This window comes from Stegodyphus dumicola, chromosome 4 (assembly GCF_044657685.1).
Source record: "Stegodyphus dumicola isolate Sdum_Otavi_A_Nest chromosome 4, ASM4465768v1".
Classification (NCBI taxonomy): Eukaryota; Metazoa; Arthropoda; class Arachnida; order Araneae; family Eresidae; genus Stegodyphus; species Stegodyphus dumicola.
Window position 1 is genome coordinate 72,000,926 of NC_140771.1, and position 288,358 is coordinate 72,289,283.

Consider the following 288,358-nt stretch of genomic DNA (forward strand, 5'->3'; position numbering starts at 1 on the left):
TGCAGGATATTTAATCTAAGACTAGCTGGGATAACAGGTCGAAATTCGTTGTTGGAATTCGTAGTTTTTGTATAGAATAATAGACCATCTATTAGTTCGTAATGGGCCGCCCTATTTCTTATCGCCACAATATCTTGGTGGCTAAAATTTTCAGGATCCTTTAAATACTCATAAATGCTTCCAAACTCAGGATCCTTACCCAGTTCGGTTATTACAGTTTGTGATGTAGCCGTTCCTCAATAGACACTAATGCCGGCTAGCTTTAAATGGATTTATTAACAGAGCACACAGGAACGGTTACAAACAAAAGAAATATACATAAAAATGAAACATATACGAAATGGAACATCAAACATTGAGAATAACATAACATAGTAAGCTATCATCATGGCGGCTGGAGGTCGACTGACGTTTTTTCATATCGCCACGAGATGGCGTTTAAATAAAATAGTTCGGTTACAGTTCGTGAGTTCATGGCGTGAATAAAATAGTTCAATTACACTTAAATAGGTCTGTTACATCCTCCCCCTCTGACTTCGTAGACGTCTCGGCAAGAAGTCAGGAACTGACATTTGTCTACTTTGTGCAGCGGGCGGAGAATCAGATGGACGGGCTCCAGTTTGACGAGGAGTAGATTTTACATCACCAGCACCTTGTGCAACAGGGGCAGATTCGGATGGTATTACACGTTTCGGGCGTCCTCTTTTCTTTAAGGGAACCACTGGAATTACACGAGCTGAGTTTTGCTTATTTCGATCTTGATATGGTTTCAAGGCTGAAACATGATACTTGCCGAGAATTTTTTCTGGTTCATGAGGATCGGCAATATCATAAGTGGTTGGAGATCTTGTAGTCACTATCACATAAGGACCATCTCTCTTGGGCATGAATTTAGCAGTTTTCTTCAGTGGACCTTTGCTGATTGGGTGGAGGGTGACCCAAACTTTATCTCCAGGAACGAATTTCGGTGTTTCTCTTCGTTTTTTGTCAGCATATCGTTTCTGCTTATCTTGATGCATTTCGACTCTTTCTCGTACCTGTTGTACATTTCTTGCAAAACGTTTCAAATATGGAGTAATTTCGGGAACAAAATTATCGTTCTCAATTACGGCTTTTATATCATGCTTTACATCATCTAAGGTTCGTAACTCTCGTGCAAATTGAAGAAAAGCAGCAGAATGTCCAGTTGAATCACATTTGGCTGTATTCAAAGCAAACCTTATTAATGGCAGTTTATCCTTCCATGACTGATGGTCGTTACCAACAAGAATTGCTAAACGTGGTTTCAGATCTCTATTCTTCCTTTCAACTGGGTTAGATTGTGGGTGATAGACAGGAGTAAGACTTTGATCAATGTTCAAGATATAGCATAGTTGTTGCATAACAGCACTAGTAAACTGGGTACCATTATCACTTATTGTTTTCCTGGGTAACCCGAATCGAAGGGCGACTTCCTCCAAAAGAATAGTGGCACATTCTCTGGCCGTGGCTTCCTTTAAAGCAAATAGTTCTGTCCACTTCGTAGCACAGTCCTGCACAATAAATATCCATTTTTCACCAGACGGTGTTTCAGGAAGGGGACCGAAAAAATCAATTGACAAGGTTTCAAAACGTCGAGCATAGACTGGAATTTGAAGTAAGCCAGATGGCTTTTGATTAGTGGTTTCTCCCCCTACTTTGAAGACAGTGTGATGTTTGTTAAGCAATGCATCAGTTGCAAGCCGTTGGGCTGTAGTTAATTGTTGTCCTTCATTTTCTCGTAGTTCGCAGTTGTTTACAACAACTGGGGTTTCTTCCAGTACTTGGGATTGATGAGGTTTCACGAAGCTATATTTTCTTCGAGGTTCATCAGAAAAGTTCCACTTATTTTCAGCAAGATTTAAAACAATTTTAGCTTTTTGAAGAAAGTCAATTCCTAACAGAGTCGAGCTATTTTTGGCATCAAGCAATACAAGGAGCGGAGTTTTGAACTCTCTGCCTTCGAGAAGAATAATTTGTTCGGTGCGAAGTACCTCTTTTTCAGATACCAAACCATCAGCGAAAGACACCTCTAGTGTTGTCTTTTCAAATACTGCATCTTGTTTCTGCAGAATATGATAGAGGGATTCACTTGCAATTGAGTGACTAGCACCAGTGTCGGCGAAAGCTGTACCGGAAACACCACCAATACTAATTGGAAATACAGCAGTCCGAGTGGAAGATAAACTGGATTGGATTTGGATAGTGCCAAAATTTGATGAATTTGAAGTCTTTGGGGGGTTACAGTCTGGACATTTAGACTTGATAAAACCAGTTTTTCCGCACCCATAGCATGTTAAAGGAGGTCGCTTTTCCTCTGTTTGTTGCTGAACACGATTTGAAAAGGTTTTATGAGTTCCCTGTATGTCACTCGTTCGATTTTCTACTTTGTGTTTGGATGGATTAGTCGGTTTGTAAGAATAGTTCCGCCTGCCAGGAAGTTCAGTTTTATAGTTCGTATTTTTAACACGTACAGCTTCATAATCATCCAATTTCTGTACTAATTCAGATGAACTCTATTTTTCCCCAAGTATCAATAAAATGCTCCTTAACGTCACTACTGACTCTTCTTTTAAGCTGATCCGTCAGGACCAAGTCTTTGAGTGATTCAAAGTCTGTAACATCGAGACTATGGAGCCACTCTTCGAGATAATTGTTTAATTCGTAAGTAAAATCTTTCCATAAAGACCCAGGGTGTTTTTGGTGTGTAGTAGGTTTAATTCGAAATGATTCAGCATTTAATTTGAATCTTTGTAGCAGAATCTTCTTGATGTAAGAATAATCTTCTAATTTGTCTTTTGGTTCTCTTAAAATAATTTGCGAAATGTCTATAGGCAGAAGAGGTAGGAGATGAGTGATGTAATCTATTTGTTTTATATTAACTTTCTCACATTGTCTTTCAAAAATTTGCAGGTAGGTTGCAATGTCAGAAGTTCCTGTAAATTTAGGGATTAGGTGTTGAATATTTGTTCCAATAGCTGCATTTGAAGCAAAGGCGGCATAGTTAGGGTTTGAGCTAGCAGCTGCCAGGTTTAATTTTAAACGTTCCAATTCTAATAAAAGTTCTTGTTCTTTTCTTTGACGTGTCTCCAGATCGTTGCTTTCACGTTGTTTTTGTTGTCTAGTTTCGATTAAAGTTTCCAGAAGATTCCTGGTAAAAGCCTCATCATAAGTGTCAGAATTGACAATAAGATCTTTAAGATCTATTACTCGCATAGTGTCGTTTACAGTGAACCCCAGTTCTGCAGCGAGAGTTTTTAAATCCTCTTTTCGTGCTTTGGCAAGGTAAGCCATAATTATATGAGAGGTCAGGGGGGAGGGAAAAGATGAAGTTGAATTTGTTGTTATTTCGATTTTATTCACAATACAGTATTTTAGAATTAATAATTATACCTTTAAGTAAAATGTATATACCTCTATTAAACAGCATGTATGAATGTAAACAATGTTACTCGTACATTTAATATACCACTATTAAATAGTATTTATAAATGTAAACAATAATACTCACAAAGTTTATTATTTCGGAGTCGTAAAAATATCATAAAATGCACTCATAAATTCAATTTGTATCAAGAAAATAACATATAATAAATTGCTCAAAAATTGTTTACTACTCAGCAAAACATACATAAATGTCTTACCATTAGCTTTTATATTTAAGCTGAATTCTTCGAAATCTTAATCCTAACAAAATATTAAGCTGATTAAGCAACACACAGTTAACTCTTTTACTTTATTTAAATAGTCATTCGATTTTATTCATAATTATTTTCTTTCGCTTCAAGAAATATTTTTTAAGACATGCATTCATTAAAGGAAAACAATCGTATTTTCTTAAAGTATTATACTATAATCATTTTCTCAAAATGTTCGTCGAAAGATAAATCAACAAGTACAATATTTTATTTTATGTAGAATAAAACATTTAATAAGGAACAACAGCACTCAAAGGAAATAAAAATAATAAAAGATTTGACGTAAACACATCATAAATCATCGCTAGTCTAAACATTTCCGCGGGGGGAAAACATCTGCTGCTGTATGTCAGAAGCGAAACTAATAAATTCTAATGAACAACGTCAATGAATATATTCAAACTTTAACATCAAAACATGTATTCAGTGACACAATATTATCTACAAATTAATTTAATATACGCATTAACATTTTAAAATAACGCGCATTAACATTTTAAAATAACAAATTACAATTCAAGAAATAACGTTTGGTTAACAGAAAGCCGTTTGCTTTCGTTTAATACTCTTAAGTAGTCTCAATAAATGAGATTTCAGTAAAGAATTTATATTTGCTTTAAGAAGCAGCTTATAATAAATAATCAGTTTAAAAGAACTTTAAACTCAGATTAAACGATAATGTAAACGAAACTTATCTTTTCCGTTGAAATTGTCCAGTTGATGATTCGATGTGCTAGCAGTACGGTATGACAATTTTAATTCCAGAATTGGTTTCCAGAATATTTGACCAGTAGTCCACACCTGAAAAGAAACTGAGCCGATCTCCAGCAACTAAAAGTTAAATTCGGGAGTAAGAGCTTGTTAAAGCCAAACAGAAATTCTAAACATTTTGTTGCGCCATTTTGGATTCAAATTTAGTTGGGCGCCAATGTGATGTAGCCGTTCCTCAATAGACACTAATGCCGGCTAGCTTTAAACGGATTTATTAACAGAGCACACAGGAACGGTTACAAACAAAAGAAATATACATAAAAATGAAACATATACGAAATGGAACATCAAACATAGAGAATAACATAACATAGTAAGCTATCATCATGGCGGCTGGAGGTCGACTGACGTTTTTTCATATCGCCACGAGATGGCGTTTAAATAAAATAGTTCGGTTACAGTTCCTGAGTTCATGGCGTGAATAAAATAGTTCAATTACACTTAAATAGGTCTGTTACAAGTTTCTCGGGAATTTATTGTACATGCTGTGAGCATTGCCACCTTTACGGTATTACCTTCTTCATCTATTTTAATTCTGGATAGGGCATCTGCTACGATATTTTCCTTTCCGGGGATATGCTTGGTTACCAGATTATATTCTTGTAGCTTGAGTGCCCATCTTATTAACCTTGGGGATACGTTTTTCCCTGAGTACAATCTAGTTACCGCCGCACGATCTGAGTACACTGTTATTGGCGCCTTTCGAAAATAGACTCAACTTTTGCACTGCTAACAGAACTGCAAGTGCTTCTCTCTCGGTCGCGGAATAGTTTCTTTGTGTTTGATTTAAAGTTCGGCTAAAAAATGCCACGGGCTGCTGATTTTGCGAAAGTACCGCTCCTACCGCATAATCCGAAGCATCCGCTGAAATTTCTAAATTCTCATCCTTTTCAGGAAATTTCAACACAGGGGCTTGCGTTAATGCTTGTTTTAATTTTTCGAAAGCACTATTGGCTTCGGCTGTCCACGAGAATCTTGCCTTTTTCCTTTTTAATTTTAACAATGGTTCAGCAATAGCTGCAAATTTTTTTATAAAGGACCTATAATATGAACAAAGTCCTAGAAAAGAAGAGAGCTTCTTCGCCGTGTTTGGAGTCGGACACTTTTGTATAGCGATTATTTTTGATTCGTCTGTCTCTATTCCTTTCGGAGATATCTTGTAACCTAAATATTTTAATTCAGGGGCTGCAAATTTGCACTTTTCGACATTAACTTTTAGACCGGCCTCATTTAATAAAGAAAACACCTGTCTTAAATCCTGTACATGTTGGTCGAGATTTTAACTAGTAATAATGATATCGTCTAAATAGATAAATGTGGACTTTCCAAGAACAGGTCTTAACACAATGTCCATACATCGCTGAAATGTTGCCGGCGCCCCTGAAAGGCCAAACGGCATACGCAAAAATGCATAAGTGCCAGACTTGGTTATAAAAGCAGTCTTAGGCACGTCCTCAGGCCTAACCCCTATTTAAAAATAACCAGTCAGTTAAAAATAACAAGTCTAAAGTCGTCATATATTTGGTGGATGTTATGTTCCTTAGAATTTCTTCAATAATAGGTAACGGATATACCGGATATTTAGTTATGGAGTTTAATTTACGGTAGTCAATTGCGAATCTCCACCTTTTTGGATGTGTCAAAGGATAGTCATTATTTTTCTGGATTCTGAGCCGCTTCTGCAGGCAGCACAGGTTCTTCTTGAAACTCGGCCATGGTTATTCTTCTTCGTTGGGCGCCACTATCAGGTTCAATGTTCCGTCTTTCTTTCTTCGGGAACATGCAAGGACCTGACTCGGAACAGAGAGCTTACTAAAGCTATGTTCAATCACTGTGGGAAGTAGACAGGATACACAAGAAGGTATACTAAACCCTTTATTTTTCTCTATTTACATTACTTCTATTTACGTACTTCGGAATACACAGACCCACTACTTGTGGTCTAAACGTAAAAATATAAAAATAAAACTAAACTCTAATTTAACTTTAAAATAATAAACGTGGAAGATTGGCCTTATATTAACAGGAAGCCGTATGTAGTACAGAGAACTGTGAACACTACAATACGTTTAAAAATTATCAAGAGGATTAAAACCTCTGGCCTGGAAGGCAACCAGCAACTGAGTAAAACTTCTAAGGTAAGCGGCCTGCTTCGACTCACTGCTTCCTCTCTCTCGCTTGGGAAAAAGCCACAACTTAAATACTTGGCGTTCGCCAGACAAACTTTGCATAAATACATTAACGCTTATAATTCTGGCCGGAAGTAGAAAATAAGAAGTGATAGTAAAGATTTAAAATAAAATAAACGTTAGTAAAACTTAAGATCCTTACAACACATACTTCAATATCTATGTGAACGACATCCCTACACAACACACGACACAACAATTGCTATATATGCAGATGACACAGCAATCCTCGCCCAAAATGCATTTACTGGTTCAGCCTCATTTAGTGGAAAATTCAAGTCAATGTTAGCAAAACTCAAGCAATACTTTTCACCAAAAAAAAAAAAAAAAAAAAAAAGTTCAAGAAAAATCTCAGTTTTTACGGCACTTCAATCCCTGGGCTAAGCAAGTCCCTTACCTTGGGGTGACCCTCAGTAAAAGAGTTTCATGGAAAAGGTAAACTCTTCCCCCTAATTGCTCGAAAGTTTTTTCTCCATAGATAATAATTTACTCATTTATAAATCTATTCTGCGTCCATTACTCTGTTATGCCTGCTTTGTATGGGTTTATTCAAATAGAAATAGTAGAGAGCGGCTTCAAACCACCCAAAATTGCATTCTTAGGTAGGTAACAAACTCTCAGTGGTATATTAGAAATCAGAGGATACGTGAAGAAATAGAAGCCAGTTTACTTAGAACCCACTATTATAGATTGCTAATAAATTTCATGAAAAACAGAAATCAATTAATAAACCTGTCATCAAAATTGCTGATTCTGATCTTAATAATATTAACAGACCACTTGCTATACTCAATCCATGGCCACTGCCAGTATTAAGCTCCTGCCAGTTATTCTGTCGCTTTTGTTTATGTATTGTGCTATTAATGCTTTTATATGTTCTGTTTAATTCTTTTTGTGCTTATTATGTACTTACCTAATTACTAATGACTGAAATAATTGTTGTAATATGTTATTTTTTGCTGCACATCACATCACTCTCTGCTTTTTAATGGATTCGAGGTACCATCACTCACTAATTCATTTTATGTAATAACTTGCTACTAACACATTCATTTCAGGACATGTCACCAGCTCGACGGCTCTGTGCTTCCAGATTAAATTCATACGAATTAATTCTTTGACTATATATACTCTCCAGATATAACTAACTTACTGGAGACTACAAGCATAATGATTATTGAAGGACACTACATCATTAACATTTCAGATCAAGTTTACAAAACCCTGATCGACCTACTCAAAGTGAAAGACGTCAAATTCCATTGCTTTCCTCTCCAAATGAAAGAAAGCTCAAAGTAGTCATCAGAAGTATTTCTGCTTCAACAGACCCAGACGACCAGACAAATAATGAAAAGGAGAGACTGAAATAATTCCCCTCCCTCTCTTCATAGTTGACTTAGAAAGAACTGACAAAGCCAAGCTCAATAACAAATTAGAATTTTTGAAAAATTTAAAAATTAAGGTGGAAGCATACCGCGACCGAAAAGGCCCAATACAAACGCTACAAGTGCCAGGGATTTTATAATTTCGAGGCACACTGCAACCATGACCCGTGCTCCATCAATTGTGGACTTGGGCATTTTTCTTATCAGTGTGAAAAATTCAAAGATGTCACTCCTAAGTGTGCCAATTGCTTGGACCCACATACTTCAGGTTCTTGAGGATGTGAGAAGTTCAATGGGAAAGAAAAAAACTGATCCAGTCAGAACATATCAAGAAAGATTTGTTGCCAACAAATCCTATGATGCAGACCTCGCCCCTGTCATCATCTCTAAACCTCAAACAGATAAAATTGCAGAGGCCAAGAAATTGATTGAAAAATTTTCAATCCCTTGTTTTGTTCTTCAAAAGCTCAGGCATAGCAGAACTCGCAAGTAATTTCGCAAAGAAACAGGGTGCTTTCTCGCCTGAACCAGTCAAACAACTTCCAACCAATCATGGATAAGAGCGACAAAACTGCTCGACCAACCAGAATCATGGTGTGGAACGCTTGCTTTCTCACAAATAAAATTGATGAATTTCATCAGTTTTTACTGGAGTATGACATAGATATCGCTCTAATTACAGAAAATTTTGCAAATCCCTCACAAAAAAATCAAAATTACGACCTATTTTTCTACAAATGTGATAGAATTCGGCATAGAGTTGGTGGCTAGCTCAAAAGAACTTTACAATCTTGCCTTGTTTCCTCTCAAAGGCTTTGAGTTAGGAGTGGCTTCAATTATTCTTCCCGAATTTGGAAACATTTTCTTCAATGTGGTTTACAACCCTCCTGACTATAGACTCACCGAGAACATTCTCTCTGACCTGATACCGGACAATTCAGGTACTATCCTGGCTGGCGATTTAAATGCCAAAATAAAGTATGGGGATACCGTAGTACTAACTTCAATGGAAAACTCCTTCATCAAATTCATTCAAAATCATCCTGTGGCAGTCCATGTTCTCGAAGAATCTGCATACCGGCTCAACAGCATCTGTCAACGCCCGGATATCCTGGATATCATCCTCTCAACTTACTTCTATCCCAATGACAGTGGAAACAAAAATTGAAGTATCTTCTGATCACATTCTGGTTCTTGCTGTACTGGGAGTACCTCAACCTATTGCCAAGAATCTCCGTTACATCACCGACTGAATGTTATTTCACAACATTCTTGCCACCAACCCTTAAAAAATCTCCCATCTCAGCACTCCCGGCCAAATCGACACATCAGTACGCGATTTCACGGACTGCATTACGCAAGCTCACGATAAAGCTACCAAAATAATTACCTCCAAGCATAAATTCACGAGACTTCCCTTGAAGATTAGAAAGACCATAAAATTAAGAAATGAACTCTAAAAAACTTGGCAGCATAGCTGGAACCCCAAGAATAAAAAAGAAGTCAACAGACTTATATAGAGTGATCAAGAAACTCATCGATAAACACAGAATCAAAAGATGGGAAAATAAAATCTCCAACCTCGAAACTACTGACGGATCCTATTGGAAATTTATACACAGATTAAAGCAAAAGTTACCCAGCAATAGACCATTCCAAGCCAAACACAGCATAGCCTACTCGGATAAAGGGAAAGCTCAAAGTCTTTGCAGACAACTTAGAAAATCAATTTTCACCCAACATTTTCCCAGTGACCCTCTTTTCATGGATAAGGTCAACTACAGCGTTGATTCCTGGTTTAACAGCACTTTCATCAATAAATGCATTTCACTGACATTTCTCGGGGAGGTAACAAATATTGTGAAACAGCTCAAGATCAAAAAAGCCCCCAATATCGATAAAATAACAAATGCGATGATCAAAAACCTCCCGAGAAACTGCATTTCCAAACTCACCAGTGTTCTCAATGCCTGTCTGGCACAAGCGTACTTTCCCACCCCATGGAAAACGGCCACGATCACCATGCTGCCCAAACCGAAAAAAGATGCATCCAAACCCGAAGGATATCGCCCCATCAGTCTCTTTTCTGGTCTCGGCAAAATTTACGAAAAAATAATGTTTCACAGACTTCAACCTTTTTTGGAGTTACTCCCAGACGAACAGTTTGGCTTTCACCGTAAACTGTTCACTACAAAACAACTGGTCAGTATTTTAGAATTTGCAGGTTCTGCAATCCATGATAAAAGATGTGTGGCACTTCTATTAATCGATGTCTCGAAAGCTTTTGATAGAGTATAGTATTACGGATTAATTTTTAAATTAATACAGCTGTTATTAAGCTAAAAAAATAGCTTAATAATGTCACTATTTTAAATTAATAGTGACATTATTAAGCTAATTTTTTTGTTCCCAAACGAAAGAAGTTGCGTAATTCGCCAATGCAAAGATTTCTCCTCACAGCGACCAATCAGAGCCGGTGTATCACAGGGTTGGACCAATCCTCTACCTATACTACGTGTATGACTTTCCAAGACTAGAAATTGACCCAAATTACTTCCTCGCATGTTATGCGAATGATACTGCAGTAGCGGTAAAATCGGCAAACCCAAATCACGCACTTCAAGGCTACAATCTAAAATTACGAACATTGAATATTGGTGTCACTGGCTGTGGATTTTCATAAATGTTGCAAAATCGCAATTGATTTTTATTCAAAAGCACAAGACACTAAATGTACAGACCGTGGAATTATTCTTTTCAACGAAACTGTGCCACGAGTCAAATCCGCTAAGTACCTAGGAATATTTCTTAGTCAATCTCTCTCTTGGACTGATTCATATTGTTCCCATTCCTAGCAAAGTGAATTTTATTATTCACAGTTTGTACCCTCTTAAGTGTAAAAAGCGCTTCTATATTTCTGTAATTTGCTCCGTTATCACCTATGTATACCCTGCCTGGGCATATCTCAGACTTATGAACATAAAAGCTCTTCAAACTGCAAATTAGAGTGCTGAGAATTATCACGAATGCACATCGCGTGGTAAGCACAGACATCCCGTATGCTGATCTTAAAATCTCTTGCATGCACAATACCCTCAAAGACTTAACGAAAACTTCTAGAAAGCTACAAGCTGTCACACAGTCAACTATTCATCCATCTTCCAATATAAAATACTGAAAGATGATCCGCGATTCAGTTCACCTATAGGTGGCGCTTTCACACATTGATGTGGCGGATAAAAACCGGTATTTTTATTTGCGATCTGACTTCGTACATTCAAAAATGGAGTTGCTTAGCTTTTCCGAAATGTTTGATTTTGTTCAAGGAGGCGTAAATTCTCGCTGTGTTATTGAAGCAGAGAAAATTTTAAAAAGCGGATTATTTGGTAATGCATGGAATTTTACTTGAAAAATCCAATTTACAAATTTTGGCTTCCTATTTAAGGATGTCCTCCTGATCGCATGAAATCGAAGGACATTGCATTGTTAAAAAGGAAAATTAAAAATTAAAAAAAAAAAAAGTTTTTGTTCATGTAAAGGAGGAACTGCTGGCTGTTGTAAGAAATTGTGTCACTGTTTTATTGTATTGCGAGAGATAGCAGATTTTATCTTTCATTGATTGTAAACAAATGATTTCATATGTGTTCAACTTGGGATTTCCAGAAAATCTGTGCAGTCAAAAGTGTTTTTTTCCCCATAAAAATGATATTGAATCATTATATACTAAAAATATATTGATCTATTATACTCGTCTATTGTATTTATATCTATTATATTGTTACGAAATGTACAAGCACGGTAAGATGGCTTACCCGCAAAGCAGTTTTAGGGCTGCCATAAAATGGCAAGGGAAGGCGCAGGGTTGCCACATTTGGCGATATACCATGGACGGTTGGAGAACCTTCTGGAACGAATTCTTACCGGTTTAGTCCAGAATGTTTCCGAACATAAGCCGAAAGCTATACAAACCGTGCTGGTCTGCAGTCAGTAAGTAAGTGTGTCTCTCATCGAGAGTGTGTGTGACTCGTCTAGCGAGCTGATAGTCAGTCATTGAAAGAGTGTCTATCGCCGAGGTGGTCGTCGAGTGCATCGAGAGAGTCTTTTAGTGCATCGTCGAGTTTCGTCATAGACTGTGCTAAGTCGAGAGCTATACTCTTCTGCATCATCGAGTGCATCGTGTGAAGAGTCTCGAGAGTACGTGGAGTTCCGAGAACAACCAAGCACAGTTGGGAGCTGTACTCGGGTGCTTTACAGTCAGCTGTCTCCACTGTTATTGCCTGACAGTGTGAAGGCTGTGTCACTGATTGTTCCAACGTGTTTGTAGTAGATCTCCGACGACTGTAAAAAGTGTTTTTAGAGCTGTCCTGATTAACATTGGGTAAATAAAGTGTGTTTCGATACTTCATCAAGTGCTGTTGTTGTTCACTCCAAATCTACGAACTGGTGTCAGAAGAAATAACACAACAATATACATAATAGCATTAATTATCAGATGCAATTTTGAGAATATCAACAAGCAAAGCACTTAAAAATGAAAAAAGACACTTGTAATAGAAATATTAGTATTCAATGTGTATTATAGAAAATACATGAATGAATAATACCATGAATAAAAAATAATAATAATAAAAAATGAATAAAATGAAAAAATGAATATAATGTATAAAAAAAGAGCAGATTAAGTATTACCTACCCCTCGGTATTTGAGAAAGCAATCCTGGGATATAACATATACAGTCAAAAGTCGTTAATCCGGACTCGTCGGGAATTCGGCGATTCCGGATTATCGATTTTTCCGGATTATAGATCATCAGTTTAAATCGCGTAGGATGGCATGCAGAAATTCTAAAATTAAAAATATGAAACCGTAATTTATGAAATAAGGAACAATTATGATCTAAAGGGTATCAAAATTTACAAAAAAAAAGCTTAATATTTATTTGTTTACTTTATTAAACATTTCTTTCAATGTAAGTTGTTTCGTTTTATGTGATAATACTTTCTCTTTAATTCTATAAACAGACATAATTTTTTGTTCACTTACAAAGTTCCGCTGTTCAAGTCCCGTTAATTGCTGTGCCGAGAATACCGACTAACTTGTCAATCGAAATTTTTTCGTTTTCACTAACCTCTCTGTCACATTCTTCATGTCTTTATCAATTTTTTGCAGCAATTCCACTTTTTGTTTGATGGACATCGAAACATACTTTCGTTTTGTACGATCCTTTGGGAGCTCCAGAATCAAAAATTCTATTTGACATAATCGAAAGTTCAAGTTTACTTTTTTAGTATTGCTCTTACAGTCTGCAAAAAATAATAAGCCGGATCCAATTCGAAAATTAAGGAACAACGCAATCATCAACATTAACTGAAATAGATAATTATATAATTTTAGCTTACACCGTCCGTTATACATAAAACGCGCACGTGAAAACGTATTCTGCGCTTGCGCACACGCAAATGCGCAGTCGTAAGAGGTCTTACGCGCACGCGTAAACGCCTATGCGCATGTGTCAACGCGGAGCATGCGCAGAAAGTTTTTAGCTTTGAGGTCCGGATTATGGATCTTTCCGAATTATGGGTGTCCGAATTAACGACTTTTGACTGTAGTTAACTTTTGATTACATGATATTACAAGCATTTTCTTTAGTTTTGTCCTACAAATGGTTAAAACGACTGAACAGATAATGCCCACAACAATAAAAAATAAACGTTTAATTACTTTTCGATCACAACACGCTTCACAAACAACGTAGTGTTGTCAAACGGAAACAACGATTTTTAATGTTTCCACCTTTTAGCCACTAGATGGCGTATCAGAGCGCTGGAATCACGGATAGCAGACTACATCCCTTCGTAGATGAAAATTTTATAACTTAGAGGACATGAAATGCACATGATTTTCAAAAACTGATTATGAATACTGTAAATCAGCGCTGTCCAACTTATCATAGCCCGCGGGCCATATTTTCTTCTCCAAACATTTCGGGGGCCAAGATGGTTGATAAATGAAAAGTCACTTTATGTTAATTAAAAGAAATATTTTATTTATACTAAAAAGAAAACTTTAAAATATTCGTAATATATTAATGAAAACACTGTGGACGTAGTTGTTTAGCAACAATATCTTTTATGTCCACATCAATATTTGTTGTGGCAAGTCTAATTATATCTTCAAGAGTGAAATCTTTTAAACTGTTTCCATATTTTGACTTTATATATTTCATATCGGAGTATGCACGCTCGCAGATATAGGTACTTCCGAACATTGATACGATTTGAAGTACAAAATCTCTCAATTTTGGATATTTCTCTTTAAATTTGAGTATTTCTATTCCAGTTACACCGCGAGATGTAAAAAATGGGTCAGCCTGCAGGTCGCATAATTCTATTTGATATTTAATATTAATTGAATCACAAAATAGATCAATAGACGGTTTAAGATCATCAAATTGAGAAATTCTTTCATTGAAATTGTAATTAGCATATCCAAATTTGGTAGAAATATTTTAAAATTAGCTTCTATATTACATTCCTTCATAGAACTCTTTGCAAGATTCAAAATGCAATAAATTATTTTGCTCCAAATTAAACCTTAACTATTTAAATTTGTTTCTAAATCCAGTAACATATTTATAAAGGCAATGCACATTTTGATCTTGTCCTTGAAAGGATTTATTCAAAATATTTAAATAATTTGTAATGTTCGTTAGGAAAGCAAGTGAATAAATAAAATTTTTATCAACTAAATTTGCTGTCAAATTTTCATCGACGGCAATTTCTGTGAGAAAAAGATGAACTTCTTTTCGAAGTGTAAAGAATCTCCTCAAGCACTTAACCAACGAATGTTACTATGTGAAAGCAGATCTCCGTACTCAGTTTCCCATTCATCCAAAAATGTTTTAAATTTTCGATGTGTAAAGGCCAGTTTACATCTGTCAAAGCTGCTCGTAGCGAGCCGCTCGTCCGGGCGTTTCAAACCGAGTGAACGGACCTGTACTCTGATAGATTGTTTACACCAATCAGAGTGGACTGACAACTCACCTCCGTTTGTTTACGAAATGGATACCGACGTCGCAGTTGCAGGAAAGAATTGCATTGAACATACATAGATGTTCTTAGGCTGCAGTGCTTGAAGTCTGCGAAGCAGTTTCAAACGAATTAATTTCTGCTCTTGGGAGTGGAAAAAAAAAAAAAAAAAAAAAAAAAAAAAGAAGAAAAAAAAATGGGTACGTGATTGGGTAGCTTGCCGCGATGAATTAGGAGTATCAATTGAACTATTAAATGAATTTCGGACGAGAATGTCCAAAGTTACAAAAACGTTATTGCATATCAGATACAAGAATTTAAAAGAAACTCAGTTTGAGAGAAGTTATTTAGTCAACTGTGGTTACTGAAAGTCAAATTAACAAAATTTTTTTACTATATACAACTGTTTATTTTACACCTAATTAATCATTTACAAAATAATGTAAAAGTAATAATGTGTTTTATTATTTATTAATAGAAAGAATATATTTATTCATCCAGAATCCATAGAATCAGTAGCTCTCTGTGCATGAATTAATTATGCAGAGTTCTGACTGGAACTGTGTTATTTCTAGAGAAGAATGCAAAATTAACACATGGAATATTTATTCAAATCTACCATTAACACGACAGAAGTAAACTGTATTATATCTACCTAATTATTCAGAAAATCTTAAATAAATAAGAAATAGCAAAAAACTTGGGAGCATTACATATATTACCACAGGTAAAAGAATATATATATTATGACATAGTTCCAAGAGGAAGATATTTATCGCAAATTGTTACTTTTGGATCCTACTGAAATTGTGTTTCTGGGCAACACACAAAGTGATATCAACAAAATTAATAATGGGTAAATATAGTGATTATACTTTACTTCTAAAATGCTAAAACGGATAGTTTAAGAAGATTAGAATTCATCTAGCATAATTTGTATAAACCTTATTACACCTTCAGTACTTGCACTCACACATCCAAGCTAAACATGTTTCACATCCAAGCTGAATTGTAACGAATTATAGCCCAGAATGTTTTTATAGAAAGCAAGAAATTTAAATATCCCCAATAAAACAGATCTACATATCTTTTTCATATTTTTTTTTATTTTTATATTTTATCATATATTTATTGCATCCTCATGTAGGGATGCTTGTAGAAAAATGAATATAAGCTCACATAATTATAGAAGTAAAACACTTCATAAGATGCGTATGCATTGAAAAATGCCATGGTTTGGCTATCGCTTAATCTCGGATCATAGAACTCACTGCCACGACGTCCCTGCGAACGCTGCTCGGAGTAACTGCCCGGAGAGATTTTTCAACAGGTTCAAAGTAGAAACGGAAGCGCTGACTCATCTCCCCTACGTTTGTACTCCGTCGAAGTGAGCGTTTACATTGTCAAAGTAATCGTAAGGAGCGACTCGCTCCGAGCCGCTCTGACAGGTGTAAACTGACCTTAAGAGAACGATTTCCACCGCGAATTAAGTTAGTAATTTCGCAAACGTTGTAGGGATAAACGACATAATTCCCCCTGATGGATAATGCAGTATAAACATACAACATGTTATTCCTTCTTTTTGCAAAAGTCCCGCGAGCCCAATATTTTTGCCCATTATATCTCTAGCACCATCGGTTACAATAGCAGTGCACTTGTCAAATCCGTCATACTGCTCTACTGAACATTTTATTGTTTGTAAATATCTTCACCTTTTGTAGTTCAGTGTAATGATTGTAATTTTAAAAGTTCTTCTGAATTATAGTTTTCATTTACAGTTCTTATAAAGATAAGCATTTGACTTGTATCGGAAATGTCTAGACTTTCATCCAATGCTACCGAAAAATAGCAACTATCGATTAGGTTTTCTAATTTATTAGTGACATGCATGCTAATCTCGTTTATATTACAGTCTGGTGAGAAAATGATACTGTTTGAAATTTTCTTACCATTTCGTTGGTATCATTAAATGCTTGAGCCATTTTTATGGCCCATTTTTTAATGAATCCTCCATCCAAAAATGGCTTCTTTGCATTTACTACTCGTATTTCTAAACAAACTTCAAATGATGCAGCTACAGATGCTTTTGAAATTTTGGTTCTTGATTAAAGTAAATCGTTTGATGATCCAGCTGCTTTTTCATTTTTTTCACTAGTGGTATTTTCATGTCTTGCGTGTATGAATGATACAATTTTCATGCATGGAAAGATAATGGTGCTCCAAGTTATATTCTTTACACACAGCTATGATTTATAAACATTCCAAACACTGTGGTTTACCATTCTTGTTCAGAATAAATAATCTTGTCTCCCAGCGATCTTGAAATTCTCGATTTTCGAGGTCCATTTTTCTTTTATTAGTAGCACTCCTATTCAATAATTATTTTGATTAATAAATAAATATGAAACTAAGTTAATAATTATTGTATTATAACACCGTCACCCCTCAACAAATTCTAGACAAGACTGCACTCGCACGATTGCATGAATCAACCAAATAGCACAGGGTAGTGTGCGCATCACATGCGCCAACCATAGATAAACAACAACCAACCAGAAATATAATATGTGGTGCCAACGTCGAGCCAACCATCATTAGACATTAAACGGATTGCTGCTGTATTCAGCCAGGTTAAGTGAAGTTACGCAAACTAAATAGTACCTACTTTAATTCAAATTAGATTTAAATTTTCACATAGTAAAATAATTTTAATATTAATAATAATAATTTAGTTACATAAATTTATTCATAGTAAAATGTACTCGCGGACCTCGTACGGCCTGCCAGTTGGACAGCCCTGCTGTAAATAGTGTATATTTCCTTCTGTCCTCACTTAGTACTGAACATTCAAATTGTATTTATCATCATCAATATTGCCGGCATATTGCTGCTTTTACGCAGTGTTTCCGGCTCATGACACATAGGCCGAAGGGCGCATGACGGTAGTAAGCAATGACGATTGAAAGGAGGCATCAGTAGTGCGAAGAGGGGGTGACAGCATGACGTCACAAGTCCAGAGAAACACGCAGACGAAGCCCAGGACCAGGAAAGGCGAAGACAGGGTGAGAATCAGACTTGCTTTGTTGTTCATGATAGGTACATGTCATAATAAAGTTACACAAATAAGATGATGCAATACAATTTATTAGAATAATAAAATACATGCAAATAAAATGAAAAAGAGTATATAAGTAAAATACGGCAAAATAAGTCTATATACATATTTACAGCGACGTTGCACTCGTGATAAAGTTACGTAGGAAAGTTCGAGTCTCGAGTGGTTAAGGCTGCGAGTGGTCGAATACGTGTGTCCTCTGCAAAAATCTGGTAATCGAATACTTTGAAGTGTTTCATATATGAACATTTTTTTGCTTTTTCAAAGAATTTTCTATTAGCTTTATGAAGGAACTCTTCAACTCTGTCTATACGTAGGTCTCTATGTAAGGTCTCGTTCGAAACATAAAAGTGCGCATTAGTAATAATTCTGAGAAGTTTGTTTTGCATGACTTGGAGTTTTTTCATGTCACTTTGAGTGTAGGTCACCCAGGCAGGGGATGCGTAACAAAAAATTGGTCTGATAATTGTTGTATAGATGTGTCTTTTCCTTTTAAGATCAAGTCTAGAATTTTTACCTATAAGTGGGAGGAGATTTTTGATAGTATAGGAGGTCTTCCATTTAATATTGTGAATATGGTCTTTCCAGGTAAATCTGCGATTCAAAACTACCCCAAGATAAGTAGCCTTTTTAACAAGTGGTACTTCTTCATTAAAGATATTAATTTTTCTGTCTAAAGGGATTCTGGAATGTTTTTTACCGATGATTATCAACTGGGATTTTTGTCCGTTAATCGCAATTCTCCATTTAGCGCACCATTCCTCTATGGCTGGAATTTTTTCTTGAAGTTTTATCAGTGCATGCTCTTGATTATGTGACTTCACAGCAAGGGCGGTGTCATCAGCATAACATCCGAGGTAAGTACTGAGGTCGGCACTATTGGGTAAATCATAAACATAAAAAAGATACAAAATAGGGCCGAGAATAGATCCTTGAGCTACCCCGGCTTTCAGATATTTGGTCTCAGAGTGTTCATATCCAAAATTTACAAAGAATTTGCGGTTCCGTATGAAAGAGTTGATAAGTAAGATGAGGTCTCTACTGAAATCTAGTGTGATGAGCTTGAAAATGAGCCCCTCATGCCAGACGCGGTCGAAAGCTTTTGCCACGTCTAGCATGAGTAAGGCGACACTTTGATGCCTGAATAAAGCAGATCCAATGAATTCACACAGACGAACAAGTTGTTTTGTCGTTGAGAGATTTTTACGGAAACCAAATTGTTCCATTGGGAGCTTATCCATATGCGGCTCAATTCTTTTATAGATGACCCGTTCGAAAATGTTACCTAGTCCTGGGAGTAGACTAATCAGAAGGTATCCCTCCAATTTGGTGGCATCTTTTCCCGGCTTTGGTAGAAGAATGACTTTGGCCTTTTCCCATTTTTCGGGAAATTGTATTTACTTTGTGCCATCTTGTAAGTATCAGCATTAGTTTTTGTACACCATCACGTGACCTCCGAGGACCAATGGAGATGAATTCCTGGCCCAAGCTTCAGATTGGCTTCCTTAGCCATTTGGTTGCCTTGAAACTCAAGTACTCAGGACCACGCTCCAGCCAATGACCTTGCCTCCTCATTATACCTCACTGGATTGAACCCTAAAAATCATGTGAGCACTGTGTTCTTTCTGGATGCTTCACGGACTTCTTTGCATCCAGGATTCCCGAGTTTTACCACAACGGCATTGCATAGTTAGCCACTCATTGGCAAAAGGCACTGGATGCCGATGGTGATTACTTTGAGGATTAGCGGTGATTATTATTTGTTTTATGACTTTCTTCCTGACTATCCAAAATGGCAAGAACTTTTTTGGTTACCTTGTACATCCAACCTGAAATCGGATACATTAAAAGCAGCAGAATTTTGATGTGTACTGAATAAGAAAGTCACACTTCTATTTGGAATTTTTCATCCATAATGATGAGAAGTTTGATTTGTAGTTATTTGAGAATGAAAATTTATTGCTAAAAGTTCCTCCAATTGAGAAGCATTAAATAACATCTCACAGCATCTTGTATATCCAAATTATACAACAAACATTTCACCTTATGCAATTAGATATTACATATTTAGCAAATCTCATGTATGCATCTGCTTGTTGAATATTAAAGGAAAAGTAAAATGAAAGATTTTTTACTTTTTTAAACGTCAGAGAAAATGCTTCTTTAAATTTTGCAAAAGAATAAAAATATTAAAAAGATATATAATAATATACCTATCTGCATGAATTCACATTATTAAAAAATGCAATTATTATGAGAGATTTCCCTATAGTAAGAAAAGTATCTCATAAACTTTTACATTTGCATTACAGTATATATAATTCTGGAGTCATAATTTTTGCTAAAATTTAAACATATTCAAAATACCAATAGACCTGAAAACCAAACTGCAACAGAAGATCGATTTGGAACGTTAGCAAATAAAAAATGCATGGAGAGATAAATTTCTCTTTTTTTTCCAAAGTAATGTTTTTGTACTAAAGAATAAAATATTAGTAAAAAGTCTATAGTCAAAAGATGATGATGTCATAGAAAAAAGTGAAATAATAAACAAAATATGAGCTTGTCCTTTAATATTACCATGATGGCATAATATGAACATGGGGAGTAATGTGCTTGCTTGTAAAAGGAATATACTAAAAAGACTATATCACGAGGAAAAAAATGAAAAAGCACTTGTTTACAGAACAGAAAACGAATGGTTAAGTAAAACTTTTTTGTTAACAGAGAGTAAATTATTATTTGAAATTTAAATTACTACACACGATGCATCATAAAGTTGAAAATCAATCTCTCTTTGCATAATGTAATAGTGTAAATGTTTTTACATTATACATTCATCGATTGAAAATTTTCAATTTTAATGGAAAATAATTCTCAGGGATACTTTATACATTCTTTTATAAGTTGTATTGAAAAATTCTATAATTTTCCATTAACAGTGCATTCAAATTGCATAATGATAATTTATTACACAATTATAAACATATAATAATTCAAACATCAAATCATTAAATAACCTAAGAACAATCCTTCAGTTCATAACATTGCAGCACTATTTATTCATAAAATATGTAACATAATAAAGTCAACAAATTTTCAGCAGAGTTGAAAATTAATAATAATACCTAAATGACATCAATTTTTAAAACTTCAGTAGGGCATAAAAGCATGCAAGATCAATTAATAAAATTAAGCATTCTTATCAGTATCTTTATGTTTGGCAACAATTTTTTGGTAATACAAACAAATGTTTTAAAAGATGATTTATGATAATTAATCAACCATTAGTAGCAATGTAATTTCTGATAACAGTTTATATTAAAGTAACTGAAAATGAATTTAAAGAAAGTGCACATTCATAACCAAAACCATGACTAAACTATAAAAATCAACTTTTTAATTTAAAAATTTCAAATTATGCCCATTAATTATTAAAAAATTACACTTTAAATGAAAAATAGAATAAAATTTCGACAATTGTATATATTTTACAAACTGCAAATATAAAATTATTTCAATTTTTTCCTAATCTACAAACAAATATTCTGCATCCAAATTGGCTAAAATGTATATTAAGCAGCTTCTTATTACAATACTCTATTAATATAATATACCATTTCACAAATATCATCACAATAACACAAAAATATACACATATTTCTTTTAATAAAGTCAATCTCGTTTACATACATTCTAAATCTTTCCAACATACATTCATATATATGTATATTTATTTTATAGTCAAGTAAGAACTTAAACCAACTACAATTTACATTAAAGGTTTAGGATTTATATGAGATAAAATTATTTCAACAAATGTCATAACTAAGCAGCTTTAAAATATTATTTATTTTAGGATACACTCCTTAAACAAAAGTAGCAAAGTTCATAATATGAGAATAATATACAATAATTTCGGCAAAGGTTTAAAAAATAGTTTTGGCACGACCTTTCAGGTTTCAGTTTCTGAGCAACATCTAGATTTTTTGGGCCAAGTTCAGCATTTTAGTTACAAATTAAGACAGTCAATGAAATAATGAAGGGAAAAAATGCATTTTAGATGACAGAAAAAAGAATTTTTGCAAGAAGCTTTCACATAATTTTCATTCTAAATTGATTTCAAAGAATAAACTAATGAATATGGTTTGGTTTATCAGATTACGGCAAAGCACTCGAGGGCTATCTGCTTTAAGGGAGGCCTTCGTGGAGGACTTTACACGCTAATGAATATGAATGAAAATTTAATATTCTTGAGGATTAAGCTGCCTTCATTTAATGCTGATTTCATTTAAATAAAATGTAATATAATTAATAATATTAACACAGCGGAAAAGATTAGATTATGATCAGAAAGAACCTTTAAGGATGACATGATCAATATATAACATGCTAAAAAATAGGCGGGAGGGTTTCGTTTTTATTAATTAAAACACAATAAATATTTCACAACTATCGCTTTTACTTAATGAGGTGGTTACATAGGCTTATTTTTTTATTTATAATTCTACACATATATTTCCAATTCCAAAACTTCGTAAAACATGATGCAAAATTTTACAAAAATAATCGCAGCATGTTTGGTTAGGATTCTGTAAAAATAAAATCTAATTTTTAAATGAATCTTGTCGAATAAGCACTGCTTACTAAATTATGCTTTCATTAGTCTAAAACAAAGTTTCATACTTTTACATACAAAATTCACAGATATATGAGAATGAACTGTCGGCTTAGATAATTTTTCTATGTTTGTTGCTTATTAAAATTTAAATCATTTGAGAAAAAATTCAGAAGCAATATAAAAAAGAAGCTTCCCGCTTTGGTAATTAATGGTTTCCTTTTATATAAAACAGCATTTTTCATTAAATTTATAGCTAACTCCCCCACCCACAGTGTTCCAGACTTATTTTTGTATAATTCCACACATTATATGAAGGCACCTTTTAAATTATACACCTACGATTAACATTTAAGGTAATAAAGCCTAAATAATCTTTTTTGCACAGCCTGTGTATTATTCGTATATATAATGCATTAAAATGCAAAACTTAAATTACTAATTTTTAAAATATAAAAATCTTAAGCTCAAAACAAGGAAAAAGTCAACTTTGAGATTATAGCTATAATATGAATGGATGTAGGAGGTTCTAAATATAACTAATCAGCAAGTAAGAAATATCCAAATATTTGTTACAGTAGCTTAATAATTATAAGTCAAAATTTGTAATATTCTAAAAGATTTAAATTTACAGATGACAACATTTAAAGAAAATTCAAAATACAAAAATAAACAGTGGACAACTTTGATGAAAATGGATGTACAAGAACAATGGATGTAGTACTTTTTGATGGTACTAATATAATGTGGAGGGGGGAAGGGATTTTTTACATTAGTATATACAAAGGAAATTTTCCTCATCTGAAGGATATATACACTATAGTAATAAATCTTTATGATATTACACAAAGGTCTCGAGAATAACTCTGATCAGGAGCACATTTCAATAAGTGATTCATGACTGCTCGTGCAAGATAACTGGCTGTTATAGTGGTTGGTGAATCAAAAAACATTGTCATATCTTTTTCACGATCAAAGGCATTATCTTTCTGGAACATTATGAAAGCTTCTTCAACCAACTGTAAAAAGGAAATCAAATAATCATGACAAATGGTAAATTTAATTAACCAACAGAACTTTTAAATGAATGTATGACTGTATAACATTTTAAAAATGAATCCATAACATATGGTAAATTTTAAGTGGAGGAAGACTGAACTCATAGCACTGCAGAAAACTAAAATAAATAAAAGATATTATTAAATTTATTTGCTTTGTTGTAAAACTGTTAGATACATTATGTTTAATGCAATAGATATTTATACAGCTTAGAGAAGCACTTAATTTTCGTCACTGGTCTTCGGTTTTTTTCGTTTCACTTTGCTCATTTTCACCTGCAGATCGTTTAAAAAAACTGTCCAAGGAGGTTTGTTTCTTTCTCCCTTTCAGGATAATGCGGAAATGAGTTAGGCAAGTTTCGATGAACAACTCCGATGCACGACCAGTTGCAACTTTTTCAGGGTGAATTTTATCCACAAAATCTACAACTTTATTCCACATTCCCAAGATCTCCTTTATAACTCTAGGGATAACCTCCTCCCTCTCTGGCTCCTCTTCAAAACTAATATTTCACGCTTTAATTCAACAGACATCATTTTCTTCTTCGGACCCATGGTTATAAAAATAAATGTGATAATGTTTTGTAAATGTACAAAAAGCAAAAAATGCAAACTTAACTTAGTCGTGTGCAGCGTTGTAGTGTGCAATTCCTCGTATCTCAAAGCAAAATATCGCTTGCTCGGCGGCTCATATCTCAAAACACTCATATATTAGGGCACTCATATATCGAGGTACCTTTGTATCATGAGTTCGTTAAACAAGGTCAAACAATAAAGGCACATATTACTTGAATGTTTAAGAGAAGCAGTGTGACAGAAGAGGGCAGAAATTTGGAGAAATAAGACCTGGATGCTTCATAAGACATCTGAACACTCTTCACTCCTTATCTGTAATATTTAAGCTATTTCAGTCGAACAAGAGGCAACTGGTCTACTCTTCAAAATTGGTTAATGAAGTATCCCCCCCCTCCCCAAAGTTGAAATATACTATAAAAGGCTCACGAATTTGACTTAATAAGATCTCAAAGAAAATTTACTATGGACTTAGAAACAAACCCTCCAAAGGATTTCCAGGAGGGAATCCAGCAAAGGAAGATATGTTTGGAGTGATGTGTAAAAAGAGAAGGGAATATTTTGAAGGAGATAAAGTCTCATAAAAAGTACTCTTATCAATTGATTTATTTTAAAAGTTCAGCCCCTTTTTGGGTAGAATCTTTACATTGCAGGATATTTATAATGCAATAATATGAAGGAAGCATTGAATAGGCTTGGAATTTGCATTGTAATGCATGTGCAAATCACGTGCACCACTAACATCATCTAGAAGCCCAATAAAAACGGCTGTTTTAAGCACTGGAACTGCATGTTTTCTCACTTTAGTGGGGGAAAGGGGGTGATGGGAAGCTTTAACCTCTCCAAGCCGGCTGGTACAGCAGTTGTACCAGGAGAATGACTTTCTCAGACGCCGGCATTGGTACAACTGTCGTACCATCCATGCCCTCCCCATTTTAGAGAATCGCCTATCTGTAGATCTTTGGGTGGTCCATTGTCACTGCTCAGAGTAGCCGCTGGCTACGCATTATTTCCATCTTCTTATCAGTTTGGCTACATTTTGGCAAAAACCGCAGGTTTCGTCTCGCGCCAATATACTTGAAAATTAAATAGATGCCACCTCTTTCTCAATCTGTCTCGTAATTTTAATGCTAATTTTTTTAGTACTGACTTTTGCTATGATTAAAACGTCAGCGATTTTGCACGCTCTTTAAGCTTACCATACTTAATGTTTTTTAATCATAACAAATAAGAATAGATTAATATTTTAGATTTAATGCCCTTCTAGAAAATAGGTAAAACCGCTTTTATCGTTTACTTCCTTTTCATACTTATGAATAATAAGATTTTATTTTGACATTTTTTTGTGGAGTGCATAAAACCCTTAAGAACTGTTAACTCTTTCAAAGTGCTTCTATTATGCAGGCAATTTTGTCTGATTTATCAGGAGATAAATAAGAGACAATTGTATGCATAATAGTTTTTGTTATTTTCATTCATTCTGTGATTGCTTTCAATGATTTTTATTGATTCTAAATTAAATAAAATCAATTTATCTTTAGACCCTCTTTTAGGATAAGATCTGCCAAAAAGTATTTAAATATCAGTAAAGCTCCCGTTACTTCTAAATTGAATCAAAACATCAGTTACATTTTATAAAATTTCGGCCAGTTTTATTTGCTGAAATTCTTATACAGTCAAAAGTCGTTAATTCGGACACCCATAATCCGGAATGATCTATAATCCGGACCTCAAAGCTAAAAACTTTCTGCGCATGCGCCGCGTTAGCACATGCGCACAGGCGTTTTACGCGTGCGCGTAAGACCTTGACTACTGCGCATATGCGTGTGCGCAAGTGCAGAATACGTTTTCGCCTGCGCGTTTAATGTATAACGGACGGTGTAAGCTAAAATTATCTAATTATCTATTTCACTTAATGTTAATGATTGCGTTGTTTCTTAATCTTCGAATTGGATCCCGCTTATTATTTTTTGCAGACTGTAAGAGCAATTTTATAAAAGTAAACTTGAACTTTCGATTATGTCAAATAGAATTTCCGATGCTGGAACTTCCAAAGGATCTACAAAACGAAAGTATGTTTCGATGTCCAACAAACAAAAAGTGGAATTGCTGCAAAAAATGGATAAAGACATGAAGAATGTGACAGAGAGGTTAGTGAAAACGAAAAAAATTCGATTGACAAGTTAGTCGGTATTCTCGGCACAGCAATTAACAGGACTTGAACAGCGGAACTTCAGCGGAAGGGAATTCAGACAAGTTGATAAAAAAATATCTTTAAAAAAGGTTGTTATTTTGTCTGTAATAAGGTGTATGTCAACTTACTATTAAATGTATGAAAATTAGGATTGGATTATGGAAAAGCACGCGAACGCTATCTACTTAAGGGGATGGATGCTTTCGTGTAAACCTTTTTAAGAGAAAATTGCTTGCATTTACGTTCCTGGTGGAAAACTCCACATGTAATCAACCCGTTCTTCGGTATTGATTGGATTAATTTTGTTTGCTTACTGAATTACATCAAAGCACACAACAATTACCTGTATGAGGGGAGTTATGCCTTCGCGGAGGACTTTCTAAGAGAAGCTGGCTTGCATTTACGTTACACAAAAACCGTGAATCCACCTATTTAGCCGGGATTCAAACCCAAGCGAGCTACAAGTGTTCAGCCATCTTTACCGCTCTGCTGAAGAGCCCGTAAAAATATTGATAAAGGAAAAGTATTGAAATAACCGGTTTAATTTACTAACCTATATTTCTCAATCGACAGTACATAAATTACGCATATGAGGGGGATTATTTGTGAATAAATAAACTGTATTGCACTTTTCTCCCCTATTTCATATTACGATGGAATTATTGCATTTCAAAGTTATTTCTCATGAATTAATTTTGCTCTTCATGATTTTTGATATTTTCAAAGAGAAAATTCCACACTTTAAATAAAAAAATACACGAGAAGATACTTTATGCAAAATTTGGCGTAAACGGTTTTCTTAATTTTGCTTTGAAAATATTCCAGGGTAATCGTTTTCATTACTGGAAGAAATATGAAAAACAGATTTACTACATTGTGTCAACACCCAATATTTCCTTATTCTTTTGAAAACGTGAAATATTACTCTTTCTAAAATAAATTAGAAAATATATTATGTGCAAATAGAATATTCGTTGAAAATGAAATAGACTTCAACTTTTGTATATAACGATGGTTTTAGACGAAATTTCTACCTATAAAAAGAAATTGACGTATAATTAATTCTTCATGAACATTTAAAACTGTTCTCAAAATTCTTTTGATGATTGCATGTATAAGTCACAGATTTTTTTCTCTGCTAACATAAACAAAAGCCAATTTTACAAAGAAAAATTCTCGGTAAAGATATACCTTCTTTGCCTGATAGTCCAATGTAATATTTGTTAAAGTTAAATGATTAAACGCAACCAATGTATCTCGGATTTTGATTTTTATATTATAATAACAAAATTATCGAAAAAAGCAGATTTAAATCTCTGTTATTGTTATGTAAAGCTTTTATTATTGCTGCAAGTTCATCTCAAAATCTAATTGTATTGAATCTCATTCTAATCATCTAATGGTAATAAATATTATTATTATTATTTCATTAAATTAGTCATTACCATTATTTTATTAATGAAAATATGTTATTAAAAATCGCATTCCAGCCTGCAGACTTACAAATCTAGTTCGTATTTACTATATTTTGTTAAATTTTGTTCTCGCTTTCTAATTTCTAATACGAAAATACGCGAATATAAATGAAGAGTGAAAACAAAGTTAAAAAATTCACAAATTATTTACGAGATTGATTAGAAATAGTGAGTGAAATATAAACATTGCATACATTTTGTTCTAAGTATAGTGTGCACTGGATATGCATCCAGTACTGCATATTTATTTATGCACTATTTATTTAGAACTTCATTTAAATGAAAGCAAAATAATCATCGAAAAAATTGCAAATCTAGCAACCCCTCTACTATGGGACGTAAGCGTCCGACAAACATGTAAATTTTACTTCATCCATGGAGGGGAAGTAATGACTTTTCTCATTAGGAAAATGTCAAAGAGGGGGCAAAACCGTTTCGGATAGCGCCGGTCTGAAGGCTGTATTATGAGAATTTCGGCCCGGTTTTAGAAGGTTAAGTTTGCTTCACTTACAAAAAAAAAAAAAAAAAAAGTCATGTAAGTAAGTTTATGAGTCTGACAGAGTCTTGTGACTTATGAAGACTGCAGCTTATCCTTCCAAGAAACCTGTGCTGCATTAGATGAAATTATGCTATAATGATGCACTTATGGATTTGCTTTGTTGAGAAATGGCTGGACTGATTTATGGAAACAATTGCATAAGCTTTAACATCAACAAGAGGAGAGATACATATTATGTACATGGCAGTGAGAGACTGCACAACAATTAGGGTCTATTGCACTACAATCTAAGCCAGCAAATATAATTTGATGCTGTCTGAAGAGGAACTAAATGTAAGGAATCCATTGCTGCAATTATCACTGAATGACCACTACAAGAATTTTCAGCTCAATGGTGCACTGAATGCATATTGATCCATCACCTGAAGTTATGGATAGAGATTTTACTTCCCCACTGTCTAATGTGATCAAAAGCCACTGCTACATCTCTGAAGTTTTGCAGCCTGTTATTTTTTCTTATTTTCAAAACTTATCTATGGCCAAGTTTCAATGACACAGTGTAGAAAGGCATGAAACATGCAATAATGAACAAATCTTCATTGCTCACCAGGTTGCATTCAGGCCTTCATACTTTGCCCATCAAACATATCGATGACCAGCAAGTGATTGGTCCATCATACATCAAATGAAACTGAGAAGCATGTGGAAACAATTTGGACTACAAGCACATATTCAGAATTTCTTTGTTTTAAATGCCAAAGCATGTAGCAGCAATTATCCAGCGGTGGCAGCTACACAAAATACTGATTTCTTCATGTTCCAAAATAGGGCTATAGTTCCCTTTGCTTTCTCAATTAAGCCACCCTTGTTTATACTTTATGTTGTTTATCCAGTAAATGGCTTCAGTATCTCTTGTTCTTTATGGTGCTGCAATCTGGATGATCAGCAGTATATTAAAAAATGTTTCTACAGCATGGAATTTCAAGATTTATTTGTTTATCAAATATTACTCGGTATGATCTTTCATATTTCTTAAAAAGAAACCCCTTAACTTCAGGGTAGGTAATGCTTATTGAAGACTTTTAAAAGTTAAATAATTACAGAAATAAATCTGACACACAAAATAAATAACAGGTTTTAAAAAAAAATTAAATGGAAATGGAAAGTATAAAAAAATTACTTTGTTCATATCAATAGTAGTATTAAATGAAAGCTCTGGGTTCCTCTCAAGAATCAAATAAACGACCATTATTAACTGTAAAAAACAAAAAAGTAACATTAAAAAAAATTCACTAATAATATAGCAATCAGAATCATAAACTGTTTTTAAAATAAATATTGATGAAATGATGAGAGGCTTAAACAAATGAGGGGCAAGATTCATGTTTTCTATAACAAGCTCAAGAAGTACCTATCTGCCTACATTAACTCTCTGGAGAATATTTCATAGTAATGAAACAGGTCATATCAAGAAAATTTAAGATTGCATAACAAATGAGGAGGATTGATCAGCTAGATCAGACAACAGGTATTTGAACCAACCTGTTCTATTCTTGAAATATCCCCAACTCTTAAACATCAAAGGTGCACAATTCATGTTCATGTTTTAAAAGTTTATGACAAGTACATAGGAACTTCCTGAGCGCACTGCAAAGTAAAAATTTAAAATCCACAATGTGTATAGACAGCAGATGCAAAAGATATAAGAGATACATGCAAAATAACAGTAAACTTTTATTTAAGGCAGATTTTAACTAAAAATGGTCAAATTAAAAAACTAAAAATATTTTCTGTTGATTTTAATTTTTATTTAGTGAGAAACAACTTTAAGTTTCTGTGCATATTCCTTGTTTTCATGTCAAACTATCACAGTATGGAACAGGAAAATGGCTTAGTATATATCCAAAATTGAATTTGAAATAATAATGCAATTTAATGGGACTTATGTTATTTGGGTACACTTCTTACAAAAAAGTTCTAATAAGCATTACAGTTCAGAAAGACTAATTTACACTGATTTTAAACAATTCTACTCAACTTCCTTCAAAGGAAGGCCTTATCTTGGAACAGATATGAGCTGTGTGTTAAAACATGTCTCATTTGAAAACATTTCCAGTTTTTACATCAAATTCAAAGGGTTGAAATATCTAGGATGAGTAGCCATATTAAATCACCACAAATTCCAGAAAAAATATGACAAATTGCAATAAAGACTCTATAATAAAAAGCCAGTTCATCTGTGAAAGATCTTGATAATGAAAGGTAATACAGCTTATATTGTTTCAAGTTAAAAAAATGTTACATTTGTAATAAGCTGAAAACATAGTCAGAAAAGTTGTGACATAATAAGTTCTTCATAGTAAGGATGAAGAAGCAAGAATGCTGGAGTTAGAAGCAACCCAAATGAACCCAAGAAAAACCTCTGTATATCAGATACTATCATAAAAATATAGGGTAACATGTTGAAATAACACTATAGAACTTAAAAATGAAATTAATTAAAAAAATATTAAAAATAATTATTAAAAAACAAAACTTCAGAGCAAAGGTTTACAACCTGTTGAAGTTTTCACACTGAGAAGCATAAAAAAGTGCTGCAGGCCAAGCCACCCAACAAAAACATGCAAAATACTGCACACAGATTTTAAAACTTGTTGATTACCAAAATAGGAACTATATTACAACCTGTCTGATGAAACGATATATGTTTTAAATAATTAAAAAAATGGTGAAAATATATGAACTTGATTTCTAAATACCAATATATCTACCTGTGTGGCATGACATGTGGAATTGATTGCTGAAAGTATACTCAAGATGTCATCTGAAACAGAATGCAGATAAGATGAAATTTTCTTTATGGTAATGGAATCTGATGATTAAAACAAAGAACTGGTCAAAAACGTAGATAGTGTTTTAATTTTTCCTAGAAAAAAAGTAGCTGAATGAAATTTTCTTGGGTTTTAATCAATGGGGTGAGTTATTATAAATTTTTCAACTTCCAAACTGCAGCAGTCAGACATGCTTCATATAATTTTAAGGAAGACATTAATATTTTTTTTCCTTCATATTTAGTTTCACTGAAGCATCATAACAACACATCTATTGTAGTGGTTTCACCTACCCCAGTAATTTCAAGCAAACCTGATTCTATGAATGATCTTATTTATTCACTGAAGACACTTATTCTTTCCCAAGAAAGCAACATATGGAATAGAAACCCATTGTATAATGGATTTCTTTCAAAATAGTTAGCAATAGAGTATATTTTAAGAGAAACTCAATAATTTTCAATTTTTTCCCCTCAGAATATAATAGTACAAAAAAGAAAATAAAAACCTTACATTCTAGACGTTAATGCATTTCACATATTAACAGCCAAAAAAATAATTCTTCTAGCATAACAACTCTAAGCCATTTTACAAACAGCAAATAATAGTTCATAATGCCCTGATATAAGCTGGATATCACAGTAATAAATCATGACTATTAAAATAAACATCCTGCTGCAATGCTTATTAGAACAAAAATAAGTTTAATAACCTTTAGTTTAATAAGATATTAAACAGGTTTTGTAGATTCTACACAATTGTTCAATGTTAATACGGAATATACACATTTAAATTAAAAAATTAATGGAAAGATGCATAGCAGTAAAAACATTGCAACAGAGAACAGTTATTACTGCTTGATTTACTAATGTCAAAAATGCACTTAACCATTGAATAATATGAGCTTCACTTATACACATTCTCCCCCACCACCAATAACGGACAGTTGTTTTTATATTTAGAACAATTTAAAGAAACTAACAGCCAAATTACATACTCTACAAAACTAAATAAATTTTTACAATATTAGATGAGTTATAAGTGCATAAAACATATGATATGTGTATTATAATTTATGATTAATTATCAGAGAATAAAATTTAATTTTTTACAAACATATGATGCAGCATGCTCAAAATAATGTCACAGTTCAGCTGATAATAAGATAAGTTCAGGTGATGATAAGATCTACTTAATCATGCTGTGTGAATCTGGTCATCATTGCCTGAATATTCACAAATTCATTAAACTAATTAATAACAGTTCTGAGCTTATTTTTGTTATAACTGCAAACTTTATTAACACAGTGGTATTACTCACAAGAACCATAGAAAAATCATAACATTTCAAGAAAAAGGTGAATTGCTTAATAAGTAATAATGGAATTTTTTTAATATTTCATTTATTATAAAGCTTTACATTTTTTTATGTCTAGTGCCAACAATACATATTTACAAAAATTTAAAAGCTATATGATACTATCAATATAGGTGCTGACATACAGACTAGAGATAGGGAAAACTGCTCTTTTAAGGGATCAGATTGGAACTGTTCGCTCACTGTAGCGAAACAGTTCTTTTTAATGATTCACCACTCAGTAATAATGACCTTGACGAATATGTTCAGAACAAGCATAGATCAAGATGAGAAAAGCAGAAGGAATTGAAAAAGGAGTGGAATAGCTGGAATCATCTCAACCAAACCATTCACTCCCTGGACTGATTTCTTTCAACTGTACTTCTGAGATTCACTAACAAAAAAAAAAAAACAAAAAAAAAACTTTCTTACATTGAACAACAATAAAATTCTGGAATTCAAAAATGCTAAAAGTTAAAAATAATGAAAACTAAACTCATTTTTCTTAAAGATTACATTATTTTATTACTATAATTGATATTTTGTTGCTACTACAAAGCACACAGTAAAAATTGATTTTTAGATTGGAGGCAGATCTCAAAGAAGAGGAAATTATCTGCTGACAATACTGGTTTTTTTCTTTTTTATCTGATTTAAAAAAATGATACCAAATATCACTCAAGGTTCTATCATTTGGTAGGATCCACATTTTGTTCTGTAATCTTGAATAAATATATAAGATGGAAAAATTTATATTTATAAAAATATACTAATTCTAAAGAAGATTAAAGAGAAATTTACAGCTCTTCATTACCAAGACATTAGTAAAATAAATAAAAATACAATTTATTATTTTACATAAATATTACAGTAATACTGCATAAAAAGGTAATATCTAATATACATAGCTATACCTTCACACAGTATTCAAAGAATCAAAATGAAACTCAAAGGAACAGCTTCAAGGAAGCGAAAAGTGCAAATAATCAACACTCCGCAGGAGGCAGATTTGAAAGAGCAAATAAAGAAGACTCTCAGAATCAGATCCAATGATGACTCTGAAGGAGCCAGATCTCTGACTAGGTGTTAAAATGCTGACAGTTGGGAATCCGAGGAATTAGTTCCTATAATCTCAGTACTTTAAACAGATCCTCGCACTGCCAGATAGGAGAGGGGGGGAAAAAAGAAAAAAACTCCATTTGCAAACTGTTCTCAGTTTTGCTGGGACGGGTCAGTTTATTTAATGTTTTGTTTTTTAAATACGAGATGGAACACAAGCAAGCTAAAAGCACTCATATGTACATATGTAACACAGATAAAAAATATGTCAGATACCTTCTAGTAAATAATAAAGGAAAGGTAGTGTTTATATTACTGCTATTCCCTTTTTTTCCGGAGCACTGATCATTCATTCAGTCTAGTGAATCGGTTCCCGAGCGAATCACCCATCTCTAATACAAACAATTAATTTCATAAACAGAGATCTAATGTATGATTTTATTTCACAAAAAAATTTCTATAATCTGAGTACAGAATATTAAGAACATAAATTATGCAAAATATGAGTTAATCTACTGTATTTTTATTTAATTTTATTTTTTTATTAGTGAAGCTTCAAATCAAAACAATAGCCTATTAGTTGTGAAGCTGCTTGGGATACATGCACCTCTAATCCAAATGCACTTCAAGGAACAAGCTATACTTTTTTTTAGTTGTTAAAATCATATTATTTACTGCATAAAATAATAATCTAAAAGATCAAAACAATTACATTTTTGAGATGAAACCATTACAATCTAAAAACTTAAAACTTTCCAGATAGTTCAGCAAGAATTAATTTATGAAAATAATTTACAGAATAAATAATGACAAACTTATCAAAAAAGAGATGAATTTCATTTGTTATTCAAATTTTTAAAAAGTCGGATTGCATTTGAATTTAAAATAAAATACAATAGTTAAAAATAAGAAATTATTACCTCGACAAGGATTTGACGGTACTCAGGAAGGACAACTCTACTTAAAAACATTTCAACTTCTGTAGCAAATTTTAGATCATAAACAGTCATTTCTGTCAATGTTGGTTGCTAGAAACAAAGATGGTCTTTGTTCAAACTTATAATTTTTTTATAGTATTGAATTTAAAAGTGAGGAAATCTGATCACTTTCAATGCAACGTTTATTAAAAAAACTTCTTTACAACAATGGAAACTAAGAAAAGTAAAACTCTTTGTTAAAATTATATCTATAAATAATACTTTATATGAAAACACACATTTAAAATGGGCATTTTTACAATGACTGATTGACGTAAATCCCTTAAATCTGTAACACTTGATTATATGCTTAATTTTTGACATAAAATGAATAAAATAAAATTTTTCTCCTCTGTCTTTCCCCTCCAAAAAAATATCATTCCTTAGAATTTACCCAAAAAAGTATTTTTTAAAAATATTTTTCAAAATAACATTATGAAAAAATATGATCTTGCACTTCAGGCATCTTAGGCATTTGTAGTACAATTCCATTCAATGAAATAAAACAGTAAAAAATACAATATTTTGAATAAAATGTAATATCAATTTGGCATTTGGTTCAAATTGTGATAAGGTGGCATAAAGTTTCTTTGTGTAGGGTGAGTGATTTCAGAGTGCAATAGTTTTCATATCAGTGGTGAAATCCTGTGCCTTTGTTAAAGATTCCGGTTGCAACCTCGAAGGTCGCTTCAGTGGACAAAGAGATTTATACGTTAAGTCTTTTCATCAGGGTCAGGAGATGGACACTTTGTTATGTATGAGTGAAAGAATCCCCCCCTCGGAGTTCAGGGCAAGTAAACACAGGGAGATATATAAGATGGTTTCCTGAGAAGAGGGAACAACTTTCCTGTTTAGAGCTATGGGCATGTTGGCCTGCTAAGAATGATTATTTCTCGTGTATAATGCGTTACAGAATTTTTCCTGTAACAAAATTCTAAGGGACTTGATATACCCGAGTCCCATATTGTTAATATATGCAACTGTTAAGGTTTTCATTTTATTAAAATTCATGTTATTGTTAAAACTTGAGTTTGAAGTTCATTTCAATCCTGTGTCACAACCCAGGGTTTGCATAGTGGCTTCAGCCACTACACCACAAAATAAACAGGCTCAGTGTATTTCAATATCAACACCAAAATGGAGCTCAAGGTTGAGTTTTTGTTAATTTTTAAAATGCAAAATTATAAGTATATATACAAATTTACTATAAATTTTATACATGTAAACAAATTTATTACAAATTTTACTATAAATTTGTACAGTAGATACATATAATTTTACTATAAAATTTTTGACCTACTTGTGGTAAATGGTAACCTTCCACAATTATACCTTCAGTGGTTCTTGTCATAATATCCCAAACACGATCATAAAAATTCTTTGGAACTCTGCATAAGGCACCTTCAATCTGTCGTCTTTGATGAATAGACAGCCTAAAAGAAGGAGAGAAAAAGCCCTTAGATGAAAAGAAAAGGAAACTGAATGTTAAATAGAAAAAAAAGCTTGCTTTTGAAATAATTTTTTATTCCTTTAAAAAGGGGGAAAAGCCTATTTGGAAAATAAACATTTTGTCTCTGGTCAAAATTGTAGTAGAAATTAACAATAAAACAAAACGAAATGATGCTACGAATATCCCAAATCACTGGGATTCACTTGTAAATGCAACTAATGCTTTGCATAGAATATGACAGAAAACAAATTCACACGATTCTCCACTTGAATATGACTAGAAAATAAGAAATTAATACTCAAATACACACTCATAATAGTTCAACAAATAAGAAAGTGCCTCATGGGATGTTTGTAGAAATAAATAAATAAATATTACTTTCCTGCATTTTGTATGCTTCATATACAATACACAATACAAAATTTATATCACAGCATTTATTATCCCAATTTTGCACTTAAACTTTTACTTGTGTTAGGGCTTTATGATACTCTAAATTCATACGTTTATATTTTGGAAAAATTTTTTTAAACGTCTATTGTTATGAATTTTATATAATGTAAAATGAACAACTTCAATAAAAACAATACTCTGCCAGAAAAATAAGATTACAGAGGCACGTTTATTTAACATTGAGATAAATAGCTATCTTGCTAAGCTGGTGAGCAATCAGCAAGCTGGCGATGGTTTTGGCAACTAATATTTGTTCCTTATGTTGGAAAATATAACTTATTGTAAACCTTTTACTGCATTATCTCTTCTCCTTAAATGTTTATTAGGCTTAGTTCTTATTTTTAATGTAATATACTAGTTACTTCTACTTCTTTTTCTTGCTGCCACTGTTTGCATTTGGACTGTTTCAACCTAATTGAGATGCAAAAACAAAAGTGATGTTACATCATCTGGAAAGCCGATTCGTGCCGATAGCTGATTGGTTGCCGTGAGATGACGTCATGCCTACTTCTGCTATAAGTATCTCGTGTCGCTCTGGCTCAACCCTCACATTCATTGAGAGGTTAGCGTCGCTGCGCGACGCATGCATCCCGATTTACTCTGTAAGTATTTTTGCTTTCCCTCCTCATAGCGGCCAAAAAACCACCAGATCGATTTTGGAATAGGCATGATAGCAACAGCGATATGGATCACGACTCAGATTATTCCAACTCATCTAAGAATAGCGGGAAAATTAAAATTTAAAGATTTTCTAAAACCCTCCAGCTTGGAAACTAAATCACAGCAGTACAAAAGAATAAAGAAAAGTAGCTCCCCCAGCACTGCGACTCCAAAAACCAAAGAATTTCACGACACCATGGAAAAGTGTAAACATATTTTCCCCAACTTATTTCAAGGACTCGGAACTGAACTAGAAAAAGATCCCAGATTTCAAATACTCAGGAACAGAGCCCTAACAGAAATCTTAAATAAATCCCAAGAACATATGATTGAACAATCAAATTTAATGGACACCGGATCAATGGATGAGAAAATTACGCAGAAAATGTGAAAGAACACGAAGAATTAGTGGACTCCAACAAAGAAGTTTACAACAATTTAATAGTTCCAGAAGCAGATAATAATTCAGAACAAAATTGGTCAATTCCCTCAAAAACATGCAAACCTAATCTAAAACCTAGCGAAAAAGTAGAAATAGAACAAAACAACAGATTCGAACCTTTAAAAGATGAAGAAAATAATGAAACTACTGAAGATAAAACTAATCATAAAACTGAAATAAAAATCTCACCAATAGTCATCATGCAAGTTGAATTAGATTGAATTGATCTACAGAAAATCTTAAGTACTAAAATTCTAAAAAACAAATATGAAACCCAGATGAAAACCAAAAAAGTTTACCTAAATACTTCCACCGAAGAGGATTACAACAGCGCCATCGAATTTCTAAAGAAATCATGCATAGAATTCCATACGTATCAACTTTATTCCAAAATTAACATTAAAGTCATTTTAAAAAATATGCCCAGAAGCATCTCAGAAACTGCAATATTTGAAGACCTAAAATTTAGAAAATTCCCAGTACTAAAAGTTAAACAGTTCACAAAGAAAATAGAAAGTGATATCATAAAATTACCCATATACTTCATTGAACTTGAAAGGAATAAATTAGGAGAAGCGATTTACAACTTAAATAATATTTTTAACTTCAATATCACTATTGAGAAATATGCACCTAAAACTAAAAGACCAATTCAATGCTTCAAGTGTTAAAGGGCTCAAGTGTTATAAATGTGGCCGTCCAGGTCATATTCAAAAATACTGTAGAATGAAAGGTAATTTTTCCAGATCACCCTCACCTGCTTTTGTTTCCTCAGCTGTATCTAGTAGTAATAAAACATCTCCTAAGTGTAAGAATAAACCCAAGTTGAGTAAAGGTAAAAATAATTCCCATGCTCAGTCCCATTTTATAGCTCAAGCTAATGTTAACAATTTGGAGGAAAACGATGATAGTTGGATATTTGATACTGCTGCATCTCATCATTTTTGTAAAAATCGTGAATTGTTTGATACTTTTTCTCCTGTGAAAAATGAGAATATGCTAGTAGCTATTGATGAGGTAACTTTGCCAATTCATGGGAAGGGTACTGTTAAATTGAAATTTGGGGATACGGTTATTTTGCTTAAAGATGTGTTATAATCACCTGAACTGAGACGAAATTTAATATCTGGACCTAGAGTGGATATCAATGGAGCAAGAGTTTATGGTAAAAATGGGCAAATTAAAGTTACTGATGATAAAAATGAAACTTTGTACAAGGCTAAAGTTGATAAGAAGTAACTATCATGTATTCCCGAAAATAGTGAAAAAGGGGGGCAAATCTGTAAAATTTGAGGCATCCAGAGTTCAGCATAACAATAGTGAATTATGGCATGGTCGGTTTGGTCATATAAATTATGGTGCTATTGTCAGGACTAGTAAGAGACATTCAGTTCGAGGTCTTCCTGTGTTAAAGCACTCACCTAATTTGTTTTGTGAACATTGCCAAATCAATAAGCAAAGACGAATCTCCTATAGACCCTTAGAAGGTATTCAAGTAAAAAAGCCGCTTGAAAGGGTTTTTTCTGATGTATGGGGACCTATTAACATTCCAGGTAGGAATAGTGAACGTTACTTCGTTTCCTTTATTGACGAATATTCTCGTTATGTGGTAGTGTGGAACTGTGGAGAAAAGTCAGGTGTTTGAAGTATTTGAAAGGCATATAGCACGTGCGGAAAGATCTTCGAACCTTAGGTTGAAATACTTTAGGACTGACAATGGGCGAGAATATGATAATTATCAATTCAGGTCATATTGTAATAAAAATGGTGTAAAGCATGAATTTACAGATGTATACACTCCAGAACAGAATGGAGTTTGTGAGAAATTTAATCAGACAGCTCTCAACAATGTACGTGCAATCATAGTGGAATGAGTTCCGAATTTTGGTCAGCTGCAGTAATGTATTTTGCATATTCATTTAATAGAATTTGTCATAAGGGCCAAGATAGAACCCCATTCGAATTGTACACTAAGCGGAAACCATCAGTACGTCACCTTAAGGCATTTGGAACGGTTGCCTATGTGGGAATTCCAAAGGCTAAAAGAAATTCTAAGCTTGATTCAAAGGCAACGAAGGGCCGATTGATTGGGTACAGTGTACGAACAAAAGGGTACAAGATTTGGTTGGAAAATGAGCAAAAGGTAGTAGAAACCCTAAATGCTACTTTTAAAGAGTCAATTGGAATGCAGAAAAGTGGCAGTGGAGCTGCACTGAGCACCCTTCCTGATTTGGAATCTGAAGAAAGGGTAGAGTTCTAATCTACTGACACTCCAGTTGGCTATTTTCCTGAAATAGACGAAAGAACAGATACCAATGTACCTTCTTCTACAATTGGCAGTGATACTCAATCTACATTGAGACAAGTAACTTGGCTTCGTAAACCTGTTCCAAGGCCAGACGGCACTCGTACGGATGTGTATTATTTTGAGAGGGGGTCTAATCAAAGACTACGATCACCAAATGATGTAGAAAGGTATTGCACTGAACATAATATTCAGTATGATCCTACCTTGTTTGATTTCAAGGGAAGCAATACTTATAGTGGTGAAATCGACCCAACTGGCACTCCTTCAACGTCATATACCCAAGATAGCTGACTAGAGGTTTCAATTCCAAACACTTATAACCAGGCAATGAAATCCACAGAAAAGCTTAAATGGATAGAGGCAATGGAAGAGGAAATGGCCAACATGCGAAAGCATAAGGTATGGCATCTTGTTCCACTTCCTAAAGACAAGACTCCACTAGGTTGCAGGTGGATTTTCAACATTAAACGTGATGAATTTGGAAACATTGTTCGTTTTAAAGCTCGTTTAGTGGCTCAGGGTTATCGGGAAATTAAATACGATACCTACGATGAAACCTACTCGCCTGTAGTCAACTTTTCAGTAATAAGACTCTTTTTCTCCCTTTTAGTTGCACACCTTGGATGGGCAAATATACAATGCGACGTAAAAAGTGCCTATCTCTATGCTCCTTTATCAGAGGAAATTTACATGTCCCAACCTCAGGGTTTTGTAGAGCGAGATAAAGAAACTTTTGTGTGTCGTTTAGATAGAGCCTTGTATGGTTTGCATCAGAGTGGGCGATTATGGTACTACGAGTTGGATAGAACACTATGTAACCTAGGGTTTATCAAGTTTGAGTGGTGTAATTGTGTCTATTGTTTTAAAGATTTTGTCATTCTGTTGGTTTATGTTGATGATATAGTTGTGTTTGGGAAAAGTGAAGTTCAGGCCAAAAGGATATTAAAAGTCCTGAGTTCACATTTTGATTTAAAAATTTTAGGTAAAACAAGAAAGCTTTTGGGCGTGGTATTTGAATATGAGAACAATAGTGTTTTAATTCATCAGCAATTATATATAGAAGACATAGTTGATCAATTTAAGCCTTTTAAAATACAAATTACTTCCCTTCTAATAGTTAAAGGTGTGAAAATACTCAAAGTCTCAAAGTCCCAGTACACAAGAAGAAACGACTGAAATGATGAACTATCCTTATAGAAATGTTTTGGGATGTCTCTCGTTTCTTTGCAATCGTACTCGTTCGGATATAGCTTATGCTGTTAATATATTTTCTCAGTTCCAAAGCAATCCTGGTAAGTTTCACTGGGAAGGATTACTTGAACTTTTAGAGTACGTATCCAATACCAGACAGCACAAACTTAAACTGGTATGCAAGGAACTGAAGCTCAATATATATTCAGATTCGGATTTTGCTTCAAGCAGGGATGATATGGTGTCTATTGGTGGACAAATAGCGTTGTTGGGAGAATCACCTGTATCTTGGCGTACATTTAAAGAAAGGGGAGTGAGTTTGTCTACTATGGAGGCTGAATTTATCTCCATGACTGAATCAACAAAAGAATTAGTTTGGTTTAAAAACATCTTGGATGAATGCATTCAGTTTAAGATTGCAAGTAACTATGTTTCGAGGCCAATATTGTTTGCTGATAATATGGCTGCTATATGTTTTACAAAATCACCCATTGAAAACTCAAGGACCAAAACATATAGATGTGAAACTATTTTTCATTCGTGATCTATTGAACAGGGAAATTTTTGATTTAAAATATGTTTCAAGTAAAGATAATCTGGCTGATTCCATGACAAAACCGCTGACTAAGCATAACCTGATAAGATTTTGAGGAACAATTTTCTTATGAAATTTGTTTTTGTGTGTATTTAAATTAAGAGTTTTGTTTATTTGAAACTAATATGTTATAAGTTATATTATGATGGATATTAGGTAAAAGTAAAACTGTATAGTGTAGAATGTTGTATGAGTGACCAGGGCCCTGGGTAAAAGTATTGAGTGTGTGATCATATGTATGTCTTTGTATTGTTTTGGAACATGTTGGACTTTTTGTTATGGTAAATTTTTGAATAATGGGATAAGATGTTCCCAAAGGAAAATTTTTTCTTAAAAATTCCTGAATTGAAGAAATTGTGAGATTTATTTATTCTTGTTTTGAATTTTGTAAAGATACTGGCATTCAGTTTTTATCGTCGTGGCGTGCAATGAATTGGAAGTTGATCTGTCAGCACTGTCGTTATCTTCAGGGCAGATGTTTTTATTTTATTCGGCTTATAATTCCTTACTAAATGTAGTATTTAATCTCGATGTACTCTGTCTTGATATGATTTAAATCAAATTCCTCATCATTATAAATATCACGAATACAAATCAAATAGTTTTCTGGTTGCAATTTTCTAATTTCGGTTATGCGTAAGGTACGCATGCGCGCGTTGAAAGAAATGTTTAATAAAGTAAACAAATAAATATTAAGCTTCTTTTTTTGTAAATTTTGATATCCTTTAGATCATAGTTGCTCATTATTTTATAAATTACGGTTTCATATTTTTAATGTTATAATTTCTGCATGCCATCTTACCAGATTTAAACTGATGATCTATAATCCGGAATAGCCAAAGTTCCGACGAGTCCGGATTAAAGACTTTTGACTGTATAATTTTAACCGTATATGCCCAACTGTAATTTAAAGAAATGGAAGGTATTGGAAATTTTCTCGGCACCCAGCAGAAAATTATATAATACTGGAGAGAACATCAGTTCTCATATTTAGCTTAGACTTGACTTCAGAATATTGAGAGATCTCTACGCGAGCTTCGCTCTTTACATGCACTTTGCACTATGTTGTGTTTAACGTCACTTAAAGCGACAACTACTGATTGTGCTCTGTCACACTGAGAAGAGCTGTATGAATATTTTGGTGGAAAGTTCCAGAAAGTAAAGTGTTTCTTTCGTGAGAATAAATTTTATTGAGCTATCATAGATTTTGTGTGTATTCAATTCATTATAACCCCATATGCACTTAACACTATATTCTGTTTATTTGAAAAGGAACAAAAAATAATATGCATAATTTTTCCCCTTTTGATTGTTCCACAAATTCAAAAAATATATTTATCATAACATTTACAGCACTTACTTAGTATTAGATCCATTTTCTGCTAATGTCAAAACACGATACAAAACTTTTCGGAGTTCACTAGGTGATAAACTTTCTAAAGGCTTAAAAAAAAAATATATATATATATATTTATTTACAGTTCAGCATTACGCATACTTGAAATTCATTTATATAAAACTGTACAGATCAGGGAAAAAACTAAATTCTGAGATAAGTAAATTATCAAAGTTTTATTACATCACTAAAATCATTTTATTTCTTTTCCGCCTTTTTTAGGTAAAAAAGAATAGATTTCCAAAACCATTCAAACTTTGTGATTAAAACATATAAACAATTTTTATCACTTACAAACATTATTATTCAAAATATTACTATTCAAAAAGTTATAGTTTGAAAAAGAAATTAAAGATAATCAAATTGTACTTACAGGTGGAGAAGGATTCAAGAATTTCATGTGCAGTATCATGGCTTGTAAAACCCAACTACATAAAAAATAAAAATAAATCATCATAATAAAATTAAAATAATTATTTTCTAAGAGTCTGAGTAATAGGAACCAGATAAATCAAAATTAGCTTCATTTTACTAACCTTTCAAATTTCAGAACAAAAAATACACAAGATATCTGCAGAAATCATATGCCATATATGTTGGAAAATAACATTTAATATCTCAATACCTTTTACAACTACTTGAAAAATTTTTAATTCTCTAAATCATATAATGACACATATTTATGCAGATGCTAGCCTTCATAAATTTATCAACTAGCTGAAAATGCTGTTAACATCATGAACACATCTTAGGCTAGCTTATCTTAAATCCGATAGAAAGATTTAAATCAGAATACAACAAAAAATTATTTCATGGAGTGCTTAAATTTTGCTATCAGATATTGATTATCTAGGGTAATTAATTTTGCTTTCTGAAAATAAAAAAATAGATGATTGTATACTAATGGGGAATTTTGTACTCCTAAATGTCAATTTATGAAATTTAAATTTGAGTTTTCATGTCTTAGAAGAATAAATTAATAATATATATTAGATTTACATATAATACTGCTCTAGCATACATTTTTTGGTACAAAATTCGACTTTTACTGAAATGATATGCAATTTCTTGGCCATGGGTTGATTCTATGTCTCGTATTAAGCTGAAATAATAGTTTTGTAAAACCATGCTGAAATATTAGTATAGAAGTCAAACAACAAAAATTAGCATTTATTTGCGAATTTTCACAGCTGATTTCTGCTGTTCGACTTCTAAATTAATATTTGTTTGGTGTGTTATTTTATCCTTATCCTGCTGAACTACTTTTAATTAATTTCTTTTACAGTTTCATAATGATTTTCAGGTTCATGCAAAAAAATAGTTTTACTTGAGAAGCTTCTAATTTATATTAACTGTGGAATTTTTTATTCTTAACCCTTTGACGCGTGCGATATTATTTTTATAATTTTTTTAACTAAAAACTCTAGAAATTGAATATTATGGTACTAGAGACAAATAAGATATGAATTAAAAAAATTCTACTCTTGCCCATTGTTTTGTGGGTGGTGGTCACACTGTGAAACCACCACGCATCTTGAAACTTACCTAGGTAGTAGGAAAAAAAAACTTACCTTTCTCCGTGCGCGTTTCTAATAAATGACAAAATTTACAAATTTAAAAAAAATGCATGTAAGAATTGCATAATGTATATATTTTTTACATTGTTTTACAAACTAAATCATCAGAAAAATTAAAAAATAAACATTTATGTAATTTTACTATAGCAGTGAAAGTATAAGTACCTACATAATAAGGACGTTTGGCTACATGGATTAAAAAACTCAGTACAATAAGGATAAAAAAAAAAAGTGTTTCTTTTTAAATTTCAAGGAACAAATATTTTTTGTGACACTGTTCAAAGCCTGTTTTGTGTTTTTGGTACATGCATAGACCCACATTGCACGTTTCGCACATGTCTCTTTTTCTATGATGTTTCTTCCTTGTGCTACAAAATGTACACTGATTGGATCTAAATTTCACTGGTATATGTCAAGCATTATTTAGTTTCTTTTCATCTGGCACATGAAATTTGTGGTTTTTTTATGTTAATGGGGGGGGGGCTTGGTCTTTTTGGCTTTGGTACGGATTATTCGTTTCCCATTCATACTTATTTTATTTGTATTTCATCTCAAAATATTCAAAAAACATTCCTAATTTAAATAAAACTTTATGCGATTTCTATTTTTAATTACAGCAAAGTATATTTACATTAAATTTAAACCACAGGAAATAATTTATAAAGTCACAATACTAGCTTGGGGAGCAAGTGTGTTGAGGTCAGAGCAAAGTCTCTGGAAAAGAAAGACCTTTTTACTGGGCAGGTGCATGCATTGTTTAGTAATAAAATAACTCTGTGATTTCTAAACCCCTTATATATATTCGGGTAAAAATAAACATTCCTATTTGAGAAGCAAGCAAATGCGATTGTGAAGAGCAGTGATTTCAAGGCACGAACACCAAGCCTCTAGAGCATTGTGGTGGGGCAGTGGTCGCACCCTGAAACCCCAAAGCAAATGCCACACATACAGAGGGTTTTTGAACATATGAAGTTTAATTATTGCTATTTTTTATTGTTTATGATAGAAATCATGATGCGCGATGAATAACTTTTCAAATTTAAAGTTGTTTACATTAATAAAAGGAAGTTATTTTGTCTCATTGAAAATGAATTTTAAAAGGCGTGCGATTTGAAGTACTAAGAGCTAAAACAGCATGATTCTGTAGTCATTTTTTGTTATTTAGATGTAAAAGATCAGTAATCAATTGATTTTCACTCAAAAATTTTTTCTCCTCACAAGGAAGAGGAGAAAAAAATTCAAAAATTGGTGGTTTCAAGGCACGACCACCGCGCGTCAAAGGGTTAAATGAATAAGTTTGTATTAAACAAATATGCAAAGAAGCACAGATTTGATTAGAGTTATCAGAATTTTAGTTTTGTTATTAGCTCTTTACTCAGAATAATCTTATTATTTTGGAAAAGTATTAATGTCTCAATTTTTTGGCGTATAAGCTTGAGTATAATTCTAAAATTTGTGTTATTAAAATGCGATTGCGAACCACTCAGGCACTTGCTTGATGTTTTCGTAAATTTATCTAGATTATTACACCAAGAAATATTTAAACTTTAATTACCTTCAATTAAAAATATTATTATAGGAATCTTCTCAAACTAAAACTAGCATAGAGAAGTTAATCTACACCTTTTGAAAATACTTAGGATGCATTTAATTATTAGAGATAAAGTAAAAGCTGGATTATCTGGAAAGTATGATAAATGAATATTTAAAAAAGGCATTTATTGGCCCAAATGAAGACAAGGGGAATTTTCAGTAAAAAAAAAAAAAAAAAAAGAAGTAAGTTTTGTTATCAACATGACTGTCAAAAGCCTATACTTAAAATTACATAAGATTTCAAAGAAGTAAATTTATTTCTAAAATATTTTCAATAGCCTGCTGACATATTTTCATATGCCTTACACAAGAAAATAAAACAGGTTAGCAGATTATAAACTTTTTTTATGAAAATATGAGAAATTTGCTTAAAACACATTTAAGAGAATTCAAAATATTATCATTTTATACTTTTTTTAAAAATAAATAGAATACTTAAACCTTTACTATATTAAGATAGCTTTAATGCAGTCAACATTTGACTAATAGACTACAAATATTTGAGCTTTTTTTTATTAGTAATGAATTTTAGTTTTTTCATAAATCTCTCTCTAATGAGATCCAATTTCAAAACTTCTTGCTCAGTATATGCAAAGCTTTTCTAGTAAAACTGCAAGGAAAAAAAATGTTCTCCTTATTTTTACCCCAACAATTTTTTTTAAAACTTAATTCATATGCAGATTCTGATGAATCATAATTTTTCCCCCTTGAAACAATGCCCTTTTAATTAATTTTTTTCTTTTTCTTGAAACAATGCACTTTTAATTTAACTTATTAATTATAAAGGGAGTAGGAAAAGATTTTAAAACAACTTATTTTACTTTTAAATCGAAAACTATAGAAAGAGAAGTTCATTTGGAAGGGGGAATCATGTAATTTTAAAATTAATTTTACATGAAAATAAGTGAGTTAAACAAAATAACTCCATATGAATACATCTTTCATATATAATGAAGGTACATACCCAATTCTAATTTTCAATATTCCATGGAAAAGTTGAGGAGTAGTTGAAATGAGGCGACCAACATAAAGTATAATTTCTTGCTGTAATACTGCTTGATATATATCATGGTGCTGGCATTTTGAATATATTATTACCTCAACTTCCTTAGGTGTTAAGGGTTTATCAATTACAACTTCTTCATGTCCAAAAACACCAACAGTTATCTGAAGAAAATCAGAAACCAACAGTTATCTGAATCAAGACAAATATTATAAAAATAGAGGATGAGTGTAAAAAATCTCTCTAATCTAATTATTCCTAATGTTATTAATTTTCCTATTTCAGACAAAACTTCTTCAACTAATTAAAACCTTAAAGTCTGACAGTAACTACAATTTTATAATACATAGTAAAGAATGCATGTAACAGGACATCTACTTTAAAAAAAAAAAAAAAAAAGTTCAATATTAATTAGTATAAACCTAATATACTAGATATCTTTTAAAGAAATCTATCCAAGAATTTTATTGCAAATAATGCAAAGCATAATTAAGTCACATTGTTAGGTACGAACAATTAAATTATTTGATATATAAAAACGTGTATACTCAATTACACAGAAATAAGCAGTATATATAAAAGGAATACAATTACAGTATAAATTTAAAGTCTAAAGAAATACAGAAGAGAATTTCAAAGATTTCTTTTTAGGAGATGAAATATTTCACACTGTTCTCCTTTATGTAAAATATAATGCGTTTAAATATGATATATGAAGAATTTGAAGCTTAGAAAATATAATTTAAGCAATATTAAATGTTGCAATGAAAAAATATATCTCACCTGTTTCCCACATACTAAAATTGAAGTTATATTTGGACTAATACTGTCTACTAATTTTCTCAACACACTGGAGCAATATCTAACAACAGACCTAAAAATAAACTACGTAAATTGAACCAGAAGAAAGAAGAAATAATTCTTAAAATATTTGAAACAACGTTAAATATCAAGCAAACAACTAAACAATGGAAACTTACCAGTGGCGCAAAGCTCCGGCTTGTCTAGTTAATTTCTCCAATCTTTCTTTCACTGTACCTTTAAATTAACAGGAGAAGATAAAAGTTTTATAACAGTAAAATATTTTTAGAAAAGTAAGAGTCAAAATATGAAAATTATTAGTTTATTAAACAGGGTTCATAGCCACATTTTAGTTAAAAAAATAAGCACCTATAAGCACTTTTCAAGCACATTTTAAGAAAAAAATAAACACCTATCTCATTACATTATACACAACTGCATAACCTTAAGAGAAAAATTAGACTTGCAATTTAAAATATGAGAAAGGCAATATTTATTAAGAGAATGAGCATTACCTCAACCATGGAAAACTAACTTTTTTTTTTTTTTTTTTTTTAATTTTAAATGACAGTTCAATTTACAGAAAAAGTTTACAATGAGAGGAAAAAAAAAAAAAAAAACTATGCAGAACTAAACTATATTACAAGATTTAATGATGAAATTTCAGTTCAAAATATAGAAAATAAATAATAATAAGCCATATTAATTGTATTCGCTTGGCACCTAATAATAAATACAATTTATTTTTCCACTCATATTAATATTTAAATAATTTAACTTAAATCAAAATTCTGAACATTTTCTAAATTTTCATTGCATAACAGTTTTTCCTTAACATATATTCCAAGCAAAGTAATTTAAGTAAAAAAGAGAACATTTCTGAAATCAGGAGACGAGAAATTGCTTCATGCAGTCATCCTTTAACAGTAAAAGCTTAATTAACCCGCATACTCAGAAAATGCCGAATATTTCGTATAGTCGAGCGTAACTGGAAAAAGAGGAGGGGGAGCAGATTGTAGCCGTTATTTAGATTTCTTGGTTAAATAAATGATTCTGACATTTCGATATGTGCATCATATAAAAATAGACCAACGGAACTGAGAAATATTCTGCTTAGAAAGAACAGTAAAACTCTTTTAAGTGTTAATACCGCAAACGTTATTGCACAACACGTGCAGCGTAATTCTTCCATACGTGATATTATGCAATCGGAATCAACAGCTGCCGGTATTCGGAGAATGAAGAACTAAATAAAAGAAAAGAAAGAAACTTACTAATCTGGGGTGTTTTTGATTCTAATTTTGAACAGACCGTTAAATTTCTGAAATAGAATCATTCTTCGCTTGGGTTGGGTAGACCGTAAAACTTTTAGTCCTATTCAATCCAGATTGGACAGTGACAGACAAAAAAAAAAAAAAAGTCCGCTGCTTCAATATTACAGATTTTGCGGAGAAAGGGGAGAACCTCCTAACCTCCGTACTGTATAATGTATTGGCAAAAAAGAAAAGAAATTATTCTGACTATTCGATTACTTTCCTTTTATTTAAGCCATTCCGAATATTATTCCTTAGAAAGCTAATTTGTGTAAAAATAAACCCATTTTTGGAAGTTTATCTACACTTCAGCAGCTACTGCAACTATATTATTATAAATATTCATACATATGCTCATAATATAAGCATAACGATCATAATAAACACGAATATGAACTGACCACGCAGAACGAGAATGTAAATTAATAAAATCTTGATAGAAATTCAAACGTGTGTAGTGTTTGGGTGGGAGGAAAAAGAATACCGAATGTACCGGAATTTTCTACGGTTTTCACAATTCTTTGTCCAATAGAACGACGTGCACCTATCTGTACTCTCGTGCGCACCATAGGTTACGTTAATGCAGAGAAAGGGGGAAAAGCTATTTCCAGGAATATGATTCACGATCTGACGTTCCATATAAGGAAGAAAATTTGTATATTTAGTTTCGACTTTGGTACGGGGGGAAAAATGCGCGTTCATTAAAAAAAGCACTAAAAGCAAAAAATAAGCACTAAAAACAACAACAACAACAACAACAACAAATAATAATAATAATAATAATAATAATAATAAATAAATAAATAAATAAATAAATAAAATAAAATAAGGGCTTTAAAGAAAAAGTAAGCACCTATAAGGGCCTTTATATTTTATTTTCAAATATAAGGACTTATAAGAACTTGTAAGGACCACTACGAACCCTTTTAAATATTAGTTACCATTCAATTAAACAAAAAAGGGGATAATGAGTAATTTACTAAAATTGGATATTACATGAAGGGACTTTAAAAGGGTTCAACTAGAACAATAACTTAGAATTTAAAAAAAAAAAAAAAAAAAAAAAAAAAAAAAACCATAAAAGCTTGAAAGAATTGCGGAATCAAAAGAGCTCTTCTCCTGTCTGCTTGTAATATTTGAAACAGCATAAAATTAAATTACACGTTGCTTATAATATAAAATATATATGTATAAATACAGTAGAAGTCCAGAAATCCGCAAAGCTTGGGACCAGAGGTTGTGTGGATTTTAGGATTTTGCGGATTTCAGGACAGAAAAGATAACGCATAATATTCAGACTAAAAGTGCTAAATAAATAAAGCATATTAGATACATTTAATTAAATTATTATATACATTATTGCAATAACTTATTATATGCATTAAATTATTATTACATATATAAATTGATTATATTACTTATGGTATTATATGTACACAGCATTGAGGTTTGCCGATTTCGCCTCATGCAAAGATTTACGGTTTCGGATTCCAGTGTTAGAATCACTGTTGCTGTAAAATTTCAACAGCTTTTCTTTAGTTTTCCGTATATCATACACAATCGTGTCGCAATTCCATACCATTCTGCTATAAATCGAGGAGTAACACCTGCCTCCATCTTTTGCAGAATTTGCACTTTTTGTGTTACCGTCAATGCAACGTGTTTACGATTTTCAACGTTGCAAGCAGTAAAATCATGAGTGTGTTTCTTATCTGTAATTGTATTAAAAAGGGCTGAAATTTAAAATATTCTTAATTTATCCACAAAATATCCGGATAAAAAAAAAAGGCAGCACTAAATAATCTTGTGAAATAACAAAGCTCAGAAAATACAACAACATGAATCGTGAACTTGAAAAAAGAGTGAATCATCTGCTTTCTTACCTCGATGCAGATTAGAGGGGAAAAGACTTTTATCATGATGTCAATAATTTGGTGTTTCTGTTATGACTCATTATTATTCGATAATTATGACGTCATTATTCAGTAAGCATTTTTTCTTCAACATTTCATACTCAATGTGGCGGTTTCCGAAAACCTATAAACTGAATGTTTATATTTTGAGAGGCAACGTGGATTTCAGGTCGGCGGATATTCGGTATTTGACTAAAAAAATTTAATTTTTCCACATATTTTACTGCAAAAATTATTAAAAGCAATGCTCACCACAAAGCAGAAAAAATACTCCCTGTCCCATAATAATAGTAGCAAGTGAATATTTAAACGGAAATTATTGGCGAATGAAGTTGTAAGTTACATTGTAGTGCAAAATTGTGAAGCCTTCAATCAAAATCAATGTTTCAAAGTTAGATTAAAAAAAAATAAGAGTTTTCAAGCAAAAATCGAGTTGCAATAGTCCAGTTCTTGATGAATGAAAAGAAAAATGAAAAGTTGCAGAAAGGTGCAATTATGTTAGCTGCAAAATAACTTAAATGCAACAGAACGGCCACATCAAGAACTCGGAGAGTGCTTCCGAAAATAATTGCCAAGCCAAATCTTATGTCAATGTTGATTCTTTTGGGGAAAAAAAAAAAAAAAAAAAACTGTGGGTGTAAATGCAAAGATTAATGGGGAAAAACTCAAGACATGTTCCTCATTGCAGAAGAAGCAGTAAACATAGTCTTTGATAATTTTCTCCGGAAATACTGGATAATACGTTTCTGTCACTTCAACAAGTGCTTGGAGAATGAAGAATGAGGGCTCCAATAATTTTACGCTCACACATAGAGGAAAAGCAAAGCATCATCACCAAGGATTCTACCTATGAATTTAAAATGTAATAATGAAATTATTAAAAAATCCAGAAACCATTTGAACACTCAAAATAAAAATTGATAGTAACATTTTTAACTTATTCCTTGGTTTAATCTCGTTTATATATATATATATATATATATATATATATATATATATATATATATATATATATATATATAAATGTTTATTTTCTTTTGCTTCTACTATTATGGTACAAATTAAATTCATCAACTGCTACTATTATTATAGGAAGAGGGAGTAACATCCCCCCTCCAAAAGAAAAGAACTACATAAAATTAGGCAAAGCAACAACCTTAGTTTTAGCAGAGATTTTAGCCAGGACCATTAATTTCGAGTGCAAACAGGTACAGGCTTCTTGACCAGAGCAAAGATATCTGCCACAGATTTCTTTGCTCATGATGAAGAGGGACCTATATCTGCTTGTCCTTGAAATCGATAGAGTCTTGACGAAACTCTATGCCAAAAAAAGTTATTGCTTTGCCTAATTTTATGTTTTACTTTAGCATGTTTTTCTTCTCTCTAGAAAAGAAATATTATAATACTTTGATATGGTAAAGGAAATAATTTATTATTAGTACTTTTAGCTCATTGAGCATTTACATATCTGCAGAAAAGCTGGGTTACAAGCTGGGTCCTATTCAAGGAAATTTCTATTTTATTAAATAAAAATATAACTAATATTCCAGTTCCATTTACTCATTTAGAAGAACTATATTTCTTTGTTTTGTAAGCAAATGATTCCATTATAATAAATTCCTTAAGAAATTTTTTGAATATTTAAAATATCCATGGTTGGTCAGTATTTAATTCCAGCTAGAGCATGAAAGAGCACAGTTTCTTTGCTTCCTTTTTAAAAAGAAACAGTAACTCCGCTTAAGTGTGTAGCAGCCTTCACTCAAAAATTCAGCAACACTTTGTTTTATATTTAAATAAATAGCTTTTTCTTGACAATACTGCATAAGTATATGTGGCGTTCCGACAGATACTTCAACTTCTATTCATGAGATGGGGCCACGTGAAAAATCCAGTTCTTAATCGGAGCAGCAAAGTGACGTCATTACTCACTCAGACTTCTCGTCAGACAACCGTACGCGACGGTAGCATGAACTGTGTTCCGAGCTCTGCGTTGATCTCTGCAATGTAATTTAAATTGTAATTTAGTACTTAATATATTCTTTTGTTATAGGAGATTGTCTACTCTTATTTTCTTTAATTATATCATGCATTAAGCACACACGACCACCAAAAGTGGTGACCTTTTGACTGAGCACGCTACTGACAATGGATTTTTAATGACCCTAAGCCACGTGCATCCAAGGCATTCTGAAGAACTGACTAAAAATAAAAACGAATATGGACATTAAACGTATGCTACAACGAACCCCTTGAATTATTTCGAGAAGTAATGATATATATTGCTTGTGTTTTTTCAAAGTCGTGCATATCATCGCAAGGAGCTTCAGCGAATCATCAATGTGATCTGTTCCGTTCCGCTGACTTCCCCAGTCGAGCAATAATTCTTCGATCATTCAACTTTTGTGACAAGTGTGATACAATAGTGATTTTCGCTAAATGTGCTACATCAGTAATTTTTCTGCAACGTGCTACGGCAGAATTCTTCCCTCAGTGTTCGAAAGTAGTGAATTTCTTTCCCACGTGCTACAGGAGTGATTTCCTTTTTCCTTCGATAATGTGCCTCAGCTGTGTGAAGTGGTGATTTTGTGTGTGCGCAATACAAAATGAACGCATCATTTTTTTTTCTCAAATAGGGGTTTCTTTTCAAATGCATTTCGGTAAAATATTATTTGTGTGTGTAAGTGCTGACCCTGTATTATTTGTGTGTGTATCGTTATGTAAATTTTTTCCGCATGGTTAAAATATTTATTGTTATCATGGCAAAATATCAATAGTGTATCCTCTTGCTACAATATTTGTGCCGTTAAGTGTTTATTAATTAAAGTGAAAATTATCTATCAGTATGCCCGACGATATTCCACCAGAGCCACAAATCACACGCGTTGCGGTGAAGCCACCGCCTTTCTGGAAAAATAATCCTTCATTGTGGTTCGCTCAGATCGAAGCACAATTTTCTATCGCTCGCATTAGTGAGGATTCTACAAAATTCAACCATGTAGTTGCAGCAATTGAGTCTGATATTCTGAATTCAGTGCATGACTTAATTCTCAAACCACCTGATTGTGATAAATACTCCAAACTGAAGCAGCGGCTCATTGATATCTATTCAAAAAGTGAATCTTCAAAAATACGTACTTTACTACAAGGACTTGAACTTGGAGATCAGCGACCTTCATACTTGCTGTCACGAATGCGTGATCTGGCAGGAAGCCATTTTAGTGACGACTTGTTGAAGTCACTATGGCTTTCGCGTCTCCCTAATAACATACAAATAATTCTTGCTGCTTCCAATGAAGATCTAACCCGTTTAGCAGCAATGGCTGACAAAATTAATGAACTTGTTACTCCAGCTTATGTCAGTGCTGCTAATGCTGCACCATCCAGTTCATCCCTCGAACAACAAGTGGCTGAATTGACCAAAAAAGTATCTAAACTCTCTACAAGTCTTCATGCTTCACGGAGATACAATCGATCAAATCAGGGCCCACGTAATAAATTTCGTGCCCGAAGCAGGAGTCAATCTCGTCACAATACTCGAACGCAGTACAAAGAACCCACAAGTGGCATATGTTTTTATCATATGAATTTTGGCGCGCAAGCTCGCAAGTGTGCCCCTCCATGCACTTTTGTACAAGCGGGGAAACTAAATGGGCGGTCTTCTGCTGGCCAACAGAATGTCCGCCACATCGACAGAATAGTACTGGCTGATCGTTCAACTCAGTTATGTTTTCTAGTAGATACTGGAGCTGACATATCAGTGCTCCCGAGAACTAAAACAAATGCTCACCAATTTAATAAACTTGTACTGTATGCAGCCAATGGTACCCAAATTGCAACCTACGGCACCAAACTATTGACACTTGATTTAAACTTGCGCCGGACTTTCAACTGGTCTTTTATTATTGCGGATGTAACTCAAGCAATTATTGGTGTCGACTTCTTGACACATTTCCACCTTCTAGTGGATGTCAAGAATAATTGCTTAATTGATGCTACAACTCAGCTGACATCACAGGGCCAAGCTTCTCACATATCGAACGTACCTACCAACATAAGTGTTGTATCGGGCAGCACACGTTTTCATCGGTTATTAGCAGAATTCCCTGATATTTTAAACCCATCCAAATCAGGGCAGCATACTCATCAGCCAGAAGTGTATCATCACACTGAAACACATGGCCCACCTGTATTTTCCAAGCCTCGTCGTCTTTCTCCAGAGATGCTAAAAGCTGCTCGCAAAGAATTTGAATTCATGCTAGCACAGGGAACTATTCGCCCATCTAAAAGTCCATGGGCCAGTCCACTTCACATGGTTAAAAAGTCTAATGGTGACTGGCGGCCTTGTGGAGATTATCGTTGACTTAATTCCGTCACAGTCCCTGACAGATATCCAGTCCCACATATCCAAGACTGTACCCATCTTTTTCATGGAACAAACATATTTTCTACCCTCGATCTTGCCAGAGCATATCATCAGATCCCAGTGCATGCTGAAGATGTTCCCAAGACCGCAGTGACTACACCATTTGGTCTCTTTGAGTACTTATATATGCCATTTGGCCTTCGCAATGCTGGCCAAACATTTCAGCGTTTCATACACCAAGTACTGTATGGCCTCGATTTCTGCATCCCATATTTTGATGATATCCTGGTTGCATCTACAGATGCGGAAGAACATTTTGAACATCTGCGTCAGATTTTCACTCGCCTTAAAGATCATGGATTAAAACTAAATCCATCTAAATGTGTACTTGGTCAACCCTCAGTTTCCTTTCTTGGATGTCTTATCACCCAGAATGGAGTCAAACCTTTACCGGACAGAGTCAAAGCAATTAACGACCTACCTCAGCCCAAAACCATCTCTGAACTGAAGCGTTTTCTAACAATGTTAAATTTCTACTGACGCTTTCTGCCAAATGCCGCAAAAACACAAGCCTGCCTACATGAGTTTCTGAAGAATAGCAAAAAAAAAAAAAAAAAAAGATCAACGAGCTGTCCGTTGGACTGAATCTGCATCTGCAGCATTCGTGCAATGCAAACATGATCTGGCAAATGCAGCCACACTTTCTTATCACTCACCTAGTGATCAGCTCTCTATTATGGTAGATGCATCTGACACGGCCATAGGAGCAGTGCTTCAAACCCATACCACTAAAGGACTTTCCCCAATGGCATTCTTTTCCAGAAAACTCACTACTGCAGAAAGGAAATACAGCACATATGACAGAGAGCTACTTGCTGTGTACTGTGCTGTTAAATACTTCCGGCACAACTTGGAAGGACACGACTTCATCATTTTCACCGATCATCGACCATTAACCTTCGCTTTTAGAAAAAACTCTGACTCATGTTCTCCTCGTCAGCTTCGACATCTGGATTTCATCGCCCAGTTTAGTACAGATATCAGATATGTCTCTGGTACTGATAATTGTGTCGCTGATGCCTTGTCTCGGGTAAACAATATCAACCTCACTACCCCAGATTTCTCTGAAATTGCAAAAGCTCAATTGCATGATGAGGAACTCAAGAACCTAATCTCAAATCCACAAACCTCCCTTCAGTTACAACCGCTGCACATTGATCCAACGCTTAAAATTTACTGTGACATAGAGAACAATAGAATACGTCCCTATATTCCTGTCAATTTTAGATGTGAAGTGTTTAATGCCTTGCACAATTTGGCACATCCTGGAATCCGTGCCACCAAAAAGCTGATCGCAGACAGATTTGTCTGGCCAGAAATGAATCAAGACATCACAGAATGGACTCGTTCATGTATTAGCTGTCAACGGTGTAAAGTATCCCGTCACACTCACAGCCCCATTCAACAATTTAACCTTCCAGCAAGACGCTTTGATCATGTGCACTTGGACTTGGTTGGCCCATTGCCTCCTTCAAATGGTTACACTTACCTCCTCACTTGTATTGATCGGTACACAAGATGGCCTGAAGCCATTCCTATTGAAAATATATCCGCTGAAACTGTAGCTCGAGCATTCATCTCCCAGTGGCTTTCAAGATTTGGCATGCCTACCACCATCACTACTGACCAAGGCCGACAATTTCAATGTCACTTGTTCGCATCCCTCACGTCTCTTCTTGGCATTCGCCATATTCGCACAACACCATACCATCCATCTGGAAATGGGATGGTGGAACGCTTTCACCGATCTCTCAAACAAGGTCTGAAGTGCCACAGTAGCACACACTGGACAGAAGCCTTACCCCTAGTCTTGCTTGGTCTTCGCACAGCATTTAAAGAAGACATTGGTAGCACTTGTGCTGAAATGTTATATGGTGCGACCCTCCGTCTGCCAGGTGAATTCTTTCACCCAGAATCTACTCCAGTTATCGACCCTCCAACATTCCTTCAACGTTTACGTGAGACCATGAGCAATATCTCGCCAACCCCAGCATCTTCGCATAACCTGTCACATTCTTGCCACTAGGTGGCGGGCATCTCTTCCTTTACTTTTGCTGTAATTAAGTTCCGAGAACGAGTGGAGATTGGAACCGCTCTGAGGAGCGTAAAGACTCAGAATTAAAATGTACTGTCTTAAAATAATTATCACCTACCTTGTAAATAGTGTATATTAGCTTTTTATTTCAATAAATAATTAAAAGACAAGATGGCTTGTTAGCAGTAATAGAAACTCTTACTGAAAACGTGATTATTAGAAGCCTGGCGTCGTGAACACTGAAGATGCAGCAGGTAAGGAATTTTACATTAATTTTATTGTAAATAGAAGAACCTGATGCAACATTTTTATGGCGTCTGAACAGGGACACCAGGTTTTTTGAAAAGTTCTAATAAAGTGAATTCAAAAGCTGAATATTAAAATTGAAGATTTTAGTACTTGTTCTTGAAATATTCAGCAAAAGAATAATTTTGTTTTCTAAGTAAGAGTTAAATATTTGTTTTTTGTGAGACGTATATTTTTTGTGTAAGTGTTTGAATCTAAGAAAGATAATGGCTGAAGTAGATAAATTAAAAAATAAAAGAAGTATCTTAAGAACTGCCGTTACAAAACTATTTAAGAAAATCGAAAGTGAATTAAATAAATCTGAAGGTAGTATTAATGAGCTCGAAGAATTGTTAGAACAGCTTAATGCTAAAACCGAAACGCTATCTAATGCCGATGTGGAAGTTGAACCAATTCTGAGTGTAGATGAATTCGAAATTACAAAACAATATCGCGAGAAGATAATGTTATGGAAATTCAGGTTTAAGAAACGGATTAAGGAACTTAATCATGACTTAAATGCACCGAACACACAGCAAAATATAAGATACACCTAATGTTAAATTACCAAAACTTTCGATTCCCGTATTTTATGGGAACAGTAGTCAATGGCTTACTTTTTGGAATAGTTTTGAGTCCTCAATACATAATAACGAATCATTGAACAAAGTAGACAAATTTAATTACCTGAAAGCATATTTAGGAGGAACAGCTGCTAGCTGCGTTCAAGGACTTCCGTTATCGCCAAAACATTATGATTCAGCAATTCAAATCTTACACGACCGTTTTGGAAGGAGAGACATTCTTATTAATGCGCACATGAATAATTTGCTGAATATTGAATCATTAAAAAATGCGAATGACATAAAAACATTTCGTAACTTGTATGATAAAGTACAAACGCAGATTAGATGTCTCGAAGCGTTAGATGTTGTATCGGAATCTTACAGCGCTTTGCTGTGTCCGATGATTTTGAAGTTATTGCCTTCAGAATTAACGCTTGAATTTCATAGAACACAAAATGTTGGCACCGATTATAACATAAAAGATTTAATGTCATTTTTACAGGCAGAACTTTCATCCCGCGAATGCACAAGGTCAACGCTTTCGCAACAGCAAAAAGTATCCGATCGGCGACAGCCTTCGTCCCCCCCTGCAACGAAAAGCACATATGGTCTCTCAAATAGACATAATAAACCAAAGATTCCGACCGCTACAGATTTGTTTACAAAATCCGAATGCAGAGAAGAAAATATGAACTGCGTCTTCTGTAATCAATTCCACAAGATTCATGACTGTAATTTCGTTTCCGGATTATCATTACAAGAAAAAAGGGACATTTTAAAAAGGAAATCTGCTTGCTATAAATGCCTAAAGTTACACCATTTGGCTCAAAACTGCAGAACAAAAATAACTTGTTCTATTTGTAAAAAACAACATGCAACTATTATGTGTAATAAACAAAATCCTTCTGTCGAGGTTTCGGAAATTAAAAAAGACGAACAGATAGAAAATAAAGTACTTTCAAATCAAGCAGGATGTTCAGAAGTATATTTGCAAACTTTAATTGTTCGCATATATGGAAGAGGGAATAACCAATTTGTTCGAGCGATAATTGACACCGGAAGTCAAAACTCATACATAAGCAGGTATGCAGCAGAAAGGTTACAATTAAGAAACTTAGGTGAACAAAGTGTAACCCACGGACTTTTCGGTGGCATAGAAGTTTCCGAAAAACATAAATGTTATAAAATAAAATTGGGTAGCGTAGATAAACGGTATAATTGCGAAATCAATGTATTGGATGAAAGAAAAATATGTTCTTCGGTCCCTAAAATCAAAAATATACACTGGATTAGGGAACTTAGAAGAAGAGGAATTTACGTCAGTGATGTTTTTGAAAATTGCAGACTATTTCAGGAGAACCCCCAAGAGATTCATTTGTTGTTAGGGGCAGATGTTGCTGCAAATTTATTTACAGGTAAAATCGAAGTTCTTCCTTGGGGAAGATTAGTTGCTGTAAGTACAAGACTTGGGTGGACAGTCATGGGGAAAGCGAACACTGACAATTATGAAATAGAAAATTCCTTTTCCACGCTTTCGTAATCTTTACATATTTCTGATGCCACGCTGTCAGAACTGTGGAGGCTTGATGTTATCGGAATAACAGATCCAGTTACAAAAAAGGCTAGAGAGGAAAGGGATTTGCAAGAAAAATTGCAATTCGAAAATTCTGTATCTTTAAACGAAGAAGGGCATTATAAAGTCGCACTTCCGTGGGCGGAGAATCATGTACCACTCTCCACCCACAAGGATTTAGCTTTGAAACGTCTACAATCTACCACCCAGAAACTTTTAGCTCAAAATTTATTTTCTTCATACAATGCAGTTTTTAATGACTGGTGTAACTTAGGAGTGATCGAAGAAGTTAAAGAAAATATTGCAGTTGACTATGGACATTATTTACCGCATAGACCGTGATCAAAGAAAATAGCTCAACACCAATTCGACCGGTGTTTGATGCGCCTGCGAGGAAACAATCGTCTCCTTCTCTAAATCAGTGTTTGGAGTGTGGACCAAATTTGATAGAACTAATTCCTTCTCTTTTGTTGAGATTTCGGGAAGGCAAGTTTGCTGCTATAGCAGACATTGAAAAGGCTTTCTTACAGATCAGTGTAAGGCCTCAAGATAGAGACTGGCTTCGGTTTTTCTGGTGGAATGATGTGGAAGAAAGGAAAACGAAAATATTTTGTCATACTAGAGTAGTATTTGGGGTTAAGAGTAGTCCTTTCCTTTTGGCAGCTGTTATAGAATTCCATCTACAAAAGTACATGAAAAATTCTTCATATGATACGGAGATGATAGCTAAACTCTTGCGTAGCTTCTACGTAGATAACGTTGTTGCCAGTTTTGACAAAGAATCCGAGATGATCCAGTTCATCGAAAAATCTCGAGAAATAATGAATGAAGGAAAGTTTAATCTTTGAGGTTGGTTATATAACGGAGATAACTTGAAACGGGAAACTATTTCACCCGTATTGGGTCTGTTATGGAACTCTCAGAAAGATAATTTAACTTTGAATCTGAATTGGCTAGAAGATTTTGAAATGGGTATAATAACAAAGAGAACAATTCTCGCTGTAACACACAAAATATTTGATCCTATTGGAATTGTGAGTCCTGTTCTCTTGTATCCTAAAATATTGTTGCAGAACCTATGGAAAACAGGAATTTCTTGGGATACTGAAGTCGACGAGAGTACAAAACAAAATTTTGTGAATTGGTATAAAAGCCTTTTTCTCTTAAAAGAAATATCCCTCCTACGTTGGATACATTCCAGCAAGGACAATAGGAAGTTCTGCAGCATTCACACATTCTGTGATGCCAGTAGTAATGCGTATGCTGCTGCAGTTTTCTTGAGAACTGTTACGAATTCTGGAGTTGAAGTTCATCTGTTGGCATCGAAGTCTAGGGTAGCTCCCGTGAAATCTATTACGATCCCTCGTCTGGAATTGATAGCTGCCACGATAGGTGCCAGACTATGCTCTTCTGTTTTGAATGGTTTACGATGGCAAAATGTGGAAACGCATTTTTGGACGGATTCTACAACAGTTTTGACATGGATTCAAAGGGAAGAGATTGTCTGGGCTGTCTTTGTGGAAAACAGAGTCAGGGAGATTAGAAAACTCACAGATCCAAAAACGGGGAAACATATTGCTGGAACAAAAAATCCAGCTGACCTCCCATCAAGAGGTTGCACCGCTGAACAACTTTTAGCAGTTAGATGGTGGGAGGGCCCCGACTGGCTGAAGAAAAATCAGGAAGAATGGCCTATACAAAGGAAAATACCGGACATGGAAATAGTGAATTCAGAAAAAAGGAAATCAGTCATTTCTGCACTAAATACGCAAAGGGTAGAACATTTTTTTTAGAAATATTCATCTTACCATAAAATGTTAAGAATAACTGCTTGGATATGCAGATTTATCAACAACTGCAGAAGACCAGATTCTAAACAATCAGGAGAACTCACGGTCCCTGAAATAGAAACTGTAGAAAAGAAAATAGGCAAGATAATACAAATAGAAGCATTTGGAAAAGAACTTAAAGTTAGCAACCTTTGTACCTTTTTTGACTCAGATGGCCTTATTCGGTTAAAGACCAAGATTACTAGAAGAGAGGAAGAAGAAAATTTTCTCTGTCCAATTGTATTGCCCTCAAATCATGACTTAGCTCATAGGTTAATTTTAGATTACCATTTGCGACTATCCCACGCTGGTGTGCAATTCATACTAGCCAATATTCGACAGAAATTCTGGGTCCTGAGAGGAAGAAAAACAGTACGTAAAGTTCTTATGAAGTGTGTTTGCTGTAGAAGATATAGCGCAAAGAATATAGAGACTGTTCCAGCACCTCTTCCTGAAGATCGAGTTCGAGATGCTCTGGTGTTTGAAGTGACCGGAGTCGATGTAGCCGGTCCTCTTTATTTACGAAAAGGAGAAAAGGCATGGATCTTGCTCTTTACTTGCGCGGTCTATCGCGCGATACATCTTGAGCTGATAGAAAGTTTATCAACAAATGCGCTCATCTTGGGATTAGGGAGATTTATTGCCAGAAGAGGTCGTCCAAGTATTATTTACAGCGACAATGGCACTAATTTCGTTGGAACTGAAAATCTGTTAAGATCGATAGATTGGAAAGAAATAGAATGTCGTTCAACTAGTATGAGAATACAGTGGAAGTTTAATCCCCCAACTGCTTCATGGTGGGACGGTTGGTGGGAGAGGTTGGTACAAACAGTGAAGAAGATGTTAAAAAATGTTCTCGGCAAGTCCTGTGTCTCTTACGAGGAAATGTTGACTATACTTTGTGATATCGAATCAGTGATTAACTCAAGACCCCTTACGTACCTTTCAGAAGATCCAAATGATCTTACGGCACTAACTCCTTCAATGTTTCTACAAGATGTGCACTACATCGGAGTGCCTGACTTAGACTACCTGGATACCATTAATCTGACAAAAAGATACAAGTTCTTGCAGAACTTAAGAGAACATTTTCACAAAAGATTTTGTGATGAATATTTAGCTATCCTAGTGCAAAAACCATCTAAACGATCTACTCGGACTATCAACAAAAATGACTTGGTGTTTGTCGGCAGCGACAACAAGAAGAGAATAGATTGGCCAATAGGTCGTGTTGTAGAACTATATCCTGGGAAAGACAACGAAGTACGTGTTGTCAAAGTGAAAACTGCAATGGGTGAACTCCTAAGACCTGTGAAACATATTTATCCTCTCGAACTTGACAGACCTAACTTGTTTAGTGACTTCACCATGAACAGAAAAAACTCTGCCGATAAGTGTGACAGTGATACGAACTATCAAACTAGATATGGACGTAAAACTGTAAAACCTGCTACATATTTTTAAATTGCTATACTAATTTTTGTTTCTTTTCAGTATTTTAGAAATTTAATTGTCCTAACAGTAGTCAATTGGAACATGTTATCTGGATATGGTATGAATGTAATGCAGAAAATGTTTAGATGTGTAATCCTTCTTTGTAAGTATAAATTTTAGAGCATTAGTTACTTTTCATATTTGTGAAAGTTGTACTTGAATTTTTGTTTGATTATTGAAAAATTTTGTTTTGATTTTCCCATCTTATCGAGGTAAAATCAAAAGGTGGGAGGATGTCACATTCTTGCCACTAGGTGGCGGGCATCTCTTCCTTTACCTTTGCTGTAATTAAGTTCCGAGAACAAGTGGAGATTGGAACCGCTCTGAGGAGCGTAAAGACTCAGAATTAAAATGTACTGTCTTAAAATAATTATCACCTACCTTGTAAATAGTGTATATTAGCTTTTTATTTCAATAAATAATTAAAAGACAAGATGGCTTGTTAGCAGTAATAGAAACTCTTACTGAAAACGTGATTATTAGAAGCCTGGCGTCGTGAACACTGAAGATGCAGCAGGTAAGGAATTTTACATTAATTTTATTGTAAATAGAAGAACCTGATGCAACATAACCAGCCAAGCTATTTTGTACATCCTGCGCTTGAGACATCTTCGCACGTATTCGTGCGCAACGATGCAATTAAGCCAACTTTAACACCTTCATATGATGGTCCATTCAAAGTTGTCAAACGAACACCAAAACATTTCACCATCATCTGCAATGGCAAACAATCAGTGATTGGAATCAATCGTCTCAAACCAGCATTTCTAATGCAAGATCCAACAACTTTCTCATCAACATCACTCCCGGAAGAAAGCTTACATCCCGTTAAAGAGCAACCTAAAACTACCAGATATGGAAGAAAGGTTAAATTTAACCCAAAGTACTTATAACGTACCGATGGTACTTCGAGGGGGGGGTACTGTGGCGTTCCGACAGATACTTCAACTTCTATTCATGAGATGGCGCCACGTGAAAAATCCAGTTCTTAATTGGAGCAGCAAAGCGACGTCATTACTCACTCAGACTTCTCGTCAGACAACCATACGCGACGGTAGCATGAACTGTGTTCTGAGCTCTGCGTTGATCTCTGCAATGTAATTTAAATTGTAATTTAGTACTTAATATATTCTTTTGTTATAGAAGATTGTCTACTCTTATTTTCTTTAATTATATCATGCATTAAGCACACACGACCACCAAATATATATGATGTGTATCTGATGATAGATGAACCGCACAAACGATATATATTTGATAATGGATATACATGATGCATATCTGATGATAGATGAACTACAGTAAGTCATTGCATGCAGAAGTGTGTACAGAATGCATAAGATTCAATTACATATCACATATGTCCAAAGAAGGAAAATGCACACCTCTTCTTTTTTTTACTGTGGAAGAACTTAAATTGTAATAGTTCACTCGGTTTTGTCCGCAGCAATGAAGAAGAAACACCTTGAAACCATGAAATAACCTTGAAATTTTAGTAAGAAAAAACTATCCTACTGACATCATTATATACTCTTTGTTACTAGAATCATGAAACAGAAAGCAGAAATCCTTAACAGATCCTCACTCTGCATTTTATGATTTTTTCCTCTCTTCAATCCTTTAATAAGGTACTGGGAAGAAGGTTAATTTTCCATGGATTATAGCCTAAAGAAAGCTGTAGTGAATAATTCCCCCAAAGGGAAAAAAGAGTCTTTTGTTTGTTCAGAACCTCTATCTTCTACCAGAAAGACATCTTAAAATGGCCTTAACCATTTTCCAGAGAAAAATTTGCCTTAATGCAAATGAAAAAGCAATTTCTTCAAAACTGAGTGAACACATCGGGCTGTACACAATAACTAAACAAGAACTCATTCAGAATTTTAATAGGTATTCTAAAACAATCATTGCTAATGACTGGTAAAAAAATATATCCACAACATTAAAAAAAATTGTTATTTGAGGAAAAACCTGCACACACACACACACACACACACACACACACACAAAAAAAAAAAAAAAAAAAAAAAAAACCCGAAATTTCTGATCAATAATTGCATTGCAAAATTAGATACGTCAATAAGAAATTTTGCTACAAAAATACAGAAAATAACATCAACAAATTTATAGTAGAGACTAGCATTCAACTAAGTTTACCTAATATTATTTTTTTAAAATAGAAGGATAAAGTACTTCAACAAATTAAAACTAAAATTAAACTTTTAAAATTTAATAGTACTTTAAATTGGCCTAAACTTTTGACTAGTATTAAAAATTTAAAAACACAATTTACAATCACTAAAATAGATAAAGCAAATAATAATTTTAGTATAATTTGAGAAATTTACTACAAACAAATTCATCAAACAGAATTTTACAAAGCCAATACTTATCAACTAACACAACTAAGATTATAATGATAAATAAAAGTCATGCATTTCATTAAAAACTCAACATTTCTGTAATGCCCATGATTTGCTAACCTTTGTGCTCATCCTAGGCTTCATAAATCACTAATTAAATTCAGATTCATAGCAAACTGCATTAATAATTACAAGAAAAATATAGACAATATATTTGCATAGCAACTTAAAATGATCTGTCAATTAATTTTCCTTACTTGTAACACAGAACATAATTTTTGTTTTATTATTAATAAACAATAACATTCCTGTAACATACTTGCCAACCTATGACACTCAAAAATCAGGAGATTTTTCACAATGTTAAAAAACTTTTTAAATGAAAAAAATACAGTTTTTAATAATGAATTAACTTTAAATAGTTACTAATTCTTAAATGCAAGCAACACAAAAATACCTCACACATATTCGTACAAATGTTATGAACAGAGGCAGATTTTGCTTTCGTATTCAGAATGTTATGAACAGTGGCAGATTCGTGTTTAGCTAAACTTAGTAATCGGAAAATCGATTACTAAATTTAGCTAAGCACAATTCTGCCACTGTTATGCACGAATCTTCTAGGTCTTCAAATAGTTAACTATATACAAATATAACTTTTAGTAATCGGAAAATGTTTTGTGTATTGAGCAATTTTTTTATTTTGAGAGAAATTTGTATCAGCTTTACGCTTATATTTTGCAGTATTATTTTGAGAACTGCCAGTTGAATTGCTGAATGGTGCAGAAATTACTTTATTTTTCTCAAACCTATTTTTAACAATAGAAGTAGTAACTACATCTCCATTTACTTTAGGTTTTTTATAACTTTCAATAGAGCCTTTTATCTTAACTCTCGAAGCATTTACTTCTTCTTTAAAAAATGCAAGAAGTGAGTTCCATTGATTAAGGATTCTAGATAAGCATTTCTTTAAAGGCAGCCAGCGTGTACACACGTTTAAAAATTTTTCTCATTTCAGTATTATGCAGCTGTTGGAACTGTTTCAATTTTTCCTTCCTTTTAGAGCTCCTTTCAAGATAATAATAAATATCAACAATGTGTTCATCCACATTTATTGGTAAAGAAGCTGTCCCTTTTTCAGCTGCTAAATTTAAGAGGTGACAGGTGCATCTCATAATCCGCAAATTTGAATTTTCCTTTCTTAAGATGCTTGCAACACCAAGCCTACCATTACTGGTGCATTATCGGCACCAAGTGTTAAGCAATTATCCAGGACTGCATTTTCTTTTAAAGTTTTAATAATTAGCTGTGCTATATTAAAGCCTGTCGAATGTTCTAAAGTGGGGACAGAAAGCAAACTGCACTCAATTTCTGATGACTCTGGATTAAAAAAAGAAACAACAATTGGGTACAGTTTTGAATCGGTATTATTGCTTCCATCTCTAGCTGTAGAGAGGCAGAATGGAGCTGTTTTAATGCAATCAATAACTGAATATTTATTTTTCAAACCCTTTTCTTTAACAATTGCACCTGAGTATTTCTTAGCAATTTCACTATTGAGAAACATTTTTCTAAATAAATCCGATGTATTCAGTAAAAAGTTGTGCTCCAGTAAAAAAAAAAAAAAAAAAAAAGAACAGACATTCTGCATTAATAACTTTTTGGTTCTTTGTTTCTGAAAAAAAAAAAAAAAAAAAAAAAAATCGTTTCTTTTCAAAACAATTCATGTTGTCCTTGTGTATGCACATGATTGAGAACATCTGCCCATCCACCATGTGAAACTGAAAAATCGCAACAACAGACGGTACACATCACAAATTTATTACGTTTCCTTACGGAAATAATGGAAGGAAAGTCAACTGTGTATAATTTTTGAAACGTACAGGAGTATTTCACCTTTCTCGCAGACAAAACAAATGATGATAATTTATAAAACTATTTCCCTAAGGCACATGACTCAGGACAAGATGAACGAAATAACTAAAGAACATCCAAATAACAGCCTTGAACTGTCGAAAATGGCACCACTCCTCGGAGAATTGTTTTTTCGAACCCAGATGTGTAAAAATGTGCTGAGAATCACAGAACTGCTGAATGCCCAATAAAAGGTTGCACAGATAATCCTAATTGTGTGAACTGCTTAGACCAGCACCCATCGTCGTATCATGGGTGCCCAAAATTTCCAAAATATAAACCTGCTAACATCAAGAAAAGCCAAGTGAAACCTGGTCTCAGCTTTGTCCAGGCTCTGAATTCTGCAAACAGGCTTAATAGCGCAGCTAATGAGGACACAGTAAATGCCCCAGTGCTGAATTGTTACAGGCTGAAAATAGAAATGAAAATAAAAATGTAAATAGTAATAATATGTTTAATTCTAGTAATAAGAGCACTAGTGGCTCAGATATGTTTGAATTCTTAAGATATACGAAAGAAATTCATAGCATATTTGGTCAGGCTAACATATCTAAAATGATCCAGATTTTTACAAAATATGTTCCTAATTTAAAACTCATAATTATAACATAGATAGATTGTTTGTATATTTTGAAATACCTTATAAAATTAATGGTTAGTCTGCAAAATTGTTTAACTTAAACTCTGTTACAAAATTAATTCTTTGGATGTTGTGCCTTAAACTTAGAAATAAGACTTGATAAATTTCTATTACCTTAGCCCCTCCTCTTTTCAGCTCATCCTATCCCAAAATTAGTATGGCTCTGAAAACCCTCCCCTAGCTCCTCCCCCACCATTGCATGCCGATAGTTATTACCGCACCATGCCTATCTTTTCTCCAATTGCTTTAGCTCCTGCAGTCACCTGGCCATTATACCTTCACCACGCTGAGAGCAGCAGAGACTTCAGTTTAGCATCTGACAGGCTAAGAGTAACTACGCTTTGAGAGACGAAATGAATGCATCACCTTTATGTGGATACTTGCAAGCTACTCCCTCAACAAGGTATGCCTATCCTACTTATGCCAAATAGTTATAATTGCATCCACCAAGAACTTAACTTCAATAACTTCCATATTTGCTCTTTTCAGAGCACTCACCCATTCTCATGATAGCAAAGAAAATAATTATGTACAAGTCTCACGTGTTATACACAGGGTAAGGCTGCTGCCTAGGAACCTAGTCTGCGACTGAGTCGCCTAACTAACAGCTTTGAGCTTGCTTTGTGCTCATTTGCTAATATTTGCCAGATGATATGCAGTAGAGCTCTATGCCCATTGGAGAACAAAGTTTCTGGATACGTGTGCTCTCACTCACAAAGCAGAAATTCTCATCTGATTCGCAAGGTTTTGTTTTGGATATAATCTAGAGAAAATTCAATTGCTTTCAGATGTCCAAAATCACTTTTTTTTTTTTTTTTTTTGTTCATATAACGAAGTATTAAGCCAAGTTCCATAAAAATCATGAGAAATTTTAAGAATAAGAAAAAGTCAGGAGAAATATATGGTAAATCGGGTTAGCGGGAGAGCGGCAACTCTGCTGTAATTAATACCTTAAAGACTATCAATATACAAAAGTTAACTATTATGACTTATGAAACCCTATATACTTCTCTTCCATTAGAAGACCTATTTAACAGTCCACTTTAACTTCCAAAACTTTTTCTTCCAATTCTCACTATTCTAGACTTTAATAAATGGAAAAATTACTTTCACTGCATTATTTTTAATAATTACATTAAATCTGACAATCAACTTTTTAAACAAGTAAAAGGTATACCAATTGGAAATCATACGTCTACGAGTATTTCTAATCTCTTTTTGTTTATTCAAGAATTTAAATAAAAAAAAACACTTAAAGAAGAAGATTTAATTTATTACGCATTTAATATCAGATACATTGATGATCTCATAACACTTTTAATAATTTTAACAAAATAGAAAATTCCCAAATTTATTCCGAAAGCCTCATTCTTAATAAAACTTCTTCACAAAACGTTATCGAATTTCTAGGTCTTCAAATAGTTAACTACATACAAATATAACTTTATGACAAAAATGGGAACTTTAAATTTGCAACTAACAAATTAATTAATTGGACTTCAAACATTTCTAGAAATGTAATTACTAAAACAGTTCATTAGTCAAACATAACGATTCAAAAATATTTTTACCGATACACTTGATATTCAAAGCGAGATATTAGTACTAATTCAAGTACTTAAAAATAGTTTGGTACCAGATAAATTTATCACTGTCTTAAGAAATATATAATAATTACCGTCTTAAGAAAGCAGGCATTAAATATTCTATTTAAATCTGTTAACTAATAGGGTTATGACAATTTATTCCTAAACCTTCACAAAGCAAAATAAGTTGGATATCTGTTAGTTAAAGACTTGTAAGTAATTTTTGTACATAATGTAAATTACAAGTTTTTTTCTGGTATTCTATTCTGTTACTTATTAATGGGTCTATTTCATTTTTCTCTCAGTCTGGTAAATAGCCGTTTATCAGTGAAGATACCTCTTTCTTCTTTATGCTTCTTAGACCATTGCAGTGCATAGCGAGGGGGGGACAAGGGGGTGACGCCCTGGCCGCCACTCGCAGAGGGGCGCCACATGGTCTCTAAACAAGATTTTTATCATATCACTGTATTTTTTTGGGGGGGGGAATGGGTGCCAAAAAGGTATTTTGCCCCGGGCACCAGTTATGCTTGCTACTCCACTGGACCATCGCCAGAAATGAATTAATTTCTTCTGCTTGATTAAAAATTTTATCAAAAATTTTTTTTTAGTATAAAAACTAATCCCTGACAACAGCTTGAACTTACTGTAAGATTATCTCACCAATTTAAGACTACCATATCTTAAGAAGAGAACAACACTTAACAAACTACTTATTACATTCCATCACTGAATGCATTTACATTTATAACCATATTATTTTGTTTTAAATTTTGCAGACAAGTTTCATTTCAATTTTCCTCCTAGCATTGTTCCTAAATTTGTATATAAATAACTACAATTAATTTAATGTATTAATAGAAAAGAAATTACAAATTATAAATTTTAATTTTACTTTTCATTTTGAGTTTGATTATAACAAAATCCTTTAATCTAAAATAATGTATTCATTTGTACATTTTTCTGTTAATGTTTTCTTTTGTATAAGTATCAAAAGTTTTTTGTACTGTTTTTACAATACTGTAAGAGTGTCAGGGAATATATTTTCGAAAATAAGAATCTCGTTTAATTCAGTTCTTAACGAATACCTTAAATTAAGAAGAATATCTTACTCATTTTTATTTTAGATTTTGTTTAAAACAAAATTAATTGGCTTAAGTAAACTAATATTTTTCTAATAATTAGTACTGTTAGTAGCTTATGATATAATTCTAGCAAAATAACTAATTTGATCCTTACTTGGAAAAAGGATGAAACACTCTCACTTAACTTTTATTGTTAATTGATGTAGATTGGTTTGTTCCCCTTGACAAAAGTAAATTAATCTGCGATCAATGACAATAGCTACATTTTCAGTACTTTAAATTTTAATACTTAAAATTTTTATGGTTAAAAAAATTTACTATACAAATTTTAAATAATTTTTACTGCAACGGAAATCTAAATACTTTAAATACTACTTGAAATACTTAATAAAAATTTTTTCTAATAATTCATAGCTTTAATTAAATTTCTTTTCCTTGGGGATGATACAAGAAAAACCTTTTCTAATAATAAATTATATATATATAATTATCTATCTACATATAATTATTTATATAATATATTCTTATAATAAATTATATATACATAATACAATATCAATTTTTTTATTAAAAAAATATCCCAATCTTATTTCCATGAAATATGCTTCTGAAAATTAAACAGTTATAGATAGAAAGTAAGAAATATAGAATCAAATTTACAAAGACCCAATAGAAATTAAATTCAAAACCAATAAATTTTAAAATTCCCATAAAATATTAAATTTTAAATATATATTTTAAAATTATAGTATTGTGTGTGTAAAATACTAGAATTTTCACATAAAAAAGAAACATTATGACTACATTATAAAGAACTGAATTTTATTGGAATGGTATTCAAACATATTTTCCTTTTCTATTTCCTCTAATCGTCAGTATGATGTATTAACTTTATTATCTTTCAATTCATTTTAATTTACATAATTTACTTATTTTTAAACTTTATAATTTTATACATTTTGTCCAATTTTGTTTTTCAACATTGCTTGATGCTTCATATCACAATCTTCTCAATTAAAAAAAATGACTAAATTTTCCCTTGAAACATATTAATCATTATAGATACAAAATATCAAAGCTTGTGAAAGCATATAAAAATAAAATGATCTTCAAAATTAAGCAAAATAAATACCATTTTCCGTCCAAAACTGTGGTCCTTCACGAAAGTATAATATTCCTAATAGTTGACTCTGACCATGAAGCGTGTCAGTATGACTTAGTGCCTCAAGGATATCTCTTGATGAACGATGATTAAATTCCTAATATAAATATAAAAAATAAAAAACAGGTCCATAAGTATATGTATATATATATACAGTCAAAAAAGTCTTTAATCCGGACTCGTCGGGACTTCGGCGATTCCGGATTATCGATTTTTCTGGATTATAGATCATCAGTTTAAATCTGGTAAGATGGCATGCAGAAATTATACGATTAAAAATATGAAACCTTCTTAAAAGGAAAGGTTTCGGCATGTGAGTGAGGGGACTTTACTTGAATGTCTCATGTTCTCATGAGTTCGTATTTCTAGGGAAATAGAGTATTGCAAGGTCTGCTTATTGTTAAACTAAAACGTTACGAATTCAAAATTTTCCCCTTGAAATTGTGGCTCAGTTTTATAAAAAGAAGTACCGGAGCTCATCTCATTTAGGGCTCCGGTGCGCTCCAGCTAAAATTGTAATTTATCTTAAAAATTGAGAAGTACCGGCGCAATTTAAGCACTGGTTGTATTCCTATAGCATGATAAGTTAAACCCTCTTCTGAGCTGAATAATAAGAATTTCAACATCTAACACCTTTGACTTTCAAGCCGTTTATCACAGTATTAGCAAAATAAGGATTTAAAAAATTTGAAGTAACACTGTAGACTTTATGCTAACAGGATTTCTTATCAGTCTAAACATGTGACCCCAACATAACAGAATCTGCATGGCAGTTAGAATTTTGCCAGTGCTTTTTTGACATGCCAGTTTACGTCTTTGTTGTATATTTTATGTAAAAGTTATACATTCAAAAGTCGTTAATCCGGACTCGTCGGGACTTCGGCGATTCCGGATTATCGATTTTTCAGGATTATAGATCATCAGTTTAAATCTGGTAAGATGGCAAGCAGAAATTATAAAATTAAAAATATGAAACCGTAATTTATAAAATAAAGAACAATTATGATCTTAAAGGGTATCAAAATTTACAAAAAAAAAGAAAAAAAGAAAAAAAGAGCTCAATATTTATTTGTTTACTTTATTAAACATTTCTTTTAATGTAAGTTGTTTAAGTTGCTTCGTTTTTTATGTGATAATACATTCTCTTTAATTCTATAAACAGACATAATTTCTTGTTCAGTTACAAAGTTCAGCTGTTCAAGTCCTATAATTGCTGTGTCGAGAATACCGACTAATTTGTCAATCGTAATTTTTTCGTTTTCAATAACCTCAGTCGCTTTCTTTGCTATCGGAAGCGAATTCTAATGATGAGGAATTTGATTTAAATCATATCAAAGACGGAGTACATCGAGATGAAATACTGCATTTAGTAAGGAATTATAAGCCAAATAAAATAAAAACATCTGCCCTGAAGATGAGGATAGTGCTGACAGATCAACTTTCAGTTCATTGGGCACCACGACGTCCCCCCCCCCTCCGGGAGAGCAGCGTAAAATTGATAAACAGATTTCGGAATGGTTAGAGAAACAAATCACCTCTCTGTCACTTTCTTCATGCCTTTATCCATTTTTTGCAGCAATTCCACTTTTTGTTTAATGGACATCGAAACATGCTTTTGCTTTTTAGATCCTTTGGTAGCTCCAGAATCGGAAATTCTATTTGACATAATTGAAAGTTCAAGCTTACTTTTATAAAATTGCTCTAACAGTCTGCAAAAAATAATAAGCCGGATCCAATTCGAAGATTAAGGAACAACACAATCTGAAATAACGCGAGTGAAATAGATAATGAGATAATTTCAGCTTAGCTTATATAATTGGTTATACATTAAACGCGCATGCGTAAACATATTATGCGCATGCGTAAAGGTATTACGCGCATGCGTAAAGGCATTATGCGTTTACGCATGCGCAGAAAGTTTGTAGCTTTGAGGTCCGGATTATAGATTATTCCGGATTATGAACATCCGGATTAAAAACTTTTAACTGTATATATATAAGTAAACTGTATATATATTTTAACTGTATATATAAAAAGTAAGCTTGAACTTTCGATTATGTCAAAAAGAGTTTTGATTCTGGAGCTGCTAAAGGATCTACAAAGCGAAAGCATGTTTCGGTGTCCATCAAACAAAAAATGAAATTGCTGCAAAAAATGGATAAAGGCATGAAGAAAGTGACAGAAAGGTTAGTGAAAATGAAAAAAATTTCGATTGACAAGTTAGTCGGTATTCTCAACACAGCAAGTACAGGACTTGAACAGCGGAACTTTGTAACTGAACAAGAAATTATGTCTGTTTATAGAATTAAAGAGAAAGTATTAGCGCATAAAACGAAGCAACTTAAACAACTTACATTGAAAGAAATATTTAATAAAGTAAACAAATAAATATTAAGCTTTTTTTTTTGTAAATTTTTATACCCTTTAGATCTTAATTGCTCTTTATCTCATAAATTATGGTTTCATATTTTTAATTTTATAATTTCTGCATACCATCTTACCAGATTTAAATTGATGCTCTATAATCCGGAATCACCAAAGTCCCGACGAGTCCGGATTAAAGATTTTGTACTGTATATTATCTCCTTTGAGAAAGGTAGTGTAGTAGAATTTTAGTGGAATGAAGTAACTTATAATCATATTTAAAAAATCAATCTTCAAAATTTCTTTAAAAATGAAAAATCAGATATGAATCATGAATAAATTGAAAATGGAAACTGTTAAAAAATGAAAAAGGTAATCAACGAACTAAGTAATTATCATCATTGACTGGAAATGGGTTGACTTTTCAAGGGGAACAAACTAACCCTTGATCAATTAAAAACAATTAATAAATGCAAAGGTGTTTTGCCTTTTACTCAAGTATGAATTATTAAGCCAAACAGGCCTTTAGTAAGATGAGTTTAAGCTAAGTAGGTAGATTTTAAGTGAGATGAATTTAAGTACTGTATTCATTATGAAAGTGACAATTCCATTAAGTTTAAAAAAAATTCAAAATCTTGAGATATTATTTTAGAGTGAGTAGTAGTATTATTTTCTTACTTGAGTAAAGTAACCCCCAACACTCTGCTTTTAATCATGTTAATTCAAAGTAATCTTTATAAACATAATAAACAGAATGAAATCTTTGCAAAAAAATTGTTACATATTAAACAAGTAGAAAACTTGAAAAAAGATATTTACAGAACACAAGAAGGTATAATAAAATGTAAAAAAGGAAAGGTACATAACATACATAAATGGCCAGAAGATGAATGAATTAACTTGTGCTTGTGAGTGTTAAAACTGAGATATGTCCGTTACTGTCTTCGAACCCAGAATGGAATTTGAATCAGGATTGAGAGAGAAGGGTTGAGAGAATGAGTTAATGGCAGTCAGGGACTTTAAGAATCTATTTTTAGAATGAAGGAAGTGTTTGTGGAACTCTCTTTTGAGTGCAAAAGGCGTCTGGTGAAAAACTGACTAAACAAAGGAAATTAACTAATTTCTGGCTAACCGCCGTAGCAGAAAGAGGAAACAAGTACTAGTAATTTTCACTGTTCAAGAGCGTTTAAGCAGGCTGAGAAAATTTGAAAATAGGCCCATTTTTTTTTTAGTAACAGCAATAAAGAAAATATCAGAAATTATGATTTTTACATTATATACAAAAACTTCAGTAATTACACTATTTACAAATCTTTTAACTGATAGTCATCCAAGTACTTAAATTCATCTCACTTAAAATCTACCTACTTAGCTTGAACTCATCTTACTAAATACCCGTTTGGCACAATAATTCTTTCTTGAGTAAAAGACAAAACACCTTCACATTTATTAATTATTGCTAATTGATCAGGGAATGCTTTGTTCCCCTTGAAAAGTCAACCCATTTCCAGTCAGAGATGATAATTTCTTGGTTTGCTGATTACTTTTTCATTTTTTAAAAAATTCAACTACCTTTCTCAAAAAAGATAATATACTATATAATCCATTAATAAGTAAATTATATATATATAAAATAGATCCATATATATATAGAGAGAGAGAGAGAGAGATACACTGACGTGACACTGAATTAGGGACAGACATGGCTATGCAAATTGTGTAGCGCTGTGCCGTATTTATGCTCATGTTGAGATCACTATGGTAACTGCTTATACAACAAATACTGTAGTTGTTAATGAGTTGTTTCAATTGCCAGTACGGGTAATTCTGATATTGATGCCCTTGATCGTGGACAAATAATAGGCAATTGAACATGGGCCATTCAATTTCTGAAATCACCAGAGAGCTAAAATTTTTAAGGTACACAGTGTCAAGAATATACCGAAAATGCAACGATGGTGGAGAAAAAACTAGCAATTGAGCAAACTGATAAGGACAATTAGCCTTGAATAAGCATGGTGCGAGATATGTTAGCCATATTGAATGCAGACTTCGAAGCCAAATATTAGCTAAAATTAACCATCCACTTGAATCAAAGCACTAGTCATACAGTCAGTAAATGGACTGTACGATGCTCACTTCACTGTACGCGGCCCACCAAGAGCACGAATGCTCAATGTATACCACTAGGCTGCACATTCTGTCTGGGCAAGAGAAATTAGACAATGCACTCTAGAGGGCTGGAAACGAGTAGCATGGAGTGAAACAGTCTCAATTCCAACAACTTAACACCGGCAGGAGGCTGAGAATATAGTCTCAGGCTCATGAAGCCATGAATACTGCATGCCAGGCTGGAAACGTACATGGCCATGGTGGCTCAATCATGGTCCAGAAGGTTTTCTCTTGGCAATGTTTGGGATCTTTGGTATTTATATCAATTTCCCTCAGTGCGATTTGTAACACAGAATTGTTGACTGCCTGCCTGGTTGGATGAGCATTCCTTTGACTTTCCTATCATAATCTGGCCACCTAGATGACCCGATTTAAACTCTATTGAGCACCTTTGGGATGAACTGGAGAAAGGTGCAGAAGCATATGCCACACAACACTAGCAACCTTTCCTGAATTATGGATAGCTCTAGCAGATATTTGGCAATGCATTCCCATGGAATACTTCTACAAACTTGTTGAATCTATGCCTTGTCATGTGGCAGTCAATATCAAGACCAGTAGAGGTCCCCCACTTGTTATTGACCTGCTATCCCTAATTCAATGGCACTTCAGTGTATACACACAAACACTCACATGGCATATTTCTTTCATCATAAAAAGTTGTTAGTTTGTTTGCTTTAATAATGTATTATGATTCAGGTCATATGTTTCCTGGATAATCTCACAGATCAACAGCAAAAAGCAGAATTATGCTTAATCAAACTGAATACAATTTAGACTAGATAACTGACTCACAATAGTTTGGGATAGCTGAATTAGAAAACAATGCAAATAATATGCAGAAATGGAGACAAAATCCACTTAATCTACCTGTTATTATATTATAAAAAAATCTGGAATTCTGAAATCCACATGAACTTAAAATACTACTGAATATACTGGTGGTGTATTTAATTATGGCAAAGCACACTAGGACTATCTGCCTAAGGGGAGGGATGCCTTCGTGGAAGACTTTGTAAGGGAAACTAGCTCGTATACACGTTACACATGGGGAAAACCACGAAAACACCCATGCAGCCAGCCCGTTCGCGGGATTCGAACCTCGGACCGAACTACCAGTGTTCAGCGACTTTACCGCTTGGCCACTGGTGGGCAACCTGAATATACTGAATGCTACTGAAGCACTCAAAATAGTTATTATTCTTTTTCTTCTTTTTCCTAATTATTTATTGATACTTTAGCCTTGTTAACGTACTAAGAAACACTATCCTAATTTGTTGTTCCTCTTTTTATAAATCACAATATTAGATTGTCATATAGATAGAATTATTCTAGAAAAGTCTAGAATCTGTCATGAGATTCAGGCATTTAGATATTTAGTAACTGAAGTTGGTATAAAAATATCAAGCATTGCTAACAGGTATGTATCTATACTTATACATGCATACAGAAGTTATTAAATGAATATACACTCTTTCACAAAAAAATATATGCACTCAAGAAGAAATTGAGTCACAATCATGAAACTTGGCAGGAATGTAGTCTGGTAAGAGATATGCAAATGATTTAAATTTTGATGCCAATGAAACAATGGTAAGCGCGCTATACGCATATGAGATCCGCAGCTGGGAGTTTGAAAGCATGACTGCTGGTGCCATAAGGCTATTGTAACTAGAGATGCCTCTGAGACATAACTGGTGGCAGTACAAACAGTTGCTGGACTTTGAGAAGGGGCTTATAATAGACCTCAGAAAGCATGCTGGCTGGCATATCAGCCACCACGGTTGGAGCAATACAGTAGTTGCTCAATGTTGGTAACAATGGATCATGGAAGGGATAGTCATGGTGTCCTAGGAACACAAATGAGAGCAAGGATTGTGCAATCATAACAGCAGCCACTTACTTCTACACCAATAACATCACCAGCATTGATTCAATGCCATTTACCACCTGCCTCTAAAAATAAATCTATAACACTTTTTTGATTTTCCATTTTAATATAGTTCACATGAAATACAGAATCAGAAGGCAAAGCAAAAGTTGGTTTTACAAATTTCGAAAAAATATTTTTAAACAAACTGCTAATCACTTAATGCAAAACATAGATAAATGGAATTTTTTGCTGAAGAACTGTGTTAAGTTTCCAGGATTATGGATGTAACATTTTATATAGGAGGATTGCCTTCCAATTTGTTAGCACGAAAATTTCAGCCAGCTTCTATTGCATCCTATTTGGGGGTTGGATATATTTTGTAATAAAAGGAATTAATGTGCAAAGTGAGAGGGTCATTTTTGAATTACAATTATAAATAAATAAATATAAACCACTCATTCATAACATTTTGGGAAACTTTGAAGCTTCAAGGCTAAGAGGGTTAAGAACATTGAATGACGACAAAATGAAGCTTCAAAAATAGTAAAAAGTTTTCTTATAGTCCCCCCCCCCAAAAAAAAACATAAATAATGATTCTTCATGAAATAAACTCACAGTAACTGGGCACATGTTTCCCTAGCCAAGAAATGGAGAGACCTTTGTGTATACATTACACATTTTTTGGTACTCATTAGAGAATTGCAAATTATGTCCCTCAATATTAAAGAAAATTAAATGTTTTTTTAATGCTTAGTTTTTAAAAGCAGAAGTAGTAGCCACATCTTCATTTACTTCAGGTAGTTTATAACTTTCAACAAAGCCTTTTAACTTAACTCTAGAAGCATTACTTCGTTCTTAAAAATATATATATGAAATGGCTGAAGATTCAATACAAACATTTCTCTAAAGATAACCAATCTGTACATATATGTTTAAAAATCTTTCTTATTTCAGTATTACGCTGCTGTTGGAACTGGTTGATGTGATTAACTGTTGACTAAAATCCACAAAATTAGCTGTGCAAAGAGGCAAAATTTCTTTTCACATGGCTCTCATATTCCTTCATATCATTCATATATTCTTAGCTGCATTTTTTATGGTGAACTTCTTATTAAACCATTGTTACATTCATATGGCTCAATGTTGAACGTGACCATGAAACATCCAGAGTTGCTTGGTCAGACTTAACTGACTCAGTGCTTAAAAAATTAAATAAATAAATAAATAAAAATTTAACAGAAGAAAGGGGGGGATGACAATGGACTGCTAACTCAAAACTTAAGTAAAAGTGTGCTCACAATCTGACCACTCACTATATAAAGATTAACAGCTTTTAAATGTAAATACTACATACTATTCAAGAAAAATATATAGTTAGCTCAACACTACACCATCTCCATTGTTTAGCTATATTAAATAAATAAATGTGACTAATAAAACTAAATTCTCACTAATATCTGCAACTTTACAAATAAACTCACAACATATAAACTAGAAAGACCAAACAGTACTGATGACACATATGATCCACCACTTTTAGTTGTTTAGTTCTTAGATTGCACCACTAAACATAATTTTTTAATATGAAAATAAATATACAAATAATTAAGAAAATACAAATGAAAGATTCCATTAATTAATTTAAATAACCTATTCAATTTTTATTTACATTAAATTCAAATTGCCTCCAGTGTTACAAAACAAAAACAGGAATGTTTCTTAAAAGGGCCGTTTTTACGAGTCATTCAGTGATATATATATATGTGAATGTTGTGCATCGTAACCAAAAAATAATCATTACATTAATTAATTAACATATCTCCACCACTGTTTCTGTAAAATAACATGGAAGCATTTGTGGTGTGGTACTCCGTATGTTACGTAGAATCTTTATTAGTACAGGTTGCATGATTAACAAAATTCTTTTAGTGGTTTTAGGATATGATCATCAAGAGTATTTTAAGAAACTAAATTATTACATTTCAAGCCTTTTATCAATTAAAGACACAAATTATCATAGCAGAACTTACAGAAAAATCATAGGTAGGCTCATTATATACAATAGCTTTTGGGATATCTGTCAGACTTTGGTATCCTATTGATGCATGTTCTAGCTGCTGAAATGCCTCAACATTCGGTAAGTCATCAGCAGTTAATAAATGTAAAAAATCTAAATGTTCAATGCATGAAGAAGATATCAAATTCTAAATAAAGAAAAGAAGAATTTAATAAAAAAGTCATAGCAAAACAGGCATAATAATATCATTTGAAATTGATAGAAAAATGCAGTTAGTTTCAAATAAAGTACCTGAAGCCTCCCAGTTCTGATTTTTAGACCATCACAGTCACCTTTTTTAAGCATTGCTAACAAATCCAGCATTTCTTTAAAATGAACGTCCCTGGGAGGAGGGAAAATAAAGAGGACCATTTTTAGAATTTTAAATTAAATTAGGATGATATACCTGGAGATAAACATAAGTTTTAAACAAACAATATGCATAAGAAAGTTTTCAGAATTATTCTTTTTACCTGGTCAAGAAAGAGGGAAATAACATGCAATAGAAACATTTTCACATATAAAAGATTAATAATAATAAAAATACCAGTAGTCATATTAATGCTGTATTACGAATTTCACACAATCTGAAAACACACCAATCATTTGTACTTCAGACAAGTTATTTAAAATATTTTTTTTTTGATTATAATTTGGGGAGATTATATAGACTAAAATATGTATTATTCAGCTATTTCAATTATGGTCTTTTGAATAACGTTAACAAAAATGAATACAGTTTACATTTTCTTACTTAAGAAAAATCTAAAATCTATTTTAATATAAAAATATTTTTCTAAATGACATTTCTTGAAGGAAGAGGTCAAGTGAAAAATCAAACAATGAAAGGACAATACATTAATTTTAAGAGAAATAATAAAACATTTGTGAGAAAAATCAGCAATATCAAATTATTCCACAAATCAAATTTATTCCATAAAAAATTCAAATTTAGTTTTTAAGAAAGTACCTTATTGCCATTTTAAATGAAAATCAAATGCAAAACCATACTTCATGATAATACCTTTAAATACAAGTATATATAAATAGTACAAAATACTACAGCAAAATAATGGAAAATATATGGTATAAGCTTTAATACAAATGCACATAACTGATTCGCTATGCACTAAGCCTGATAGACTTATAAAAAGAACATGAAATTTATAAACTGCTAAATAAAAAGACACTGTAGTAAGACAAAGACTTTGTTACATTTTAATGGTAAGATCTGCAGTTATAAAAACTGTAGCTTTAAAGATTAGTACTTTACTGTGATGGATACTTTTCAGAAACTTATTCTGCATATTTTACAAAAATATTAATTATGACTTGGCTGTGTAAGAAAATATGAGACACGCAGTCTTTTTAAACAAAGTATGTAATTATCATTTATTATTTTGTATTTATACGAATGTAAGATTTTCACACTTTAGTTACTATTATTTTTTTATAAACTATCTCTGTAAAAGTAACAATTACATATGGCTGGCCATTCAAAATGTTTAGTATCATGAGAAAACAGTCATCAAATCCATATTACTGGAAAAATAATAAAAGCTACAAGAGAAAACCAATTAAAATTACAGCTTTATTTGATTGGTGAAAGATGAAGGAGTAAGTACTTTGTGCAGCTCTATGGCTGGGAATAACTGCTGTAGCATGCTTTGACATTAAAAAAAGAGCTTTTGGATAAGCACTTGGGGTATGTCAAGCTAGCTATTTCTGCACATTGTCAAAGCTCATTTATCATATGCAGAAGGTGCATTCTGGGCCACTCGTTTGCCATTCATTGAGTAGACACATTTGATGGGTGACATATAAGGAGAATGATTGCGTCAAGGCAGTAGTGCAACTTGATCTGTAATGAACGAAGAACTATTGAATACTGTGTGCTACATGTGGTCACAGGTTATCTTTTTGAAACTTGGGCATAGGCAAGTCTTGAAAAACAAAGGAGAACAATGGGCCCCAAAATTTCAAAGACGTGGTAGTGGCTATTGAATATGTGAGTAGTATATATTAGGTGAGTGTGGGAATAAAATCGAGTGGTTCCTAAAAAGACAGACTGACAGACTGGTATGGTGATACTCAATTGTAAGGGCCATGACATGTTTCATTACAGTACTATCAGACGCAGACATGACCAGCATGAGGTTGTACGCTAACAAACATTCATCTGAAACGACAATGTCATGCCCTTTGCTCACATTTATTTATCAACACACCATTGCCAATGCATATGGCTGTGGTGCAGAATCACTGGTAATCTCAGCAATGGATGCTTTGCAAATATTCTTCTCTTCCACAGACAATATTGAATGGTGATCCACATTATTGCTAATAGGCTCTAATTTTTATACACAGTTACACTCTAATTTTTATACACAGTACAGTTATACTTTTAAGGTTCTTGATATTACTGTTTTATCAGCCACTACCATGTACACAATATGGCTGTCATCTCAGTTATTGGAGAAATAAGGTACACTCACACCAATTAATTGGTCCATGTCTTCTGCATTTGCCAAATCCATATTTGCATCATTGAAACTTGATTTCATTTAATACGAGCATTTTTCAGAAAGAAATCCAGCAGTCTTCTCTTTAAGCTACAATGCTTTCTCTGCTAAACTTGGGAACATGCTTGAATGACTTTCTTTCTTTTCACCATCGACAGAACAGCTGGCCCACTGGGTTAGGTGCTTTTCAGCCTGTTAGATCCCGTCGATGGAATTTAAAAAAAATATGTGAATAAATATAAATAAAGAGCTTAGTACTGTGTCCTTCGGGGATTGGCCACGAAACGAGGAACATTGAAGTAAGGACCAGAACATGGAAAGAAGGTGCCTGGTGGGGGCTGCTGAGACTAAGCGGGACACTTTTTACTATTATTGTACATGTTAGGCATACAGTTATATTAGGGATGTGCTATAAAAATCAGGTACAGATGTAAAGATGACCAAATGCATTACAAAAATGCTTGAATACATTACAAAATTGCTTGAATGACTGCTGTTTTTCTTGACAAGGTATAGTAAAGCTTCCTACACAAAGGTTAGGTTATTTGAATATGACAAAGCACATTAGGGTTATCTACCTAAGGGAAGGTTTGCCTTTGTGGATGATTTTCAAAAGGAAATTGGCTCATATTGTCATTATAAATGGGAAAAACCACGAAAAACAACCATGCAGCCAGCCCATTCACCTAGGTTCAAATCTGGTTTGAATCACAAATATTCAGCAGTCTTAGCCACTCGGCCACAGATGGGAGCCTTATGCAAATGAACAGCAGGAAAAAGCACAATTACATGCAAACATGCATGTATCCAGAATTTTCCTGAAGGGCATACTTAAAAAAAATATATTAATGAATGGAAGTTTGAATTACATGTATTCAAAAACTGGTGTTTTAATATATTGTTATGCATATCAATATATTTTTAAATATCACATAACATGTAAAATAAGTTCACCAAATTTAAAGTCATAATTCAGTTTTGGCTGATTTTTGCAGATTGCACAATAATATATGTTTATATTTAAGTGTATAGAGACATTAGATGATCTGGAAGCAGGAAAGACGAAAAAGAGGAAACGTCTTCACCGGGAATCGAACCATAGACCTCTGTAATACCAGCTTAGTGTGCAGAACCACTACACCATGAAGGCATGCTACGAAGGCGCGAGAAGTACCTTATATACTCCCCCTTTTAAAGGGCAACTGGCGTTTTTAGTGGACCCAATCGCCAAATCCTGGGTGTGAAGAAACCTCATCCAAAACCCTTTTAGTTCGGGTGCCACTGTAGAGACATTAGATTAATTGGAAAAAATGGAGAGATTAAAAATTAGAAATTGCTTTCACTGAGAATCGAACCACAGACCTCTGGAATACCATCCCAGTGTGCAGAACCACGACACCATGAAAGCATGCTAGGAAGGAGGGAGAAATACCTTACATACTCCCCCTTTTAAACAGCAACTGGGGTTTTTAGGGGACCCAATCGCCAAATCCTGGGTGAGGAGAATCATCATCCTCTTGAGGGCAAAATAAGGAGCACTGAAATTAAATAATTCATAGACTAGAGTGAAATGCATTTCGTAAAATTATGAATGCATTATGAACAGCTGAACCCATCAGACATTAGCCATCTTTTCACAGAGAATGCTGTACAGGGTCCTATGGATGTTTTGATATTACACTCGCGAGAAGCAGTAAGGGCACATAAATAACTAAGCCTTGCACAGGATTCAAACCTTCACTCTGAAATTCAGACTGAGAATCAGCTTCTGCTAACCACCACACAGTCCAATGGCCCAATAAACCAAAAGTAAATACTTTTATTAGCATTTATTGCAGAGATATAAATGCATTTTTAGTTTGCCTTCAAAATCCACTTAAAGACATTTTGACTGAATGAATATAGTCCAAAAAATTCCTCTTCCTTATAAGTTTGCATTCTGACAAGAGGGTTTTCCCCAAGCATTCTTCTGAGGGAAATAGAGTCATACATTTTATATCCAGTATCAGCTATACTAGCTGCTACAGAAAATGTGGCTTTAATATTTTTGATTAATATTGCAATTCATTTGCTTAATGCAGTCTCTCATATTTAAAGCAGCAGTGTACTCTACCTAGAATTAAGATTACACTCAAAAAAGTTTTTAAGTACAGGATCTGAATATTGGCTTCAAGTCATGATTAAAGCAAAATGTTTCATGTCTTATGACCCATACTAATTAACTTTCAACTATAGTTTCCTTACATTATGTAATTTGTACGAGGGTAAGCTGAAAAATAAGTTTCCCCTGTCGACTGTGGTCTGAGTTGTGTATGAAAGTCAAAAAATAGAATGAGACATTAAAGATGTGACATACCTTTATTTTTCCACATGGGTACCAAGTACATTGAGACATTTGTCATATCGCTTGATAAGCTTCAAAAAGCCCTCCAGGAAAAAATCAGGGCTTTGCATATGGAAGAAGCGTTGAAGGGCTTGTTTCACTTCAGTATTGCTTCCAAAGCGCCTTCCCCCGAGATTTTCCTTCAAAGCCGGAAACAGATGGAAGTCGCTTGGTGCGAGATCAGGACTGTATGGCGGATGGTGTAGGCGCTCCCAACCAAGAGTTGCAATATGGTTTTGCATTGCCGTCGCCAAATGTGGTCTGGCATTGTCATCCAACAGCAGAACGCCAGATGTGAGAAGGCTAGGCCTCTTTTTCCGAATCGCCTCTTTCAATTTCGACAGGGTGTCACAGTAGCGCGTAGCATTGATGGTTCCAACCTCCAAAAAGTCCAGCAACAAAACTCCTTGGATGTCCCAGAAAACTGTGAGGAGCACTTTACCTGCAGAGGGAGTTGTCTTGAACTTCTTTCGGACAGGTGATGATGGATGTTTCCACTCCATAGATGCGGCCTTCAATTCTGGCATGAAATGGTGGACCCACGTTTCATCCCCCGTCACAATCCGAAACAGAAAGTCATTGCCATTTTCATGGTAACACACGAGATGTTATAAGCTGACCCCCATGCATTGTTCCTTGTGTGTTGAGGTCAATTGTCAGGGCACCCATCGTGCTGACACTTTTCTGTATCGAAGAATGTCGTGGATGATGTTTTGAGCTCACTCATGTGAGATTCCAAGTTCTTCCGCTACTTCATCGATGGTGATATGCCGGTTCGCTCTAATCTTGTCATCCACCTTCCTGACATTTGCATCTGTAGTGGGCGTGCGCGTCCGTCCAGCTCTCGGTATGTCCTCCACTTGCTGACGTCCATCACTGAATGTGCGATACCATCTCCGCACCATTTGCTTCAACATCACACCTGGCCCATAGACTTCCACGAGGCGGTTATGAATTTCTGTTCCTGATACTCCACGTGCCCATTCATAGCAGGTAACTGCTCTCACTTTCTCCTTTGACCACGAATTCAAATTGCACCTTCTCTCCATACCTACCGGGGCTCAAATGAGAGGCTGGTCTCCGCTGCAACAGCGCCATCTGCTTGATTTGCAGCAACCTCTACCCAATGGTGTATCGGTGACTTGCGTGTTTTCCTGCTATGTCGCCTTTTGCCCATAGCCGTTCAACGCTTCTTCCACATGCAAAGCGTGAATTTTTCTTGGAGGACTTTTTTGAAGCTTATCAAGCGATATGACAAATGTCTCAATGTACTCATATGAGAATAATAAAATAAAGGTATGTCATATCTTTAATGTCTCATTCTATTTTTTGACTTTCATACACAACTCTGACCACAGTCGACAGGGGAAACTTATTTTTCAACTTACCCTCGTATATAGCTTGAGTTTTTACATTATGTATTACTACTGTACATGCCTGTTAGATTCCAACCCTTTTCAGAATATTTATTTTTCAGAAGAAAACCTTTGGCTGAATTTTACCTTTTAAAATTCCCTTTCCTTCATTTCCAACCATACTTCCAGTTTTGGGGGGGGGGGGGGTAGGAGTTTCATTATATGATGTAACTTTGAAAGAAACCCAGAAATAAGAATAATCATCTTTAAAATAAGCCAGCTTTAAAGATAAAATTTTAAACAAAACTTTAAACTTATGTCTACAATACAATGCAAACTTTGAACCATTAAACTCATCTTTTCAAAATAATAAATGGGTAATAATAAGCTAAGGTGCAGTAATAAATTGCATCAAATTTAGTGCTGAAGAATGAACACTGACTACAAGCGACACTCCCACGGCATGCAGATAGGGAGCACTTCAGTAGTTCTTTCATGATGCTAGGAAAAATGTTTTTTATCCCTTTGCCCTTGTAAAATGTATCATTTAGTTAATGATGCTGGTATTTGAACAGCATAATGGAAGCACGAAACCGACAAGACAGCATTTAATTTGTTTTGTTTTAAATTTATGATGCTAAATAAAATCAATAATTGTATGCAAAGCTGCATATCTGAATAATTAATAAGGATTTTATAATAAGATTTGAGCTAAAAAATAATAATTGCTTTTCATAATTTCATATTAATAGGCATGCGATGCATGCTCTAAGACAATGCCCCTGCACACAACCTAAAATAGCCCACTGTTTTTTTTTTTTTTTTTTTTTTTTTTTTTTTTTTAAATAAAGCTTCCAAGTATAACTAATTCAAATAATTTGTACATGCACTGCAATGTTAATCATTTGCATGTTTTTCGAGATCTACACATGGCACAAATTTCAAGCTTGTTGTAAGTATTGGATGGTTGCATCAAAAATTGTATGCTGGTTGGCCAATAACGTATGTGCATGCATACTCAATTAGATATTAAATATTTTTTGCACAAATATCTTTTATTAACTTTCTCTTCCAAATTTCAGTATAATCAAACACTTAAATAAATACCTCATATGTTCTTCTCTAATCAGAATACAGACTGTAGGCCTTCCAGACATTCGCCAATACTTTCCCACAAAATGAAGTTCATTCTAAAGCAGATAAAAAGAACATTTGTATAAATTTTTAACAGCTTCAATGTGGTCAAAATAATGAATTCTTCGATCAGACTTACCTTAATATCATCAATAAGAAGAGCCATATCATGAGAAAGATAAAAATCACTAACTTCAAAGATCAGAGGATAGCATATTACTGTTTGACCGCATATTCGGTAAAGCTGTAATTATTGAATTTAAGCATTCATCATCAATGTAGCTCTCACTGTGTTACATAATACTTATACAAGGTGCTATAAATTAAAATATTTTTTATTCAGAGCTTGCTAATGGAAGAACAAAAAATGTTTTCAAACTGTTTGTTATAGAACATTTTCTATCAACAATATATTTTATGAATGGAAAAGAAACTTCCCCACTACAACTAATAAAATACAATTTGAAAATTAATTTAGAAAGTGTTTCTATTAACTCCTATAATAGTTAATACAAATAAAATTTGCATATTGCATAAGCAGATGAGAATAAAAGGAAGGTTCAGAACACAGAATTTCAGTCTGTTTCATGAAGTTTCTTTATTGGTTCCAAAAGTTATTGAGTATACACAAGCTTTTCCCTGTTTTTCTCACCCTGAGGAAAAACTTCAGTGCACTTTGTAACTTAAGTAAATAATTGCTACAGTAATATTTTACAGAGAAAGGGTAATGATATATTAAGTTAATACTAGCAATCTGTGAGACCTGAAGGGAAACCTGACCTGACCTGACCTGAAGAGCAACATGTGTGAAACATCACTGTAAATCAATTACATTGTTTTAGCAGACATCACCAGCACACCGGGTATGTTTGAAAGTGTCCTGCAATCCTTCATCCGTAAGTGTTGCTGTACAATGACCTTGGCGGCTGCAACGTCGAACAATTCCTGTAAAACTGCCCCTTTGTCTCCTTTTTGAGGTTGTACTGCGATGCGATGTCATCCTGCTTTACGTCAAATAAATGTTTTACACAATAACTTATTATTGGCCCCTTTGTTAAATTAGACATCACACCCTTTGTAACTATTTTTGCGATTTTCTTCATTAAACGTGATTCGCGACCCCATGTTCTATGGAAAATTTTCATCCTCTTGATGCCTACTATTACCCCTCTGAATTTATTGGTTGAATTCAGAAAAACCTTGTATATATTTTACTTGAATTCTGTCAAATGGTGAAAAGGTTCAACAAGATTGGTTACTATATTCTTTTAAGATAAATGTAGTTTATTGTTTCTATTGTAAAATATTCATTGACATAAAAATCCACTGACCTGTACAAATACTAAATTTAACCAAGACGATTTCAATGATTGGCATCACTTGAGCAAACATTTGAAAATTTACGATAAAAGTAAATCTCGTTTTTAAAATTTGTTTCTGGTCTGATTCATTAGACAGATTAAAAATTAATCAAACTGTAGATTCCAAAATGAAAATTTATTAAAAAGTGAAACTAAACACTGGCGCAGTGTATTTTAAAGAATAATTTACACAATTCAATTTTTGGCTGAACGAAACTTGGTTTTTCGTGGCACTAGTAACAAATTATTTGAAAGAAATAATGGAATTCTCTTTCAATTTATAGAAATGATAGCAAAATTTGACCCAGTCAAGTCTGTACATATTAATTGACTAAAAATATGCCATTTAATCTTGGAGAAAAATTCAAAATTAAATGATTAAATTAATAGGTGATAATATTCTATTAACTTTATTGTATTCTTGATGTGAGCCACCAGGAGCAAATTTCTGTTTGCATAACATATGTTAATTTAAAAAACAATGAATTTAGTGTTGAACAAAGTTTCTCAACATTTCATTCTGTAAGTTATACAACAAGTGAAGGTTTAATCGACCTACGACAATGGTTGGAATATGAAGGGTAAACAAAAGGTGTACAAAATTGTAGACATTAATTCATGAGCAATATTTGTAACTTGTTGTAATTGCAGTTTGAACCCTGTCAAGAATGACAATGTGAAATCCAGTATGTTTAATATAAATTTTTTCTCAATTATTCAACAGCTATATAATTTTTTTTTCTGCCTCAAGCAATCAAAGGTCTGTTTTGAAAAGTAACATTTCAAATTTAAAGTTAAAACTTTGTCAGATACCAGATAGTCTAGCAGAATTGATGCAATAAATAAACCCTCTAAGATTTCAGTTAGGGAAAATTTGAGATGTTTTTATGAAATTTTTTCTCGAAATAATTTTGATAACACTACAAAACATCTGGCTGCTTAAGATACAATAATACCCCAAATAAATATTAATTTAGAAGTCAAACAACAAAAAACAGTGTTATATTTTCAAATTTTCACAGGACTAATTTCGATGGTTTTACCGAACCATCCTCCTCCGCTGCAAAAGCACAAATGAACGAGATAAAATATAATGATAAGATCAGATAAGAAAGTCTGGACAGAAGATAAGTTACTGGCGCAATCTGTTGATGAAACCAGAATTAAAACATAATTTCTTTAAAGGCTGAAGGCAAAGATGGATTGGAATTAGGGTTATTAACTACAACAGAAAGATTTGTTTGAATGTGAAATGCCTTTAGAAAATCCAGTTCACCAATGGAAGATCTTTTTTTAATAATTTAATTTGAAAATCTAGAAAACTAAATATTTAGCTAACGGATACGAGGCAGTACCTAAATTTGATATAATAGGGCGGAAAGGAATACCACTTTTATGAATTTTGGAAAGAGTATATAATCTGGCACAATTTGCAACAGATGGGATAAGTTTTTTTAAGTTGCTTGAAAGGATTTGTGAAGATTTGATTGCAGTTTTTATTTTTGACAGGTCCGAAGGCGAAGGATCTTTAAGGATCGGATTATATATATACATTTAAGAGTTTAGTGACACCATCGATGTAAGTGTTCTTATCCATGACGAACATTTGGCCACCTTTGTCAGCCTCTGAAATGATAACATCTGGGTTAGAATGCATTTTGCGCATTGTAGCTTTTTCTCTCGCGGTTAGATTCGGTTTCAAAGGTTTATTATTGAATTTCACATTATGGCTACATCTTGAGTTAAAAAAATGAAAATTTATGAGTTTGTATGTATATTAGTGTTGTTGTACAAGATACCAAGCTGTTGTTACCAATATTCAGCAAAATAAAAATTTTATTATTTCACAGACTTGGGAAAGTTTGAACAACCTGAATATATTTTTAAATGAATATCGATCAGATAAAGGTTTACTGATATGCTCATAAATGCCAAACAATTAGCATCTTACTTGAAAGTTGATGCAACATTCAAATGCCCAGAAATTTTAAGGTCATGAAAAATAAAAATAAAAATTCCTACGAAAGAAAAGATCAACCACTTGAAAACCATGAATAAAAATTCAAAGTATTTTTTTTTTTTTGAAATGATAGACAATACTCTCATTTTTAAATGAAAGTTTTGATCTGTTATCCTTTTATTCTTATACTTACAAATTTTTGTAGAATATTGAGGATTTTGGCAAGTATTAGGATCAAGATTAATTTAACTTTTGTAAAAGATTTAATGAAACTTTAAGTGACAAAAATGAAATGAAAAAATGTAGCCGGAACAGAACTTTTATATGAATTACAATTTCAGCAAAACTGCAACAAAAATATGACAGCTGTAGTAGAATTGCATTGCAACAAATGACTTAATCCATCCATTCCCTATTGCAATGAACCATTATTATGACTGCATTATATATATTACACTCCTGCTAAAAAAATAAGCAACAAAGGCAAAATACAGAACAAAACAAAAATTGTTTAATGGATATATATGTATAAAAATGACCAAAGAAGTTGGTGTGATGTTATTAGATGACACAGCAAATAATAAAGCTATACAAACACACAACAAGCCCAGTGGTACAGTGGCTAACGCGCTGCACCACAGGTCACCACAGCTGCGTGATGCGTTAGCCACTGCACCACAGGTCTGGGGTTCGATCCCTGAGCTGGGCAAGGTTGATTCAGCCTTTCATCCCTTGAGTGGGTAGAAAATGAGTACCAAGTTTGCCTGGGGACTAAACATCCGAGGACCTGCGACAACTGACCACTTATTCAGGGCAGATGCTGATGCACCTCAGGGCCCAAGGTGAAGAAAGCAGATTGTCGAGGCACTGCAGGTCGTGGCCTTCTAGGGCTGTTGTGCCACCGAGTTTAGTTTTTTTATACAAACACACATGTATTGTGACCATTGCATTGTGAGTGACCATATGAATCAGAGGAATGCACAATGGAAACATCATGCTAATAACATGTATGATATCCTCTACTTGAAATGCATGCTTAACAACGGCACAGCAAGCTGGCTATAATGTCCTGGATCATTTGTTGTGGAAGAAGCACCTATTCTTGTACTAATGCATGTTGGAGCTTATGTAAAATGCCTAGTGGCACACTGCAACTGACAATTCGTCTACCAAACATGCCGCACACATGTTCTAAGAGATTCAGATCCACCAAGCCACAGCAGATATGGAATGGTTTCACTCTCCATACAACTCATCAGCCCTCAAGCTCTATGCAGGTGGGCATTATCATCCATTAATATAACATCAGAACCCATCACAGCGATAAAAGGAAGCACAAGCACAAGAGGGTGTAGAATTTTGTCACAATATCAGAAGGCTGTGATGGAACCACCAGTAAACACATAGAGGTTAGTGCGGTCTTTCATTGCTATCTCAGCCCATACAAGTAAGACTCCTCCTCTGTAATAGTCTCTTTTGACGATGCTTGGCATCCAATAGTGTGTTCCTAGCTTTTGTCATATCACTGCCCTTCAGGAATCATTCTGGATGTTAAATTGAGACTCTAAATTTATGGATGAGTATATGGCCTTCAATGCTCTGGTGTCCAATTGCAATTTTCATCGGCCCAATTCAACCGCCATCTGACATGCAATGGGGACAATGGTACCCAAACCACAGATTGCCAGGCAACAATCAACTTTCATGCAGTCGGTGAGACACAGTTTGGTGGGATTTGGGCAGTCCTGCAGCAGCAGAGAGATGCGATGACAGCTGCTGTAGTATTAGTGAAGTACAGAATCTTGCACATAACAACAGGAAGCTATCATCTGCCATTGTGATAATGTTCCAGTGTCCTAACCCATGTCTTTTACAAGGGTTTTGATCCCTTTGGTAACAATTCCACAGCCTATTGATGGCACTACAATGCACATTCAGCTCTCTCGCAACATAACAGTAGCCCTCCAATGCATTCATCATCAAATGGTGTCTTCGGATCATGTTTTTCGCTTTGGCTTCCGATTACATAGAACTATCACTGCTTGCAAACTCGCACATAGGTCAAGCATACCTCTTTTAAGGCGTTGTGGTGTGATTGCGTTTTATGCTAATTTTGGTTACCTATTAGTATTCAATGACACAACCTCTATTTCATATGTACACCATGTATGTTTTAATTCCCTTTTTTCATTTATCTTTTTTGCAGCGTTTGTTGTTTAGCATGAGTGTATTGATTATACCAATTTCTGAAGCTATAGGCGAGAGATTATTTTCTAAATTAAAGTTCATTAAGGATTACTTAAGATCTAGAACTGGCCAAGAAAGATTAGAAAATCATGCTGTTATTTCTATAAAATTTTATTAATGAATTTGCCAAAAGTAAAGTTTGAAAGGTCCGATTTCTACAAGACATTTTTGTTGTTTTCTATTATGTATACCTATTTAAAAACATGTACAAATATAATTTATTTGACCTTTTGTTTTTTAATAATTTGAAATAATGTTTTATAGCTTTAAAATTTTTTTAATAACTTGAAATCATGTTTTATAACTTTAATATTGTTTTTTTTTCTTCTTTTGTTACTGTTGTTTCACAGTACACTAAAATTTGTAATAATTTTTTTTTGTATGTGTATATGTTATTTACTTCTGATGCGGATACCACGATTTTTGGGCCATGCCTTCTTGGTGTTGCATTTTCAATGTTACTGAGTGTATTCTATGCAAAAAAAAAAAAAAAAAAAGACAGTTTTACATCTCCTGTTCTACTGGGCCGATTGACGAAATTCAGATTGTGTTTTTCATGTCTCGAAGGCACGACTTAGGATATGTATTAGATTTACATATAGCATTGTTCTAATATAGGTATTTAGACACAAAATCAGACTTTTTCTGAAATGACATGCCAATTTTTTTTCCATATTTTGATTCTACGACTCAAATTATGACAAAATGACTTGTACGGCCAGTTAAATTATACGAGGGTTGGAACTTTAATAGTGGCAACTATTTATTTACAAGGAATACAAAAGTGATTCATGTCACCATGTTTTACAGTCCTTCAATATAGTCGCCAGCATTGTGTACAACTCGTTTCCAACGATGTGGAAGTCACAGAATACTTGTAGCAGTGCCTGTTTTGTTGATAGTTTGAATGGACCGGTCTACTGCAGCAAAAATCTCAGGAACAGTTTGGAAGCGAGTGCCACGAAGTGGTTCCTTCATCTTAGGAATTTAGTCACAAAGGCTTAGATCTGGGGAGTAAGGTGGATAGCAAAGCACTTCCCAGCCCCATCGCTTGAACAAATCAGTCACCGCTTGCGCTGCATGCGGCAGAGCATTGTCATGCAAAATGAGAGGAGCGTTCTGCAGAAAGTGTCGTCGTTTTTTTCTCAAAGCTGGTCGGAGATTGTGCTCCAAAAATGAGCAGTAATACTGCGCAGTGACGGTCTGCTGTGGGGGAACGGTATGCGTTAGGATGACACCATCACAGTCGTACACGAGAATCACCTTAACTTTCACATTGCTGGGGTTCTGATGAAATTTCGAATGTCGTGGTGACCCGTGATGACGCCATTCGTTTGAATGGCGTTTCAGTTCTGGCTGGTACGATCGGGCCCAAGTCTCATCCAGCGTAATGATACGGCGTAAAAAAGCATCTCCTTCGCACTCATAGCGCTCCAGGTGGGTTCGGGCAGCATCGTATCGTAGCCATTTCTGCATTTCCGTCAAATGATGGGGAACCCATCGGTGAAGCAATTTTTCTCATGGACAGGTGTTCCTTCAGAATGTGCAGCATAGTCGTATGCGCTAATCCTATTTGTCCGGCCAGCTGATGAATCGTTTGGCGGCAATCACTGTCCATTAGTGCGGCAAGAGCTTGTACGTCTGCATCACTGACACTCGGACGACCTGGCCGCAGCATGTCTGCCACATTTTGGCATCCTTCATTTAATGCTTTCACCCATCTTGCTACAGTTCTGTAAGGCAATGCAGATTCCCCACAAGCCTCTTGAAGCCCTTGATGACACTGTCGTGCTGTACAACCTCTGGCACATTCAATTTTTATCCAACATCGTTGTTCTTGTTTTGAAAACATCCTGACAACACTTACTTTAGACCACGAGCTAATACAAGGATCCGTTCTTCGCGTCACTCCGCATGCGTGTGACGTAGGCAGGATAAGTCTTTTTGCTGAGAGGTAAGGTAGGTATGTAGTTTACGTGTGGTATACGCGATATTCTTTGGTTTTGTTGCGTAGCGTTTTTTCAGCTGTGTTACCACTATTAAAGTTCCAACCCTCGTACATACTTTTAGCTGCATTTCATTTAAATTTTTTCCTTGAATTTCATTACAGATATATTTCTTATTCAATTAATTGAGTTCCCATTTTGCGCCAATGCAAAAATACATTAAAACTCAAAACATCTTCATTAAAAATCGTAAAATAACCATTAAAAAAATACAGTCACAAGAGTTAAAGAATTTTTTTTTAAACAAATAAAATTAGAGCTTCTATGGCAAAGCCAAGTAATTCTGCCAACAGGCAAGAATGCCGATCTTTTAGTTCTCAAAACTGAGCTTATTTTTGGTCCCACTCAGTAAAAAAACACTGTAGGTGCAGAAATTGACTTTATTCACTAATCTGTTAAGTTACAAATGTAAAAAATGGTTGCTCTGTCAGGCTTAGTCACACTTAAACAAATTTTACATTGTTGATAATTCTACAAATATTGCATGCAGATTAATTAAGGGCATAAAAACTTTAACAGCAACATAAGAACGTAATTCAGTTACTTTTAAAGCAAAAAACGCACAATTAAACCTACATATAAGAATAAAAAACTGAGCTCAATGAGCCAAGTAAAGGAGTGGGTATATTATATACTTTTGATGTGGCCAATTGCAACCAAAACGGGAGGTGTACAACTACACTACCCGACATAGAAAATGCAACGCTAACAAGCAGTGAAGAGAAACTCAGCAAACAGAGAGAGACAGCAGTAAGTTAAGTATGTGTACCTTCATTTTATGAAAGACAGTTTTAATATTTTTTAATTTTAATTATGTGTTGTGTTAAATAAAATCTGTGATTGTTTGGATATTTTTCTGTACATATTTAATTGTGGGATAAAGGAAAAATTATATTATTCTAGAATGAGTATTGTATAAAATTTTTAAGGAAAATATAACAATAAAGGTTTAAAATTAATTCTGACAACTACTTGAATGTTCTTCTCATAATGTAGTAAAAATTGGAACAGCTGGATGACAAATTTAATTTATACGAATTTTTTTCCAAAGTTAGGCTTAGCAACACAAATTGCCCGCCCCCACAAGACGACGTACCCGATTAACACGCTGTCCCAAGAGAACGCTTAAGTAACAGAGGTGCCCGTCATGAACGCGTTAAAGGCAAGGCAAGAACAATAACTATTTTTCAAATTGTAGAAAGCTGCAGGAAATAATACTGATAAAGCACAGTTTAAACAATCAAAATAAAAGTATACCATTAGTGCTTCAAATGACATTAAATAACTTCAAAAACAATTCAATGAAATTGAATACATCTTAATATTAATAAATGCATTATGCTCTAACTTATTTAGAAAGCATTAAAATGACAGCCTTCAATACCTTGCTAGTACCTAATGCACCAATAGGTCTGGGTGGTCTCCCTTTGAGGCCTAGTTTCTTACTAACTCCAAGATATTCATATATCTAAAGAAAGATAAATTTGATGATTAGGAACATTTCAAAAATACTTCAAAGTAGTAAAAAACTTTTAGATATTTTAAATAAGCAATTCCCTTCAATATTACAATCATGACAAATAAAATCTAATAAAAAAACAAGAAAAATGATCTGCATATCTAAATGGAAAGAATCATTAATGTTCATTATGCTTTAATTAGTTAAAATGGTTCTATATTTCATCTAAAATTTACTAGCAGTAGTCTGAAAGCTTGGAACGTAATGCTGACAGAATAGTTTTGCTCAGCTCTATCACAGTGTCATATAGATCATCTCATGAAATGGAATCCAAAAGCCTCATACTTCTCTTGCTTATCATTACATTTCTCAAGAGTATTTTTGCCTTAATGAATTTTTAAGCAATACTATGCTATATAGACACTGTATACTCATAAATATCCACATCTTCAAGGGCATCAGAAGCTGAAACAAACAATAGAACTGTCAACTTTTCTAACTATCATAAAAGCCATAACAAACTGTCATGCTTATGTTTCTTCAAATTTTGAATTGCAAAAACAGATAATTCAATCATAAATTTATTTTACCATAACTGAAATGGTTATTAACCAAAATGGGCATATTTTATTTTGTAGCTGTTCCTCAAACTCATTCTAATACTGAATTTAAGTTAAGACAGTATTTCAATTTCTAACACCTTTCACTTATGTCACCTTGCCCAAACTGTACGAAAGGGGCTTTTGTGCAGCTCAGTAGAGGTCAAGGGAATATTTTATATGCTTTAGACATCATATATTTGAAAGGAGAGTAAGTAAGATTATAGATTCTGCAAAAGCCGATCTCATTTGTGTTCTGATATATGAACTTATTAAGAAATAGAATTTAGCTTTGAAATGGACTCTGAATGTCTAGTAACATATCTCAACTTTCTCAAACAAGAACTCAAGTTCTATGATTTTTTGAAACTGAAGAACCAAAATATTATTTTAGAAACTTTGGTATCTGATCCCAAACCAACAGAAAAAACTATGAAGGTTTCAAAATTTAATAGATGGTGAAATTACATTAATATGTAATGAATATAATCAAAGACATTGTTTTTTGGATAAGCAGAGGGTAGCGAACAAGCAGTGAATGAATAAAAAGTAAAGAGAGATTGAAAAGTTGCACATATAAATTAAACATCTTATACATTGAATTGCATTTGTAATAACTGTATTTTCTATTACTCATTTAACAGTCGTTTGGGATCTACATTAGAACTCTGCGATTCTAAGCAGACATGCTGTTTCTTAAAAAAAAAGAATTTTAATTGTTGAACATAATTTCTTTGTTATTTTCTCTGTTGAACTATATTAAAACTTGATTGAACAGTGCAATGTACCAAGGTAAACAGTTAGCTGCACTTAAAGTCAATGAACATTGGTGCTGGTCTTAGCAAGATGCAACTTGTCACACACGCAACAAAATCATGCAGCTCTGGAGTCAGTTTTTCAGCAATTGCATTATAGTTCAAAAGGGTTATGATGCTGCGTTCACTCAGTTTGCTCCTACAAGTTTTCTTGTACATGTGTGTGTATATGGGGTCTCTTATAGGAAAGGTCAATGCAAATAATTTGCACACACTGGAGGACCTAACAAGGCACAAAATGATGCCAGAAAATGAATAAACAGATATTCTCCAAAGTGGCCCTTCAGGTATGGTAAAAAAAAGAGCACACATATGCGATACTGAACAGAACTGCCAAGTCTCAAGCACATTTTGTAAAGACAAGGCTTGATGTTGCATTTTTATGATATAAGGCAATAAAGATTAGTAATAAATATTATACAGCTTGTAGTTTGTACATTAAACCAGCAAACTTTATTTGCTTGCTTTGATGTGCATGACTTTTATATCACCCTGCATTCTTAAATATAATAAGCAACTTTAAATGTGGAGAAAAAAGATGTTTATGCCAATGAGGGAGAGAATTCTCCCAAAGACATTTTCATTGCAATAAGATCTACTTTCATAATTATGATGAAAATTCAATACATTTTTTAATCTTAACAATCTTTAATATTACAAATAATAGTTGTAAACGTTGTTCATATTAAAATCTTAAGTTCAAATGAATACACTCTTTATTTTTTGAGTAAACAATAACTGATTGGTTACATCAGGGCTTGGCTTCCTTTTTTCAATTGCAACCCTTTTTTATCACAGATTTTTTTCACGCCAGATATTAAATATGAAATAAGGATATAAAAATAAATATTCTGAAATTTTCCTCCTTTATTCTAAAAATTTTGCCCCCTAAATTTTAGCACATGCAACTGTACAGGTTGCACCAGACCAGCAAGTAACACATAAAACCATCGCATAATTAGTCTTAATCAGTGCAATACTCATCTGATGAGGAATTGGAAACATTAGTTAAAATGTCAAGGGAGGACCAAATATGCATAAAAAGAATCACTAGATCTTACATTCAGTACTAAAACTTGATCCATTTTTTTTTTCAGTTTATTCAATCAACTGCTGACTATTTTTCATTAAAACAGAGCTTCTTACACATTTTTCAATCCTGACACCTTTTATCACCAAGAAATTTTTTGAAAATCCCAGATATTAAATATAAAATAAAAGATATAAAAATAAATATCCTCCCATAGATAATTTACTTCCTTGGTAAACAATATACATATATGTTTTAGGATTTTTAGGATAAAAGTTTTAAGATACAATATACATACAAGTTTTAGGATTTATTTTTAAGCAAGCAAGAATTAAAGAAAATTCTAACGAGACAGATGTGTTTGTTTTCTGCTATATAACAAATTAAATATTAGTGTGATATTTGACAGTGCTGGACATAAAGCATCTTCAACATGTTTCAGTGTTGAATGACATTTAGTTTTAATTAGTGTTAAAGCTCAAAAAGTAATTTCATAAAAATATGTAGTGCTGTAGTGACAGAGGAAAATTTAATGCCATTTCAGAAATAGTGAGAAATCTAGTTCTAACTCTGATCCAGAATTCATCAAGGATTTTTGTGAAAACTCAAGTTTTAAGTTTGAATCGCTAGACAGCTTTACATGTTCTTTTGCACTTTATATAAAAGGTAATTAATCTCATCAATATCAATTAATGTAATATCTTTATTGGTCTAATCTCATTAATATCAATTAATGTAATTTCTTTAAAAGTCAGGAATGTGGTTTCTTTAAATTTGACTATCAAATTGAATTTTCGTGACCCCAAAATTTCGCTTTGCGACCCCATTTGTGGTTGTGACCTATAGTTTAAGAAAGACAGGGTTAAATCATTCCTATTTGATATTACATGTAGTTCAATTTCTATCATCTATTTAAAGATGAATTATGACACAATTCCAGGATACTATTACATTGGGTAAGAAAAAATTATCTGGGTCAGTAAATTGGTCTCAAATATTTTCAAATATCTTTCCTTAAATAAATAAAAAGCTAAAAAATTATGAATTATTGCTTGGTTAAAAAACAATGTCCTTTAACTTTCATAAATTTACATTTTTATTGTTGTCCATTTTCAGCTGTTCTTTGCACAGAAATTACTATAATAATAATTTTAATTTTACTTTCCTTAAAAGTTTATTGCATATACACAATTATGTACATCACAACAGAAATTTAACACAAAGTTAAGCAGGTTTGGTTTGACTTATTTAATTATGGCAAAGGGCTATATGCCTAAATGGAGGGAAGGCTTTGTGAAGGGAAACTGGCTCATATATATATATGTGTGTTACGTAGTGTATATATACATTACACATGAGAAAAACCACAAAAATGCCTATGCAGCCAGCCTGTTTGCAGGATTTGAGACTCAGACCAAACTACTAGTGTTCAGCAATTTTACCACTTGGCCGTTGGCGGGTACCATATGGTGGCAGGATATAAACCTTTTGAGTGACTAAAATTAATTAAAACTGGATGTTTTAAGATGTTGGTGATAAAATCATAAAACATCAATTACATAAATTTGCATCATTAGGAAATACACAGTGTTATTTAAGAAACTTCCAAGAAGCATATAATAGAAGAGAAGAAAGCAATAAATTAACTTTCAACTTTTATATACTCAGATTATTTGATGCTTCACAGAAATGTAAAAGAATTATTTGAGTTTAACATCCTTTATATCTTGGGGAGAGATATTTAAAAATTTTATCACAGGGATGTTAAATAAATAAAACATGGATTTAATCATAAGTAGGTTGCTTTAGTAATACTGAAACAGTCCCCATTTATTAAATGCATTTTAATATTATACTGTACAACAGAATTATACACGCTGCTGAATTACAAATATAGCTGAATTAAAATGGAAGTAATTACCTTAACAAGCTGGCTTGGAGACCATATTTGAACAGGTTCTACTTCATGAGGTGTTTGTGTATGGATCCCATAAGTAGCCATCATAGCTTGTAATCTCATACTTTCAGCAATAAGAACAACTTGTACAACTAGATCACTAGCAGTGCCCTAAAAAGGTAATAAAATAATTGCAAAAATGTCAGATATAAAGCTGAAATATTTATACAAATCTGGCATTTTTTTACATGAAACATGTACATATCCTGATAGTTTATTTCCAGATAAAGTCATAATTTTCAACTTTAATTTTTTAAGTTTAAAGGGAGAAACCCTAGCCTTAACACAAAATAATAATTTAAAAATTATATTACACACTGAAATCAGAGATTAAGATATTAACCAATGAATTGCTTTCAAAATTCTCTTAAAATATATTAAAAAAAAATTGAAGTCAGGAAATTACGGCTGAATATAAAAAGGCTTCAACATTAAGAAATAGCAACAATAGAACTACAGTTATTTTAAATGTGAAATTACCATAACAATTTAAAAAGAATATATACATCAATATGGGAACTTAAAGCTCTAAAAAATTGCCTCTTACATTTGAAACTATTTTTAAGTTATATGCAGATCTTTATAAAGTCATTTATATTGTTTCATTCCAATTTTGCTTTCAGTTTGTTTTAAAAACATATACATACTCAAACAATAAGAAAGGGGGGAAAGGAAAGCATTATTTTAAGCAAATAAGATATGGCCAAAAAGTACATTTTAGACAAAGCTAAGTTCATCAAAATACATTTAAATGAAATTTTGATGAAAGCAATATTAGGATTAAAAAAAAAAAAAAAAAAAAAAAAAAAAGAGAGAGAGAGAGAGAGAACGAGAAAAAAGAAAATAACATGAAGGAAAAAATCAACATAACCAATGTTAAACATAGCACATATATGTAATATTTTTGTACACATACATATATTAAAATGATAAGAAGATATAAAAGCATCAAGTATTGATGAAAAACAAGAGCCAAATAATTTTTTTTTTCCTCCATTCTGTAATTATGTGTGCTAAGTCACATACATGCAAAAATACTTGGTAGTCCATGCAAAAATATCAAGTAATCCATGCACTAGTTTAAGAAATTGGAATGTTATTTCGATTAAGCAGTTCACATAAAACACACTAATATAATGAGTTAATTTTCACGAAAAATGTACAGCCTGGCAAAGAAAAAATGAAGATAAAGAAAAATACATATTTGTATATACTTACAGCTGCCTTTCCCTGGGTAGAGATGCAGAAAATGAAATAGAATGAATAATTAGAATTTTAAAGTGCATGGACTACAATAAATTTATATAATTTATAAGTAAAGACACAAAATTAAATTAATTATGCATTGATAACAGCAAAAGTATAAAACAGGTTAAAAAAACCCAACAGAGAAAATAAACACAATTTAGAAATACAATTTTCATTTATTAGCAACAGAACCTAAAAAACTATTTTGTTATTAACTGTTACTCTTTTTTGATAAAATAATCAGCAGAGGTATTTATTTTCTTCCCTATTTTCACTTCCTTAATTTTCTACACTGATATCTATGACATTTTTCATAAGTGAAATTCAAACCAGACACTGATGTAAAAGATAACTTTTCTCCAGCAAAATACTTGCAATAAAAATGCATAGTGAATATAATTTAAGACCTTGTTTACCTGCAATAGGTCACAAAAAGCAGTATCATGTTTTTTGTGAAATGATTACTTTTATGGCTAAAAGATACTTAAAACAAGAAAAAACACAAACACTGATACATAAGAAATATTTTTCTAAAAATATATATATGGTGCTACTTTGGTAGACGGTTGCACGGATTTTGGCGATTTTTCTTTTGGCGAGTAAGTAATACAACTTATGGTAAACCCACTGCTGGATAAGTTATTTATGGTAACTGATACTTTGTTGTCATTTTATTAAAAAATAATGTGTTTTATTATGCATAACTTCCATGTTTTAAATATTATTTATAGCTTCTAAATATTAAAAATCAATTTAATTTTACATTTTTATTTGAAATAAAAATTTTGTTGTTTATATTTTATATAATTTTATGTTGTGGATGATGTAATCAATGACATCACCTTATTTAAAAAGTAATTGGTTTTATTAATATCTATAAATTTAATCTAATGTTTTAAACATTATTTATGGCTGTTAAATATTAAAATACAATTTAATTTTGCATTTGTTTTAAAAATGATTTTATTATGAATGATTATTTAAATAATTTTAATTCTATGCATGGCATAATCAGCTCCTTGATTGGTTACTGAATATTTTGTGCATTACCGCGCCATTTTAAAATTTTATTATTCATCTCTTCGAATTCCTCAGATTTCAAATGGAATGAATATCTCCGTTTCGAAGATCAATGTTGTTATTGGTAATTACCAAGAATTATTGGTATTGGAATAAAAAATTGCCCTTTGAGACCTTATTTTGGCCAACCTGTCTTTCCTAATAAAAGATTTATTTTTTAATTGTTAATAGCGTCAGAGGAAATTTATTTTAAATTTTTGGAGGAAACCTCGCTAATTGCTTCTTCAATGAAGTGCAAGATATGTGGATAACAGATGAAGATGGTTAAAAGAGCCGATTCAATTATGATTTCGATTTTTTTGTGGTACTTATCAATAAACAAGAGTAGTACATATTTTTCTTTTATTTTATAATTATATACTTCAATTTTTTTTAAAAAAATTAATACACTATTTTCAAAAATTGCCGAGATAATTATTGTCACATATGTTTTAATGTTAATTATATTTTATATAACGTATTTTAAAGTATTTGAATTTAATAATATTCTAATTCTTTTAAATGTTGGTAGGATGGTTTTTAATTCAATATTCAATTTCAGTAATATTTTAATCTAATTAAACGTTGGCACAATGTTTTTATAGCGGTGTTTTTATAGCAGTTTATGAAAGTAATAATAGCCTTACTTTAGTTTACTACTTATTTTATACTCATAGTAAATGTATTTATTCACACTTGCCTGCCGTCTTAAAAAACGACATTTTCAACAAAAAATTAATCTATTACTTTTAACAATATTTATTTTTTTTTTTTTAAGTTTCGAATACTTTACTATGTGTAAAAACAGCGTTTTTCAAGATGGTTGACGATTGTAAAAATCGCGCCAACGTAAATCGCCAAAAATCTGTGCAACCGTCTACCAAAGTAGCACCATATATATTATAAATTTATTATTGAAACCAGCTATACAAATACTATGAAATACAGTGGCCAAATCACGTAAAAAAAAAAAAAAAAAAAAAAAAAAAAAGCTTTTAGTAGCTTTGAGTGCAAATTTTATTATCATGATAATTTCAAACTATTCTATAATTTGGCACATTCTATATTTAATTTTTATCCAAAATGCATTTAGAAGTCATTTCACTTTTTAATCTAAATGAATTCCCTTCTATTCCTGAAGCTTATGCTGAAAACATGAAAAACACTATTGAAACATTATAATATTAATGCAAAATATGCATTACAATGAACATAAGTGAAATCGAATTACATCTAAGGCTATGACAGTAATGATGGGACTATCAGTAAGCTTTACTACATATTTTTGTTTTATATGCAAATCAAACACCTGAACACTAGATAACCATTGTACCACATAAAAATTACTCTTACATGAAAATAACACTGCCTGATAAGAAACAGACTGACTGATAACAGAAAGATTTGTTTACCTCAGCTTTATGTAAAACTGGGTCTCTTAAATGCCTGACAGGCAGGGTCATCAGATTTTTGGTCATTTTGAGATATATTGCCTTGTTAATTAAAATACTTTTTTTTCCTTATTTTCTTTAATGATATATCTTAATCTTACTATCTTTTAATGAATGAAAATTTATGAAAAAGTGATTAAATTAATTAATTATATAAATTTAGCAATAAAGTGCTTTCTAAATACAACAGTTCCTTGGAAGCAGATACAAAAAGGCACGTCACTTAGATGGTTAAGCATAGAAAGGCTTGATTTTCTATAAATCTCTCGGCGCTAATGAATTTAGTTCTTCGATTACTTTAAAAATAGGTGGGTGTTAATGAAAAATAAATACACTGACAGAAAATGACATCCCAATAACAAGAAGGAGTTGTGCTAGATAAATGGTATTTGGAAGGCATGTTTGATCATGGCATCTATCTCAAGAAGGTTGGGGGGTCCAGCCATACAACATGCCACCACTCAAAGCGAAGACTGCTATATTCGCCACATGTCTGTGGTGAATCACACTGCAACTGCAGAAGACAATCAAGATTTTGTTGGCACCAAATGACACAGAGAACTGTAACAAATCGATTACTTGAAAGACAGAGTCAGATGCCCTGTAGCGGTCATACTATTAACTCCAAATTAATACTTTCTTCTACTATGGTGCCAAGCTAGAGCTCACTGGATGGTAGAGTGGAGATCTGTTCTGTTTTCAGATGACAACCATTTCTATCTTGGTTACAGTGATGGGTGTATGTTGGTTACGAGGAGACAAGGTGAGTACATGATACCAAGCTGTCTGCAGCATATACACTTTGGATCAATACTAATAGTTAAGGTTTTTAGAAAATATATTCCTATGACAGCAGAAGCACTCTTGTTGTTATCATGCACATCCTGACAGTGAATTTGTATGTCAGATTGATGACTGCACTGATTGTGCTGCCAATCTTCAACAACAATCCAGGGGGCATTTTCCAAGAAGATAATGCTTGTCCCCATACTGCTGCTATCACCCTATGTGCTCTATAATGTCAACATGTTGCTTTGTTGATATGAGATCATCCAATCTTTCTCCAATCAAACATGTATGGGACATAATTGGACAACAAATTAAGGGCCATCTACAACCAGCATAAACCATTGCTAGTTTGACTGACTAAGTGTAACAGGCATTGAATTCCATCCCACAAAATGGCATATAGTGGCTGTACACTTGTATGTTTGCATTTAACACCATGGCAACTACAGTGGTTATTAATGTACCACGCTTTCACATTTGAAATCACTCTTCTTGTGCATACTCTAACCTGTGACCTTGAAAACATTAATCAGATAAATATGTTGCCTAGACAAATGCTTTGCCTACATTTCATTCCTCTAAACTTATTTTTTCTTCTTGTTGGCATTTCATTTACTATTAGTGTATCATACCTGTACATAATTGAAGAAAAAAGGGATGAAGTTTTTTTTTCTTTAATGCAAAACAGAATAATTGTTCTAACTTGGTTTCTCACAACAGTTTTAAGAAAGAGATATAGGAATTATTTTAAATGAGTCTTACATTTTAGAGCTCTAAGGATTCCACTTAATCAATACTTTACACTTTTTTAATACTACAGTTTTTACAGAATTTTTCTAATACTTTTTTAATTTCCATCATACATGCAGATTAGAAATCTTAAATTTTTAGTGGCATTATGCTTTAGAAAATTTCCAGATTTATCACTGATTTGTTTAAACTTTCAATCTATGTTACACTGCATATCCATATTTCAGTCAGATGAATAAATTTTTTGTATTGATTATATTTAGTAATAAAACATGATCAATAATATCAACTGTGTACATTTAGAATAGAACATTCTAAACGTTAATGACTAAATATTTTCCTTTTAATACTGAAAAATCAAATTGTAAAATGCAACACTACTTTGAAAATTACAACTGAATAGAAAATGAAGACGACATATAAGAAAGGAGAAAATACAACCACTTTGAAAAAGTACTTTTAGATAAACAAAATTTCATTCTATTCTCATTGTTAATTATTAGAGATTTATATTTAGTTTCTAACATTCATGTTCTATCTTTAAATTAAATTATATCACCACAACAGAACCTATCTGCAAGTGTTGCTACATTTGAAACATAGTACTTTAATTTTATTTATATGCTTAAAAAAATCGTGAATTACTATACTGAATATTAATACCACATAATCATATATTAAAATGTTATATTTAAAAAATCATTCAGATAATATTATAGTACATAAAGTTTATTCTAAATATGCTACTTATAAATACTATAACATTAATATTATATATTGTTATTCAAAAGGGCTATCAGTCTAGCAATGGTATTTTACTAGCAATGGTATAACAATTAATTACTAGCAATGGTATAACAATTAATTACTAGCAATGGTATAACAATATATAATATTAATGTTATAGTATTTATATAAATACTATAACATTAATATTATATATTGTTATTCAAAAGGGCTATCAGTCTAGCAATGGTATTTTGCATCAGTTCACTATAAATGGCGTGTCACTTATTAAATTGTTCCACCAAATATTATCGCCCATTACATTTAAAGAAAGTAAATAATGAAGAATGTGCATGACATATGTACGTTCCTTGCATCGTGAAAAAACGGTGGCACCTACAGCCATAAAAGTTTGAATAACATAATCCTCCACTCAAACATGGACACCTGGAAACCTGAATTTTGAATTTGTTTTATTGTCTGTTTCATATTTTATAACTTTAACGAATTTTTTAATAACAAACTCAACAATTTCAAAGTGAGCAATGGCAAAACTGCGTGGGAAAAAACATTTTTATTTTTAATGTGTGAGACTATCTATCGAAAATTCTAAAGATATACTGTTTTTAAATATTTTTAGCCTAAAGGGACATAAACCCAAATGTTCTTGAAATATACATGTGTAAATGGGAAGGTAAGGCCCTTTTGGGCATAATGTAAAGTCTGAAATCTTTCAGATTTTTTTTTATACACTCACCCCACCCTCCCCAAAAAATCAGAACAAATTAAATACAAATGATTTGAAAAATGAATTTTTTAATTTTTGTTATGTATAAGTCTAACAGTAAGTGGTGGGGGTGAGAACTTCAATGAAATAACAATAAAAACATCTCAGATCTTTAACATAAAACAGGTTCAGTCAGCATGTATATCAAAATAAAATTGCATATGCAATGCAGCTGAAGCCCATCATATTTGCACTTTAAAAATTTTGATTGAAAATCCAAACAAAGCAAATTTTCAGCCAGGTTTAAATGCAATAATTGCACACTACAACACATAACAAATAAAAGCCAACTTAGAGGAGTGAATTGGCTAGAAACTCTTCAAAAAACAGCTACCAAGATATCCATAGTTGACTACCAGCCATCAAAGTGATTCAGTAATTTCACACTCTGGGTAGAATTTAACAGAAAAACCTGACACTACATGAATTGAAAACTGTACATCTGTTAGACATGCTTATTTATGTAGATCAGAGAAATATCTAAAGACTACAATGGTTTTTAAAAACATTTATTATCACCCGTTTCAATATTTTGTTCAGACTGCCAAGAACAAGTTTATAATATGTATAATTTATAAATCAAAATTTCCTCTTTCATAAATAATTACTTGCTGAGTTTTAAAAGTTTTAAAATTTACATGCAGTATCTCATTAACAGCAAATTCTAAGACATGTTACTAATGCTTATATGAACTTGTATTAGGTCTAATCTTTACAATGCTTTAGAAGTAAACACAAAAATGACACATATTAAAAACTCCACAATTGTTTAGTACACACGAATTATAAAATCTGCTTTTTCACTTTCTCTCATTTATATTCGCAGCTCAATAGTCATAAAAAACAGAATTTTTTTAAAAAAAAACTATGAAAATCAATCACATTGAAAAAGACAGTACTTTGGAAAATTACCAGATGGAAGGGAATACAAAAACTCAATCATTATTCAATTCACTGTTACTTTTAGTACTATGAAATTTTAAAAATGGAAAGTAATTTCTTCTCTCGTACATGAGAGACCATGCATTCCTTTGAACCATGTTAAAATTTCTCTTTTATAAATTCCTACTATCAGCTCACACTCTCCCTCTATCCTGTTCAAATTTTCAATCGTTAATAAAATACTTTTTATTCATCCACTCAAGTTCAAATACATTTTTTTAAACTTGTAGTGGATGATACCTGATGTTAATACAGTTTTTTTCACATATTAAAGTTAATTCCTACTTATTTATTCCTGTTTATCGGAGCTAAAGATATGCTGTTTTTATTAAATATATTATAAGACTTACAAATTATGACCGCTTATTAGGAATACTCATGTGCTGTAAAAATTAATTTTATAACAACTTTTAAATAAAAGTACATGACTGTGATAAGTTGGATTGTAATATTTAACGAAAATAAGTGGCAACAGTAAGACAGAGTTCTAAAGATTTTTAACACGCTGACTGCCGCATGCATTTTATGTCGTTTGCCCATGACGCCAACTTGAAATTTTTATTATGCGATGCATATTATTTTGAAGCATTATCTACAGAAGGTAATGTGAGTTATATAATCGTGCTTAATACATTTTTGGGGTGGGGGTCACAAAGGCACTGTAGACCACTAGTATGATTTATAATTTAAATTTTTACGATTTATTATTCTTCAAACCATTATTGTAACAATGGTACTATTTAAAAATTTATCAGTATCGATATTTACTCTAATTATGTATTTTACTATTGGTTGCGTTGCCGGTGACACCCACCGCGCTGTAGCCAAGTTGAGTGCCGGTCACTGATGACCGCCACGGCAGTCAACGTGTTAAAATGTATGGAATTAAAGAATTGTAGTTTTATAGAGTTGGATGGAGCAGATGTAATGTCCAATTATGTAGTGAAAATTCTCCCCATATTTCTATGTTAAAGTGATAAAAATTTATGTTTAAAATATAACCCTTTAAAATGTCCTTTGCTTCGCAAACGGAGAATGTGAACTGGAACTTGAAGAACTGGACTGCTCGAAACTCACTGGAAAGTTTCCTTGCAATACTGAAGCATTACAAGAGATGGATAGAATGAGAAATTATAGACCACTATCAGCTTCATAAATTAGAAACAAAAACATTTTAATAATGTTAATAAAAAGTAGCTAAAATAAAATTTTTCTTTGTTGACCTAAGTAGGAATTGATTTCAATTTTTTTTAATATTACTTGTTTAAAATGAAATCAATGGTCTTAGCCCAAATCTGCATTTACTAAATACAGAATTCTACATGTAACTTTAGAAATAAAAATTAATCACCGCGATCACAGTATCTTAATAAATTATGTGTCATGTTTTATATAACTCTGCTTACAGTTTACTTTTTAAAACTAACAAATTTGAATTTTTAAGATATAAAATTCTATAAGAGTAAAAAAAAAAAAAAAAATGAGAGATATAAAAGATTAGCATTTTATTATTATCATTCACTGGAAAATGTCCATATGCCACTTGGTGAATAATTTACGAAGAACATGAACCCAGATTTTAATAGGTAGCTGAGATATCTTAAAAGGGAGAGGATTTATAGAAACCTATATAGGTGAATGATTTTGCATAACATTATTTTCCAATGTCTAATTCATTTCCCAGGAATTTATACTTGCACGATGTAATTTAAAACTATCAATCAATAAATTTATAATGTTATTTCAGCAGTATATTGGGGGGGGGGTGAACCCATCATTAATAGTTTAAATACAAATTGCCTTTTTTTACTTGCAATTTCCCTGCATCTTAGTAAAAGCGCACAGCTTAGGTAAATTATTTATTAATTAAATTAAAGTACATTATGGAAGAAATGATTTTCATTAAATAAATAAATAATAATAATAATAAAAAAACAGTAAAAATTTGTAGGAAATGCACATTATCATTTTACTCTTAATCTACTAGAAATCTAAATGTACTATTATTAGAAAAAATAAACAGAAAGACTTACAAAATATACAACCTCTATAGTAACTTTGAGGAACACTGCAGTGGCATAATTAGTAGAGAAAAAAGAAAATTTACTCTCTACTAACAAATTGCTGTCTTACATAAAAGAGGCCTAATACATTTAGGGTAACTATTAATAAAATAATGCTTCACAATTCTCATTAACATTAAATGATCTAAATTCTTACTTTTGTTCATAAATAGGAGCAAAGCAGATTCAGTGAAGGCTATAATTATTTAATTTGAAAATGATGCTGAATGAAAATCAGCTTTGGAAGAATAATATAAAACCTTCTAATAAATCACTCTTGTTAACAAACAAAAATTTTAAAAGCAAAACTTCCTTATGCAGCTAATATAGAGAACTTGGAGGAGGGGTTGAGATGAAGTTAACGAACAGGCAGCACTTTTTTACTTAACTCACTGCATTTTTCAAGACAAAGAGTTCCAGTATATTTTACCTGATTTCTGAACTAAAAGTTTTTCTTGATTCCTGGCAGTTTTACCTTATTCAAAATACACCAATTATTAACATCCTGAGTGGCATGACTGCACTTATTCAGTTATGAGGTTTTTTATTATTTGGTATATATTAGATGATAATTTATTTTATTTTCTTATTTTATCATCTTAATGAATAGAAGTTTATGAAAATGGAGAAAAAAGTAATTATACAAATTTAGTAAAGGAAGTTGTTTTAATAAAGTTATTGAAGAACAAATCTTAAAAAGCCACGGCACTCAGAGGATTAAATAACCTGAAATATGGTAAGGCAATGAATAACCATTTTTACATATTATCAGAGGAAAAAATGAATTTGCATACTTTGCAAAGCAGTTTGTTAAAAAGGCATTTCACTCTCTAACAACTACCCATAAATAACCCATGCATATTCTTTACCTTTTAGTATGATAGTGTTCATTTCAAATTAATTAATTTAAACAAAGGGAAAAATATATTGTTGCATTATTTAAGGGATAATCACACATTAAATCACCTGGAATGCAGAATAACGTCCAGTTTTCCGTGGTCTGTTGTACGATGGCAAGTAACGCCTAATTGGGTCAAGTTCATTAATGTGGAGAAGTCCATCCACTACAATCAAAAAATTATTACACCACTAATTTTATACAAAGAATACAATGAAAACTAACTGAGGAAAGAAATTTTTAGTAATATAAACTCCAAAAACCTGAATTAAAGTACCTCAAATTTGAAATCATATGCAAAGAATTAATTAAAAGTAGATTTAAATACAAAAAGAAATTATATATGTGAATATATATGATGTCATTGCTTTTCCTGTCTGGCCCTTGAAAAAATGAAATGTACTAAAATCTAATAGATACTGAAAAATAAATTAAAAGTGCTAACATACTAATGAAACAATAGTTAATTTCAGCCCTAAAAAGCCTAGAAAAAAGAATGTATCACATGCAAGAATCTTCAGCTACTGGAAATGATATGTTTAATATTACTATGCTATAATAACAACATAGTGTACTATTACACATAATGAAAGACTGCTTTATTATGTACAGATATACAAAGTGGTCACAGAAAATCTTGCCCAATATATGAACCCCTAGCGGCAAACCCACTCCACCAATCAAAATGAAATTTCAGATATCATTATCTGAGGTATGCACTTTAAGATTGTGATGATTTAAAACAATACTCTCACAGTTGTGGTTACAATGAAAAAATTATGAAATTTTCAAATAGCAATGCCCCCCCTTTTTTGTGCACAAATTGGTTAGTGCATTGAAAGCCATAATGACATTGGAATAATACACGCATGACAAAAATTGCCGGTGTAAGGCATTTGCAAAGAAGACCATTGTGCAGGACCAATGACAACACAAAAAAGGAGAGGGGGGAAACTACAAGTTTTCAATGAGCCTACCTTTGTAGACGATAACACACTGCTTATGGGAGATTGTTGACAAAATGATAAACATAACATTGCCAGCGGGATCTGTATAAATTCATATTTTATGACATCTCTCAATTCAGACAAATCTCATGGATCTGATATGTACACCTTGGATTTCAGACAACACCAGAACCAGATATGCAATGGACAGCGATCAGGGGATTGCAAAGTTATGGAAGATAACTATTTGCAAAGAGCTATTGTAGCACTTGGCAAACACATGGAAGACACGTGGAGACATGTGGAGGAGAAGTATCTTTCATCTATACAATGTAACTAATAACATTTCACTGTTGTAATTCTGGAGTTATGTAATTCTGTAGTATTGTTATATACAGAGTACTTGCGAGGAAGCACATTTTCATTCCTACAGAAATAACCTCTTCAAAGAAGCATGGACTGAGAACGAACGCACTTGTGATGTCCAATCACATAATCACTTTACTTCATACATATAAAAGTGCTGGTGCCGCATCGTGAGGATTTTCATCAGCCTAGTGAACACAGTTCTTGATGTTCCCAGTTAAGGAGAAATGCACCTCATGCGTTCATAATATCCACAGCAGCCACCTTTTTTTCTCATCATACCTGATGAGGAAAAATGTTCAAAGTTGACGCAGTGATACTTGTCCTTCAGGGCGCAACACCTGAACTGGCTAGAATCAATAAAAAAACATCTGCAGAACAGAGTGTTGAAGCTTGGGGACTGTGGTTTTCAGCACATCCAAACCGCGGGAAACACTTCTTGCCGTATGCAATGGACTTGCAGTAATCATATTATGCACCTTTGCAATAAATTCAGGAACATGTGATCATAACACAGCAGGATCATGGCCTATCACATGCACATCAAGTTCCTTCAAATGTTTTTACCAAATCATGTAAAGTTTTTATGGAACATGGAATTCACTTCAGTTTATGATTTGATTTCATTGATAAACTCGCTTTGGCAGCATGAGGTAAAATAGCTTTATTAATTCACCTCCTTGTTTCCCTGTACGTATCATCTTGTTAGCACGTTCGAACACCCGATTTCAGAGACAATCTTCAACAAACATCGCTTATTTAAGGTTTTCCACCAATCACAGAACACCATGTGTAAGCAATGCTTTACACATGGTGATCTGTGATTGGCGCTTTTACTGTCTATCCCTATGAATTATGGAAGGGTGTGTTCAATGCACCTCCTTTTTATGTTGTCATTGGTTGTTTACAATGCTTTTCTTTGTAAATATCTTATACTGCAATTTTTGTGATAAATGCATTGTTCAAACACCATTTATAGTTTTTCAGTGTACTGATCAATTTGCATTGGAAAAAAAAGGCTGTTCTCATTCAAAAATTATGAATTTTTTCACTTTAACCAAAACCATGAGAGCTCTATTGTTTTAAATCATTAAAATCTTAAGTGCATACCTTCAAATAACAATATCTTAAAATTTCATTTCAAATGGTTGAATAAATAGTCCATTTACCTCATATCCATTTAGCTACGAGTCCATTAGCTCATATTGTTACTTTGGAAGAAAACTGGTTTTACTAAAAAAATTATGATTGTTCGCTTATGTCATAATCAAAATGAAAATATCCTGTATACTTTGATGAAGGGTGTTACAAAAGTAACTGGATACCCTTCCACATAAAAATATATCTTGTGGAATCATCTTGGTTTTTCTGTAAGCTAATGGTTTCTGAGTTGTGTTACTTTTCTTCCAAAGTAGTCATATATCAGTGAAGTTTTTTAATGATTACTCTGTATATATTATTGTACTAATAAGCTCCTTTTTTTTTGACTAAAAAACAATACAATAAGAACTTATGAGTTGTTATTTACGGTTATGTCTTTTAAAGCAAATTTGCTCAAGGAATTGGCTCCCCCCAAAAGCATTTTAAGACAAATCAAAGCACAAAACATTTGAGAAGCCTTGTTCTAAATGGCTACTGTAAGATTAACTTTTATATCAATATTTATTTAGATTTAGATTATATTTTAATATGTTTTACAAAGTAAACAAGAAATGGCACAGAAAATGTTAATAAATACCAAAACTTGAATAAATGCTAATTTTAATTTTCAAAAATTACAATTAATATGCAGTGGTCAAACATGAATTGTACTAAGAAATAAATGGAAGAGTTGAATAAATAAAGAGAAATAAACTCATCAATCAGTTCTGTACCATAAAAAAATTAACACATTTAACAATCTCTGTGTTCAATACATATCAAAATCTTATTACTTTCTTTTATTTCTAATTCACACATCTACTTAGAATATAATATAGAATAAAATAAAAATACCTAATAATTCGCACATTATGTATAGAGCTTGCCCATGTAAATATAAATTATCAGCATCTCCTTCTGCACTTGCAATCCTTTTTTGTGAGCCTGGATCTCTCCTCTCAGCATCGATGCATAATGTTGGTACATAAAAGTATTTTGGAACAACAGCATCTAATTCAAAATAAAACAACAAGCATTTTTATCTGGTTAAAGATGGGATACTGCATTTAATTTTCATATGAATGGAAAGCTTTAGGAAATTTTCACATTTTTATACATTTAAAAATGTTTCTATAATAAAAATTATTAGAAAAAATAACTTATTTTCAGCTACTTCACAATTTTATTTATTTATTTTAAGATTTATTATTTATTTCTTACAAGAAGCAATATGTTCATTAACATATTGGATGTGATAATATTAATATAATATTGTAATGTGAAAAATGCTAATAGTCTATATTTATACAGGAGAGTTTTCATTAAAAAATAGTCATGGCATAAGATCTTATTTATTTTTGCACAGTTGGTGATATAAAAACATTACAAACCGCACACTGCATCTAACTGACATTGAGTTAGATGTAACAGGTGATAAAACAAGCCTTGAGCTTAAAATTTTTCACCATTTAGGGACACAAGTTTTCATTTTGGAGATAAGAAAAAAAGGAAAACTGTCTTAACTTGCTAAATTGGTAGCTCCTTGGTTTCTCAACATAAGACTATATCAATATTTCACTATGATTAATCATTATAAGTTTCAATTTGAATGTAATAATATTCCAGATTATGTTTACTGTTATACAAGTATATGCATCCCAAAGGAATAAGTACTAAGGAATTACAAGTAACTAAGGAATAAGTACTAAAACAAAGGACTAAGGAATTATGTTTTGAATGCAGCAGACTAATTAATCAAAATGCTGCAAGTATAAATTAAAAACACACAGTATTTTGGAATTAAGAGATAAGTTACTATGAAATAAAAAAAAAAAAAAGAGAGAGAGAGAGGGAAAACAAGAAAAGATTTTTGAAATTTGATTGTCTTAGATTTAACACCTGAAAACTAATATAAATTTTATCTTTGCTGTGTGAAACCTACAACCAAAAAGTTGAAATAGACTTTTCCTTTGATAACAAAAACTACTTATTCATATTTAATACACGACACAAAAGAAACAGAGATAAAAGATTATGAAATTTAAAATGGCAATTATTATATATTAGTTGGTAATCATTCAGCTAAAAGTCAGGTAGTTTGGATTAGGTTTTATAGTAATGCATTCCAGAGCTGCCTTAGGAGGGATATCTTCAGGGAAAAATTTTCTAAGAGGAAGTGGCTTATATGCATATTACTCATGGGGAGTAACGTGAAAATTTCATAAGGTCATTGATGACTGAATCTTGAGTGTGAAGTATCAATACCCAACAGTCTCGTCCACCTGACTATTTGACAGTAAAAAAAAAAATCTTACATTAGCAACTTTTTCTATTTTGAAAACTTTTGCACTTTCTCCAGCAAAAGCATGTTGAAGTATTAAAAGCTGAAGAGATTTTTATGAATGAGTTATTATATAATATTTAATTTTTTCTGTAAATTCAAAGAAAATATATATTTTAGCAATTAAAAAGATGCTGTCATTCTTAGATCATCCATAAAGCAACCAAGTAGTCTTCTAAAAGCATAAAGGTTAAGTTAACTGATCATGGCAAAGTACACACTCATTCTTAAGCATAAAATTTACCCCTTACATTATATCAAAAATGTAAATTTTTTTATTTTCTCTTTTAAACACATCAACAAAATAATTACAGTTTCTTTAGCTATCATAAAAATGATATTTCAAGTTTCATAGAAAACGTTGAGATAAAATTCACAACAGAAAAATATCTTCGAAATTTTCATGAAGAAATAATGAGTACAACTGTAAACTGCTAAGAATAAATTAAACTTACTTCCATATCTGTCAACTTTTAATCTAGGATGCAATAAATGACGATACTTTTTTATTTGCTCATCATTTCCTTTGAATATTCCTGAAATTAGAATGTTTAAAATGCATAACTTCAATTATAGATAATCAATAAACAAAAACATAAAAGTTTCAAAATGAATTTTATTATGAATGAAAACTGATCTATATATTAAAATAGCAGAGGGGAGTAAGACATCAAATTTAATAAACAATTTTCTTTTAAGCAAAATATTTCTGGGATGCATAGATATTTATGGATTTAAATGTTTGAACTATCGCTCAGTTATACAGTTAATGATGAAACATTAACTTAATTTGAGATATTAAAACTGACATGACTTAAAGTCATCTCTGAAAAGAAAAATCTGTTGTATTTATCTTAGACTATGGATATAATTACAAGGGGTGCTCAGATGAAAAGATACAAAATGTCGTAACAACCAAACCAGTTGAAATTTGAATATGTTACTTTGGGATAATGTAGTGGGACATCTAGGAACACAAATGTAGTGTCTGGCATGGTTGTGCACATGCGGGGTGACCACATATGACGTAGTCAGTAGTGTGTTCCGTCCAACTGATGCAGCAGTGCGTGCAAGGAGCATGGTGTTCACATTACAAAATTCGATGACAGAGGAGCAGTAAAGTGCTACCAAATTTCTGACTGTGGAAGGAATTAAACCAGCCAATATTCATTGCCAGATAGTGGCTGTGTCTGAAAAGCCAGTGATAAAGTGGAGTGCCCACTTTCATGAAGGCTGAGAGTGTTTGAGTGATGACATGAGAGGAGGCCAGGCAAATACTGTAATCACGGCTGAACTCATTGACAAGGTGAATGCCCTGGTGAGAAATGATCAACATGTCACAATGCGAATGTTGGCAATGATGGTGGAAACCAGCGTTGGAGCAGTGCGTACAACTGTGCACAACAGTTTGCGTTACTGGAAGGTGTGCATGCAGTGGGTTCTCAGCTCAGCGAATTAGCAAAGGGAACTGTGCTTAGGGCTAGTACTGCAACACCTATTCTGATATCATGAAGGTCTGACTTTGAGGGGGATCGTCACTGCTGACGAGAGCTGGTGCCATCACTTCGAGCCAGAGACACAGCAGAATGACATGCAATGGAAGCATGAGTTGTCACCTCTCCCTAAAAAGTTCAAAGCTGTGCACTCAGCAGTTAAGGTGATGCTCCCTGTCTTTTTTGACATTCAAGGTTTGGTACTCATCAAATTCCTCAAGCCAAGAAAACACGTTAACGGTGACGTGAACTGCGAGATACTCCATAACCTATGCCAAGAGCAAACAACCTGTGCTGCTCATGGCAGGATGATTCTGCTCCATGCTAATGTGTGCCTACAGGTCTCCAAGATCACATAAAGTGTAATGACCAAGTTTAAGTGGAAGCAGCTTGAGCATCCACCAGGAAACGTAGCCCTGTGATTTCCATGTGCTTGGTCTGCTAAAAACACATCTCAAATGGAAGCGCTTCAGACGAAGAACTGAAGGACGCAGTGGGAGTCTTCCTGTCACAGCCACAGGAAGTCTGAGAACAGGGAATCCTTTGATTTGTGGAACAGTGGGATAGTTGTGCTCCTGCCTGTGGTGATTACTTGTGAATAAAAACTTCAATTATATCCATAGCGTCATTTTCCACTTTTCCATTTGAACACTCTTTATAATTATTGAAAGCATTGATTACATAAGAAAATTAATTTTATCTAATAATGAAAATTTTGATTCAAAGAGGATAATATCGCAATTTCAATTAGATTTTTTTCAATAAAATTAGAGAAAAAATAGCCTGAAAACAAAGAATCTGACTAAATTTAAAAGTCATCAGGTATACTTAAAGAATATGACAACATCTGATGTTCTATTTTCTGTTATGACTCACTGACTTTTACTCATTAACGTTCTGTTACTGATTGGTTTCCCATTACTATATACAGAAAAAAAATCCCATTATTACACACAATCCAGTTATTATACACAATAAATTAAATAAACAAATAAAAGAAAAAATTCTACAACTCTAAAAAATATTTTAAAATGTGTACTTTTTTTTATTAATACACAAACATTACTACTGGAAATACTTTTTTTATAAAGTGTGCATAATAATAAATCAATAAAATAAAATTTTTAAAATGCACACTTTTAAACATTTATAATTATTAGAAATACACTGAACTCCTGATTATCCGAGCAAAATACAAAAATAATAGAAAATAAGGTTAATTGTAAAAATACACAAAATTCCAACACTTCAGAAATTTTAAATGAATTAGATTTTAATTTTTTCTCTAGAAATAATCTCTTATTACATTTTCACAGCCATGTTGACATCATTTCAGCCAATTTAGCAAACAGTGCCATTTTATTCAAACTCTGTTTATTCACTCATTTAAATCCAACAGCTTGTTCACACATGTTGGTCCCATAGTAGCCACTCCTGCTCTTTATCCTCAATTTCCTTTTCTTCTATGAATTTTTCAATTGCATGATCTTCTTGCATTAAGAATGTCTTTCTCTAATAAAAATCCCATATCTTTTTTTTTTTTTTTTTTCCATCTTCTCTTCTGTGTCTTTTTCATTTAAACTCCAAATCCTTAGATATTAGAAACAATTTCAATAAGGTCTAGTGCTGTTAGCTGAATCTAACTCTTTTAGTTTCAAAGATCAGTTTTTCAGCTATAAAGAACGCCATTTCAGAATCTTTCCTTTCTTAATGCTATTTCAGAATCAGCATTAAGCTTTTAACATAATCTTGAATCTTAGATGATGAGATTCAATGCACCAAAACATGTAAGTTTTTGCATAAGAGTTAAACATTTTCTATTTTAAGCAAGGATCTGAAAACTTTTTTTTTGGGGGGGGGGAGAAATGTACAGATAATCAGAAGATCAGCATAGTAACTGCCACTTATCAAAATCACGTTTTGAGGTTATTAAGCAGCTAAATTTAATATATGGAAATTTGTAATACTGCAAACAATGATATTAATTAAATCAACCTTTTAATTAAAATAATAACTATTTAATCCTAAAATAATAATTAAAAATCATTACTAAAATCAAACTATTTACACAATTTTGAAATTAAAATTTTCTTTTTATAAAAATATTTTTATAATTAACTTTTTAATGAAATTTTTTTTATAAAGATCTATTCTATCTGTGTTTATTTATATTGTTCAACAATAGTTTTCGAATGCCTTCTCAATTTCTCAAAAATGCTGACAGCCCCTTTCAGTTCAAGAATCGTTCTTAGAATTTTCAGTGCTTTTTTAGATTCGACTAATGATGGTAAGTCATCCCTTTTCTCATGTATGATGTTTACTGTCAGTTTCTACAGTTCTTTAAACATTCATAGTCAATTTTTATAGTCTATTGCTGTGAATTGACACATAGTCTAAAAATGAATACTCATAACTTCCCTCTCTGATATCTGAAACGTTAACTATAGTTTGCAATTCCTATGAAGTTTCTTTTTGACAAAAGCCATGTCATAACTCTCCTATTTGACACCTGAAACATTAATTGTAATTTGCAATCTCTCAGAGGTTTCTTCTATGTAAAAGCCATATTTTCAAAAACAGTTTTTAACTGATTTTAAGACTGATTCTCTTCATCATTTACTGAACATGTTTTTCGTAATGACATCTGAAAGTTTTCATAACACCCTAAAATAAAAATTGGATGTTAAAAGTTACATTTGCAGGAAGAAACACTAATGATTTTTAGAAAGAGATACATGTGCTGCACAATAAAGCTATTTGTTTATTTTTTCTGTTTGCTGTCTCTTTTCAAAAGAAAATCAGAAAAAATACTATTTGTCATCCATGAGTTCTTGTTATTATGGTTAAGTTAGAAATAAATTCTTGACTCTATTTACAAACTGAGGTCTTCTTAATGTTCTGTAACCCTGTAACAGTTTTTTCTGGCAATGCTCTGTAATGCAGTTCAGTTTTATCTGTATTATGAATTTTGAGCAGCTTATATTCATTTACCAGCCCAAATAAAAACTTCTTTTATCCAGCAATCAGTTGCATGACGATCGCACAACGTTTGATGAATAGTTTTGGATTTCTCTTTCTCCAATTTGTGAGTTGATATAAAAGACTCTCAAATTAGTGAATTAGTAAAAAAGCTCTAGAAGCAGACACATTTTCTTTTCAACTTAACAGCTTGAAACCATTTTAGATAAGCAATTTTAAAGCCTCTCGATTTTGTCTTTTTTTTTTTTTTTTTACTTCAAAGAGATATTTACATATTTTTATTAGTTCTTCATTAATTATGATTCCTTGCTTAATGTTTTGAGGGGCAAGAAAAAGCAATTTACTTTTTCAGTAAAACTCTTGTTTTATTTACTACATCAGGTGTTACAATGAAATTATTTGCGACAATTACACATACTTTGTTCAAGACACGTGAAAAAAATGAACACTTCTGGTGGTTAGTGTCAGTGACCACAGCCCACAGGACATATCCCTACAAATTAGTCTCTATGTACTCAGGGAAACAGTTTTTCTTTTTCAAGCAGGGTGCAACTTTGCATGTGCTGCATTCCCACACTATTCTTACAGGCTTTTTCTTGGTGCTGCAGAGTGCTCATCATCGTGATATTGTCTTCGATGGCTGACGCTTATTTTCTCAAAGAGGAATTGCTGCATCAGCTACTGCCTTATGTTTCGTGATTGGCTTATGTTTCTTAATTGTCATCTAGTGAGCTACAAGGTCAGTCTACAATGGTCAGTCTTGAAAACCACTCACACGAGTGAGTAAGACGTTCAATAAAAAAAGGTAACCACCACCCTTCAAAGAGTTAAGTAAGCTGCTAAATGTTGTTTGGGAAATTCACAGTTAAAATGTAATTTTGCTTTGACAACTATTATTAAGGCATTCATGCTTAAGGAAGGTATTCAAGCTTACTATTATTAAGACATTCAAACGCGGCATTTTAATATGTTACAAGTTGCGCACACAAAAAATTTAAAAAAATGCTCCTTCCAATGATTTATTTGGACTTCACTCCCCTTTATCTGTTTAGTCAAACTACCACATCATGATTATAAGGCTTTCTTTGTGTTTTCTCCAAAACACAATTACCACCTCCTTCCTATTCAATAACTCATAATTTATGGTAATGCTTAGAAGCATTTTTTAAACTTTATATAACTCTCTGTGAACATAATGTAGTCATCCCGAGACAGGATTCTGAAGGTGGAAAGCATAAAAGCTATCAGCTTGGAATTTGAGAAGGAACCTACATTCATTTACAATGCCTCTAGAAAATTGTTTTTGTTAATCTTAAGATAAAGAAATTCTGTTGAAGTTCAGCAGAGACAAAGAACACTGAAAACAGTGCCTCACAAGAACAAGGACTGTAGAACAGGAACATTTCAGTTAAAACTGTTTTATTGAAGCACTACATACCTGAATGATCAAGTTACAGTCCACAATGGATAAAATACAAAATATTTTCATATGTATATTTCATATGTATAATGTTTTCATATGTTTTCATATGTATATTTCATATGTATAATGTTTTCATATGTTTTCATATGTATAATATTTTCATATGTATAAGTAAGATATTCTGGAATTGAAGAATCAGTCTTTTGCCAATCTGAGTTTAATAAAAGTCAGTTTTCTATTGATTAATATGCATGTTTTGGTTCTTGGAAATTTGAATGTAATAAGTGCCTAAGTTTAATCAGCCGCAAGTACTGTACATTATCTAAAAATACCAAAAATTCCTTTAAAAAAAAAGAAGCAATCACTAGTTAATTAAAAAGCTGTATTTATCTTTTTTATTTTATAAATTCAATGCTTAAGTTTTATTTATCAGAAACTTACCATCCAAGATCATGTATAAGAAAAACAATGGCCATTCACATTCAATGTTTTCAAATTCCTGAAAAATTTAAATTACAGAAAGGTTTTCAGTCAAAAAATAATTTACTGAATGAATGAATGATATTTACAGTACAATTTGGCTATATGTATTATCTAATACTGATATTAGGTGTAAAATTATTTTACAAAAGGATAAAGCAATTTATAATAAAGCATACAACATTTTAACAATTAAAATACATTTGTTACCATTCATTATTATATAGATTATTCTAGTTAAATTATTCTAAATAGAAATGTGCATGGAAGATCTGCAATGTAAAAAATAAACATATGATAAGATTATCAAAATCGTAAAAACAACCTTGTATTTAGCGTAAGTATATTGAAACACTCAATCGATTTTGAGGGCAGCTAAAGGTCCCTCTTCATCAGGAGAAAGAAATACATAGTAAGAAGAAAAATAAAGGGGAAGGAGTCTCAGAAACACGTGGTCCTTATCAGCATTATCTGAAGTTCAGATTTTGAGTGTGAAGGTGCAGTTGCCCCTCGCTCCCTATTTTTAACTTCGCTAATTTTTCTTGTCCTTTGTGTTGCATGTTTGATCAGATAGCCTGAGACTCCTTCCCCTTTATTTTTCTTCTTACTATGTATTTCTTTCTCCTGATGAGGAGAGACCTTTAGCTGCCCTTGAAATTGATTGAGTATTTCAATATACTTACACTAAAGACAAGGTTGTTTTTACGATTTTGATTGTCACATTAGCATGTTTCTCTTCTGGTCTACATGATAAGATTATTATGATTGAACTATAATATGGCATAACTTACTTAATTTCACAAAAACTCAAATGTAGTCATCATAAGTTTTCAAGTGTACTCATAATTTATGCAATTAAAAATACAGTAATTATTGAAAAATATAAAAACTTACTTTAGTCTCTCCTTGTTCATAATACTGTTGAGTGATATCTTCAACTGCTGTACCATAACCATCTCTAAGAAACCTCTTGAAGCCATATGTGCCTTGAAGCTTACGGACAATTTTATCTTTAGTTCTGTTATATAGAAGCTCATCATGAGTAGCAAAACAAGGAAAACTAATAGTGGGAAGCAAAGATGAATCAGTGTTCTGAAAAGAAACAAAATACTCACAAATGAGAAATTCTTACATGTTAAAATTCACCAGTGTTGAAAATATTGTTAAACAAATACTACTTTATATAGCAACAAAAAATCACTTTATATAAAAATAATTCATAAAATAAGGCTATAAATCTATGAAAAGAAATCAAGTTGAAAATATACATAAATATATTAATGTTTGCAACATTTGTCATATTTTTATGAACAGTCACTATACAAAACTTATTTGAATTAGATCCATATATGTAAAAAGCTCCATTATTACGGGAAAATTTTTAGCCTGACTACTGATCATTTAGGTTTTCCAGATGCATACAAATCTGCTGATCACACATTTATTAATTGTATCATTCTAAAAATTTTAAAGTATCTAAATTTTTTAAATTCCTAAAACTAAATTTGTATTTATGCTTATTCAATCCATTACCCATACTATGTTTTTAAGGGTACCATATATATGTTCGAAAAGAAAGCACATTATTATTATTATTAACTGCTGAAAAGTACTAAAACATTGAACATCTTTTACTGTCTTTTTAAAACTCGTTTACTTCAAATACACAGTTCAATAAATAAGATATCAGTCTCCATAGATACAATATGCTGAAATCTTTAATCCATAATTTTATTAGTAATATTGGGAGTTATGGAAAGGAAGAAATATCTATCATGAAATACTAAATTCTCTTTGTTGATAAAAGCTCCCAAGATGACACAGAAAAAGCAAAGTGCTTTTGTTATAGCAGTCAAGGTTTCAACTTTTTCCAAAATAGCCATGTTTTTGGCATATTTCCAAGTATATATGAAACAATAGCTAACGTAGGGAAAATACCAAAGTTTCAAGACATGTATAATTATACACTTTTTGAGCACCAAGTAGTAATTATCCAATCATAATGACACATGGCACGAAGGTCCGGGTCAGGTAGATATGCAAATGATTCAAAATACAGCATGATTGAAAATTGCATAACCATCAGATGGCACTGAGCTTTGTTCTACTTGGCCCTTTAAAAAAAGTATGCAGAGGCATTAATCTGTTGTAATGGGACATTTTTTCACTAAGAATGCTTTTTACTGCCATTAGAGATTACAATTAGAGTTTAAAAGGGGAAAGAGTCATCAGAATGATGGAAGCCGGGTGGTCAGTTTAGCAAATAGTCCACTACCTAAGCAATCTTATTTTGGTACAACTCTGATATACAGTCAAAAGTCGTTAATTCGGACACCCATAATCCGGAATGATCTATAATCCGGACCTCAAAGCTAAAAACTTTCTGCGCATGCGCCGCGTTGGCACATGCGCACAGGCGTTTTACGCGTGCGCGTAAGACCTTAACTACTGCGCATATGCGTGTGCGCAAGTGCAGAATACGTTTCTGCCTGCGCGTTTAATGTATAACGGACGGTGTAAGCTAAAATTATCTAATTATCTATTTCAGTTAATGTTAATGATTGTGTTGTTCCTTAATCTTCAAATTGGATCCCGCTTATTATTTTTTGCAGACTGTAAGAGCAATTTTATAAAAGTAAACTTGAACTTTTGATTATGTCAAATAGAATTTCCGATGCTGGAACTTCCAAAGGATCTACAAAACGAAAGTATGTTTCGATGTCAAACAAACAAAAAGTGGAATTGCTGCATAAAATGGATAAAGGCATGAAGAATGTGACAGAGAGATTAGTGAAAACGAAAAAATTTCGATTGACAAGTTAGTCGGTATTCTCGGCACAGCAATTAACGGGACTTGAACAGCGGAACTTTGTAACTGAACAAGAAATTATGTCTGTTTATAGAATTAAAGTGAAAGTATTATCACATAAAACGAAGCAACTTAAACAACTTACATTAAAAGAAATGTTTAATAAAGTAAACAAATAAATATCGAGCTCTTTTTTTTTTTTTTTTTTTTTTTTTTTGTAAATTTTGATACCCTTTAAATCATAATTGTTCTTTATTTCATAAATTACGGTTTCATATTTTTAATTTTAGAATTTCTGCATGCCATCTTACGAGATTTAAACTGATGATCTATAATCCGGAAAAATCGATAATCTGGAATCGCTGAAGTCCCAACGAGTCCGGATTAACGACTTTTGACTGTACGCCCTAATTTTGGCGCGGTTGCGTGTTGTATGCCTGTTGACGTTGCAAAATCTTTCGCTGGAGTTTGTTGGTTCCCGTCATGCTTTGTGTCTGAGAAGCTAGGGGGGAAAGATTTAATGGTGAAAATTGTTGAATTGAAGTTCGGCATAAAGAAATATCGTCGTAGCCTTCCTGTTGAGGGGCAATGGGTATTTGGAGGTGTGGAAAGAAGGTATGGGAGATTATTTTTAGTGGCTGTGCGTGATAGAAGTAGGGATTTGTGATTATTTGTTATTTTATTTATTTGTGAACCATAGTATGAATTTTCTGGATAGTGTGTCTGGCTGTCATATAAATACGATAGTGATTACGTGGCGGTACGTTAAAGGCGGTATGAAATTGGTATTTCTGTTGTTCGAAAAAGCATTAATGGTAAGTGCATTTTATTTTATTCTTGTTCTTATTTTGTAGAATGTTATGTTCATTGTTTTTTTAGTATGAATTTCTGTCGTTATTGTTGTTTTTTTGAATTGTTTGAAATTTATTTTACTTATTTTGTTCATTAGTGCGTACCGGCTAAATTGTGAAATTCGTAGATGTTTTTTAAAGTTGAAACAGAACACTGTGTACATGGTATTCTTTGAAATTTAATGTTGTTACGTTAATTTATTAAAGCGAGGTGTGCGTAGTTCGTAAATTCGTTTGTTGTCTAGATGGTGCCATTCGTAGATGTTTTTTTAAGTTAAAACATATCCCTGTGTACATGGACTCTTGTCAAATAATTTTGGTTAGAAACTTCACGGTTTTGCTATCTAAATTTTTTGTTTTGGATTTTTAGCTTAAATTGCATGTTCACAACGGTTTTTTTTGCATTCGCGAAAACCATGGAGACATTTTAGGCTTAAAGTTCGAAATGTAGACAAAAAATTTAGATAGCAATATGGCAGCGTGGAGTTTCTCACCAAAAATATTTGGCGCCTTGAGGGCACATATCAGAGTAGTTCCCTTTTTTTATTGAGAGGAAGGGTTGGGATGAGAGAGATCACATATATGGTGGTCACGCTCAAAATGTCCTTGGCAGACCAATAGCCAAAAGGACCATAACATCACCTATCAACCGACAGCATTATCAATATGTGATCCTGGCCTATCTGTACTATTACAAGGTGTCAGGCTGAAGGACACTTGATATCATGGTGCCTATTATGTGTGTTGCTAATGGATACTCACACCATTGTTGGCTCTGTGTGAAGTGATGTTGTCCTCAGTGCACTAGACCTCAACTAAATGAAGCCCTATCATCTTTAGTGGCAAATTGAGATTCCTTCTTGGCAGTGATGACAACTGCGTAAAAGTGTGGAGGCTCCATGAGAAGTCTAAACTCTGCCTTTACTTAACAGTGGCACAGTACATTCATAGTTGGTGTAATGATATGAGGTACCACTGCATTTGACATCAGTCATCTCTAATATTGTTCCATTGCACCAAGACAGTGCAGCAACACATTTGTGGCATCCTTCAGCCAAATATGTTGCCACTCATGGCAGAGCTCTCAGGGAACATTTTTCAACAGGATTATGCTTGGCTGCACACAGCAAGGATGTTAATAGGAATCCCTTCACCCCACTACCACCTTTTCCTGGTTCACCCCCAAACCCAAATATGTCACCATTTCAGCCTGTCTGCGATTATTTAGTGTGATTAGTTGGAAAATCAAGGAATTGAATCAAACTAGAGGCGTGCTTACAGCTACTGAGAAATGAATTGATGTAGGACACCATACAGGACTTACATGCTTGCATCTCATTGCGATTCATGTTAGAAGTGGTCCAACAGGGTACTAGAATCTCTATTCATTTGTAGCTTTTCCTACAATAAATGATCCTTTTGCTTTGATTTTATAATCATTTACGTATATCAATATTGCATTTACACATATAAAAATTCATTTTATTCTGACAATTCTTTCTTGGTATAAAATTTTAAATCACAGTAAGTGTATTTAACCTGATTTACCAGCTGGAAAAATGTAAATATCGACCATATAGGTTTTTATTCTGCTTCACATTTTTTTTTTTTTTACTTATTTACAGAGTAGTGACTATAAGCCTTAAATATAGCCAAAAAATGTCTTTTTTTTTTTTTCTGCCATTTTACAAAGTTGCCAATGAGTTGATGACTTTTCATGAGGAAGTGAATAATCAGAAAGCATTAATCAACAGAACCACTTCTTGTTACAGATTATATCAGCAAAACAGACCATGCAGCTATTCATTGCAAAATGCAATTATATTGGGTTTTAACAAAAGTTTTCCATCACCGCAAATATTAGCTGCTTAAACAGTTCCCATTGGTGAGATTAAGCACATTTTTTTATACAATTTTTGGCATTTGAAAGAAAGCGACTTGCTTTAAAACACTGTTTGGTGAAATTTGTAAATAATATCATTATCATTAAGTATAAGGCGTCTGTCTGACATGGAACTATCATGTTACCAGATTAGAAACATCATTTACTTTCAGTTCTGTAGCAAAAAGTCAGCTACAGAATGTTACTAAATTATGTTTACAGGTTTAGGTGTAGAGACATTAGGTATTTTTTGGAAGGAGGCAAGATGAAAGATATGCAACGTCTTTGCTGGAAATCAAACCACTGACCTCTGGAATACCGGCCCAGCGTGCAGAATCACTACACCACGAAGGCACGCTAGGACGGTGGGAGAAATACCTTATATAGGTACCAATGTTGTATCATATGGCACTGTAAAGGTTTAGTACCGAAAGTTAAAAAACAAGGACTATGACATTCAGTTCAGCACAGCACTCTGGCCAGCCTACTGATATTGACGAGGCCTGCCTGCGAGAATTTGAGGAAGAAAATCAGTATACAACCACTCAAGAGATTGCTAAAGAGTTTGATGTTAGTGCCATGTCCATTAGTTGCATTACGCATGGCATAAACCTGAAGTACAAATTCAATCGCTGGGTGCCGCATTAGCCGACTCAAGCAGATAAGCACACACGTGTTCCGGCATTCACTAATGTGCTCAAATATCATGTTAAAAAAATTTCTGGACTTGAGCATCACTTGTGATGAAAAGTGTATTTACTTCAACAACGCAAGCCGAAAAGAGGGGTTGGTCTGCACCCTGTGAGCCTGTCGGCAGCGTCGCAAAGAGCAATTTGACTAACAAAAATATCATGCTTTGTATCTGGTGGGAATGCCATGGTATTTTCCACAAAGAGTATCTTGTGAAAGGTAAAACCCTTGATAGTAAGGTGTTTAGCGAGATGCTAATCCATGTTAACACTGCTATCAAGGAAAAACGTCGAACAGTGTGATAAAAAAATTTTAATGGAATTAATAAAAGCTATAATTTATGGAAAAGGCACTTTTGATAAATTCCCAGTTTATTTTATTAACTGAACACTTGGCATGCAAAAGTTAGTAATTCTTATCCACCTTGTGCATATGTACTATTAAAAAAGACCAAAAGTATCTATACAAAAATGTTTAATATAATTAAAAATTTACTTTGGGATTTAGTTCCTGACAAAGTTTTAATCGATTTTCAAAAGGCATGTATATATGTTGCTGCCAATGCTTTTCCACAACCTCTGAGATAAAAGGACATTACTCTCACTTATGCTAAAGTATTGTAAGGAAAACTTCAAATATTGGTTTGAAGAATGAATTTGAAAAAAGAATCGATTGCAAACTAATGATAAAATCACTTGTTGCTTTATCGTTTGTTTCCCCCCATAAATTAAGAAGAGTTTACGATCACCTTGCTGATATCCCGATAAAGATAGGTACAATGAAGTTCTTACATACTTTTCTTCTACATAAATCCATTATCCTAGGAGTACAGACCATAAATTGTTGCGAAAGCTTTCATAACGCAATAATTTCATTATTAAATTCTAGCCATCCTAGTATGTGGTTTATAGTTGAAGGACTGAAAAAAGATTTAGCCTATCAACATTTGATATTAGCTAATGTAAATGCAGGGTCTATTGAGGGAGAGGAGAAACGTTGACATGGAAACTTGCATTCAGTAATCGTGACTCGTGTAAGAGACAATGATAAGATAGATGATAAAATTAGATACGAGGGCCATCCAGGAAGTAGATTACGTTTCCGTCTGTGTCCGCTAGGGGCGGGGCTAGCGCGGCCATCTTGGGGTCAGAGCGTTGCGCAGCTCAGTCTGCATCTAGCCGTGCTAGTGAGAGGTTCGTGCTGTGCTCCGTTCAGATACTGTGACGGTTTGAAATGTCTGCGTTAATTGAAAATCCCGCGAGCTGCAAGGTGCGCTCAGTAATAAGGTTTCTGACTGCAAAAAACTGTAAACCGATAGAAATCTATCAGCAGCTTCGTGAAGTGTATGGGGACAACATTATCACTGAAGGTGGAGTGCGTCAGTGGGTCATAAGATTTCAAAATGGCCGAACCAACGTTCACGACGAAGATCGAAGTGGGAGACCCAGCATAGTGACCGCCGAACTTCTCGAAAAAGTCGATGCTAAAGTCCGTGAAAATCGAAATTTCACAATAACGGAACTTTCTTTGAGTTTTTCACAAATTTCGCGAAGTTTGTTGCACGAAGTCATCAGCGAAAAGCTTGGTTACCACAAGTTTTGTGCAAGATGGATTCCAAAAATCTTGACAGAGGACCACAAAAATCAGCGAATGGCTGCAGCGTTGAACTTTTTGGACGCTTACCATAAGGATGGTGACTCTTTACTCGATCGCATCGTTACTGGTGACGAAACATGGGTGAAACATGTGAACTGTGAAACGAAATTGCAATCAATGCAGTGGGGGCACACAAGTTCTCCCCAAAAACCCAAGAAATGCATGCAAACAATGTCGGCAAGGAAGATGATGGCGACTGTTTTTTGGGACAGAAAAGGTGTAATTTTGGTGGACTTCCTGGAAAGAGGCACTACAATAAACTCTTAAAGGTATTGCCAAACTCTCCAAAAACTCAGAAGAGCAATTCAAAACAAGCGCAGAGGAATGTTGAGCTCTAAGATCTTGTTGATTCACGACAACGCCCGGCCCCACACGGCAAATGTCACTCGTAAAGTTCTTGAATCTTTTAAGTGGGAGTTGTTTCCTCATCCGCCGTACAGTCCCGACCTGGCACCGAGCGACTTCCACCTATTACCAGCAATGAAGAAGTGGCTGGCTATGCAGCGTTTTGATGATGACGCACAGCTGCAAGAAGAGGTAACGAAGTGGTTGAAGGCGCAGGCGGCCGAATTTTTCGACGAAGGAATTTCCAAGCTCGTACATCGCTACGATAAATGCCTTAATTTGTATGGTGACTATGTAGAAAAGTAGTATTTGAGTGTGGCTTTCATCTGTATATAATAAAATTTGTTTCCTATACTTTGCTTATTTTTTTATTCCAAAACGTAATCTACTTTCTGGATAGCCCTCGTATTTACATAGAATAGCTAATACTCAGTAATTTATGTTCTATAACTTTTTGAAATATATATTTATGATATAATTACAATAAGGTGTTTTTAGCAATTTAAATAAAATAATTATTTCTGCTTTCTTATCCTTCTAAACGTTAATACTATAAAATGTGCAACTTATATTTATTATTACTTTAATTTTTAACAATTAGAATTGCAACAATTCTTCATTGTATATTCTATTTCATTTTTAAGCCCTTCCTCCTCTCCTATTCTTAATTCAAAATGGCACATTTGTTAATCTTATACTAGCAGACAAGTCCACCATATGAGCAGGCTGCGGCCAAAACAAAATTTTTAAGTTCTGTGTACACCTAAAAAGAAAATGCATCAGTCATTTTAATATGAATGAAATCAGTTCACTCTTTCCAAGCAACAACCAATTCATGAATAATTTGTTTGTTTCCAAACCAGGAAACAAAAACTTTTAACTTTTCAAGTATGCATATGACATCTTGATTTAAATTTAATGTAATATAACAATTTTATCTCAATATCAATAAAAGCATTAATATGGCAATATCATATCATGTCAATTAGCTTAACCTGAAACAAAAAATAGGTTGCCAATAGCAGCTATTTATTTAAAATGTTGACATTAATGAAAAATTTTCAGCATAAGTGACGTCACATGCAATCGCATGCTTTCTTCAATGTCAGAATATGACCTTGATTTTTATCGCCAGCGAGATTGTTGACACTTAAAAAAAAAAATGTATGCAAAAATTAAGATTTTTTAATTAATATCTCAGCTTATTAAAATCGTATGAAGATGAGAATGGCTGAAATGGCTTCCGACAAATTTTTCAAATCTGGTGGTATGTCTCTCAAAACTCAACACTCCGCCGCTCTGGAGGAGATGATGTTGCACACAAACAGACGCATACAGATTTTAATAGTATAAATAGCTATATAATCTACAAGTCATACAGTTTTTGAAATATACACCAGAGATTTTTTGGAAAATTTAAATAATTTTTATTTAAAAAATGCAAGTACACAATGCTCAAATTGATTAACTATTGATTGATTAATATAAGAAAATTTCTACAAGGATTTTTTTTTTTATCAATGGGCTTATTTCCATGAGAGCATATTTCTTTTAAATATATTTCTAAGTGAGTATTATTTATGTGGGCTTTTCTCCTAGAGCCAGTTGAGAGGTATCTTCTGTTACTAAGTATTCTGGTCACAGAGCTAACTGAATGCATGCCAGCACTGTCATTCATTAGGCAAAAATATTACTTTAAACAGCCCTACATAGGATTCCAAGACCTCATTACATATCTATAACCAGTTATCCATCTTCCATTAAGAATATGCAGCTTGATAAGAGCATTTTTGATGATTCCACCCAAAATAATGGAAATGTTTCCATGAAAATGAGAGTTTCCAAGAACAAGGGAAGAAAGTTGCACATTCCTCACTCTTCCCAGATCAAAACACACCTAGAATCACAATTAAAGCTATATCTGGATTCATCAATAAAAGATACTGGGTTTCATTCCTCTTGGCTCCATTAAGCATGATGATGACAATACCTTAAATATGCTACTTTTGTAGATGAAACGAGAACATAAGCCATTGGTTTTCCTAACATAAAATCCAACCATAAAACAATTTTGCAATAACAGTTTCTTTCAACCAAAAATGTCAGAAAATGGTCTTCAGATTCAGTTGTTTGATCAGGCTGTCTATTAACTGATTCACTGCTTAAAAAGCTGTTTCAGGTTCTTGATGTAATACTTTGAAGGGTATTCAGACCTTAAGCAACCACCATTTGTGTTCACTGCCTCCTTCAAGTTTCCTAATAAATGTCACTTTTGCCTGTCACTGTTACAGGTTTGCTTTTGTCATATCTTGTGTCATATTTGAGTTAAGTGAATGCGCATGCATTGAAGAAACCTGCCCTACTAATATAGGATCAGCTTTGTTCTCGCAAAATGGAAGATGTTAAAAATAAACACAAAGAATTGAAAACTCAGTTAGCTGTAATTCCGGAAGGCCTAACTAACTAGTCAGCTTCAACCTTTAGATGTCTGTATTAATAAACCATTTAAGGGATTTATGAAGAAGTGGAACAGCTGGATGCAGTCTTCAAATTTTGAGGTTACACCATCAGGAACAGGAAAAGGCCTAGCATTTCGCAAGTTTGTGAATGGGTCAAAGTTTCATGGGTCGCTGTGAAAACAGACACAATAGTTTAATCATTTAATAAGTGTGGCATTAGCAATGCACTAGATGGTACAGAGTATAATTTGTTGTATGAGGACTCGGATGTTAATTTAGAAGAGGTTTCAATTGACTCTTCATTTAGCTCTGGAGATAAGTGTCTGGGTTTTGACGAAGATTAAAAGGTGTTCTTTCCTAGATAGATTGGGCATCTGCAGAAAGTATTACTTTGTATTTGTATTACTTTATATTTAAAATACTGTAAATTCATTATAATGATCAGTAATAAAGTTTTATCCTTCAAAAATGTGTATAAAAAGGGGTGCGTTTTATAGGCCAGTGCGTCTTATATGCCGGCAAATACGGTAACTGAAGTTCTACTCCACATCAACTTTCAAGTTAATTAAAAAAAAACTTTTTTTTTTTATTTTTTTAAATCAATTAGAAATAAAAGGTTAATATATGTAAATTTTAGTACATAGCAGTTAGTTTGCTTAAACGTACGAAATAAAACTAAAAGCAAACCTTAGAACTGGATTCTCGTGGCAGAAGAGTTTCAAAAATGCTTCTGTTTCTACTGTGAGCATCAATGTCAACATAAACTACAGACCATGAAGCTCCCTTGTCACCAAAAAGATTACACCCATTTATAGCTTCAAGAGCAGATTTTGCCATTCCAATAGAACTAAAGGGATAAAATAAAGTGAATGATTAAGGAAACTAACTATAAATCAGAAAATATGGTTTATATTTTTAATTTAACTGAATACTACACTATAGAGAACATATGAGTATAACTTGGTATCTTAAAATATGAAAATCAAGCAATATCTCAAAATAAAGATGAGACAATTAAGAGAAATGACATTGTTAAGGTCAATGACATGTTTCATATACGATTTAAGGGTAATGAATTTTTAAGTACAGTGAAATTAGATTAAGACAAATCAGTTCCCGAACAAATTTTCCAAATTTAAAATAACTCGCACGGTAAATGATATCTTGAGCTATGAACAAAAAAGCTGGCGACAAATTATATTTCAAAATGCAGTTAATGCAATGAAGGAAACATATTCAGAAAAAGATAGAAGGGAGGCTATTTCTAGTTCTTTGATACACAACATTTGTACAAAATGGGATAAGATGGAAAGGTCATAGAGCGTTATCACCCTGATAAATGCAGCAATAAACCATAGAATAAATATTTGAAATGACAATGTCATATCTTGCCTTAGGAACACTGCAAAACATAAGACAGACATAAATCATGCTGAACAAATGTTTAATGGGAAAAAAGCCCAGCAATTTTCAATTAGAGAAGAGTGGCATTAAAAGAAGGGGAGAAAACAAAAAGACTGCAATTATTTGATATTTTTAAGGAACAGGATTTCCCTTTTAAATTACAACATTTTGCATCTTTGGGGCTTCATCAATTTTCCTTCTTAGTGATATGATAAAATTTAAATCAAGTTTTATTATTTTTTATATGTTTAGTATTTATTGCATTAAATATTGTGGATGTAACATGTAATAAATTGCATTAAATATTGTGCATGTGTGTGCGATTTATCAAATTCCATGAATTTTTCATTAAGAACTTACATTCAAGGTACTTTTTTTTTCAAGCAATCATTCAAGATCTGAGAGCAAATGAATTCATTTTACATTAATTTATATGGGAAAAACCGTTTTGATTTACGATTATTCCGGATGATGAATGATGTTCAGGAATGATTCAAATTCGTGAACCAAAGTTTCACTGGAAATACAAAAATTAACCACTGTGGGAAGAATTAGTCAAGGACTTCCTAAGCAGCCCTAGTTTGGATTATGCACATAAAATTATATATATATATAAATCACAGAAATCCAGCATATTATAAAGTTAAAAAAAATCAAATATTATAAAGTTAAAAAAAGTTCAAATTGCCCTTAAATTTTCCTATATGAAAAGATATTAATCTTACTTTATCAACAATAAAGAATATTATATGTTGCTTCATTATAGAGCATTATATAATGCTTACATACGTATTCAAATAAATACTTATCTAGGCATTGTTCTTGCTTCTTTTACTCTGTAAACAATTTGATATGTTATAAACAGAAGTAAGTTTTAAGAAAAAGAAACAGCATTAATTTATTAAATACAAATTAGACTGAAAATATTGCTAAGCGTGGTTAGACATTCAACAGTAAGGCAATACAGCTTTTTAGAACCTCTTGGTTATCTCAATGTGAAGTATTTATTCTTAAATTATACAACTTTTGCATATAATTCTACTAGGAAAAATTGTTCAATAAATCTTTATAGTATTAGAATGAAAAGATGCATTGTTTTGCAATTTCCACTGTTCAGAAAAACTTTCCGGCTTTGATTAGCTTCTCTAAATGAGCATTATTTAAGATACATGCTAAGCTTTGAAGCATTTTAATTACTATTCATAATGTCTGAAAAAGACATTTTTTTCTTTAAATTGAAGTTCGGCCTCATTTATATACATGCACTTCAAGCATAGATAACATAGATAGTGAGCTAAGGCAGAGGTCTCAAACTAGCCTCTGAAGCAATTTTAGAAGACTCACAAAAATTTTTCTTGTAAATTAAGATATTATGACAGGAATTTGAAGAAAAAAGTTTAAAGATTTTAATGATCTGATTCCAATTTTACATTATTTTCATTCACATTTATATGTCAATAGACAAATATATGTATTTTTGAAGTCTTAGGTTTATCTGATTACAACAATACATGCGATGGTATTTACATAAGGCTAGAAATGTCTTTGTGGAGAACTTTTTAAGAGGAAGTGGCTTGTATCCATGTTACAAGGATTATTACATAGGCTATTAATGGACTTAACGGCTTAACCACTGACAAGTACAGTTCATGTATATTTTAATAATTTTTTAGTAATTAAAATTTAAAATTAAGTTCAAAAAAAATTCCAGCCCATCAGCTACTTTCAGTTCGTGCATTTGGCCTGCGCGCAGTTTAATTTTGAGACTGTTGTAAAGAGAGAAGTAGAGAGCGCTGCTTGGCAGTAGCCCAATGCATGTAAGTAGAAACGAAATATCGTTTTGATTAGGCAATATGATTTCTGTGAAGGTAGTCTGCCTGACAAGAGGGCAGTTGTAAATATGTAAATATAACGGAAAATAAATAGCATTAGAAAAATTGAACCACTGAATGCTTTGTGTTGGCTCTTCGGGCCGCCATAGTTAAATGCAGGTTTGTTATATGGCGCATCTTACCGGAAATTTTGGATTTGTTAAAGTGAACTTTACGAGGAAGGATATGTCCAGACCATGCCCTAGGTAAGGGCATGATTATTATTAAATTTTGAACGTGTTTGATTTGAATTTTTATAATTTGCAGTCTTGGGTACATTTACGTATTAACGCGAAATAATGGCAGAACTAGCTAGATTAAAACGAAAGAGAACCGCATTGAGAACGGTAGTATCTAAACTATTAAAGAAAGTCAAGGATAGCTTAGCAAAGAAAGATACAGATGAATTATGCGAAGTGCATGAATTATTAATAGAAAAGAAAAGTAATTTGAAAGAATTAGACGAGGCAATTCATTCTGTAATTGAAATAGACTTTTAGAGAAATATTTAGGTGATGCTGAAAAATTTATGAAGTTTTGGAACAGTAACGAAAGCACTATAGACAAAAACGAAAGTCTTAGTAAGATAAAAAAATTCGCATACTTGAAAACATTACTTTCAGGCGCTGCGAGTAATGTAGTATCTTCATTAGAATTAAATGCAAAAAATTACGATGAGAGTATAAAAACTTTGAAGGATAGATTCGGGAAAAAAAAAATTAATAATTAGTCATTTCATGAACAAACTGTTAAATTTAGAACCAGTACAGAATTCAAATAATATTAAAGCTTTACATAGGTTATATGATGAAATAGAAATTGCAGTTCGGAATTTGGAAGCGCAAGGAGTTACGAAAGGTTCATTTGGTCAGTTATTAATACCTGCGTTGTTAAAAGCTATTCCAGAAGAGTTCCTTCTGGAATTTAATCAAAGGAAAACCCAAATGAAGAAATTAATGTATCAGACTTGTTGGACTTCATAAGGAGGGAAATTGAATGTCGTGAAGCGTCGAATTTATTGATGCAAGATAAAAGAAATATTTTACCCCGTTTCGAACATGCTAAGTCTGATTATAAAAAAATTCACAGAAATATACCTACGGCTGCCAGTTTCAATGCTGTTGATAATCGTGCATGCATCTTCTGCGAAAAGTCCCATAATTAATTTTCTTGTGATAAAAGCATTAAAGAAAAAATGTGTAAGTTACGAAATGAAAATAGATGCTTTATTTGTTTTCGAAAATATCACATTTGGAAATCGTGTAGAAATAAAAGTAACTGCTTAAAATGCGGGTTTAAGTCGCGTCATCAGTCACTATGTACGAGTAGTTCAAATCGTAAAAAACGCGAACGGCTTCAAATCAAAACATAAAAGAATTGTGTGAAAGGTCGCAAGACAATTCAGTAGATGAAACACAAAACTCCCCGAAAGAACACACGCTTACTGTTGTTCCATCTAATAAATCATTTAATAAAAATGCTTTATTGCAAACCTGTTCAGTGTTAGCTCATTATGACGGAAAGTCAGAATTAACTAATTTAATTTTCGATTGTGGTGCTACACGAAGTTTTGTTCATATTAGTGTAATTAAGAAATTAAACTTAAAATTTGTTGGAGAAGAAACATTGTCTATTTATTATTTCGGAATGAAATACACAGTACCTAAAACATATAAGGTTGTCGAATTCTGTGTTTCGGATGCGAAGCAAAAGAACAAAATAAAAATCAGCTTTCTCGTCACTGACGCCATTACGGCTGCGCTTATGACCACGCCGTCAAAACAAACACTAAAAATGATGAATGAGTGCAGATTGAGAACGCTTGTTTATGTAAAAGAAGCGTTGGAATTCTAATAGGTGTTGATTATTACTGGAAGAAGGTAAGGGGGAAAAAGATTCAATTAGGAAAGGAAATTTATGCAATTTCTACTATGTTTGGATGGGTCCCAGTTGGCCTTCAAGATAAAGAAAGCAAAATAGTATCTCAAAACACGGCAATAGTAAACCTTTCTTCTTGCATAATGATTCATTACGATCATTATGGACTTTAGATTTGATGGGCCTTAGAAATGACTCAGCGATTTCTAACGAGGTGAGGGAAATGTTTCAGAGCTTTGAAAAGGAAATACGGGTAGAAGGTAATAGATACTATATCAGCTTATTATGGAAATCGGAAGCAGAGCAGTTAGAAAATAATTTCGGAGTAGCATTAAGACGATTTGAAAGTCTTAAAAATAGACTTATTAGAAATCCTGAGATTTATCAGCAGTATAAATCCGTAATTGAAGAACAAATGAAGGAGGGTATAGTTGAGAAGTGTTCACAGGAAATAACAGAGGCATCGTATTTTATGCCGCACAGGGAAATAATAAAACCTAAGGAAACCACAAGGTGTAGGATTGTTTACGACACGAGCTCTTCTAGAGCTAAAGGTGTAAAGTCCTTAAATGATTTTTTAGAACATTGGACCTAGTTTGATTCCCGTGGTTTCGGATATAATTTTAAAATTTCGGAAATATGAAATTGCTTTCAACGGAGATTTAGCTGAGGGCTTTCTAATGACAGGAATTTTAGAAAAGGATAGGGAATATTTAAAATTTCTTTGGCTAGGGAATAGTGAGAAAAATTATAAAGTTTTAAGGTTTAAACGTCTTCCATTTGGACTTTGCTGTAGTCTATCAATTTTAGCGATGAAGACAAAATTCCACATTAAAAAATATAAAAGCACAAATCCAGAAAGTTATGAAATGTTAGATTCCTCATTATATGTAGACGATTTATACTACGGTGCAGACACTATTGAAGATGCATGTCGATTATCCTCAGACGCAGTTAAGATTTTAAAGATGCCGAGATGAATTTGAGAAAATTAAGGTCAAATTCCGAGGAACTTAATTCCTGGTGGATTGGAAAAGGTTATAACATAGACCCAGCTAAAGAGTCAAAATTCTTGGGCATGATCTGGAACTCTGAAGCAGATAAGATGAAGATGAATTGTGAATTTTTAGGAAATTTATCCCATGACAGTGCTGAGGCCACAAAAAGGACTATTCTCCAAATGGTGGCCAAAGTTTACGATCCAATTGGTGTGTTTCAACCCTTTGTGATGAAAATGAAAATTCTATTACAAAAAATTTGGACATTAGGTGTGGACTGGGATGATACCCTTCCATTAGAAATAATTAAGGACTGGAGTCTCTGGCAAGCTGAATTAAAGATGTTGGAGGATTTCTCTCTTCCGAGAAAATATTTTGGTAGTAGTGAAAAATCTAATGTTAGCCTTCATGTATTTGCTGACGCTAGCCCTAAAGCATACGGCGCAGTAGCATACTTTAGATACCTTGATTCAGAAAATATTATTTGCACCACTTTCATCGCAGCGAAGGGTCACGTAGCTCCACTCAAGACTATGACTCTACCTTGTTTGGAATTGATGGCTGCTTTAGTAGCCGCCAAATTGTCTATGTATTTGACAAAGCTATTTCTTGAACTGTGTCATCAAAAGTTTCTTTGGAGTGATAGCTGAATAACTATCTACTGGATAAAGGGATGTGCAAGAAACTGGAAACCTTTTGTATCAAACCGAGTTTCTGAGATTCAGTCACTCACGGATCCTGAATGCTGGTTTCACTGCAGTGGGAGTGAAAACCCTGCTGACCTTTTATCTTGAGGAGAAAATGCCTTTAACCTTGTGAGAAGTTCCCTTTGGTTACAGGGACCTAGCTGGCTCTCTCAACCTGAAAGTGTTTGGCCAGTAAATCAACAGACCAACGTCGACGAGGAAAGCGTTCAGAACGAAGCAAGGATGCAAACATCTCTTCATGTTTCTGTTCAAGATGTAGAATCTTCGGCATTACTAGAGTTAACACGATTCAGCAGGCTGCTGAAGGTATATCAAATTACGGCTTATGTTATGAGGTTTACAAACAATATGAAACGAAATTCAGTGAAAGTCAAAGGTCCATTAAGCTCTGTTGAGATTTCGCGAGCTGAGCTCTATTGGGTGAAAGTTACACAGCAAAAATACTTTGCGAAAGAGATTCTAGACCTATCAAGTGAAAAATGCTTAGAAAAGACATCGTCGATTTATTCACTTAACCCAGAATTGGATACCCATGATCTTCTACATTTAAAGGGCAGACTTCAATTCTCAGACCTATCTTGCTTTCAAAGAAAAACACCCATGGCTGTTACCTTATAAAGATAGATACAGTGAACTAGTAATTTTTGAGTCTCATACCAAATTGTTTCATGCTGGAGTCGAAGCTACCTTAGCCGATATTAGAGAAACGTTTTGGATCATAAAAGGACGCCAATTCGTCAAGTCCACGTTAAGTAAGTCTTTTTGTGTAAAAGATACAAAGTGCGTGCCGGTACACAGGAAACCGCTCCTTTACCCCCTGATCGTGTTCTTCAATCATCTCCATTTTCTGTAACAGGGCTGGATTATGCTGGTCCCTTCTTTACAAAGGACAGCAAGAATAAACATTATCTACTTTTGTTTACATGTGCTACAACTTGAGCTTTACATCTAGAACTTGTCCCTTCTATGAGCGAGGAGAATTTTATGCTTGCATTTCGCAGGTTTATTTCTCGTCATGGATTGTGCTCAACGATATATTTGGACAATGCCAAGACATTCAAATGTGTTGATCTTGAGTTGCGAAAAATTTGGAAGTGTATTCAACATCCATCTGTACAAAATTTGTTTTCCTCCCACGGTATAACATGGAAATTTATTGTGGAAAAGGGAGCATGGTGGGGAGGATTCTGGGAGAGGCATTTTAGAACGATCAAAACTTGTTTAAGGAAAATAGTTGGAAATTCTAGTCTCTGTTCGAATGAGCTAGAAACAGTCTTCATAGAAATCGAAGCCATAATTAATTCAAGGCCCATAACGTATGTCTACAGTGACCCTTCAGAGCCCTCACCGCTAACTCCTGCTCATTTCTTAATTGGTAAACGTTTACTTTCTCTTCCAGTTACAAGAGTGTGCAGAGAAGACTTGATTGGGTCTAGACATTCCTTGATCAAAAGGTATAAACATCAACAAACCTTGTTAAACCACTTTTGGAATAGGTGGAGGAAGGATTACTTGCTCTGTTCAAGATCTGTGAATTTATGTCCACCTACTAAAGTGTCTGGTCAGTTTAATGTTAATGACGTAGTCCTGGTACATGACAGCCGTTTACCTAGGAATTTGTGGACACTAGGTAAGATAATAGAAACTTATCCTGGCAGAAATGGTCAGGTTCGCTCTTGCCTCATAAAAACTCAAACAGGTAATCTAAAGAGACCAGTACAATTGCTGTACAACTTTGAAGTGCATAATTAGTAGTAAAGAGTTACTGTGTAATAATCTGATTTGTTGTTTGCACTTATGTCATCTTCAGAGTATCTTTATTGATTGTTGCTAAATGTAGTTTAGTTTATATGATTATTGCGAATTTTGATTTGGTATAATGTTTCTTATTTAGTAATTACTTTATAAGTTGATTTAATGTGTTTAAACATTACTTAATTATTTGCAATTTGATGTAGTTTATATAGTATTCAAATATGTTTGATTTAGAAATACTGGTTTATTTTGTATTTGGTTTGTGTGAACTTAAAAAGTTCAGAGGTGGGGAGTGTTGTAAAGAGAGAAGTAAAGGGCACTGCTTGGCAGTAGCGCAATGCATGCAAGTAGAAACGAAATATCGTTTTGATTAGGCAATATGATTTCTGTGAAGGTAGTCCGCCTAACAATAGGACAGTTGTAAATATGTAAATATAACGGAAAATAAATAGCATTAGAAAAACTGAACCACCGGATGCTTTGTGTTGGCTCTTCGGGCCGCCATAGTTAAATGCAAGTTCGTTATAGAGACCACTGGCATACGGCATTGATTTACAGATGGTGCCAGCCAAGTTATCATAAGCAACAATATCTGGCAAAGTGGGAAGGGTAAAATATTTAAATACTGCACTATGTTATTAACCAACTAGCAGTTTTACCCATACCTAACACAGATAACATTTTTCGTGCACAGGGTAATTTGCTGGTAGCTCGTGTCTCTGAATAATCATGTAAAATTTATTCTAGTATTCTATTTATTCTCATATACTAGACATACAGTTATGATATTGAAAAATTGCATAGAAGCATATAAATAATAAACTGCAAAAAAATTGTTTTAACACAAACAACAACTAAGAGCATAGTAAGCAGCCATCAGTCTCATATTAAAGGTGCTACTCACAGGATCTCATTTTTGGAATGGCAAGCATCAAACGAAACTGCTTTCTACATTCAAAATACTCTTTACATGATACTTTTTTGTAAACAAGATTTGCCTTATAAATTTTTTGAAAACTTTCAGCATCAGTAGTTGCAGTAAAGAGTTTTTTTGCACTGAAATACACTGCTGGCCACCATAAATTGAACACCCAGAAGGAAGCATGCAAATAACATGAAATTTACAACATGCATTAGAGGAGGTGAGATATGAAAATGATTACAATTTCAGCGCAGACGCACATCAGGCATACCTGTGGTGCCACTTCAAAGCGCTATTTAAGGCTTGGAGATTTCGACGATTTCAAGTTCGGCAATTTTGTTTTTCTTGTGGTTTTTTTTAAAAAAGAGATCAATTATGCCTCGTAGTAAACAGCGATCATCGTTTGATCAAATATTCAAGTTCAACAGAGGACGAATAGTGGCCTACCGAGAGTGTGGATTATCTTTCAGGGAAATCGGTAGTTGTGTTGGACGAAACCAAACAACTGTAATGCGGATATGTGACCGTTGGATGCAGGAGGGTATGACGGACTGACGTGTTCAATCGCATCCACCTCAGTGCACCACTTCAAGTGATGACATGAACACTGTGCGCATGGCAGTGACAGATCGCTCAGTCACATCATGAACCATTAGCATAGCACATTCAGTCTGTAACACATCAGTGTCTGTTCATACCATTCAACGCTGTTTACAGCAGAGAGGTCTGTCTGCAACACATCCATTGCTTCGTCTACCCTTGACGCAGAACCACAGATGGCTCCGCCGCCAATGGTGCGATGAAAGAAGGATGTGAACGGCAGAATGGAATGAAATTGTCTTTACTGATGAGTCACGCTTCTGCCTGCAACACCACGATAGTCGGATTCAAGTCTGGAGACTCTGTGGAGAGAGGATGTTGAGCAGCTGCGTTATGCACCGCCCCACTTGTCCTGTGCCGGGTATTATGGTATGGGGCAGTATTGGATATCGCTCTTGCACTTCTCTAGTAGATGCTACATCTCCGAAGTGTTGGAACCAATTGTCTTTTCTTACCTTCAGGGCTTCCCCATAGCCATATTTCAACAGGATAATGTGCGACCACATGTGGGATGCATTGTCCAAGGGTTCTTCGTCAATCGCCAGATTGAATTGCTTCCCTGGCCGGCTCGCTCTCCGGAGCTTTCGCCAATAGAAAACATGTGGTCCATGGTTGCTGAACGATTGACCCAGATTACATCCCAAGCTGCCACACCAGATCAACTTTGGCAACGAGTGGAAGCTGCTTGGTCTGCTGTACCCCAAGAACACATCCAAAGTCTCTTTGAATCAATGCCGAGGCATGTAGCAGCGGTGATCTCCAACAATGGCAGCTACTCTGGCTACTGATTCTGGAAGGAACCACACTTCACAAAAGTCTATAAATTTAATCATTTGATACTTGGTCAACATGTTATCTACTAAATAAATTTTATTGTGATATCTCGTCTTTCTTGGTGTTGCAATTTGGGTGGCCAGCAGTGTATATGAAAACTTATTTAACAACATGATTAAATCCAAATAATTAAAATCCATTTCAACTACTGTCAAAAGAAAGTGATACTGCTCAAAACCTCCAATATGAGAATATTGTCAAGCATTTTGCCTCACAAAAAGCACATAGAATTAATTTATAAGTTGTAAATGTTTAGAGCCTTTTTAATTAATTAATTAAAGGTATATTTTAGTTTGAAATACTGATGAGAAGTTTAGTTTACAAAGGATGATACTCATGCTCAAGGCACTAAATATACTGCAGTCAGCTCTGTGCAAACATACTGTTGCATTTTTTCTTTTCCGACACCATTTGTTACGTTATTTTCTTCCTTTGGGTCCATGAGAATTTGGAGTGAATAATGACACTTTATTGGCCGGTATTAATCAGGACAACTCCAAAATCTTGTTCACAGTTGTTAAACTGTTATAAACGCGCTGACACGATCAGCGACATAGCTTTCAGGTTATCAAGCTATCACAGTGAAGCTTCACTGCAAAGCACCAGAGTACAGCTCCCAACTCTACTTGGTCGTACTCGGAACTCAACGTACTCTCGAGACTCTCCAAGCTACAACTCCCAATGCACTCGACAACACACAGAGCACAGCTCCTGACTCTTCAGTTCAGTCATTTCTGGAGCTTAACATATTCTCTCGACGATGCACTAATCAGGATACACTAAGAGACTCTTCGATGCATTCAACTACCAACTCGGCACTAGACTTCGAGACACTTGCTCATTGACTGACTATCAACTCGCTAGACGAGGCACTTACTGACTGACTGCCGGCCAGCAGAGTTTATATAACTTTTGGCTTATGTTCGAGAACATTCTGGGATAAACCGATAAGAATTTATTCCAGAAGGTTCTCCATCTGCCCAAAGTATATCGCCAATTTTGTGATTTCACGCCAAATGTGGCAACCCTAAAACTGCTTTGCAGGGAAGCTATCTTACCACGACTTGACATTTTGTAACAATACTTTGTATGTATGATAAAAATATTAAAATAAATGGTTGATTTTCCTAAAAAGGATAACTGGTTTGAAACATTTAAAAACATTACATATTTCAAGATAAACATCACAAATTAGAAGAAGTATTTACCTTGCATGTATTTCTGGAGTACCATCATTATATTTACTTCCTCGTTCCCACATACCGAAATCTGGTGTACGATATGCTCTTTCAACATAATAGACAAGATTTTGCACGAAACTGACCTCATCCATGGTGTAAATAATCTATGCAAAAACACTGTTAATTAACTATGCTTATAAAGCTGTCAATTTTTTAAATAGGAAAAAGAGTAAAACATTAAAATCAATTTTATAAAAGTACAGTATAAAAATTCAGTATAATTTAATTTAACATCAAAAGTTAAAAAAAAAAAAGTAAGCTATTAACTTTTGACAAGCAATAATCAAAAAGTAATACAAAAAAATTTGAAAATTTCTCATGCAAATTTTGAAAATATGATATTCGAAAGTCTACATAAATATATTTACAAAGCCCAATTATTTTTTTTTTCTCTTCAGATATCCTTCTACACAATATAAAATTACTTTTTGACTCTTTAAAAAAGAGTTATATTTATTCAATTTTGATACAAGAGTTATCTGTCTATCAAGAAAGATACTTTCATCAGAAGCAGATTTACTGGGTAACAAACGTTGCAAATGCAAGGAGCCTTATATATTTAGTTTATATTTTTGAAAGGATAAATGTACCTAATGCCTTAAGCAAGAATACAGGAGCAAATTTATTTAACATTGAGTATATTGGTATCTCAGTAATTTAGTGAGATATCATCAAGCTGGCAACAGTTTTTGTGACAAATTTTTGTTCTCAAATTTGGTGAGAAATTGCCAAAAGCTGCCAAACTTGATCCCTGTATCATCATATCCCTGTATCATCTTTGGTTTGATCCCTGTATCATCATAATAAGTATTGTAATTGAATAAATATAGTTGATCACTATATTAGTTGTAACCGTAATTTGGCCTTCATACTGCCTTCCAGTAATTTCGAGAAGCAGAAAGTACTAGAAATATTTTGGCAGCCAGGTGAAAAGTACACAAGGCCGAAGGGAGTATCCGCTCTCAGTGGTTGTTGTTAGTGGTAACAACTTTCTCCAATTTAGCTTCGTTCTTTAGCTGCACTTTGCCCATTGTGTTTAACATTCTTAGTAGTCTGAAGAATCACTACTGATTGTACTCTGTGATACTGTGGAGATAGATTCATAAAAGTATTTTTGTGGAAAGTTCCATTTTTTTTGGATGAAATAAATTTTATCAACCTATCACTGAATCTGTGTGTATTCGATCTATTATGAACTCATTATACATGCTACAGTATTTTGCCATTCGGTGTAAACTCTGTGGATGCTAAATTCTGTTGCCCAGTCCTTCCTTAATTTTAAAAACTCAGCAGCCTATTGTCTACTCTAAATTTAAAAAAAAAAATTGCATACTCTAAATTTTTTCTTTTAGTGCTTTTCTAAATTATAAAAATTATGCTGGCCCTGAACTCTGCTACAAGGTGCAGCCATACTAGTTGTACCAACTTTGACACCAGCCTAGGTCATAAAACTAAATGCCCTTAAAAACAAAAGAAAACAAACAAAAACACCCACCTCATTTGAGATGCCTTTCCCAAGTATTAAATCCAAGACTGCCATTTAAAAAGGACTTTTATTAGTAAACAGGCCTGCATTTATATTACAAATGGGGACCCACCATAGAAACCTACCTTATTCAACAACTAAAAATAAAATATAAAAAGTGAACTAGTAGTTTCCCCTCACCCACTTTTGTTATTTTGTCAATGGTCAGTCTCAATTTTGAATAAATATTTACATATTATAAACATTATATATAGCAAAGGTAAATACACAAAACTTCTGCAAAAGCTACAGTTAATCTTTAAGTTATACTTCCAGAATTTTAGATCATTAACTCTAGAATAAGGATAGAAATTTTTTCATAACAGAAAAATGAGAATAATTCCCAGAAGTACTCATACTGGGTTAATCAGAAGGTTCTGTGTTTTTTTATGATAAATGCAAATGACGCAGTAAAAAAACACAACAAAATTTCATTGAATCACATAAGCACCATTTTGTTCATAACTTTTTGCCATTTCTCTGCATGCCGGAAAATTCCCTTTTTCCCCCCTTAAGGGGAAAAACGAGGCATTTGTAAAAAAAGTCATTGAGGTGTTATTTGACAGTCTCTCTAGGCCATTCAGAGAATTCTGAAGGGATTTGAAAAGATGAAAATCTGAGAAGGTCGAGTCTGGTGAATATGGGAAGGGGGAGGGACACAAAACATTCCAGCCATAATCAATAAACTTTGACATTCATCGAAATGTGGGGGCAAGCTGAAACTATTATCTCAAAACTTTCCAAATTTTTTGCGTGATTTTTCCAAATTTTTTGCGTGATTTGATTGCAACAGATCATAGAATATGATTCCTTTGCAGTTCCACCATACACAAAGCATTACTTTTTGGGATATAGCCCTTCTCTTCATGTTAATAAAGGAGGTTTACCATGATCTTTTTTCTTGTAACATTATTATGCAGTACCTACTTCTCATCTCCAGTAATCAGCTGTTTTAGAAAATAAACTTCGTTAATTCTTTTCATCAAAGAATCATATGCTGAAAAAGTATGGGATACTCATATTTTAGTGGGTCTGGTCATCTGTAAATGATGATAAGCTATATTTTTCAGAATATTTAGACTGTTTGAAAGTTCCTGAACTGTATAATATTGATATTCAGAGAGTGCTTCATTTCATACGCCCTGGCTTACAAAAGATAGTCACCCAAAATGGACATCATCTTTGAAGCTGAAATTTCAACAATTACACATTTCAAACCATCTTCAAACTATGTCATCAGAAACACTACTTTGTCTAACATAGAACACATTTCAACTGATTAACAGTTTTCCTTTTTAAAACTAAAATGAGTAATATGATGGAAATAAGCTTTTGGGTTCTTCACTCTTAAAACTGCACTAGGAAAAAAAAAATAAAAAATACACCACAATACATGACATAATTGTACAACATGAGCATAAAACACCATATTATGCATATGCTTCAATCAAGGACACTCTTTAACAATTGTAACAAAATAGTTAGAAAAAAACATAATGCAGTTTGAAAAACTGCAGAACTTTCCAGATGACACAACGATAACATTTTGTTTTCCTATTGGTAGGGAATTAGTAACATCAATTCAATGAAAAAAATTTACCATTATATTAAATTTTTTGTTCACAAGAAAACAAGTCTAAATATTTTACTAGCAAATGAAAAAACTTCCTTTCAGTGGCTAAAATTAGTGGGGGTGTTGTTCCAAAAAAATTCAACCTTTGTTTTAAAATTGTCTGAAAGGAAACAAACATGTATAAAAAGAAAATTTATTTTGAAACATCAGGAAATCTTACAATAAAATATTTAAGCATTTCTTAATTACTTTAACCACAATTTTTACAGTTCGCTCTTTGTCTATTCATTTAAAAAGGAAATCCATTCTTCTTGTTTTACTTTGCGCGAAACAATCAATAATTTTCTCCTTGATCTCTGGATGACAACTGAGGAAATTTTTCTTTATTGAAAGGAATGCAAGCACATTTGGTCTTTCCGAATTCTAGTGCTTCTTAGAACAGTTTTCATTCTTTTCAATGTTGAAAAGCAGCGTTCAGCCTCTGATGTAGTCATGGGAACTCTCAAGAGAATTTTTATCAGTTTCGTAATTCCACTAAGAACATCATCTAGATTATTTTCGAAGATAAATTTCAGTAGCTCATTTAATTTGTAGGACCTTTAGTTCAGTTTCAAGCTTTCCTTTGTCAATCATTGGATATGCTTCAGTGGTCAGTATTATTTCTTCTGTAGAATGTTCATTCCTAAAACTAGCGAAGCATTTCTTGTTTAAACAATTTAGAACTAATAATTGTTCTAACAATTTAGAAGCTGCTAAGTGTTTAGTGGAAGAATATCTCTGCATTATATGAATACATAGCATAAAGTCACATATTTCTTTCTTCTATTCTTCTGCCATCGGTGTCTTTGGAAAATTCTCACAGTACTTCCGAGTTTCTTAATTCTAAGATAGCAGTTTTGGAATTTGTTATATGTTCATTAACTTTAAACACACTAATTTCTCTGAATTGCATTTGATTGTATATTATTTCAACATGAGGCATCTGATAAAAAAGCTCTAACCCAAACTTGAAATTATCATCATTTAGATATTTTAAAATTCCTACAGTTGTTTCGTTTGTTGTTGTTCTGCATTTGATGTTGATTGAATTTCACTAAGGCAATTTTTTAAAAGGTTGCAAATTTTCATGAACTCTGTTTATGGTCCGTATGATGAAGTTCCACCTTGTGGAGGAATACCACACGTGCAGAGTAAAAAGAAATCACTTTTCGAACAACATGCCAGAATTTCGGCACTGCAAGAGCGACAGTGCTCTTCTCTCTGCCCGACTCGTGTGCTGCTTTCTGTGTGCGCGTGCGCAGAACAGCCAAACACCACATGGCTGGAACTGTGAAGCGCGCAGTTCCTAAGACTTTCGTACCTTTTTGACAAAGCGGGGGATGGCTACTGACATAAAGCTTAAGGATTATGTATTGTAAAAGTATAAAGAAAGAATTAAAGACTAAAGGGCACACTATATTAAATATTAAAAATAATAATAAGTGGAAATTGGGAGTGCTGCAGTTCCACAGTGCTTATTTACGAGCTGCCACTACTTCCTTTTTAAGGATCCTTGCAGTTTAAATACTTCTTTTAACCCTACAGCAATTTTTCTATTCTATGTTACATCTTTACCAATCAGCACAATGTTATTCCTCAGAAACTATATGTTTATGGCAGTAGAAATTTTATGAACTAAATTTATTCTTCCTTTAACATTATTTACAAAAGTGTTTAGTATGAAAAGTAAGGATTCCCTAATACCTTCTTCAAAAATACCGATACAGTCAAAATTATATTTAGAATAGCAATAATTTATCATAGTTCCTGCCTTATTTTTACACTAATTTATAATCACACATAAATTTCACTCGACACAAACTAATATATTTATCTGCAATCTGATAACTTTAATGTACTTAAAAATATTATTTTTCAGATATTTTGTGCAATCCTTTTCCTTTCAGATGATCAATTTCTATTTACAATAATAACTTTTGTATTTAAGTAAACTTAAATTTGTTTTTGAGATTTCAGTCACACAGGGAATAAAACTGACTATTCCTCCTCTCTCAACAATAAAAGCAAAAAAAAAGTGGAGGGTAGACAGAGCTAATTCAGTGCACATAGCCATTTTTAAAGCTATAGATGCCATTATATTTATTGGTTATCATAGTTAAAAAATGCTGATAAAAATATTTATCAACTGACATCTCATTTAGGCTAAAAGTAATTTTTTTTTTCTTTTTCAGAAAACATGTTTAACATACATTTTTTCTTTAAATTAAAATTACTTTCAGAAAGCAAATGTGGAAAAAAAAAGTTTATTTCATACCTGAAGACCTGACATAATCATCTGCACTAAAAATAATAAGTACAGAGAAACAACATCCAGCTGAAAATGAAAAAATTCTAATGTTACTCTAATTAAAAAATAATATATTGCTTGTAAAAATAAAAATGCAAAAAGTATTACCTGCAAATGGCCATAGTTACCAAGTACATCTGGTGCTAATGGTTGACCAGTTTCCAAATGGAATTTACTATGCAAAGCATATTCTGGACATTGATTCATTTTGTATTTCTCTAGCTGAAACAGAATGGAAGTGGCAGATATTAAATCCGACATGGTATTTCTTGTTTACAGTGAAGTAATGTTTGAAAAATTCCCAACTTTGTTAATGTTTTTTAAAATATAATTTTCTCAGACAGGCTGATGGAACTGATGAGAAAAGGCATAATATAATACTTTAAATAATAATGTATTTTGAGCTATAAAATATGTAAAATAAATGTTGATTACAATTTCACTTGAAACTGATTCTAGGCTTATCAAAGTAAATGCTGAAATTTTAAAATAAAACATGTTTGTACTTGATAAGAGATGCATGACTAATAAACCACAATAGGTTGGGTTAACTGATTAAGGCAAATCAACTCAAGGGCTATGTGCCTATGGGAAAGGATGACATTTTAAGGCAAAATGGTACATACCCATGCTACTTACAAGGAAAACCTGAAACTCCCTAGTAGCCAGCTTATAGGTCAAATTACCAACATTCAGCTGCTGGTGGGCCAACAAACCAAAGTAACACAAGCATTAAGATTTTCCACACATCGACAAGAAATGCATCATACTTAAAATTATTCACTAAGCATTCAGTTTACAGAAAAACTTAAGGAAATTCATAACAAGCTCCAGTTAGAAAAGAAGTTTGCATAAGCTGAATTAATTGGAAATTTACACACTATTATGCAACAAAATACCTTAACGTTTTAAAGAAAAAGGTAGAAAAATTCCTCAAATATAACAAATTAAATATTGACATCTAAAGTTCTTCAACAATTCTACATTTTGCACATAATGCAAAAGGAATCCTGATCTTTGAAATTTCAGTTAAACACAGGGCTTTTGATGATATGTAATCTATGCCATATGAAACAGTGAGATGATTAAAAACTACAGTTTCGATTTTGAACCATTTACTGCTAATTTTACTTTCTATTATTCTATTCTACCTTTATTTCCAACATTAACAATGTAAAGCATCTTTCACTACAGTCCTTATACACAGAACAATAATAATAATAATAATAATAATAATAATAATAATAATAATTAATAAATAAAATTTTAAAAAATCCAAAACAGGTTGGTTAAACAACTTAAGTGATAAATGAAAAATCGTTTTCTATGACACTTCTTTTCGCGATTTTATAACCGCAGGCAGACACAAGAGCATGTTTCAATATGGGACACAACAAAGATTCATGAATAGGGATCACACAAAAGATCATTAAGTTGCATGTATATTTGAAAGATTTTCTGGCAAGGAAAGTGCTTTCAATGTTTATAAACTTCAACACAGTTATAAAAATTACCAAGTGATATTTTTGATAGATACACAAGTTTTGTTTGCGACAATAACTGGCATACTGACAACTTTTTTGAGATGGATAATATGGACAGTTTTATATAGAATACATACACACATTAGATGCCGATTTGTGACTATCACATTTTCTGTTAACCATGGTCTTACACGTCACAGTATCCCCCAAAATAAACAATTATGACTTTTTTTCCACCTTTTTGTTTTTCAGTAATGTTGGGCAACAAGAAACCTCAAAGCACAAATTTAAATAATAATGATGACTAATTACAATGACTGCCATTTGAAAATGTGCTTACAAAATTTAGCCTTGTTCCTAAGAATACTTAAAAAACAATAAAAAAACCAAACTTTTAACAAGGAAATTTTTGTAGAGAACATTTTATAATGTGAAGCATCACAATGAAGTGTGGCTAAATATGAGTGGATGACATATTCAGTATTTTTGTGACTGATGTTACAGTTTCATTCACATTATGTTTCTATGCAGACAGTATTACAAATTATGACTGATTCTTTATGAAAATTACCTAGAGAAATTTTATGTCGATTATCTATTTTATGTACAAATGATAATAAATAGAGAACTGGGATGCTGTCAAAGCACGTGAGGATTATATGCCTGAGGAATAAGTGCTTTATGGAAGATTTTCTATGGAAACTACCTTATACAGTCAAAAGTCGTTAATTCAGACACCCATAATCCGGACCTCAAAGCTTAAAAACTTTCTGCGCTGGCGTCGCGTTCACACATGCGCATAGGCGTTTACGCGTGCACATAAGACCTTTACGGCTGTGAATATACATGTGCGCATGGGCATAATACGTTTACGCATGCGCGTTTAATGTATAACGGACAGTATAAGCTAAAATTATCTAATTATCTATTTCAGTTAATGTTGCAGATTGCGTTGTTCCTTAATCTTCGAATTGGATCCAGCTTATTATTTTTTGCAGACTGTTAGAGCAATTTTATAAAAGTAAGCTTGAACTTCCAATTATGTCAAATAGAATTTCCGATATATATTTACTAATATGTAAAGGATCTACAAAGCGAAAGTATGTTTCGAAGTCCATTAAACAGAAAGTGGAATTGCTGCAAAAAAATGGATAAAGGCATATCCTTTGATTATCTAATCATTCCGAAATACGTTTATCAATTTCACGCTGCTCTGCGGGGGGAGGGAAACAACATGGCGTGCAATGAATTGGAAGTTAATCTGTCAGCACTATCCTTATCTTCAGGGCAGATGTTTTTATTTTATTTGGCTTATAATCCTTTAATGTAGTATTTCATCTCGATGTACTCGGTCTTTGATATGATTTAAATCAAGTTCCTTGTCATTATCCTTCGCTTCTGATAGTGAAGAAAGTAACGCAGAGGTTATTGAAAATGAAAAAATTTCGATTGACAAATTAGTCAGTATTCTCGACACAGCAATTGTAGGACTTGAACAGCGGAACTTTGTAACTAAACAATAAAGTATGTCTGTTTAATAGAATTAAAGAGAAAGTATTGTCACATGAAACGAAGCAAATTAAACAAGTTACATTGAAAGAAATGTTTAATAAAGTAAACAAATATTTAGCTTTTTCTTTTTGTAAATTTTGATACCCTTTAGATCATAATTGCTCTTTATTTCATAAATTACGGTTTTGTATTTTTAATTTTATAATTTCTGCATGCCATCTTAGCAGACTTAAACTGATGATCTATAATCCGGAATCGGCGAAGTCCCGACGAGTCCAGATTAACGACTTTTGACTGTATTCATAGTGCACATGAGGAAAATACCCAAGAAAACAGCCCATTTGCCAGGTTTTAAATCCAGGTTAAATTATTGTTGTTCTTATTAATTTGATGCACAACAGGCCAGGATGAATAGCTATTTTTATGCATATGTAGCTAATTTTCTAAGCAAAATTATTACTATTTTAAGACTATGTACGTTAGAAAGTCAATCAAATAAAGCATATTGTATTTACAGAATTATTCATTATACAATTACAAAAACTTGTATAAATTTTACAAACTAATACAAAAATGTATTAAAAAACTTTAACATTAGGATAGGCAATTTAAGAAGAATAATGAACATTTAATACGGAAACGCAAAATTACTTTTTCTTCTGCTTGTCTCATCCAGCAGAAAAGGATTCCTCTCATGCATTTTACAGCACTCTGACCAAGTTCATAAGCTTTACCCCTATCATCATCTATTCTCCTGAAAACAAATACAGTTTAACAATCCTTTATTTCATATTTAAGGCCAAAGCTGAAAAGATAGAAAAAGTGACTTTAGGGACTATAATTACTTGTATGCTTGATATAAACTCCATATGGCAACTGCACAATATATACTATCACGAACACAAGCTACTTCCCTTTCTTGAGACAACTGAGGAAATAAGCCAGTGGTGGAACTTTGGTGATTAAGTATCTGTCTTTTAACTGCAAATAATATACATAGCTTCAAATAAAACTACAAAACATCACACAAAACAGATATCAGAAAATAAGTGCATCAAACTTAAATTATTAAAGTAATAAATACACTTTAGCCAAGACAAACAAATATTATTTAGAAATTATTTTCCTTCCCATTTTAAAAATAGCATATTCATCCAGATTGTTTCAATAATTTTCTGCATAAGTATATTTGCTCTGAAACAAAAAAATTGCTTTTTTACATAAATGCATTTTTAATAAATATAAAATAAATGGCATTATTTTCTGGTTTTAAATATTTATTAACAAAAAGGATAATATAAAAATTAATTACACACAAAACCAAACGGGCCCCCTTTTATCTATTGTTTAAACTGTATTAAAGAAATTTACCCAAAACTTCTACATAATCATATAAGATATAAAAAGCATCCTGAAATTAATAAGACATTTTAGTAGAAGTGAGTGAACTGAAAGGAAGAAAAAAAAGTATTTGTAGATTTTTGGTGCCACTGCAATAAATCATCATCTGTGGTAATCTGAATGGCCTCTAATATCAACCTCCTAACTTTTTGGTGTTTGCACTTGTTTTTATAAGCTTTTATTAAATTAACTTGCATTTGTCAAAATTTGCTATCAATGTTTACATTATTTCCTGATACGCTAATAATACAATATGATTAAGAGAATTTTTTTCAAAATTTAACTCAGATTTTTTTAAATTTAATGTTGAAATGATTTTTTGGCATTCCTCCCCATATTTTCATTTAACAAACAAATTAAACATCTCAAAATTTTATTGTCTGCACCCTTGGATACAGTGGGAAAAAAACTTTCAAGTGAAATTTATATGAAATTTTCAATGCAATTTCTGATTTTTTTTTTTTTTTTAAATCACTTGATTTTTTTCGACTCTGACATTCATTATATTTAAATTTCAGCATCTAAAAATGCATCTATAATCAGATAATACAGTTGGATATGTTTTTAATTACATCACAATAGCATGTGGTAAGGAATGTTAGCTTCTTTTTGTAGTTAAATTAATCACTCATAAAACGATTGTAAAAGACAAACATTTATTTAGAGATAAATCATACTCGTTACTTAATAACTTACATGTAACGTATTCGTAAACATACATAACATAACAGACGTTCTTACTGCATCGTACTGATATACATTTCAATCATATATCATCTGAATATTTAAAAATAAAAATAGAACGACATCCAGACATTAGCTGTTACCATTTCTCAATAGACATTCTGTATAATAACAATAAATAATTTATAGTCGTGCTTACATTCAACCATCCTGACTTTTCAATTGAACCAAATCTTATCATGCATTAAAAAACAACAAAATATAATAAGTAGGAAAAAAAATAAAATGAAATATAATTTTTAAAAAATTCTATAAGTCCTACACAAAGTCTCTATAGCGCAATTGTTTATGCTCTGTTCGCTCGGGCCTTTTAAGTTTATCATTGTCATCATCATCATTTGCTTCTGCATTTTTCTAAGATTTTAGTTGATGCAGGCCATCACAGGCTTCTTCTAGTTGTGATATTCTATAAGTGTCACCCTGAAGTACTTCTGTTACAACCATTGGACCACGATACTTAAGTTGAGTCTTGGTTGGTTCTCCTGTAGATTTAGAATTTCTTTTAACTACTACTATTTCACTTTGTTCAAATGATAGAGATCCCGATTTCTTCTTGTCATAATAAGTTTTCATTTTTTCTTGTTCTCTAGCTTCATTTTGTAGTTCTTCCGGTTCCTTCCAAACGTCTGCTTCTTCATTGGTAAGTAATCTCAAAACTCCATCTTGAAATTGTGATATATATCCATGAAGCATTTCAAATGGTGTTTTCGCAATAGTTTTATTGATTGTGTTATTCAAGTTTCTCTCAACTTTTTTAATTCTTCTGTCCCAAACTTTTTGATCTTTACTTTTCATTGATGTTATTATTGTTGATAAAATTGTTCTGTTTGATCTCTCGATCATACCATTTCTTTGTGAGTGGGAGGTTGAATTGAATGTATGAAAAATTCCATTTTCTTTGCTAAAATTTTGAAAGTAAAAGAAGAGGCTCGATCTAATATTATACGATCTGGTAATCCAAATTCTTCTATAAAACTTGGCTAGTCATATTTGTATGTTTTTCGAAGATGTGTTTTTCACAGCATACAATCGAAAGAATCTAGTCATATTATCAACGACGACTAACAATTCCTTGTTTCTTTTAGAACTTGTGATGAAAGGTCCAAGATGATCAATATGTATTACAGCAAAAGGTCTATGGCTTGGAGGAATAGGATGCAAAAGACCCTGTCTTTTCCACCTGGAACTTATATATGTTGATGAACATATCTCTTCATAGCAGGAAAGCAGTACAGTTCTTTGATTTTTGAGACAGTCCTATCAACAGCAAAATGTCCCATAAGGTCATGAAACTTCACACTATGCTTTTTCTCATGCTTTTAGGTACGGCGTATAATAATTTCTTCTTTTCTCCATCCTCCACAATATGGAACAATCCATTCCTTTTCAAAATATAATTCTTCCCATTTTGATTTTCTTCTTTGGTTCTTTCACTTTGGCCTTTCTTCAAAATCATTATTAACTCTCTTAACTTTTCATCTGCATGCTGTATCATAAGAATTTGTCCGTCTAAATTTAAGGTCAGACAAACTTTTAAATTATCTTCTATCAAAGAATGCATGGTATCTGATGAATCAGTAACGGGAGATCTACTGATTGCATCGATATCAGACATTTTATTCCCTGGTTTGTGGCATATTTCAAAATTATATTCTTTAACAAGGATACTCCAACGAGCAATTTGGGGATTGCTAGATTTCTTTGCATTCATGTAAACCAATGCTTGGCAGTTGGTACCTACCGTAAATTCAATTCCGAGTGAGAATTGTCGAAGTCTATCTAGAGTCCAGACAATTGCCATTAGCTCAAGTTTTCTCGAGTGATAATTCTTTTCAGCTTCCGTTGTCTTCTTACTCACACAGTAGACAAGGGGCTATTTGCCGACACTTCCGCATTGAAGTAACATCCCAGCAATACCCTCTGAACATGCATCAGTATGGACTTCGGTTTGAGCTTTAGGGTTGTGCAAAGCTAATACTGGTTGATTCGTCAGTTCATTTTTCAGCAATGTAAAAGAATTCCGCTGACTTTCTTTCCATCTGAATGTCTCATTTTTCTTAGTTGAGTCAATGGTCCATCTTTAATGACATAATTTGGAATAAATCTTCTAAAAAAACTTGTTAAACCAAGAAATTGTCGAACTTCATGAATGTTTTTAGGTTCTGAGAATTTTAATATTACTTCAACTTTGATCCTGGCTTTATTTCATTTTTATTGATGATAAAGCCTAAATATTCTATTTCTTGTTTGGCAAATTCACATTTTGATAACTTCAGCGTTAGTTTAGCTGCAAGTAGTGCTTGAAATACTTTAATTAATTTCTGAATCATTTCTTCCCAAGTATATTGTCAAGGTAGCACAACACTTCTTTATTACATAATGAGGATAATGCCTGATACATATATCATTGAAATTCCGCAGGAGCATTAGTCAAGCCAAAAATCCTTTTTTCAAATTGTCCACTTTCATCTGGCGTTAAGAAAGCAGTTTTCAATTTTGTACTTTCAGTTAGTGGAATCTGTAAGTATCTATGTGCTAAATCTAGCATTGTAAACTGACTACATTCATGCAATTGTTCTAATAAATCATCTATTTTAAGCAGGGGAAATTTATCCTTTATAGTTTGACTATTGAGACGCCTGTAATCAACAACTAATCTGTGTTCACCGGTCTTTTTCTTTACTAATATGGCAGGACTAGCATATGGGGATCGTGTTTCTGTTACATGGCCATTTCCTTTCCATTCTTGAACTTTTCTTTGATCTGAGCAATTGTTCTATAAGACTTTACACATGCTGGCTTTGAACCTTCGATTACCTTTAATGTCCATTTTTATGAGATCTGTGCACCCTAGTTCTGAAATACTTAGTGCGAAGCAATCTCTGTATTCATTCGAAAGAAACAATAACTCTTGCTGGTGATCAACATCGAGATCCGAGCCAATTTTAACTTCGCTTAAACTTATAAGAAATTTTATGTTGTTAATATTTTCCCTACTTGCTGGGTTCAAGCTCAATTCAGAAATTTCAGTATTTAAACATAGTTCAACTTCCTTTTACTCTCCCAATGAATTGATCTTTTTGGAGCTTAACACTTCTGTCGCCAACGTTAATCATTGGTATACAAGTTTCACCATTTTTAATTTCTAATAAACAGCTGATATCTTCAGAAGGATTTTCTATCATAACTAATTCATTATCTACATCTCATTATCTGTTTGAGAACTGATGAGACTGACAACATTTTTCTCTCATTCATTTTCCTCAAGAGCTTTAGGCAGACTCGATTTATTTTTTCATCAATTTGGAGGTTACTAAACAGTTCATCTTCCTGATATCCAAAGTGAAATCTGTTTCCTATTCTGACATAAGCGATATGAGGGAGATCAAGCCATGTCTGTTCGATTATTAGATCAACAGGCTGTGCATTATCAGGATCAAGTATATATTTATGCCTTGTCCTTTTACATTATCAACTTCAATATCGGCTTTAATCATTCCTATAGAGGTTACTGCAGGCACCCCTTGATTTCCAAAACCATACAATTCACTCATAGCAGGTTCAGGTTTCAGTTTGTTTCTGAGCAACTTAAGTCCTTGAGAGACAACAAGAACTCCCTGTATCAATTAAAACCTGTACTTCTTCAGAATTATTCAGTTTTACTTTCTTCAAATATGAATTGCTCTCTGCTGAATTTTCACCAACTTGCTCAACAGAATAATTTTTATCATTTGAATGATTATTTTCAGCTTTAGTAACACAAATTTTAGCCTTACGACCTGTTTTATTACATTTTCGGCATGTTACTATTGGTTTGGGCAGTGAACAGTCCTTCGAAACATGTCCAAATTTATTACAGAAGTATTTTGGTTTACCTTTTTCATTATGTGCGATACCGTACTTTTTTTCTTTTCGTTGATTGTAGCAACTGGTCCATCTTTAAAGGAGTTTCGTTTGTCAAAATGCCCTTCTTTATGTGATTGTTTATAGTTGAAAGTTGACTTTAAGGTATCATAATCATCTAGTTTTTTTAACTAAAATCAGTTGGTGAAATCAACTTAGACCAGACATCCATAATTACTGTCTTTTACTTTTGGAGACACTTTACATTTTATCTGATCCACTACAATAAGATCGCTCAGTTTCTCAAAAGTATCTACTTTAATTCCACTTATCCATTCATCAAAAATTTTTCTTAACCCATACACAAAATTCTTCCATGTGTTTCCTACACTCTTATTGTACGTAAAAAATTTTTGGTGAAATTTTTCATGTGTCATCTTGTACCAATTTAATAAGATCTTAACTTCTTTATAATCGTTTGCAATTTCATCCGTTTCTCTGGCGATTAACAGAGCAATATCATATGGCAATAAGCCAAGCAAATGAGTAACCAATGTACTTTCTGGTATTTCAACTTGTTTAGCCAAATGCTCAAACATGATTAAATATAAACTGATATCATTCTTGTCAGGTTTAAATTTTTGCATCAAACAATGAAGCTCTAACTTTGGATTCATGTGTGTACCACTAGCGTTTTCATTGGTGTCAGAATTTGTAGATCTACTTTCTGCTTCAATACATAATTTTTAGAGTTCAAATTCCATTTCATACTTTCGTTTTCATTCCTCATATTCTTCTTTTCTCCTACGTTCTTCAATTTCTTCTTGACGTTTTTGTTCTTCAATTTCTTCTTTCATTTATTATAATGTTCTACCGTTCTTTGGCGCATTCTTCATCGTACTCTTTGGTAGCCAAAATTATCTTTTTCAAATCGCTCATTTTATGACTCTCATTTACATCTTCTCCCAATTCTTCATCTAATATTGTTAAATTGCATTTCTTTACCTTACCGAAAATATACATTTTTGTATTTATTAAAATACGAATATATATGTGCTACTATCCAACTAGATAACTTAGATAACTAGATATCTTCCAACTAGATAACTTAGTAGAATACAGTTATTGGTATTTTGTAAGTTTGCTTGATGTTCTGGATATATTTCAAAATTTATATAAATAAAAAAAAAGTTAAACTCTTTTTTCCAAAATAATAATAAAAATAAAAAACAAAAAAATCTGAAAGGTTTCCGATTTTAAATTACGTTCAAAGGGACTTTTTTTAATGTTTTATGTGTTACCTTTATTTATTAAAGATAATGTTCTTTGCACTTAAACCATAAAATTCAGTTCAATAGCAATGTCGCAAAATAATTTTAAAATGAGCATATCTTTAGAATTTCTGATACACAGTTCCGTGTGCTGGAGATAAAAAAAGGTTTTCTTTTCCCAGTAGAGAGTTGCCCTTGCTCACTTTCAAATCCTTAAGTTTGTTAATCAAAAATTCATTAAAGTTTTACAAAATATGAAATCGATAATAAAACAAATTCTAAATTTGGCCTTCCACATGCCCATATTTGTAGGAGGATTACGTTATTCAAAATTCGATGGCTCTATGTACAGTTGCTTTATCCCAATGCGAGAAATATACATACATTTAGGCAGATTTTTCATTATTTAATTTCTTCAAATATAATGTAAGACTCTAACATTGCAACAGTTTGAAAAGTAAAACGGACATTTATAGCGATTTAACGCAAAATCGCAAAACGAAAACAACTGTCCTTCAGGAACAAAGCCCCTTTGGACTAAAATAAATAAGTAAATAAAAATAACAAAACTAAATTTTATAATAAATATTTTACATCAATCAATACACATACCTTGATGTTCAAATTCTTTTCAACTTATTTACATGTAGCAAATTCCTGAAGCTTTAGGCTTAGGTTTCAGAATAATCCCACTTTTGATCCGTGTTAGCCTTCTTTTGTAGTTAAATTAATCACTCATAAAACGATTGTAAAAGACAAACAAACATTTATTTAGAGATAAATCGTACTCATTACTTAATAACTTATACGTAACGTATTGGTAAACATACACAGGGTTCGTAGCCACAGTTTAGTTAAAAAAATAAGCACCTATAAGCACTTTTCAAGCACATTTTAAGGAAAAAATAAGCACCTGTCTAATTACATTATATACAACTGCATAACCTTAAAAGAAAAATTAGACTTGTAATTTAAAATATGAGCAATGCAATATTTATTAAGAGAATGAGCATTGAAATTTCAGTTCAAAATATAGAAAATAAATAATAATAAGCCATATTAATTGTATTCGTTTGGCACCTAATAATAAATACAATTTATTTTCCCACTCATATTAATGGTAAACGTTTACAATTGGGTGCCCCTTGTTTTTTGGCGATTCTTTTTTTGATGTCAAGATCGGCACCAGGAAGGTACAATTTCTTGATGGTCACTACACAATACCAAAATAAGAGGTCAAAGAATTGCACAGACTCTGTGTCAATGTACACATTGATCTGTTTTCACTTAAAAAAACATCCTAGAATTGCACAAACTACGCACTGCACACTGCCTTAAATTTGTCCATGTACCATTTGTCCAATCTATTTTCATTTAAACAAAATCAGGAAGCTAAAACAGAGTTAAAACTATCATGGTAACCAGAAGTGAGGTTTCATCGCCAAAATTTAAAAATAAATAGTCGCTAATCGAAGGGGCACCCAATTCTACACTAGAGCCATATTAATATTTAATAATTTAACTTAAATCAAAATTCTGAACATTTTATAAATTTTCATTGCATAACAGTTTTCCCTTAACATATATTCCAAGCAAAGTAAATTAAGTAAAAAAGAGGCACATTTCTGAAATCAGAAGACGGGAAATTGCTTCATGCAGTCATCCTTTAGTAAAAGCTTAACTAACCCGCATATTCGGAAATTGCCGAATATCCGGATAGTAACTGGAAAAAGAGGAGTGGGGGAGATTGTAGCCGTTCTTTAGATTTCTTGGCTAAATAAATGATTTTGACATTTCGATATGTGCATCATATAAAAATAGACCAACGGAACTGAGAAATATTCTGCTTAGAAAGCACAGTAAGACTCTTTTAAGTGTTCATTAACAAATCTTGGACTGAACATCAAAATTAATTATCTCTGCAAAATACCGCAAACGTTATTGCGCAATACGAGCAGGGTAATTCTTCCACATGTGATATTATGCAATCGGAATCAACAGCTGCCGGTATTCGGAGAATAAAGAACTGAATAAAGGAAAAGAAAGAGACTTACTAATCTGGGGTGTTTCTGATTCTAATTTTCAACAGACTGCATTAAATTTCCGGAATAGAATCAATCTTCGCTTAGGATGGGTAGACTGCAAAAACTTTTAGTCCTATTCAATCCAGATTGGACAGTGACCAAAAAAAAAAAAAAAAAAGACCGCTGTTTCAATATTAGAGATTTTGCTGAGAAAGAGGAGAAACTCCCAACCTCCGTACTGTATAATGTATTGGGGGAAAAAAAAATATATTTTGACTATTCGATTACTTTCCTTTTATTTAAGCCATTCCGAATATTATTCCTTAGAAAGCTAATCTGTATAAAAACACACCCATTTTTGAAAGTTTATCTATACTTCAGCAGTTACTGCAATTATATTATTATAAATATTCATTCATATGCTCATAATATAAGCATAACGATCATAATAAACACGAATATGAACTGACCACGCGGAGCGCGCACCAAAGGTTGCATTAATGCGATTTCCGGGAGTATGATTCACCATCTGACGTTGCATATTAGGAAGAAAAGTTGTTTATTTAGTTTCGGCTTTGGTACGGGGAAAAAATGCGCGTTCATTAAAAAAAAAAGCACTAAAAGCAAAAAATAAGCACTAAAAATTAAAATATAAGGGCTTTAAAGAAAAAGTAAGCACCTATAAGGGCCTTTATATTTTATTTTCAAATATAAGGACTTATAAGCACTTGTAAGGACCACTACGAACCCTGATACTCAACATAACGTATGTTCTTACTGCATCGTACCAATATACAGCGTGTTTCAAAAAAAAAAAAAAATATACGTATTTTGAATGCATATATTTATTAAACTGTATGACATATGTATATGAAATTTTAGAGACATATGTATGAACCTCTCAAGTTCAGATTACAGATGTTCAATATGTCCTCTATTAGCGACACGAATAATATCACATCGATACTTAAATTCCTCCCATACTCAGGTAAGCATGTCCATCGTCACTAATGTTATGACAGTACGGATCTGGTTCTTAACCTCTTCCAGGTTCTGTGGAAGTGGTGCTATATAAATGTTGTCTTTAATGAAACCCCACAAGAAGAAGTCACAAAGTGTCAAATCCGGTGAATGTGGAGGCCAGCTGAGACATGCCAAGTCGCCAGTTAATTGACGACAAATGCAACGGTTCGGCAGAGTTTCATTCATATAATCACGCACTTGGTGACATCAGTGAGGGAGTTGAAAAATGAAGTTGTCTTGGTGCAGACTTGGAAACAACCAGTTTTGTAACATAGCGAGATACTACTGACCGTTCACCATGTTTCCATCAAAGAAGAATGGGCCATAAACAGATGATTGCGATATCGCACATTGATTTTGGGCGAATCTCGTACATGTTCAACGGCTGCATGTGGGTTCTGTAGGCCCCAAATTCGAGCATTGTGTTCATTTACGTGACCACTAACATGAAAAGTCGCTTCTTCACTGAACACGATGAGTTGTGTCAAAGTGCTATCATTGTCAATAATCTCGTTACAAAATGTCACACGTTTGCATCCGTCATCAGGACGCAGAGCCTGTAACAAATATAACTTGTATGCCTCTATAACCAACCAACGTCTCAAAACACGTCAAATTGTTGTAGGCAGTTGTAACTCCCGACTGGCATAACGAGTTGATTTTGAATGACTACATAGGAACGTAGTTTGAATTCATGCAATATTTTCATCAGGAACACGAGGGCGGCCAGGACTCTTTCCTTTACATACACATCCTGCATTTACAAACTGTCGATACCATTTGTGAATGTTCCACCCATTTGGAGAATCACTTTGGTTCCTCAACTTGAAACGTCTTTGCACTATAATCACGGAATTGCACTTCGCAAACTCGAGAACACAAAATTATTTCTGTTGCGGAGTAGCCATTTTAAACATGTGGCGGTTACCATGCAAAACAGAAGACAACTGTTACCTAGCGGCTATTAATATAAACTAGACTATGTACAGTCAAAAGTCGTTAATTCGGACACCCATAATCCGGAATGATCTATAATCCGGACCTCAAAGCTAAAAATTTTCTGCGCATGCACCGAGTTGAAACATGCGCATAGGCGTTTATGCGTGCACGTAAGACCTTTAGGACTGCGCATATTGTGTGTGCGCAAGCGCAGAATACATTTTTTTGTGCGCGTTTCATGTATAACGGACGGTATAAGCTAAAATTATCTATTTCAGTTAATGTTGATGATTGCGTTGTTCCTTAATCTTTGAATTATTTCCGGCTTATTTTTTGCAGACTGTAAGAGCAATTTTATAAAAGTAAACTTGAACTTTCGATTATGTCAAATAGAATTTCCGATACTGGAGCTCCCGAAGGATCTACAAAACGAAAGTATGTTCTGATGTCCATCAAACAAAAAGTGGAATTGCTGCAAAAAATGGATAAAGATATGAAGAAGGTGACAGAGAGGTTAGTGAAAATGAAAAAATTTCGTTTGACAAGTTAGTCGGTATTCTCGGCACAGCAATTACGGGACTTGAACAGCGGAACTTTGTAACTGAACAAGAAATTATATCTGTTTACAGAATTAAAGAGAAAGTATTATCTCATAAAACGAAGCAACTTAAACAACTTACATTGAAAGAAATGTTTAATAAAGTAAACAAATAAATATTAAGCTTTTTTTTTTTTGTAAATTTTGATACCCTTTATATCATAATTGTTCTTTATTTCATAAATTACGGTTTCATATTTTTAATTTTAGAATTTCTGCATGCCATCTTACGAGATTTAAACTGATGATCTACAATCCGGAAAAATCAATAATCTGGAATCGCCGAAGTCCCGACGAGTCCGGATTAACGACTTTTGACTGTATTCATTTTGCCAATAGCTGAGCCGAGGCACAGTGATTGATAGTTTAGACAAAATAACACTTTGCAATTCTTTTTGAAACACGGTGTACATTTCAATTGTATATCATCTGAATATTTAAAAATAAAAATAGAACAACATCCACAAATTAGCTGTTGCCATTTCTCAATAGATATTCTGTCTAATAACAATAAATAATTTTCAGTCGTGCTTTACAGGAGGGAAGAAAACTAGAGCTACTAAAATTTAGAGTACCATACAGCAAATGCTTCTATATTACCTTGCAGACACATGGTAGAAGATCAGCTATTAAAGCTAAGAACTGTTTCTTAGACTTGCTGGGTGACATTTTTTATGCCGGTGGTAACTGTTTATGAAAACAGTCATTTTAAGGGCTACTCCTGCTTTTGTTTTGGAAGGAGGAAAAAAAAAAGATTTATAGACTGCTTATACTGTCCCCCCCTTTTTTTACAAAGCTTACTTTTGGTATTTTCTAATCAACCACATCTCCATTTTTAACACAAGGCAGAATTAATGCATTTTTTAAAAAATACTTTCGAATTTGCACACCGTTTATATGCTTATTTACCTGACTTTTGCTGAATTTTATCTACTAGCAAATTCTTAATCAAAGAAATGAAAGATAAATGTAACAAGAGGAAAATATTTCAGATTTTTTCCCCTCTTGCTACATAAGGCCAAGCACAAACTAGATTATAGAACAAAAATAAGCACTTGTAACAAATCTTTAAAATGTTGGAACTGTACGACATCCTGATAACGCAGGTGGATCAGGGCTTGCACCAGGCTTTTTGCCACCTGGTGCAAACTTTCCAATTCTGAAATTTTCCTTCTTTATTCTAAAAATTTTGCAAGTACATGATACAACTGAACAGGTTGCACCAGACCTGCAAGTGACCCACAAAACCATCACATAATTAATTTTAATGAGTACAACACTCATCTGATGAGCAACTGAAAAAATTACCGTATTTGACGGTACATAAGACGCACCCTTATTTAGAAGGCCACACACATGTAGATGTAGAAAAGTTATGTGTGTCTAGAACTTTATCTGGGCTAAAAATAGCATTCAGTATTGAAAGTTAACCTGTGTCCTTCACGTATAAGACGCAGGTAACTTTTTTTGAGACCAAATTTAGGAAAAAAAATGAGTCTTGTATGCCGTCAAATACGGTAGTTAAAATGCCAAGGGAAGACCAAATGTGCTTAAGACAAGAATTACTAGATCTTACATCTAGTACTGAAACTTGATCCATTTTCTTCACTTTATTCAATCAGCTGCCGACATTATTTTACATCAAGTCAGATTTCTTAAACTTTTTTCAATTGCAACCTCTTTTATCACCAAGAACTTTTTCGCAAAAAGATCCTCTTGTAAATAATTTACTTCCTTGGTAAACAATATACATATAAAAAGTAATTTTAGGATTTATTTTAAGCAAGCAAAAATTAAAGAAAATTATAATCAAACAGATGTTTCTGTTTTCTGCTGCATAACAAATTAAATGTTAGTGTGATATTTGACACTGCTGGACATAAAGCATCTTCAACATGTTTCAATGCTGAACGACATTTGGTTTTAATTAGCGTTAAAGCAGAAAAAGTAATTTCATAAAAATATGCAGTGCTGAATGACAGAAGAGAAATGCAATCGCTTGGGGAAGGTACCTTTGAGAAAAGAGCACACGGTTTACTGTAGCTGCGATGTGAAAAAAAAAAATGTTTTTGGTACTGGTTTCTTATTGAACAAAAGTTTAAAACACTTGGTGATTGATTTTTTTCCTAAATCACCCCAATTTTGCAAAATTCGCTAAGGGGAAAGTTTTTTTAATTATAGTATTATCAATGGACATGCACCTACAGAGGACAAAGAAGAGGAAGAGAAGGAAATTTTTTTATGAGAAACTTTCTATGTTACACACATCTTGTCCCAAGCATGACATTAAAATTGTTATGGGAGATAAGAATGCTAAATTGGGTAAAGAGAATGAATTTAGACCAACAATTGAAAAGCATGGCTTACACGATAGTACTAATGACAATGGACAATGACTAGTACCTTTTGCTGCTGAACACATCATAATTTCAAGCACTGTGTTCAGCCACAAGAGAATACATAAGATGACTTGGCACTCATCTCATGGAGAAATCTGGAATCAAATTGATCATGTACTCATCAATTCTAGACATTCTTCAGATATCCAGGATGTTAGAACTTATCGAGGTGCCAACTGTGATTCTGACCACTTTTTGGTTATTGCTAAACTAATTGCTAAAATTTCAAATGCCCGAAAGATACAGGGAGAGAGGCAAACACAGTTTGATTGTGAAAAGCTGAAAAATGAGGCAATTAAATGAAATTTCCAGCCCTCACTCAGAGAACTAAGATCTAAAAGCATGGCCGAACTGGAAACTGTGGAAAATAAGTGGAGTTTGCTCAGATTCAATCATACGCTTAGCTGACAACACACTGGGATATATGGAAAAACAAAAACCAAAGGATTGGTTTGATAATGAATGCTTCCTTGTAACGCAGGCAAAAAGAGTTGCTTATAAAAATATGGTTCGAAAGCAACATTCAAGACTCTCTGTTGAGGAATATAAGAGATCTAGAAAACAGGAGAAGATCCATCGGCTTAAGAAAAGACTTTCACGACGACCTAATTAAGGATGTTGAACACCTGAGGGGGTCCAACGAAAGCCGTGCTTTCTATCTTGAAATTAATCTTGGCTGCAAAGATTTTAAGCCTAGAACTATTGCCTGTAGAGACAAAATCAACATCATCCTAAATTATAGAAAAGAGGTACTTCACAGGTGAAATGAGCGCTTTTGTAACTTGTTGAATGACCATACGTGGGATGGGTCTTCAACCTACCCATCTACCTCTGTAAACACTGATAGTATCCCGCCACCATCTTTGGCAGAAGTTAGAGAATGAATTAAAAAGCTAAAAAATAACACGGCCCCAGGCCCTGACTCGATTACTTCAGAACTTATTAAAAGTGCTGCAGGTCAAAGCACTGAGGAAATACATCACCTCATCAAAACAGTTTGGAACCAAGAAGTTTTACCCGAAGATTGGAAACTGAGCATCAACTTTCCTATACACAAAAAAGGAGACATTTTAAAATGTACCAACAGCCGCCCAGGCGGTATAGTGGTTAGGGAAGCCTGACTGCAATACAAAAGGGCCCGGGTTCGAATCTCGGAGAAGGCATGGATGTAAAATTGTCTGTCCTTTCACAGGAGATAACAGTGGCCGCCTATCAGGTGCCTCCATAATGAAATGGTCACTGCTTCTGGCCTTTGTAGTGGCCAATGCTGTAATAGGCAAGTTCCCGCCATTTGAAAAAAAAAAAAAAGAAGAATGTACCAACAACAGGGAATCAGTCTCCTTTGTGTTTTCTACAAACCATTTTCCAATATACAGAAAATATTGTTGGTTTCTACAAATCTAACCAATGTGGTTTCTACAAAGGAAGATCTACAGCAGAACAAATGCTTAACATTAGGCAAATTTTGGAAAAAAACAATGAATTTGGCATTGCAACGCACCACATTTTGTTGATTTTAAGACTAGCTACGCTTCAGTAGACAGAAAATATTTAATTGAAGATATGAGAGAATTTGCAGTACCTGAAAAACTTATAAATTTTGTCACCATTACTCTTACTGAAACAAAACTTAGGGTTAAGATCCAGAATAATCTTTCTAAACTTCCTGTTGTTTTAAATGGGCTTAGACACAATGAAGCACTGGCCTGCTTGCTTTTTAACCTTGCCCTCGAAAAAATCATAAAAGACTCCAACATTAATACTCGTTGAACTATCTTTAACAAATCTGTTCAGATTTTTGTGTTTGCTGACAATATTGACATAGTCTCCTGAGTCACTTACAGAGGCTTTTACATCTCTAGAGGCTGCAGCCAGCAAAATGCATCTAGCAATTAACCAAAATAAAGCTAAATACATGCCATGCAGTAAAAACAGCAGCCCCTATTTTGAAATTGGGAATTACAAATTTGAAACTGTTAGCAAATTTAAATATTTATGATCAGAAGTTAATACTCTCAATGATTTAATGCCCGAAACAGACTTAAGAATTTTTAAAATAACCAATTGGATGTCCATGGCCAGGGATAGAACAACTTGGAATTTGATTCTGAGAAAGGCAAGGGCCCATCCTGGGCTGTCTGGCCATTGAAGAAGAAGAATGACAGAAGAACATTTAATGCCACTTCAGAAACAGTGAGAAATCTAGTTTTAACTTTGATCCAGAATTCATCAAGGATTTTTGTGAAAATTCAAGTTTTAAGTTTGAATTGATAGACAGTTTTACATACTCCTTTTGCACTTTATATAACAGGTAATTAATTGCATTAATATCAATTAATGTAATTTCTTTAAAAGTCTTATGCAGTTTCTTTAAATTCAATTATCAAATTTAATTTTTGTGACACCAAAATTTCAATTTGCAACCCCATTCGGGGTCGCGACCCATAGTTAAAGAAACCCTTCATTAAGACATCTCTATTTTAGTAATTAATGCATGCCCCTTTTCTGCTGATAAGTAAATTGTCAAAATTTACATGATCATCTTGCTTTATTTCATCTTTAGTCTGATCTTTGAAGGTACAGTCTGAGAATCTAGATTAAAGCAGCCAGATGTAGTTTTGATTTTTTAATTATTATTACATATTATTATTTACAGTCATTTATAAATTCATCAAATACATTAGTACTTATCACTTAAAATCAGAATTTGCAAGACTGGAATATGTAATTACCTTGGCCATAATATGCATCAAGCTGCTTTACAGTATCTGCATAATTAGCAATTTTTACTTGTTCGGCATCAATTTCTGAAATACTTGCAAGTCTGCTTCGATACTGAATGACAGCAGGTGTAGTACTTCCCTTAAATATCCTAATTGGACCCTCCAACAAACTCTATAACAAATATAACTTGTTTTAATGAATTAGTAAAAATAATAACATAAAATGACACAGGTTAAAAAACAGATGAAGGAAGAAATACAACAGATAACCGAAACATTTCAGCAAAAGTAAATAAATAAACTTATTATAATAAATAAGGCTTAAAATAAAATTTAAAAACTTTCATTTCTATCATACTTATGCCCACTAAAAAAAATTCACATTAATCTGTTTTTTAATCATAAAAAATTAAAAATCAATTAGACAAATGCTCATGCACAAATTAGGGAAAAAAGATGCTATACTCATTTATAATTCATATTGCAACATTTTTGCAATAACTCTCAACTGTTAAAAGTTTTACATACAAACTATAGATATAGTATATATCTATATCTATAGTTTGATATATCTATATCTATAGGTAGTTTTAAAATATACATGGTCAGTTATAACACTTTTTATAATATACATCCCACATTTTCGGATATTATAAAAAGTAATGCAACACTGTTTAATAACCTATCTGAAAAATTCAACAGAAATAATGAATTGACAATTTAAGATTCGGCTGCAGTAAATTAGTTATAGGTAATAATGATAAAGATTAATAGTCCAGTGTTCAGTTAAGTTTTACACCATGTGGTGCATACAACAGCTATAGTTTGTTGCAGATTTATGGTTCATAATACAAAATATAAATGTGCAGTATTCAGTTTTTGGCTTCAGTTTCATTTTAAAACAGGAAAAAAAAAAAAGGTTTTTATGCTACAAGATTACAGTTTTAGATGTTTTAGATACGATGGTTTTAGATATGATGATTTTCTCTTAATAATATACATAGAGTTAGCACACATCCTCACATTTTTTATATATACCCTAATTTGCAAGGATTAAATTAATATCCAACAAGAATTCTTAAAATCAGTACAAGTTTACCATTGGAGCTGTGGGTTTTAATTTAAATAAATGCCTGGCTTTAAAACAGAATTAAAGATATATAAATGTGAGAGCATGAAGAGATGAATGATCCACATTTATAGAACATGGTCCAAAATCTATACAATGGTTGCTTAGAACATCTACAGTTTGAATTAACCAGTGAAGCAGTTTCTCTCGAGGGGATGAAACTTAAAAATTTCCTAGTCATCTACCTTAATCATTTATTGAATACATTAAGGGAAAAAACATTAACATTGAACACAGAAACTGTTTTAAACAATTCTGCAAATTAAAGAAATTTCAACTGCATACAAGTATAGAAACAAACTTAGCATTATTTCATTAAAAATAAGGGAGAGAAGTTATTTATAAGGGGTGAGTAGATAACTTGTTTAAAAATGACTGCCAAACTACTGACATTTCAAGAAAGAAGAGAAACACACCAAACTGAAATTTAAAAATTGGGCAAAAGAACAACCTTGTGCTTGGAATTGATTTTAGTTGAAACTATCAATTTTAATGGCAAACAGACCAAAATGATACAATTTTCTTACTCCTGATGAAGATGGACGTGTACCTGTTTGCCCTTGAAACTGATAGAGTTTCAATTAAAACCTATGCTAAATACAAGGTTTTAATTTTGCCTAATTTAAAGTACTGATATATATTGTAACTTAGCAAACATTATCAACTTATCAAATAAAAACAATTAAAAATACAAATTTGAAGTGGTAAATAAGGATCATACGATATATTAAACATTATACGGTATTTCCTTGTTAAAGCCGTCACAAGCACTTAAAAATTAATTTGGCAAAAACCACAGGAACACTATGACAATCTTCAAAAATTAAAAACTACAATGTATGGCGGGAATAACATTAATTTATCTTTTTAGAGGTCATAATTTGACAGCTGCTACTGTTTTAGAATCAAATATTCATACTTTTTTTTTTTATTTTCACTCAAATTAAATTGCCTGTTGCATCATCTGCTCAAATATTTATACTTTTTTATTTTTACAAATATTAAATGGTTTGTTGCACCATCTGATGCAAGTTAGTTCTTCAGCCTAAAAGTATATGAAACCAAAGCAGTAAAAAAAGCAGCCAAGAATCATGAAACAAATTACTGGCCTGAAGACATTTTTGTCCTACAGTTTTGCGCTTGCATTTCCAAATGCTTTCTTTACCTTCTAATACAATGACAGCTATTTCTGCTCTTTAAATCAAAATGCAAAATTCCATGCTCTTGAAGGAAAAATCACTGCTTCTTTTTCTGTTGATACTAAGTTAAAGAGGATCAACATTTTAGAGCAAAAAAAGAATGACTGATATTGCAAAAAAAACACTGCTTTTTTTCTCTCATTTAATAGGAAGTTAAAAATTGCTAACATTTTATGGGGTAAAAAGTAATGAAGAAATTATATTACATGATTTAAAGTGAACATGAAAATCAATATGTTGCATGCTATAAATATCAGGAAAATAAAAAAAAAAAATTAAGTCAAATTCGAAGCCGTGTATGGCTTAGAACATTTTTTGTGATGCCTGTAAGAACGTATATATTTTGAAATATGCTCTAGAAATTAAGGCAATATATTAAAGGTACATAAATCCACATATAAAGCATACCCTATGCTGGTCAAAAATTTAATTCAAATGAGATGAGATAAGGAATCATCTTACCGTGGAGTCGGTGAAAAGATAAACTACATTAAAGTACTCTTATCATTAATTTTAATCATAACATTTTACTTGTACTTCTTAAAAAACATTTCATACAAAATCAGACCAAATGAGGAATTTTCTTGGGCTGTTTAACTGAGGTTATCTTTTCATGGAATATGACTGACTGAAATTTGACTAGACAATGAAATAAATTACTATGATTTTCATATATTTCTACAATCATAATATGACTACAACTAAAGAAACAGGTATAAAATCATTCAGTATATTAAACAAATGTTGTTTAATTGTTCAAAATTGACAGAATTTTATTCCTTGTGTGAATCTATATCCAAGATGTTTTCTCAGGATTAGAACCAGAGTCGTAGCTAGGGTTTTCAGCACCCAGGGACAACTGAAGATTTCGTGCCCCCTACTGCTTGCCAAGGATGGAAAACATTTAATTCTAAAATGTCGTAACATCAGTTTGCCACCCCTTGGATTCAGCGCCCGGGGACAGATGCCCCCCTCTAGCTACGCCCCTGATTGGAAGTTACCTTATTGTTATGATTTCTTCATTTTTACATTTCAAGATATCAACACCATGATCTTTACATTTCATGACATAGTATCCTTTGATTAACATAGTATTATTTTGCAAACTTAGATTGCAAAAAGATTTATACCATTACTAGTGACATGCTTATTTTATGAATTAAATTTCTTTCTAAATTGGTTTCAATTTGAAAATTTTCTAACAAATACACTATAACACTTCTAATACATGAACTATAACTAATACAATATCTTTTAAAAATATATGAGGCTTGATTTTATATAACAATCTATATTACAGTACAGTTATAAAATATTTCAGATACTGCTGATGTGACATACAGAAAAAAAAAAAAAAAAAAAAAAAACTTTATTACAAATTACACATATTAAAAGTGTTATTAGTTTTATCTAGGTATTTAGAATATTTAATCATACAAAGATGGAACATTTCTACATTAATGTCAGAAAATAATAAATTACCAAACATCTGTATTTTCCTACTGTATAATATAAGAGTGTTATTTACCACTCGTCTTTCAACTTTGCTAATTCGTCTGATTGAATCCATTTGAAATTTATTAGACGAAATTACGGATTTTCTTACAAACAAAATACTTAACTAAAGTCCTGAACGAAATGCGAATTCGAGTACTAAAACGCCGGCCATGAATCATTATAAAGAAGAAAGTATACACTAAAAATTTACAGTAAATGGGAAAAAATTAATCAGATAACAAATAACAGAACCAAAAAACAAATGTTTACAAATGTGATAAGAGAGAAATAGATAACAGAAACTAAATTTTTAACGCCATCTACAGAAAGAGGTAAGTCACAATTAATAAAACCTTAAGTTTAAAAAAAAAAAAAAAATCACCTCATTTTCCTTCATTCTAGTTTCAGTTGTACATAAAATTAAACTACCTTCCTACATTTAAGGTGACCGCTAAGTCAAGCTTCTGACAGCAACATTCGTTTCTATATTTAGATACTGCGCGCAGTGTAGAATTCGTCTAGCAACAATTAACATAGCCACTTCTGATAAAAATTTTACTGTCTATTCTATTTTTTAACAGGGGGATGCTTTCAACACTAATCTAGAAAGCGCTAGTAAAATTAATGTATAATATAGCATTGAGACAAAATATAGTAAAAAATAATATTTATTAATTTTATATTAACGGAGGAAAAATATGCTGTAAAATATGTTTCAGATAGTTTCGAAATATGCATTTCTCTGTATTTTACCGAATTAATATTAACTGTACTGAAAAAATTTGCTTATAAATATTTAAAATGTCACCTTTCTAACTCAAATGAGCTTAGTGGGGAGCTATAGCTGACAGCTAATCAGCTGTTGGTGACTATGTGAGTTAAAGCAAATAATTTTTAGGGACAATTAATTCTGTTACAAAGTAGTTCTATTTAATTACTTTGCCTGCCAGTGACCAAGCTTGCGAGACCACTCAGTACTGATTGTCTAGTTTGGTCTTGGCTGAATATTCATAATTTGACCCGAGTTCAGATCTGGGCGAACGGCTGGTAGAGACTTTTCATGGTTTTTTCCACGCGAAATGAAAGTACGAGAAAGTTTCAGTTGAAAAGTCCTCCGTAAAGGCATCTCTTCCTGGCCCATAACCCTAATGCGCTTTGTCGTAATCAGAATATTGGAGCCAACGACTTGATATAAGAGGGAACGGAAAACAATACTTGTTGGTTATCCCATGGTAGAATCATGCCTCTCGGAGGAAGTCCTCAGAGCCTAGCAAAGATTGGAGAAGTAAACGAAAATCAGGGTATTTCTCGCCTAACTAATTTTATGAAATTTTTAAGATGCGAAGTGGAGGGGGAGGAAGGACTTAAGTTAGCGAGGAGTGGATTCGAAATTTTTGGGCAAAAAGACAAGTATTGCAATAAATCGAAAAGGGATTTAAAAAACAAGTTTAAATCGAAACAGTTAACGAATGTCCTTACGTCAGCATGTTTCCTTACGATGAAAGATATTAACTCTATTTTTTGCGATAAACTACTTGATAGTAAGGATTGCTACGAAGCACGCTCTCTGTTATTAGATGAGAAAAAGAATAAAATTAGGCTTAAGAGGTGTTGCCTAAAGTGCCTTTCGCTTGGACATGTTGCTAAGTTGTGTAAGCAGTTTGTACGTTGCTATGTGTGAAGTAAAACTCACACAGTTTCTCTCTGCCCGGATCTGCAGACACAGGAAACGCAGGAAAAAGCAACACAGCCACACACCGTTCAGGCAACTACGGCGGGACAGATGTGTTCCATGGAGGTAGCTCTAATGACAAATTCGATGTGTTACGAAAATCAGTCACGAGAGAAGTACGAGCGCTTCTCAATTGCGGATCACAAAAATCGCACATTTTGAAGTCTAGGACTAATTCCTATTGCAGAGGAAACTGTAGTTCACACGCTTTTTGGAGGGGTTAAAATCGAACCGAATCTACATAAAAAGTATCGGATCAAGCTACTTTTTCTCAATCCTTATATGAAAAAAGGAATGGAATTTGTGTTTTTGGATTAGGAAGCTATATGTGGAAATATCAACAACTTGATGACCAGTATATAATATCTCGTTGGTTGGAACCGGTTGGAGGTTACAATACGCTCTCTACCAGTATATATCTCGTTGGGGTAAACGCGAGAAAATATTCAAAGGCAGAAGTAAATTCTGCGGGAAGATGTGATTCTTAGGGAAACAGATTGATAACTATGCGTAAAGCCTCTTTTCAGGATAGTTGATGCAATTATAACACGTGATAACACAATTTATTTTAAACAAATTATGGCAATTTGATGACATGGTGACAGAAGACGGGAAGAGACGTTTATGGCCATGAAAAGTGGATTGAAAATTTTGGAGACATTAGTGGTAGAAAAATAACTGGAAAACTAGCGTGTTTTCTTTCTGCTCTCCTAGGGAAAGAGACCATGTGCAATAATTCTAACTTCTCTACTCCCCGATGAAAATAATAGAATCGCCTCTCTCGTAGGCTGCCGTTTTGGGACGAGAAGCTAGACCCCGCGCTGTACCCTCATGTAGCTAGCCAATTAAATTAGACTTCTCGATGACATCAGCTTGTGGGCGTGGTCTTCTGTTACGTGACGCGATCACAGAAAGTTGAACATATTCTTTGACGCGATGGTCCATTTTAACTGTTGATTATCTATTTGATAGTTGTATGTTTTGGTAGAATGCGTACGGCATGTCTTCTTCGGAAGAGTGTGTGCTTTGCATGTATTGCGAAAAACGTTTTAAAAATAACGTGCAACTATGGAGTATACTTTAATACTCCGTGGGTGCAACTTAGAAAGCATTTACGCAACATGCACAAATTTTGAAGTGAGCTGAATCACATTAAATGCGGAGAAGAAGGTTGTTTGGAAGCTTCTCTACAATAATGAATTATAGAGAACATTTAGACAATCTGCTTAAGTATGAAATTATAAGTAAAAGTTTAGATCTGTCATTCCCATGAAGACAAGGTTGTCAGTCCGCACCGTACTTTTATTTGAGTACGCAGTAAAAGTATTACTTTAATTTTTTTTCTCTCATTTTAAGGAAAATAAAATTACTGAAAAAGTGCTATTTTCTTCTTTGCTATGCTTGAATTAATCGTTGTTAAACTTTTTCGGATCTTATCAATGTGAGAAATGTTATAAATCTTGCTCTTTATCTTTTATTATCAGTAATACCAAAAGACTTACCAACATTCCACTTGCAAATTATAAAATTATTGAAACATTGATGTACCAGTTAGTCTTTTTTGCATCTCTTGCATATTTACGCTCCTTGAAAACTACGTTTATGGTATAAATAATTCATCACTCAATACATAAATTTTAATAACACTGTATATTTTTCAGTTTCGTTGTCTTAGTTGTTAAAAATTGGGTACTCCTCTATAATTGGGATCAGATTCAGAAATGTTACCCAATTTTTAACAACTAAGACAACGAAACTGAAAAATATACTGATAAATATATATACTGTATATACAATATATACAGTTATTAAAATTTATGTATTGAGTGATGAAGTTATACCACACACATACATACATATGCACATGAACACATACATCTGTACATGCATGCATACATAATACATTTCTGAATCTGGTCCCAATAACCGAAGAGCACCAAAAACTGGTATCGATACATTAAATTTCCCTGCTAGACATGATGCAGGGAGATTTAATTGTATTAATTCTTTTTTTGCTTTCATTCACTAAAGTGTACATACCATTTTACATTGCTTCACGATTTTCTTATCTCATATATGTTGCTTTCTTTCAAATTGTTTACTTATTTTGAATACCTAAAGCTGATCATACTTAAATTTTTGTCATCTGCATTAATTTTTTTTCAGTATATTTACCTTTCAGTTTACATAACATGTTTTGTGGATTTTAAAGAATCAAACTGAACAGATATGTTCATAAACCATTTATCGGAAATTGGAAAAATGGTCCTTTTATAATACATGCTTTTCTCCTTTTAGTATTACAAATGGGAAGTTAGTGGACTAAAGAACTTACTGTCTAACAAACTTTTCCCCCTTCATATTTGTAATTAAAAACTGAGTTTTAAGTAATCTTAATCTTTAGCATATTTTCAAAATAATTTTTAATGAAAGAAAAATGAATGCTTAAGTTTTCTTTCAATGCATTCTTCCCATTTCCTTGTTATTATAGTAAACACACTAAGAACACAAATTTGCTTATATGCATTATCTTAATTGTATCAATTTAATTTGTCCAATGTGAGAATTCCAATTACATGCAGCATGTTGCGGAATATTGGCAGCATTGCAATAGTTTTCTTTAATGGCTGGTTTGAAAATTCATTCATTAAAAAAGTCAGATATTACATAGAATAACAAAACCTGAACTGTAATGTTCTCCTCTCTTCACCAAACTCAACTCCCTTAATCCAAACAATGGATCAAGGAATTATAAGAACATTCAAAGCGTGTTACAACAGGCATGTTTACATCTTTGCAAATAAAGTACTAGATGAAAGAAAGCACACTAATGGGATTTTTGGAAGAAATTCAACATAAGTGTGTATGTGATTATGACAAAGCCTCGAGGGCTATATGCCTAAGGGAAGGAATGCCTTCGTGGAGGGTTTTCTAAGGGAAACTGGCTCGTATACACGTTACGCATGGGGAAAACCATGAAAACGCCCATGCAGCCAGTCCATTCGAGGGATTCGAACCTCGGACCGAATTACCAGTGTTCAGCAACTTTACCGCTCGGCTGCTGGTGGGCGAATTCAACATAAGACACTGTATAGAAATGATTGAAGGCCCATGGGAATAAGTGAATTCATCAACCATGAATGTTTTCTGGCTTCTGCTCTGGCCAATGAACAATTTTAAAGGATTTCCATCGAGTGAAAATGAAGCCAAGGAAATCATAAAAACTGCAAAAGGAATATTCATATATGGAAGAAGAAATAGAAACATTAGTCAAGAATGATAATTCTGAAATAAATTAAGAACTGAATGATTTTACTTTGTTATTAACTGAACAGCAGCTGAACTGTGAAAGCAGCAATAGAGGGGAAGATGAAATGCTTTTAATGTACAAGAAGTTAAACAAATTGCTAAAAAAGACACAGGAAATGTCCGATTTTGGAATACAGATTGACCGAAGTGAAGAAAGAAAAAAACACTGAGAGGAATTCAAAAACTGCACTCCTTACCACAATATATTTAATAAGTTGCATCAATATTGTCCCAAACAAAAACAGCAGCTATATAAAAAAATAATTGTATCATATACCTAGTACTTATTAAGCAGTAACATAAATTATTTCAATTACCATTTGTTTCATATTTGCCTTTTAATTACAATAATATTAAGGTTTGTATTAAGTATTCATGCTTTCTTAATCTGAAATATACCTAACCCATTTTTTTCCCATAAAAAGTTGGTCTTTGCGGAATGTAATTTTGCTGTATGTGCAGTGTGTTAATGACATAACCCCTGTCTTTGGCAAAGCTTTAAAGTATACATATACAATGAACCCTCTGGAAAATTACCACCCATGGTCCCAGATATTTTTTTCTTCTGTGTAGGTAGTTAGTTGTCTGAAAGAAATAATGTTAAATATAGATATTGCCCTCAGAAATATTCAAAAAATCATTTTTCAGGATTAATTTGGATTGATCAGATAATGATAAAGCACATTAGGACTATCTGATAAAGGACAGAGATAAGGGAAGCTGGTTGTATTCATATTACACATTTCGAAAATTACATGAACAACTGTGCAGTTAGCAATTTTGCAGGGATTTGAACTGGATCAAACTACCAGTGGCTGCTTGGATTTATAAATACAGAAAAGTTCTTAATGCTGAGTGATAACTACCACCTACGTGCCTCTTGAAACACATAACAAAAAATCAGGATACTTGTTTTGCATGTTCTAGTTCATCTGCCTTACATCTTAGACACAATAACATTGCATTAAAATATTTCAGTACTTCTAACATTTCTTAGCTATGAAATATTTTGAAACATGTTAAACAGTATATTGAGCAATATTTGGCTTCCAAGTCACCTATAAGCTGATTTCCAGATGAGAAAATGTGAGAATGATTGCGATTACATAAGTGATCCATTGTGGGTGCTTTCTGTATGATGTAATTTTAAATTCAGCCACTAAAAATGACAGAATTTTTTAAATGACCCACTATGTTAAAAACAACTATAGACTTCATATTCTTTTTTAACATATACAGGTTAAAATTGGTTTTCATAATACTACATATATTTTAACAAGATGCTGATTCAAAATTACAATATATGTTTATTACATATTATGAAATTAACATATTGTTATTAGATAAATTTTTACTGTTTTATTGTTTACTGTTTATTTATTTAAATTTTGTAGAAATAATGGATTATCAATTGCTTTTAATTTTTTATAGAGCTTTTTATGAATGGTTACACGATGAGGAAAGAAATACCAGAACATCCTTTGTAATAAATAGCTCATGGGGGAAAAAAATTCAAAATCCATTCTTCTCTAACTATGACAGGTAGCCGAAGTGGATTTTATAAATCTGAAGGGAAAAGAATATGGCAACTAAAAGCTCAAGGTTTAAAAAGTGTGTACAGACATGTACAGCTAGCATAAATATTAAAATTTACGAAAATAAAATTTCAATGCAGTACTACAACACATACGAGTACTACAAGCACAGTTTTAATTTAGGTCATGTTCTTATTCCATAACCTCAAAAAGAAAAATATTGTTGGTAATGATTTTAATCTTTTTTATTCAATATAATGTAATAGTTATTCATTCTTTGTAGTTATCACAGTTTATTTCAAAAATCCCTTCCTAAAATATATTAAAGTTTTTTTCTGTCATAATATGTATCTGTTTCCCTCTCTCGCTTACTATGCTGCTGGTATTCAAAATGCAATACCATAAATGAAGGATCCAATAATCTTAAAATCTTCCTGTTAGATGACTTAGCATAGACTTTGATGGAATATGCAGATAATTAATAGTGCAGTGTATATGCATATCACGTACTCCAGTAATGCTATGTAGAAAGACTAAAAAAAGAAAGAACTATAGGTTGTTTTAATTACTGGAATTGTATGTTTTACCAGTGCTTCTTTATGTGGGAAGTTTCAGCATGGCACAACATTCTTTTCAGACAAATCTCATTTTTGCCTTACCATTACGATGGTCTTATCTTAGTCTTCCCCCCAGGGGTCGACGTAGAGTACTCTGCGCAGTACTGGCTAGGATCTGTACCTAGGCAGTCTCGGCCATGGGGGTATAAAATTTATGAACTTAGCAGTTCCCGATGGTCCATGGGGTACGTCTATACTTGCTCTTCATGGGCCGGGAGGTGTAAGTCCTTTCCACCAGGGTATTGGTAGCCAAATAGCAAACTGGGCCATTGAGAGTCTGGTCACTGCTGTCCTTGAAATTCCATGTAAAGCCTAAGGAGAGGGGCATCCCGTGTAGTGCTGGCAGGTAGCCCAAATTAACGGCCGGTCATCGACCCTAAGTTTCCATCGCCCACCGCACCGTGGTCTCGGTCCGGCTGGACGGTGGTCTTGACTGGCTCGTGTTTAGCGGTGGGCTAGAGGATCGTTGAGCGATCATTTGAGGGTTTAAAAGTGTTGGTGTCTCGGGGATGTGAGACCCTGGGCCCAGCAGGAGTGTTCAATGTCATCGTTGGGTGACGCCTATGGGATTTATCCCGTTCCCAGAATGTGATTGAGTTCACGAGCTGCGGTATAAATCTTTGTTGTTTGTTGTTATCTTAGTCTGGTGACATTTTAATAACAGATATCATGACCCTTGCATTATGAATTATCCTATCAGTCTATCACTAATGGTTATAGTTTAGGGTACCATTAGCACTGTTACTCATGCCTAATACAGACAAAAGTCGTTAATCCGGACTCGTCGGGACTTCGGCAATTCCGGATTATCGATTTTTCCGGATTATAGATAATCAGTTTAAATCGCGTAAGACGGCATGCAGAAATTCTAAAATTAAAAATATGAAACCGTAATTTATGAAATAAAGAACAATTATGATCTAAAGGGTATCAAAATTTACAAAAAAAAGTTTAATATTATTTGTTTATTTTATTAAACATTTCTTTCAATGTAAGTTGTTTAATTTGCTTCGTTTTATGTGATAATACTTTCTCTTTAATTCTATAAACAGACATAATTTTTTGTTCAGTTACAAAGTTCAGTTTTTGTTCAAGTCCCATTAATTGCTGTGCCGAGAATACTGACTAACTTGTCAATCGAAATTTTTTCGTTTTCACTAACCTCTCTGTCACATTCTTCATGTCTTTATCCATTTTTTGCAGCAATTCCACTTTTTGTTTGGACATCGAAACATACTTTCGTTTTGTACGATCCTTTGGGAGCTCCAGAATCGGAAATTCTATTTGACATAATCGAAAGTTCAAGTTTACTTTTATAGTATTGCTCTTACAGTCTGCAAAAAATAATAAGCCAGATCCAATTCAAAAATTAAGGAATAACGCAATCATCAACATTAACTGAAATAGATAATTAGATAATTTTAGCTTATACCGTCCGTTATACATAAAACGCGCACGTGAAAACGTATTCTGCGCTTGCGCACACGCAAATGCGCAGTCGTAAGAGGTCTTATGCGCACGCGTAAACGCCTATGCGCATGTGTCAATGCGGCGCATGCGCAGAAAGGTTTTAGCTTTGAGGTCCGGATTATAGATCATTCCGGATTATGGGTGTCCGAATTAATGACTTTTGACTGTATACTACATTACAGGCACCCTCTGCAGCAATCACTACATCTTAAAATTTTGTGCCCTGTTGTCTTCCCTCCCTTTCAAGGATAGCCTGCTGCTGAGTTTCAATATGATCACAATATTCAACAGTTTTTCATTGCCTATTAGGTCATTCTCCTGCCTTGGCACAAAAAAAAAAAAAAAAAAAAAAAAAAAAAAGAGAGAAAAAAGCACAAAGGCAAAATTACAACAAAAATCAAATCTCAAATACTTTTAAGGCCACACAAAGATGCAAAATGTTTACAGTCTAAGAAGATTGATGACAGAATATTTAAATTTAAAAGTAGCTCATCAAGAAGAATCTATTAGGTCAAAAAAAAAAAAAAAAATTCAGAGCATGATTGTAACAAACACTGTTTGAAAATGTATACACAGTAATATTAGCATGCGAGCATATATTTGTGAATGTATTGACCTTAGTATTCAAAATAATTTGTGTAAACACATTCTTTCAGCAGTAATGTACAACAGAAGTGAAACAGGTTATTCTGGAGCAATCGTGAAAAGAAGGAGTACAAAATTTAGAAAAACCACACATAAACTTCACTTCTGAGAAATCAACTATCATATTTTTTTTTAACGACTAGTTAAAAAAAACCAGACCAATTTTTGGATTTCATAGTAAATGAAATCCAAAAATTGGGCAATGAAAATAAAAATTTACAGACTACATTAACAGACAAAATATTTCAGCAAATCATGCAACATTTAAATGCTGTTAAAAAATTATTACAGTTGTCAGAAAATTGCAACACAAATCAAAAAATATATATGACTAAATTTGAATCTAAAAAGTAACAAGATTATTCCACAAAAAATATTTTTCTCAACAAAAATTTGTAAAAAAATGAGAACTGAACAAACCTACAGCAAATTAAACTGAAACGTTCACAGATATTTTATTAGGACAGCCTGTCTTTAGCAAAGGAAATGATCATGACAATTCAATACAGAAACATCACTAATAAGTGAACTTTATTACTATTTTGTTTGATAAAGAAATTTAATCATACAAGCTAATCATTACTTTTACTGTTAACTGCTCCTGTAAGTTTCTTTCTTTCTATATTAATAATTTAGAACAAACTATGAGAGATTAAATTATTATTTCAAGTGGCTTTAGAACTTTTAAGATGTTTAAGAGCTAATTTCACCCAGGAAATCTGTTTGCTAAATGAAAGTGTGCTATGATTAAAGAAAACATTTGTAAATAATCAAACTTTTGAAAATAACATCTGACTAATGTAATATGTTTTGTTAATCACATAATAACTAAGATTTTACTTTTTTAAAAAATTTTTTACTGTAAATATTATTTGTTGAATATTTTATAAATAATAAAATTTTCATTATAAATAATAAAAATACATAATGAAAATTTTGTGTATGCGCTTAATGTTGTAGGTAATTTCAAATGCTTCATCCCAAAACTTTAATTCTTTATTCAGATTTGTGAGAAAAAAAACTTAACATTTATTAATAATAATGTGTATCCAACTTTTTATTAATTTCATAGAAAAATTTTATTTAGAATGTCGAATACTTGTAAATGCATTCACAGTCATCTACTTCCTTTTTATTAACAAAAAGCTCATTAAGCTGTTCATTCATACAATGCTCCAAAAACGTCATCCTTATTACAAACAATGCATATTTTCCTATAGCTTTAAAATTAAATCTTTTTTTTTTTTTTTTTTTTAACTGCAGTTTGATAGTGATTCTGTATAAATCGCATTCATAAACTGATAGAATAATAACTAATTGTACAGATATTTTTTTTTATATGGCACAGATGCTTAAACAGTGTGATGTCCTATAAATTATTTCATGTATGTTAATATAAAAGTTGATATGTAAAAATATTATTTTTGAAACTCGGATTAAATAATCAATGATTCAGCAACCGCCAAAATGCAAAAACAAGCAGCACCAGGAGATACTTTCAGAAGGCATAATAATCTAATATAGTATGGAAAACTTTAGATTATAAAAGAAAATAAGATTAGACTATAAAACTTATATCAACACTTTCATGTTTACATCGTCAGCCATTCACGATTACTCCGCCTATAAATGACGTCATTTTCAAGTCAAACATAATTGGCCAACATCACAAGGGTACGGCGCGGGGTCTAGCTTCTCGTCGTTTTGGGATGTAGCAAGGCCAACTAGATATCTACAGGCCTGCTCTAAGACTACTATATCTCTAGTAGCTCTAGCCTGCTCCAATCTGATGATCACATGATCTGACGTCATAATCTTAGTCCTTCAATTTTGTAAGTTGACATTGCTTCGCCGTAGGACTAGTGCTAGTGAAATAATTGTTTACATGTGTTTTTTCTTCTGAAAAATTTTGTATTTTACCGGAAAGTAAAATATTATATTGTGAATTCGAATTTATAAGAAAAAGTGTGTTTTAGAATGCCAAGAAAGTGTACTGTATCTAAATGCCGATCAAATTACGATAGCAGTAGTGTCGACTTTCAAATTTCCTTGGTATCCTGTACTCTCTCAGAAATGGATAAAAAATATTAATCGCAAAGATTTTGTAGCTGGCAAACACAGTATTGTAGGCATTAAGCATTTTGAAGAAAAAATTTGTCGTTCGAGAAGATAAAGCTGTTCGTGATGATGGAACGGTATTAGTAATGGTTTTGCAAGAAAAATAGATCTTCCCTCTTCATGGATATTCATAACCAAAGGTAAGATCTTTTGGCTATCGAAATTAGAATTTTTAAACTGTTCAAAAGTGCTTGTATCTTTAAAAATATTGGACGATTTAAATGTAAGAGTTTTTTGCAATGAAAATGAAATTCCCATTGAAAAATTCAAATGGATATTTGGAGAAGAAAAGCTATGTGATAAATGGTTTAAACTTGAGACAGTGATTAGCCATTTGGATGGTTTTTCTGCTTCTGATATTCATGATGACTGCAATTTAAATTTAGATAAAATATCAGAACTACTGTTGAAATGTGCAGAAACAGAAAATAATCCACATTCTGAGAAATTTAAGTTTTTGTATGAACAGATTCAATTAATGCAAATGAAACAGCATTCGTATAGTGCAGAATTCTTTGCCTGGTCTTGGTATATATTTTATTGTAATCCAAACAGCTACAATATTATACGTAACAGTAAGTATTTTATATTGCCTCATCCGTCATATTTAAGGAAGTTATCTCTGAAAATTGGCCGAGCAGATTCTGGATTACAAACAAGTCACTGGATGTATTTGAAAAAAAAAAAAAAAAAAGTGAAATTTTAAATGATTCTGAAAAAATTGTCAATTTATTATTAGATGAGATATATATAAAACCACAAGTTTCGTATAAAAGTGGTCGTGTTTTAGGTTTTTCGGATAATTCGCAGATGGAGGCCACAACTCTGCAAACATTTATGATAAGCTATATTAGCAAAAAACAGAGATATTGTAGCAATGTTTCCCGTAAAAAACTTATCATCACATCAATTATTAATATTTACAAAACAAGTAATTGACCATGTACAGTCTTGTGGCTATCGAATCATAACTCTAATATAAGACAATAATAGAATTAACAGAAATATGTTCAAAATGCTTTGTGGTGGTGCATTAAAATCCCCATTTATAAACCCTACCATGCATAATCTTCCTATATTTACATTATTTGATACAGTTCATTGGTAAAAGATTACAATTGGGTGCCCCTCGTTTATTGGCGATTCTTTCTTGATGCCAAGATCGGCACCAGGAAGTCACAATTTCAAGATGGCCACTACACAAAACCAAAATAAGAAGTCGAAGAATTACATAAGATCTGTGTCCACATCGATCTGTTTTTACTTAAAAAAACATCCTAGAATTGCACAAACTAGGCATTGCGCTTTAAATACGTCCATGTACACATCAATCTATTTTCATTTAAATAAAATCAGGAAGCTAAAATAAATTGAAAACTATTGTGGTAACCAGAAGTGAGGTTTCATCGCCAAAATTTTTTAAAAAATGTCGCCAATCGAAGGGGCACCCAATTCTACTCTAAAGCCAGTTCATTTATCGAAATCTATACGAAACAACTGGTTCAATCAGAACGATTCAAACCAAACATTTTTTATACCGTCATTTGAAAACTCAAATATTGTTTACAATTCCAGTGTTCTACATTTAAAAAGATTGTATAAAATAGAAAAAAACGATAATATTAAAATGGCTCCAACTTAATCAAGGAAAGTTTTATTTCCGTCTTCTATAGAGGAACAGAATGTAAGTACTGCTATTAAACTTTTTGATGAAAAGACTTTAGCTGCTCTGCAAATTGAATCGCAGAATAATAGAACTTGGTATGGAAAAGATGTCTTAAGAACTAAACATTTTATTGATGTAATTTTAAAGTGGTGGAAAATTGTGAATGTTAAACACTCTAAAAAGGCCTTACAGTTTCGAGATGTATTTATGCAGCTTATAAGGACAACAGAAGATAAAAGCTTAGAATGTTTATCACAGTTTTGTTCGTGGCTTATATCATGGAACGATTTTTGCCTAACAACAAAAAACTGTAAGTCACAAATTGGGGAAACTGTCAAAAGAAGCCCAAGTTGCTCTTCTCCATACAACAGCAACATTGAATGAACTTTCAAAGTATTTGTTAAAAGAATTTAAATTACCTTTTATTCCTTCAGGAAAATTTCAGACAGATAACCTTGAGGGACGTTTTGGTCAATTTCAACAAATGAGTGGCTGTAATTATAATGTATCCTTACAGCAGATTATAGAGTCGAAAAGAAAACTAAAATTAATTAGTTTGCTTAAAATGCAATTTCTGAGAAAGGTTCATTTATTTTATAACATTTTTCGGTTGATCTTTACATTACGGTAACTGGTAGTTTGGCGACATTTTGGAGGCGATAAAGGTTACTACCTGGGACTTTGGTAATAATGTGAGCAGTACTGAGTTCCGATTACGCATTATTTTGTGTGGGGGAAATGAGAGATCATGTGATATTAATGGACAAATTACAGTTCTTTAATCGGAAAAGGGGGGAAATCGGGAAAAAATCTGGAAATTTTGTATTTGGCTTTATTCTGTGTTGTGTGAAATAGTGTTTGTGAATTTTTGGATCCCATGGCCGTAAGTAAAGTGAATTCGAAATGGGTATTTAGTGGTATTGAAAAGGATAGTAAGAAATGTTTTTTAAGGTTGTGTGAGAGAGAAATAAACATGTTTTATTATGTTATTTATTTTACCTGGTATCTTGCTTTGAAAGATAAGTATGATTTTAAAGATTCTGAAAGAGAATGAAGAAAAGTGTATCCGCCACGTAATGAAGATTCTGAAGGAGATTAGGTAAGTTAGTATTTTTAATTATTTTTATGCATTGTTAGAAATGTAAGGTGGAAAGGAATTTGGTATTATTGGGAAAATTTTTATTAGCAATGATTTAGTTTAAAGTAATTAGGATTGTAAGGTAATTTTTATTAATTGAATGTATGTGCTCATGTATATTTTAAGTGGTGTTTTTGAATTTAATTATATTTTAATGAAATGATAGTTATTTTGTGAATTTTATACTTGTAGGAATTTGGTGTATGTTTAAGTTGAAATAAATGTGCATGGAAATAATTTAAATATTTGATCATAAATATTTGTAATGCTTCATGTATGAATTCGTTGGTGACGTGTATAATGTAATAGATGATTTAGAGGTAAAAGTTTTTGGATATTTTATTTATTTTATATGTGGAAATGTTCATATTTGTAAAGGGTAAATACTTTTTCGCGATCATGTAATTTCATATATGTTCTTTTTACCGGGTTTAAAGATTGAGAAAATTGTCATGTATTTTCGTGAAATTTTTTTAATTTATGAGATAAAAGCAGTGTACATGGATATAGTGAAGAGTGTGCGGAATGCCATTTTTGTGCAATTCTGGGATGTTTTTTTAAGTAAAAATAAGTCGGCGTGTACATGGTTTATGTGTATGTGTTATTTTGAAAAACGCATAAGGTGTATGGTATTGTGCACTTTTTCCGAATTTTGCAGTGAATATTTGTCATGATTAAGCAGTTTTGTTTGATAAAATTTCTAGCATAAGTGTAATTCGGCTAGTAGATTGTTGGAAGAAGTGTTCAGTAGATAAGAAGAAAAGAAACATGTCTTTACTTCGTGAAGACAAAATGGCGGCGGGGAAAAAAAAATAGAGGGTTGCTGTAGGGGAGTTGGTCGCCAAATTTTCGCCAAAAAATCGCCAAGTTACCGTAATGTAAAGATCAACCCATTTTTCTTGTCATGATATTGAAGATTTTAATGATGATCAACTTATTGATAAGGAATTTGGTGATGTTTTGCATCAATCCAATGATGTTAATGTTACAGAAAAAGATACAATGTGTCTAATTTACATTTCTGGATATGTTTGTAGATCTGTATTGAAGCATATAAATTGTAATCTCTGCAGGAAAAAATTAATTCTTGACAAAGAAATGATAGTTGAATATTGGGAAGATTTTGTGTACTTAGCTGCTATTGATCGAGGTGGTTTATTTTGGCCAACAGAATTCGTGCTTTTCATTAATACCTCTGCATTTAAAATATTTTCAATCCTAATATCTGAAATGTATGAGAAATTATATATTTCATCAAAAAATCAACATTTCTATATTAATAAGTCTCATCACAGAGAAAGTTGAAAACAGGGTTATTTGGAATGATAGTATTTGTGAATATGGCAAATCATTGCATGTCACATGCATTTCCAATATATTGCAGAATATTTACTGTAAGGTTAAAAATAACAATTTAAGGAAACCAATGACCAAAAAAGAAAAATGGGTAAATTAAATAATTCTGGAATTTAGGTGAATTTTTTATGTAATTTTAAAGTTAAATAATTAGTATTTGCAAACTGTGCATAACTGAGCCATAGAAACTTGCTGCTGCCTACTAGTGGCTGAGTGGTAAAATAGCTGAAAACTGATAGTTTGGTCTGGAGTTCCAATCTCGGTGAACGGGCTGGCTGATAATTACCTTATACAAGCAAATAGAATTGATAATTACCTTATATGATCAAGTAGAATCAAAATTTAATTAAGTTTGAAAATATTGACAAGTGTGATAGAAGCTGATGAACCAACAAAAAGGAAGATGTTAATTTTAAAAGTGAAATAAAAACTTGGGAAATATGGGATGATAATGCGATAGCAAGAAATCTAATGAATTAGACTGTGACAGCTCCATAAGCGTTAAAATATGTGAATGAACAGAGTACAAAGAAATGATGGAAGAAAATAAAAAATGAAATGGCGGCAAGAATAGAAGATATTCATATCAAATGTAGAAAGAATTAGCTCAACTGAAAATGAGTCGAAATGAATCTGTAGATGCTTACATAAATACAGCTGTAATTCTGAAAAGTAAAAGCATTCAAGTTGGGATAAAATAAGAGATAAAAAATTAATTTACTTCATACTAGAAGGACGTTAAAGTTGATTGTTGTTAAAATTATCAAAAGTAATAAAGAGAAAGATATAGCTTCAATTATACAAGCTTTAAGATAAACAAATTGTAGATCATGATTTAAAAGCAATTTTTACCAAAACTAAAGCAGAAGAAAAGATGAGCGAGAACAATGAAAAAAGATTATGTAGTATGATGTATGAAATGATAGAAAAACTAAGTTCAATGGAGGCTCATGAAGTCTGGAAATTAGTTGAAAGATCTATCAATAAGAAAATTACGATGTTTACGAAAACTACAAAATAAGATTTTTGATGTAAAAACTGAATATTTAAATGGATACTTGAATAAACCAATTTATATGGAACAACCACCTGGATTTAAATCAGATTCAGACTGTCAAGCATTAATAGATTGGATAAAAAAAAAAAAAAAAAAAGTAGTAGTTCAAGGCACATTAATCAAAATCCTTTGCCGTAAGCCAAATCAACTAGCTAAATCATGTTTATTTTTGTAGACCTCAAATCAGGGGCTACAATGATAAGCCTGTTTTGGCATTCATATTTCAAAAATTTGAATGGCAAATATTTGTTGATGTGAATTAATGATGTTTAACTTAATAATTAATATCTTATAACATTGTAATGATATGCTGGATTTTTCATTGCTTAATACTGCATGCATCTTTTACTATTTGTCTATTATTAAATAAATTTACAGTGTATATTTAATCAGATGTTCTTTCATAAGAATTTTTATAGCATGATATGGTACTCATTGGGGTAGATTGCATAGTTATGATCTCACTTTGTTTTCAGGGAATTTTATAATATATTTTTGGATATGCTACAAGATTTCTTGTATAATGTTCATGCTTTAAAACATCTTTAAAATAAAACTTTTTTTGTCATATATTTCCCAAAATGTTCACTTGTATGTTTATAATTAAAAAGTACCTTAAGATATTGGATTAAATGTTGAAATGTTTTTATGAGAAAGAAAAAAAAAAAAATGGCTTTTGCTTCAATAGAATTGCATGTAAAATCATAGATGTAAATCAAAATTTTATTTAAATTAATATGTTTATGAATTTTGTTATGAAATATCACATATCTTTTTAATATTTAAGCAGTATAAATCAATCTAATTAATTTAAGCAATACAAATTAATGTAGTAGTATGTGGTGTATAAAGAGTTTAAATATTTTTAAAAGAAAAAAAAAGAATGTCTAAATTAATTGAATACTAAGCATCTGTAAACTATATCCAGTTTGGTATATAGAATGATATAGATGATATATTGTAATATCAGTGAGTCGTAGAAACTTATTCAAGTTTATGAAGTTTATTTTTGTGGACCTCGCATCAGAGTCTGCAATAATAATGTTCCATTATTAATATTTAAAAAATTCAAATGACAACTTATTGCAGACGTGAAATGATAATTTCAACTGGCTAATCAGTATCTTATACTATCGTAATGACTCGCAGGATTTTTCATTGCTTAATATTGTGTATTTTTAATGAGATGTATTAAGAGTGTATTTTTAATAAGATTTTCTTTTATAAGAATTTTTTGGAGCATGATATGATTGATGCTCATTGGGATTGATTGCATAGTTATGATCTTGCTTTTTTTAAGAGAACTTGAAATATATTTTTGAATATTCTGTGTAATGTTTTTGCTATAAAACATCTTTAGAATGAATCTTTTTTCAATATGTAGACTAAACTTCAGATATACTTTTAATATATTAATGTATTAATAAGATTTGTGTATTTCACTTAATGTCCACATGTGTATTTATTATTAAATAGCATCTTAGGATCTCTGATTGAATCTTGAAAAATCTTTATGGGAATAAAGAAAAGAAAGAGTTCATTTTGCTTCAATATCATTGCACCAAAAACAATTATAAAGCAATATTATATTAGAATTAATGAATTGATATTAATTTTATTATGAAATACTATATGTGTTTGTTTAGTATTCAAGCAGTATAAATCAGTCTTCATAATTTAAGCAATATAAAATCATCTGAGAGCTTTAACATATTTTTTCTTTTTATTACAAAATGAAAACATCTCCTGTTTAGTTCATTACATATGTTATATTTTCATTGATATTATCATACCGTATAATTTTTATAAATAATTTTTGTGTCCATTTTATTTCCGTATAAAAGTTCAGATATGTTTCAGTTTAATTTAAATCAGCTCTGCTAAATTTACAATATCACTCAAATCTTATTTTTATTTTCTGTTTAATAAATCGGTATTTAGTATTTAAATATCATTACGATATAACATAGTACGTTATTATTCCTAAAATTGGAAATATTAGTTGTAAAAATTAATTTAACTTGACTTTTGTGTTGGAAATAAAACGCTGCGTACTACATAAATGAAACAGTCGGCTGCGTCTACCGTGGGAACGATCGCCTTCGATTGTGACGTCACAAATCGGTGGAGCAGGCCTGTAGATATCTAGTTGGCCTTGGATGTAGACGCTAGTAGTGTTATGTGACCGCAGTATTTTTATGTTTAGAATTTGTGACATTCCTCAGTATTTAGAAGCACCTCTGTTACTTCGCAGTAAATCGAATAACTAGTTACTCGATGGAGGTAGGTCGCCGCAGAGCAGGTACTCGGGTGTTTACACATTTCGAAGAAGCCTGACGCTAGCGTAATGTAACAGTTTAAGTTTCACTTTCGGGGAAACACATTAAAATCTGAAATGCTTGATGTCTTAATGAAATTTTCGTATTGTAATTTTTGCTTCCTTAATTTTCGTAACAATGTTCATGATTTGTTAAAAATTAAATTAAATTATGTTCAGGAAATTAAAAATGTCCTGTTTTGTTATATATGTAGCTGTACCTGTATCTATTATTATCATTAATCAAGTAGCAATGTATGTTTGTGTACATCACGTTACCATCACTGCGCACATACCCAGCATATAAAAGCAATACATGGCGTAATCGACCGTAGCTTAAAAAAGATCTCTTCTTTTTTTTTTTTTAAAAAAAGAACCATGCAGCTTCACTTGTGAATAACCGTAAAGACACTCTAAACTTAAACACGATGAAAAGTTGTTTACAGCAAAATCGAAACTTCCATCGCTGGTAAGTGCGTTATTTATTTTTATTTGAAGTGGCTAAAAATACGTACTATATATGAACTATTTAAAGTTTTCAAGTATATATGGATGGATTAAAGCTACCAAGTAATGTAAATTTCAAAGGTAATTTAAGCGAAAATTGGAAGAAGTTTTCAAAAATTATATAAATATATAACATATAAATTTGGAAAATTTCCAAATTTATATGTTAGCGTCTGGTGGTATTACTAAATCACCTGAAATTAAAGTAGCTATTTTATTGCATATTATTGCTGAAGAAGCACTTGAAAAGTTTAATACATTTAATTTAAGAGTAAGTTTTGAGAATTACGAATGCTGCCTTTTGACAATAGATGGCGCTGACCGTTGCCCTGGATTTCTGACGTCAGAATTATGTGTTGCTATCTTTGGCGAAGTTTTCGCTCATGTTAAAATACAAGCTCTTGGCGCCATATTTTTATTATGAATTTGTGCAACGTAACAAAATATTTGCAAGTAAAACAAACGTGACAGTATAAGAAAAGCATTCTGGTAAGTAAGGATTCTTTTTATGGGGGGTAGTATTTTTATATTGTTCATATTACGTACTTTTCATCAAAATTTTTTAATCATATTAATTGGAATAAATAAAACTTTTATGGTGAGTAAAGATCGTTTGGCCTAGCATGTGTGTTTTATGAAAATTTAAAACTATTTATGAAATTCATGAAAATTTAAAACTGAAATTTTACAATGGCCTTTTTCCACAGTAAATACGTACAGCGAAAGAAAGAGCATTCTTTGGTATCTCTGAAATTGAAACTATAAATACATAAAAATAAACATATATACACATATAAATGCAAAATATACATATATAATATATACACTAATTTCTATATAAATATATATATTTTCTATATAAATATACATATATACACTAATGTCTAGATGCTGTCTGCGACTAAAGCGGAAAAAACAGTTTCAGAGAACAAAAATCGTTCATTCTCAGCATGAGAGCTTAGTTGAAGTATTTTCACAGCATTATTTTTTTTTTAATTTCTAATTTTTTTTTATAAATCAAATATAATTTTGGGTTTTCTAATTCGTTTAGATTGGGATGTATTGGTTTGACTTTCAGATGCATCTGTAGAGACAACTCTTCTGTTCTTAGTCTTCTTATGTTTGAGTTTAGTTTCAGTTTTTTCTGTATTTAGCTTTTTCGATTTCAGTCCTTTTTTACTATTTACTTTTTCTATTATATAATATGGTTCCCTAAGTGTCATATTCCTTGTAGCCCGGGGATCTAAAATTTCGGGTAACACACAGTCAAAGAAAAATGAATTGAGTTTGGGAAGAATATTTTTCCAAAATTTCTCGTTTTTCTCTATTCTAACAGTTAATGTGTCTCCTTGGCACCAATAAAAAAGATCGCACCAACTTCGGTTAGTAATATTCAACTGACCTTGAATTTGAAAGTAATATTTGTGAGTATCTGGAAGGTAAAATGAACCATTTGCATTCCATTTTAATCCCTGCTGTTTGTTCTGTTTAAAAAATTCCTTAAGATTAGTGGAATCTCTAGCTGAGTAAGGGCATTTTACCTCCACTAATCCGATGTCTCCAATAAGACCATCAGGGGAAGTGCACAGGAAAGGGCTTGCGGGATCTATAAATAATCCGCATCTATGAATATATAATTGTTTGTCATGTTCATATTGCGCCAGAGCTTTAGCTTCATTAGCTAAACCATATTGCATTGCCTCGCATGCTGTCGTGTTTTCATACACAATTCTTTTCACTAGGTTGGCAGTTCGCGTTGTATGTCGTCTGGTTACAATTTCTTTGAAATAAGAAGATATTCTTTTGGATCTTTCCTGTCTCCACTTTTCTGATAGGATTTGCCCTCTAGTTCCTAATTCGTCTTTACGCAGAACTTGAATAGACGACATGTAGTTCTTTTTAAGAATATTTAGTGCTTCTGTAGATATGTCTAGTTTCTCAGCAAAAATACCAAAGTCTCCTCTGAATTCTTTTCTTTTTTTCAAGATCAAATAATCTGCGCCTTTTCATTCTTTCAAAATGTCGTTTTTTTCGGGAATTTAAAAATCTGTGTAAAGGCGTTTGAGGACTTCTGCTCGATACTGCCTTATAAATACGACTCTGCCATTGTTGTGCAGGACTTTGAAAGGCCATAAGAGCTATGTTTGCTCTTCTATTTATGCTTCCTTCAAAATCGATTCTTTGCTTTTTGCAAAATCGATTCTTTTGCCTCCCGAAGTCTTGCACAACTGGCTCATAAAATTTTCTGCAGGGTTATTTGTTGCATTCCAGATTAGTGTGTTAGAACATGCTACTAAAACACGTCCAATTTCTACTTCTATTGCTTGCAGCATACCCGAAGACTCCATTGTCTCAAAAACAGATTCATCAGGGTCAGCAAACTTTCGTTTGCAGAAAGACCCACAAGCATCGTGTTTTCCGAAGACGTGGTTTGGTGAATTTTGTAACTCCTGTACTAATGCGTCTACTATCTCTTGAGTTGGTTCCTTATGGTTCGAAATTGCATGATTTTTTATAGCTGCCCTTGCACCTCGTATTAATCTTGACATACGGCTCTTGAGAATTTTTCTGGCTTTAATGCCATTTGCCCCTGAAAGCCTGATGCTGCTACGTAGCAGTTTCTCGAGTCCGTATCTTCGTACAGCATGATTTGCGCATTCGACCTTTAAAACGCGGCCTCTATATGATACTTTCTCTCTCACTTTCATCATGGTATTGGCATCACCATCACCCACTAAACGAGTACATCGAATATTATGTACTTCCTCTAAGTACTGCAAGCCTTCTACTATCGTATCACTTTCCATTCCAGTCGAAGGACCGTTCCAGTTCTTCCAACAAAAGTGCTCTTTTGCTTTTATTTTTCCCTGTTCGATTGAATTACAGATAAGACACACTTTATTTCTAACACCAATAAATAATATTTTTTGAGTGGCCATACCTATAATAACTGATATTCCTGCTGAAGCATTATATCCGTGCCCATAACTTCTCTTGCACTATCCACCGTCGGTTATAGCCGTTATACAATAAAAATTATCATTATCTTTGTCTCCACGTTCCTCTGCCTTTTTTTTTTTTTTTTTTTTCTGCCACAGCACTATACATTGAGTCCTTCGCATAAGCTTCAATGATTTTACCGGTGATTTTCTCGCAAGAGGAAAACATGTACTGTGACATATATTTGATATTCATAATACTAAATTTTTCTTCTTGAGAAAACCCACAGCCCGTTGTTAAAGCCCCTAAAACAGCTAAGTTATTCAGCGCATTTGGTTCTGTGTCAGATTCAATAATATCTACGTCTGGGCACAACAAACTGCTGCAAACATATTTAAATGATGCAGCAAGTCCAGTATATTTAACGCTCGCGAATACATATTTCCCACCAAATTTGCAACTATATGTGTGCTCTTCTACCTTTCTGGCTTGATTTATGACAAGAGCTATATTACAGATAAAGCGGCCTGATGGCAAGTCCTGACTTTTACGTTCTTCATGAAATTCAGTGAGCAAAGGTGGTAAAATTTCCTCCGTTATTTGATCCTGATGTGATTCAGATTTAGAACTTACACTTTGAACTACAATATCATCAACTGCTTGAAGATCATTTCTGCTGTCCTCATTAACCTGCAGTGTGTCCACTGGCTTTAGATTTGAAGATCTATGGGAGAGAAAAATAAATTCAGATATGTTAATGATAACTGAATAATGAAAACAAAATTACAACTTAAAAAATAAAACATCTCCGGCTTTATTATTGCTAATAACTTTCAGAAAATCCTAACAGGCATGAAATTTTCCATATTACTTGATGTATCAGTTTTATACATTTCAGTGTTCCAAATATTTTCAGTCAGTTACCTAATGCGAGGCGTAGGCAAATTTAACGACCAAAGAAGCTAGATAAGAAGAGCTGCAATTAGATTTCCCAAAAGAAACAACTAGATAATTACATAGTTTTAAAAATTATAGGAATAATTTTTGAATAGAAGAAACTTTTAAAATTAATTAAGAGTTTAGTAACTTAACGTAGTTTTAATTATACTGGTTTCTCTATCTGGTTGCTGCTGTAAATGTTGAAATTAATGTTTGACCACTTCTACTGTTTCTTCTCGAAATTTTGCACACATACCTATTAGCATTTGCAATTTAATCTTTTTAACATAAAATTGTAATTACTTAAAATAAATCGTTCTGAACTGCGTCATTTCAAAATTAATTGCAGTCATATAATTCTCATATAAAACTAATGACGCAGGACACTTATACAAGACTTTAATAAATAATGATTTCAAACTTGGCCAAAACTTATAGCAGCAAATAGAGATAAAACTAAATTATATTTAAATCATTCTGGATCAAGGTTTCATCTTAGAGAAGTCGAATATCTCTCTTTTTCTGCTGCTATTATCTTTATGCGTCAGTTTCTAAACTATGTAACATTGTAAACCGAATACTTTTGCATTGAAATTCAAAAGCTGAATTAAGCATCAAAAAACCATTCAATAAAGAAGTAAAAAAAAATCACAAACTTCCTTTATGTTAAAAATAAAATGAAGAAGCAATGTGAAAATGAAAGAAAATGGATTATGAAGAAATTAATATATTAAATAACGTGCTTCTATTTAGCTATTTAGCCCAAATTTTCACGGAGCAAATACAGCTGACGAAACTAAATCCAATCGATATTAAATCGAATTTATATACTAAAGCTAGTCATGAAATATACGCAAGATCAATGCTTCAGGTTTCGGAACCGGCCTGTGAATAAATAAAATGGCACTTTTGAGAAGATTTTAAGTGTCTCTCTCATTTTTTTAAAATATATTACAAGAGATTAATGGTAGATGAAGCAAGGAAATTATAATTGAAAAACAAATCTATTAACTTTTATGGGACTTCTTTAAAATATTTGATTCAACATATATGGCGATTTTTTTGTGACAAGTCAAAACTATACGGCAATTTTTATTATTAAGCTTGGTTTTGAAGCTATCATTCTCCGATTCCAGCATCAACAAAAAATTTTAAACAAAACCCTTTACTTTTCCATTATGCACATGCCAGGTATTTTTGCGGCTTTTTTATTGAAATAATTACTAATCATAAGAATAGCGTATTAGATGGCAAAAACACACGCATACTGCATCACAGGTGATGCCCCGCCACGCTAGTACCAAAAAGCGTGGTTGGTTGCATAGCAGCAAAATACCCCTAAAACGAAAATCAAGTTAAAATATTTTAAACAGTGCGATAAATTAGAAAATATTAAACAATTAGATTAGTTAATAATGGTTTTGATCTTTTTAAGTTACATGTTGTTGCAGGCACCTTTAGAACCACATATTTCATCATATATTTCAATACCATCTTTTAAATAATATTTTAAAAAATACTTCCGAAATTGTACAGTATTGTTTTTGTAAATCTTGGCTTTCAGTTTCTGGAAAGGATACTAACATTGTCACTATGTCACTGTTATTTATTTTTTATTGTTCAAAACTTTAAGTGCATACTGCATCCAAAAGCAGATACAGTACATTGATTTCATATATGTGTTTGTTAGAAAACTGAGAGTATTTTCACTTTGTTTATTTTTAAGTTCATTATTCTGTAGGAAACTTTTCAGATGCATCAAACTTTTTCTATTTATGTATTAATATGTTTTGTCTTTCTTGAAACTGTTATTCTGAGGAGGTTTGACAGGTGCATAACAAAGTATGAAAATAAAATACACTGTATGAATTAATCGACCATGTTTTGATTATCATTTCTGCGTTCTTTTAAATTTGTATGGATGAACATCTCTTGAAAATAGTTACTATATTTTTCTTCCGTATAGGTCACGCTTCTGTTGAAAGATTATTTAGAGTTTTCCATCAATATCTGGCCGAATCTTCTAAATCTACTTTCATTATTCATGTTTAGAATCTTCATGTTCAGAATGGTGCCGGACTGGAGCGGATGTGGATGAATGCTTAAATGCTAATTGCTTATGCTTATATTAGCCCAGTTGGGCTTTAATAAACTATATTGATCTAATCCCCTAAGGACAATCAGAATGTCAACTATCAGCTAGTTCCCAGCCGGGAAATCGGAGCGGGTAAGGAAAAGAGAGCCCATCGGCCATAGTGACAAAGTCCAATCATCAAAGTAACTTAACTCTTACCCCTGAGACAAGAGTAATAATCACGTGTATGGAGCTATGAAGATGCAAAAGAAATGAAAATACATGAAATGTGCATAGGATACAGTGTTGAACATGTAATAAACAAATGAAAGTGAAGTAATGTACGCATAAAAATGTGTTATTTACATATTTGAAAACGAGTGGGGTAAGTGACAAAATTGTGATCCCTCATTCTGTGAGCCGTGAAAGGCCTGATATTGTAGTCCTCAGAAATGCAGACATAGTTCAGTACAGCATTAAAGTTTCCTTTACTGCAATTCAAACCTTTGTCAAAGAACTTGCTGTTAAGATTTTGCAGATATTTGTCAATATATTCAACTTGTAAATCATCGTGCAGGAGTTTGTTACGGATGTAAAAATGCGCTCCTGTCATGGTGCGTAAGATTGTGTTTTGAGTCACCTGCAATTTGTTGATATCTGAGCTTGTAGCAGTCGCCCAGACAGGGGACGCATAACACATAATTGGTCTTAAAATGGAAATATAAATCTGTCTTTTCCTTCTCAGATCTAACTGCGAGCTGCGCCCTAGCAGTACTTGTAATTGTTGAGCAATTCCTCTGGTCTTGTTTGCAATGTAATTGACATGCGTACTCCACGTGAGTCTTCGATTCAAGTAAACACCTAAATACTTGGCCTTGTTTACCATCGGGACACGTTGGCCGAATAGGTAAAGTGGCTGAACTGAGACCAGTATTTTCTTCCTTCTAACAAGAAGTAGCTGTGATTTAGTCGCATTGATGGAAATCTTCCACCTGGAGCACCACTCCTCAACGTCCATAATTATATCCTGCATAACAGAAATTGCCCTGTTAGGCTGAATAGATCTGACCCCTACAGCGGTGTCATCCGCATAGCAGGCCAGCAATGTATTTCTGTTGAGTTTATCCCGCGGGAAATCAGCCGCATAAAAAAGATAGAGTACTGGGCCAAGACAGGACCCCTGGGGGACGCCTGCAGCGATAGTTTTGTATCCAGAATGACTTTGCTTGCAGCTAACAGTAAAGTAACGATTTGCAATATAAGATCTGGTGAGTAAGATCCGTTCTCTAGTCAAATTCATCATTATCAATTTATATATTAAGCCCTCGTGCCAGACACGGTCAAATGCTTTGGCCACGTCCAGCATGAGCACTGCAGTACAACTCTTATGATGCAGAGCAGAGCCGATAAATTCCACAAGCCTAATCAGTTGTTTAGATGTGCAAAGTTCGCTCCTAAATACGTACTGATCTACCGGAAGTACCTGTAAATAAGGCTGGAATTTCCTCAAAATTATTCGTTCAAAGATCTTGCCTATATTAGAGAGCAAGCTTATGGGCCTGTGATTCTCCGCCTTAGTGATGTCTTTTGCAGGCTTCGGTAGTAGGAAAACTTTTGCGTACTTCCAGTCCGGGAAGTAGCATAACGTAATGCATATATTAAAAATGCTGGAAAGTCTTGTGATTCCACCGCGCGGGAGGTTCCTGATCATTAAATTTGTAACTCCATCAATACCTGGGGCTTTCTTGGGGTTCAGTTTGGAGATAATATCCGTAACTTCTCTTGGATTAGTTAAACCATCGGCATTTAGAACCGTGGGAGCACCTAGCCATTCTTCTACTTTCATTCTGACTTGGGTCTCAAAGTGAATATTACGAGGTGTCTGATTGGGAGAAAACTGCTTTTCAAGATGTGAAGCGAAAATCTGACATTTGTCAGTACAGTAAGACCCCGCTTAACGCTGTTTCGTTTAGCGCTGTTTCGGTTTAGCGCTCTTTTATTTCAACCCGGGGATTCCACGAAATTGCTCGCAGCATACGGGGATTCACCGAAATATTATGCAGCGATAGGTTTCAAATACATATCCGAAAGAGTGTACTTGTATTTCTTGTTTGGTGCGATATTGTACAGACATATTTTGAAGGGGTAAATGTGGAAGATGTCGAAGAAATAATTCAAGAAGCAGCGGCTAGTCTTTCTAATGATGAGCTCAAGGAATTAACTGAACAAGAAGAAAACAAAAATGTTGACAGCAGTGATTAAGAAGAAGAGCAAAAAGAACTTTCGATGGCGTTTGTAAAAAGGAGTTTGTCTACCATAACTGAAATAATGGATCAATTCATTGAAAATGATCCAAATTTTGACAGGAGCTCAAAAGTAAGGCGTGGTGTTAGAGATGCTCTATCCGTTTATGAAGAAATTTTAAGGGAACAACGCAAAAGAAAAAGGCAAACAACGTTAGATGCTTTTGTCACAAAAAGGCAGAACGCTGAAAACGCGGAAGGCTAACTAAATATGACTGAGAATTTTATTTGTTTTTTTTTTAAGAATATTCGTTTTGTTATTTATATTTTGTTTTTATTTTTGCAAGAAATAATAATGTGGTATTAATTTGGGCTTTAAGAAATAAATGTTTGGTTTTATTTTTATTAAAAAAACATACTTTTTAAATTTAATACCTTATAACGTTGCGCGCCTCCAACTTGCACGCAACCAAGAGGTGACTGTGAAAACTTGTATAAAAGATAGAGCCTTGTGAAGGGTTTAAGTCCCTTTTTATTCAACGTAATAAATTACAATTGCGTGCTCTTGACTGTTGATGGGGCCCCACACAACCCAAAGGGCATGTGTAAAAATGCATAAGTGCCCGATTTTGTTATAAACGCGGTTTTGTGTATATCTTCGGGTCTCATAGCTATTTGATAGTAGCCAGACGTTAAGTCCAAAGTAGACATATATCTTGTCGATTTGATCTGTCTAATGATCTCGTCTATAACCGGCAAAGAGTAAACTGGAAATTTGGTAATACTATTTAGTTTTCTGTAATCAATAGCAAACCTCCAAGCCCTTTTATCCGAAGGAGGAAACTCGTTCTTTTTCCTACATAGTACGACTGGACTCGCGTACTCACTATTTATGGGCGTTATTATTTTATTCTTTAACATCTCCTGAATATGTTCTTCGATGATTAGGTCTTTTTGTTTATCATAACGATACGGTTTAGTCCTACAAGGTTTTTCGGCATTTAATTGAATCTTGTGAGTCACGATTTGGCAGTTTCCTGGTTTTTCTGAAAACAAATGAGAAAAATTACTCACCACTTGCTGTATTGCTTTACTTTCATGGTCATTCAGATGGCTAAGGTCCACTTCAGGTGTCTCCACAGGTTCCACCACCCTCTGGTCCATCTCCAATACCACAGAACTATCTTGAAAATTTAATTTGGCCCTCGCGGCCCTTAAAAAGTCCATACCTAAAATAAGAGAGTGTTGCAGGTCTTTCACCACAAAAATTAATACTTTGAGATTTTCCTCTTTTACGTGTATGTTTAATGATAATTTCCCGATGCAGTGACATGTTTTTCCTTGCGCCGCTATAATTTCCGTATTTTTGGTTTTAAACAATCGTATCATATAAAAATTCTTTTTGAAGAAATTTTCACTCATAAAATTTCCTTCTGCTCCTGTATCGATGAGGGCTTCTACTGGTACATCGCCAACCAGGACTTGTATAATTGGTAGCTGTGAGTTTTTTACGATAACCGTGTTTAACTGTCTATTTGAGGTTTTTTTTAAAACTTCCGGGGTCTGGACCCTCCCTTTCACAGGCCCCTCTACTCGTTTAAAGCTTTCCTTTCAATCTGTGTCTTCTGGGTACGCGGATGTTTATTTTCAAATTTTCTTTTTGGGCCTTGACCTTCGAGTTTCGATGCGTTAGCTTGATAGTTCTTTCCCCCATAAGAGCGATTTCCATTTCTGGTTTCCACCTTCCTTCGGGTACTTTGAGAATATGTTTCCCCTCACGCTTTTTCCGCTATTCTGCGATTTTGAAACTTCACCGCCAATTCGAAAAGTTCCTGCAATGTGCTTGGGTTTCTAATTTCAAAGTAGTCTTGGACAGCGGGTAACAATCTTGGTAATATTATTTCAATTATCTCCGCATCGGGTTTCCTTCCATACAGCATATCCGTTAGCTTGATTTTTCGTAAAATAAAGTCCGTCAATTGTGCTGTATCCCGTTGATAGAAACTATATAGTTCGGCTTCCAGCCGTGCGCGTTCTTTCACTATGGGGAAGGCCTTTACTAACGATTTTTTGAAATTTTCAAATGTATACGTCGGGCTTCCAAATTCACCTAGTAGAAATTTGCCTATGTTTTTCCACCATAGCGCGGCCTGTCCTCTTAGTGCTGATGTGGCGATGGCAACTTTTCGTCTTTCAGGCACAGGGTAGAGCTGAAAGTGGTTTTCTAGACCTTCTAAAAATACCGCCACCGAATTTTTTCCGTCGAAATGGACGTTTGGCTTGATTGATGCTCTCAAAGTCTGGACCAGGTATCCATATCCTTCTAACTGACTTGTCATTTCTTGGTGTTGTCCAGCGGCTTCCATCCAATTTTCGGCCATTTCAGTTCGATAATTGTTCGGGCGCCAATATAACGTTGCGCGCCTCCAACTTCCACGCAACCAAGAGGTGACTGTGAAAACTTGTATAAAATATAGAGCCTTGTGAAGGGTTTAAGTCCCTTTTTATTCAACGTAATAAATTACAATTGCGTGCTCTTGACGCTCACAGACTGTGCCAACTTGGCAGTCAAATAAAAATATTAACCTGAAAAGAAAGTAAAGACAAGATTCTAACTACGAGGCTCTCTAAAATAACTAACTCACCGCGTTTTACAATACCGCTGCTAATTCAGCAGACTTGAAGCTCACTGGAACGATTACCACTACTTCCCGCCAAGCACATAAGCCGCAACGCGGGGTTCTTCAATTTCTCCTAACTACTCCGCGCTCGTGAAGTAAGAATATCACACACCGAACTCGTTTCCTTCTATTTAAATCAGAATACTTCCGCTGATTAATTTGAATGCTTGCGCGTTCTACTCAAATTTACATATTCTGGCATTGGCAGTTCCAGGGGAAAGTAAGGCTTGACAGGAAAGATAGTTTAAACTTAAAATAAATGTTAGTTAAAATAAATATAAACCCTACAACCTAACCAATTTCCTAGCCATCTTCCCCTATCCCCAATATTTACATGTAAAGATAGCCTCGTTTAGCGCTGTTTCGCATTACGCTCTACTTTGATGGAACGTATCCCCCGCGTTAAGCGGGGTCTTACTGTATCTGAATAAGCAGTCACGCCGTTGGCAATAATTGGCCTATCACGCTGATGCGTCCTCTTTAACATTTTTGTAAACTGCCAGAAGGCATCACTGTCTAAGTTTAACTCCTCCATTTTATCATTCCAAGCCTCACACTTTAATTTATGCATTTCAAGCTTAATATGCTTACTGATCCTATTTAACTCCGTTTTAATAATTGGGTCCCAGGTGATATTATACCTCCTTCGCAGCCTGTTTCTTTCGGCTATGAGAGATTTGATGTACCTTGGAATCTTAGCGATTTTACAAGACCTTTGAGTAACCTTAGTGGCCTCATAGTAAGAGTCATTAAGACGTGTAGTAAACTTATCAATCTCCTTGTCAATATCAGAAGGGCTTTTCATAGCACCTAATTTAGGGAGCCTCACTTTCATAACATTGTGGTACATTCTCCAGTCGGTATGGGTCTTAACATTCGTATAATTAATACTGGTGACCCCTAGTGTAGCAATCACAGGAGTATGATCAGAGCTTAAGTCGTCTCGAACCTCCAGCACCATATTAATTCCTGTATTAGTCAAGATGATATCTAGAATATCAGGAGTGTACCTGATGTTGCTGGGCCTGAACGTCGGAACGTCAGGCACAAATATACCAACTGGGTGGTTACTGATATACTCTCTCAGTACTTTACCATTGTGATTGGTGCTGCGGCAGCCCCAATCTTTATGCTTACTATTGAGGTCACTACCAACAATCATTATTGAGGAATCCGGAATAATATTTTGTAATATTTCCTCAGTTAGCCTATTAGTAGGGGGTTGTAGATTGCCGCAAATAAGGTATCTCCAATCTTAGGCAAGCTAATAGAGGCAATCACAATTTCATAGCCCTTGTCTCTTTCAGTCGAAATTAAACAAGATGAATATTTACAATGAACATAGATGAGTGCTCCACCTCCTATCCGATGTGATGTAACCTATCACATCGGTAGGTTCTATAATTTTTGATGCTAACTCTGTCTCCTGGGGTGATGTGCGTCTCGAAGATCAGGCAAATATCAATGTCGTTCTCATACATAAAGTCCTCCAACTCATCTTTCTTTCCTCTCATGTTGTTAGCATTCCACACTCACATCTTGATTGGCCTAAAATTATTATCTTTCCTATCCATGATTGGGTTCATTATTGACCGCGTTGAAACTACTAGAGCATTTGCTCTAGGAGCTAAATTTACTTGTAGAATGCCGGAAGCCTTAATAGCCTCAACAAGGTTTTTAAGCCCTTCAAAAATACTTCTAGCTTCATCTAGAGTATTCATTGTTTGCCCGCCAACAGCGGCGGCATAAGATTTATTGATAATTACTCTATCACCATAAGATTTATTGATAATTACTCTATCACTGAAATTCTTCAAAGGCGGATTTTTAGTATTTATTTTGGGAAAATTCGGGCAACCCCTGTAGTTGCTTGTATGATCTAATTGGCAATTTATACACTTAGTTTTATCTTCTCTTGGCTTGGAACAGTCTTTTGAATAATGATCGCCAGCGCATTTCATGCATTTCGGGTCATGCATACATCCTGCCTGGGCATGATGAAATGCTTGACACCGAAAGCATTGTACCGGCCTTTTCCTTCCTTTGTAAGCTTCTACTTTAACATTCAGCAAACATAATTTAGTTATATTATGTATCCCTCTCGCTTTTTCATTCCTCTTCAAAATAACTAGAAACAGGGGCAGATTAAATTTTTCTCCATTTCTGCGTCTTACTAATCGCGAGACTCGTTCAACTGGGAAACCTCTATCTATCAGTTCATCAGATTGATGTGGATGACAGAATGGCGAAACGTCGTGTTCTTAGATGAGTGACGCTTCTGTTTATCTAATGACAGTCGCCGCATACGTGTGTGGCGTCGACGTGGAGACAGATCTCATCCGGCAGTAACTGTGAAACGCCCCACCGCTCGACAACGTGGCATAATGGTTTGGGGCGCTATTGCCTACGATTCCAGGTCACCTCTAGTTCGTATTCAGGGCACTATGACGGCCTAATGATACTTGGATAATATACTACGGCCGGTGGCAATCCCTTACCTTCAGGGTCTGCCTAATGCAATTTTTCAGCAGCATAACGCCCGACCACACAGTGCTCGCATCAGCCAACATGCTGTGCAAGGTATACAGATTCTTCCCTGGCCACCGTACTCTCCTGACCTGTCACCAATCGAACATGTGTGGGATGTGATTGGACGCCGTTTGCAGACTCTGCCCCTGCCTCGGTCAGAAGACGAACTGTGGTAAATAGTTGAAAGGGAATGGAGAGCCATCCCTCAGAACACCATTCCTCTTATTGACTGTATGCCTAGACGTGTTTCTTCGTGCATCGCTGTCCGCGGCGGTCCTACATTTCTTTATGCAATTATGTTCCGTCTCTTCTGAAAGCACATTGCAGCATGAAAGTGCAAAGACGTTTATGTATACAAAAATTGTGACTCGGTAACACTTTAAGATTTTTTTAAATAAATGTCCCCGGATTGCTTGCTGCGTTCCCGGGCTTGCGTAATGGAGTTCTGTTTCCGCTGTATGGGCATTATTCTGATAGGTATAACCTTAGGTCAGAAGCCCCTACAGTGGTGATCTAACCTACTGTAACGTCGTCAGCTATTTTCCCACGGACTTCCACGAAGTCTGGGAAAAGGAGACTTCAAATGGGCGCCAGATGACCACCCTGATGACACTTACGAATTCTTGAGGTCGAACGTGACCCCCAACAAAGTGCGGAAAGCATATTGTTTTACGAAAGGAGAAAACTTTCATACAAGTTCTCACGGGTTGTGGAGTGTCCATTGTGTGTATGCGATAGACTGTCGCCAACTGCCTGTTTCTCGAAATAATTTAGATAGACCTCCCAAAAGACGTTCTGAATTTTCCCACGGAAAATCTCAGTTTCTCAGGCTGTCAAGACAGTATCTGAGAACAAATCAGCGCCTGTTAACCAATGGAGAGATGCTCCGAAAAAGACGTTTAGCGAATCACTGCAGCAGACGCACAAGACACGCCCAGAAAACCTGGACATAAAAACAGTGAGTGAAAATAATTAGAGAGATTTAGTCTGAAGAATACGCAGTCGTTGCGTAGAGAAGAGAGAGCCTTTCTCTTGTATTTTACGGCTCTTCCCGAGTCGCTAGTAAGCTTTAGAGAGCCCCTTTCTCTCTTGTGTATTTTACGGCTCGTCCCGAGTCGCTACTAAGCTCTGTCAAGAGCGGAAAAAGAAACTCTCAAAGAAGCGTAGCCGGACTTTTTCTCCGCTACCTCTGTTTGGACTTTGTTTGAACTCAAGTGATTATCGTTTCCTATGTCAACGGACTATTTTGCTAAGCAAACTACTTTGTTATGATAAGCAGTTGAACTTACCTTAAAATTCAACTTGTGTAATTTAACACATCCTTCATTACTTTATTTACGCTACCCAAAATAAAAATCTGACTGTTCTCAAATCGCTACACTACTGAGCCGACGCCGTTCTCGCTCTGTATTCTGACTATCATTTTGAAATAAAGATCACTTATGGCTGCTTGCTGTCTCTGTCTTTTTCCCAAATTTCATCACTTTCTGACCACTCCTTCTTGGTGTTGCATTTTCAATGTCGAGCAGTGTATTACACACAAGCAAAATAGTAAATAAAAGATTAAAAAATAAAATGGGAAAGAAATGCGATTTCGATGTTACATATAGCTATATATGTATGCTCATAAAAAATGCGTATGTGTATTCAGTTAGATCTAATCTGAATGCAATCAAGTCAAACTTCAAAATCATTTTTTCAGCTTTTTCGTTTTCTATTGATATAACGCATTTATAACAAAGGCAATTAAACTGTTATATGTACTTTATATTATACATATTAAGAAAAAAAATTCTGTTTTATAAACTGGTGATCGCATCCAGGAGAACGAGCTGGCTGCGTAGAATTTCTTGGGGTTTCTGCAATGTGTGACGGGAATATGAGCCAGATTCCCTAAAAATGTCCCAAGGAATCCTCAACAACTTGTCGATAAATTATGATTAAGAAGATAAAATTACTCAGCAAAAATTAAGATAATTCGTTGATTTAGTCAATGCTAGAGTAAAAAAATGTTCCCTTGGAAATGTGAAATTACAATAAAAGCTATAGAACAAAGAGTATTATAGAAGGGTTAATTCAGAGTATTTCTCTTGACATTCGATGTCGTACCAAATAATTTTCACGATCTATTCATTTCAATTCCTCTTAGCTGCTAAGTACCTACTTCTTAAGTAATATTCTGAGCACTTTTATCACCAAAGGAACTAAAGTTCGTGAACTTATTTTCAGCCTCTATTTTGGATTATTTCAGTGCGATAAAAAAGCTGTATGCGATATCAGCTGAATGAATGCTTTTACACATACGAGTATCTGCGTATCGTAGAAAGGTGAAATCACAGGCTCAGTAAGCCTACGCAAAGCCTTCAGCTGAACTTCAGCTAGCTCATGAAAACACTCAAAGGAAATTTAAAATACAATGACTACCAAATAGATTGTATGGATCTAAAGTTTTGAGAAAAGAAACTGACAAAAAGAGTACATTTTGGTAGATAAGAAAATCGAAATTAAATTAGTGACAACAAATAATATGAAAAAGATTATAAATGTTCTTAAAACTGAGCATTGATATCAAAATTGGAATATAGCTAAAAATATATACAGTGCAAAGCTTCAGATTATAATTTTATGATTTCAATGGGGTTTAGGGAAATTTATTAGAGTAATATTTTGAACATAAGAGCCTCTTGATTTCATAAAGAAAAACTGAGCGATGAAAAGGACATTGACAAATTTTAACACGACAGCTAGCACTAAAAAGACTATACAAAAGATGGGGAGCAATTACAAATGCTTGTAAAACGCACTTAAATTATTTATCATTCTTTATAAAAGCGTTAACTATACATAATATAAACATACTGTTAAAATCTACGTTTTCGCATTCTGTTTAAACCAAAACTTTTCTAATAATCTAATAAACATAAAAACTTTTCTAATGAAAGCAAATAATCTAGTTCATCATTCATGTTTATTAAAAGATAATCAAGAAAGATAATTTGGGGGTTAAGTTATATAAATTACATTTAAATTATACAAATTTCTATTACTCATCCCTCAGTGAATAATTTTGTACTGAAATATTCGGTATTAAACTAGTAAAGACCTCTCAATTGAAAAACTATTTTGGTCACAAGAAATATTAGGGTGCAATACATAAAATATTTTATTTTCTTTTACTGAAAGGTAGCCAGTATGAAAATGCGCATCTATATATAATACTCATTTTTATATAGTTTAACACCCAGAATTTTGACAAAGAAATATATATATATATATATATATGAAACATTTTGGAATATTCCAAAGCACACAAATACGATCTTTCTAATAGACTGGCTCGTATTTACACGAAAACTTTACAACAGCGGACCTATTTTACATATTATTTTTTAAATGATGCCATACGCCTAAATGAGTAAATATTATTAACTTTTTTAATGTTCAGTGTAAAATGCATACAGCAATAACATCATCTCTTCCAAAGTATAACTATTTTTTACATAAGTTCATTTTAAGTACTGGTGCCAGGGGCGTAGCTAGGGGGGACATCTGTCTCCGGGCGCAGCGCCCAGGAGGTGCCAAATTGATGTTAAGGAATTTTATAATGAAATGTTTCCACTGTTGACAAAGAGGAGGGGGGCGCAAAATCTTCAGTTGTCCCCGGACGCTGGAAACCCTAGCTACAGCACTGACTGGTGCTTAAAATTAAAAATGTAACTCCTATGTTGTGAATAGCATCTCCGCCGACAATGTCACCGTGACTATGTATCGCTTCTCACTTCCTGTTTCAAGGGGAAAAGCTCTATGAGCTAGCCCTTTCTACTAAGTCCTGATAAGGCATGGAAAATTAGGAGTGCCCTCACCGGGACTCGAACCCGAGATCTATCGAATACTCGCCGAGAATGCTATCGTTACACTACGAAGGCATGCCGAGGTAAGGGAGAAAATATCTTATATAATCTCCCTTTCTGGGGCGAAGAATCATCATTCACTACCCTTTTTAGTTCGGCCGCCAGTGTAGAGATATTCGGTTATTTTTGGAAGCAGGAGGCATGAAAAATGAGCAGTGCCTTTACCGGGACTCGAACACAAGACATCTCGAATACGCGCCGAGTATGCTACCTTTATACCACGAAGGCATGCTGAGAGAAGGGAGAAAATACCTTATATTTTAATTAAATCTCGACTGATTTTGAGGGCAACCAGGTACAGTTCCCTTTTCATTAGGAACAAAGAAGGACCTGTACCTGTACCTGTACGCCTTTCCGAAATCGATAAAGGTTTTTAAAGCCTACATCAAATATATAAGCTCAGAGTATCCTAAGATACTGTATTTGCCCAATCTATGAAATTCAAAGATATAGTATTTGCATACAAATTTAATAATTCAGATTACATTTCAAAGCCTACCAATCGAGATTTTCAAATTGTAATTACAAAATAGAATTTAGTGTTTTGACGTCCTGCAGTAAAACAATTTCAACTCCCAACGTTTGAGCCACCAGTGGCCGAGCGGTAAAGTCGCTGAACACTGGTAGTTCGGTTCGAGTCCCGCGAACGGGCTGGCTGCATGGGGTTTTCGTGGTTTCCCCATGTGTAACGTGTATACGAGCCAGTTTCCCTTAGAAAGTCCTCCACGAAGGCATCCCTCCCGTTAGGCAGATAGCCCTCGAGGCTTTGCCATAATTACACACACCCACCCCAACGTTTGAATTTGTGACTGTCTCCCATTAAAATATTAAACACCTCTGCGAATTCTGAAAAAAATTTCTATTTTTTTGTATTTGCTTGAATACGAAAAATTTGTCTTTTAATTGAGAATATTATTTAGCCAGAGCCACCTAAAAATATTATTTTTTTAATATTTCTTATAAAATTATCTATCTTATTTTCAGAAACTTTTATAACTTTGAAAACACATTTTACGTGATGATAAGCATGATAAATCTTTTAGAAAATAGATTTTCGAGTAGCCTCTCGAATACCCTTTGTTACCTAAGTTTAATCAGGATTGAAGCTGTTATATCCAAACACTATAATTTTCAGGTTAACCTCATACGGATATATTTATTTATAAACGAATCGTGAATACCAGTGGCGTAGCTAGGGTTTTCAGCGCCCGGGGACAACTGAAGAATTTGCGCCCCTTTCTGTGTGCCAAGAATGGAAAACATACCATTAAAAATTTTCGTAGCATCAATTTGGAGCCCCCTGGATGCTGCGCCCGGGGACAGATGTCCCCTCTTGCCCCACCCTAGCTACGCCACTGGTGAATACTGTTGGCTATCTGTATGTACATCTGTGAAATTTAATTCACTTAAGTAATAAGATGACTGCATTATTCACTGATTATATTTTAAAATTTCAAATAACAAATTCTTTGGCACGAAAGTGGAACTGCTATAAAGAGCTAATATTGAAAAATGTTGCTTTAGTTTCGTCTCTGTTAACGTTAAAAATCAGTACATGACAAATACGCCAACAATCATCAATAATTAATAAATGTTAAAGAGATGCATTAAAAAACCCTTCTATTTAAAAAAGAGGAAAAGGGTACATAAAACATACTGTTCTATAAGATCTATATTCATCGGTGACTGAGACGCTGTTCTTTCTTTCAGACGGCGCAGTCTTAGAGTTTTTGAAGCTAATGAATGCAGTGGATGAACTCTCCGACGACTACTTTCACCTTTACGCCTACCCATTTTGGAAGTATAGAAGCAAAGTAATAATAATATAGTATCCAAAATATAAAGGCTAAGAATGAAAAAAGAATGCAAAATCTGATCACGAAAATGTGAAGAAATAGGATCACGTATATTCTATGGAGTATTTTCAGTTCATGAAGTAGCTTCTGATTGGAGCATTATAAATTGAAAACAGGAATCGCGCATTTCTCTACAAGTTCTATTTGTTCGTAATTGCCCCTTCACCGCCTCAGGATACCTGCATGGCATTTAGAGATAAGCAAAAAGTCTTTTCGCTTACCGAAAAAGTTGTTTTGTTGCCCTCTGCTCCTCTCCCAAAGAGAGTAATATACTTTTTACTGTTATGTATAAAGTATCTAAAAGGTAGAGAGGAAAATATTTTCTTGCATGAACTAAGAACTAACCTACAAAAGGAGCTTGTACAATTCTTTTCATTCTGCGCGCATGCTAGAAGAGAAGGAAACAGTAAAATAACACTTAAATCTATTACATTTTGTATAATTTTTTTTGTACTTGGTTTAGCTAATTTGCATTTGCTTTTCAATTCAAGGTTTAAAGTTTATCTTATTTTCCTTCTTTCCGCTCTTTTCTGCGTAATGTCGTTGTATGGTTAAATTAACTTTCAATTATTAATTTAAAGTTAAATTTAGAACAAGCGATAAGTATGCAAGTGACAAGTAAAGAAAGACGGGCACACCTGATGGCTAAAATATATAAACAAGTATTGGCCCAAAGCCATCCACTGCGGAGCCTATGATTTGAAGTCTGAATTTCTCGCACTCTCTTCATTATCGAATCGTTTCTGGTGATAAGCCCTGGGGTGTGCTTTGTGCAACTTACCAAGGTTAGTAAAATGAACTGTAAGGACCTTGGAACTTACAATGTCCCAGATCTGCCGCTTTGGCCCACTTTGAACTTTTGGCCGAATATGATTATCTTAGTACCTAATTTGTTAGTTTTAAATTGAATAATTCACCTGAACACGTGATGTATGATTCCGGACAGCATATAAGCCTTTCCGTAACGCGCCACACGCATGGGAAAAATCCGTACTTATGATTAGGTATATTTTCCAATGACATCATTTTCTCTTGCCGTAATGACATTTAGGTTCTTATGGTTTTGTTTTGTTGAATGAAGCGCATGAGTGACACGGAAGAGTGAAATTTATCCTTTGTGTTTGAATAACAATGCCAGACGAAAACATTTACATGGAGCTTTATGCTGATGGCTTTCCTGTTTCATGAAATAATAAAATTATAAAATCCTCCAAAGGCGCTGTTATATCAGAAGCAATTTTAAGTGCTTAGATTATATAAATAGCTGAATTTATGAATTTAGTACAAAAACCGAAACAAGTTAGATTACAAGACGATCTCGACCCAAATGTAAAGCTTTTCTCTGCTCATTATCATTGATATTTTATAGCATATTTTGATTTTTTACACATTGCAGAAAATACTTCCTTTGCAACTTTATACGTTATTTCCATATTTTGATTTTTTACACATTGCAGAAAATACTTCCTTTGCAACTTTATACGTTATTTCCATATTAATGTTCCATGTCTTTCCCATGTCTAATATTTTGTGTTTGTGTAAGGAAAAAATGCATTCAGGTTATCGCTGAATTTAATACAAGTGTGTAAGAAATGAAACTTCCTTCTCTGATAAACACTAATTGCATACAAATGTACAAAACATGTTACACATGAAAAAACGGGCAATATTCACAAAGTAATATTATTCAATTTAAAGATAATGTATCTCCATTTCTCTCTTCTAAATCTATAGTTATCTAACTTCAAAAGTAAATTTTACTTTTTCAGACTGGTTACAAATATCGAGAATTAACTGTGCATTATGTTACCTCCTAAACGTTTTTGCTATTTGCGAAAACTGATTTGTCTCACCTTCGAAGACTGCATCTGCAGAGAAAGGATATGTAATGAACATGGTGGTGGTGTATGTGATTATGGCAAATCCTCGAGGGATATCTGCATAAGGGGAGTGATGCCTTCGTGGAGGACTTTCTAAGGGAAACTGGCTCACATACACGTTACATATAAGGAAAACCTCATGCAGCCAGTCCGTTCACGGAATTCGAACCTCGGACCGAACTACCAGTGTTCAGCGACTTTACCGCTCGGCTGTTGGTAGACCTGTAATGAACATGAAATAATGAATTATTACAACACCTTTAATATGAATGGTTTTAAATAAAGAATACATTTATTAAAAACATTTATACATATTTACGAAGTTAGCGAACTGGAAAAAATAATTCTCTCTCCAGGAAAAAAAATTCACTACATTTTTTTATATAAATTAAATCTTATGGTAACAAAAATACAACGCACATCATTAACTGTAATAATGTTTTCGGTACTCCTGTAAAAGTGCAAACGGTAAGGAAGTGTACTCTCGAGCCTAAGCAAAGTCAAGGCGCTCCTAAAAGTGTATAAGGCCCCACCAGCCGCCGAGAGGTAAAGTCGTTGAATACTGGTAGTTCGGTCCGATGCTCGAATCCCGCGAATGGGCTGTCTACATGGGGCTTTCGTGGTTTTTCCCATGTGTAACGTGTATACGGGCCAGTTTCCCTTAGAAAGTCCTCCACGAAGGCATTCCTCTCCTCAGGCAGATAGCCCTTGAGGCTTTGCCGTAAGCACATACACCAATACCTAAAACTTTATAGGAAATGAATTCAGCTGACAGCCTTTTCCAAGCATTGAGAACAGATTTTTAACCTATGCGCATGGGCACGGTACGGAATGCTTATGCCTCTGAACAAGGCACGACCGCTGCTTGTCTGGACGAGTGTTCTGCAATAAATGATTTTTATTTCACTGCTAAAAAGTATTGGAGAGTTCGTCGCCTAATAACCTGATGGTAAAAGGCCTGGCATTTGTTTAATAATTAAAATAATTCTTGAGACTCATCAGCCGTTAAACGGTAAAATAGCTGAAAATTGCTAAATCGACTAGTGTTCAGATCCTCAGAGAAGTTCTTGCAGGGGAGTTTTCGTGAATTTTCTCAGACGGGAATGTGGATACGAGCCAGTTGCATTTTTAGAAAACCTCCGGAGGAGGAGTACTTTATTCTGTACGTACAGGTGGCAAAAGTCACCCCAAAAAATAGTCAAAATTATTAATATCTTTTACTTCGTACATAAGTTTAATATTCCCAGAGAGCTTATCTTACTGACACATTCTTATATCACAAACAGATTCTTCACTGTGAGCTGCAGACAGAGTCATTCTGGCTACAAGATGATGTCAGCAGGGTCCCACAGGGGTCCTGTTTGGGGCCAATTCTTTACTTATTCTATGCGGCGGATTTTCCAAGGGACAAATTAAATTGGAACACGCTACTCGCCTGCTATGCGGATGATACTGCGGTAGCAGTTAAATCAGTAAATCCTAACAGAGCCATTAGCGTTTTGCAAGATATTGTCCTTGATATTGAAGAATGGTGCTCCAATTGGAGGATTTCTATTAATGCTGATAAGTCTCAACTGCTTATCGTACGCAGGAAGAAATTAAAAGTTGTTATTCAGCCACTGTGCCTATTCGGCCAGCGGGTACCCACAGTTGACAAGGTCAAATATCTAGGAGTTTATCTAAATCAATGGCTAACGTGGAACACCCATATTAACTATGTAGCTAGCAAAACTAAAAGTGTTGCGCAGCAGCTATATCTTCTACTTGGTAGGTGTTCTAAATTGGACTTACGCAGGAAGCGACAAATTTATCTTTCCATTTTGCGACCTATCGTGTGTTTACTCTTCGCCAGTTTGGGCTACGGCAAAGAGCAATGAACTGCACAAATTACAAGTTGTACAAAATAAAATCTTGCGCACCATTACAAACGCACATTTCTATATTAGCAACAAACTACTGCATGATGATTTGAAAGTAGAATACATTGATGAGTACCTCCATAGATTAAACAGTAAATTTTATGATAAGGGTTTAAAATGCACGGCGGGCAATTTTAATGCTTCTTTAAACTACATATGCGTCGCAGAAGATGTCACACTAAGGCCTTTTACTGTTCACAGAATGCAGGATCATAATTTCGTCACTTAGGCATACACTTTACTACATTTCTCATTGTAAATATCATTAATTTACATTTTATTTGTTTATTTGTTCATTTTTCTGCAACTTGATATCGCTACATTTGCACATGTATGTTTTGGTTACGAATTTTTCTCACAACCTCTTCGATAAGTGGTAGTTATGTAACGATTATCTTATACGCTTCGCGGCCAACGGGCCCTCTTTCCTACCTTGATCCGTTTCCCGGCTGGGATTTAGTTGATAGTTTACACTGTGATGTTCCCTAGGGATTAAAAGAACAGAGCTTATAAAAGCCGCAAGGCTACATAAGCATATGCAATTCGCATTTAAGCATTTAAACATTAACTTTTCATATGTTAAGTTTATTTATTAAATATCACGATTTCCTCACTTATGCAATTTTAAATTATCTTCTACAGCAAAATCACAATATATGTATTTTAAAACAGCATATCTTTAGAATTCCCGATACAGCGTTAGAGTTTACCGTACATATTTTTATATTCGATATATTATTTCTTTAAAAACTATCCGCTTGTGCAGCCATACGCCTAATATAGTTCCAAGTTATCATAAAAAATAAATATATATATATAATGATTTTAATGAGTCCAGCAAATGTAATTTCATAAAAATATTGAATACTTCTAATTAAACAGGCCATCATTTTAAAGCGTAATTATTTAAATCAATCACATTAAAAAATAGGAAAAAAAATGATATTCTCAAGAATTGCGCTTATTGTTTTAAATTGCTTAGTTTACTATTCAGTAATCTTTCAGATTAAACATGAAAGTACCTTAAGCTTTACTGAGTAGCAACAAGTTGGCGGGGGGGGGGGAAATAAAAGAATTTTACTTCCGGCAGTGGCAATACACTGCTTTCGTAGAGTCGTGTTTGTTAATTAAAATTGAAAAATAAATAAAATGTCTTTCATTTTTCGATTAGCAACAGTTTTATGCGCTGATATAAAAAGGTTTTTTTCCGAACAGTATTGGCTTCAAATTTTGAAGCAGTAGTTAACAAACAGAGAAAAGGTTTTCCTAATTTAACAGAAGCTATCTCGCAAGAATATCTTAATACTCAGCTTCCGACTAACCCAAAAGATCTCTCACTCAAATTAGAAAACGAAATCGCAGATAAATTAAACTGCATTGAGTCTATGAAGACATTAACCTCCCCACCAGCGATAAAAATGCGTTCAAAGTTAGAAGAAGAGATTCAAGAAAATCAGTTCATTTTAGCAAGCATTCAGAACATCCCAGAGCTCTAAAATTCTAAAACAGTTGATAAAACAATAAATCAGAAGAATTAGCAAACTCCAAAGAAAACAGCGAAAAATACCGAGTCTATCCATATTCTGCAAAATAACAGATTTGAAACTCTTAACGAAGCTATGGAAGTATAACACAGAATAACCCAGAAAATAAAACGAAAATTCCCCCATTAGGTCATTTTGGAAAACGATGTTGATTGGCCTAATATAGACAAAATGCTCAGAGAAATATGTAAAAACGAATCTGAAGTTACAATCAAAGCCAGACAGATTTTCCTTTACACTACCACCGAAGCCGATTATAAAGCTACAGTTGACAAATTCCAGAAAGCACAGATTAGTTTTCTTACGTACCAAATTTCTTCAGCCTCTTTAATTAAAGTTATACTTAAGAATATCCCAAGATCCTACACAGAGCAAGCAATTCACGCAGACTTAGAACGCAGAAGCTTCCCTTCAATTAAAGTAAAGCAATTCACGAAGAAAGCAGAAGACCAAATTATCTGTTTACTTATATTTTTCCTTGAATTAAAAAGAAATTCTGCAGGAGAGAAAATTCATCAATTAAACAATATGTTCGGATTCAATATCACAGTAGAAAAATATCAGCCCAGAAAACGCCCAGTTCAATGCTTTAATTATCAGGAGTTCGGGCACTCCCAAAATAACTGCTTTAAAAAGGTCAGGTGCTGTAAGTACGGACAAAATTACAGATCCAATACCCGTAAATTAAAACCAGATGAAAAAACAACTTGCATTTACTGTAACGAAAATCACGTTTTTCTTATCGTGGTTGTAAGGTATACAGAAAAAGATTAAACCATTTAGAGAAGATAGAAAAACCACAAGAAATTCCCACAAAGATGACTTCCCCGAATTCATTCAAGCTTTCGCACAAACTAATCAAGAAATACTCGTACCTAAAAATCTTTACAGTGACAAAGTTAAGCAGAAAAACCCGCAGGAAAATTTAGCAGTAATCATTAACATTTTCAAAGATCAGAAAACCCTTTATCTCATGAAATCAATACCACAATAGCTTGTAGCGTTGCGCGCCTCCAACTTGCACGCAACCAAGAGGTGACAGTGAAAACTAGATAAAAGACAGAGTCTTGTTAAGGGTTTAAGTCCCTTTTTATTCAACGTAATAAATTACAAGTGCGTGCTCTTGACGCTCACAAACTGCGCCAACTCGGCGGTCAAATAAAAATAATAATCTGAAAAGAAACTAAAGACAAGACTCTAACTACGAGGCTCTCTAAAAGTAACTAACCTCACCGCGTTTTACAATACCGCTGCTAATTCAGCAAAGTTGAAGATCACGTTGAACGATTAACAATACTTCCAGGCAAGCACACAGGCCGAAACGCGGGGTTCTTCAATTTCTGGCTAACTACCTCCGCGCTCGTGAAGTAAGAACAGCACACCTCGAACTCGTTTCCTTTCTATTTAACTCAGAATACTTCCGCTGCTAATTTGAATCCTTGCGCGTTCTACTAAAATTTACATACTCTGGCATTGGCAGTTCCAGGGGAAAGTAAGGCTTGACAGGAAAGATAGTTTAAACTTAAAATAAATGTTAGTTAAAATAAATATAAACCCTACATTTGCCGCTGCCAGAATTTGGATAACTTGGAAGCAGGTCCTACAAACGACCTGTTGTAAGTTTCTATAATTCTGAACTAACTCTCGAGAACCTCGTTTACACACAAAAAAAAAAAAAAAAAAAAATCTTATGTAACAAATTGTATACTAAATTTCTGTGTATACTTATAACTCTCTCTTCTTACAGCAACTTTTCCTGGACTTCATCAATCAATCTTGGTCTTTTCCTTCCAGCATCTGGAAGGAATAAGTATCAGTATCTTTCTAAATACATTATAATTTACACTTTCTTGACACAATAAATTTTTGTTTTTAAACGATTCGTTTTCCTTAGTTATTGCTTAATTCACATTCATTCAATTTTTCAAGCATTAATTTAACTTTACCCTGGCTCTCCACCATGTGTGGTGTCAAACGGGAATATTCGTGTTTTATTCTTAAAACACTTTCCCTAACCACCATGATTTATTAGAATTCAACGACCAAATAGACACACCTTACTCGACATTCTACAACTCAATTAGTTACTTTAACATTCTTAAAAATTCAAGTGTAGGTGGAGAACCCTACAAAACACATTCATTCTAACTTCCCCCTCATTCATCTTTAAACATGCAGGCTTTCGCTCTAAAGCATGACTTTATCTACAGTTTAATACTTAAATTTTGAATTCATTCCTTTTGAGCATTTTACTTTTAGCATCTAAAATTTTATGCTTCTAGACTAAATTCTACTTTTACATAACATTCAAGTATTTACGTACATTTACAAAATTTTAATACATATGATTTTTACAATTTACCATAAAATGAATAAGAGAAATAAATTTTTACTTTACTCATTCTTCGCCAAGCTGGCGGCACTGAAACTAAAATTCTTATTAATACAAGAATAAGAAGTTATTTTTATCTTCGGCCAAATTTTGGCTTTAACATAACAGAATTAGTCTTTCGACCAACAGAAAATGCTTGTTCTTAGCTTTTATACTTAAAGAATATAATACTTTTGCCTTAGCTAAATAAAGTAAAACAAAACTAAGTCTCAACCGAGACATATTGACTTTCGTCAAAACATAGAACTTCGTACTTATGCATAACATTTTGGAACAAAAGAGAAAAAAAAATTTATAGAAGATTTTAACTTATCTTTGAGTTTTCGATGCTTGAAACTCCGTCATTCTTTTCTGGCAATATTGTTCCCAAGTTATAGGTTTCATGGACATCAATCTTCTCCTTACTGACCTCCGAGTGTCGTCCACATTAGTTTTTCTTTTGCGTCCTCTGCAAGCTGGCCTCTTGGCGGAGTAATCGTCTGGTTGTTGTCGTTTCCGTTTTTCCATGGGACGGCAGGTCTTGACGTCCTCCGGTCTGGAGTCCTTCTTGAATTTCTTCTGATGTTCCTGGTATTTTTGTTTCTCCTGCTGCCGTTTCAGTTTCCGGAACGGCGGCCTTGCTGGCACCTGACTCTCAAGCCCTGGGCGCGTTCTCCTTGATGTATAATTTCTCCTGCGATCCGTTGTATGTGGTGTTTTGCTCTTTACCACGGTTTCTTTACGCGATGCATCTGTATTCTTGTTTTTCTTAAATGCTGGAGTTTGAAAGTTTTTATTTTTTCTTTTTGATACCGTCTTCTGGGTTGTAGAAGGGCTAGGTCTCTCGTCAGTTCTCTGCTTCTTGGGTGGTGGAATAATTGTTGTTATTTCTGGACCTTCTACTTCGTTACTACCTGCAAGAAACTTTTAAGGATTTCAAAATCATTTGGATTATAGTATTTTTTCACCTGGTCGGGACTTGCTTTACAGATCTCCCCTCTCTCGTTCTTAAGATATAATACGACTCCTTTGATTTCCTGAATTACATAGGGGCCTTCAAATTTTGGAGCTAGCTTTGCCGTAAAATTGTCTGGGGCACTTGATACAGAAAATTTCCGCTTCAATACTTTATCCCCAACTTTAAAATCTGCTTCACGGCGTTTCCTATCATAATATGCTTTCTGCCTATTTCTTGCTGTATCCGAGCTTTTAAGCGCCTGATCAATCAGTTTTTGCACATCTTTCTGTTTAAACTCTTGCTCTCTTTGTTGCACAAAGAATAATTTATCTAAAGGCGTAATTAACTTTCTGCCTAAAAATAATTCTGCTGGGGTTTTTCCCGTAGTATCGTGATTTGCCGTTCTTAAAGCATACGCTAATTCATTTTTTAGCCATCCCAGCGCTTGTGATGTATGCTCACGTAACTGCGAATTATTTTTACTATGTTTTTATTCACTCTTTCTGCTATGTTTGCCTGTGGTCTATTCGGAACCATTTTGATATGGCGTATGCCAAGTCCATTGCATATGTTTTCAAATATTTGACTAATGAATTGTTTTCCGTTAACGCTAATGACTTTTATCGGTGCACCGTATTTTAAAATGTATCTGTGTAAGAATGCATCTGCGACTGTTTTGGCTGACGCGTGTTTAAGTGGAACAATTTCTGTCCATTTTGAAAAATGATCTACTATTACTAAAAGAAAACGATTTTTATTTAACTCGCTCTGGGGGAAGGGACCAAGAAGATCTATGCCTAAAATTTCATTCGGAAATGTAGCGCGAATGCTATTTAAGTACCCGGCCGGGCTGGAATTAATATCATTTATTAACTGACATTGATTGCAGGACCTGACATACGCAGTTACTATTTTGTATAATTGCGGGAAATATACCGCCTCGCGTACCCTTTTTAAAGTCTTTCTGACCCCTAAATGACCCGCTGTTTTCGCGTCGTGTAATTCCTTCAAAATGCTTAATCGAAGCGAGGCTGTGATGACTGGTTTGTACTCAAGATTTTCGTTTGTTGTTTTCGTATAGAATAATAAATTATCTATTATTTCATAGTTTTTTGCTCTATTTCTTATCGCATCGATATCTGTGTGCTCAAAGCTTTCGGGGTCTTTCAGATAAGCATAGATATTTCCAAATTCAGGATCAGCTTTCAGTTCAGTAATAACCGTATCTCTAGAATATAAAATTTTTGAAGTCAACACAGCGCATTTAAGTTCATTTCCTTCATCGTCCAGTTTTATACGAGAAAGTGCGTCAGCTACATTGTTTTCCTTACCCGGTTTATATTTTATTGTGATATTATATTCTTGGAGTTTTAAAGCCCATCTTATTAACCTGGGCGTTAGGTTTTTTCCCGAGTAAAGTCTACCAACAGCCACATGATCCGAAAAGACTGTTACTGGCGATTTGCCGAAATAAACTCGAAATTTATGTACAGCCATTAATACGGCTAATGTTTCTCTTTCTGTAGCTGTATAATTCCTTTGTGTCTGATTCAACGTTTTACTAAAAAATGCCAGAGGATGGTTATTTTGCATAAGAAGCGCGCCCACAGCATAGTCTGACGCATCTGCTGCAATTTCCAGGTTTTCGTCCCCCTCCGGGAATTTTAAAACAGGGGCATTAATAAGCGCTTCTTTTAATCTTTCAAAAGCTGTGTTAGCTTCCGCTGTCCACGTAAATTTACTCTTTTTTCTTTTGATTACTAAGAGTGGTTCAACAATATTAGCGAAATCTTTTATGAAAGATCGATAGTAAGAACATAACCCAAGGAAGGAAGAAAGTTTCTTGGCGGTGTTGGGCGGTGGGAAATTCTTAATAGCTTTTATTTTTGAATCTTGCGTTTCTATACCCTTTTGCGAAATTTTATAACCGAGATATTTAAGTTCTTTAGTTGCGAACTTGCATTTTGAGGCGTTAATTGTAAGACCGGCCTCAATAATTTAAAAACTTGTTCGAGGTCATTAATGTGTTGTTCCAACGTACTACTCGTTATAATTATATCATCTAGATAAATTAAAGTTGACTTTCCTAGGACAGGCTTTAGAACAATGTCCATAGCTCTCTGGAATGTTGATGGGGCCCCACACAACCCAAAAGGCATGCGTAAAAATGCATAAGTGCCCGATTTTGTTATAAACGCAGTTTTATGTATATCTTCGGGTCTCATAGCTATTTGATAGTAGCCAGACGTTAAGTCCAAAGTAGACATATATCTTGTCGATTTGATCTGTCTAATGATCTCGTCTATAACCGGCAAAGGGTAAACTGGAAATTTGGTAATACTATTTAGTTTTCTGTAATCAATAGAAAATCTCCAAGCCCTTTTATCCGAAGGAGGAAACTCGTTCTTTTTCCTACATAGTACGACTGGACTCGCGTACTCACTATTTATGGGCGTTATTATTTTATTCTTTAACATCTCCTGAATATGTTCTTCAATGATTACATCTTTTTGTTTGTCGTACCGATAAGGTTTAGTCCTACAAGGTTTTTCGGCAGTTAATTTTATCTTATGCGAAACTATTTGACAATTTCCCGGTTTTTCTGAAAACAAGTTAGAAAAATTACTCACCACTTGCTGGATAGCTTGCCTTTCATGGTCATTCAGATGGCTAAGGTCCACTTGTGGTTTCTCCACAGGTTCCACCACCCTCTGGTCCATCTCCAGCACCACGGAACTGTCTTGAAAATTCAATTTGGCCCTCGCGGCCCTTAAAAACTCCATACCTAAAATAAGAGGATTTTGCAGATTCTTCACTACAAAAATTAATACTTTGAGGCTTTCCTCTTTTACCTGTATGTTTAATGATAATTTCCCGATGCAGTGACATGTTTTTCCTTGCGCCGCTATAATTTCCGTATTTTTGGTTTTAAATAATCGTACCCTATAAAAATTCTTTTTGAAGAAATTTTCGCTCATAAAATTCCCTTCTGCTCCTGTATCGATGAGGGCTTCTACTGGTACATCGCCAACCAGGACTTGTATAATTGGTAGATGTGAGTTTTTTACGATGACCGTATTTAAATGTCTTTTTGAGGGTTTTTTTAAAACTTCCGGGGTCTGGACCCTCCCTTTCACAGGCCCCTCTACTCGTTTAAAGCTTTCCTTTCAATCTGTGTCTTCTGGGTACGCGGATGTTTATTTTCGAATTTTCTTTTTGGGCCTTGACCTTCGAGTTTCGATGAGTTAGCTTGATAGCTCTTTCCCCCATAAGAGCGATTTCCATTTCTGGTTTCCTCATTTGAAGATTTCCTTCGGGTACTTTGAGAATACGTTGCCCCTCTAGCTTTTTCCGCTATTCTGCGATTTTGAAACTTCACCGCCAATTCGAAGAGCTCCTGCAATGTGCTTGGGTTTCTAATTTCAAAGTAGTCTTGAACAGCGGGTAACAATCTTGGTAAGATTATTTCAATAATCTCCGCATCGGGTTTCTTCCCATACAGCATATCCGTCAGCTTAATTTTTCGTAGAACAAAGTCCGTCAATTCTTCTATATCCCGTTGATAGAAACTATATAGTTCGGCTTCCAGCCTTGCTCGATCTTTCACTATGTCAAAGGCCTTTACTAACGATTTTTTGAAATTTTCAAATGTATATGTCTGGCTTCCAAATTCCCCTAATAAAAACTTGCCTATATTTTTCCACAATAGCGCGGCCTGTCCTCTTAGTGCGGATGTGGCGATGGCAACTTTTTGTCTTTCCGGCACAGGGTAGAGCTGAAAGTGATTTTCTAGGCCTTCTAGAAATATCGCCACCGAATTTTTTCCGTCGAAATTTACGTTTTGCTTGATTGACGCTCTCAAAATCTGGACCAGGTATCCAAATCCTTCCACTTGGCTTGTCATTTCTTGGTGTTGTCCCGCGGCTTCCATCCGATTTTCGGCCATTTCAGTTCGATAAGTTTTCGGGCGCCAATGTAGCGTTGCGCGCCTCCAACTTGCACGCAACCAAGAGGTGACTGTGAAAACTGGATAAAAGACAGAGTCTTGTTAAGGGTTTAAGTCCCTTTTTATTCAACGTAATAAATTACAAGTGCGTGCTCTTGACGCTCACAAACTGCGCCAACTCGGCGGTCAAATAAAAATAATAATCTGAAAAGAAACTAAAGACAAGACTCTAACTACGAGGCTCTCTAAAAGTAACTAACCTCACCGCGTTTTACAATACCGCTGCTAATTCAGCAAAGTTGAAGATCACGTTGAACGATTAACAATACTTCCAGGCAAGCACACAGGCCGAAACGCGGGGTTCTTCAATTTCTGGCTAACTACCTCCGCGCTCGTGAAGTAAGAACAACACACCTCGAACTCGTTTCCTTTCTATTTAACTCAGAATACTTCCGCTGCTAATTTGAATCCTTGCGCGTTCTACTAAAATTTACATACTCTGGCATTGGCAGTTCCAGGGGAAAGTAAGGCTTGACAGGAAAGATAGTTTAAACTTAAAATAAATGTTAGTTAAAATAAATATAAACCCTACAAGCACAGAGAATTAAATATCAGCTAAATCAAATATGCAGAAACTTTGTCTAGCTTTTCAAGCCATCGAGATTATTTTGAACTTTGCAGATGAAGATTAATTCGCAGCTTCTCTCAAGACAAGCATAGCCGAGTGGCAAAAATTCTCCACATCGTGGGGCCACGTTTACTTCTCTTCTAGAGACTCTGCACTAGGTGCAAAACGTACGTTCCATCTTACTGGATTCAGATCATCATTAAAGATACCCTATTTATAATATAATCGGCCGCACTAGGCCGATTGCCTCTTAATTGAGTTACGACATAGACAGTAATGGCATTTCTCATCTTCATGTCGTTAAATTTGTTAATCAGAAGGTCATTACAGTTTTACAAAATATGAAATAAATAACAAAAAATAATGTAAAAGCAAATAAAGAATCTGAAAGCTTCTAGATTTTATATTACACCCTGTGATAAGGTCACATAAAAGAAGAAGAGACTGAAGATTAATATAGACAAGGATGTCTCGTGAGAATAAGCTGAAATTTATTTTTTTTAACTTAGAAACACGTTTTCAATAGTTGTTAAAATAGTCTTTATTAAAAATAATTAAATCGTTGGCAATGTTAAAAACGCAAGCTCGAGAGCCACGAATTGCTCTCGCACGTAAAATGTATAGAATTTGATTTTTGAGATAGATAGGTTGTTCTCTGCAGAATTGTATGTAGCCTTTTTTTTAGCATTCAATAAATTTTATTATGCTGTGTTTTGTTTTCAACCTGATGTCACAACCCAGGGTTTGCATAGCGGTTTCGGCCACTACAGCACAGCAGTAAGTATTAAAAGTTGGTGGCAGCTTTTAGGGATTGTTCCTGCGAGTAAATTTAGGAACGGACTTTTTCGCCTGTGAACTTGAGTTTTATGTAAACAGTCAAGACTTTCTTCTCTTCAAGAGCGATCTAATTTTGCGTGCAAGGACAGTTCGCGTGGTGAAGCCTCTTCAGTGACAAGTGACAGTGTGTCAGAAGGGAACACCGGAGGAAGCGTGATCTAGTGCCTCAAAATAGTGAAATTTCCCGGAAGAATATCCAAGTAGTGCCAGGAGAGTCAATCGAAGGCGTCTTCAAAATTGGTGAGTACCATTTTTGTGATTTTGGAGAGGTTATGCCAGTTATTCGAGACTAGGCTTATTTTGGATATAGAGCAGAAAAAGGTTGCCTCTTAATTAGCATTTTTTTATATACGCTTTGTTTGTAGGCATAGGTATTATCATTAAGAGTTGTAAGGCAATTTGTGCTCAGATTTGTTAGGGAATTATTCAGTTTTGGAGAGATAGACCTGTTGTTGTTGTTTTTGTGTTATTGTATTCCGGGGTAGGTTATTTTTCTTTAATTTTCCATAATGGGTGAGTTTATGAGGAAATTTACTAAAGCTATGCTATTGGAGTTAGCGGAGGAGTTTGAAACAAATGTGTCTCAGGCAAATAGAGTAATAGAAATTAGACAGGCTATTCTAAACGCCGAACACTATGAAGAAGAAGCTGCGAAAGAATACGCGGAAAGAATTTGGGCTGCGGCTAAGCAGAGAAAAGCAGAAGAAATAGCCGAACAAGAGAGAGCAGCACGGGAACGGGAGCGGGAGCGAGTTTTTGAACTGGAAAGGTTAAAACTGATGAATGTGGTTCAGACTAATAGCCTAGCTTCCACGGTTTCGAAAGTTGAACAATCTAGAGAAAAAAAGGTTAATTTGAAAGATCTAGTACCGCGTTTTGAACCGAGTAATATAGATATTTCATTATTCTTTATGCTATTTGAGAAACAAGGTCAAAACGAGAACGTTAATGAGATTGATTGGGTCTCGCAATTAATTCCTTTATTACCTTACGATGTAGCCCAGTTAATAGTGAAAGAACCAGCGGATAAAGGGGATGATTATCAGCATGTTAAGAAATTACTCATGCAGAGATTCAAGCTTAGTTCTTGGGCACTAAAAACAAAATTTGAAGAACATTCTAGAAAAAACGGAATGTTATGGGTGGATTTAGTGTATGAATTGAGAGTGTATTTAGAGTATATTTTGGATTCAGTAGAAGTTCAAGATTTTGAAAGTCTTAAGGAACTTATGCTCACTGAGCAAATTAAGTGGCGAGTTCCTCTAGAAATAAGAGAGCACTACTTAGACAATTGGGAAGAATTTAAAACAGCTTCCATTTTAGCAGAGAAATGCGACAAGTATGAGGCTTTTCGAAGAGATACGAGGAAGTTAGAACAGAGAGCGGGGTTAAAGAAACCATTTGAGAAAGATAGAGAGCAGTATGTAAATTCTAACTGTAGTTATAATCAGAAAAGTAGTGGTCATCAAAGAATTAAATCAGAGGAGCATAGAAAAGTGAAGGCTCCTAAAAAAAAAGCAAGTTTTCAATGAAGCAGGTTTCCAGAAACACCGGAAAATAAGGTGTTACCAATGTGGAAAGGACGGACATATCCGACCTAACTGTCCATCGCTGGAAACGAATAAGGCTAATCTGGTGAATAATCTAGGAACGGAGAGTTTAGGAAAATGTTTTGAGCCGTATTTCAAGAAAGCAGTAATTAATGGGATAGAGAGAGAATATCTGAGAGATACTGGAGCTGGTATAGATCTGTGTAATAGTACTTGGATTAATACTAGTGACTTATTAGGGGAAACTGTATGGGTGAAACAGCCTTTGGACTCAGAATGTAAATGTTTACCCTTGGCGAAAGTCACCATTGAAGGTGATTTTGGTGTGGTCACCACAAAGGCAGCGGTTACTCCGGTAGAGTCAGATAAAGAGTACTATTTGTTAGGGAATAAAACTGCACAGTTGATTGAGAAAATTAGGGAATGACCGGTTCTCTTGAATGCTGTGGAGACTCGTAGTCAGGCGCATGCGCGCAGGAGTTTAGAGAGAGCGAGTGCAAAAGACTTAGATTCCAGATCGGAAGAAAAGAAAGAGATAGAAAATGAAAGGGCCCTCAATAATGAGCATTCGGAAGAAAGGAATTTAACCAGTAATACGGAGGAGGCAATTAAAATTGCAGACATCAGTTTAGAAGAAAGGTCTATCCTTGCGGATGTTTCGCCAGCAGAATTCTTGGAAGCACAAAAAACTTGCGCTAGTTTAGCGACCCTGTGGAAGAAAGGGGAAAGTGAAAATGGAAAAGAGTTTATAATAGTCAATGAAAGACTATTCAGAGTGGCAGGTTCTAAAAAAGGGGAAGATAAGCGTCAGCTGTGTGTTCCTCTTGTTTTTAAGAAAGGGATCTTGAAGTTATGCCACGAGGAAATCTCTGGTCATTTAGGGGTAACAAAAACCAAGGATAGAGTTTTGACACACTATTTCTGGCCTAATTGTTACCAGGAAATTGAAGAATTTGTGAGGACGTGCGATATTTGTCAGCGTGTAGGTCACAATAAGGATAAAAAGAAAGCCCCTATGAAGATCGTGCCTGTTATATCAGAAGTGTTTAGCAGATTAAATATTGATGCAGTAGGACCTCTGATCCCTAGTTCGCATGAAAATAAATACTTAATTACGTCTATTTGTGTTGCTTCCAAATATCCAGATGCCATTCCTGTACAGAATTTAAACTCTAAATGTATGATTCAAGCCTTGATACAAATCTTTTCTAGATCAGGTTACCCTAAGGAAATTCAGCGTGATTTGGGTAGATCGTTTACCAGTGAACTTACATCTGAATTTTTTAGCAAGTTCGGAATTAAGGTGTATCATTCTTCTGTGTGTCACCCTCAAAGCAATTCTGTTGAAAGGTTGCATTCCACCTTGAAAAGGGTATTGAAGTCTTTGTGCTTGGAAAGCGGAAAGAACTGGGAAGAATGTTTGCCATGTGCTTTGTTCGCCCTCAGAACTGTTAGCCATGAGAGCACAGGTTTTAGTCCCTGCGAGTTAGTACATGGAAAATATTTGAGAATGTCTCAAACGATTGTGTATGAAAACTAGCTAGAGGAAGAAAGTTCAGACCCCACTGTGGTCGAGTATGTTCTAGACTTAATAAACAGATTAAAGAAGTGTCAGGAGCTGGCTGTAGAGAGGATGAAAGAGTGTCAGAGTAAAAGGAAACTCTGGGATGATCGCAACGCTGTTACGAGAAGGTTTAAGGTCGGAGATCTCGTACTTGTTTTAGCCACGTCTAAACCACACAAAATGGCTCTGAACTGGATAGAGCCAGGTAAAGTAACTAGTGTGATTTCCGAAACCAATTATACGGTAGAGATTCCGGGTAAGCGTAGCAGTGACACCATTTATCACGTAAATTTGATGAAACCTTATTATCAGCGCCCCGAGTTTGTGAATCTTGTGATGGAGGAGGTCATGGAAGATATTGAGGGAGAAGTGGATATTCCTTATCCCTTGGCTGATCCAACTCAGGTAGATTTTTGGAAAATAGTTGGAGATAGTAAGCTAGAAGAAAGAGCTTCGGCAGAGGAAAGAGGAAAATTCCAAGAAGTTATAAGGAAGTATGGAGCGGTGTTTTCGTCCGACCCCGGCTGTACGTTTTTGGTTGAAATGGATATTAAATTGTTGGATGAGACTCCGGTTAGAGTCAGGCCTTACCGAATGTCGACGAGACAAACCGACATCCTAAAAGAGGAAATTAGGCGGTTGCTTGAGTTAGGAGTCATAGAAGTCGGGCAATCTGATTATGCTTCGCCTATGATCTTAGTAGAGGTTCCAGGTAAAGATCCTCGTCCTTGTATAGACTACAGAAAATTAAATTCAAAAACTATGACCGAATTTTTCCCTCTTCCCAATATTGAAGAAGTGGTAGAAAAAGTCAGCGCAGCTCCATTTATCACAATCATGGATCTAACCAAAGGATACTTCCAGATACCACTCACAGAGCGTGCACGGAGGTATGCCGCATTTGTGACACCTTTTGGATCTTTCATCCCGAAGAAAATTATGTTTGGGCTTTTAAATGCGCCTTTCTATTTTTGTAAATTGATCGCTCAAGTTTTAGGAGGGCTGGACAATTTTGTTCTACCGTATATTGACGACATCGCAGTCTTTTCGCCGACTTGGGACAGGCATATGAAGGATTTGGATGTGGTTTTAGGTCGCCTTCAGGAGGCTAAATTGACTGTTAAGCCCTCGAAATGCAAATTCGCACAAGACCATGTGAAATTTCTGGGTCATGAAGTAGGGTCTGGGAAAAGGTCGACTAGTGATGCCAAGATTCAAGCAATCAGAGATTTTCCGATTCCCACTGCTAAAACACAGATACGTAGCTACCTTGGTACTGTGGGCTACTATGCAAGGTACATAAAAGACTACGCCAGTATTGCGGCACCTTTGACAGACGCTTTGAAGGGGAAAAACAAAAAAGAAAAAGTGATTTGGACAAAAGAGTGCGACGAGGCTTTCAATAAACTGAAGACCAAACTAGTAAAATGTCCGGTTTTATTTGCACCAGATTATTCTAAAGAATTTATTGTGCAGACAGATGCCAGCTTATATGGTGCGGGTATTGTGTTGTCTCAAATTTAGGATAGGGAGGAACACCCTATACTGTATCTTAGCAATACGTTTACTAAAGCGGAGCGAAATTATAACACCATTGAAAGAGAACTAGCGGCCATTATTTATGGACTGAAGAAACTAAGTCATTACTTAGACGGACAGAAATTCAAGATCCAGACGGATCATAATCCGTTGACTTTTTTAAACAAAATAATGGGATCAAATTCTCGTTTGACTCGCTGGGCATTGTGTCTCCAACAGTACAACTTTGAAATTGTTCATAGGCCAGGCAAATTACACGGTAATGCAGATGGCTTGAGTCGTGGTCTAGTCCAGTGACTGAATATCACTAGTGGATACAAAGTAAGGTAAAAAGTAATGAAAATGGGTGAAAATGATTTTTGTAGAGTTTTGGAATTATATTTGTGTAGATTCAAAATTTTTTGCATTGTGTGTTTCATTTTCAAAAAAATTGTTAGAATTAAATGTTTTATCTTAATATTAATGATTATGGTGCACAACCTGGACAGGTTATTAGCACCAGACACATGATATTTAAAGAAAAACAAGTTGTAGTCACATCCACAAATAAATTAAAGGCAATTACAAGTTTAATAGAAAAACAGACTTATAAGATAAAAAGAGGTACTAAAAATGGTGAAAGTTAAAATGAAGTAATTCATAAATTGGGTAATGATATAAGATGTGATGCTGTATGAATTCATGAAACATGATGTACAATAAAAATAATAGCATTAAAATCCAAATACTCATCAAAAGAAGGTCAAATTAAATAAGAAAACTCACTCTCCTTGAGGTACTGAAATAAATTAGAATTTGCCTCTTTCCCGATTATACGGTCAAGAGGTAAGTCAGAATTGTTAAAATACTTGAGTCTAAGCGAGTTAAAATATGGACATTCAGTTAAAATATGACGTACTGAAAGAACACTATCACAGTAGGAACAAACAGGTTCACGCTCAGCCTTCAAAAGGTAACTATGCGTTACACGAGTGTGACCAATACGTAGACGAGTTAAAATAACATCCTCCCTTCGGTTTCCTATCGAGTCCCAGTATTCAACTAGAGGTTTTACGGTTTTAAGCTTATTGTTAACCTGAGCATCCCACAACAGTTGCCACTTCTTTAGGACTTTTCCCTTGATAAGATTTTTAATGTTCATCAGAGGAACATGCTGGCTGCACAAATCAACAGCAGACTTAGCTATATCTGCGAGCTCATTTCCCTTGATCCCTACATGTCCAGGAACCCAGCAATACAGAACCTGATATCCAAAATGTTTTATCTTAAGTATTAGCATTGTGTAAAATTTGAGGAATATGCTTTGTATAAGGCACACATTAGGAGTGGTTTAAATTATTTTTGTTGTATTTGTGCGGTTATGTTATCTAAAAAAATAAGTGCAGGGTAATGTAACTGGCTTCTCTATTATCACTTAAATGGTTACCACTTGTGTTTTGAAAGCAGTGAAATGTATTTAGAATTTTTCCTTCCATAGTCAAGAAAAATTTCTTTATGAGGGGAGGAGTTGTGATAAGGTCACATAAAAGAAGAAGAGACTGAAGATTAATATGGACAAGGATGTCTCGTGAGAATAAGCTGAAAATTATTATTTTTTTTAACTTAGAAACACGTTTTCAATAGTTGTTAAAATAGTCTTTATTAAAATAATTAAATCTTTGGCAATGTTAAAAACGCAAGCTCGAGAGCCACGAATTGCTCTCGCACGTAAAATGTATAGATTTTGATTTTTGAGATAGATAGGTTTTTCTCTGCAGAATTGTATGTAGCCCTTTTTTTTAGCATTCAATAAATTTTATTATGCTGTGTTTTGTTTTCAACCTGATGTCATAACCCAGGATTTGCATAGCGGTTTCGGCCACTACACCACAACCCAAAGGAATGTTTTTCAACGTTTTGTATGCTACCTTTATTTATTAAAGATCGTGTTCTTCGCACTTAAACCACATTCATTTCAATTTAACAACCATATCACAAAATATTTAAAAACAACATGTATTTAGAATTCCCGATAGACAGTCTCTTGCGCTATAGATAATTTTTTTCCGTACAGTGTTGTAATTGCAACAATTTAAAAAGTGATTCGTCGTTTATAGTGAAACGCCACAAAATGCCGTTTTGAGATTAATAGCCTTTCTGGGCTAATTCCCTTTTGGCTAACAAATTGGAAATTAATAATTTGGGCTTCCAGGTACACATGTTCGGGTGGAGGATTACGTTATTCAAAAGTTAATGGTTGTAGGTACGTCGTTTTTTCAAAATGAAGGAAATATACACTCATACATGCAGAATAACCATTATTTAATTTCTTTAAAAATTATACAGGGCGATAATATTTGGTGGCGACAGTTTTAAAAGAAATATGCCGTTTATATTATTACGTGGTCAGAGTGGGCAGTGGCTACAGCAAACACATCAGAATAGCTGGGTGGACAGAACAGATATTTTTGCACCTATTGTGTTGTTTCCCTAATCAGTCAGATGTCATCGATTATGTAGTTTCGAGCTTTGCACCTGCTGTAGAGATAAACAGATACTTTTAAGAGAAAAGGCCTTTCACATTTTCTCAGTAGATGTTTGGTCCTTATGAAGTGTGTATATCGTTTTAAATCGTCGAAAAAAATCTGTGATGGAACCCATAGCCATTTCAACAAAATTACTGTCTGCAAAAAAACGAAAAGAATGTTTAGTTGTAGATGATACCCACACCGATTACACCGAAAAAATAAATTAGGAATGAGTTGAGTAGGTGTAAAAGAAAAGACACATCGTTGTAAAGGAAATATGAAGACAAATTTTAAGTACGAAGTACTGAAGAAAACTGAACATTCCTGCGTGCCCAACGTTGCTGAGATCCAAGTTAAAAGGAAATTAGAGACGTGAAGAAAAAGAGTGCGAGAAAAAACATCAGTTCCCGTTCTCCAGATATTTCAAGACAAACTTTCAGAATTATATCAGAAAGGTTATGATTTCGTTACTAAAGTACAAACATACTCCAATGCTAAGACTGTTTTATGTAAGGAGAGGAGAAAGGCTTTGGGTGCTACTCAAAATTCCCAAAATGCCAACGATATTCAGTTTGCACTTATGCCTTTTAATGGAGAAAAATTCCTTCGTTTAGACTTTCAAAATGACCAAGATAACAGGATTTTAGTATTTGGAGAAGAATCTCGGTACATTTTGGAAAATCGAAAGACCTTTTTCTTAGATGGAATATTTGAAAGTTGTCCGAAACCAATTTGCTCAAATATGTACAATAAACGTCGATTTAAGGAGTACAGCAACTGAGACCAACACTTATCCAGCGCTTTTTGCGTTTCTGCCTGATAAGAGACAAGCAACTTACATTGCAATGTTTCAGGAAGTGAAACGTTGGTACCCTAAGTGCAAGCCGGACATTATAAAACTCGATTTTGAAGCCGCAGCCATCAATAGTTGCATGTTAAAATTTCCAAGTTCCACTCTTTCTGGTTGTAACTTTTGTTTTAATCAATGTTTATGGCGTAAGATACAAGAAATGAATCTAGTAAATGAATATAAAGAGTACGAAGATATATGAAATGTCTGTAGAATGATTTCTGCATTAGCTTACTTGCCAATTGAACACATAGATGATGCCTGGAGCATTGCATGGAAAAAAGCTTTTAGCATTGACAAACTTAACACATTCATTGATTATTTTGTCGAGCAGTGGATGGACAATCCAAATATGCCCATTACAGTATGGAATGTATATGGACAGCGCCATAGGACAAATAATAAATAATTATTTTGAAGGGTGGAATTCCAAATGAATTGCAATCACTGGCAGAAAATAGTCTAATGTGAACTTATTAGTTAAAATACTAAAAGAAGAAACACAAAAAGTGTCTTTTAATTTGAAATCCAGAGAATTAGGCGACCCTGGAATAAAAAGGAAAAAAAAAAGCATTTGTAAAGTTGGATGAAAGAATTGAAAACGTCCTAAAATAATTCGAAACATCAAAAAATTTAGAAAAAAAAAAATGGTCCAAAATCATTAAGTTTTGGAACTAGGTTAGACTAAATCCAATAGTAAATGATATTTATGCCTTTATAATAAAGGTTAGTTAGTATTTATTTACTTGTATTTATTTTTATTTTATTTACTTGTTTCTGTTTTGTATATTTTACTTCTACTATTTATTTTTACTTACATTAATAAAACTAATTAATTTTATGGCAATTGCACCTGTTCTAATATTTATTTGACTCTAAAATACAGTTTTCCACAAAAACTCTGAAAATTCGTTCATACCTTTCATTGTACTGTTACTTACTGTTAATTTTTAAATATTTCTCTAAAAGTTTTTATTTTTATTACATTTCGCTATGTTTAAAATGCATTAGCATTATAATATATTAAAAATTTAATGTAAATAATTAAATTTGATTGGCAAAAATGTCCTTGTAATTCGATAATCGAGTGCAAAAACAGAAAACTTCGGTAAAAAAAAAAAAAAAAAAGGTTATACCACGTGAAAGAGATTTGCCACTTAAAATACTGTTTTAAATTATATTTTTGATTTTTAAAAGTATTTATTTGCTTATTTATCTGTACCTTTTATCTGTTCTAAGGTGCGGGGAAAATGTGTCCTCTCTAATCACGATGAGTTTCGGAGTGTCCGCTCTTACCACGAAATCTTATGTATCCACTCTGATCACGTCCACTGTAGCCACACCACGGTTTATAGCGCACCAAAGCAATACATATTATATTAATTAACATATTATATTAAACTGTAAGATTAAACACTACTACCGATAAATTTAATTTTAAGTTTAATAGCAGGACTGATTTTTAGATTTGGTTTAATAGAAATGCTAGTAACAGATTGAACATATGAACAAAATTAAGCACTGTAAATGACATGTTTCGAAAATTGAGAAATGTAAATAATATACCTCTTTTAATTTTCATAGTTCATTCCAAATTAAATACCAGAGCCGTGCCTAGTTACTTCTCTTTTTGATTACTTAAAAATTATGTCTGTTGATTATTCGATCATAGTGAGAAATATGTAGAAACAAAATAATATACAAAATAATTGCAAAATAATAAAATAATACCGGTATAATAAAAAGTTATTATACTTGTTTTCAGACATATTGTAATTTTACTCTTGTAACTGTAATTGTAATTTAATTATCGTGTAACTGTAATTTGATTAGTCTCCCTTTTAGCGAAACAGAATCATTAATGTAATTTTTTTAATAAAAATCTGCCGTTGATGATATCAATTTCTTACTGCTGTGGTTTTATTTTATTAAAAGTTATGAATCAGTTCCTGCGTATTACAAAATTATCATTAAATGTTTTATGTATCTCTTACTAAAACAATTTATTATATATAACACTAAAAGCGCAATAACTATTTCTGAGAAAGTAATGCTGCTGAAAATTTCTAGTTACATCCTGAGTTTGATTCTGGAGTGAATATTTATTTTCATTGTAAAATACAACTAGTTGCTTAAAAAAATTGTGTAAATTTCTCTTGTAAAAATCATCAGCACTGAAAGCAGACTGAATGTCTATTTCAAATTCACTGAAGAGTTTTCTCACAAAATTTGGAAAAATGACACGTTTTAATTTGTTTACTGTATAACAGAGAATGTTTGTAAAGGCCTATGGAGGCTTATTTTATTACATATTGATTCTGCGCGTAAACATCCACTAAACTAAATTGCATAATATTATGCAAACAACTTCCATATAATGAAGAGGGTTGTTTAAATTATTTACACAATCCTCCCCACCCTCACTGCGAAAAACTAATAAACACACTAATAAATTTTTTCTTTAGGCAAATTTCTCATTAATAAATCATTCATTAGACTATGTTAAATATTTAAATAAAAATTTACATATACTATTTACGTGCAAATTTTTTCGAATATTCAGTAGTTATTCCGCGATCTGATTGGACGTACGCATACATAAAACACAGCTAATACAAATGCGTAAAAAAAAGGTTTTACTTAAAACAAAACATTTATGGAAAATTTCAGAGTTTTATAAGAAGCTTTTAAGTAATATTCTTATTTGGCCTATATCATTATGAAAAGCTTTCATTGGGTCTCTTCATTTTTCAGGAAAAAAATCATTGTTTATGCGAAATAGCTGATTGTTTTCCGTCCCCTGTACATTTTCTCTGAATTGGAAAGTGAATACCTAAATAGTTACTAAGAAAACTTCTTCGAAATACTAGCACAATCAACGCCTTTTTTATAACGGCCGCTCTGTAACAATGACCGGTATGAAAGGCCTACAATTGATGAGAATCTATTTTCGGTCAATTTCCGGTATAACTGTCATTAGTTATAACGTATTGTTACGAAATTTGTGTTTAGTTAGATAATTTTAATAGAATTGTTGTATTTATTGCAATGCGGGGTGAGACAAATTTTAAGAGAAAGATATGCCGGAAAAGTAAAAATACAGGAACACGTGCAATTTAACATTGAGACAATGGATATCTCGGTAATTTGTATTTAGATTGAATAAATGTAATTGAGCACTATGCTAGCTGTAATCGTAATTCCACTCTATTTTTGCTTTCCAGAAATCTAGAGAAGCAGAAAGTACTAGAAAGATCTCCCGGCCGGTTGAAATCTATAAAAAGCCAGAGAGAGAACTTCTCAGTTCATAGATACATTACCCGATATTCTTTTCGACACTGGTCCTGCTCTGAAGATGCTTGTCTGATTCTCTCGTATGGACCGTTTGGTCACCCTCCATTTCCTTTTCCCTCGCCTCCGATTTCTCTTCCGAGATTTCCTACGTCCGAAACTTATTTCGTCATGTGCCTCGGGGATTTATTTCAGGAATAGTTGCTGAAAAGTTGCTGTCAGCATTAGATCGGTACGTTATCGAGTCGTAGTTCTGAGTCAGTAGTTTAATTAGCTGCTGTTGTTATTGTTGCGTGAGATCGGATTAGCTTTCTCTTTAAATGCGCTGTGCATTGCGTTTTATTTAGCATTTTCAGTAGTTGGAAATATAACTACTGATTATTACTGCGTGCTATTGTGATCACTTATACGAATATCTCTGAGAAAATTCCAGTGTTTTGTTATATTTTGTTGTGATAAGAATAAATTTAATTAACCTTTTATCGGACTTGTGCATTCAGTCTATTACGATTCCGTACACACGTAACAATATCATCTATATATCTGAAAGTGTGTTTAGATTTATTGAAATCATATTCTGAAATGTTTTTAGAAACTTATAATCTTTAGAAAACAAATAGATTTTACATAATTGAGTTGAAAAAGAACTTGGCTTTAGAATACCATTCGTTTGTAGGTAAAGAATGTTTGCGTGCTTGATAAAGTTATTAAAAATCGAGGAACAGAGGTATTCTTTTCATTTTTGGAAATCTAGAATAATAAGCAATTCAGGAAAAAGATATGGAAGCTCAAGAAGACTTTCGTTGATTAAGTGGGAGAGACGCGTAGAGATTTTCAAAATCATAGCAGCTGGTATTGTAAACTTTTAGATTTTTAGTTTTTTTCAGTTATTTACAAGTTTTTGTTAATAATCCAAGAGAAGTTTTTATCAGTATTAGCTGTATCAAAAACTAAATTACATATTGATTTAAGTAGATCTGTAAAAGTGTAATCAAAATTCTTCTTGTAGTTCCTTGTACTATTCGCAATAAATCTAAATTTTACAGGATATTTGCGAAAATTTGAAGATGCATATAAACTGGCAAATCTATTGCTTGCAGTAAAAAGAAAATGTTTCCTCCTTTTTTTTTTTTTTTTTTTTTTTTTTTTTTTTTTTTGTGAAAAGCGTAAATTTTATCGATTTTATTGATAAAAGTTATGCAGAGTTTTTTATTATTTTAAATTGCAATTTTAGAAACAAATCTTTTTTTAAAAAATTATAACATTTTATACTGAAGAATCATTTTAAATTCCTTCTGTACTTTTGGATCTATTTAAGAATACCTCATATTTACATAACACGAAAAAAAACCATATGTTTGCCAGCTAATGAGCTCATTCAAAATACCAATATAAAATGGTCTTATCTGCTTGATTACAGTTGGATTATCATTTGTTAAATCTCTTTAAGTTGCTATTAAACTGCAGTTTGTATCATGTATGTGCAACCTCTACTTAGTAAGCTAGATGAGATCCACAAAGGCTTGATTAATTTCAGTCTTCTTCCTAGTTTTATAAGTTATATTTGGTTAAAATAAAGTTAAATTTTGTCACCTTTGGAAGAAAAATTAATATTTTTGACAGCATACTTCAAAAGTTGCTTTCAAGGATGAAGCAAGAGGTGTAAACATGTAAAATAATTGATATAACCCTTGAAAATACTTGTAGTTAGGTGTCAGCAATATCAGTTTCAGTTATTGAGGGTTAATCGCAAGAGTAAAGTCCAAATCCAGTGATCTTTCTTAACATTTTACTGTAAGCATCTTGATTGTATGACAATTTACAGTCATATGCTATTTTATTAATTTCATTATTAACTCTTAGTCAATAACTTTGCATCCTAGAAGTAATTGCATTTATCTTTGAACCAGCTAATTGCGGTTAGTGTCTAATTAACAGAAATGAAAACTAAATTTAGAGCAAAATTCCGCTATTGGTTTTTAGCGTAATGTATGAATTTAATTTTATACAAAGTTTTATATCATACACGGAAATGTCATCTAGCACAGTTTCAAATGCCTTTTTGTTTTTTCATTATCTTTAGATATCTCTTATGCAAGAAACAAATGTCTCAGATCTTAGCGGAATCGTATTATGTAAACAAATAGGTAATAAAATTTATTTTATATCTTGTATTTTTTAAAAGAAAAGAAGAAGCAAAATATGGTAGGTTTTCATGAAGAAAGCAAAATATGGTAGGATACAATATTGAAATATAACTTTCAAAGCAAAATATTATTTTTTTCTTTTAATTATTGTCATTTGTTAAATTTGTTAAAATAATTATAATTATTGTTTGTTATTATTGTTAACTGTTATTTTCTTTTCTACTTTTTTCCCCCTTTGCAGTAGTGTTGCACATTGGTTTATTTGTTTTGTTAGTGCTATAACTTACCTGTATAAGCCTTGTGATATACTTTCTAGAACACGAGAATTTGAAATTAGAATTTAAAAAAGCCTGAGAGAGTATACATAGGTTTGAGGTCTTGATGCTATATGTTACAAATAAACAATTTTCCAAGGGCTTATATAGATTGAAAATTGTAAAGAAATATGCACATTATTAGAATATGTATTTACTATGTTTATTTTAATATTAAACGTAGAAGCTTTAAAAATTTTTATACAGACATAGCATATGATTTAATCGAAATTTGTATTGAAAAACTCATAATGTTATACACTTTTTTATATTCAATATCTATTTTTGAAAGAATGCATATATATTAACTAAAGTGTAAATTCACTTATCTATGAAAAGTTTAGCATTCGTATGCTAAAGGGAAGCATTTATGTAACTGAAATATAAATTTAGAACAATAATGAGTGGTTTTTCGCATTTATAACATAGTCATGTCTATTACCCAACACAATTTAAAATAAATATTCCTGGAATACATAATCAGCACTGCAAAGCATCGCGACATTATTTAAAACAAATAGTATGTTTTAGGAGAACAGAGCTAAAACTTCAGATTGCAGTTCTATAACTTAAAATAGTATATCAAATGCTGGAATTGAGAGTATTTTTTATGCAGTATATAGAGAATTTATTACAAAAGCTGTACACTACATATTATGTAACTGCATCTTTTCATGAAAATATGTGTATATTTTTTATATATTTCTGTGTGTACGTTTTTGATATATTTTATTTTTAAATATTTCTCGGGAATATTTTTAACATAAATTAAAGTTGCTTAACATATTTATTAAACACGTATAAAAGATCTATTTATTGAGCATTTGAAATATGACTATTTTTACTTCCTAGTACGAAGTAAAAAAGGAAGTATTGTAATCGCGAAAAGTTTCAGGCAGCATATTTCAACGAAAATATCCATTTTGACCGCTATCGAATGCAATTTAACGATGTTTTTGCGTGATATCTGTACGTAAGGACAGAATAAAAGACCCGTTTCCTCCAAAAAAATTATAAAACTGCTTTAAAATGAATTCTGAAGAGAATTTTTCGTGGCATCTGTACGAACGTATGTACGTGCGTGCGTACGTACGTATCTCGCATAACTCAAAAACGAGTAGCCTTAGAACATTGAAATTTTGTATATAGGACTGCTATAACATGCAGATGTGCACCTCGTATTTTGGTTGCAATCGGCCTCACCAAACGTATATAAATACTATATTTATATATATATATCCACTCTGTTACTCGGCACAGTGATCTCAGTTTCTTTACTCTTATATGTTTGTAAATTGTACATTTTTTGCTTTAAAAATGATTGAATTATGTTGTTCTTATCTTTCGGTTAATGTTTTTATGCCTTTCGTAATTCTGGAAGCAATATTTTTACAATTATCAACAATTTAAAAGCTGTTTAAGTGCGGTTAAAGTTTTAAATAACATGACGGACGTATTTGTTTACATTTGAAACAGAAAGAATTGTAGATTTGTTGCCAATCTAGAGAGACTAAGCTTCGTAACAACAAAAATAACGCCTTCATTTATTATTGCGAATTAAATCATGCTTAATCCTTTCTGCAATTTTTTCGAGGAAATAAGTGTTTAAGATTTACTTAATTTTTAATAATTAGTAATTTAATTTTTAATAATTAGTAATTTTTAATACAGATATTTTGAGCTTTCATGTATTTTTGTCTTGTCGCGAAGTGAAAACTGAATTAATTGAATGAGAAATACTCAATCGTCCGTGAAAAACTGGTTCTTTTCTGTTTTGTTTACTTAATTTCTTTTTTACATCGTTCTAGCTTTATTATAGTATTTGAAAAGAACATGTGGCAACGATTAGATAATTCTTTAAATGATATACATTTTGTGCATTCTGAGTTATAATATGAATGAAATATAATAATGTTAAGTGAACCTAGTGCCAGAGTGTCGCTATGTTAAACAAATAGAGTGAATTTTAAAGAATACCTTTATTCTATTGTGGTTTATGCGCTGTCGGCGAAGTAGATTTAATTAAATCCAATAAGTTTAAAAGAAATGCAAGAAACAAATGCGTATAACTTAATATTCCGTACAAGGAAATCATGTGGTGTACACATCAGATTTTTTTAACTCTTTGATGGTCGTCAACGAGTTCAGCTCGCATTCCAGTTACTCACTACAGTGGGCGCAGACGAACATGCTCGCATTACAAATAACTGGCAGATATCGCGCGTATTTGGAAAAGAAGAACTGCTTAATTTCGCAATCGCCGAAGGGTTAAATAGCGTTCTGATGGGGGGGGAGGGGTCTGTTTTTAGTGTTTCGTAATATAATGGAGGAAAGAAACTGAATTTCATTTGCATACCTAGGCTGTCAAAAAAGGGAAAAAAAATCTAGGATGATTAATTTCAAGAACTTCCTTACACTTCCAACATTACAAAATATAATTACTTTATTCAATACATTATTATTCAATACATTTCAAAATATATTTCATTATTGCATTTTATGTTATGCTACTTTCTCTGTTACGTTTCTTCTTTAAAAGAATATCTTATTTTAAAAAGAATATAGAAAGTAGTGTACCTTAGAGTAGTAAAGTAGCATACGATGGAGAAAGCAGTTTATATAAATAATAAAATGTTTTATTTATTTGGTTTATGTGATTATGACAAAGTCTCGGGAGCTATCTGGCTAAGGGAAAGGATGCTTTCGTGAAGGGCTGGTGGGCCAAAAGTTCTTTTGACTTGTAAACTAAAGCACTATAATTTATACTATAGTGGAAAAGAACTATAGTGTGAAATATTTGGTGTATATAAAAAACTAAATTCCGGAAACTAATGACACTAAACATCCTCTTTCTCCATATGTGAAAAAAAGAGAAATAAATGTTTTCCAGTTTCCTTTCTTCATTATGTTATGAAATATTAAAAAGAATCATCTTTATTTGTTACATGAGGATGCTGTTTAAAATAAGATAACCCTACTAAAAATGCCCCATAGAAACCAGTAAAACTTTTTATGGGTACCCATAAGATTTTATGCGTTTTTATTGACTTTTACTGGTTTCTGTTGGTCTCTGTGGGTTTTTTTTACTGGTTTCAAAATGACCCATAGAAACCAGTAAAACTTTCTACTGGTACCTATAGAATTTTTGATGGTCTCTACTGACTTTTACTGGTTTCTATTGATCTCTGTGGGTTTTTCTTACTGGTATCAATTGACACCCATACAACCAACATTGAATGGCAGAACTTTGTACTGGTTTGTGTAGGTTTATATTGAATTTTACTGGTTTTCTTACTGGTATCAATATAATAATAAATCTTCTGTTGGTGTGTATGGGTTTATGCTATTTTTTTATCTGACGTTAATAGACTTCTTGTAAACAATAAAATTAACAGAATGAAAATATGATCTCTTTAAGACCATCAGAGTAACCTGGAAACGCAGGTGGTCGTTTTAGAGAGGGTTTTTACTAAATATGCTTATTTATTTGATTTAAAAAAATTTTTCCGGAAACAATAACAGTAATCATATACACCACACACAAGGAGGTCTCTCTAAGGCGACCTGCCGCAAATAAAAATTCATCTTTGCAAGTGGTCGCCTTAGAGAGGTGATGCTCAATGCCAATATATACTCACGTTCTCAGAGATACGGTTATCTTTTAGAGGTGGTCGTCTTAGGGAGATTACATCCACGGAATAAATCTCTCTAAGGCGACCAGACACACTTGCAGAATTTTCTTTGTGAATGGTCACCTTACAGAGGGAATATTCAATACCAAAGTATACTTATGTTTTCAGAAATACTGGTCTCTTTCAGAGGCGGTCGTCTTAGGGAGGTGGTTTTTGCTACGAGTTGGTTCTCTGAATACACACACATAAGCACTTACATTTCTGATATTACAAATAAACACCGGTATCAACCAACATCTCTTTAACGCGAACAAGTTCATTCACAATCGCAAAACTTTTCTCCCTGTTAACGCTGACGAGAGGAAAAAAATTCCCCTCTCTCCCCCACTCTCAGAAGTTTCCCAAACAAGCAATATGGCGGCGCTCTAGTTATTGTTGTGCGATGGTGGTGTTATTTTCTTCGTGGTTGTAGTAATGCAATATATTATTTACTAGGATTTACTATATTACAAATGTTACTATGTTTTACTGTTCAGAAATTAGTAATAAATAATAAAATACCAGCACTGACTATGAATATACAACTAAAGCCATGCACGTGTAATCGTGTCTAATGTTTGAGAGAACGTTGCTGATAACTGACTAGTTGTGAAATGGAGTTTTTGTGCTTGAAATTGACGTTCCATCTTTACTTTTAACCTGAAAAACAATGTGCTTAAAGACTGAAAAGTGATAATTTCAGACTTGATAATTTGTTTCGGTGTGCAGATGCAGAAATGTAGTTTTTGCATTCTACTGAAACTGTATTTTGGAAAATTTATTTTTTTGATTACAGTTTAGAAATACTTCTTTAAAGCTTGTTCATGTAGATGCTTTATCATTTGAATATTATGTACTAATAAATTTGAGCATACCTTACTTAAAAATGATCTTGCATGATTCAATTTTTCGACTAATGTGATGTGGCCGAGCAAAAAGAATGTTTTTTTATGTTTTAAAAAATGTACTAATTATATTTCGCGAGCAAAAAAGGTAAGTTTTATTAATGAAATAAACATTAAAATATTTAATGTGTTTATTACTTATTGAATGGGGTAGACAAGACATACAAGCTTAAGGAATCTTTTTTCCACTACTAAAATTATGTGAAAATTTAGATGATCATAGTAGCTTACATAGTTTTTTTTTTTTTTTTTTTTTTGGGGGGGGGGTCATTTTTCTTTACAAGTATGAGACTAAAACCACATTTTTACATTAAGTATTTTGTGCTTTTTTGTTAAAACACATATAATCATTTTTATGCATACTTTAATTTTCATTATTATTAGTTTGATGAAGAAAATTTCAAATGTGTTTTTCATAAATTGCTTTTGAAATAGAAGTAGATTTGTGAATAAGATTTATGTAATATTAAATGTACTAGTCTTGGGAGTATAAAAAGTGAATTATTTATTTGAAAAAAATTACATTTAGTTGAAACCTCATATAGTGGTTATTTTCTTAAATGACTACCTCTGATAATGGCACATTTGTCAGGACAATAATTAAATAACAGGACTTAAAAATCATTCATAGTTTTGTCAGGTTACAGGAAACTCGCATTATCTCGAATTGTGGAGTTGATTGTTTTAGGAACGTTGCTGTATAATCAATTGACTTCGGTGTAGTAATTTTTACGTGGGTATGAATTTTGCAGAAGTAATTGAAAGTTTTTATGAGACATTTAAAACCAAAGCTAATCATGAGTCTTATAAGGGCACTGTTATAGCATTGCTTTCAAATATAGTTAGAGTAATATTTAAACATTTATTTTCGGAATCACTTCCACAGGGAATCCGGTTGTTCTCTGCGGATGAAAACCCATATAAATAAATCTTCTGTACAGCCTTATACAAATGCAGTTAAAATTACTGTCATTACAATTAAGCGAATATAGCCACATTTGTTTACAAAAAGTTATTATTGCTAAATACTGCACTGTATCAATTTCATTTAGCATTGTAATCTCAGAAAATGCTCAGCATGAGGTATTTTTATATTATATAATCTACTGTCAAAAACAATAGCTACCTTTTCAGTACTTCAAATTTTACTATTGAGAATTTTTATGGTTCAAAATAATATTTCTATACATTATTTCAAGTATTCTTTCTACAATAGAAATCTAAATAACTTGCACCTAAAACACTGACTCAAATTTATTCCAATAATGCATCGCTTTAATTAAATTTATGTTCCCTTGAGATGATATATGAAAAACCTTATGTAATAATAAATTATTAATATATATAGGTAAATAGTATTTTTGTATATTTTTTCGGGTAAAGTGCAGAATCGCCCACTTATTTATTTGGCACTTTGTACAAAAGTAAAAGGAATTGGATTTTTGTCAATTTTCTTTTGACTTTTAAAGTGAAAATAGGTTGATGTGTACATGAATAAAGTCAGAGGAGTGCACAATGGCATTTTTGTGCAATTCTGAGATGTTTTTTTAAGTGAAAATAGGTCGATGTGTACATGGATACCGAGTATGTGCAATTCTTAAAAACACGCCAAGCAGTGGGCGATTCTACACTTTCCCCATTTTTCTATAGGAATTTAGTTTCATTAAATTAGTTATTTAGTATAATTATGTGTATATGAGTATATTCATACTTATTCACATAGATGGAATTTTTACAGTACGAAAGTTTATCTTTTTTACATCAAGAACTACATATACTATAAATACCCATTATGTTATAGATTTTATTTATATAAAATCTGTGGAAGATTATATAGCACTAAAAGTGAGATACGGAATAAAACATTATACGCTATGAGATATTTTCTTAATTCCCGAACTGTGCGTCGAGAATTGGTATTTGTTGAAACTTGTAAATTTTTTAAAATTCATTTTGTTACAATATAATTTATTGTATTTTGGGTACTATTAAGTTTATTATATGTTATCTTCATGTTTCATTTATCTTTTGAGAGATACAGGTAACATTCAAAGTATTGTAATAAGGGGTCGACACAGTGTTTGTATATTATTATTTCTTCACTACATTATATTCTTGGATTCATCCTTTCTTCCACGCAAAACATCTATGTGTATGCATGTCATAATAAGCTGCAGGGTGTTACTATCATCGGTAAGCGAGCTTTAAGGGGGTGGCAAGTATGCTAAATTTGAACTCTATGTTAAGTTTCTAATTTGCAAGTCCCGTATTCTTTTTGCTTGCTTGTTAATAATGTTTCTCTTCCTGAAAATTTGGGTTTCTTCTAGTTTTGTTTTTTAATTTGGTTTAGTGCATTGTAGGTAACTTAAAATTTAAGCAGATGCTAGAAAGTACCATCCTTTGGCAATACATTTCTCATTAGGTATCAAATTGTTAAACAAGCTGATGTGATTAAATACAATTGTTTAATTTCCCAATTAAAGAACTGAAATACAAATATATGCAGTGAGGTACAGTACTATATGTATATATTTATAATGAAATCAATAATATATATACAGTCAAAGTAATGATTCGTAACCATCAAATGAAATGATATTATATATATATATGTAATAGATTCTGTAGTCGAATACAAGCAGCTGAATCCGTAATGAACAGCAAGAATTTTGATGGCTTAGAGATGTTGAAACTCCAATCCACAATGAATAAGAAATTTGGCAGTCGAGGTAGATTTAATTCAACTTTTCTTTCAGCAAATATGTTGCAGCCACAAACAAGTTGGCACATTATTTATGCCTATTCCAAAAATTAACATTTTTGATAAATGTGTAGTAAGAAACAAGGAGCAGACAGACTGCAATCCAGCTAATACAAAGCGTAAAAAGCAAATGCGTTACGTTAAGGGTGAAATCTTAATTCAGACCGAGTTAATTTTGGTTCTCGATGCGTTTTTACTCGTCTTTGATAGTTAATACTGCTGTAAAATTACTATTGGCTGTTTGAGTTTTAGTTTCTTTTACAACATCAAATTATGTAAGAGTCATATGACATGAATTAATCTCCAAATGATGCAGTGCAGAAAGATTACTGTTTTTAGAATAGAGAAGGAAAATTAATTTTACGCTGCTAATTTAATCCTTTGCATATTCCTTATTTTTCTTACATATATATATGTACATATATCATTCGATGGTTGTGAATCATGACTTTGGTTATTATCTTTCTATTCATTTTATTTTCAGAATTATATAAAGGTAGTTTAAAATTTTGTAAAGAGAATTTATACAAATATTTTGTAATATGTTTATAGATATTGACGTGCATTAAGAAGGACGGGCTCGTAGGCTTCTAGATATTTTAAAATTTTTATTTATTCGCATTGAGTTTTATTTAAAATTACTTTACATGCTTTCTCCGCAATTTAGTTCTGTACATTTCATCAGTGCTAATTATGTACTTCTGCTGGTTTATGTTTTTATGGAAATTTGATTTACGGTTCTATTTTTGTGTATTGTTTTTTATAGGGATTCTGTATATGGATACCCGTTCTATGTACGATTCTATGTGTGGATACTCCACTATGGTATAATGCTATTGGTTCTGTTTATGGGTTTTGTGCAGCGATTTTTCCAAGAGGTACCTTTATTGGTCTGTGGATTTTTGTGTAGTGGTTTTTACAGGATTTGGCGTATGGGTGCCTGTATAGGTGTACATGCTTTTGTTTACTGGTTTTTACAAGGCATAGACCTACGGAATATCCATTTTTTTAATGGAAATTTGGCCAATGGATATGCATATAAAGTTTTGATTTTTGGCTATGGGTTTTTACTGGAATTTTGTTTATAGTGCCTACAGTTCTACAGAGGTTTGGCCTACTCGTAACCGTACAGTCGTACGGGTTTCCGTTTACAGGTTTTTTATGGGTATTTCGCCTACAGGTACCTATACAGTTGTGCAGGTTTCTTTCTATGGGTTTTTATGGGTATTCGGCCTATGGGTACCCGTACAAACGTACAGGTTTCTTTTTATGGGTTTTTACGGGGATTTGGCCTACGGGTACCCGTACAGTTGTACGGGTTTCTGTCTGTGGGTTTTTACGGACCCGTAGGCCAATTCCCCGTAAAAAAACTTTATGGGTTTCTACGGGGCATTTTTAGCAGGGAAACTATTTCAGTTGATCTTGTTCTAAACAAGATAAAAGTTTAGCTTTTCAATTTTAACTGAATTTGTTACATATTTATTAATATATCTTTTTTTACTAAGCATACTTAATTCCTTCTTTCACAATTCGAAATTTAGGTTCACTCCAAATAAAATTCTCAGATATTTTTTTATTTCTTTTTAAAATTTGTATTTTTTGATAACTTTTATTAAGTTTCTCGAAAAAATTTTTCGATTATAACCTATAAAATGTTTACCATCATCTTAAAGTAGATGTATTTCTAGGCATAACCTGCAAAAAATTAGATTTGTTTTATATAAAATTTCCAAAGATATAAGTAAATTTATATATTGGCACTTTCTGAAATTTGGAATATTTGTTATAAGTGATTAATAACGGCACATGTACTTTACGCACTTTATTAAAATTATTTGAAAGAAGGAACGATGCACCCTTTTTTTCCGCTGGTGCACATTGAAAAAAAAAAAAAAAGGGGGGGGGAATATGTCCGTAAATTAAGAAGTTTTCCGAGTGAATTATTCTTCGCGCAAAAAATAATGCGCCAAGATAAATTTTTTAATTTCTCGGTAAGTTTCTCATAAATTTTACAAATTTCAATGTAATAAGGCATGTAAAATTCAATGTAATAAGGCATAATTTGAGTCGTAGCATCGAAAGATCGGTAAGTCATCTCAGAAAATGTCCGATTTTATTTCAAAATACCTATGTTAGAGCATTGCTATACATAAATCTAATATATATCCTAAGTTGCGCTTTTTGAGACATGAAAAGCGCAACTTGAATTTCATCAATCGACCCAGTGGAGATATAGAACTGTCCCCTCTTTTTTGCGCAGAGTGTACTTCAATGTTAAATGAACTTGCCCCTGTAAACTTACTTTTCTGGCGAAGTTTCAATACTCAGGCCTTTCAAGTTTTATCCAAGAGATACTTCAATTTACATATTATTTCGTTAAAACTATTTACATGTATACAAAATTCGTAACATAGCTTCCTTCCCAAGGACTGCATGTCATGGACAGTACAATCCCTGCACAGAAATCCATGCTCTTAGCTAAGAAAAATCAATGCAATACTAAAATAGTAATTTTAGGAAATAACATACAAAAAATTAAATATTAAATTAATAAATTAAATGTATGAACTAAGGCTATTTTCTCCTTCCTTTTTGTTTTTGTGGTGTAAATGGAAACATACTCGTCTGTCTAGGGTTCCAGTCCCGGCAATAGCATTGCACATTTTTCGCGTTTGTGCGCAGCGGACAATATGTACATAAATTTTATAACTTTTGCCTTTTCAAGGAGCACTCTACCTTAAATATATATAAACAGGTATTATTATGATAATGTATGTTCGTAAATCAGTGTATACACATATTTTATCGTATTTATTTAATTCATTTAATACCTAACAAAATTTTATCTATGTTTTCTGAGTTTAGCCCTCATTTAACATTTTTGTAATTACTATTAAAGCATAATATGGATAGATGAGCCTGCAATATTGCAAGTATAACCAGGGTTGCCACGCTACCTGGAAAACCGGGAAAAGTCAGGGAATTCGAAAATTGACCAAAATATTCAGGGAAAAGTCAGGGAATTTAAGTATTTTTGTCAAAATCTGGAAAAGTCAGGGAAGTTCATACAACGATCCCGCCAAAAAAAGCGATTTTTGCGCCGACGTCGGAAGAGGTAACTTTTTTGGCGAATTATGTATCACGTGAGTGTCATTCGGGTAGCTGGCATAGAGCCAATTTTCGCAGCTCCAATTTGATTGTCTTTTAGAAAGGCAAAGCAACTTTCCCGCAACTTTTGGTTTCCAGTATTCTCGAGAATCGCATGTGCAGTGCATGAACTAAAGAAAGTACCTGTTCTCGTATAAAACAAAATGGGTTTAATCCTAGTATACGGTACTATGGAGGTTAGAATCAAAGAATATGTATTGTAAAGAAGGAAAACCTCTCTGCAACTGACGTGGCTGTGGCTCCGTTCCATCATAGAGAGAAACAGCTGTGCATGTCTGATATATCTGTCACCAAAGCTCGAAACCGGTGTCGAAGTTCGAAGGTCACGTGATCAAGAGTTCATAAAATGAATATCGTTTAAAATTTCTTTAACCACTTGCGCTAAAAAGACGTGCCACGCACGTCAAGATGCTTTTGTCTCAAACCGCGAGCGACGTGAACACCACGTCGATAAGCATTTATCGCAAAAATGAAAATAACGTGGTGCACACTGTTTATTTCTCGAGTTACAGCTCTGGATTGCACTCGCAGATGCGGAGCGGCGTAAATGAGACACTTTAACCGCTTGTTATATTGTAGCGCACGGCACCGCAATCGTGAAGTTTAGTCTTAGCGCAAGTGGTCAAACTCTAAAGGAAAAGAAAATATTTTTTGGCGCAAGTAAATTAATTCATGGATTAGTTATTTTCAGAGGAAAAAAAAAAAAAAAACTACCAAAAATCCGTTTTTAAAATTATTGCGAAAAATCCAAGAAGAAACGTCCTTTGATAAAACGTTTCTTCTTGGATTTTTCGCAATAATTTAAAAACGGATTTTCGTAGTTTTCTTTTTGTCAAAGAGCGTTTCTTCTTAACACGTGTTTCTCAATTTCCTGTACACATCGCGGAGAGGGAAATTCTGACCGCCAGGTTCCGTCGCCAAATCCCTTGGAAAATTTTCCCTCCGCATTCTAGCGACGTAAAAGCATTTTACTTGTATGGAACCTTTTCTTCTTTACATAGACGTTCTTTGGTTAGAATAATAATGGGATTTGGCGACATCTTGATGCGCAGTAAACGGGTCATTTTGGTCTTGGCGACAATTTTCAAAATCGTGCCAAAGCCTTACCGTATACTAGAATTTTACCGCAAAATCTTTTTAAACCATTTTTTTTCTTTTTATTAAATACCTTGCCATTTTGCAGTAAAATAAAAAAATAGTAATCAGTCATCTCGGATAGCCATGTAATATAACTATATTCGCTAAAATATAGATGATTATTCGAATTCAATTTTTAAGTAATTATTTTTATGTTATTCATATAAGTTAATGTTGCTTCTTCCCTCTAAATTTATTTATTATTAGTAAATAATATTTCCAAATTTCAGGAAATTTTCTCTGGCATAATCCTGAAATTAATTATAGCAGTATGATGACATACCATCACGAAATTTAATGCACATATTTTTTCCTTATGTATGCTGCAAAATAAATATAAAATATCTCAGTTTATTAAAATAGATTTCTTTCTCTCGTTTAGCTGCAGAATGTCTGCAAAAAAAGCCTTATTTTATTCCAGATTGGGAAGATTCTAATCTCAATCTTCAGTGGAGAAAACAACAACTATTATAATTATATTTGTGTTTTCAAGTGTTAAGGTTTTAAGAACATACCTCACGCAAATTAAATTTACCTAAAATCTAACCTAACTATTTAGCATTGCGTTGTGATTTATGAGGACCGCATTAGCATCGTGTTGAACTGGTGATGATCATGAGTAATAATTAAATAAAACATACATTTGTTATCCAATATATATATCTTAAATTTTATTAAGTTTCTTAAGTGGAAAACTAAACAAAATTATCAAACAAAGTATACCAAGAATAATTAAGAATAAATGTCCTCTGGGATTTATTGAATAATTAAGTGAATTTGCTACACAATACAAATAATACCATAATTAATTTACCTCTTAGCACAGCCAACGTACATTACGCGGATAGACTGGAATTTTCTTGAAACACATCTGGAAAACCTGGAAAAGTCAGGGAATTTCATTCTCCTGTTTGAGTGGCAACCCTGTATAACTTCAAATTAGTGTTTGCATAATGTAAACGCAGCAACATATGCACAGTTTTATTAATCTAATTTGTAATTTGTTTTGCTTCATGATTTGTAATGTATAAGTATTTGTACAGATTTCATTTTTTACATCTGTACTTGTTTATATCGAGACTTAACCATGGATAAGTTGAAGATAGTTGCCTGATGGGATGAATCACGATTTCTTATTTAATCACATCGATGGTCGTGGCAGGGTACGCCGTTTTCCAAGCGAATAGCTTTTCCCTCCAGTGCAAGTCATATATAGGCAGGTAGTGGAGGTATTATGCATTGGAAGGCTCTGAAACTCTTGAGGGCCGTTCCAGTACCTCCTACATACAAAGCCAAGGCTCTAGGGTTGCTTGAACGCTCTGACGCCACAAAAGTCGTCCCTCAACTTTGTCAACAGTGTGTAAAATTACTTTAAATTTACTTCATGAAAAATGTTTTTGGAAGTGAATGACTGTGCAAAACTTCGTAACCCTCAGATTATTTTGAAAAATATCACACAATCATCAACAAATATTTTTCTAAATAATTACTTCAAAAAGTTAAATGATAATCTTTTAAGCAATAATTTAATCAAGCAACGGAAATTGAAAACATTAAAAAAATAGTTTATGTATGTAGCAGAAATGAAATATGTTATGTATTTAAGGTACAAAATAAGAGAGTGAAACTAATCTATTTTTCCTTAATGTTTTCAGACTTGTAATTCATTTTTTTAAATGAATATTTTATGCAGAATGTGTATAATATGTTGAATAAAAAAGTGCTTTTTATATTTGTGTTGTGAAGTCTTTGCCACCTATTCCAAAATGCATGCACGCATGCACACAAAAAAAGGGAAATACTTGCAATTATCATAGAAAAGTGCTAAAGCTCTAACGTCTGTTATATAATATACTAAGTTTTTTCATCATAAACTAAAGAAATATTCATTTTTGAAGATAAAATACTTTGTCAATTAATATTACTTTCGTTTATATTTTAAAATCAATATCTTGAAATTTTCTAATTTTATTTTAATTGAAATAGACGTGTTTGTTACATTAATTTTAAACTGTAAGAAGGAAATATGTACAATTTGTAGTCAAATACAATTCCAGATGACTAATTTTTATAGATATTTACTAATATATTATTTTCATTTTATTCTTTGTTTAATTCTGTCAAAGAAATAAAATTTCTAGAAATACAGTTGTACGTATACAGGGGAAAATGCATCTGATAACTCTATAAAAAGTAAACTAGAATAAAAAAGTACTTTCATTTCTTCCCAGCTGTAAGGCCTCATACATTTGTACTAAGTTATTTTTTCTCAAAGAGATTTACTGTAATAAAAAGTAAGTAGCATGAAGTTGCCTAAATAAACATTTACTCCCCTTTTTCTCACTATAATACATGGTGTCATTTCCTATTATTTCTAGTTATAATTGTACTGGTAGAAAAATTTCAGGTAAAAAATAAGTCTTTCTTTAATGCGTTTTGCACCCTAGATGTGCTACTTTCTTAATAAAGATCTGAAATTATTCTGAAAATTTTAAATCTTACCTTAACACTAAACTCCTTATTCCTTACAATTCTAAAAATTCAGGGCATTTGATCTATTTAGATGTTTTAAAAGTTTCTGCTGGACTACGTTTCATTTTCTCTCATATTAAGAGAATAACAGCAATAAGTGGCTTCATGTGGCAACCATGCTGTCTGTAGATAAGGACGACTTTAGTGACGTAGTGTCAGCCGTGCCGTGGCTTTGTATGTAGGAGGTACTGGCCGTTCCCACTGGGGTTGGGCTAAGCTAACAAACACACCTGACGTAGCCGACACACTCCAAAACCAGTTTTTTCCCATAGGGCAGCAAGTTGGAAAATCTGAACTACAGACATAACGTAGCTAGTCGACATATGGAGCTGACTCCGTTAAAGGGGACACACTGGGACGTATCGGAGCTAACGGACATATCCGGCTCAACCGATATAGCCGATGAGCTAGAGAAGCCAGCTTTTTGTCACAACGACCCAGTTGAAAAATCTGAACTTCACGTAAAACGGAGCTAGTCGGCACATGAAATTGACCAATCACGAAATAGAATATTTGAAATCATCATCAGCAGCAGCGGCACGCCAAGTTAAAATAAACAAACATGGCTGACGATTTGTGTGAAGACTGGAAAATGATTGCCGAAATCCAACGGCATCCCATTTATATGTGACAGCCGACTGAAAGATTACAAAAACAAAGTCAAGAAACAATGTGCATGGATGATGATTGCAGATCGTCTTCACTATAATAGTAATTAATTTTCTTTTCTATTTAGTACTATATTTGCGTTTCGATTTTGAATCTGGAGAATTAATTGAATTACTGATATCGGATATCTCAAATAATATATTTAATTGCATTATAAAATTTGCTATGGAATTTAAAGCAAAGCATAGACAAACGCATTAATATAATATTTTCTTCCTTCTAAACTTTTCTCATCATAAAAAGAATGATGCTGTTTATTAACTCATATAATAAAATAAATCACATCACCTTTATAAACTGGAGAGCTCTCGTTAATCTTTTGGAATAAAAATATTGATAGTATAACATGATAATAAAACATGTTCTTATTTTACTATGATTTTTTCCCAAATAATTTTTTGAATTATTCATATCAAAGATCTTAGATAATGTACTTAATAGCATAATAAAATTTCCTATGGAATTGAAAGTAGTGAAAGCAAAGCATAGATAAATGCATTAAAGTAATTTTTTTTTCTAAATATTTCTCATCATAAAAAGAATGGTACTGTTTATTAGCTCGTATAATAAAATGAATCAGATCAACTTTATAAACTCGAGAGCACTCACTAATCATTTGGAATAAAAATACTGATTTTATATATTACTAGCGGGCAGGCCCGCCAGCTGAGCGGGCTGAAGCCCGCTTTTCATTGTTCAATGTTCATGAGTTTCCATTGTAATTTCGCCGTTATTCGAAAGTTGAACTGAACTACCAGTGTTCAGCAATTTTGAGCAGTCTGCGTCCGCTTTGTTCACCTATGTATGGAGAAGATACTGCATAAACGATACACATGCGTAAAAGCAAGAAAACACCCATGGAGCCAGCCCGTTCGCCGGGATCGAAAGTTGGACCGAACTACCAGTGTTCATCGGTTTTGTGCTGGCTGCGCCCGCTTTATTCACATATGCATTCAGAAGACACTGCATGCACGATACACACGCGGAAAATCACGAAAACACCCATGCAGCCAGCCCGCTCTCTCGGATTCGAAACATGGACCGAACTACCAGTGTTCAGCGGATTTGAGAGGGCTGCGCCCGCTTTATTTACGTATCCGTCTATTAGATACTGCATACACAATACACATGCCTAAAATCACAAAACACCCATGCAGCCAGCCCTTTCGCGGGTATTCGAAAGTTAGACCGAACTACCAGAGTTCAGCGCTTTTGCTCGGGCTGCACCCGCTTTATTCACGTAGGCTTCCAGAAGATTCTGCATACAGGATACACATGTGTAAAATCACGAAAACACCCATTATTCGCGTATACGTCCAGAAAATACTGCATACATGATAAATCACAAAAACACCCATGCAGCCAGCCCGATCGCCTTTATTCGAAAGCTGGACCGAACTACCAGTGTTTAGCAGTTTGCGCGGGCTGCGCCCGCTTTATTTACGTATGCAACCACAATATACTGCATACACGTTACACATACGGAAGATTACGAAAGCACCTATGGAGCCAGCCCGTTCGCCGAAATTCGAAAATTGGACTGAACTACCAGTGTTCAGCGATTTTACAGCTCAGGCTTTTTGCCAAGTGTAATCGCAAAAATTTTCGGGTATTATATTCAAACAGTAGATTCGTTATTAAAATTCCTTTTGATAAACTTTAACATAATCACACACAAAGGTGCATCAATATGTATATTAATGTAATTAATCAATCATAATTATTTATAATAAGAAAACTTTCCATATACCATATCCGAGCAACAGAAATTCAATTTAAAACCTTGAACGAAAAAAAATTTAATCAGAATTTAAATAAATAGTTTAATTATTATTTTTTGCAATTAAAATTTCTTAATTAAAATTTAATTTAATATTAGCTTTATGCGAACAGAGACATTATATTAATGCACTTATATATAATAACAAAAGCAGTGACTGATTACGTAGCTCAGTAACAGAAATGAGCACGCTGATTTAAGCTATTAGACATATTAATTTGTATTACTCAAAGTTGCTTTTCTTATTCAGATCCAAAAATCACGAATTGTTCGAAAAATGCACAAAAAATACGTATCTCGGCAACCGACAGTCCGATCGGCTCGCAATTTACAATCTTATAATTGCCAAATTTTGAAAAGAGGTTTGGTCTTTGTTCCAGACAGATTGGCAAATTAGAAGATTAATTAGCCATAATGAATAAAAATCCTCCACTACTTTAATTTCATCCATGGGGAATGGCCTTGACGATTCCAAAAGTCCTGTGGACACCCATCTTCCCCTCCCGGACACCTGTCGCTTTCGAATCAAAGCCCGTCAACCAAGAGTTTGGAAGGGGAAATGAAGGTAGTAGCGCTTTTTTAATGAACCTGCTAATTAGGCTCCTAATTAGCAAAACAGTTTAAAACGAACACTAAACTTTATTTGAGCATCCGAGAAGTGCAAAATTCAAAATTTGAACGAAATCGATTAATTCTTTGAAGAGTTACGTGTTTTTGTGCATTTTTCCGGCTGAATTTCTCTAATTAAGAAAAATGCACAAAAAACACGTATCTCAGCAACCGAGAGTCCGATCGGCTTGCAATTTACAATCTTATAATTGCCAAATTTTGAAAAGAGGTTTGGTCTTTATTCCAGAGAGATTGGCAAATTAGAAGAGTAATTAGCATAATGAATAAAAATGCTCCACTACGTTAATTTTATCCCTGGCGAATGGCCTTGACGATTCCCACGACCCAACGGAAACCAACTCCCCCCCTCAAAACCCGTCGCCTTCATTCCCAACCTGTCCACAAAGATCTGGAAAGGAAAGAAAAAGGAGTATTAGGGCGTTTTTAATTACCCCGTTAATTAGGCTCCTAATTCACAAATCAGTGTGGAATCAAGGCCATCAGTCGTTTTATCCCCTCGCGGGTTTAAAATTCAAAATTTCAAGGAAATCGGCCGGTAAGTTCCAGATTTACCGATTTTTTGGGAACTTTTGGGCTCAGTTTCTCTAATTAAGAAAAATTAATATCTTGGGAACAAATAATGCGATCGGCTCTAAATTTAGAAATTTACAACTCATAGATAGTCAAATGAAGGATGCTCTTTGTTCTAGAGAGATTGGGAAATTAGAATATTAATTAGCACAATGAATAAAAATTCTCCACTACGTTAATTTCGTCCCCCCGCTAATGGCCTTGACGATTCCAACTGGAAAACGGATACAGCTGCAACCCCTCAAAACCCGTCGCCTTGGAATCCCAGCGGTGGCTTGGCAAATGCGGTCAACAGCAGGAGACTGACGTTAATTACGGAAGGGGAAAGTAAACGGCTGTGTCGGGGATCATAAGGGGAGATATATTTAAAAAAAAAGTGTTTTTAGGTCTCATTCAATATCAGTATATCATAAACGTAATTAATGAAAGCTATTTGAAACCAAAATAGGATTTGCATTAGTAAATTATAATTAAGTTCTGATTATTACTGGAATAATTTAAAGATTAAATCCGATAGTATCTTAAGATGTTTTTGCAGTTGGAAAAACAAGAATATAACTCATTTTGATTCACCTTTCTTTTCTTTATGAATGACGAATATCTGTTTGCCATACACGTGATCAAATAGGGAATAAGTGTTTAATCCGTAAGATTATAAGTATTGATTAACATTTCCTGTAACTACTTCGAATTGAGGCTTTCTAAGAGCAATCCCCTTATAATTCAGTGTAGGAAAAAATAAGATACATAAAGGAAATGGAATCCGTTGCGATTCTCTTTAAGAAATATGGTGAAGCTTAGCAAAAAGTCTACGAAGTGAAGTAATTCCGTAGAATATTTTCTCTTTATGATTAAATTGCACTCAATTATACTTTATAAACGACATGTAAATACTATTTAATGTATATGTGTGGATGTATGTGTGTGTGTGTGGGGGGGCTCACTAGCGGCTGAGCTGTAAAACCGTTGAACTCTGGCAGGTCGATCCGGGGTTCGAATCCGGATCGACGGGGATGGCTGTATTGGCGTTTTCGAGGTTTTCCCCACGTGTAATGTGCGTAAGAGTCAGTTTTGCTTAGAAAGTTCTCCACGAGGCACCCTTACCCTTAGGCAAATAACCGTCGAATGCTTTGCTATAATCAAACAAACCAGACCAAACAATAGATATATAAATAAGTAGCTTAAAAACTGCTATATTTTACGTATACTTATCAAGTAGTATTTCAATATATATAATGATTAAAAGAAAGGAAAAGTCGGATCCTAACTGATTGTATATAATGTAATCCCTATGAAGGCCCTAACAATTCTTTCTCACTTAAAGTCGTAACCCAAAAAGAGAATAAATTAAACTTCAGATACGTATACAATACTGAATCTAATACAAAAAATACAAAATATAAAAATAAATTATATATGTACGAAACCTAACTAACTATTTATATTGATATTACGTAAATATACGTATGGTAATGAACATTGTATAATAAAGATATTTTATACCTTGTTCTATATTTGATTCCATTTATATATACCTATACATAGATATATATAATTTAAGGATTTCCATTTAAGGATTATAGTAGTAGTTAATACTACTACATATAAAACACAAAAGTGCATCAATAATGTATTTTTCAGTATTATTTAACTTCCTTCTTAAGAATTTTCTGCAGTCTAGTTTGCGTTATTTTATTCATAAGTCTCAAATAAAAACAACTATTGTTTATATGTCATTAGAAAATTAACTAAAAAGCAGCGACCACAATGTAATTGAGAAACAGTCCTTAGCCGTGAAAAGGTTGAAAGCCATTCGTTATGACTATTATCTCACATACTCAGCTACTTCGCATACATGGAACATAGCATTCGAAATGAAAAACTCAATATTTACTACAAATTCATTCGTGTAACAAATATCTGTCTTTCTACACGTATGGCTTTAAAAAAAGATGTTATTTGTCTTACAGTTTATCATTAAGTAATACATTTTCATTGCACAAAATTGCATTCATTCGAAGAATTCAATTTGTATTTTCCTCTGTATAAAACTGAATGTAGAGAAGTTAGATGTTTAAACGACCCCCAAGACCACGAGCAAGATTATTCCCTACTTTTCAGCCCCCCCTGTGAAAAAAGGGGTTCTAAATTTACGACCTGACCGCATATAAGGGTATTTCATCCCAGCCTGTCCACAAAGATATGGGAAGGAAAGAAAAAGTGGTATTAGGGAGTTTTTAATTACCCTGTTAATTACGCTCCTAATTCGCAAATCAGTGTGGAATCAATTCTATCCGTCGTTTCATCATCTCGCGGGTTTAAAATTCAAAATTTCAAAGAAATCGGCCGGTAAGTTCCGGAGATACCAATTTTTTGTGCATTTTTCGGGCTAATTACCATCTTTGCTAATTAAAGTCGCACGAAGATGCGAATGGCCAAAATGGCGAGCCACGGACGTCCTGAATCCAACGGTATGCTCCGCTAAGCTCTACACCCAGCCGTTCCGGAGAAGATGAGGTTACAAACAAACAAACAGACGTGCACAGATTTTAATAGTATAGAGACTAGCGGGCCAGCCCGCCAGCTGAGCGGGCTGAGGCCCGCTATATATTGCTCGTGTGTAAAAGAGTTCCCGTGTTAAATTTCCCCGGTCAAATTCGAAAGTTTGACCGAAATACCAGTGTTCACCGATTTCACCCGGGCTGCGCCCGCTTAATTCACGTATGTATCGAGAAGATACTGCATACACGTTACACATGCGTAAAATCACGAAAACAACTTGCACCCAGCCCGCTTGCCGAAAGTTGGAGCGAACTACCAGTGTCTAGCCCCGTTGGCCTTTATTCGAAAGTTCCAGTGTTCAGCGATTACACTACCAGTGTTCAGCGATTTTACCCGGGCTGCGCCCGCTTTATTCGCGTATGCATCCAAAAGATACTGCATACACGTTACACATGCGGAAAATCATGAAACATACATGGAGGCAGCCCGTTCGCCGAGATTCGAAAGTTGGATCGAACTACCAGTGATCAGCAGATTTGCGCGGGATTCGCCCGCTCTATTCTCGTATGCATCCAGAAGATACTGCATACACGATACACGTGCGTGAAATCACGAAAATACCCATACAGACAGCTCTTTAACGGCTATTCGAAAGTTGGACCGAACTACCAGTGTTCAGCGGTTTTGAGCGGGCTGCGCCCGCTTTATTCACATATGTGTCCAGAAGGTACTGCGTCCACGATACACATGCGTTAAATCGCGAAAGTACGCATGCAGCCAGCCCGCTCGCTGGAATTCGAAGGATGAACCTAACTACCAGTGTTCAGCGCGGACTGCGCCCGCTTTATTCGCATATAAGTCCAGAAAATACTGCATACACGATAAACATACCTAAAATCACGAAAATACCCATGCAGCCAGCCAGATCGCCTTTATTCGAAAGCTGGACCGAACTACCAGTGTTCAGCGGTTTGCGCGGGCTGCGCCCGCTTTATTTACGTATGCATTCACAATATACTGCATACACGTTACACATACTCGAAATTACGAAAACACTTATGGAGCCAACCCGTTTGCCGGGATTCGAAATTTGGACTGAACTACCAGTGTTCAGCGATTTTACTGCTCAGGCTTTTTGCCAAGTGTAACCGCAAAAATTTTCGGGTTTAATATTCAAACAGTACATTCGTTATTAAAACTCCTTTTGATAAACTTCAACATAATCACACACAAAAGTGCATCAATATATATATTAATGTAATTAATCAACAATAATTATTTATATTAAGAAAACTTTCCATATACCATGTTCAAGCAACAATAATTTAATTTAAAATTCTGAACAAAAAAATAATTGGTCGGAATTTAAATAAATAGTTTATTTATGTTTATATTTATTTTTTTGCAATTAAAATTTCTTAATTAAAATTATATGTAATATTAGCTTTATGCGAACAGAAATATTTGTTACCAAAAATACGACAGTATATATAATAATGAACTTATATATAATAACAAAAGCAGTGAATGATTACGTAGCTCAATAACACAAATGAGCACGCTGATTTAAGCTATTAGAAATATTAATTTGTATTATTCAAAGTTGCTTTTCTTATTCAGATCCAAAAAATCACGAATTGTTCGAAAAATGCACAAAATTAACGTATCTCGGCAACTAACAGGCCGATCGGCTCGAAATTTAGAATCTTATAATTGCCAGATTTTGAAAAGAGGTTTGGTCTTTGTTCCAGAGAGATTGGCAAATTAGAAGATTAATTAGCATAATGAATAAAAATCCTCCACTGCGTTAATTTCATCCCTGGCGAATGGCCTTGACGATTCCAAAAGTACTGTGGACACCCATCTTCCCCTCCCGGACACCTGTCGCTTTCGAATCAAAGGCCGTCAACCAAGAGTTTGGAAGGGGAAATGAAGGTAGTAGCGCTTTTTTACTGAACCTTCTAATTAAGCTCCTAATTAGCAAAACAGTTTACAATGAACGCTAACCTCTATTTGATCATCCGGGAAGTGCAAAATTCAAAATTTGAACGATATCAGTTAATTCTTTCAAAAGTTACGTATTTTTGCGCATTTTTCCGGCTCAATTTCTTCCGGCTCAATTCAAGAAAAATTTAGAAAAATTTTGTATCTCGGGAACCAATCATGCGATCGGCTCCAAATTTAGAAATTTACAACAGATAGATGGTCAAATGAGGGATGCTCTTTGTTCTAGATGGATTGGCAAATTAGATGATTAATTAGCATAATGAATAAAAAGCGCCACTACGCTAATTTCACCCCTCGCGAATGGCCTTGACAATTTCAACAGTGGAGCGAATACTATCTCCCCCTCCGACACCCGTCGCTTTCCGAGTCGAAGGCCGTCAACGAAGAGTTAGGAAGGGGAGATAAGAGTAGTAGCGCTTTTTTAATGAACCCGCTAATTAGGCTCCTAATTATCAAAACAGTTTACAATCAACGCTAACGTTCATTTGAGCATCCGGGAAGTGCAAAATTCAAAATTTGAAAAAAATCCGTCGGTTAGATCCAGAGATACGTATTTTTGGTGCATTTTTCCGACTGATTTAGTTTAATTAAGGAAAATTCGTAATTTGGGAACCAATCATCCAATTTTCTTGAAATTTTGAAATTTTTAATTCGCGGATCTTCAAACGACGTATGCCGTTTGTCCCAAGTCGATCGGCCAATTAGAAGCTTAATTAGCGACATGACCGAAAATGCTCCAGTACCTTAATTTCGCCCATTCCCGCGAAAAATGTCCCTTTAATAGGGAAAAACCCAACAAAGAAAGCGAAAGAAATACCAAAAACGTAGGGGAAAATGAGTTTTTAATTAATATCTCGGCTAATTAAAGTCGCACGAAGATGCCAATGGTCAATATGGCGACATACGGGAATTCTGAATCCAACGGTACCTTCCGCTAAGCTCTCCATAAAGCCGTTCTTGAGAAGATGAGGTTACAAACAAACAGACGCCCACAGATTTTAATAGTATAGACTAGCGGGCAAGCCCGCCAGCTGAGCGGGCTGAAGCCCGCTTATCATTGTTCGTTTTTAAAAGATATCCTATGTTAAATTTGGCCGGTATTGAAAAGTTGAACCGAACTACCATTTTTTAGCGGCATTCCGCGGGCTTCCCCCGCTTTTTTCACCTATGCATCCAGAAGTTACCGCATACACTATACATATGCGGAAAATCACGAAAACACCCATGCTTCCAGCCCTTTCGCGGGTATTCGAAATTTGGACCGAAATACCAGTGTTCAGCGCTTTTGGGCGGGAGCCCGCCCAAAACAGTGTTCACGTGTGCATGCAAAAGATACTGCGTACACCGTACACATGCGTAAAATCACGAAAACACCCCTCCAGCCAGCCCGCTGCCGATTCGAAAGTTGGACCGAAATACAATTTTTCAGCGATTTTGCGCGTGCTGTGCCCGCTTTATTCACGTAGGCATGCTGAAGATGGTGCATAAACGATACACATGCGTAAAATCACGAAAACAAACATGGAGCCTGCCTGTTCGCCGGTATTCGAAAGTTGGACCGAATTACCAGTGTTATGTGGCTTTGCGCGGGCTCTGCCCGCTTTATTCACATATACACCCAGAAGATACTCCATACACTATACACATGCGTAAAATCACGAAAACACACATGGAGCCAGCCAGTTCGTCGGGATTCGAAATTACCGCATTACCAGAACCGCATTACCAGTATTCTGTGCCCGCTTTATTCACGTATGCATCCATGAGATACTTTATAAACGATACACATGCGAACAATCACGAAAACACCCATGCAGCCAGCCCGCTCGCCGAGATTCGAAAGTTTGAGCGAACTACCAGTGTTCAGCGGTTTTACCCGGTATCCGCGCGCTGTATTCACGTATGCATCCAAATTTTATATACAGTACCCCGGAATTCGAAAGTAGGACCGAAATACCAGTGTTCAGCGATTTTGTGGACCGGGCTGCGCCCGCTTTATACACATAAGCATGGAGAGGATACTGCATAAACGATACACATGAGTTAAAGCAAGAAAACACCCGGGGAGCCAGCTCGTTCGCCGACACCGAAAGTTGGATCGAACTACCAGCGTTAAGAGGTTTTGAGCAGGCTGCGCCCACTTTTATCACATATGCATCCAGAAATCACTTTATACACTATACACATGCGGAAAATCAGGAAAACACCCATGCAGCCAGCCCGCTCGCAGAGATTCGAATGTTTGACCGAACTACCAGTGTTCAGCGGTTTTACCCGGTATCCGCGCGCTGTATTCACGTATGCGACCAAATTTTATGTACAGTACCCCGGAATTCGAAAGTTGGACCGAACTACCAGTGTTCTGTAGTTTTGCGCGGGCTGCTCCCGCTTTATTCAAGTATGCATGCAAAAGATACCGCATACACGTTACACATGCGAAAAATCCCGAAAACACACATTGAGCCAACACGGTCGCTTGGATTCGAAAGTTGGACCGAACTACCAGTAATCAGAGGTTTTGAGCGAATTTCGGCCGCTTTATTCACTTATGCATCCAGAAGATGCTGCGTACACGAGGCACATGCGTAAAATCACGCAAACACCGATGGACCCAGCCCGTTCGCCGGGATTCGAAATTAGGACCGAACTACCAGAGTTCAGCTTTATTCATTTATGCATCCAGAAGACACTGCATACACAACAGATATGCGTAAAATCACAAAAAACATGAGTGTAGCCTGCCTGCTCACCGGGATTCGAAAGTTACCGTATACCATCTCAAAGGAGCAAAGAAAAATCTTTAATCTAAAAAAAAAAAAAAAAAAAGTGTGAATTTAATTTTTATTGGTGCGAACTTATTTAAAATATCATTTGCATTAAAAGATAATATCTAAATTAAGTGCACGTATCTAATAACATAAAAAAATATATTATTCCAAAAAATCAAATTTATTATTAAAAAAATAACAACATATTTTTAAAAAATAGCTTTTTCAGATTTTTTAATTAATATCCCAGCTGATTAAAGTTGTACAACTTCAAGAACGTCATCATTTAAATTTAATGTAATATAATAACTTTTATTCAATATCAATAAAAGAATTAACGTGACAATCATCCTAACCTGAAATTAAAAAAAAATTGTGAAAAGCAGCTGTTTATTTAAAATGCCTCCATTAACGAAATATTTTTAAAATACAGTTAGGTAACATGCAATCGCGTGTTTTATTCAACTTTAGAATATAACCTTGATTTGTATCTGCGGCGATTCAAGAAACTGTTGCAATCGGAAAAATGAGCCCGAAAATTAGCGTTTTCACAGTTTTTAATTAATATCTCAGCTGATTAACGTCCTACGAAGATGAGAATGGTATCATTGGATTCGTAGAATTTTTTGGAATCCGCAGACACCTGCCTCGAATTCCAACTCAGCGCCGTTCCATAGATATTTAAGAAAAAAGACATTGACACGTGACCTTTCGCAGCACAAATCTCGAGCGGAAGCAATTGTCATCCCCCCGGCGCTTTCGAAAAAGCAATTTTATCTCAGCTAATTCCGAGACGGTTGCCACTCCGAAAAATGAAATAACGTTTTCGCAGTTTTTAATTAATAACTCCGCCGATTATTGTCGTACGAAGATGGGACCGGTATCGATGGATTCGTTGATTTTTTTCGAATACGGGGATATTCGTTTCGAATCGCAACTCGGAGCCGTTCCGCAGATATTCGAGAAAAACGAATTTGGCACTCGGCCAAATCCCTAAAATAGGGGAAACCCGTGAAAGAAAGTGCAAAACGTAGGGAAATGTAGGGAGAAAATCAGTTTTTAATTAATATCTCGGCTAATTAAAGTCGCACGAAGATGCCGATGGTCAATCCGGCGAGCCACGGGCATTCTGAATCCAACGGTACCTTCCGCTGAGCTCTACACCCAGCCGTTCCCGAGGAGATGATGTTACAAACACACAAACAGACAGAGGCACACAGATTTTAATAGTATAGACTAGCGGGCAAGCTCGCCAGCTGAAGCCCATTACTTCAGGGGACGGATGCCTTCGTGGTATTCGAAAGTTGAACCGAACTACCAGTGTACAGCGATTTTACATTTGCTGCGCCCGCTTTGTTAACGTATGCATGCAGAAGATACTGCATGCGGAAAACCACGAAAACACACATGCAGCCAGCCCGCTCGCCGGGATTAGAAAGTTGGACCGAACTACCAGTGTTCAGCGATTTTACCGCTCAGCTGCTTGTACGAAGTGTAATCGCGAAAATTTTCGGGTGTGATATTCCAACAGTATACTCGTTGTTAAAATTCCTTTATTTAAATTCTTTTTGGTAAACTCCAACTGCTGTCTATATATTTTATACTTAACATCTCTTTTGTAATTATGTTTCATAACAGTAAATATATACTGGCATTTAAATGCCTTTAAAATAGTAGAAAACATTTAAAAGCATTATGTTACAATTTTTTCATGCTCGGAAGTAATACTTTTAACTGCGAGCAAACCTTTGATCTTAGTCGTAACTGTAACTGCTTTCGGCGGCGTTTGTTTACATTTTTCAAGCGTGGGTTTTCGAGCTGATCAGTTTTCGTCAGTTATCTTTGTTTACCTTCTAAAAATGTTCTTCGAAGGGTCTTCTAAGACTCTTGATAATATTTTAGTCGTGAATTTGTTCTATTTTGATTATACTGGTAAATTTTTTTTTTTACTTATGCTATCATAATGCATACTATTAGCAAGTAGTATCATAAACCCAAAGCATCAGCGGTTCTAAAATAAAACTCGTGCATGTGTGAAGAATATTCATGGCAGATGGTCATTTGTAGATGCTGTTACCGCAGAAAAAATTGCTGACACTTAAAATTTAGCGGATATGACAAATGATAAAAGTCCAGCGTGAAAATCAATTGTGAATACAACTGCGAGTGTAAAGGCAGCTGAGTTGAAAACAACTTTTCAATGTACATCAAATTCTAATCAAAATTTGATTGAAAAGTGTTCCTATATTTTAATGAACAGCGAAATGTTTGTTGCATAATGCTACAACAGTTCTTCAGATGTAATATGAAAGGGAATGTTTGGCTATTGAACTCGTTTGCAAATTGTGTAAGAAGGTGTTAATTTTAAAAAATCAAAAATTGTAAAACCAAAACTTGCAGATTATAAAATTGCTGGTAAATAACAGAATGTTAAATAATAATATGTGCAATGCTATGGAAATTCTAAGAACAGATAACAATTATCAAAATATTTTGAATAATTAGGCAACGACCACAGGAAGTGTCATTTTTACTTCCGTGTGTAATGTAGTGGTGTAGCGTATTCAGCTACGGCAAAGCACTCGAGTGCAATCTGCCTAAGGGGAGGGATGCCTTCTTGTCGGCTTTTTAAAGGAAAGTGGCATGGGGAAAATAACAAAAACACCCATGCAGCCACCCCATTCACTGGGATTCGAATGTTGGGTGTTTGTAAAAGACGCAACTTTGTGGAACAAACACATTTGCTCATTACAGTCCTATCCCTCGAGTATATCAAATATCATGTGAATCATGCCCATGTCTTGCATCTGCTGCACACCTTGTTCCATCATTGTGTGGATATAGCTCATATTGTGTCAATAGTTTTGTATGTGTCCAATATCCCCTGTATATACATTTGAAAATATATATGTACATACATATAAACCAAATTAGTTAGTCGCCTGTTTTTATCGCATTCAAAATAAATAAATAACAGAAAATAATTTTTAAAATCTACCGAGTAAGTATTGCAGATGGGTGGGCTGCACCCACTCAATTCTTTGCTGGTGTCTAAAATAGTTTCTGTGTGAAATTTGTGGAAATATTTTGTATTTAAATCAAAAACAGAAAAATAATTTTAAATCTATGATTAAAATTGTTTTTCTCACTTTCATTATTATTAACACGAAACCGAAGGGACTGAAGAATTTTTTCGTGTTAAAGGATATTGAAAAAAAAAAAATATTTTCAACAAAATGAAGTTTATTAGAGTACATTTTATTTGCACAGATATGCATATAGGCATGTATTTAATAAAAAATCAATGAAACAAAATCATCCACAAGAACTGCATTATTCATTTCGTTTTCTTTGTCGGAATCTGCATCAATGATATTTTTTTAGCTTTGAACAAACTCCAAAATATCCTTGTCTCCAATTATTTGGGACTGTACACACATTATCATCAACTACTGCAACTGTTGTTCTTTGGATAACACAGTAGGGCAGCACACAGAAACTTTTCCAAACGTTTCATAAAATGTCAGTCGTGTGAACCCGTAAAATATTTTACTGTACCTATGTCTATAAAAGACACAACTTTGGGAAAGACATTACAGGCCTATCCCTTGAGTATATTAAATATCATGCAAAACAAAATATTTTATATGAATGAAATCAGTTATTGCGTCAATAGTTCAAAGAAAAACAGAAAATAATTTTTAAAATCTACCGAGTAAGTACGCCAGATGGGCGAGCTACAATCCGTATTTATCTGAAAAGAAATAATAATAATAATAATAATTTCTTAGTTATAAGTTTATATTAAACACAAAAACTTGAACAGAAAAAAGAAAAAAAAATGTAAACAGAAAAAATTGGTGGGCTTTTGACGGCATAAACTGCCTGACACCTGGGGTCTCCTCTGCAACCTCATCGACCAGGGGGTTATTTTTTCTCCCAGGTATCAGCCCCTTCCCTGGTCTGCTGTTACAGAATCATAGACAAAATTGCATCACTATATATAAATATATATATATATATATATATATATATATATTGATGCAATTGTATATACATATATACACACACGCACAATTAAGATATATATATATTTGTATGTGTTTACAAAAATGCAAGCAATGAATAAGAAAAATTATTTACAAAAATTTACATGTTCTATGTACACCTGAAAAGAAAAACATTTTAATTTGAATGAAATCATTTCTATATACACCTGAAAAAAAGTATTTACAAGTTCTATGTACATCTGAAAAGAAATGTATAAAAACATTTTAATTTGAATCAAATCATTTCTATATACACCTGAAAAAGAAATATTTTTATGTGATTGAAATCAGTTCCATAAATACCTAAAAAAGAAAAATACATAAAATGTTTTAAAATTAATGAACGCAATTGTATGTAGACCTGAAAAGGAAAATTTATAAAAAATATTTACAACATTGAAAAAATAATACAGCTTCCGATTGCCTAACTACTACAAATTCCACTTTGTAACAACAGACATAAAAGCCGACTAATGCATAATTCTCAAACTGTTTCAGCTTCATCTTGACTTGCTTCAATTTATCCCAGTCATCCAAAAACCTCAAATCTTTTTCATTTTTGCTTTGGCTTGATTAACTTCATTTTGTGTTGCAAAAATCTCACTGTTTCAATGTCTCGAGTAACTTTTTTACTGCAGAACCTCCCTGTAAACAATATTTCTTGTGAATACTTTAGAACATGCGGGCATCAAACGGCCTTGCTCCTTGGTGTCTTTCACTAAAACACGAACATTCCTCATAGACGAACATCTTGAAAAAGCTACGTAAAGCATTCCATGACTGAAAACTGGTTGCGGTAAATAAATCCCAACTTTCTTAAGTGTCTGTCCCTGTGACTTATTAATAGTCATACAAAATGCAAGCCTGATGGGAAACTGTCTTCGCTTGAGCTGAAAGGGGAGGTTTGAATCTGATGGTGAAAGTTCCACACGTGGAATGAAAACTCTCGATCCAGCATTCTGTCCAGAGATGACTTCACAATCTAAAACGTTTGGCATAATTCTCTTCACAATGAGCCTTGTTCCGTTGCAGAGTCCAACCGATGGATGTAGATTTCGTAGAAGCATAACTATAACTCCAACTTTCAAATTCAGACGATGAGGTGGCATTCCAGAAGGCGTCAGGCTGTGGATGAAATCCAGCTGATACGTTTCTTGTTCTTCTTCGTCATCGCAAATAACCGAGTCTGCACTGTAGTGCGTGAAAACTTGACCTGGAAACGTGGAAAGAATTTCTTCATTAAGCTTCAGAGCTTCCTCGTTCTTTGGACATAAAATCGCTTTACTGGCCAAGTCTTGTAAGTCGAATTCATTACCGCAGCCAAACATTTCTTCTACTATCGATCTGTTGACCACACACAAAGATGGAATTTCGATAATGTCTTCGTCCAAGCCACTGTCATTTTTAAGACGACCGTCTCCCAACTGCAGAAGCCATTCTGAAAATTCTTGTTCTTCCGGATTCAATCGCATATTGGTGGAAAGCGTGCATTGTTTGAAATGTGGCCACAAAAAGGAGTTCCTGAGGCAGCTCTCGATCGCAGAAGTTCGGTTTCCATGTGCGACAACAGGTAATGTTTGTCTCCAGTCACCTCCTAAAACTAAGGTTTTACCGCCAAAAGGAACATCCAGTCCGGTCAAGTCTCTCAGCAATCTGTCGACAGCTTCCAAAGCGTAATGAGGCGTCATGGTGCATTCATCCCATATGAAAAGTTTCGCAGTCTTCAAGTACCTTCCTTCAGCGCTATCTTGTCTCACACGGCACGAAGAATTTTCCAGAAGTGGAACGGGCAACTTGAAAGTAGAGTGTACAGTTCTTCCACCGGTCAACAGCACAGCAGCAATGCCTGTCCACGCAACGGGAATGGCAACGTGGCCCATTCCTCGAACAGCATGAAGGATCGTCCTAAAAAGGAAAGTTTTTCCAGCTCCGGCAAACGCATTAACACAAAATGTCTTCGGTGTGTTAGGATTCTCATCTCGTACAGCTTCCAAAACCGAGTCGTAAACTAATTTCTGTTCAGGATTCAACATCCCGTTCAACACTTCGGCTTGTTCGTTTTCATACTGGACATCGAACTGCGGGACTTCGAGAGAAACAGCATCAGTCAATGTTGGTTGCGGGAGACCAAGAGAACATAGCGAAACATTGTGCACTTCTAACTGGTCTTCTATACTTCTCAGTGCAAGGCTGAAACTGTCTTCTAAGGAGTAAGATCTCGCAAAATCTTCAGAAAGGGACTCTTTGAATTCATTCCACAAAGCGACGGCTTCCGCAGGGTTGCAGAAAACACAGATGAAGCAAAAAAGCTGTCTTAGCTGCGGTGGCATTTGAAAAGCTGGTGCTTCTGCCAGAGTATTTTTCCATTCTTCGTCGTCTTGCAGCAGATGCCTTGCACGGCAGGCTTCCTTGAACGTTGAATACTCCACACCTTCGTAAGTTCTTAAGTCGGCAAAACTCTTCGCTCCTTTAACGTGACACAGCAGCAACCTCAGATGGAAACGCTCAACATCTTTCGGGCTAACAGAATACATTCTTGAAATGATGTAATCTCCAAGTCTAACTCGTGTCTGCCAGGCATGATTCCTCCAGGTGAAATGTTTAGGAATTTCGGCATACAGGTAACCATTCGCTTCGGGAACTGTCCTGTTCAGTTCAAACCATCCGGTGAGCAGGGTATTTTTCTCGGCAGCTCTCTGGAAAGCATTCCTTTCTTCGGATTCGGCAAAATAGACGGGCTGCAGGTTTTCCAAATGAACCGGTAGTCGTATGATGGAGTGCGACTTAGAATGCATTCTTTTTTCAAACAGCCTCCACGCTGCTTCAGGGGCAGACGAGTATCTTGCATTTAAGAAGCATTTGATCTCGTCCCACATTAAAGTTCTATCTCCAGATTCTTCCAGAACAACTTTAGCTGCATCATGACCCTTGTACACGTATTTGAACAAATACTTCACCGATTTTATGGAGCTGCATACTTCAACGTTTATGTGGGCGTTGTACTTTTTCGATAAATACGGATTGTAAGGAACGACCCATCTGTTATCGATGGCATGACCCTTGATCACGATAAAGTTTCCATCGTCCCTTCTTCTGTAGAGTGGGTAGCCATTCACGTTCTTTTTAGTTTCTGCCTGAAACGGTTTCGGAAATCCTTTCGAACATACACCATCACTCATGCAGGGAGAGTTTCTATTCAGTTCACCGCAGGGTCCGTGAATCATCGATGACTTCACAATGTTGTGTAGCTCCGGATGTCGAGTAGCATCTGGAAGTTCAGCACACACCAGCGAGTCGATGCACTCTGCATCTCTTATTTTGTCTTCTTCCGCTAAAAACAACAAAAGGTGCATATGAGGCAATCCTCTCTTCTGAAATTCGATGACGTGTATATCTGCAATGGTCGCACCTAAGGTGTGATTCTTTGTCAAATCTTGCATCAAAGCCGTTTTCTTCAGGTCAAATACCCTCGAAACGATGTCCGGGCGATCGTGAGCCTTCTGTCCTGGGAATAAGTTTTCTGTTATTTCCGGCCATTTAGGGTTGCACGTGAAAGTCAAAAACAGATCCGGTTTACCAAAGTCGCGCACAACGGCCATCGAGTCCTGATAGTTTTGCTGCATGCAGCGAGGGCTTCCTATAAACGTTGACGGAAGTATAACCGGTATTCCAGGGCGTACGCCCGTCTCTTGACCAACTCTGTAAATGTGATCGGCAAGACCCATGTAAGTTTCCACTCTCAGATTCGTCTGATGGCTCCGGAGGTACGCAATCCTGTTGCCTTCAACTTTTACGTATGCATCCACGAGATACTGCTGAAACAATTTCCGGCCATACAAAATCGGGTTGTAGCAATCTCGTCGTACGGAGACCCTGTGACTGTAAAACTGTAACTCTGTGTATTGCTGTCCGACTCTGAATCCTTGCTCGCCGTGAGGTAAGAAAAGTACGTACGTCATGGGTTCCAAGTTGGGATTTAAGGTACTGATGTTGATGAGACCGCCACCTCTCGGATGGATCACGATGTCTCGGTTCGATGGAGGAGCGCCGTCCGTACTCTTGAAGACGACTGCAACTTCATTTTCTTTCGGAGCATTGTAACGTCCCCTGTGCTCGCCTGCAGCAACACTTTCACCCTTGATGTACATGCGGATATCCGCAGCAGTTTCGGCACCTTGCTCTCGTACAGTATCTTCTTCGAATTCCTTCAGCATCTTGTAGGCTTCCGCATATGGATTAACGTTCCTTAAAACTGTGTCCAACTGTCTCAGGAGTTCGGCGTTCAGGGCAACATTTCCAAATATGTTCATTCTCTGCCTGAGGGCTTGATCCGAATCTAAAATGTACAGCTGAGCATACTGTTCTTGACCGGGATGAGGCGGATGAAGGTGGCTCGTTCGATGATATATGGCACCGTGAATCCTGAAGCAGTAGGGACCCGAACCCGAAGGCATTTCTATATTGGCACCCAATGAAGCAAAACTGAGCAGGCAGTTGTAAGTACGTATGTTGGCAAAAAACTCTTCAGAAAACGGGTGGTTCCCATTCATTAAATTGTGCCATTCTTCTGGATATCTTCTTTCAGCTTCGACAATTTTCCCATTGTTACAGCAGTGCATGTATCTTCCTCTTGCATTCCTTTCTCCCGTAAAGAACAATCCGTTGCAGAGATCGCAGGAAGCTTCCATTGAACCGGCGCTGTGTTGCTCAACATAAACTTCGAGTCCACATCTTCCTGCATTGTGAAGAGTGCTGTGTGAACGTTGTGCTGCATTCATGCGTAGCCTGTCTTCTCGTACGGACATTGTTTCTTCGGATAGGACTTGTCTGTGGCGTGCAGCGTCTCGCGTTCTTCGTGTAGCAGCGTCCTCTTCCGCTCGAACTTGACGATGACGATGAGAGTCCAGTCTGTGCCTCCTACTGGTTTCTTCTTCACTTTCTTGAGCACGCAAATTTTCTTGACATTGGGATTGCCTGCTGAGTCTCCTAATGGTTTCTTGTTCCGTTTCTGCAGCACGTAAATTTTCTTGACGTTGAGCTTTCCTGCCGAGTCTCGTAGCGGTTTCTTCTTCCGTTTCTTGAGCGCGTAGGTTTGCTTGCCGACGCGCTTGCGTGCTCAGTCTCGCAGCAGTTTCTTCTTCATTTTCTGCAGCTCGCCGTAAACTCTGTGCTTCAGCTCTTCGTCTTCTTGATGCATCTCCTGTAATGCCTCTTTTCCGTTTCGGCATTTCAGTACGTTAAAAAAAGCACTACTAAAATATTAACTCGACTCAAAAAATTGACTACGCAGATGAAAGAAAAAAATTGCTCATTAAACCAATACTGCTGGAAAAAAAAATTAATGCATTCTATATGTATACAACACAAATTTTAAAATAATCTTAGACTAAATGAAAAATTTTCCACTTAAGAGCAAATTAATTTTAAAAAATCAAAAATGTAAAACAAAAACTTCCCTGTTAAAAAATTGCTGGCAAATAAGAAATAATATGGGTAATATTATGAAAAATTCCAAGCACAGATAAAAATTATGAAAATATTTCTAATAATTAGGTCAATCTGAGAACAATGCACATAAACAGAAAATGAAAACCTAAACACAAAATAAATAAAAGGTATAAATACAAATATAAATTAGGAACTTCTGAAATCAATTCTGAAATTCAAATAACAAACCTAACAAAATAACAAATCTAATAAAATATAGAACATTCGATCGCCTTAAAACGATAATTGTTATCGCACACAGGAAAATGTCAAAAATATAAAATGTAAATGCAATTTATCGAGCAACAATAACAGAAATATAAAACACGAATGAATAGATCTTTAAAAAAATACAAAATAATACATTAAATATATAAAAAGAGTCACCAAGTTAATGTTCCGATGAATTCTCAAGTTCTAAACTAACAGGAGCATATAAAAGTCTAAAATACTACTTTAAATTACTAAAACTACAAATATAAATGCAAAAAACAATCAAATATCCTGTAAAAAGAAATAAAGACTAAGTGCAATGAGTAATAATAAGAATATTTACGAAATTTGAAATGCTGGAAAAAATTGCGACGGTATCCTTCCAAATCCAAAATTCGTAAATAAATTTTTTGTTGCCAAACCAGGAAACTAAACTTTTGATTCTATTTGATCTGTTGCCAGACCGGGAAACAAAACTTTTTATTTTATCTATGACGTCATTTACTCGACTTATCAAGGGCATAAACCAATCTACATTCAACTAACGACAACTAAATGAAGAGAATGTTTCTATTTTTAGTTTTATTTTAGCTTTTCAGTTTATTCCTTTAATTTATTTTAATTTTTTATTCTTAGTTTGTTAGTGGCGAACGGCCTTGGCGTTACCATGCATTTTTATCTCCGACGACTGCCGAGACTGTTGCCACTCGAAAGACTGAGTGCCGAAATTATTGTTTTCGCAGTTTTTAATTAATAACTCCGCGGATTATTGTCGTACGAAGATGGGACCGGTATCGATGGATTCGTTGATTTTTTTCGAATACGGGGATATGCGTTTCGAATCGCAACTCGGAGCCGTTTCGCAAATATTCGAGAAAAACGAATTTGGCACTCGGCCAAATCCCTAAAATAGGGGAAACCCGTGAAAGAAAGTGCAAAACGTAGGGAAACGTAGGGGAAAAAGCAGTTTTTAATTAATATCTCGGCTAATTAAAGTCGCACGAAGATGCCGATGGTCAATATGGCGAGCCACGGGAATTCTGAATCCAACGGTACCTTCCGCTAAGCTCTGCACCCAGCCGTTCCCGAGGAGATGATGTTACAAACACACAAACAGACAGAGGCACACAGATTTTAATAGTATAGACTAGCGGGCAAGCTCGCCAGCTGAGCGGGCTGAAGCCCATTACTTCAGGGGATGGATGCCTTCGTGGTATTCGAAAGTTGGACCTAACTACCAGTGTACAGCGATTTTACATTTGCTGCGCCCGCTTTATTAAAGTATGCATGCAGTATTTTCTCCATGCGGAAAACCACGAAAACACACATGCAGCCAGCCCGCTCGCCGGGTTTAGAAAGTTGGACCGAACTACCAGTGTTCAGCGATTTTACCGCTCAGCTGCTTGTACGAAGTGTAATCGCGAAAATTTTCGGGTGTGATATTCCAACAGTATACTCGTTGTTAAAATTCCTTTATTTAAATTCTTTTTGGTAAACTCCAACTGCCGTCTATATATTTTATACTTAACATCTCTTTTGTAATTATGTTTCATAACAGTAAATATATACTGGCATTTAAATGCCTTTAAAATAGTAGAAAACATTTAAAAGCATTATGTTACAATTTTTTCATGCTCGGAAGTAATACTTTTAACTGCGAGCAAACCTTTGATCTTAGTCGTAACTGTAACTGCTTTCGGCGGCGTTTGTTTACATTTTTCAAGCGTGGGTTTTCGAGCTGATCAGTTTTCGTCAGTTATCTTTGTTTACTTTCTAAAAATGTTCTTCGAAGGGTCTTCTAAGACTCTTGATAATATTTTAGTCGTGAATTTGTTCTATTTTGATTATACTGGTAAATTTTTTTTTTTTACTTATGCTATCATAATGCATACTATTAGCAAGTAGTATCATAAACCCAAAGCATCAGCGGTTCTAAAATAAAACTCGTGCATGTGTGAAGAATATTCATGGCAGATGGTCATTTGTAGATGCTGTTACCGCAGAAAAAATTGCTGACACTTAAAATTTAGCGGATATGACAAATGATAAAAGTCCAGCGTGAAAATCAATTGTGAATACAACTGCGAGTGTAAAGGCAGCTGAGTTGAAAACAACTTTTCAATCTACATCAAATTCTAATCAAAATTTGATTGAAAAGTGTTCCTATATTTTAATGAACAGCGAAATGTTTGTTGCATAATGCTACAACAGTTCTTCAGATGTAATATGAAAGGGAATGTTTGGCTATTGAACTCGTTTGCAAATTGTGTAAGAAGGTGTTAATTTTAAAAAATCAAAAATTGTAAAACCAAACTTGCAGATTATAAAATTGCTGGTAAATAACAGAATGTTAAATAATAATATGTGCAATGCTATGGAAATTCTAAGAACAGATAACAATTATCAAAATATTTTGAATAATTAGGCAACGACCACAGGAAGTGTCATTTTTACTTCCGTGTGTAATGTAGTGGTGTAGCGTATTCAGCTACGGCAAAGCACTCGAGTGCAATCTGCCTAAGGGGAGGGATGCCTTCTTGTCGGCTTTTTAAAGGAAAGTGGCATGGGGAAAATAACAAAAACACCCATGCAGCCACCCCATTCACTGGGATTCGAATGTTGGGTGTTTGTAAAAGACGCAACTTTGTGGAACAAACACATTTGCTCATTACAGTCCTATCCCTCGAGTATATCAAATATCATGTGAATCATGCCCATGTCTTGCATCTGCTGCACACCTTGTTCCATCATTGTGTGGATATAGCTCATATTGTGTCAATAGTTTTGTATGTGTCCAATATCCCCTGTATATACATTTGAAAATATATATGTACATACATATAAACCAAATTAGTTAGTCGCCTGTTTTTATCGCATTCAAAATAAATAAATAAAAGAAAATAATTTTTAAAATCTACCGAGTAAGTATTGCAGATGGGTGGGCTGCACCCACTCAATTCTTTGCTGGTGTCTAAAATAGTTTCTGTGTGAAATTTGTGGAAATATTTTGTATTTAAATCAAAAACAGAAAAATAATTTTAAATCTATGATTAAAATTGTTTTTCTCACTTTCATTATTATTAACACGAAACCGAAGGGACTGAAGAATTTTTTCGTGTTAAAGGATATTGAAAAAAAAAAAAAAAAAAAAAATATTTTCAACAAAATTAAGTTTATTAGAGTACATTTTATTTGCACAGATATGCATATAGGCATGTATTTAATAAAAAAATCAATGAAACAAAATCATCCACAAGAACTGCATTATTCATTTTGTTTTCTTTGTCGGAATCTGCATCAATGATATTTTTTTAGCTTTGAACAAACTCCAAAATATCCTTGTCTCCAATTATTTGGGGCTGTACACACATTATCATCAACTACTGCAACTGTTGTTCTTTGGATAACACAGTAGGGCAGCACACAGAAACTTTTCCAAACGTTTCATAAAATGTCAGTCGTGTGAACCCGTAAAATATTTTACTGTACCTATGTCTATAAAAGACACAACTTTGGGAAAGACATTACAGGCCTATCCCTTGAGTATATTAAATATCATGCAAAACAAAATATTTTATATGAATGAAATCAGTTATTGCGTCAATAGTTCAAAGAAAAACAGAAAATAATTTTTAAAATCTACCGAGTAAGTACTCCAGATGGGCGAGCTACAATCCGTATTTATCTGAAAAGAAATAATAATAATAATAATAATTTCTTAGTTATAAGTTTATATTAAACACAAAAACTTGAACAGAAAAAAAAAATGTAAACAGAAAAAATTGGTGGGCTTTTGACGGCATAAACTGCCTGACACCTGGGGTCTCCTCTGCAACCTCATCGACCAGGGGGTTATTTTTTCTCCCAGGTATCAGCCCCTTCCCTGGTCTGCTGTTACAGAATCATAGACAAAATTGCATCACTATATATAAATATGTATATATATATATATATATATATATTGATGCAATTGTATATACATATATACACACACGCACAATTAAGATATATATATATTTGTATGTGTTTACAAAAATGCAAGCAATGAATAAGAAAAATTATTTACAAAAATTTACATGTTCTATGTACACCTGAAAAGAAAAACATTTTAATTTGAATGAAATCATTTCTATATACACCTGAAAAAAAGTATTTACAAGTTCTATGTACATCTGAAAAGAAATGTATAAAAACATTTTAATTTGAATCAAATCATTTCTATATACACCTGAAAAAGAAATATTTTTATGTGATTGAAATCAGTTCCATAAATACCTAAAAAAGAAAAATACATAAAATGTTTTAAAATTAATGAACGCAATTGTATGTAGACCCGAAAAGGAAAATTTATAAAAAATATTTACAACATTGAAAAAATAATACAGCTTCCGATTGCCTAACTACTACAAATTCCACTTTGTAACAACAGACATAAAAGCCGACTAATGCATAATTCTCAAACTGTTTCAGCTTCATCTTGACTTGCTTCAATTTATCCCAGTCATCCAAAAACCTCAAATCTTTTTCATTTTTGCTTTGGCTTGATTAACTTCATTTTGTGTTGCAAAAATCTCACTGTTTCAATGTCTCGAGTAACTTTTTTACTGCAGAACCTCCCTGTAAACAATATTTCTTGTGAATACTTTAGAACATGCGGGCATCAAACGGCCTTGCTTCTTGGTGTCTTTCACTAAAACACGAACATTCCTCATAGACGAACATCTTGAAAAAGCTACGTAAAGCATTCCATGACTGAAAACTGGTTGCGGTAAATAAATCCCAACTTTCTTAAGTGTCTGTCCCTGTGACTTATTAATAGTCATACAAAATGCAAGCCTGATGGGAAACTGTCTTCGCTTGAGCTGAAAGGGGAGGTTTGAATCTGATGGTGAAAGTTCAACACGTGGAATGAAAACTCTCGATCCAGCATTCTGTCCAGAGATGACTTCACAATCTAAAACGTTTGGCATAATTCTCTTCACAATGAGACTTGTTCCGTTGCAGAGTCCAACCGATGGATGTAGATTATAAAATGTAAATGCAATTTATCGAGCAACAATAACAGAAATATAAAACACGAATGAATAGATCTTTAAAAAAATACAAAATAATACATTAAATATATAAAAAGAGTCACCAAGTTAATGTTCCGAAGAATTCCCGAAAGAATTCCGAAGAAAATATAAAATGTAAATGCAATTTATCGAGCAACAATAACAGAAATATAAAACACGAATGAATAGATCTTTAAAAAAATACAAAATAATACATTAAATATATAAAAAGAGTCACCAAGTTAATGTTCCGAAGAATTCTCAAGTTCTAAACTAACAGGAGCATATAAAAGTCTAAAATACTACTTTAAATTACTAAAACTACAAATATAAATGCAAAAAACAATCAAATATCCTGTAAAAAGAAATAAAGATTAAGTGCAATGAGTAATAATAAGAATATTTACGAAATTTGAAATGCTGGAAAAAATTGCGACGGTCTCCTTCCAAATCCAAAATTCGTAAATAAATTTTTTGTTGCCAAACCAGGAAACTAAACTTTTGATTCTATTTGATCTGTTGCCAGACCGGAAAACAAAACTTTTTATTTTATCTATGACGTCATTTACTCGACTTATCAAGGGCATAAACCAATCTACATTCAACTAACGACAACTAAATGAAGAGAATGTTTCTATTTTTAGTTTTATTTTAGCTTTTCAGTTTATTCCTTTAAGTTATTTAATTTTTTATTCTTAGTTTGTTAGTGGCGAACGGCCTTGGCGTTCCCATAGCATTTTTATCTCCGACGACTGCCGAGACTGTTGCCACTCGGAAGACTGAGTGCCGAAATTATTATTTTCGCAGTTTTTAATTAATAACTCCGCGGATTATTGTCGTACGAAGATGGGACCGGTATCGATGAATTCGTTGATTTTTTTCGAATACGGGGATATGCGTTTCGAATCGCAACTCGGAGCCGTTCCGCAGATATTCGAGAAAAACGAATTTGGCACTCGGCCAAATCCCTAAAACAGGGAAAACGGGTGAAAGAAAGTGCAAAACGTAGGGAAACGTAGGGGAAAAAGCAGTTTTTAATTAATATCTCGGCTAATTAAAGTCGCACTAAGATGCTGATGGTCAATATGGCGAGCCACGGGAATTCTGAATCCAACGGTACCTTCCGCTAAGCTCTACACCCAGCCGTTCCCGAGGAGATGATGTTACAAACACACAAACAGACAGAGGCACACAGATTTTAATAGTATAACTAGCGGGCAAGCCCGCCAGCTGAGCGGGCTGAAGCCCGCTTATCATTGTTCGTTTTTAAAAGATATCCTATGTTAAATTTGGCCGGTATTGAAAAGTTGAACCGAACTACCATTTTTTAGCGGCATTCCGCGGGCTTCCCCCGCTTTTTTCACCTATGCATGCAGAAGTTGCCGCATACACTATACATATGCGGAAAATCACGAAAACACCCATGCTTCCAGCCCTTTCGCGGGTATTCGAAATTTGGACCGAAATACCAGTGTTCAGCGCTTTTGGGCGGGAGCCCGCCCAAAACAGTGTTCACGTGTGCATGCAAAAGATACTGCGTACACCGTACACATGCGTAAAATCACGAAAACACCCCTCCAGCCAGCTCGCTGCCGATTCGAAAGTTGGACCGAAATACAATTTTTCAGCGATTTTGCGCGTGCTGTGCCCGCTTTATTCACGTATGCATGCTGAAAATGGTGCATAAACGATACAGATGCGTAAAATCACGAAAACAAACATGGAGCCTGCCTGTTCGCCGGTATTCGAAAGTTGGACCGAATTACCAGTGTTATGTGGCTTTGCGCGGGCTCTGCCCGCTTTATTCACATATACACCCAGAAGATACTCCATACACTATACACATGCGTAAAATCACGAAAACACCCATGGAGCCAGCCAGTTCGTCGGGATTCGAAATTACCGCATTACCAGAACCGCATTACCAGTATTCTGTGCCCGCTTTATTCACGTATGCATCCATGAGATACTTTATAAACGATACACATGCGAACAATCACGAAAACACCCATGCAGCCAGCCCGCTCGCCGAGATTCGAAAGTTTGAGCGAACTACCAGTGTTCAGCGGTTTTACCCGGTATCCGCGCGCTGTATTCACGTATGCATCCAAATTTTATATACAGTACCCCGGAATTCGAAAGTAGGACCGAAATACCAGTGTTCAGCGATTTTGTGGACCGGGCTGCGCCCGCTTTATACACATAAGCATGGAGAGGATACTGCATAAACGATACACATGAGTTAAAGCAAGAAAACACCCGGGGAGCCAGCTCGTTCGCCGACACCGAAAGTTGGATCGAACTGACAGCGTTAAGAGGTTTTGAGCAGGCTGCGCCCACTTTTATCACATATGCATCCAGAAATCACTTTATACACTATACACATGCGGAAAATCAGGAAAACACCCATGCAGCCAGCCCGCTCGCAGAGATTCGAATGTTTGACCGAACTACCAGTGTTCAGCGGTTTTACCCGGTATCCGCGCGCTGTATTCACGTATGCGACCAAATTTTATGTACAGTACCCCGGAATTCGAAAGTTGGACCGAACTACCAGTGTTCTGTAGTTTTGCTCGGGCTGCTCCCGCTTTATTCAAGTATGCATGCAGAAGATACCGCATACACGTTACACATGCGAAAAATCCCGAAAACATACATTGAGCCAACACGGTCGCTTGGATTCGAAAGTTGGACCGAACTACCAGTAATCAGAGGTTTTGAGCGAATTTCGGCCGCTTTATTCACTTATGCATCCAGAAGATGCTGCGTACACGAGGCACATGCGTAAAATCACGCAAACACCCATGGACCCAGCCCGTTCGCTGGGATTCGAAATTAGGACCGAACTACCAGAGTTCAGCTTTATTCATTTATGCATCCAGAACACACTGCATACACAACAGATATGCGTAAAATCACAAAAAACATGAGTGTAGCCTGCCTGCTCACCGGGATTCGAAAGTTACCGTATACCATCTCAAAGGAGCAAAGAAAAATCTTTAATCTAAAAAAAAAAAAAAAAAAAAAAAGTGTGAATTTAATTTTTATTGGTGCGAACTTATTTAAAATATCATTTGCATTAAAAGATAATATCTAAATTAAGTGCACGTATCTAATAACATAAAAAAATATATTATTCCAAAAAATCAAATTTATTATTAAAAAAATAACAACATATTTTTAAAAAATAGCTTTTTCAGATTTTTTAATTAATATCCCAGCTGATTAAAGTTGTACAACTTCAAGAACGTCATCATTTAAATTTAATGTAATATAATAACTTTTATTCAATATCAATAAAAGAATTAACGTGACAATCATCCTAACCTGAAATTAAAAAAAAATTGTGAAAAGCCGCTGTTTATTTAAAATGCCTACATTAACGAAATATTTTTAAAATACAGTTAGGTAACATGCAATCGCGTGCTTTATTCAACTTTAGAATATAACCTTGATTTGTATCAGCGGCGATTCAAGAAACTGTTGCAATCGGAAAAATGAGCCCGAAAATTAGCGTTTTCACAGTTTTTAATTAATATCTCAGCTGATTAACGTCCTACGAAGATGAGAATGGTATCATTGGATTCGTAGAATTTTTTGGAATCCGCAGACACCTGCCTCGAATTCCAACTCAGCGCCGTTCCATAGATATTTAAGAAAAAAGAAATTGACACGTGACCTTTCGCAGCACAAATCTCGAGCGGAAGCAATTGTCAACCCCCGGCGCTTTCGAAAAAGCAATTTTATCTCAGCTAATTCCGAGACGGTTGCCACTCCGAAAAATGAAATAACGTTTTCGCAGTTTTTAAATAATAACTCCGCCGATTATTTTCGTACGAAGATGGGACCGGTATCGATGGATTCGTTGATTTTTTTCGAATACGGGGATATGCGTTTCGAATCGCAACTCGGAGCCGTTCCGCAGATATTCGAGAAAAACGAATTTGGCACTCGGCCAAATCCCTAAAACAGGGAAAACGGGTGAAAGAAAGTGCAAAACGTAGGGAAATGTAGGGAGAAAACCAGTTTTTAATTAATATCTCGGCTAATTAAAGTCGCACGAAGATGCCGATGGTCAATCCGGCGAGCCACGGGCATTCTGAATCCAACGGTACATTCCGCTAAGCTCTACACCCAGCCGTTCCCGAGGAGATGATGTTACAAACACACAAACAGACAGAGGCACACAGATTTTAATAGTATACACTAGCGGGCAAGCCCGCCAGCTGAGCGGGCTGAAGCCCGCTTATCATTGTTCGTTTTTAAAAGATATCCTATGTTAAATTTGGCCGGTATTGAAAAGTTGAACCGAACTACCATTTTTTAGCGGCATTCCGCGGGCTTCCCCCGCTTTTTTCACCTATGCATCCAGAAGTTACCGCATACACTATACATATGCGGAAAATCACGAAAACACCCATGCTTCCAGCCCTTTCGCGGGTATTCGAAATTTGGACCGAAATACCAGTGTTCAGCGCTTTTGGGCGGGAGCCCGCCCAAAACAGTGTTCACGTGTGCATGCAAAAGATACTGCGTACACCGTACACATGCGTAAAATCACGAAAACACCCCTCCAGCCAGCCCGCTGCCGATTCGAAAGTTGGACCGAAATACAATTTTTCAGCGATTTTGCGCGTGCTGTGCCCGCTTTATTCACGTAGGCATGCTGAAGATGGTGCATAAACGATACACATGCGTAAAATCACGAAAACAAACATGGAGCCTGCCTGTTCGCCGGTATTCGAAAGTTGGACCGAATTACCAGTGTTATGTGGCTTTGCGCGGGCTCTGCCCGCTTTATTCACATATACACCCAGAAGATACTCCATACACTATACACATGCGTAAAATCACGAAAACACCCATGGAGCCAGCCAGTTCGTCGGGATTCGAAATTACCGCATTACCAGAACCGCATTACCAGTATTCTGTGCCCGCTTTATTCACGTATGCATCCATGAGATACTTTATAAACGATACACATGCGAACAATCACGAAAACACCCATGCAGCCAGCCCGCTCGCCGAGATTCGAAAGTTTCAGCGAACTACCAGTGTTCAGCGGTTTTACCCGGTATCCGCGCGCTGTATTCACGTATGCATCCAAATTTTATATACAGTACCCCGGAATTCGAAAGTAGGACCGAAATACCAGTGTTCAGCGATTTTGTGGACCGGGCTGCGCCCGCTTTATACACATAAGCATGGAGAGGATACTGCATAAACGATACACATGAGTTAAAGCAAGAAAACACCCGGGGAGCCAGCTCGTTCGCCGACACCGAAAGTTGGATCGAACTACCAGCGTTAAGAGGTTTTGAGCAGGCTGCGCCCACTTTTATCACATATGCATCCAGAAATCACTTTATATACTATACACATGCGGAAAATCAGGAAAACACCCATGCAGCCAGCCCGCTCGCAGAGATTCGAATGTTTGACCGAACTACCAGTGTTCAGCGGTTTTACCCGGTATCCGCGCGCTGTATTCACGTATGCGACCAAATTTTATGTACAGTACCCCGGAATTCGAAAGTTGGACCGAACTACCAGTGTTCTGTAGTTTTGCGCGGGCTGCTCCCGCTTTATTCAAGTATGCATGCAAAAGATACCGCATACACGTTACACATGCGAAAAATCCCGAAAACACACATTGAGCCAACACGGTCGCTTGGATTCGAAAGTTGGACCGAACTACCAGTAATCAGAGGTTTTGAGCGAATTTCGGCCGCTTTATTCACTTATGCATCCAGAAGATGCTGCGTACACGAGGCACATGCGTAAAATCACGCAAACACCGATGGACCCAGCCCGTTCGCCGGGATTCGAAATTAGGACCGAACTACCAGAGTTCAGCTTTATTCATGTATGCATCCAGAAGACACTGCATACACAACAGATATGCGTAAAATCACAAAAAACATGAGTGTAGCCTGCCTGCTCACCGGGATTCGAAAGTTACCGTATACCATCTCAAAGGAGCAAAGAAAAATCTTTAATCTAAAAAAAAAAAAAAAAAAAAGTGTGAATTTAATTTTTATTGGTGCGAACTTATTTAAAATATCATTTGCATTAAAAGATAATATCTAAATTAAGTGCACGTATCTAATAACATAAAAAAATATATTATTCCAAAAAATCAAATTTATTATTAAAAAAATAACAACATATTT

General features: G+C 33.8%; 1 protein-coding gene across 3 annotated transcripts; it reads right to left on the bottom strand.

Moving 5' to 3' along the window:
* Positions 1–20,761: 20,761 nt before the first annotated feature.
* LOC118182227 (putative phosphorylase b kinase regulatory subunit beta) lies at positions 20,762–176,335 on the bottom strand. Of its 3 annotated transcripts, none has more exons than XM_085815074.1 (30): positions 176,180–176,335; positions 171,982–172,144; positions 155,853–155,988; positions 155,659–155,761; positions 152,120–152,233; positions 151,979–152,038; positions 146,534–146,670; positions 135,044–135,203; positions 124,559–124,756; positions 123,626–123,683; positions 117,745–117,825; positions 115,804–115,959; positions 112,564–112,661; positions 103,001–103,012; positions 101,747–101,893; positions 97,307–97,390; positions 88,488–88,592; positions 88,322–88,404; positions 81,207–81,297; positions 80,929–81,102; positions 72,460–72,586; positions 48,494–48,551; positions 48,297–48,387; positions 47,475–47,677; positions 43,714–43,768; positions 43,305–43,387; positions 36,146–36,278; positions 34,789–34,896; positions 29,803–29,877; positions 20,762–23,842 (listed from the first exon to the last, which is right to left on the bottom strand). In XM_085815074.1, the coding sequence occupies exons 1-30, from the start codon at positions 176,192–176,194 to the stop codon at positions 23,657–23,659; spliced, it is 3,294 nt and encodes a 1,097-aa protein (XP_085671200.1). In that variant the 5' UTR covers positions 176,195–176,335; the 3' UTR covers positions 20,762–23,656. The 3 variants fall into 3 exon arrangements, with proteins under 3 accessions (XP_085671200.1, XP_085671197.1, XP_085671198.1); XM_085815071.1 differs by lacking the exon at positions 176,180–176,335 and adding an exon at positions 175,829–176,127; XM_085815072.1 differs by lacking the exons at positions 103,001–103,012; positions 176,180–176,335 and adding an exon at positions 175,829–176,128.
* Between the last annotated feature and the right edge of the window lie 112,023 nt (positions 176,336–288,358).

Excerpts from the sequence above, each read along its gene's own strand:
- LOC118182227 (XM_085815071.1), bottom strand. The coding sequence starts at position 175,870 with ATGGATTCAATCAGACGAATTAGCAAAGTTGAAAGACGAGTG. Across the intron at positions 117,826-123,625 it reads CTTATACATGATCTTGGATG|GAATATTCAAAGGAAATGAT; the intron begins GTAAGTTTCTGA and ends TTCTAATTTCAG. Across the intron at positions 47,678-48,296 it reads TTTTAGTATGTGGGAAACAG|ATAACTGTTGGTGTTTTTGG; the intron begins GTGAGATATATT and ends GATTTTCTTCAG.